This window comes from Venturia canescens, chromosome 9, assembly GCF_019457755.1.
Source record: "Venturia canescens isolate UGA chromosome 9, ASM1945775v1, whole genome shotgun sequence".
Taxonomy (NCBI): Eukaryota; Metazoa; Arthropoda; class Insecta; order Hymenoptera; family Ichneumonidae; genus Venturia; species Venturia canescens.
Window position 1 is genome coordinate 15,203,088 of NC_057429.1, and position 288,358 is coordinate 15,491,445.

General features: G+C 41.5%; 6 protein-coding genes and 1 long non-coding RNA gene across 16 annotated transcripts in view; 3 read left to right on the forward strand and 4 right to left on the reverse strand.

The window, feature by feature from the left end:
• Positions 1-528, reverse strand: part of LOC122415939 (uncharacterized) — a 3,582-nt gene extending 3,054 nt beyond the window's left edge. The window contains exon 1 of one of the 2 annotated variants that reach the window (XR_006262029.1): positions 301-528. This is a non-coding gene — a long non-coding RNA (uncharacterized lncRNA). Of the gene's footprint in view, positions 1-6; positions 61-300 lie in introns of those variants that run through there. The other variant, XR_006262030.1, reaches the window with a different exon arrangement.
• A 77,870-nt stretch (positions 529-78,398) lies between these two features.
• Positions 78,399-243,451, reverse strand: LOC122415511 (lachesin-like). 7 transcript variants are annotated; one of them, XM_043427651.1, is made up of 9 exons: positions 242,807-243,451; positions 241,282-241,327; positions 228,001-228,122; positions 156,884-157,038; positions 92,323-92,533; positions 91,438-91,494; positions 89,215-89,365; positions 88,580-88,740; positions 78,399-82,185 (listed from the first exon to the last, which is right to left on the reverse strand). In XM_043427651.1, the coding sequence occupies exons 3-9, from the start codon at positions 228,098-228,100 to the stop codon at positions 82,085-82,087; spliced, it is 936 nt and encodes a 311-aa protein (XP_043283586.1). In that variant the 5' UTR covers positions 228,101-228,122; positions 241,282-241,327; positions 242,807-243,451; the 3' UTR covers positions 78,399-82,084. The 7 variants fall into 7 exon arrangements, with proteins under 7 accessions (XP_043283586.1, XP_043283584.1, XP_043283583.1 ...); XM_043427649.1 differs by having other exon boundaries at positions 241,282-241,761; XM_043427648.1 differs by having other exon boundaries at positions 241,282-241,845.
• LOC122415514 (chymotrypsin inhibitor) lies at positions 128,473-129,775 on the forward strand. Its single transcript, XM_043427659.1, has 4 exons — positions 128,473-128,585; positions 129,201-129,289; positions 129,390-129,511; positions 129,614-129,775. The coding sequence occupies exons 2-4, from the start codon at positions 129,235-129,237 to the stop codon at positions 129,710-129,712; spliced, it is 276 nt and encodes a 91-aa protein (XP_043283594.1). The 5' UTR covers positions 128,473-128,585; positions 129,201-129,234; the 3' UTR covers positions 129,713-129,775.
• On the forward strand, positions 133,120-135,091 carry LOC122415513 (chymotrypsin inhibitor-like). Of its 3 annotated transcripts, none has more exons than XM_043427656.1 (4): positions 133,120-133,153; positions 133,726-133,810; positions 134,108-134,220; positions 134,327-135,091. In XM_043427656.1, the coding sequence occupies exons 2-4, from the start codon at positions 133,762-133,764 to the stop codon at positions 134,492-134,494; spliced, it is 330 nt and encodes a 109-aa protein (XP_043283591.1). In that variant the 5' UTR covers positions 133,120-133,153; positions 133,726-133,761; the 3' UTR covers positions 134,495-135,091. The 3 variants fall into 3 exon arrangements, with proteins under 3 accessions (XP_043283591.1, XP_043283592.1, XP_043283593.1); XM_043427657.1 differs by having other exon boundaries at positions 133,735-133,810; XM_043427658.1 differs by lacking the exon at positions 133,120-133,153 and adding an exon at positions 133,176-133,228.
• Positions 189,423-192,236, reverse strand: LOC122415509 (uncharacterized). Its single transcript, XM_043427646.1, has 6 exons — positions 191,794-192,236; positions 191,321-191,593; positions 191,025-191,158; positions 190,767-190,932; positions 190,036-190,478; positions 189,423-189,950 (listed from the first exon to the last, which is right to left on the reverse strand). The coding sequence occupies exons 1-5, from the start codon at positions 192,058-192,060 to the stop codon at positions 190,077-190,079; spliced, it is 1,242 nt and encodes a 413-aa protein (XP_043283581.1). The 5' UTR covers positions 192,061-192,236; the 3' UTR covers positions 189,423-189,950; positions 190,036-190,076.
• On the reverse strand, positions 192,385-196,583 carry LOC122415508 (uncharacterized). Its single transcript, XM_043427644.1, has 5 exons — positions 196,250-196,583; positions 194,186-194,458; positions 193,466-193,599; positions 193,211-193,376; positions 192,385-193,047 (listed from the first exon to the last, which is right to left on the reverse strand). Exons 1-5 carry the CDS (start codon positions 196,514-196,516, stop codon positions 192,646-192,648), a joined length of 1,242 nt encoding a protein of 413 aa, XP_043283579.1. The 5' UTR covers positions 196,517-196,583; the 3' UTR covers positions 192,385-192,645.
• On the forward strand, positions 205,038-209,705 carry LOC122415510 (uncharacterized). The gene is made up of 5 exons (XM_043427647.1): positions 205,038-206,032; positions 206,318-206,590; positions 207,245-207,381; positions 207,573-207,747; positions 209,044-209,705. Exons 1-5 carry the CDS (start codon positions 205,781-205,783, stop codon positions 209,440-209,442), a joined length of 1,236 nt encoding a protein of 411 aa, XP_043283582.1. The 5' UTR covers positions 205,038-205,780; the 3' UTR covers positions 209,443-209,705.
• Positions 243,452-288,358: the final 44,907 nt, after the last annotated feature.

The following is a 288,358-nucleotide window of genomic DNA, read 5'->3' on the forward strand; positions in this document are numbered from 1 at the left end:
ACATACGCGTTACGAGGCACAACTCCACCGCGTTTGATTGTCCATATTTTCCGATTAATTTGCACATGGACCGAAGGCCTTTATCACAATGAGAGAGTAGACAATGTTTTTGTAAAATTTGCACGTGAAATTAGTGGCGACAATTCACTCGGCGCGCCCTGCGCGTCCCCGTCGCGTTGGAAAATATTAATTAAGTTCAATGATCAGCGCAATCAGACGGTTGCTATGGAAGCGGAGGAAAAGTAATTTCCGTCTTTCCTTGGACTAATATAAAAATAAATTGAGCTTTAGGACACACACGAGATTGCAGTTGCCTCGAAGTCGCACGCGTGCTCGTGCTTGTAGCATGGATTAGCCTCTCGTAAAGTGTTGCTCGCTCCGTAGAACAGTTTTGTACGGAATTGTCAGTATGCCAAAACGCGCTTGGGACGATTCGCCAACGGGAAGGAACGCGAAACTCGCGTGTATACATAGGACAATACTATTCACAAAATATAGCACAAGCCCCTCTTCTGCGAGTTAGCACGTGCGTTTTGCTGCTACGCCTCGATGCACCTGTGCGCTTCTCGCCTTATTCTCCCTCTTTATACAAATGTGCGTCTTCGTGTGCAACACATACAACGTTAATTTACAATTTGTACGAATGAATATATACTCGCCGAAATTCATGTGCAGCCAACTTCATAATTGCAGCCAAGATCAAAGTGCATTATTAATAACTCGTTATCTCTTGCCTATTTTGTTAATTTACCTACTGAGGATGAGGTCGAGTGTTTGTCGTACGACTTGATTTCTCGACTTTGATTGTTCAGCCGGAAAATTACTAGAACTATTATTTGCCGGTGTTTATTTTCACGATCGTTGATTCGATGTAAAATTTACCTAGAAATTTCAAGTTGACGAAGAGCGTTCGCAAGGGTTTGATTTCATACGAATAAAAAATATGTTCAAACATCGTTTTTTCGGCTTCGGACGCAAGCTTTCATTTGGAAGTCTCCGGTTAAATTAACGCGGATACGAAGGAAGGAGTTTTCCGATGGACTTGATGCGCCGGTTACAGTGACAATGACTTCGGCAGATAATAGAAAAAAACATAGTTGTAAAATGAGCTTGCAGGGTTGCATTATCTTCCGAGCACACGATAAGATCCACGTTTTTTCTAACAATTATACAGCCTGCTCTCAAAGTCGTATGTACTCTGATGCTTTTCTTATTTTTTTTTTCTTTTCTTTCTCGACTTTGGAAAATTCTCGAGGGTACAGACAAGGGTAAATAAAAGTGCTGGGGAATCCCTTGAAGAAGAAAACTTGACTGTGTGTTAAAGTAGCGAAAGGAAAAGCCTTGTCCTCGGCTACCTGTGCGTGTGGATATGCACGTCGAATTATATAACACACACAAAGAGAATACCGACAGGAGTAGAGCATACCGAGAGGCATTAATTAACGTTGAGATGTAATTACCTTCGTACTTAGCTGCATTTCAATTCAAATTATCCCTCCTTTTCGCTTCGCCTTCCATTTCTCTCTCTCTCTCTCTCGCTTCCGTTATCTGCAAGAAGTCTACCTATTTTCTCTTCGCAAGTAAGGCCTGTCTCACTTCTTCTTCCCGAGACTTGATGACCTTTCACAGCAAAGGTTCCGCGCCTTTGAGAGCACAGTCGCTCGTCTTTTAGCTGTCGTCGCGTTCTCTCCTCCCTTCTCCTTTTTCCTCCCTTGTCTTTCAACATCTTGCTCGTCGCGACGCGAACGACGACGACGTCGACGACGTTTAGCCCCCGAGAGGTCGACATTGTGCTTGCGTAATGAGTATGCACACCGGAAAATCTTTGCATACATAAATACATGAAGCAGAATGCTTTTTACACAATCCTCTCCTAATAAACCAGGATTAATTAATTGCACACTGCCTACGAATTTCTATTTAACTTCATAACCTCGCACTCACTCACTGTGTATAATACAATGGCAAACCAGCTGCTTGTCTTTTCAAGCTACCTCGCAATATTCCATGAGCACATCACCTTCAAATGTTTCAATTACTCATCGCGTACAATTTAGCTGATTAAATGTCTATTCGTTACACAAATCGTGGCGATACGAGAATACAGTGAAGTTAATAATACGATAATCAATGAGTGAAAATACCTTAATTGCCCTTCAATATCGTGTGGCCCATTAAACTCTTGTTCATTGATTGTACCACTTATAAAATCATCAAGGTGAAGAATTATTTGGAAATAATGATTATTTATAATGAATTGATTTATTTTTCACTCGATTCGATTCAGGTTCGTGCAAATAAATCATCAAATCCACTGGCATCGATGATGGACGAATCTCCTCCATCGGATCCATTCAATATAATGAAAATTTTCCGTCTGCGATTGACGCAACGAAATACATTTGAATTATTTTATCAAGTTGTACAAACAACGAGGGCGTGTTGAAATCAGCCTTTTGGGGATTTGTTTTTCGAGAGAGAGAGAGAGAGAGAGAGAGAGAGAGAGAGAGAGAGAGAGCGAGAGAGAGAAAGAGAGAACAGTGGAAATGGCCAGTGCTGCCAGTCTCGAACTAATTGAAGTTGTGTGAACACCCACCTTAATTAAATGCGCCAAATATTTCATTAGCCAGCGGCATTTGCGCATGGATTTCAACTCACAAATCTTTATTCTCTCGGTTTTCAAGCTTGTTTGTTTACCAACAAGCCTATTTACATGGGAGAAAATTAGATTAGTGCTCGACGATTGTTCACTGTAATGAAAAATTCATTTTCATTGAAATTGTCATTCCGGTAGTGAAACCTTCGGACCTAATTTATCGGTGGCGAACTCCTATGTGAGCAAAGATGCTCGATTGATCGTGTTCAGCTTATTGAAAAGATTTAATATCGATTCGTTTCATTTGGTCGATTGCACACCGCCCTGGAGCACGAGTTTAATCTCCGAATCACGCGAGGTGGATTTCGAAAATTCGACAAGCACCTAGAAATGAAAATAATCAATGAAATCCAACAAATTATCCACATTTCGCGTATTCTTTTTCTGGAGTCCCAAGCCCTTGGGGCCTTCGATTAGTCATTTTTATCGTTGATAACCGACGTTCAAATGGGTGCATATAAATCGCCTGAGAAAATTACGTGGGTGGGTTATGTTTATTCGAAAACGTGTTTCCGATCGTTTCGGTAACGCGTGACCGTACTCGTCACTGTCCTGTTTGAGTGACAGCTGGTTAAATTTAACTTTGACGAGCCACGCTCCGGAAACATGCCGACCTCGGACCCTCAGCATCACATGGAAAGAACATCAAATATGAGATTTCAAATCGTATTTTCCGACGAACTTTTTTCACGTTCATAATCAGCAGATCAAAATTCCTGCTGCAAGTTCTCCCGATGAAAATACCGTCGAATCTCCAAAACTCAACTTTTAAGTTTTCATTTTATAATTTCATTTTTTTTCCAAACACTGCGTAAATCGCAGTTGAAATCAAAGCCCCCCTCCCCCAAGCGAAATGCAAATGAATTTTGGCCTCGGTACACAATTCGATTGCAATCGATTTCCAAAGCTCACCTCCGGAGGAGGGGTCGATGAAATTGATTACTGAAAAATTGCCTTAATGCGACTGTCCCCATTAGAGCCGACAAAGCCAGCAGCATAGCCGCGCCGATCGAAAAATGTGATTCTTCTCCCCATCAATGAGGCGAGCTGATGAAACGATCGCTGCGTCAAAGTAAACGAAACTCAACTGTAACCGCGAGCCACCAAACGATTTACCGTTTCGAATCTGTGCTATCGCATTTTTTGTCAACTTCACGGCGATTCACCTTCTTTTTTCTAGTGATTTTTCGCTTCAACTTTTAGCCGTCCTATATTTTTGCAGTTTTACACGAAGAAATACATTTATTACACGAACGCGGGCGCGGCGCACGCCGAACGCCAGGCCCGCAGTTCATTTATCACCGCAAGAATCCCCCCTCCCCGGTCCCTTTGCCACTTTTTGCTTTACTCCGTGTACCCTCTGCAAGCCTCGCTCGTGTGACGCGATTTTTCAATTCACAAAGTTTCTCTCTTTCACACGCTGCTTATGATACTTTCAATAGCTATATATAGATTTTTATGTACGGTTTATTTATACACTGCAGAGGGATTTTGGTCTTTTCACTCCTCCCCTCCACCCTGCCGCTCTCCTTTTATACGTGCTCGTTTATTGTTATTTTAACTGTTTTATCCGGCCAAGCTTGATCGATAGTCATGGATATTTTTGTCATTTTATTTTTACAGATTTTTATACACTGATTTTTGTAACGTTGCGTATAAACGAGCGTGCGAGCTATTCCTGGAACAACTATTGCTTCAAACGCCCCGGCGATCCCAACGGCCATCGTCATATTCTTTATCGATCAACGAGGCTTGAGAAAAATAGATTTTCACGAGCCGACAAACATGGGAAATATCTCAATCGCATCTCTGCTGACGTGTGTCCGACGACTGAACATTTAATCTACGCACCATCGACAGACACGAGGAAAATATTGTCGATTGAATTTCAATGGGTTCAATGTCATCGCAGCTTCCCAAGTAACCGTAGAAAGCTACTTATCCGAACGAGGAAAGACAATTTTGCATTTATTTTTCGTACATCTCGCGAAGACCTCGATAAAATAATCACGACGAAGCACGCATCTACCGTTTATCGGAAACCCGGACAAAAAGTATCGCTGCGTTGGAAAATCAGAGGGTTTCCGAGGCAAATAAATTCCAGGGAGAATTTGTTCGATCGGGAACGAAATTCCGCGTTCGATCTTCTGACTCTTCCCTACCGAAAATAGACCGAGGTCGCCTGCCGGGCCGAAGGAATTCACTGTTCGGAAATCTTTTGTTCCCCGTTGAACAACCCAACTCTCGTAAATATCAGATGAAAATGTGTTTACAGAACTTTAAATATGATTTGTGGCCAGTTTATTGCGATGAATTATTATTCAATCCGGTTGAATGGTGATCGTGGAATATTTTGCTAACGACAAATTTCACTGTGTTTCGTCACAATTTTTCGAAAATCACACAAAATAGATCTTCCAACGTGTGCTAATAAAGACGACCAAAAAATATCAAGTGACTCGGAATTTCATGAACGACTGTAAATGCGATTTGCGAATAAACCTCTCGAACAATTTGAGTGGACAAGTTCGCGTGAACCCTCCACAGAAATCCCCTTCGAAAGAGTGCAAAACCAAAAGAGATATGAAGCAGAACTCATGACGATGAAGGGCCCGAAAACTCGATGCCCACGATCCTTCAAATCCACTGACGTGCCTCTACGGAATAGCAGCGAAAGATTTTGCCGGAGATCGACGAGCTCCTGGGATGGGAGACCAGAAATTCGGAAACGTATTCTTCTGGCTCTGCTACTGTGTTGCTGCTTTTTCGTTCCGGAACCCGTCGCTTCGGGTGAGTAGATTTAAAACCGATGAATGATCGAATCGACCAGCGAATCAGTTTTTCTGAATTTTTTGATAATCCTCGTTTTTTCCGACTTCAAAATCGATATTTTTCATTTGAGTTTTCTAACTGTTGAGCGTGAGTGAAGCAATTGGAAAAGTTGAAAATTGGTTGTTGCAGCAGGATTCTTGAAAGGGCGAGTGATTTGTCATTTTTTTTGTCGATTGCGACTGCTCTTTCAACTCAACTCGCTTCGAGGAAATGATATTTCACGATTTTTCATTCGAGTTTCCTAATGAGCTGTGGAACGTGAGTTAAACACCTCGGAGAGTTGGAAATTCAACGTGACTCCGAGATAATTCGGGAGCTCAGGTTGCGCTGAACGATTTTTGCGTTTCGTCGTCCTCCCCGTGCTGGAACCCCGCACCCTTGTATACACGTAGACACAGTTTTACAGTTAACCACGGCTTAAGCTCGGATAAGTAGTTTTGGAACTACGTTTAATGTGCCATGGTTAACTCCCCGTGGCAATTAGCCGATGAAGCGGTGTTTTGAAGTCTCCGCTTCCGTGCAGTTTTCCGCCAGAAAAGTTTAGGGCCAGAGCAGGCTCGGTGGATCGTCTAGTTTCGCAGCTTAACTGCCACGCTTCGACTTCTCCTCGAGACACTACCGAGGCTGTTAATTTCGTCAATATTTACAGCAATTCCGCGGGGCTTTTGATATACCATTCGCGGAGCCGAAGACATTTTTTATTCTATCCATTTTTTTTTAAATAGTTTATTCTTCATGCCAGAGTCTGACAGCTCGTTAAACTCTACTGTCGCTATTGATTGTATATATGTACGGACTTTTCTTTTTTGCAAATGCTGAAAGTCAATCAATCTCGAAATCTCGTTTTTGAAGGTACGAAGCTGAGCAAAGAAAAATTTTCCCGGTAAATTGAGCGTTTGAAATGTCCTTCGGTATACGAGAATGAAATAAGGCAGTCTTAGAAGGAGATTTTTATTTTTCAAACAAGGATTTTCATGGGGCGAGATGACAAATCGCGTCGACCAAAGTGACGCCCGGTACGAGACCTTGCTCGGATTCTCACAGTTCTCGAATTTTTCTCACTTTCATCCCCTCCCTCTCGAATCTCTCTCTCTCTCTTTCTCTTACTTTTACTCTTTACAGTCCCGGCAGTTACTCACGTTTAGGACAAATTTGGCTCAATTAATTAACCAGCTCTGTGACGTTACGTTAATTTATGCTCATGGAATGATTCAGTGCACTTCTCGCTACCGTGTCGGGGACTTTCTCTTCTATACTTTCTCAACGAAAGAGAAGTCCTGTCCGACATTTTTTTTTCCGTGAATGTCAACCCTCCAGTGTTAGCGATAAAAAAGAGCCATGAATCTTACGCAATTCACAGTATCATATATTTTCTTTATTTTCCAGTGCTAAATTCTGAAAATAAACATAAAGCTCGAGCACAGCGGAAGAAAAAAAACGTGTCGACTTGGAGTATGAAAAAAAAAAAAAAAAAAAAAAAAAAAAAACACGTTTACGATCCACGCTGTTGTTTGTAAGAATTTGAATGAAATTTTTCCACACGATTTTACCTGCTGCTCGATATTTCACGAATTTTTATGAAACTAAAAGTTCAATCGACGTGGCTGCGGTGTAGTATTAAAAATATTCCACGTCTTCGATCGCAAAGTAATCGACGTATAAACGAAATATTAACACCGGAGTGTGTATTGTATGAGTTTGCCAACTCCTCCGGGCTGAACCAACCAATAATTCGCGATTGGAAATTCCTGAGAAACTTGCGGTTCTTGTTGAGCCTCGAGTTACTCGATGAAGAAAATGAGGAGAGCGAGGCCCAGATACGAGACAGGATGAGCGAAAAGAGCTAACAGCATTCGGGAATGAAAGGAGCTAACAAATCCACGCGCTCGAGGAGGCTGGATAATATAATGATTTTGCAGAGCAAGAGAGAGAACAGAGTTTTAGTTTCGAACTCCAACTTTAATAACGAAAGTAGAGAGAGAGAGAGAGAGAGAGAGCCAGGCGTACGAGAAAAAGTGAGGCTATAACTGGGTGCTAATACACATACGTGCCCAAGTAATAAGCCAACGATACACACTTTCTGTAGACTCAAGAGATAGCCTTTCCCTCGTTATGCTAAACTTTTTTTCTCCTCCTTTACAAAAGTCCCAAATCTACTTTCCCCATCAAATATTCCCGCAAATTCGTCGGGCTCTCCTTTCTTCTGTCTACTCAAAAAAGCCTGTTTCGATTGGAAAATGACCAATTACTTGAACGATCCTCTGAAATGATTTTCAACCTGCTCCCCATTCCGCAGCATCAACAATTCGAAACTATATCATAGGGCGATTATATCGATTTGTGTTTCGGTTATTTTTGGAGATATGGAAAGGGTCAGAAAGTCGAGCAAATCCTGCTGTTTTGTGGCCGGTCGTATCCGCATCAGGACAATGGCAATCCTCCTAGTTTCATTTCGAACTTAAAAAATGCGCTTTAACGTTTGCGGTTTATTTCACAAGCTACTCCCCCGGCTCTCCTCCCACAGATACGTTTAAAGTTTCCAAAGTATAGACCTCCGGCAGTCTTAGGCATACGCGAAGGATAATTTCTTAATCCGGGCGACTCGGAGCTTATATTACACGGACCTGATATACCTATATCAGTATGTATACGAAGGAGAAAAGCTTGCGCGAGTACTTGGAAGAGAAATTCAAACACTTTAAGTCTCTCGATAAATCTCCTCTCCGCGGGGAAATATTATATAAGCGTAATACCGCACGCAGCAAGGGGGATGAAGCGGTGGTGCGGCTCCAAAAGAAGGCAAGAAAATGGGAAGATCAAAGTTTCTGTATATAATATCTACTTACCACAGATTTAAACTTGGATCTGTGAGACATGTGCGGCCGTATAAATGGCCAACGTATTACGGGCTGGAGAAGGAAAAGTAAGGGAAACGAATTAACCTGTTCTCTTACGAGATTAAATACTTCTGCTAAAAATCATGATTTATAGTCAAAGCTTGCTGCGTTGTAGAGACAAAATATATATTCGAGCGATGAGAATCATTTTAAAGAAAAAAATTGAAAAAAAAAAAAAAAATATATAATTTAAAAAAGATGTTGAAAAATTTGTAAATCAAAATTCATTGACAGGGTTCTTCATATTGAAATCGTATTTTCAAGTATTTTTCGTAACGCATTGAGAATTTGTCTGCGATGCTCTGAGCCAACTTTGTGGAAGCTTGAAATATTTTGATGGTGTTAACTGGATATGCGGGGGAGTAAAATCCAGTGGGATAAAAACATTTAGACGAGAAACGCCTCTCGTTGAAGACGAGAGTTGATGCTTTTGGAATCTGATCTCGAAATCTCGAAAAAAATGGTTATTAATCCTCTCGGAGCGTATGTTGCTTCGACCCAAGACGCGCTACCTGGCCCCATGAAACTGCATCGTGCAGTAAGGTCGGGGTTACATAGTTCCATCAAGCATAAGATAAGGCTAGATTGCACCATAGATACTCCTAAACCAAGAGATAAACTGCTTTAAGCCATCGAAATATGAATACGAAGCTGGCGTTTCGTGTTGCGTTTGCGCTGTGTGAAAACGTGCTAACAATAAAAGTTAATACGCACTTGTTTTTCATGCTCCAAACGTTATAACCTTTCAAAGGGAAGCTAATATGATGTATTTAAGGCGTTCGGTGCTAGATTCAATAGTAAATTTTTCTGTTTTTATCTTCTAAGTACCTGATTCAACATTAAAAAATTCGTATTTTCTAAAAAAAAAAATACTGAAACGTCGCAATGGATTCGGAAACTAGAAAGTATTTTGGGATAAATTTGTGAAGGGAATAATTTTCCTTCCACGTGAAATAGGCCTCGGTCTTGGAGGGTTGATAATATTTTGCGTTTTTGAAATGGAGATTTTAATTGTGCATCGTTCCACCATCTGGGGAAACCTTTTTGAGAAAAAGTATTGCTTTCCATAAAAGTAGCTTGATCTTATTTGATCGCTGGTGTGTAAAATATTTATTCGAATTTCGTCATCTCCATCGATGTTAAGGAGGCCACAGTAAACAGAGAAAATGGCTAGTGCCACGTAACTGCATCTTTGGACCCTCGAATGATGCTGTTTTTCTATCTCCCACTCACGCGCTCCCTCTTTCTCTTCCTGCTCCTTTTTCTCGTCTCCCGAGCGCGTCGCTCTTGGCTTTTCATTCATTTCCTCGTTTCGTTGTACGTCTCGAAATTGCCCAAGTCTCGTTAAGGGTCTACCAGTTTACTTTTATGTACACGCCTTCACTGCGTTTCTATATTAAGTATATACAAACACAAATATACAAGGTATCTTGGTACTTTGGGCAATGCATGAGGCATTATATGGCAAATCGAACAACTTTTTTTCAATGAAAGTCTTTTTTCTTTCCGAAAAATTTGGAGCAACTTTGAAGTAGCGATCCATTTTCAAATACTGATTAAAAACAAAGTTGCAATTGCACAATGATTTTGCAAAATATTCGAACCTCACACAGGAAAAATCATTACTTTTCTATATTTTTAGCAAATTTGAAAAAATAAAACGCTTCTAAAGAAAAAGAATATGTCACTTCAACGCGCTGTAAATATAGAATTTCACAATTTTTTCGGCCTTTTATAGGTTCATATGGAAGGAAAATATATGAAAATGGAAGAAAAATTTGGAATTTTCGTTGCAGCCCATAATTACGATCTCCGTGTTGTACACAGCTGAGAAATTTCGACAATCAGACTTTGCGCATAAACCAGCATGTACAAATTAGTGTTCCTCACATTAAAACGATGTTTTTGTACTCTTGAAATATCCTCGAAACTATACCGAAAAGTTTACTGTGCTGAATTATTTGCGTCTATCCTAAAAACAGTTACGAAAACAATCGATTTTTTTGACTTTTTAAAGCAGGATCCCCTTCGATGCACTGAAATTTGTTTTTGCGACGTTTTTTTTGTAACGAGCTTCCTACACTGTGATTTGTTAACTGCTCGAAAATCCATTTTCGCACAGAAAAACCTTAGCCGGCAGTCAAATATTGTACGTGAATATAGTATATACAAGAATGCAAGTAAAGCAGAGCTCGTGCGAGACTCGCGGCAAGTATTAGTTTCTGAACGCTTTTGGGGGAGGCGGGCGAGTGCGCCTGACGCGTTACCTGCTCACCGTCGGTGAAACTTTTCGCCGTTTCGGGTAAAAAACAAGAGAGAAAATGGAGTGCGAGGAAGAGCCTCGTTTACGGTTTCCTCGACTTTAGCACACCGTCGAATTTCGCAGGAGTGAAACGTTCCAGGGAAAAGTGAGCGAGAGAGACCAATCAGAGATCGTGTTTAGCTCGGGGGATGCTGGAGCGAAGGGTTGAGGCCAAATTGAAGTGTGGTGTAGCTGCGCGTTACCAATATCTCAAACTTTCTGCCGCATCAAGAACGCCGGGATTCCAAGATAAAGGACAAGCATGGGACAAGACGCGGCGCAGTACGCTTCCCATTTAAAACTATTTTATTTTCATCCTATCATCTCCACTAAACCCCTCACGTACACTCGTTAGAATCCCCATGGAATTTTCACCCGTTACCATTAAGTTTAACATTTTTTTCCACGACCCGCAACTCTTCTGGACCGCTAAGAAAAACTTACGAAGACCGGATTCTCACGAGGATACTTCTCCAGTCTCTACACTCGTAATCTTCCGGAGGAAACTCTAGCTCCAACATTTCTCGATTGAAAGATACAATCCCAGCTCCAATTCGATGCTCGCATCTTCACCGCCCAACCACTCATCGCGCAGAGCCTCTTTTTTATTCGACTCACCGATTAGCCGCGTTTTAATAGCGCGTCATGCACTCACGTGCGTCAAGTCGCTTAATTACATGCTTCGTGCGGAGTTAACGACGTGTGAACTAGATTGACGTTGTAAAGCGAATGTTATCCGTGGGCAATGATATAATAATTTGACTACACTATAATACTTGTTATGGCTTCATGTATGAATGGCTCCAAGTGGCCAGATACAAGTGGTACCGCGCGCTCTGTTATTTACGTGAATAAATCGTAATATCCTCTCCGTATGACGTCCGGACTGGATAGGCGGATTCGAGGTTTGACGCGCTTCCCGCCTCGCGGTGTGCTCGTACACGCCGGTTACGTTACTCGTATCATCCGAAAGTGGTAACGCTCGGTGTTTGTCGGACCCTCCCTCGAATATCACAATAAATATGTGGACACGCGATCGCGGGCATCGGCTTGTCGATGAGCTGCCAGAATTTATTGAAATTTTAAATACATTTTTCAACGCCGTTCTTCATTTTGATTTGGTAATAAAATATGAAATACCGCTTTGAATGAATGGTCAAAAGAGTGAATGGTTGCGACACTGAGATGAAACGAAGGAAAAATCTCTTGAAGGAGTCACGAACGGGGGGAATAGCGGCAACAGTGTTTTACTCATTTTTGTGTCTTCAAACAATGTTTTTTCTAACTTTTTTTGTCATGGTGGTATTTTTCGAAAAGTTTTTAAATATGAATATTGAATAGGAAAATATGAAATGTAGCCTCGGGCGTACTCCGTTGGTAAAATATATAATCATGCTAGCATTTGGTTACGAGATTTTTTCTCACTTTCGTAAACTTTGAGTCTTAATCAAACATTATTCGAGCTGTTTGCTTACACGAGCGCAGGAAAGGATTGAATAAAATGTAATCTCGTAATGAAATTCGCTCCATTTTTGTTTTCCATTTTAAGGTATTTCTTGTTTTCATTATTTACATTTTAATTTTTTGGGTTTTTTGCTCCCAGGGTCTCGCGTTTATCACAGTATGGAAGCTCGGTTCGCTGGGAATATGAGTTGAGATCTTATCGTTTCTCGATCTGCTCACAGCTCTGTCAAGTTTTGGTTTTCTAGACGCCACCGGAGTCGGAAAAGCGCTGAGCCACGTTTATACAGTTGCTTTGAAGTTTTTTTTTCTCGGTTCAATTTACGTGAGCATACGCAGGATCGAATGAAGTTTGAAGAACCGGAAGATCGTTGATTAAACATTTGTTGCTGTATAATCAGCGGCGATGAGGGCAGGCCAAACACGAGGATCGCGATGATTTTCGTACATCCGATTCCGCAGGCGTTGCGCCCAAGGCTCCATTACCTTCGGCAGTCCTTCAGGCTATGAAATGTTCGTCTGAAAATTATAGTATTCGGTGTTTGTATTGCGAACGCGGGAGCGGATTTTCGGTTCATAAAATTCATCGTGTTTCGCTCGAATTTTTTAAAACCCTCGTTCAAAATGGAAAAAAAAACTTACGCGCCAATAAAATGTGACAGAAACCGATCAAAAGAATGCGCGAATGTGGTTTTTCCATTTTCCACTCCAATCGAATTTTAATGCCTTAATAAAACCAATAATTCCCGCCTTCCTGTCCACTGCACGGTGAGACTTTTATACGAATATTTCGGATGAATACATAGAAAAATTTTCTATATTTTGTAGCAGCGCTGTTGGATGTCAGCTTTCTATTACATTTCACCAAAGTCCGCATAGTAATTTTAACTTAACCGAAAGCAGTTCTCTCAAATTTTACTATGTACGACAGGCAAAATTTAGCTCTGTGACATTTCTACATCGAACGATCTATCGATATCCGAATGTCACTCGCGTCTGGTGAAATGTCAAAAAGTGGTGAATTGGACTGGACAAATTGGTGAAATATGTCGGAAATGTTTGTATTGTCGAGTCGCACCGTCCGAAAAGAAGTTAATTTTCTTTTCGACAAATATTTACTTGACAAAGTCCGCTTATGAACGAAGCGATTGCTTGATATTTTACTATGTGCGACTAATTAATTTTCACGTTTATACTCGCAGCGCCTCACATAATTGGTGGGCGCATGAATTTTGCTATGTTATTGAGCAAAATTCAGTGCGATAAAAAGGAAAATACGAAACTATGCAATTTATCGTATAACACAGAGAAATTACTGCTAAGTTATCTCCTAAATTTTCATCAAATCATTTCATTATTTACTATGTTTTTAATGAAAATTCGCTCGGTGTTTATTTTTGATATGGTACAGCTCGTTATTTACTACGAACTGTGGCAATGGTTGCCCAAACTTTTCCATTATTTGACACACTCTGCAGCGATTGTTATTATAACATCGATACGGTCAAACGTTACTATAAAAACATAGTAATTTTTGTTATAAAAGTCTCTCCGTGTGCCATTTTCACTGAGCTGTCAAAAGCCCTGAGCGCTCCCGTCGCATTTTCCTTCGGAAGTCGATCGGTCGATAAAGCCGGATTTCCCAGAAGGATTTTACTCGAGCGTCGTTATCGGGGCGCATACCCTTTGAAAAATTGATATTTAAATACCAAAACACAAGCTTTGGGGGCTACAATGCCGAAAAGATCACTCTCCGTTCGCTGTCCCAAACGACACGCAGCACGAGCTAACACAAACTCACACATTTGCAAATATCAACATTGACAAACGCTTAAACACCGGAATCATCGTATGTTTATGCATCTGCACAGGTGAAGCAGCCGGTACAAATTGAGAGTATATATTTTCCGTGGCGTACGTACTATCGTCGGGAGCAAACGATAAAACATTCGCCCAAAGTCCCCCGCACGCGGATGTAACGTTAATGCGCGCAATTAATCCATAAACAGGTGGAGACACGTCGAATTAAAGAGCGAACAGTGGTGACAGGGAAGCCCGGAAGGGAAAAAAACTTGGGCTTTTCACTAGCCAACATAATTTATGGCCGAGCGTGCGTTCAACTGTGTGCGAGTCTAAGCGATTGTTGGGTCCATGAGCGAGGGAGATCGAGCCAGCGAAAGGGACGGCGGTGAGAGAAAGAGAGCTGGATGAAAAAATAGGAAAGAGAGGGGGAGAAAGTGGACGAGGAAGATCAACCGTTGTTTAGTCTGGGTGCATTCATTTGTGGAGATCCGTTTGTGTGTGTGTGCGTGACAGTACGCCTCGTTTTTGTCGTTTCATACAGCCTCTAAAATAATTTACAACGAGCCCTGCGTGTGTGCAAGGTCCGTTTTTGTGATTACGTGCAGCTTCCCTTCTCTCTGCACTCGCGTGTATTGTTTTGTGCATGTTCTTCTATACGTATACAAGGTGGCCGAATTATTCGGGAACGAGAAATCTCACGTTGTTTATCCTCCGACTTCACAGCCCTCTTGGAATATTTTCTCGCTCGATAAATACGTGGAAAGTACGAGTTTTTTTATAGAACCTTGCTGCAGACGAAATGGAAGTTCAATGATCGAGATCGAGGGCGTGACATTTTTTATGAAACGGTGCAACACGAATTTTGAAAAATATCCCACGTTTTCGAGTACTTTTGTGCACATTGTTCAACGCCAAGGGCATTTTGAGAGGGAATGAAAGCTGAAACTTCATCAAGGCAATTCGACCTCCGAGACACTCCCACGGAGTCGTCGCGATCTCTGAGACACCCCGTATATCAATGCTTCCATGTGCTCGGCTGTGTGGGCCCACGCAGAAGTATTTGTCGAAAGAGGAAGCGAGAGCGAGTTGGCTGCCTACCGACTCACTTGCCTGGCGCTCTGTGCACGCGCTTGTTGATTTAGGGCTTTCGTGTTATTTCGGGTACCGCGAACAAACGAATGTTTTCCTGTTCATGTAGGTCGAATTCCCGATGTAATTTGCCCTCCTTTTCATACCGAGCTTTTCATCCTAACTACAAATCGAGATTATTCGTCGAATTTTTCACGGGCGTTTCGAACATTTTCGCCTTTGCCACAAACGTGGGGCTAACGGAGAATTTCAAGGGAGTGAGAGGGAGAGTCCCCATTTCATTTCCAGGAAAATTCAAGTCTTTCGATCTTCGAATTATTCGTTTGTGCTTTTTCAAATTTCTTCTCACGTCAAATCGTATTTTTTACAATTCTTTTAAAATCCGTCTCAGCTCTTGCAGTTTCCCAGTTGAAGTGATACCTTTTTTCTTTCACGTTCGAAACCCTTTTTTATTCTGCCAGACCACGTTTTTGCAGCGGTAGTTTGCTCCTTTTTCTCCCATTTATATTTACGCTCTCGTTAACCCACTGTGATTTCGTCAGTCAACGAATGTATACGTGTGTAGCTGGTGGGAGAGAGAGAGAGAGAGAAAGAGAGAGAGAGAGAGAGAGAGAGAGGTCACCACCACGTTCGGATAGTTTCAAATGGACTATTGGTAAATTTATTGCCAGCCTGTTCCTGCATGCCGACGCCTGGGACAAGCCAAACTTTTTCTTACGCGAAATCTTCTTTCGTTCTTCCAGTATATCCCTTTTAACTCTGCCAAAGTTCTTATAGACGTAGCACTACCAACAAAAGAGGAGAAAAAGTTGTAAGAAATTCGAGCTGGAAGTGTTTCCCCTCTGAATTTTCTCATTCATTTGTATGCTCGCGTCAAATCATTATGCGCTCCTGTATACAAAACTCGAGTTTGCACCGAGGAAAAAGAAACTCGACAAAAATAAATAAAAACAAAATTACTTTGGAATCTTGTTATGAAAATGATAAAAAGAAAGGTTCGACGCGTTTAACGTTTCTAGCGAGCTGAGCGCTCGCTCATCAGTTTCCAATCTTCATTCTAATGTTTGTACACCAGAACTCGTCATTTACTTTAGTGATTTTCTGTCCTATGAAAAGTTGGATTTTCCACGAAATGACTAGACGAAATCGGATATCGAATTCTCGTCGGTGACATGTTGTCCGGTGTACGAAAATGGAGATGGAATAAATTCGTCGAAAAATTGAATATAGGAAGACGGTGGTATAAAACTCTCCGCAGCCCAAATCGTAATTACGTCCTCTTTTTCGTTATTTCTAGTTGTCGATTTCTGTGAACAGCGAATGAAACCACGTGACTGTGTGTTCCTAGATCGATTCCCGTGGCTGCTTTGTGAGCATCCGGCGTTTATTCACGTGCAATCCAATCGCGAGCTGTCCCCGAATGTTTTTCAATTCATATTTTTTCCCTCCCGTTTTTTTGCTCAGCCCAATTATTCGAGCTTTCATACGTTCCATTGTCGGTAGCATTGACAATTTTTTTCTAACCTTTTGTCGTTTATTTGTGATACTGGCCCCGACTCCGCAAATGGGATATTGGAAATTGTTTTTGTCACATGAACCAACTCCGTTTGTATGGCTACTGGATGAACATCCATTTTTCTAAGACAAGGAAAAATTTCTTCAATTTCCCATTTCAAATGCGGAATGATTCAATTGAAAAACCAACAAAAAACGAACGAATATTTTTCCTTCTTTTCGTTGACAGAGCCAAAAAGTTGAGAATTCTTTGCGAACGATTAAATTTTCGACACCGTCAAATGTTTTCAAATAATGTAAAAAATAAAAACAGTAAAAACAGTAAAAAAACGTCATTTTGGCACGTTCTTAAAGAACTTTGAGCGAATGTTCGAGTCCCAGAAGGATGGTGAAACAAAAAGTAGTAAAACTATAATTAGGAGCGTTCTTCTATACGAGTAGGCAAATTGTGTCATAGAGCCGAGGACCGAGATCGCGGAGGTTTTCACCCCGCTCGTATTCACGGTTGTCTCCGTAGTCACATTGTAACACGTTCCAACTGTAAAACGCTTTCGGCTCGCTTGTCATATCGTGTTTCTAAATTTTTTCTTCCCAGATGCTTTGTTTTTTCGCCTGTTTTTGTGTCATTTCGTCTTTTTCGTTACTCTCTTTTTCTTTCCACGCAGATGTACACGAACCCACGCTGTTGCATTTCAGTTTCCAATTCTCGATTTCACCAATTTATTTTCGTTACGTTTAGTTTCTCCCTCGGGCGTGTTCCATTCGTTATCACAGAGAAAAAGAGAGGGGGCAGCCACACCGAACCGTCCCTGTTTTCATTCACGCTCGAATCCACCGTATACATTATCGTTTCCCACGGTTTAGTTAACTTCGCGGATATAAAATATTTTTCGTTTTTATTTATTATTTTTCTCATAACGCGAATACAGTTACAAAAAATTCAACGATCGAACCGATGGCCTGGAAACTACGCGACGAAATTCCCTTGGGCAAACTATTTGAGAATATAATTGAAAAAAAAATGGGTATATAGAATTGACGATTCTTATCTCTGCAAAACGACGCTGAAGTTTGCAACGTTCGAGTCCAACGAAACGAACGAAAAAAATATTTGTAATACAACAATTTTTCATTTCACGAAGCATCGGTGTAGGTTGGAAAACTACGAATTGCAAATTCGACAGGCAACGAAATTGAAAAATTACTGGAATTATTGGAGAGCTTCTTCAGATTATTTCGTTGGACTCCAACGTTGCAAACTTCAGCGTCATTCTGCAAAATTCAATTATTTCCAACGTAGCCTGCTACGATTATTGAAAGCGTGAAATTTTTAATGAAAAACTTTCGTCATAACGTAGAGAATTCGAAAAATGTTTTCATTCAAAGTGAAAATGAAATGTTGAAAAAATTCAGGCTCGATGTACGGTAATCGTCAATAACAACAGACATTCTTATCCTCTCCTAGAACACATTTAAAAATAGGTCACATTTTTTCACGTCCTTGTCGATCGACAATTTCCATCAAATTTTATCACCTTCTCGAATGCTAGCCGTTAAATTCCGAAGCTCCTCCAACTCCAATAACCTTTTTGGAATCTCGGCAATGCAATGTGCACGCTTCTTCAAGAGCTGCGAGAGAATCCATACGCAGGAGAGGATAAAAAGAGGGAAAGAGCGAGAAAGGGAAGGGGGAGTCTCGAAGTGCCGGGAAAAAAACAAGATGCCGCGAAGGCGACGGTTTTTTCCATTTTTTTCCGCATTTTTTCGTCAATCTCGTGCCTCCTAACGCTCTCTCATTCGAGCTCTCAACTTTTGCTCTTCCTTCTCAGCTTTTACACTCGCTCTTCTTCCCATATTCTTCGCTGCTTCAATTACTTACACATGCACGTGCGGCGAGTGTGGTGCACACGAGTAAGTAGTACGCGCGTATTTGCCGTTTCTTCCTCCCACCTGGTTATAAACGTTTCTTACTTTTTATTTCTCCTCTTTTGGCCCTTTTTCTCGAAAATATACTTTTTACTTTAATATGAGAGGAACAGCTTGGAAGCGGTTGGGAATATTTACGCCTTTTTTTTCCCGCCTCGTTGCGACTTGTTGTCCATACCAACTGGCGGCGAGCGTTCATCAACTCAATTAGCCCACTGAAAATAATAATGCGGATTGAATGATGCGAATGATTAAACGTGTCCAGAATATAGAAGGACGAAATCGCAGCTTGGATCGAACAGCAAATGAAATTTCATTGATTTTGGGCTGGAAGAATTGCCTTTTCGATTATACATTGGCGTCGCAATCGAGCACGATAAATTGAAAAAAGTTGCCTCTCAAACGCCATTCCGATGCGAAGTGTCAAACTCGCGTGATTCACAACCGGGAAACGTTTGTTCATCGCTGTCGGGAGTGTACAAGAGAATTGGCATGATTTTTTATTCTGACGGAAACGCGCGAGTGTTTCGCGAGGGACGTGCGCGCGGATGCGTTGAATCCTTTTTCCCTCTCTTCACGCTCTTATTCCCAAATAACGAATTCCCTTGGGGATTTAGTTCATCAAACGTAACGAGCGATTAGCCCAGCCTGTTTACCCTGTTTCGGATAAACAAATAAACGAACCGCTCGCGCCCTCGGGAATTCAAACACGTATGAATGCATTACCACGTTAAATCGTGGACGTTATTGCGCGGCCCGTACTCTTTAACGAGCCGGGAACAGCACACGGCGAAACGATCGCTTAAACGGTTCCACCGTTCGAGCGCGCACGTGGCAGTCACGTGCGTCCACATTTTGCCCTTTTTCCACGAAGACAAATGTATTAATCATGCCGATTGTTCTAGTTCCGGTGTTATTCATTGCCAAAAGTTCGAGTCGAAGGGCAGAACGCGAAAAAACCTGAAACCTTCTTCCCTCCTCTGTTGCGATGATTGATTTTTCGCCTCCAGCTTAGCCCCAAAAAGTGTCACACTTTTTATCACAATAAAAACATCGTTCGACTCTTCCCTCTCTGTGAGAAGGAAAAAGTGCAAACTCACGCAGACGTGCTTCGCTCGTCCTCTGTCTTGTTTTAAAGAACAGCCATTCTCGTTGGATACAAGAGAATGCGCGCGTTTCCGGTCTCGTTTCCACCTTCGTATCTCACTCCCTCTTGCTCACTTTCTCTCGAGGTTTCTCCCGACTTCCCCATCCTTCGTTATGCCCCTCACGACGCGCGTGCGGTTTCAATTAACGTACCGTTAATACTATTTTTGCGCACGTAACGCCCTCGCGGTACAGACTAGAATGCAATTATGGCTACTCGGGACGAAAAAACAAGGACTCGGAAGAGAACCTAATAATAGTATACTATGGCGTTACCTGATTATGGAGGCGAATGGGAGAGGTAATTTCATAAAAGGGCTGAATAACGAACAGAATAAAATGATGAAAAATATTGTCAAATAATATTATTTTTTTTGCTCGTACTTTTTTAAGCGAAGCATCGAAATCCGCTGGAACGAATCGTCGTTTTTCCTCGTAGCGATTCAGCCAATTTACACTTTTCTAAACATTCCAAATATTTATAAAACACGACAAACCGTTTGGATACCCATCGCATCGGTTCTCTCTCTCTCTCTCTCTCTCCCTCTCTTTGAGGCTCAAATACTTTTCGGTTGATCCAACGAACCAGAAATTGTCAGTGGGCCAATAAAGCGTGGCGCGTTACTCGCGTGTGGGGGCCTGTCGACAAGACGAAAGCTGACTCATCGCTCTCACAAATCATCGCACATCACTCGCCTCTGTATATCTCGTTGTGTCTATCCGCCGAACACACACGAATGAGCGCACACATGTCCACTCGTGTGCACGAATGTACACATATTTACATAAAATATCGTTCACAAGGCTTACGCGTACAGTTTAACCGCACTTTATGAGGAAGAGTGAGCTCGGTTCGGTTAAAATATATGATTCACCCTCTCAGCTCTTTGCCCATCCCTTCCTCTCTCTCTCTCTCTTTCTCTTTTACTCTCCTCTCCTTCCTCTCACCGCAACCGTAAACTTTGTCCCTCATTGTTTTCAAGAGGAAGTACAGTCGCAGTTTCTCCTCCCTTTTGACCCTTTTCTCCGTTCCTCTTACTCCCCGCCCGTCCTGCTTTCTCTCACGGTTTTTTCGCTCCTGAACCTCGCAGGAGGAATACAGGGAATCGGGGGGGCAGCGGGGAGTGGGTCGCGAATGTACGTGAATCTTTCTCCCATTCTTTCTCGCTCTCTCTCTCTCTTTCTCTTCTACGTTGAGGATTTAGCCGGGTGGTAGACCGCGAATCGTCGCGCGTATATCCAGCGAAACGTAAGATTAACGGCTAGTTTATTTTATAATCCTGCGCCCGCGCGCGCTCACGCTCTCGGAGCTTGACAGTCCTGGGGCAGCAAGTTGAGAGGGGTTGTTCGTAGTGAAAAAATAGCCGGGGGGAATCTCGCTCCACAGAAACGAGGCTCGCTGAGGAATGAGGAGCGTAAGGGGAAGGAGACGAGATAGAGAACGAAGTACTCACGGCGGGGGGGAGGAATTCGCGGCACGATGGATGATTCGGAGGGCGGTTTGTTTCGGTCTTGCACGAGGATATTCGCGTGTGCGCTTTTTCAACATTCTGCAAATTCACCGTCCGACCGAGCTGCCTTATAGGGTGTGTAGACTTTTTTCATCCAACTCCCGCTCGAAAGAAAAACTCCAACGCATGCGAGAATAAATATGCATGGGGGAGACTTTTGTCCAGGGGGTCAAATGGTTCGGGGGATTGGAATTTTCCTGGTTTTTTTTTTATTCTCCCGTTAACCCTTTCGCTGAATGCACTCGTCACGAGCGTGCGCTTTCCTCTCTCTTGAAGCCGATACACCGCACCCTCCCCGGGCAACAAGTCCTACGAGCGGAATCAACCGGACGGGGAATCGAGGATTTACGAGAAAAGAAGTGGCTCAGCTGAGCTTCAAATGAAAACTCGAGAAAGGGGGCTCCCGCGAATACGCCTCATTACTCGTTTACCGAAGCGGAATTCATTCCGGTTCGTGTTAACGTCGAAGCCCCTCCCGCGCCCTCCGAACTGCTTCCCCTTCGCGGGCAACAGAAATACGCGTGCCAACGCCCTCTACAATCTGAAGAACGCTTTTCAAACGTTCACTCAAGAGCTTTCAGCTCTAAGATTTTTTCAAAATTCTTCTCTTAACTTATTTCCTCACGCGCATATGTTTAATTCTGCAATTTCTTCATCCCCTGTTTTCTCCGAACTCTCCGGACTACGGCCAGGAGAACCTCCTTAATTCTATCCGAGACTGCAAACGCGCTCTGATATTTCGTGTGAATTCGCTTCGAGTATCGCCTTCCTGCCTGGCGGAAGGTCCGGCGGAATCCAATTTACATAAAATTGGATTCTCGAAATACTCGTCACACTCGAATTTCATTTTAATTTCATCAAATCAACTGATTGAACGATTTCGTTTTATTTTTAATCTCCATCTACGCGAGCGTCTCGTCCAGCAGGCAAACGACGCGTTTTCTTTTGTCCCAGAAAATCGAGCAACCATCGTTTTTCGTTATCGAATCTGAGTTCACAGCTCGCGTTCATTCTTTGCCTTTCAAAGTTGCTCATGTCCTATTATACCGAGTGATAGTTGGTTCGTGGGATGAATAAATGAAAAATTTTCACTCCGGGGTCGCGAGAGCACCCACGCATCTCTCCGTTTGTTGACGCTTTTCATGTGAAATGTAAATTTACATGTGTACCGAAACAAACACCATTACTGTGGAGTAGATCACATTTTCGTATCCACAGGCCAAACACGTATGAGTAAAAATAGAGGCGTTTGTATTCCACCAAGTTTGTAGAGGCTCGTTTGCTCCGCGTGCGAGAGAAAATATATTTTGCGTATGCAAATCCCTGATGCAGATGCCACTGCATCCGTGAAAAAGTGGCTCATTTATTTATAATTGAAGTTTTCATAAATATTTGTTTCTTTGTTATTTCTGTGGTTCTATAAACTCGAACTTGGTTACAGTTTTTCTCTGCTGCCTTTCAAACATTTTATCTCGTCGAAGGGCGCGCCTGACGGAATATTTCCGATCGAAAAAACTTTTCAATGAGACAATCAAGCGTTCGGAACTGTCGATATGAGAAGAACAGAAAAATGATGAAAAATCATACAGTAACTTGGTCCTGTGAAGCGATGAATTTCAGCCTGGTTTATTCATGCCAGTCTTCCAACCAATTTATTTCTCACTCCCTCACTCACTCTCTCTTTATTGCACTTTCAGCACCGTTTCAAATACCGGAAATACCGAGGGATCAGTCGCAGAACGTCGAGCCTCAATTCGGGGATAAGGATTTGCCGGTTTTCGAACAAACAGCTCCAAACGTCACGGCGTTTGTTGGACAAACGGTTTATTTGCCTTGCAGGGTGAGGAACTTGCGGGACAAAGTGGTAAGTTGGCTTTTCCTTAGTTTTATCGAAATTTCAAGAGGTGACATTGCAAAAAGAAGAACAAAAAGAAAAGAAAAAGGAAAAAAAAAAATGTTGTTGCGAAGTTTCGTGATGTCGAGGTAGTCGAGCATGAGCAGTTAAGTGATCAATTACTTTACCGCAAGAAGGTGGCGATGACAGGCAGCTATTAGTCCGGTATGCTTTAAGAATTTTAATATTTATAAACCGTTTATTTTCCCTTTCGCGATAAAACTTGCCGCAGCTATATACGTTACCATTTACACGGAGCTATTGCTGATGGGCACGTTGGCGTTCGGAGGGTATTAAAAGCCGGAGATCGAGCGAAGGCTTTGAAACGAGTATACAGCGCAGAAAAGTCCGAGGGTGCATCACGAGGGCGTTCGATCATTCGTGACACTTGACTCTAACTCGGGCGCAAACGTTCGTCTTTCTTTTCCAATAGCACGCGCACGAACAGTCAGCCCGATCTCGAGGACAGAACCGTGTTCCTCTTTCTGCAGGCTTGCTGGCATTCCTCTACAGGAGCATTCACAGTTACTCGAATTTTTAAACGACCCCGTAGGCTCTCGATTCGCTTCCCTCTTTTCCCATGCCCCGACGCTCTCAAACTGATGAAATATTTTTTTAAATAACAAAGTTATCAGGATAACTGGAGCTCGATTTTTGGAGTTTAGGCATTTCGACGATTCCCAAGTCGCAGGAACGCCCATCCACCCACACGGATCTTGATATTTGTCTGATCGCTCGGACATTTTTGTTGATTTCCAAATTCCGTATTCGACTACTGTTCGGTACGCTTGAGAAAGAATTTTTGTTGCTTATAAATCGACCTGTACGTCCACTAGTCACATGTGACTTCTATACTCGCAGTGAGACTATAAAACTACGGTATCATCAGTAGACTATGAGCTGGTGTCTGTAGAATACCCTATCGAAGAGCCCCCGTTGGTCCAACATTCGCCAGAAATTGACTCGTAACTTGGGAAGGGCCAGACGTTCGCCACTCTTTTAACTTGATGGATGGTTTTCGAGGACACTCGTGTCTGGGCATCCTTCGCTGCGGGATATCGAGATGGCACAGTTGATCGTTGGAAATGGCTGTTTTTATCACGAGCAGGTCAAGTTTGTAAATAGAGATCTCGCCAAAATTACACAATTTCCTATAGCGTGAGATATTTCTCGTGATTTTTTGTTCTATACTTTTCCATCCGCAATATTTCAGCCTCAGCATGCGCGAATCAATTTGCCTTATTCACAACAATCGTCTCCCCGCTGATGTTTGCTTATTAGCTTTACTTTCTCTCATTATTCGATGAGATTCCAGCCGGGACAAAGACATGACGCTGAAGTTTCCAACGTTGGAGTCCAACGGAATGGCCTAAAAAAACTCTCAAATAATTCCAGTAAATCTCCAATCTTGTTCCCTGCCGAATTTCCAATTCGTCATTTTTCAAGGCACATCAATAATTCGTGAAATAAAAAAATAATGAATTATAAATCTTTTTTTCGTTCATTTCGTTGAACTCCAACGTTGCAAACTTCAGCGTCGTACAAAGACTTCGGGTGTCAGAGGCGTCGTTTGTGCTGAACATGATTAATTTTCCAAGCGGGTTTCTCTCTTGACCTCTCGCGCAGTCCTGAGAAACCACGTGGTCAGTATAGCCCACTCCCCGCGAATGTGTGTTAACGCGAGCAGCCGGATTTCAAATGGATTTTGCACAAAGTGCCCGAGGAAAAGCTTCGAGGAAATACGAAGGCTGTGGAGACCGAACCAGAAAGGCTTCAAGAGCGAGACGAAGCTTTCGTTTTTAATCGAGTGGATTGAGGATTTCTGTCTTTTCATCCTTTGAACGAGAACAGTCTCAAGATTCGTATCCGCTCGGGGATTCAACGGCACTAGGTTTCACTGAATACTCAAATCCCTCATGTTTATATACACGCGTATACATTAATTAAGGATTCACTCGTTAAGGCAGAGTACACGGGGACCGATCGCAGACTTTCGCACTGGCATTGTACCTTTGTCTCAACTACACGAAAACATGCTTAATTCATTAAGAAGGTTTTCCCTACTTCAAAGAGGATTCGAGACATCGGTTATCTTCTTGGAGAACTTCCAAAATGTGGAAAAGATGGTGCGGCAATGGACTGGGTTCAAATTTCAAAAATCTTTTGTCACAAAAAAAAAAATGCGAAAATAAGAATTGAATTTGGAAGTCAACGATGAAAAGTTGAATTTCAATAATAAATTTCACAGAGACTCGAATGTGTTTGACGGCTTGATACTTACGTCCTTGAACGTTTCAACTTTCTTCGTTCTTTTCAAAGCTGAGCAAATAAGAGGCAATGGGAAGAAAGATGAGACGCGGCGTAAAGGTCCGAGGGGGTATAAATGTTTCGCTGAATGGAGGGACACAGCGTCACGTATAACCGATGAAAAACCAAGCACGTTTACTCGCTCGCTCCCCGCGGAAGGGAGTGTTTCTCGATGAAAAATAAACGGCGGGACGAAACAGGAAATAGGATTGAAAAATAAGAGAATGAGAGGAAAATAGAATGAGACAAAAACGAATCGAAGATGCAGGGAGGGAGAGAGAGAGAGGGAGAGAAAACGGTGACCCGATAGAAGGAGAGACGAGAGAAAATCGTGGATGAGCGCAGATTTCTTTTATCGTCGAATTGAACAGTTTTCGTTGAGAGATTTTTATAAAGAACGAAATAGTAGGTCTCGAGAGTCGTCGAACACAGAGGGATTCGTGCTCCTTTACCATGGTCATCCCATGGCCATTATGGTGAAGAAATGAGATCGTCTTTCCCCTTTGAAATGTAATATCCTATAGGAGGATGTTGCATCGGAGAGCTTGAGGAGATAAATGCGAAAACGAGTACAGCAGGGTAGAAATAGAGCAAGGATGAGGAGATGACGAAAAATAATAAAAAAATTTAAAAAATAAAAAAAAAAACAAAACTCGAGCATTGTTACTCTCCGTTTCATGGATTCTAAAACCGGTCATCGTGGTCTTTCGTTTCGACGGATGAACATTATGAAAAAAAAGGAGGAAAAAAATAACGAAAAGAAACGAAATACAGGAGACAGGGCAAAAATGACGAAACCTTAAAAAAAGCTATCTTTGTACTTGTTTGGCTTCAGGAAGGTAGCTCAATTGGACGAGCTATGAAGATACTTTGATGTACTCCAAAAATGTATTGCAGTTGATACTTTGAACGAGTTTATATTGAGAAATATAAATCCAAAGGGTTCTGTGAATCGGAGTTGATAAAAAGCTTTATTTTTCAATATTGTATCACCAAATGAGTGCTTTGTCAAACGAAATGAGGTTATAATCAAGTTATCGGGGCTCCTGCAGAGTTTCATCGTTAACTTTTACACCTTTAACAATAGAAATGTTCTTCATGAATCGCGGTGTAAAAACACAGTATTGATCGTTAAGTCGAATTTAGTGAAAAATGCTTTTTCAATATTTACAAAATTTTATAAACCCTTTCCCAAATGTAATCGAACCCGGTTGCACGACATTTGACACTGCCCATAAGTCATTATCACCGCGTTCTCGCCATTTGTGCTCGCTTGGCCGTAACAATTTTGCGACTAGTTTAACGAAGCAGCTCTCATCGGTGTGGAAGATAATTAATTCGAAATATCTCGTTCCCCCATGACGAACTCCATTGTATAAGAATAACAGCTCGGAATAATTTAATTACTTAATGGACTGATCAAAATGCGGTTTTCCAATTAATAATATGGATGAATGAACTCGAAATCTACATTTCGAATAAATAGCTCAATCATCTTTGGCGTTTCACAAAGGATATTCGATGTCACGATTTGCCCAAAGCTTCGTTTAAATAAAGTTTACTGTGTCAAATATAATTTCAAATAATTTCTGATCAACGATTCCGTTCAATGGGAAATGAGTTCGAGGGTCGCCTTTACGTTGGCATTTAGTCAATTCGATGAAAATTCTGTCATAATATGTACCAGATTACGAGCCATCCTCGTCGACGTGAAATATACGAAGGTCACAACACTTTATGAAATCGTTGGAAATTCAATTCCAGAGGATTAATAATGATGAGAGTGTAACGAGTCGGGGCATTACGTTCGACCTAAAACCCTTTTTTTTCTTCCTCCCCTTTTTTTTTTTAACCGAGCAGCCTGTAATTGCTTTCAAGAGACTTTATAATGAAGTCAAAATAAATAGCAGCAACCTTGCGGAGGAACGGAGGTTCAGGAGAGCACAAGCAGTCGTCGTATTGCAGGATTTTTCAGAGCTCACAGTCTCGCTCCCTCTATCCCTCTCATTTCCTCAGGTTTCGTCTCTTTTTATGGCACACCGGATGCCAGACCGATCATTGTTTTTCGCACAGCTGAGGATTTATGGCAGTGACGTATTCCATATTCTAATATTCGCGAAGCTTCTCGCTCTCATCATATCGTTGGCCAGAAAGAGACTCGTTCGCCTTCGAAGGGAAAAGATGGAAGAAAAAAGCGGGGGAGGATCGAGGGGCGAGGTACGCGGGGATGGATCTTAATTTACGATGGCGTCTGCAGCCACGTAGGAAGGGAACTTGGTAAAGCCCTTCTCATCCCTGTGTGCCCTCGCTGTCCCGTTTACGTTCTCCAGAAAGAAGAACTTTCTGTTCTTGGCCGTCCTCGTGTCCTCGTCCTTTCCATGAGACCTTATAAATTAACATAAATTAAAAGCTTGTAAAGAAAAAGAAGACGGAAGAGTGCACCGGACGTTCTTCGTGTCGAGGATCGCTCGGGGTTCCTTGCTCCTCCGCGCACCAACTCTCCAACGAGCAATGTGAGGAAAAAGTACCAAGAAATATGATTGAACTAAAAGTTGTTCATCTCATACGGAAATTATTCCTATATTTTACAAAGCAATTATAATTTTCGTTTTTTTCACCCATCGACGAGCTGACGAATGAACGTAATAAAGTCAAACATTGAATCCATTCGGAGACCGAATTGCTTTAGTTTCCCTCGAGCTTGTACTTCTCCCCACGCAAAAGTTCGACGACGCGCCTTTCGTGCTTGGATTCACCGCGAAAAGACTACACTGAGAAAAACAGTCGGTTGAAACACTTGAAAAATTGACAATTCAACTAAAATATTTAGTTCCATAAATTTTAGATAATTATTCAGACAGTGATTTGGATTTACAAAATTAAGGGTTACGTGACAATATTTGGGTTACTCTAACGTCATATTTTGTTGCCAGAACTTTCTTTCGAGGTAGACATTTGCACAGACAAAATCGATTTGGTTCGTCATCGCGATAAGATTTTGGTTATTTTCCACAAATAATGTTGGCTAAAGTAATAATAAATTTCAACGAAATTTAGATACCTCAACACTTGATATTCAAATCGCTATTTTCGAGTTCGTCGAACCAAAGATTTGCTTTGCCTCGTTCAGTTGTTCACAAACAAAAATTCAGTGATTAGCATAAATGAACTATTCAATGGTTGTTGCAACGATTTTTTTTCCCAATGTGTACGATTGAAAAGTAACGAAAGATCTGACAGGCTCGATCCGCACGGTATATTATTTGATCGCGTTAAAACCGGAGAGGCTACGATCACACGAATCGTTAAAGTTTCCTCGGAGCTTTTGTCGAAGCGCGCGTGTATAGCGAGCGGGTTGCATGAGAATTTCGTCGGCACGATAAATGTTATAAAGCACACGAGATGCGAGGGTCCCAAAAGCGTGGGACGTACGGAACACGCTGCTCGTAATAAGGAGCGAGCTATATGCGAGTAACACTCGCGATTTTGTCCGGAGATTCCAGGCAAGCGAATCGTGTTTGCGGTGCTGCGATGTTCGCAATGCTCGGTGCTCGCTCTACTGGCAAGGAGAAACCACGAATAATCTTTACGGGTCTCCGTGTAACGAGGGGTTGTCGGTTGTTCGCGTGACCGGGCCACTAAATTCACTCGCTGCACGTACCAAACGTACCATCTCCAGGTTCTCATGTACGTACACGATCATACGAACACAGACGTACGAGGCTGCTCGGCGAGGGTGTACAGTGGTGCCCTCTGTTGAGGCCGTACTGTCTTCCTTCCAACTACACGCATTGGGCTTGCTTTGAATTGGGGGAGGATTTTTATGTTCGAATCTTTCCAAAGTCCGCGCCCTAATACAGGGACAGTAAGGCAAAGAACAAATTTACGAAGAATTGGGAGGAAGCTAAGAAGTTGAAAGACCTGGAAGATCGCGGGTGCCAAAGTTGCTCAAACTTTTAGCAGCTTTCGCGTGCCCAAACGAATTCGGGGCTCTTTTTTATTGATACTGTTAGAATGTCACGAATAGTCCAGCGTCCAGCCTCCCTTCCGGCATCGAAGCCCAACGATCTGCCGGGCTCTGTTGCTCTTGTTTTTTAGCTTCCACCGGGATTAAGCCCGAACCCTTAATCCGGGGCTTTTCTCGAGATTCGATTCCTCGGAATCGTGAGCTTCGAGGAAATATTAGATTTTTTATTTTCAATGTGAATATGTCCGCAAGGGAACTGATTTGAAGGAAACAATAAAGTTCCGGGGGATCGAACGTGTATGAACTTTAGTCTGCGCGTCAGAGTTGCGGTTTTGCACTCTGAGATCACACGAAGCCCCCGCCGAGTTGCTTCGTGCAGGAATTCCCGTTCCTCCGTCGAACCAACGGACGCCGATTTCACTCTCGAATTGTATTAAACCAAGGGAGCTTTTTCAACGGGAAGATGCTAAACTTTGGGGCACCAGTGATAGCAAATGCAATCATGAAAACTTCTCACACGAGCCAAGATCGTACGATATACAGGAAGTGATTTGTGAGTATTGAACTTACGCGGTACACGTGCTGGTGGTGGCCCGTTGGCGAGAATCGAGACAAGGAAAACACGCCGGAGATTAAATCCGAAACGCGCGGGGCTTTGCCAAGGAAACAAGAGTATCGAATACCGAGCACTCTTGGCTAACCAAACTAGCCGTACGAAATGTACTTTGTAAAGGTGCAAACATCAAAGGGGACACAAGGATCTTACGAATAGTGTATAAACCCATCACCAAATCCCTTTTGATATCTCTTTTCTCTCTGCTCTCTCTCTCTCTCTTTCTGCCCCTCGCCTCTCTATCTTATCGGATTTTGGCCTTTGCAAAGTGTCTGTCAGTCCAAACGAAACACCACACGAATATCGGGCCTGCTAAGCCCAAAGGATTGTTCCTACAGGCACAAACGTTTCGCATTATCCTTCCATCGTTATCGTTTGCAGCCTCGAAGCGGTAAACTTCAATTTACAAACATCACAAAGCTCCAACCGTCAACTCCGAAGCGTCCATTTATATATCGGTTGTAACGTAAAATCCTCCGATCTGCACTGGCGGCTATTTCGACGATTGATTATTTGACAGCTGGAGCAAAAAATTCTGCCTCAAACCATTAAACCCTTACTGAAATTCGTCATTCCCTTTTTTTTCGGGTTGTCGATAAAATAGCTAAGTTGACCTCATACGAGTGGCTCGTTGCAACCATATTTTTATAGACTTAATAAAAATAATCGCGAAGCTAACGATAGACTTTGTTGCAGAAAATCGATAGGAAAATCCACAGCAAAGTTGCGTGCAAAAGTACTGTTTGCAAGTGCAATTTATGGGGGGAAAAAAAAAAAAAAAACTCGGTGCTGGATCCGAAGAAAGGTGAAGAGATGTTCCAAGTAGAATATTCCACGCGATACCGTTACGTCTATTGAAGTAGTATGCACATAACCCTCCCCCGATGGTTTGAAGTAAAGTGCATATTACGTATAGGATAGCGAATCGTATTCTGTTATTCCAAGTAGAACTCGCTGCATTTTCGTTCTTCTGCACTTTCAATGAGGTACATGAAAGTCCTTCGGTTGGGTGGATAGGGCGGAAGAACCGAGTGAAAAAAGGACTCAAGATGGAGAAAGTCTTTCGGTTTATCGCGCGTTCTCTCTCTCTCTCTCTCTCTTTCTCTTTCTCTCGATGCAACTCTCTGTGCAGCTGTTACGAGACCGATAATATTTATCCACAGTTATTTCAAGGCAGGAAAACGAGCTTGTCCTATATTTCTTTTATACAGTTATAGGGAGGAAAAAAAAACGAAGTGTATAGAAACCTCGAGACAAGCGTTCTTTTTATACTTATCTGTATATCTATTATACGTGAGCTTAGTCGTCGTCGTCGTCGTCGTCGTCGTCGTCTTCTTCGTCTCCAGGAAATTCACTTGAGACGGTTATCGGTACGTGAGGTCTTCGTGGAATCGAATTAGAGATAAAAAAAAATAAAAAAAAAAAAACAAAAACAAATAATAATAATAAAAAACGAAAGGAAAAAATACACACGAACTGGGGCGGTTCGTGGTGGGTCTGTACGTACGAGGAGCCAGCGCACTCTGCAAACCGACAAACTTGTTTTTTTCTCTTTTATTATTATTTTTATTTTTTTCATTTTTCTACCTTCCTTATAACCTTCAGGCAATTTTTATTATTTCTGTACTTCGACTTCAACTTATCTCGCGGGATTTATGTTGTTTTCGATGAAAATAAAAGCTTTTCCAGCACGACGTCTGACCCGGGGGCGGGTCATATTTGTATGAGGAATTGATGATGCACTCTCATAATTTTATCTAAAATCTGTCTGACGAAACGCAAGAGGTTTTCGCTAGATGGGGTGATGCTGTAATTGGTCGATGGAACATAATCGAGTAAACGTCATGAAAAAGACATTAAAACAGTCTCGTATTTCTTCGATAAAAGTCCAGCAGCCCGGCTAAGCATTGATTATGGTTTTTATTGTCATTATTTGTCAGAACACATTGCAATATTTCCGTCACGCTTGTACAGAGTATTCAAAGTAACGAGAGACGATGCATAACGAAAAATGGCGGGTTTGCATCAAGATAGCAAAGCGAGAGGGACGCACGCGCACACACAAAGCCCGGAGAGCCCATAATTTTTCAGCAACTTGTATGGCACGTATAAAGTGCAAAACTGGTACAGTGCCGAACTAAAACTGGCTCGTACTACTGCGGAACCCGCTCGCTCTCGATTCTCCGCTCGGCCAGGGAGGGAGAGAGCGGGGCCGAGCCTGGATCTGTCCGCGGCGAGAAAACGAGTCGTACGTTTTCGAGGTAGATACCGTTTTAATTACAACCGGCTCGTCCATAAGTCAATCCGTACACGTTACGCCCCGGGGACAAAAGTTTTGCGATTCAAGCCCTCCCCGGCCTTCTGCCCCTTAACACTTTTACCGCTGGAACCTCCATCTCTCTTTGCTCTGCATACACGTCCCACGATCCTCGTTCTCATTCGGGAGCTCCCCGCGTCAACCTGCGCCTCTCGCCTCTCCTCTTTCTTCTTCCCGCCGCGCTTCCTCTCGCCGTGTTCTCCTTCCAGATTTTTCGCGAAGCACTCGTTTTACCGAGCGAGAAAAATGTACTTCCACCTTCCCATTTTCACCGAAAGTTAACAGGAGAACGGTCAGATTAAAACGAGGAAGGAATGGAGTTGCGAGAAATCGAGGCGGAGAGTAGTTTTTGCTTAAAATTTTCAACGGTCGAAGATCCTCCGAAGCTAACGGCTGCTTCGCCACCAGCCCCCGCTCCTCATCTCCGCGTATTTTCATGATGGTGAGCTCGCAATCGTGCGGAAATTCGATCGTATAAAAATACTTTTAGATTTCCAATCAGATTTGGCGTCTTTCTGTTTTTGGTCGAGATCGCACACAGCCGAGACAAGACGCTCTGTAAATATTCGACGACGGCTCATCCCAGACTCCGGTACAGTCTCCGGCCCCGTCGTCTGCTGGCCCAAGGCTCACGCTCCCACTCCGAATAAAATGATTTCTGTTCGTGGGCTCAAAATCACCCATTTTTCAACCCAAAAATTGTACTTTCAGTCAATTGATAAATTCTCTCCCGAGATCGCTCCCAAAAGCAGCATGATCAATGGCGCAACCGTTTCGTTAAATGCCCTCCTCCTAACTCCTAGAAATCATGGCTCGGTATATTAAGTTTTCTATTACTACTTGGTATATAAAAAAAGGACATGATTTGCCAGCAATATTCGCATGTACCGGAAAGCCAGGAGGAAAGCCAGTAGCAGCGGCCATAATGGTGGTACATCAGAGAGAAAGCTCGTAGTGTTGACCCTCGCAAGGAAGTAGCGAGAGAGAGAGAGAGAGAGAGAGAGAGAGGAAGGGAGTGCACGTTCCCGGGTGTGCACGTTCCCGGGTGTGCCTCCGGGGGCAGCAACACCCTGCTGAGTTTATGGGGGAGCACACACGGACGATGAGTCGTCTCGGTCGTTGTCGTAGTCGTTCCGTGGCCTGCTCGTATTATCGCTTTGGTGCATTGTTACGGGGCCGAGCGATATATTTTTGCTTGGCAAGGATATGGCGAAGCTGCAATCGTTTCTCTCGCATTCTCCCTCTCCCTTCGCCGCCGCGTTTCTTTCTCGCTTCGCCTCTTTTGGTTATTCTCTTTCGCTTGGCCGGCGCCCCCCCCCCCCCCCCCCGTGCGAGGGGACCTTGCGAAAAGTGTTGACCAGAAAACGAGAAGAAAAAGAGGGACGAGAGGGGGAGGTGCTGGGAAAAAGTCCGGCGTGTTTCCATTGTCCCCGGAATGGAAAATGGTGGGGCTTGTCCGGGTCAGGGATTCGGTACTCTCCAAGGAGCACCACGAAAATAACGAAAAAAAAAAAATATATATATATATCCCCAAATTTATACGCGCGTTACAGACTGTCCCATGTTTATCACACGTAGTACTTTCATCCTAGCGATGTGCCCGATGGAAAGTACACACACGTGTACAGACAATTATAGAAAAAAAAGAAACCCAAGGTCTTTGTTCTTTCGTGCGGTGGAGGTAAAAGGACGAGTACATCGCCAATACTTGATCATGACGCAGAGCAAAGCGAGAGGATATACCGTCGAGCGACCAGGTGCCATATACATCCTCGACGAAGCTCCCGATTCCGCTAGCGAGTTACAAACGGTGACGCCGCGGTATTATTTCATTATTTATCGTTTCGAATTTTGTACCGTGTCGCGGCGGCGCGGTGTATGCGCTCGATCGGGAGGCGAGATCTTCCTTTGCCTCGCAAGCGCATATCCCATTCCGCGTACCATACTTCCTCTCGCTATATATAATAATATTGAAGCTCCGCGATGCTCGAGCGTATTCGCCGGATAGCCTATCCGCTGCGTGCTGGCGCGGAGGGATGACGAAATTGCACGTAGCCTCCCCGCGCACTAACCCTCCGAACACGTACCGCCCGCCGTTCGGGTTACGAAAACGAAGCCTTCGCCGAGAGGAAGGCGGGTGCGCGGGCGCGTGACGTTTTTCCGATTTCGTGGGATTAAGTTACCGGCGTGGTGCTGAATTAAAAGGCTAATAACGAGCAGCGATATTTATTGGACGGCTTCCCGGACGTTTCTACGGTATTCTCTCTCTTTCTCTCTCTCCTCTCGTATAACTCGCTGTGAACCACAGTTGAAACTCCATTGAGATTTCAAGCTCGAGAAGCAGCCTCGGGATCGTGTTTTGTAACCGATTCTTCGTTGCTCCGGTAAAACGCTTGACTGAAGTTTCCATTCACACTTGGCGCGGATGAGGGCCGCGTTGAATGGGTTTGTGACACCCCTCGCAGTGATGAGAGCTCGTTGTTTTCTGTCGGTTGGTCATGTGCGTCGGCGAGCAAAGTTCCAAATTGTCTCAATCAGAACTTCGAACTTCGGTACTATTGAACGAAACTTATCGCGGTTTTATTGAAAACTATGAAAGCTTTTCGAAGATTCTCCTTATCGAAGTTCCAACGTATAATGCCCTCCGCACCAGTCTCCCTCTGTCTCTTTTCGGTATATCGCACGCTTTCGTGTTTCTACCGACACGAGAAAGTAGCCCGGACCCCCTTCCGGGGTGTGTACACAACGAGAGAAGTACAGCGCGCCCATCTCAGTGGCATCATCAGAAATAGCAGCAGCAGCAGCAGCAGCAGTATCCGTAACGATCGTAGTGCCAAAGGGCATTGGAGGGAAAGGAGAAAAATAAAAAGAGAGAGCAAAAAGTACTCGAGTAGTAATAGTATACCGGCGTCGGCAGCGACGCCGCCGCTGCGAAATCTTCCGACCCTCCCCCGTCTGCTTCATTGTTTTCCCAAACAGGGTCCTTACGACTTTTATGAGGGAGATTTCTGGCTTAGCCGGCCGGATAACTTCGCAGTCGTATATATAAACCTCGCTCCCTCGTGCTCATCCCCCATCTCTATATACTCTGGTGCTCGCATGGTTGTAAAGAAAGACCAGGACGCTTCACTTTAACCAGCCGCTCTGTATGACTGCACGCTGGTTATGTATATATATGGCCTGAAACGTTGTCGCAACCGTAACTTTGTACGTGTACGCATCTATGTGTGTACAATGGCGATAGCCTCATGCCACAATCATCAACCACTTTCACCCATTCTCAACGGCTTTGCGAGATTTTCATCCGAACAAAGGTTTCGCGTTTCACTCTGACCCACCGAAAATATATGTATACAGTTATACGAATCGAGACCCCCGCAGCCGATGTCTATGTATGTACGTTTATAAAACTGCCGTCGTGTTATATGAACTTGGATTCGTCCTGCGATGAGAAAAGTCGTTAAAAGTCCACAAAAAATATATCCAAGTCGAAAAATATCGAGGTTTCCTCTTTTTTTCATTTCTCTCTCTCTCTCTCTCTCTCTCTCTCTCTCTCTCTCTCTCTCTCTCTCTCTCTCTCGTTCTTGTTGCCACTGTCCCTCTCTTTTCCCATCTCGATTTACCGGCAAATCTTTTTCTTTTTCAACGCCATAGAACCGGGAGTTTCATGAGACTGAACGGTATATAAGCTCGCCGGTGCGCCCCGTTTCCGCAACACATAACCTTTTTTTCTATAACTGTGTTGGTTACTTAGGTTTAATTTATTCATTGGGGAATCCGTGAGGTATTTTAAAGGTCCGAGCAGCCGACGACGGTATCGGCTTTTCGAATATTGCACACACTGCATATCCTATACAGTTACTAACCGGGACAGCAGTCCATATCCTCTCGAATGTTGCTGCTGTTGCAGCTGCGGGCTTATGCACGCGGCAACCACTTCGGGGCGAGAGGATTCGAGAGGGACAGATATACTGATAAATATAGGCTATATAAAGAGTGCACGGAACGAGGATCGAGCCGATGACGAGCTCCAGCAAAGAGGATCCGACTTACTTTGTCGGAGATCCGATCATGGACAGGATTCAAAGTGCTCCAATTTTATGGCGTTTTGACACAGTAATTATGAAAGTTGAAGTGAGGGATAAATCGTTGATGGAAATGGAAATAGTACAGCCTGAGAGGTTGATGATTCAATGGGAGAAAAATGTTTTCATGCAGGATATTACAACTATATGTAGGAATGGCCAACAAATTCGTTGGATTGTCGTTCCCCACACGGTCACTCCAGTCCACGACGCCTTATTCACTCTCGCCCTCAAGGGGCGGTCTTTGCTTTAGAAAGTCGAAAAAATCGATTGTTTTCGGGAATATTTTTAAGATTGACGAAAATTCTATAAAATTATAGCGCGTCGAAGTGATATTCTTCTTCTTTAGAAGCGCATTTTTCAAAATCGCTAAAAATATGAAATTTCGCAATTCTTTCGGGTTTCTATAGGTTCCTATGTAAAGAAAATATATGAAAATGGAAAAAAAAATTGGAATTTTCGTCTCAGACAATAATTACGATCGCCACATTGTACGCAGCTGAGAAATTTCGACAATCAGACTTTGCGCGTAAGCCAGCATGTACAGTATTTCTCGCATTGAAACAATGTTTTTGTACTCTTGAAAGATCCTCGAAACTAGACCGAAAAGTTTACTATGGTGAGTTATTTAAAACATTCCCGCGAAAACAATCGATTTTTTTGACTTTCCGAAGCAGGACCCCCCTAACTCAAAACCGTTTGAGACTCAAATATCTCGTATAACTGACCAGTTGTAGGAACAGTACCCTGCGAATAATAATGAAAGAAAGCCCGGGAGTAACGAAGCGGAAAAGTGGGGGCAAAATGGGCCACGAGTACGAGGGAAAATTTTCACCTCATAATCTTCTTGACAAGCAGCTTTTTCAGTCTCCTCTTATATATTCTCTCTCGGTATACACTGTAGCCGTACTACGTAGCATCAAAGTCACGGGGTACCCTCTCCAACTTACTTCTCGCCCTCCACGCTCCACGTCGTGGAGCCTCGCAGCGAAGGGCCCTCTTCAATAAATCACGCGCCCCGGAGAGTCGCTCCCATGTCGGGCAGCATTGAGGGCGCGAGATAGGGGTTGAGAGTCTGGCCTCCCCGCGTGTAAACAGGGCTGAGTTAATAAATCTAATTATTCCGAGCGTCTCAGGCGTCCGGACGAGCTTTCACAAAATAAAGCAAAAAAAGACGTAAGAAAATGAGAAATAAAAAACCAAGTGAGAATCTCGAGGAAATGCGAAGAGGATTTGAGGGCTGGGCGACGATCGGAGGGTGGGCAAGGGTGCGCAGACACGCGAGAAAAATAATTATAGACCGCTCTGAAAATGATTATCGATGCCAATCTTCAGGGAGGGAGCAAGAGAGAGGGAGAGAGAGAGTTGGGAAAGGAGATTTATCTATACGTACATATATTTGCTCCTTTTGCTTGACACGTATTTTCGCATCCAAGAGCATCCAGCCTCTTGCGTTCTTCAATCTCCATAAAAATCAAGTTTTCGATAACGTTTTTTTCGCGCCTGCCAAAGCTTCGAGGCTGGATAATTAATATTGATTCAAGTTGGCTTATTCGTTATCCTGTACCAAGCAATTATCTCAATTGCGGATAATTCTTCTATCCACTTATACTTTGCTCTTTTCATGTGCACACTTTCAACAATCGTTAGATTATAGCAAACATTCCTCCCCCTTTTTCTTCATTTTATTTTCTCTTTCTCTTTCCGGGTCGGTCCCTCCCAACGTTGGGATTTTTCCGGATGGAGAAAAATGTTTTATACGTATCGAGTAAACTTTACGTCCCTCATTTCGTTTGCTCTACGAGTTGATTATTCGCTTCGTGATGAGTTAGCTCGAATTTATACTCTCACGTTGATTCTGCAGTTAACCTTTTTCCAGGTTTAGGGATCGTTCACTTTTATTTTTCTTCGCTCGTGCTTCTGTTCTCTTCTGATTTTCACATTTTTTGCCGATTCCCGTGCTCCGCTATCCTCTCCTAGAATTTTCTTCGCGTTTTTGTTTCTCTCACGATCACGCCCTTTTCTTCGTTCAAAGTTCCTTTTCGTAGCTCATACCTCGTTGCTTTTCTTTTTCTTTTTTATTTTTTCTTTTTTTTTTTTTTGCGAACAAGCTCCACTTCGATCTTTCGCTTTACTCCTACTCCCTTCTCTCCATACAGGCTCACCAAACCCCCGCACTCTTCCCCGCTCTTCTTACCTTCAAGAACTCGCTGCTGTTCCACCAGGCGAACTTCTTGATTAGGGATTTGATAGTGTTTTTTACGAGATTTTCCTCCGGCGGTGAATTCAAGGTGGGCTCCGTTCTCGTTCGCCGCCGTCGTAGTCAAGCGAGGCGAGGTAATCGCGACGAACTATCTCTAAATTTAGTTCTTCATCCCTATGACTAGCAGGCGGCATGCTGCTACGTCGATCTCCGGCGGCCTCGCTCCGCGCACCCCTTGCTCCCTTTCCAACCTCACCACACCCTTTCCTCTCGTTCTCCACTTTCTTTACTCTCCTCTCAAATTCTACCGCCCTCACTCGATGCCTCTCTGACCCCCTGTGCTCCGATCTCACAAACTCTTGGTCCTTTTGGAGGCCTCCTGCGCGCGGCGGGCCAAACTCACGGATTAAAATTCAGGAAGTCGAGAATCTTCAGCACCAGGTTTTTCCTACCCTAGGCTAGCTACCATTTGTTATCGCATTGGACAAGCGCTGATAACCTGATGGATTTACCATGGCTAAATCCATGGAAAACTTGTTCCTCGATAAGAGACGAAAAACAACGAGTCCCTTTCCACTTCCGGACTATATAGAAACTTACTTACTATATAGAAACTTTTTCCTGATATATTGTATTTGAAAATATGTTTATTGCCTTAGAAACTCATAAGAATGGTTGGATATGGCGGTTTTCTAGGCATCGAAATCCTGTGGAACTACATTTTTGAAAGGTTATTAGTGAGTCTCGGAACATTAAACGTTGCTCTGACACGAAGAAGAAGAAGAAGAAGAAGAAAAGAAGGGGAGAGTTGATTCTCTCAAAGTCTATGGGGACTTGATCCGCTGGAAAGTTCCGTAGCCATTACTTCGAGCACAAAGACCAAAGATATTCTCTGTGTAAAGAAATAAATGAATCGTTTAAGGAGGAACATCAGCTTGAGAAAAATGGGTTAATGAAACTTTTGGAATGCTTTTTTGGATATACTTTCCATAGCCTCTCCAATTTTTAATTCATTTCATTCAGCCATTTTTTCGGTCCCATTTTCCTATGCTCAAAAACAAATGAACAATGGTGATAGGTTAGAAAAACTATTCCACGGTTTGAACGCTAAAAAAAATGTGTGTAATATTGGAGATCTTTTAATTCTGTCATTTTTTTATATTTCTCATAAATTCCACCCAAAACTGATGTATTTTGGGGGATTGAACACATATAAATAAAGCAAACAGGTTTTACACGACCTAGATAACTTAGATAAAAACAATCAAATTCGTATTTCCATAAGCGCACTTAACGCGAAGCTGATGCTCCTCCTTAAGGATGCTTAAAATAAGATAAGATTTGGCTCTAAAAAAATCCTCCAGAAGTGAAAGGATGGACAAAAAAATCCTTCGGTTCGTCAAGCTTCAAACATTGCTCGGTATTCTTTCTCCGATATTTTTCGATGGCATATGCTCGGAGCACCAAAACCGTAGAAAGTTACTTGGCATAATTGCGGTTTGGAGGACGTTGATATTTTATAATAGCAGTGACCACATTTCATCCCCGACTCTCCTCACAATTTTGCTTGCTCCTGTTCTTTCCTGCATTCCACTTCCTTTCTCGTTTCTTCTATCTTTCGTTATTTCATCGGTGAGCAACCAGCAGCGTTCCAACTATCCGAAAGCTTCTTCTTCCCTCTCCTCCCTTACCCCGTCGCCCTTCAACTGCAGAAACTTATTTCCCACGATGGGCCATGGCATGCTGACTAGCTGCTTCGATGGCTCGCTGATTCTCTTCACTTGCAACCTCCACACGCGCACACACACACACACACTAGACAGACACACTACTCACCCGATTTCCAAGGAGCCACAGTTACTTCTCGACTTTCTTTTTCCTCCACTGTCTCTCCTCCTTAATGTGGACTCCTCCAAATATTTCTCACACTCTATACATATATTTCACGGATCCTTCACTCCACTGTGTGTGTGTGTGTGTGTGTTGGTTTTATGACATTATTTTCCTCTCCCTGCCCTCACGAAACTTCTCAATTACTTCTATCAGAATGCAACTTTGTGGATTAACGTGTCTCGGGGCGAATAAAAGAACGAGAATAATCTTCAACTGACCCGTGACTTTCGTATTTGCCCACGATGATTCTTGAATGAAAACTCGAACCGCATTTTCGATCCCTCGTCACCTTGACTTTTCCTCTCACACTTTCATCCAGCTTTCATCGTTGTCTTGGATTTACATCGTTTCTCAAAACACGAATGATTATGTGTATGGAAAACTTAAATAAAAGTTCAATTGCAATGATAAAAATGGCGAAGATAAATAAATTCTTTTGTTTTAATATATTGATGTGAAAAATGTACGTAAATTTGAATGATTGTTTTGACGCATAATATCGATGAGAAAGTAAAGATTGAACACGGGGAATCGCGCGCGACGCCGCACGCCGTTGGAGTCCAATTGGACGAAAGTGAACAGGGCAGAAGCGGAGGAGATAGAAATAGGGGAGAAAATAGAGGAAGATAGAAAAGCCGGAACTGTTAGTAATGCGTTGGTCCTTCGTTGCCAAATCGCTTGGCTCCAAATCTTTGGGTTCTCGGTAGATAGTCTTCAGCAACGAAGAGCGCAATTGCATTGTGGTATATGGGCGTAGTAAAACAGTGGTATATGGGTGTAGGTTATGGACCGGATTATACCTACGTACGGTACAGAGATGAGAAGTTTCGAAGGACTCTTGAATCCGTGGCAGGGAGGAGCGAGACTTGCGATGAACTTTACAGTCGGGTTACCAGTCAATTTTCCTTTTTTACGCTCCTTTATTTACATTTTTTGTTATTCCTTGAGTTTATTTTTCGCCAATACTTGAGCACTACCCTCGCGAATGTTGCGATACTACGTTGGGATATCTCATTCGAGCGAGATATTTCGTATTCACTGCTATGGTCCCGTCGTTTTCGACCAGCCAAGCAAACCAGCGAGCAATCCATCGTTTCACTGGTGTGGCAAATCTCGAATTAGGATGAGTGCTTCCAGTCCCCCTTGTCTCTCCTCTTCTACTTTCCTCATCGCCGACGAGATCTCGACTCTTCTCGCCCACTAGTTTCTCAAATCCTGAGGTTGCTCTCGTCCCGGTGGTTTAAATTGTTTCGCGCCCTTTTGTATCGTGCAGTACATCGATTTCGAAATTGAGAGGACGCTAACGCCATTACACGCTGCGATGATTTATCGAATTTCTCGCAGTCCCCCCTCCCCCGGCTCGAGAATTCGGCTTTCACGGACATTTAGTTCCATTCATAACCCGATCGTCGGCATTACTATTCTCGCATATATTCGTTTATCTATATCGCCCAGGTTTTATGTATGTTCGTCGCTCCGCTGCTTCGTGTCCAGCTGAAAGACTTTTTTGGCCTCGGATTTCCTCCTCGCCCATTGTTCGGTCAACCTGTGCGAGCACCATCGTTCCAAAGAAATATTTCTTCCGCGCAATAGTTTCCTCTTCGTTCTCTGGCCACACGCCGTCGGACGAGATCCTTCTCGTGACAAGAACTTTACGACTTTCGACTTGCTAAAGGACTGCGAGCTTTATGCTTGTGACGAATGAAGCCATTTTGTACACCAATTTTTAAATTCGTTTACGAATAACGCCAATTTTGAAACAATATCTTTTAAAAGTGCCATTTTGCGACAGTGATAAATGAAAAAAGATTTCGCTCGCAGCTTGTGACTCGATGAACGGCGCAGTATAGAAGTGTACTGGAAACAAGTTACTTCTGTTTTATGAGAGTCGAATCGTGCTGGTGTTTACGCAGGGTGAATGGAAAGTGACACTTTTGGCGAGAAATTGTTTCACTAGGGAATAGCGTCTGGAAGACTTGCGCGCGACATTGGTAAACAAAACCGAAGGGATCGTTGCTCGAATCGTTGAAAGATTAAGTAGGAGAAAGAAATAAGGAATGAGAGAGAGAGAGAGATGCCGAGGGAGGAAAGTAGTAGGTGCAATCGTAAAATCTCCTGTTTCACGATTCTGTAAGACATGGCTTAACGTTTCAGCGCGGAATATGCGCACTTACGTTCCATCCCTGACAAAAGCAAGACGATCCGGATATTCTGGCTATAGCTGGGTTTTCTTCATGCTCTCGTTGCGCGCTACCAGAATAGGTGAAAGTTATCTCGTTACACTCCCCGAGATCCGATATTTATCGTTGGTACACACAGGCGAACAAGCCGAAGAAGAAGAAGCTTCGATGCGAAAATCGAGCGACTCTTACCGATGAGTGCTATTGGCTCGCTCGAGTTATAACCCCAGGACCCAACGATTTTCTCTTAAAATATTCTGTACTCCTGATATATCTGCGTTTCATCATGGATTTCCCGATATTCTTTTTCGCCGCGACGCCGGCACGGTTTCCCACAGTTTCAAGCCCTCCATCACGCTCGACACCCTCGTAAAATCTGCGGCTACCAACGCATACTCTTAAAATCTATTACTATTCCCTGGTTATATTCCGTTTTTACCGATTCTCCAAAAGTCATGCGCTTCCATCGAATTTCTCTTTGCCTCGCACAGATCTCCATTTTCAATCGATATTTCTCGATACGGTCTCGCTGCACTTGCTCATTTTTTATGACTAGGGACGGAGGTAAAAACAGGATGGAGTACGCAAAAAAGAGTCCTCGTAAAACTTTGTCACTCGAGGAAAAAAAACACAAACAACGTAAAAAAAAAGAAACAAGAAAAAAAAAAGAAACACTCGAAGGGCACTATCGGAGATTAAAATCTCGAAAAGATCTTTTTCGTCTTCAATTACATAGAGAACACGTGGGAGGAAAGTCTTTCATAACGTTTATCAAACGTTCAAGACCCAAGTTTCTCGTCATTAAGGAGCAGCTTCGAAATTTTTCTCTTTCTCGCCTTCGGCTCCGAAGAATTTGTAACACGTTTTTGAAATTCTTTTTCTAAAATTATTGCCTGCAACGGACCATGGTTTGAACAGCGGGTTCAACCGAACGCGAAGTAATTCAGGCAGATGTCAGGAATCTACGTCAAAAGTGGAAGAAAACGCCCGGAGGGCTTTGAAGGAGGACTTCTCGTTACGAGCTTTCGGTCATCGGCATGACAGTGCCAAGTCGAAAGAATTTGCTTGTCGCTTCGGTACTACGAAAGGGGAAAGAATAAAATTGCTCTTGGAACGTTGTTCGAGCTCTCAACTCGATATATCCGTGCTGACTTCTAGTTTCGTTCGCTGACACACGCGTATCTTCTATCCGAGCATCGTGACCCCGCAGCATCGACACTCGTCATCAATTTTCTCTGACTACTATCCTCCCACACTGTCCTTTTCTATTGCTTACCGTTCCCCTTCTCTTCTGGACCATTGTAAATTTGAAAACGCGTCTGCGGACGTGGTACTAGATGGCACTGCTACTTTCCCTCCACCGCAGCGGAGACAGCGAAACGTTGAAATTTGTGTGGAACGACGTCATGCGAATATATATCGAGCCACATTGGTAAATACGTTATGTACATGTGGACACACCGAAGTCTCGAGGCTACCGAGACTTCGGAAATAGATTCATTCCTCGATCCAAATTGCTTTTGTTCGCCCTTTCGCATGCCGTTGGACGAAATTTTGGAGAGCACTTTAGTTCATCGAAATTTCAGAAGTGTGAATTGAAGTCGATCGGTGTTGTTGAACTGCGAATCTCGACCTCCTAATTCTGCGCTTTCGGAGGTTTGGGAGGCTTCGGGATTCACGAAAATCATGGCGACTTTTTATTGCTCTGTGCGCGCTTTGTTGGACTCACTGAAATGAGTGGAACACGAAACTGCACATGAAATTTTCTGGGATTTTGATTTATCGTTTGCTCAAACGAAAACTGCGGCTGGCCTTAATCGGCAGGAGCTAGAAATGCGTTAAATACGATGTCTGTGAGCAGGCTCGACTCTCAAGCTCAAGTTTATGCAACAGCACGAGTGAGGAAGAGGAGGAGCGAAACGGTTTGGGGTCGAAGACATAATTCGATTGAAACGAAACGTACGCGGAAGCTCGCATCGTTGGAGAATCATGAGGGTTACTAGGCATGACGTTTTGGCTGTTGATTTTCGGGACCAATGACTTCTGACTGCTTCTGTTGATTCGTACGGTGAAGCTGAAGAAGAAAAGACATTTACCTGAGTGAATTCGAGTGTTCTTGAATTGAGTCTTATGCTGAGAAGCCTGAAGAGAGTCAAAGCCCCGCAAGTTGGATCTTTTGTCTGGAGCACGTGGCCCTTATTTTCCCATTTGCATCGAATCGATGTTGCATGCACAAATACACACGCAGACGTGCTGGAAGTTGGTACGTGTATGTATTTGGAAAGGAAGATTCGTGGTGGGAAAATAGAGTGAAAGAAGTAGAAGTAGCAACCCCACGAGTAGCAGCGCCATGTGGAACGAGAAATACCATAAAGTTCATCGGCTGTGGACGAGCGAATGAGCCGCGAGAAAATTCTGCTATCGAAACGAGCGTTGAGCGAAGAGAGGGTTGTGTTGTGCTGGCGTAGACGCTCTCTTCCCTCGAGGTTTTCTCCCAATCTTCGTTTCTACACACATACACAAAAGTCTTTTCACCATCGCTTTTCTTTCTTCTTTCTCACTCCGCCTCATTCCATTTGGAGAGGCAGTTTTCGTTCACCTTCTTCAACTCCTCCAACTCGTACTCTTTATCGCTTCGATCATTCTCCCTGTCGACTTGCACCATCACATCTCTGCGTTTCATTCTCCCAACCTTCTTCCCATATTTGATGTGTGCGTCTCCCTCCCTTTCTTTTATTCGTTCTTCCTGCGTCCTTGCTGTACAACAAAGTTGCAGACTTTTCCAGCAAAGTACATGGCTGCTACGACCATACTGTTTCTTTTGCGCCGTTTGGAAAGCCGAAAATTTGGCCATTTTCGGAGCACATCGAAAGGCAGAGAATGTGAGGCAGTGCAGCGCCGAAGCAGCAGCCCTCTCATTCCCTTACCAAAGCGATTTATAGCTTTATGGGGCCCTACATTAGCCGTTTCTGCGCGATAAGAGTCTCTGCTAGCTTTGGAAAAGGATAAAACAGGCGCAGGGAGCGATAAAGTAAGAGCGACGAGGATAACAGAAGGAGAAAAAGCGAGCGGAGAATGTGAAGAGTTTTTCGTAGACGGCAAGGTCACGCGAACTTCTTTCCCTTCTGAGCTATTCTGGGAATTTCTCAGCTGGATTCTTTGTTTGCTCTTTCTACGCCGAAATCGACAACCCGGCCGAAGGAGATCGGCCGGGCGTGCAATTTTAACGATCGGTAGAGGAACCCCTCGGCGCCTCTCTCTCTCTTTTCTTTACGCATTCTCTTTGCGCTAGGGGATATATTCGTTTAGGGTTATTTTCGTTTGGGGTTATTTTCGTATAGGGTTATTTTCATTTAGGGATATTTTCGTTTGGGTTTTTTTTTCGTCTGGGGATATTTTCACTTGGAGATATTTTCGTTCACGGATATTTTCGTTTCGGATTATTTTCGTTTTAGGATATTTTCGCTCGGGGACAAAATATCCCCTTAAAATATCCCCGTGCTAAAAATCCCCATACGAAAATATCCCCAAACGAAAATATCCCAGGGCGAAAATATTCTGTCTGGGGTTATTTCTGTTTGGGGATATTTTCATTCCTGGTTATTTTCGCTCCGGCATATTTTCGTTTCGGGATATTTTCGTCTGGGGTTTTTTCCGTTTGGGTATATTTTCGCTTGGGGATATTTTAGCTCGGGGATATTTCCGTTCCGGGTTTTTTTCGTCTTTGGTTGTTTACCTTTGGGGTTATTTTCGATCCAGGATATTTTCGTTTGGGAATATTTTTGCTCTTCAACTTCACTTCCCTCTTCTCTCTCTCTCTTTCTCCCACCACCCTTTTCCTCTCGTTTACTTTTGCATATATGAATGTCGTTATGGTAATTTTTAGACACCCTTCGCGGATTGGCCCTGCCTCGCGCGTCCATACGGCCAGCTCTTTTCCTTGTCTTTTCTCCTGGTGAGCAGCTCCACGAACGCAGCTCACCCACTCCAATTTCTTTTCGCATCCCTCCGCGAGTTTGCGACCGTGTTATATATCCTTCCGCTTTCTTCGAGGGAGTTGCCAGTAACGCTTTCACCCAATCCTCGTTTACGTTACCCCGCGTCGTGTCCTGAACAAACGGCCTTTTTTTTACAGCTTCTCGCGTTCTTTTTGTCCCTTTGGCTCGCAGACTCACGTTTGGCTACTTTATTATCTAGCCTTTCCAACCCCATTCTGATCCTTCGGGAGGAAGTTCGGAAAGCAAAATACTCAAGTTCCTCGGCTACTGCTCTGTCCCAGGGCTATCAGCATGTGCCTGCTGGATTTTTATCTCCTCGCAACATTATTGGACTTGCAAAAAACTGCGAAAGGTTTCGTTGATCCCTGACGAAGCACAGCAAACTGGAATAATCTGTTTGCGATTTTCACTCGTGTCAGTCTCATCATCTTCATGGGATCATGATGTCGGGATGAGAACGAAAATCAGATAGAATCGTGATTGCATTAGAGACCGGAAGCCGAGCCAGGATTAACAACGCGAAGAAACAAAAGTTCCATCTTGTTGCAACAGGGGCTTTCAGACGTTGTTCACCATGCCGATGTCGACCAAGAATGTCGCTCCTTCTCTCTGGATCTTGGTCAACTGGGATCTGCCGCAAGGAGTGCGGCCAGTGAAAAGTTCCGAAGGGATGGGAAAGGAGAAAATTCGATCAGTGCCGCTGGGTTGGGCCGAGGGGTTGAACAGACGAAGAATCTTGCGAGCGGAAACGGAGAGAGAAAAAGGGATAGAGGGAAAGTGAGAGTTACGGAATCGAGCGAATCGAGAGCGCTAGTCTCAGGGGTGAAGCATAAAAAGAGATAGAAGACCTGGCTCCTTAGAGAGCAGTCGATGAAAAGCAGTTGAGGATAGTGTACAGCGAACAAGGTTTTCGATGCTATAGCAATACAACCAACTGATTGTGAGTGAGAGTGAATGAGAGAAGACGGGCCAAGAGGAAAAGAGATTTTATAGAGACAATCGAGGGATGTTCATGACGACTCAACAGACTATCATGGATTTCATTTCACGTATCGTCCGGACCACGTATCTCGATGTAACGCGGCCTCGTCTCCAAGGCCAGAATGAAATGAAGATAGAGAGAAAAATAAAAAAATAATCCTCGTTCCATGGTTTCATTCCAAATATAATAATCTTTATACGGATTTCCGACGCGAACCGCACGGAAAAAAGAAAAGAGCTTGTGAAGGTTATGACGAAAAATATAATAATCATAACAATAATATAGAAATAAGGAAAAGAAAAAAAAAAATAACGGAAAAGGACTAAAACGGGATCAGAAAGTCGAGAAAAAGGTATTGCTCTCTGAAAGTGAAATGAATTTTGTGAAGAAAAACTCGTTTTTCCTTCTGTTGAGCGGAATTTCCGGCTTGTGGAGAAATTCAATCGTGAAACCGCCGGACATTTTTACAGTGCAGTATTTAACTTAAACCTCGTATCTCATTTTTTTCAAGGTTTTTTCCCGCTCTTTTTTTTATTGAAATCTTGACGTCAGTCGTGATTGCTCGGATCTCGAGACTGCTTCAGGCGCTTAGGTACTTCCCCCTCCCCTCCTTCCATCACGAGCTGGAACAGAGAGGGTGCTTTAGAAATTAAACTCAAGTGTCTCAACCGACCAGGTATATATTTCCACGATAATTCCTTCGGATGTGCATGAGCCATCCAACGAAACGTGATTATCGTCTCGGTGAGCTGCAATGAATTCCTCGTTATGGAATATATGTCGAGTCGGTCGCGGCTCCATAACATTTATATAATTTGAGATGAGTGAGATAGAATTAGTGAGAAACATATATGAGGGAATGTGAAGTACCTCGATAATATACATGAACTGAAATTACCGAATTAACGTCAAGAGGAAATCCACCTCCGTACCCCTCGCTTATTCTTGAATTTCCATGATCAGGATTGATCCAGGAACAAAGCTGATTTCCATCAGTTCTCGCAACTTTTAGGAGCCGATATCTTTGGTCACAGTAAAATCACGTAAATACTTTGCTTCCTCAGAAGTCTCATTCACATGGTACAATGTGGTTTATACAGTAATGAGGCTCCTGGTCCGATGATAACATGGGGAGTGAACGATGCTCGCTCTTTCACTGCGGAATGACAGACGAGGCCATTTCGTGTAAACGTCGACTCGCATCTATGGCCAGAAGGAAAAGATGACAAAGCGGCAGTGGAAGCTAGAAAAGGGAAAGGGAGCCTGACTAAGGGCGATGTGCCTACATAAGTCGAAAGGTGCAAGGACCTCGTAGTTGTTAAGAGGTCCCAAAGTGAAACTTGGAAAATGACAAGGAAATGCTTGGTGAAAGGAAATGGGAACTGAGTGGCTCGAAAGTGGCCTCATCAGTATGCAAAATGTAGTCGTCTCGTGTTCTGGGTACACGCGTCTCTTACTGGTGGTGTTGCTCGACTGGCCTCTCTTGTGTTCGCCATTTGCCCTAGCTCTTGTCCTCACTCCGCAAATCTATGTATAGCTTTTCTTCGTTGCCTGCTGCTACTGGCCTTTCTTTCTCTCTTGCTTCTCGTTCCTCATATCAGCTCGTGCCATTTACCAGGTCAGTCTCATACCCAGCAGACCTCCGCACTTCTTCCGCTTGAACTCTTTGTCCCCTTTTTCTTCAGCCTTCTTAACTCCCTGGTCACATTCCGGATGCGGAATGAATGACGTTCACTGGGACAACTTTTAGCCTAAATACCTATTCGCGCTATTTTGCATCCTTCTTTATCGCGCTACTAGCCTCCCATTTCCATCGCCGTGTACCTTAAGACCATTAACTTTGTCCTTTCTACTGACATTTTCATGTCACAGCTAATGGAGAACTAGGCTTTGTTGTCTACAGTCTCCCTTAAGGTGTTCCTCTACTGTTAAATGGCTTTGCCATTCACTCCACTCCGACAGACTCGGAAAGCCTTTGTTTTGTTTCTGTGTTATAACTTTTCCATTTTTTTTTTTCGTTCAAATCGAGTGTCAAATATTCGTTTCGGCATAAAAGCAAATTATTGTAATTTCACGTGAGGCGGAGCGAAAGAGAAGTTTTCGCCTCTATTTCTGCCTCCGTATAGTTCAAGTTCTTCTTCATTTTCTATATCTGTACAGAAGTTCATTTGCTTTAGTCGAGGAGAGATGCCTTCTCACACTGTGCATATACACGAGTACCAACCTCTCATCGACAAACTTCTGGATGTTCTCATCCCTCTGTTAATGCCTCTGTGAAAGACTCTCAATGACGCTTTGTCCTATATGAAAAGCGCAAAGCATCTCCCGCGTCTTCATTTCTCACTCTACGTCGCTGTTCAGATCCTCGTGTTGACGGTTTCTCCGAGGAATTCTCGTTTTCAACTTCGAGGAAGCGCAGCTTCTTGAAATTCGAGAAGAGAAAAAAGGTGTTTTATGAGAATTCTCATGTTTCCAACAAATTGAGACGCGTGAAAAGATCGTTAAATGAACTTGTGCCACGTTTTAATGTAATGGAGTCTCCGGACGTGTTGGAACGCGCATTATTGATGCAACATTCAAATCATAACCCAAAATCTAATAAAGATTCGAAATGAGATTTGCATTTGAATAAAAAAATCGATGAATAAATTACAAAACCTTTCGATACTTCAGTAACCATTTTAGCAGTATTTCAAATCACGAAACGTCACGTGTAAAAATACTGAAAAGTGATTACCACGTGGCAGATACAAGATCGTCATGGTCGACAGCGTTTTGATTTAAGCTTGAAAACAAATGACCAGAATAAAAAAATGTCGAAGGCAGCATCGGAGCTCAAGTGCCGCATCCAATATCGAGATTTTCCTCGTGCAACGCGTGGATACTTGTGGTAGATGGCGGTAGGACTACTACACACTGTTAGCAAAGCTTTTCCTTCGTACAACTTTCTGCTGCTCTCCCTCCTCTCTTTGCCTCATCAGATGAGACACGTGAATGAATCCATACTGCGCTGCTTTGATGCATTCATGCGTGCTACCGCGTACCAGAGGTACCATTAGCATCGCTCCGTCTATGGCTTTTCCCAGGGTTGAAGTAAATGCTTTCAGAGATTACGTTCACCCGAACGACTATAGTACAGAATATCCTGCTGTGATGCCGTATTGCTTGGGAATATCTACGTGAAAATTCATGCTCGCGTCTGCACATAACCACCATTCACAAATTGTGCTCTTTTTCCTGGCATCAAATGCGAGCTGGGGAGAGCATGAAGGACGGAGGGATGAAACGGTCTGGCTAGCCATAAGATAATGCATTCTGAACATGTATGAGATTAGAGTGTCGAGAGGGTTTATGCCGGAGTGCTGGACAGAAGAAGCGTCTTGGCCTAAACTCTGGACCGGTCAACAGCCCGAATAACTGGAGCCACGAAGAAGCTTGCAGTGTTTTATAATTCGAGGGATTCTGATTGATCTTGAATTGAATCGAGGGCGCTGAAAGCACCTGCATTAGGCTGATTCATCCCTTTTTTTCATTATCTGTGCGACCGGAAGGAAAGTCAAGGGTGTAAAAAGGATTTTTCAATCCTTCCCGTAGCCAGCTCTTTGTTCGTTTTTTTCTGTCGTGTCTCACTTTCCCCATCCATGGCTTTGGGTTCTTGTCCTTTATATCCAGCTCTTCGTCTCAGCAGAGAAAGTCGGTAGGGATTTCGAAGAGTACGCCCCGGGTAAAGAAGGAACGGCCTTATGGTCATGGTGAGAGTCAGCATAGAGGTCCTCGCAGTGGACTTTATTCTTTCCTTCATGGAAAATTCTTTTACCTTGGTCGCATATAAGTGTGGCAAAGCTTAGGAGAAGGGATACGAAGAGAGAGACTCGATAGGCGAGAGGCCAAGAGATCGTGTGGGTAGCCAGGATGAGGTTGGCTCTCGTATAACGTATACGAGGAGGAAAACGACGAAAGTACTGAAGAAGCGCTTGCATTTCTATATCCCTCGTGCTTCCATCGTCATTCTCTTCTCCTTCTGGTTGTCTTCGTGCAGACGTAGCAGATGAAAGTGGTTATGCCGCGTCGTTCTATTGCCATCTTTTGTCTCCCGCTCCTTCGCCCTCTCTCTTTTCTCTCTATTTCACAGCGACTTCTGTCCCGACTCGACCACTGCCTTCTTTTTGTTCTCTTTTCTTGTACAATACTTTGAGAGGCCACAGGACCAAACGCCAGCAGGACGCTTGATCCAAAAACCAAGCCGGTGGAGAAGGGAGGCCGAAGAGACAGCAGAGATGCACGACACACATTCAGCCACACTTTTCCTCGGCGCATTTCTTCCACGCGGCTTACTGTCGCTCACACCTATGTACCCTCGTACATTTATTCTTTATATATTTTCGGTAGACTCCACGGAAAACGTTTTCAGAGCGAGATAAATGGAAAGACGACTTAGGAGTAAGAGAAATAAAATGAGCTCTCCACGAATATCGCGGCAAAAGCGTGAATCCTAGCGAATAGAAACTCTCTCTCTCTCTCTCTCTCTCTCTCTCTCTCTCTCTCGCTGCCTCTCTTCCCACCAAACCTGCTCAATTGTATACACAATGACACCCCCATCTCATCCCCTACACTCCTTTCGCTTTTCCCTCCACTTTTCTTTATTTCTTTTCCTTCTTTATACAACAGCACTACCTTTTACCATCATCGCTCGCGTTCCATCGCATCGTAGCCTCCCAAAGGCTTTTCCCTCCTTTTCCGCGACCTCAAAGCCAACCGGTAGTTCTATTTCGGACCTTCCAACGTGCCGCACTGGCGTCGGACCAAATGCCATGCTGTGTTCACGGCCCCATGTGTGCGCGCGGTTTCATTATGTATGTATACTTAAATCCACCGAATATATACGTATATACGTACATGTGCGTGAGCTTTCTCGTTGTACGCTGTGCCCCGTTCTATCGTGCAGAAAAGCACGGGCTATACAGCATCTCCAGTCCATAGCAGAATCCTCCGCGTGCCACCAACGTCCACTCTTTTTACTCACTTTTTTCCTCATCTCTTTTTTCCTCTGACCTTCCTCATGTATGTAATAGTCCTGTGTATGCTACGTTTTCTTGCACCTTATTCAGTCACATCGTGTCTATAGAAGAACTACTCATTTTCATTTTCATTTGAAATAAAATAATTTTCAAGTCTCATTGAGTCACTTCTTTGTGCGCATTTTCATGTAATGATTCATTCATTTTTATTGTTCTGCGATTTACTACAATTTGGAATACTTCTCTACTTGCGAGGTCGATAATATTGCCATGGAATAGTACATGAAATTCGTACCCATCGGTTTTCAGTATTTTTGGATTCTTTTTTCTCGAAAAGGAATGTGGCGATATCGAAAAAGCTGTTCGATTTTCGACTACGTTTTCTTTTTCGATTTTAGTAATAGACTCAGAGCCTCGAATTTTCGAAACCACGTGCTGACTTGTCCCCTTTAAGGAGTGCATTTGCTCCTTGAGCTCTTTGGCCTTTTTCCCACTTGCTTTGCTCTTTATTCCTCGTGGCTACTTCGTTTGTCTTCTTCCCCTTTAACTCGTGGACGCGTCCTGCCTCGAAAAGGATAAAGATTATCACCGGTCGTTACAGGTCGTGCCAGGTCCATAGCTTTTCCTCGCTCATATCTTCGGATCAGATATTCTAGTGGACGCATCTTTCATTTCACGGCGAGGGGAGCATACTCGCTTCCTCGATTTCCGCCAATGGACCTAGCTCCGCTGTAACGGTCTCGATTACATTATCGCAGATAAATCAGGAGGGCATGTCTTGAGAACAAATTTCCGACTTATCTAAACGAGGGTGTAGAATTTTGTATTTTCTACGATTTTATTATTCGAACACGTTGAATAAGTGCGATTTTTTCGCACGTCGTTGGCTCGAGGATTACCAATCGCTGTGGTTACTGATTTTTCCATTCATTTTCATCGGTAATTAGAGAAGGAACGACTCGAACAACACACTCCAACGTACGATACTGTTTTAATCTCCTATTTCCCAATTCAACTGCGCAAACAATCCCATCGATCGGTGGCTCGCACGCATGTGATCAACGAATTCATGGAAACGACACTTTGACAAATAAATGGATATCTAATATCCGACGCGCGCGGTTCATTTAGTAGGAAAACAAAAAATATACGAAATTCCGATAAGCTTCACTCGTGTTTCCGACCCACGTAGCCTGCATATCGTCGTGACCAGCTTCCTCCGCGAGTCACTACGAACGCCAGCGCATAAATTACTGTCAACTACTTTTTTTCATATTGCCCCAATAACGGAGCATCGCTACTCCTCTTTCATAGAAGCGTTCGCCTGACAGTGGAATCCATAATCAACGTCGCATAACCAGAGGACCTAATTTATTTATATTTCCGGATAAACAAAAGAGCGAGGTTATTTATAGATAATCCTTGAATACTATGCCAGTTTCTTTGCACAATCGAAATCTATTTTCAAGTAGCTCATGTACGAACTTGAAATTTACACAGAGTTTCAATGGATTGTCGACTGGCATGCGTATCAAATTTTAAAGGGTTCGTTTTATTGGTTATTGGGATAAACGTGTTTAAATTTAGGAAGAAAAATACACATGGTTATAGGGACTATGGGTAAAAAATCGTTTATCATTCCATTTAACGAATGAACGAATGAAAAAGTACACAATAACAGTGAAGTATATAATGAAGGTTTGGGAACAAAATTCGAGACGATTGTCTTATTAGTAATAAAGATACATTACGGTCTTTTCATTGCCACTTTTTTCGTGGTCCATTTTCCTTGGCCCTCTTTAAAGCGATTTTTCACATAAAAAAACTATAGTATTTTAGCCAGGGACGAATAAAATTTCGGGTTCAGTCAGTGATGGATCACCGTTTAATCAATGGCTTGTGATTTAATTCGCCAAAAAAATAGTTGGAAAAATTTATTTACAATTTCGAATTAATCACTGACATCATTTTAGAGTGATAATATCTTGAATTGGGAAGCAAAAGTCGACCGAATTTAGACACCCATAAAATACTATCCTACGGTCATGACAATTCATCGTCAGAAAATCTCACTAATTTGAAGAAAAAGATAAACAATCACAGAATTCTTTTCAAGGGTCTCCCTCTGACTGTGGGTAAGCAAACCTTTCACACTTTGATTTAAGATTCTCTTACAATCGAGTCAATTTCTTTATTCACGAGAAATGAAATAAATCTAAGGATCTACGACTCCTATCTTGCTCTTCTTCTTCGTCGATTAAAGACACTAGGAGTAGAGCTCGAAGAGCCCGGAAATTCTGTTGCCCTGGGTTGGGTTGCTGCTTCGGGGCTCATAAACTTCGTAGCCAGCAATTTATCATATCGGATAGACGCGACCAGGCCCGGAAGCCCCGGGCGTTTCAACAAAATAAATGAGAAAGTGAGCAGGGAAGATAGTGCTGGATACGCTTGAGCGAGTTGGAATAAGCGAATGCCCAGGCATAATATACATTCGTTTCGTTTTATCGCAGGTGTCCTGGATGCGGAGCAGGGATCTTCACATATTGACATCGAGCGAGTTCGCCTTCAGCTCCGATTCCCGATTCGCACCTGAGCATATGCCTGGCAGTGATGCTTGGACCCTTCGTCTCGATTCAGCCAAAAAAACTGATTCGGGAAGATACGAATGCCAAGTCAATACTGAGCCCAAAATGATGTACGCTGTTCAACTCGCTGTTCGAGGTTAGTGTCACGGGAGCTATTGCTGTAACGTTACCTCAACGTCTCCATGTTAAGTGTATTGAGTAAAAAAAGTATTTCCAAGTCGGTGTCCTCCAATGGGTTGCTTTTAATTTTTGTGGCTTATCGATTGGCTTCGAAGGTCAAACACTTTCGTCTCCTGCTACTAACGCTCCTGATCTTTATTCCTGCCACTTTTTTTTTGTCTCTTCTGAAATCCTGTCAGTCTTATCAAGACCATCCAGACTCGGATTTGGATCCTGGACACGGATTTGAGCCATCATACCACGTCCATTTAGATTTGAAGCTCTACTCGTACATTTTCACTATTCTCATTCCTTTTTATCAACCTTTAAAAATTTCGATAACCCTTCGAGTAAGTCTCGCTCTGGCTGGTTTCAGATCCCGACAAGCCGGAGGGCTACGACGAGCCGCACTCTCAGCAGACGAGGATAAGTGAGTTACCACCCTTGTTTTCAACCCTTTTTTCATTCTCCTTTTGGGTATTGGTTCGTACCAGGAGTTTGGGGATGACAACTCATTCAAGGGGATTCTTCCTTATCATTTCGTTATCAGTCGTTTCAGGATCTTTTCTAAGTTTAGGATTCTCAGAGCAATTTTCGAAGGCCGCATTCAATGCGGACGTACAGAAACACTGTTGCTCTGTAAAGCTGCATTCAATTTTCCATGGCTCTGATGACAGAGTATAAGTAATGAAGTATACAACTAGCCATGGAGGTCCATAATTTTCTCTCGGATCGCTCCATCAATATCCTGGAGGCGAAACAAAGATCAAAGCGAAAATAGGATTCGTAGCAAACATCAAAGACGCTCTTTTATTCTTTGAAAAAATTGTTAGTTTTTCCATTGCATTCGGATCGAACGAGAAATAACATTATTATTCTTTGTAGCGGAAAGTGGATGAGCGGCCATCATTCATTTTCTCTTCATTCGCTGTACCTTTCCTTCGTAATTCTGTTCGTACTTTATTATGCACTTGAGCGGCTAAATATATATCGGAGTATTCTAACCATTTATTTCCCCTCGCATTTTGCAGTGTACTAAAAACGCAATAATAAATCCGCGTGATTTTTTTTTCTGTTAGAGCTGCCGCTAGCTTGTGCATTGATGAATAAACGATTCGCTGGAATTCACTGCAGTACATTTCGCTGTAAGCACTGAGCGCTCCTCTCTCTCTCTCTCTCTGAGCTGAGAAAGTGTGAAAAATTTTCTGTCAATCTTAAAGTTATATTTTCATGTATTATTCGTCATATTTTAAGTTAGATAAAGTTTACCTGTAAAGTGCTAGTGGTCGTTAACAATCTGAAATATTAATTTCTGTGATACATATTGTTTGTTGTGAATAATTTATACTTTTCAATCATTGTCGTCTTCCATCACACCAGTGGAAAACCCGTTGAAGTCTGTGACTGTTACAACGATTACCAGTGATACTTGAAGTGGAAATTACACTCACTAACTTCTCAACATTTACGATACAAGTGAAACTGTTAATTCTTATTAATGTATGTGATGTGCCAGCAGCTACCATTATTTATTCATAACTTTCAGTGTGTAGTGCATCTTTTCATAATTTCTCGTAATACATAACCTACATCTGTCAGTATCATTTCTCATTATCACATCACATCATCGATATCGATCCACGTCATCGATCAAAGTTCCTAGTACGGCTACCGTCGCGCGTTCTACTGTGCTTTGAAGGTTGCCACCATCACGGACGAAACCCTGTCCGATCTACTTTACCTTCTATCGATAAACTCGATTATTCTTGAGTCTATCGTATCGACACATTCGCCGCGCACGTGTACAATACAAGTCCGTGTAAATCGTTGTACCTCGCTTTCACTAAAAAATTGGCACCATGACCAGAAAAAGTTGCCCAATATGTGGCAAACAAGCAAAAAATGAAATCATTGTATGTACGGGGACTTGCAAACGTACTTTTCATATAAATTGCGCCTCTGCGGAATTTGAAGTCGATCTCCAAAGCAATGAATCGCTTAACAGTTTCAAATGTGGACCGTGTTGTCTATCGACACCCTCTACTCAACCGTGCACAAATGTTCTCGATCTCCAATCTACTTCAAATGAAACGCTGGATGAAGTTCTTAGAACACTCCAGAGTAACATGAGTCAAATAAACTCAAATTTGGTGTCATTTCAAAACCTCATGGCAAACCGATTTGAATCGCTTTCAGGAACCCTAAACACCGTTGTTCAAGACATTTCCCAACTTCGCTCTGAAGTCTCAAATCTGGCTGCCTCGCAAACCATCATGTCAAATTCGATCTCGAGTTTGCAAACCAACGTCACAACATTGGATGATCGGACGAACAATATCGTTGCTGAAAACTTGAAATTGAAATCGACGGTTACACAAATCTCAAACGAAGTTGCAAACTTGAATTCACAGATGCACTCTCCCGGCCTTATTGTCCGAAATCTACCAACCACCCTTGATGATTCACCGAAAAAAATGGTTGAAAAGGTTTTAACCGCCCTAGGAGTGCCGGAATTTATTCCTGATATTGCTAGTGTGCGCAGTCTCTCAAAAAAATCTGCGGTTCCTATTGGTGAGAGACAAACGACTCAATCTCAATCTCACTCGGCACCTTTTCTCGTCTGCTTAAAATCACCTGCAGTTCGTGATCATATTATGATCAAAAAGCGTGAAAAAAAGGTGCTGTCGGTGAGAGAAGTTTTCTCTCTAAACACAAATGGATTCATCACGATCAAAGAATTCTTGCCACCAAATATTCTTCATCTGCTGGAAAAAGTTCGCTCTGTCACCAAAGCTAGAGGCTGGAAACATTCTTGGGGCACCTCTCGCGGCGTATATGCCCGCAAGTCAGATGCCTCGGACATCATCACGATCAACAGCGAAAACGAATTGGACAAGATCATCTGACTTCATGCTGAGCCTTCATCATCACGATCATCACGATCACCACCAACATCTCCGACAGGAAATGAAGATTCCAAACAAAACTCTAAGTCACTAATTATAACTCATTTAAATGCTAATTCTTTACTGAGTCACTTAGATCTAATCAAAGCCCACTTCTCATTTAATTTCTCACACATTATTTCAATATCAGAATCATGGTTGCATTTGCGCATTCCTGATGAGCTAATTAAGCTAGACAATTATACTCTAATACGTAATGATAGAGAGGGGAAACTGGGTGGTGGCGTGGCTTGTTTTGTTCACGAATCACTTAAAGCAAAAATCTTAGCACGATCACCTTCACAATTTTCGAATGCTCCAGAATATTTAATACTCGATATTCGTACGTCCTCCGATACTACCCTTCTTTTTATCTCGATGTATAGAAGACCTAAAGGACTGCTATTCAATATCTTCGTCGAAGAATTTCAGCGCTTTTCTCCTTTTTATGAAAACATAATTATCTGTGGCGACTTAAACTGTAATTTGCTGAGTGACAATTTTGAAGCAACCTATTTACGAGAACTGGTTCATAGTCAAGCGCTACATATTGTTGACTCACAAGCGACACACCATACTAATAACTCCGACTCTTGCCTTGATGTTTTCATAGTTGATAATCTCATCAAAATCCGCACTTTTACCAAATCTCCAGCACCTTTTATAGCAGGCCATGATCTCATAAAAATTACGTATGACTTCCCTTCTGATATTATCACTAAGCGAGTCATCACTCGACGCACAGTACGACATTTTAACGATTCTGAATATGCTGCTACATTGAATGAATTTGTTATTGCAAACAACCTTTCTTCTTCCATGGCTTGTACATCCACTATAGATCTTGAAAAATTTGTTCTATGTTTAAATAGCCAAATAATTAAATCTATGGATGCTCATGCACCACTATGTACCTTCACCTCTAGCAGAAAAATTGCACCATGGTTGACAAATGAACTTAAAGCTCGTATTAAACTAAAAAACACACTGTACAAACGAGCAAAACGCTCCGGAAATGTACTAGCTATGGCGATTTACAAACAAGTCAGAAATGAACTATCTGTATATATCAAGCAAATCAAAAATGAGTATTACTATCAAAGATTATCCTCTTCTAATAACCCATCAGCATTGTGGCGAGAACTCTCGCATCTGGGCTTAGTCAGGTCAAACACATGTTCTCCGTTTACTTATTTCTCGCCAGAAATACTGAACACATATTACGCTCAAGTATCTAGTATTGCTTCACCTTACAATATCAACTCCCTTCTAAATTCTCTTATTCCTGTAAATGCAAATAGGCCTGTTTTTCAATTTGTCGGGATCACGGTTAATGTACTACATAAACAAATTATGTCAAAAATGACTTGGTCTCTGTCAACTGGTCCGGATCTTGTCTCGCCGTTTGCCTTGAGAAAGGGTTTATCAAGTATTTTACCTGTGCTTGCCACCATCTTTAACAATTGTCTCCGCCTCTGCTTTTTTCCACCTACTTGGAAAAGGGCATATATACGGCCGCTCATTAAGTCGAATCCTCCATCCTCGCCAGCTGATACGAGACCTATAGCAAATCTCTGTGAGATTTCTAAATTGTTTGAACGTGCAATTTTTGACCAAATTTTCTCGTTTGTTACTAAGCATGATTTACTGGATCCTGCGCAATCTGCATATCGTACTGGGTACAGCACTCAGACAGCACTCTTACGACTGAGTCATGACATTAGGGAAGCAGTAGATAACAGGAAAATAACCATACTCATCCTATTTGATTTCAGTAAAGCGTTTGACACGGTACCACATGACAAACTGCTGATCAAACTTCGGAACTTTGGATTTCCTGATGAGGTTATACGATTTTTTCATTCCTATCTAAATGGCAGAACTCAGGCGTGTATCGACGATGCTGGTAATTGCTCGAACTGGGCTCAGACAACATCTGGAGTGCCTCAAGGCTCTGTTTTAGGACCCATGCTCTTCTCCCTGTTTATCAATGATATTGGCACTATTCTCACTCATTGCAAACACTTAACGTTTGCCGATGACACACAAATTTATCGTAGCTGTTTTCCAGCTAATATCGTTGATGAACTGGACCTTGTTGCTAATGATGTTCGAGCAATTTCCAAATATGCGACTGACAATGGCCTAAAATTAAATCTCACTAAATCCAAGGTGATTATATTTGGCAGCAGTAAGTTCATAGGTCGACTAAACTACAACGTACTGCCGTCTATTGAAGTAAATGGTGTCTCTCTTCCGTATGTCAGTGATGTGCGTAATCTGGGCATTACTATGTCTGCGAATTTGTCCTGGAATAAACACGTCAACGGTATCTCCAGTAAAGTAAACCAGGTGCTGTACCGATTACGATATCACAGAAGAATTCTATCACCTCAGAACAAAATTATGCTAATCACAGCTCTCTTGTTTCCCCCCATCGACTATTGTTGCACGGTATATAATGATCTTTCGCAAAAATTAAACAAAAAATTAGATGTGTTACTTAATAGCGGCATTCGCTTCATTTTTAATCTTAAAAGAGATGAACATATAACGCCTTTTAGGAGACAATTGGGATGGTTAACTGTCAAATCAAGGAGATTGTATTTCATTGGCATTCTCATGTTTCGTATTATTAATAAGCAAGCACCTTCTTATTTATCAGATCTTTACCAACCAGCAAATCTCTCTCAGGGAGCGGTGAGACGTCATTCACCTGACATCTTTCATATCCCATTGCACCGGACGGCAACCTTTAGAAACTCTTTTGTTTTGACTTCAATCTATTTTTGGCATTCACTGCCACACAATATCCGAGCATCTCCGTCTCTTAGCATTTTGAAAGCACGCCTCTTTTCATACCTCTTTGAATTGGAAGACCCAAATAGACTCTAATAAAAATGTTTTACTATGATTAACTAAAATCGAAGCTACCATAGTTCTCCATTTTTTTGTTATCAATGTTATGTTTTATACTATATTTTATATACTTCACTGTATATTTCATAGTTTACTTTCTGTTAGACTTTATCTTTACCATATTGTTACGCATGTATATAACTTTTCTTTGATTTTTAGCCCTAAGGACATTGTCCAGGGCAAATATACATTCAATCAATCAATCAATCTCTACCTTTCTTTTCTCCTGGCATAGCAATTCGTTGAGATGAAATTTTCCCTCGTCCATGGAGACGAAGAAGGGGAAGAGAAAAGCATCCACCACGGAAAAACTGGCCGCAAACAGCACAAGAGAACTTTGTACAACCCCTTGCCCGGGCGGGAGAGAAGGAGAGAAACGCATTTTTATTCGTTCAAAGATAAGTTTGAATTCTTCTCTCGGGTTTTCTTCGAGGAATATATTAAAAGAGCGAGCTGGAGACATTTATATAAGTCCGTCTATTTCTTTTTGAGAAGAGAGCTTACTCGGCGTCGCTTGCTCACAAGACTTCCATCCTTGCTGTCCTCATCTTATTTTACTCCCCCCCCCCCCTCCCCCCCCCCCCTCTCTCTCATCCTCGTTCTCTCATTTTCCCTCGCCCGTGTTCTTTCCGATTAAGCTCCATGCTTAAACGTAACCGAGGTCGGGAGCTAAGAGAAAGAAAGAAGGTCAAATAACTCGCCAGCAGAGAAGACGCAAGGCAGAGACGAAGAAGCGAGCAAGGGATGGAGAAGGGTGCGAGAATAACGAAAAGGAGAATAAGACAGAACGAGCGAGGCGATGGGGAGAGAATGAGGCAGAGCCCAAAGAGCTCAAGTACTGGGAACGCAAGTAATAATGCATATAGTGAAAATGGTATAACGGTTACGCTCGACGAATGCAGTTCCCGCCGGATTAATTTAAGTCCAATGGGATTATCCGTAATCCCAGTAGTCCTGCACTCCGTGCTTTAAGGACGCTAACACAGAGAGAGAGCTTCTTTGTCCCGGGCATACGTAATATACCGGTGTATTAAATATATAACATATATAGCCACTCATCATCTCTGTGCCATCCATCGTGTGCGTTAACGTGCCCAGGTACAAACTAAAGAACCGTGTGGATTCCTCAGACGAGATTCAATTAAGAGTTTTTTTCATTTACCCATACGAGAAGCTTTCTCTCTGGATGACGAACATCCAGCGCTCGATATTGCACCCCGGAAGACCCGTCAACGAGGAATCGCTGATTTTATTCTCATTCTTTTATCGTCGTGGCATTTCCTCGTGATCATTTTTCTCTTCGTACGCGCGTTCGCACGATTTTGTTCCTCTCTATCTTTGCTTGCTATTTTTATCATGTAATCGAGTGTCAAGTAAATATTCGCAGGATTTGACTTACGTATGAACGTTTTTGTGGGTCCTCCAACGAATATGTCTAATCCATCACGAGTCCCGATATTCCCACTATCAGGGAGACATAGACGGTGGTTTATCAATGACAAGCCTCCGTATAGCGGATAGACCGGGGTTTTCTCATTGGATGTTTGATATACCGGAAATGTTGCACGGCGCTGAGCAGGATTTGCTCGCACAATAATTAACCGAAGCGAAGCCCTGCCCCTCCCCCGGCGCAGCTCTCCCGAGCTCGTTCGTGATCATCACGTAATATCTACTCGTAAGCCAGCACCAGCATTCACGAATTCACGCAGCCGGATGTTAAGGCGAGGGGGGCGCAGCAGCCGGGGGAGGGAGTCCCACGACTGCCGACCAGGGGACAAAGGCTCTGCGGGATTTCTGATACTCCGAGTAGGATCGAATCAGGAATAGCGATTCCTGCATTGTCACGCCGGCGACCTTCGCCCACTCGCGACTCATTATGTCATTAAAACGTCGCAACGCGTTTTATCAGTGGGGGCGCAGTCCGAGAGGAATGAGAAACACAAAGGGGCTGCTATTTCGATTGTTTTTGAAAAAGCCGGATAAACCTGACGGTTTTTGCCGCACCTTAGTGTCAGGGAAAAATATTATTTCATTGAATTCACTCTCGAAAATGTCTCTTTATACACAATATTACGGAATTGCATATGTTCGAGCTCCGGTCACACGTGTTTCTCACGTCCGAACTAATATGAGCAGTGAAACTCGTCAGAAACAAAATTTTGTAACGAGATTCCGTCCGCAGCTTTATACGAGCCCATACAGAGGTCGTTTGGGCGATGCGAGCTCCTCGCGTATCGTAAACTCGTTATGGCAGAACGTGCCTCGGAGAGAAATTGTCTAATATTCCGTACGACCCGATGACATCTCACCCTCTGATTTCACTTTTTATTAGAGCTCCACAGTTTTTGTATTCCCAGGCACCACAGGCTTCGAGTTTGTTTCAAACAAGAATGCTCATATCTGTTTAAATAGGATGAGCTTAAATTCTAAATACGAGTAAAAGCATATCTCCGACAGGAAGCAAGTCCTTTCAGCTGATTTTTCTTTTCCTATTTATTTTCATGATACTAAAATATTTAATTACCGAGGAGTCAAGAGCATAAATATAGTTGGACGAATTTCAGGTTACGAGAGCACAGCACCGGTGGCTGCTATAATGGGTCCCCGCGAGCAGAGGGTACCTTCGGGTGCCACAATTACCTTGAGGTGCGTCGTAACATCTCCTTATCAGACTCGTCCCATCAGGGGCGTACAGTGGCTTCGGGACAACAAACTCTTGACATTCCAGGTAATTGAAGTCTGCCGACCAAATTCTCCGTGCACTCCTCTCCACATACATTCTACCTTCGTGCCAATTTATGTATACACGCCCATAAATAATAGCACGACGGCGTGCTTGTGAAACAGAGCGTAATGCACCGTTACAAAAATGTCGTTTGAATTTGGACCACCCCTTGGCTTTGAAGGGATTCTCTAGAATGCTTTGGCCTTAAAGTATTAGTCTTGAGGGACGTTTTTATTGTGTTTTTCCATTGGCTGCAAATAAATTCGCTTCAACGATCAAATTTATTTGAAGTTTTTCTATAAATTCATTGGTCAATGTTAATCTGTCAAGGATAATGTGAAAATTAATTTTTTTCGTCGTTCGCAGCAATAAATATATTCCAACATTTTTTATTTCCCCTCGCTCGATTCCTTCCACATATTCTTTGAGCTTCCAGACACGTAAATATACGACTACATGATTTTTATTCAGAGTCCAACACACACAAGCGCGCCTTTTCATCCCCTAACTTGTCCCCCGCACCACGTTACTGGTATTTTCTGCTTTTTGTCGAGTTATTATCCCCGCACCGCGTTACCGCGGGCTTTCCTCTGAGAAACATGCGAGAGCGAGGATTTCACGTCTCATTCTGATTCTTCAGGCTGAAAGAGGCGGCATAAACGTCGAGACGGAAAAGGATGCGGCTCAGACTGTATCCGTGGTGACACTCGCCTCGGTAACTCAACGAGATGTTGGAAAGTATTCATGCAGACCTACCGAAGGACGAGCCGACACGGTTGTACTACTCGTTGAGGAGGGTGAGCCCCTTTTTAAATTTCATATCAAACTTCAACGTGGATAAAATCTTAACGTGAAAATCGAGCTCTTCATCCGGGATCGAAACGTCGCTATCGGCTGGAGGATGATTGTTTTAAAAAATTTTGTCCCAATGACGAGTTAGCAAAATAATGATTTTCAGAAGTTGCTGGATTCGAATTTACGAATAGAGTAACAAAAAATGGTTTTCCTCATTTTCCAATCGAACAATCGCTGGAACAAGTGGTTTGAGATTTTCTATTTAATCCTCCGCAACATATCTCTTCTGGGAATGGAAGCTTCGTTAACGTTGAAATATTCGAACAGCATCGGTGTTCCAGTAAGTTGCAATTGATCGTATGCGAGACAAAGTATCAAAGGAAAGAGAGAGAGAGAGAGACAGAGACAGCAGGAAATGGAATGGTCTGTCTAGGTGAAAAAAAGGCGCAGTTAGAGTCAACCTTAACGCCCTACCAACGACCTAGGGACGCAGGGAGCAAAAAAATTAACGAGCCTGTTCAAGCGTGGCTAACGACCGACAGTCGCTGTGTTCCCTCAGCTCCTTGTTCGTCCTTCTGAGTCTGCCAGATTATCTTAGAAATTGCGTATTCAAGAGTCCTCGAAAGCTTCGTTCTTTTCGTTCACGAGAAAGAACTGTATATCACGTCCAACCTATTTGTCTGAGCTGATCACCCTCGAAAACGGTTTTTACTAAGCGAGTACCGAAGCTGGGATGATTTCTCTCTTCTGCGGGCTTCGGGTCAATTAGAAATATCGCTGGATTTTCACCTGACCGAAAGACATTGAACAAACCTTCTTACTTTTTCACTCTGTTTTCGTAAAATATTAACTTTTTTGCGATGCTTGCTGAATTTAAGCTTTATGAAGAGTGATCAAAGCCTCGGCATTATTTATTTCTCTCTTTTGGGTTGAGGGCATTGCCTCTCCACTAAACAGCTGTTATCCTACGTCGACCGTTATGTTTCTCACTCCGCAATTTTCCATTCTCCGAAATACTTTTACCCCGCCAATGTGTACCACAGGTAAATGCGTCCCTGGGGTATTATATCTCCATAAACGTTGCGTACATGTATACAGAAGAAACGTCACACCATAAATCAGAACGCCGTTGAGACCCATTTCGCAGTTTTGCAGATTTTATATTTAACTTGACCTTTCAGTGGTACGAGAAAACAGTAAATAGTGATTCGTTATTTCGTAATATAACAGGAACAAAATGACTCGACATGAAAATAATAAAATTCAATTTGACACGTGCGCTGTCAATTATGATATAAACCACGAGCGCTCTCCGTTGGAGCGATGATTTTTCAATGAAAATTTTACTGACAACATTGAAAATAATCTTTCGTGCCCATCGCTGTGACGAACGCTCGAGGGCAATTGTTTCCCATGAGCTTCGGCGACTTTGGCTGTCGCGTGTTTAGTCGTTCTTTGCTTCAGGAAGCACATTTCGTCAAATTGATTGCTCGGATCATTGCGGTGTCGAATGATTTTATCAATTTGAACGTCCTCGAATGGTCAACTCGAAAAATACGAAAATACGAAAGGCGAAGCTTTGCTTTTCTCGTTGGATTTGAGGGCGTTGAAGGAAAAATGATTTCTCCTTATTGGGCAGTGGGAGCGTTCGTGCTCGTTGATTTCGTAATCGGGTTGAGCTGCGAGTGAAGAAAACGGGGACGAGAAGAGGAGGAAGAAGAAGGGGGGTGGCGAGAAATCTTCATTAACCGGGAGCTCAACGAAACCGTGAGGTTTAACGACATTGAGGAACCACTGGAAAGCGGCGTCGTCCTCGTGGATTCAGCGAGTTCATACAGCAAGCTCGAAAAAGAGAAGAGTCGTAGAATGGAGGGGCCTCTTGGTAGTTGTGACGATGCGATGCAAAAAGCGTCGCGTCTACGGTGCATTCGTCCCACCGCTTCATTTCTATCCTTGGAGCGAGTCTCCGCCAGGAGCGAGCGTCGTTCGAGGATGGAGGTGTGCTTTTTGCCAAACCGTGCGGGTTCAGTGCCGCACCCGAGCTAATTCTTATGCGATCGTAAATAACGTCGCGCATATATCAAAACTTACAACGAGCCCCAAACCCTGCCAGAAGGCAGGGGAGTAGCGCGCAAGTCCTCCGCCTTATTTCATCGCGGGGCTCTGCTCTCCGGCGTCGCGGGGAACTAGCAACCTCTCAAGCGATTTGGCCTCTCACATTAGCTTTCTAGACGCTGCTGCTTCGCGCGCATTTCCTTCGAGTCCTTTACTCCGCAAAGAGGAAAACTATTCTTCCATCTTTTTTCCAAATCTTCTCTTCCTCTTCTTTTCCTTTTTTAAACTAGCGCCATATTTTTTACCCTCGAGTTTCCTTCATTTTGTCCATTTTCTTCGGCACCCCTCCTTCCCGGGCGGGCCACACTAGCCAAAGTCTTCAACAACGAGCGAGCCAAGTAGAGATAACTCCGGGAAGAGATCAGGGCTTGAGGCAAGACGCGAAAGACTCGGGGTAACACGAATACTCTCCCGACTGCGTCATACACAGACCCACACACACGCCCGCAGAGAAACGAATCTAAAAAGGCTTCTACAACCTGGCTGGCCAGATTAAAGATACAATCCGGCGATTCTATTAATTAAGAAAGTTAATTACGGGAGAATTCAATTTTCCTAATTGCCCATCAGCGAGCTTTTGCATGATTCTTCCCAAACCTCTGCCCACCGAGCTCCATCTCGATCTTTTTATTCCCGATTTTTTTTCACCGTCGCTTTCCTTTCATCCTGATACTGCTGCCAGAGGGCAGCGTTCCCTCTTCCAGGAGGCGCCACCATTTTTTTTTAACTTTCTTTTCTTGTTTTTTTGAGGAGATCCTCACGCTGAAAAGTTCTTGTGCTTCATCCTCTTTTCTCACGATTCTTATACACTTCATCTTTTCCCTCGCCCCTTCGCCTCACTCGCCTATCACTGTATATTGCTTCGTTCATCCCTTTTATTCTTTATTTTTTTATTCATTTTTCTTTTTTCTTTTTTTTTTCTTTTTTTACACTCAGCCACATCTATCCAATCCTGAAGACTCGAGTCCGAACCCGCGTTGCCCCTTTCCATCTTCGTAGAATTTGCCCTCTTCCCCCATCTGCCTTTGCGAGAAAAAAAACTTTGTATTACGCCTCTAGGCTCGCTCGGCCTGCCCCGACCCCTTTCTTTACCCTCCACGAATAACGCAGCTACAACTGTCTTGTCGGTAACGACCCCACCACTCTTTAGCTCAATCTGAATTCGTACACGAGGGCTAAAGGTCCGAGAAGCGAGGGGAGCAGCGAGTTGATGCTCGCGTTCAGTCAGTTAACGTTGGCATCTCTCGCCAAAAGTTTTTCCACCATTCCCCCACTTCCAGAACATCCTCCTCCACACTTACGATGTATCACTATACTTGACTCGCTCCAAGTTCGCGAGCCGAGTTTGTACGTGACTCGTTTTTATTCCCTCGATAACAAGATTCTTCTCTGTTTCTCAAATTCCCTCGGCTTCTTCCTACCTTTTTTATTTCAACGTCTGATTATTATTTACAAAATAACTGATTAAGGAGACTTCCTATCAACGCGTTTGCCGACGACCCACAAACGGTCAATGATATACTTGACTTTTGTTGCGAAAAGTTTTCAGTAATGAAGAAATCTCGATCGCTCAAGGAATTGAGGGAAATGAGACTGAGAATGGTCATTTTTATTGCCTTTGTTTAATGCATTTTTTTTTTTTTTTCGTTTGGTGAATCAGCGGTTTGTCGTAGTTCTCGCGAATCCCATGAGGGCTGCGATAGATTAATTAGTGCATGGGAAATCGTTCCGCTGCAGCACGGACGACGTAAATTTTCTTGAAATCAATTCGTTCACCACGTTGCCGAATGATCATAGCTCGCTATCAAACGTAACAGAAATGTTCGCACGTCGTTGGGTTAGTTCTCGGTTACGCGGAGGCCACAAAGACTCGCGTTACGATTTCCCTCGCGTATATATCGCATGTCCGCACATTTATGGATGTTACAATCGCAACTTCGATGGTGAAACGCTTTCGAGAGCAAACATCTGCAGGTTTGGGGCTACAAACTAGGATTCTGTTTATTCCAACACTCGAACTGTTTAGTCCCCGTCGACAATCTGTGGCTTGTATCAACGAGGGTGAAATCGAGCGTTTCAATCGCCGACAAAGAGGCGTTAGACCGTGCTTTCACTTCACTTTCGTGGAAATTTGTGGTCGGCCTTTCCTGTTGGCTCGAGAGACCAATCGAGACGGTGATGTTTAGGTCTCGAAGCAATCCTTGTTTTTTGCTGTCGTCCTCGGACGGCTCAGTTTTTTGCTTAATGGCAACGCGTTTGTCAGATAATTATGAATTCACGAGAAAATATATTGAAACCACCTTCGAGAATCCATGCGACTTATTTATTTGAAAAATTTCATTTCACTCGCGAGCCGAAAATAATATTTTTCAAATTTTAACGGAAAACCCACTCAACTTCTACTCTCTGCTCACGTTTTAATTACCCTTTCCTCATTCTTTTTTCATAAATCTTTGCAGGCGAACGCACAGAAGCGATGCAACGGGATGCCGGTTACATTTCTTCCGGAAGTATGGCGAATGCGGCCAGCAGAAACAACATAGGCACGCACTGGCACCGTATAACGTTTCCGTTTCTACTCGTGGGGCTTCTAATTCAACGTCGTAACGGCCAAACTTTCCTGCATTAACGCAACAACAGTATTTTACACGATGTACAGTTCTCTCGTTCCGTGTTATTCATTCTCGCCTTGGCGAAATAAACTTGGTTACAGTACAACAAATATGGACATGTTTACGTATATAAACATATAGAAATATAAGATCATATTTACCGTTAAGTTATACGCCCATGGGACGCAACTTCATTCGTATGTATTGCGATACGCTCCACTGGGAACTATCGAGAATACACGTGCGTTATATTTATGGAGCATGGCATACTTTCCACAATTTTTCCCATTTTATTGATTGCTTTCCGGACCCATGAATTCCAAACAAAACAAATATTCGTATAGCTGCGTACGAATCTGTAAATAATAATCAAATACTCCATTTGGGCTCCCCGAAAAATCGCTCTTTCGGCAATGAAAAAAAAAAAAAAATAATAATAATAATAAATAAAAAAAAATATAAAAGATTTTAATTTCGCGTTTCCTCGAAATTCCGACTGAAAAATCCCTCGCTGAATAATGAAAAATGTCTTTATTTATTTACGCTTTTATCCAACGAGCAGTTACACGCGGACAATCAATTATTCTCTCTGTACACTTTCCACCCTTCAATCTTCGATTGCGAACCATTGTTTTAAACTCTATTTTTGAATAAATAACATTTCTCGACTCACAATTCGAAAATTGATTTTAGCCAGTAAACTTTTCACATATTTGCCTGTCAAGCCAATATTTTTTGTGGAATTCGAACCAAGTGAGTAAGTTATCGTTTTTTGAAGCTTGGACGGACATTATTTATAAGTTTTCCTCCGGAATCGTTTCGTGTACATATTTATGTTTTAAATTTTAAGATTTTTTATGTTCTTCATTAATTTTCATTATTTTCGAGATTTTTCTGCGATATTTTTCGAAAAAAGGTGGAATGCGAAGAAGAAGAAAGGTCTTGAGGATGTCAAACTTGTAAACAAAATTTATATAATGATTTTCGACTTTATTTTTAATTTTTGAGTCGAATGTTCTCATTAACAAAATTTATTTATGTACTCAAAATAATGTATGAAGAAAAAATTGTTAAAAAAAACGGCGATTTATATTTCAAGAAAATGTGTTCTCATTCCCTCTCTCCTTGGACCTATTTTTCGACCTTCGTTCCTCTCTACTGATCATCCAAAACCAAAGTGATTACGATCGCCTTTTTATCGTTGAGCCCACCAAAACGACTACCGAACTTCAAAAACTTATCCAACGATTGGGGGTGCACAGTGATGATTTTTATTTTCATTTCAGCTCCTCGAAGTTCCTTTGGTGCTCGCGATGGAAAAAAAATCCTTCGACGAATGACCCCAAATTAATGTAAAGAAGAATGGCGATATTATCGAGTCAATCAATGGCAGAAAAAATATTATTTTGAGAAAAAAATTGAAAAACTGATAAGACCTTTGCCTGGCCATGGAAATGGATGATATTTGAAATAATGACGAGAATCGACAGCAAATATTTTGCACTCGACTCAAGCACTCCGTATAAACAACTTCGGGCTCTTGAAACCTGAAAATGTTCGATAATCGATATAGATGTAAAAATGTATGTACGTGGAATCGAATTTGGCGTATGATTCTGCACGGTAAGTTGTGGAGAAATATATTCGAGTAGAAAACTTTTAATTGCTCCCATTCCACCTCTGCTCGTTCCAATTAATTTTCCTGGAATTTAATGTTGTTTCACATACACACGTGAACATTCATGCACATCAGTTTTAGGTCGGAATCCATTGAAACGCGAAGACACTCTAGAGAATTTTCACTCTCATTCATAACCCCGCTTTATAATACAGTTTTGTCGCTTAATGTTAGACCTCATAAATATTCCTAAAAAAACTGCAACACGTTCAATTTGCAATTTTTAAATTCGCATCATTAGGTCGAACTTCTCGAATAGTTCATCAATCTTTTTCAAAGTCATGTAAAAATCATTCAGAATTACGTGAAATTATTCAACGCTCTCGTAGCTTACGCGGTTATTATTATGAAATTTTGAGGCTTCCAGATGAACGCGCCGAATCGTTAATATTCAATAAAACAATTTGATGGAAAATAATTTCCAGCTTCTGTTCCGATATTCGAAAAACTGCAATTTTAAGGAAATGAAAAATGAAGCGGACTGAATGCAACGATGATTTATCTATCAACTGCTCATTTTTGCTCCGCTTTAGCGCACTAATTCTCGGGGATTTTTCAAAATTATTGTAATATCCCGAAAGGATATCCGTTGAATTGTGAAATCTATTTAATGGGATTGCCGAGGAAGAATTCAATTTGCAAACGTATCGTTTACGAATGGATTGATTCGAAAAGCACGCGGAGCGAATGAAAATTATACTGTGCAAACCTTTCTATATCACGAGGATCTTCCACACGCTTTAAAATCAAAATTGTAAATATATTCCACGGCAATTTACATAAACGTTGTCGGGTATAGAGAGCTGTATGAAGAACCATTTATTGTAGGTCGTGGTTCGAGGCTCAAAAAAAACATATCGTTCGTGAACGAGTGAAATATTGAAGTAATTTTTTTTGAGCGATGTACACGCCGGAAGAAATGTACTCGCTCATGGTTAGCCGTCGATTGGCATGTATTTAATCGAATAAAAGTTTAGTTTTGGAAAAAAAACTGAAGGATATAGTCACCGGGTGTTTTTTTTTGGGGGATTTTATTACGTGTACGTCCACAGGACGGTTTCGTAATTTTTCTATTGAATTACCTTCCGTGAATAAATTATAATAAAATGGACAGATTTTTCGAGAATATTTGATGGCAGTTTCCCTCCGATTTCTACATTCCAGGGTTTTGTGACGATAAATATAAATATTTGATGGGACGGAATTCATTATCTGACGTTACAAACAATAAAAACTTTTTTCGTCTTTCGAATGAAAATAGCGACCGTGAAAAAAGGTACTCGAAACACGGTACTTCAGAAATGCAGTTCTTCAAGTATTAAACTGGCTTTTCGGAGTGTTTCACCACACGCTGGGACAGATCTCGTTCAACCGAATGTATCAACGATTCAGTTCATATTTTTCCACTAGAAAAATCGTTCCTCATTCTACCCACCTACGATGCTCTCAACTCGGTCTGCACTTTTTTTTTTCAATTTAAAAAATTTTACCAGTTTTTTTCCATCTCTTATTCCGTTGGCACGTTTTTATTTTTAATTTTTATACTTTCCCCGGAATCCTCCTGGCTCGCACGTCCTCTGAATAATTCATTCTCGTATGAATAGTTGTACCAGTCTGGGAGGATAAATTCACGAGGGATTGCCACAAGTCCGAGTCCCAGGGTGAGAGAGAAAAGGGAGAAGCGAAAGAGGAAGAGGCTAAATAGGAAAACCTGAAGTAATTATACGCGAGATGCTAAATCGTATATGTCCGATGTCGTGTCACCATCAAAACCCTTGGATTTAATTGCGAATTTATTTTCAGGATGATTTATCGAACAGGGTCACGTAACCATTGCAGAATTTAACGTTCATCTGTACGTATCCGTGTTTTTATGAAAATCTCGCGGAATAAACGTCACGAGAGTTCTCAATTGTGCCTTGAATTGCATTTTTCTAGTACGAAATAAAAGCCTTTATTTTCCGATGACAACGCAAATTTGATTACAAAAATTCGATTTCTGCAAAACAGTAAAACTTGAATCCTGAAAATTTCAGTCCGCAATCGATTGATTCTCTTTTACAAAATTGAGTAACAATCACGTTTTCTTTTTCCTTACAAAATACGCCAATATTCAAGAGAAATTTTCAAACGCCCCGAAACGAAAATGGAGGAGTTACGAGGGCTTCGAAGGGCGCGGGGAAAGGAGCGATAGCTCCTTTTGGGGATAGCATTTTTCAGGGAAACGATCAATCAGACTCGACCCCATCGATCGCTGCGACGAAGATTCTTTTGGCAAATTAAATTTCGACCAAGTCAGCTGAGCCACGTGGAGCCTGAAAATAAATCCAAGACCACGAAATCTGCTGCTATCATTACAAATGGGAAATGTTTACGTCAGAATTCCTGTTGAAGGAGCTCGAAGAAAATTTCGTAAATGAATATGAAAAATCTTCATTTTCACATTCTATAGTTTTCCCTTCGAAAATGCAGTCTTAAAAGAAGAAAAAAGGAAAATACTGTTGCAAATATATAGCAGCAGCATGATAAGCGATGTTATGATTAAAAAATATATCTTGGCAACTGTACGTGTGAGGAGGTTTTTCGAACACAGGGTCGGAGGAAACAGGGTTCGGTGGCTATTATCGATAATAGTTTTTGGCTCGTTAATACGGACGCTTAAGGGAGTTTTGGAATCCCAACAGAGCTCCGCCCTTCCGAAGCCGGAATAAAATAACACTAAATTCGAGGGTGGTGTGGTCGTGAATCAACATGCTTTATGATTGTTCGGGTAACTGTTCGCTTCTGGTTCAAGTGGAAATAGAGGGTTGTACGTTTTGGCTTTTTTGGCTTTTTGTTGAGCGGGGAGCTTCATTTCAATGGGAGGTGTTAGATACGTTTACAAAAGTACAAAGTCTCTGATAATATTCAACGTTTTTTCGTCTTTTTTCCTCATTAGGAGCATTTGAAGAATCTCACAAACATGCGGCAATGCGGAGCCGATTCTCCGCTGTTTTGCGTCGCGAATTTCATGGCAAAGAGGCTCTCGAGACTTGTTTATACCTCATTTTTTATTGTTATTTATTTCTGAGCAATGTCGATCGATATACGGACGCGAAAAGAGAGAAAAAACAGGAAAAAAGTAGGGATTCGTACGGGGGAACGGTCTACATCGATTATTCGGCTTTCGGACAAAAAAGGGATGCGAACTTTGGCCGGGGTGAAAATGAGGTGCAATATCCCGAGCCCTCGAACCCGGAAATTAGCTTTTCATTGATATTTTCATTCCGAAGGAGCAACCCGGACGGAGTATTTGCCGAAGGGTCACATTTTTAGCGAGCCTTTTTTCGTACGAATCGGTTTGTTTCATTCGACACAGGTGAATTGGTGAAAGGAATTGATTTTTCAGCGTTCCCTGTATATTTTATTCGAGATTTTTTTCTATTCAAAATTGGAAATGGACCGAAGGTCGAGAGGAGGGGGTGTTTTCCTTGTGTACGGGAATCTCGCGTATGTGCTCGCTCGTGTGTTTGTGGAAGGGATGAAAATTGGAAAACTGCATTGTCCGAGCTCCGCGTATAGCTATAGCTCCTTCTCTTTTGGGACACATTGTCTAGTACGGCACAACTATAAATTTAACCGTGGCGCATCTATTCGAACCCTCTAGTTGTCTCCCTCTATGAAACTACATCCCAAAACCACTCTTTTTCTCTCTCTCTTGTCCTCTACCTCTTCCTTCCCCTTTTTTCAGCGTGTGTGTATTCGATCTACTCCAAATTGGAGCCTGGTTTATTCCTTGCGTTCGGTGTAAAGTCGTAAAAAAACTAGAGACCTCGCGGAGATGCATTTTCGTAGTATTTACAAAAAAGTCGAAACACGAAATTGGCAAACTTGAATCACTGGACTTTTGAAAAATCGTTGATTTCGAAAACACTTGTACTAAGCTTAATGCCGAAAGCTTTGAGCACGAAGCAAGACTAGATTAATGAAAAAAGAGCGCCTCGGATCGAAGGAATCGATATTTGTTTATTGTAAATTGAAAAATGTTTTTCATTGCACTCGCACATGCGGAGTTGGGCCGGCGTCGATAAAGCGCATGTGGTGAGCCATTTTGTACGGCGGGCAATTCAATTTCGCCGTAACAAATACTCGAAGCTCGTAGTTTCTATATAAAAGGGCGCGTATGTCTATAGATTCGGATGAAAAATCGTAAAAGAGAAGGGAAAAGGCTATCGAAAAACAATTAAACTGGTAAAATATCGGCAAACACAAATCGGACGGACGGTTGATATTTTATCAGCCAATGAACGGACGCGGAAAGTGGAAATGAGCGTTTCGGGTTGAGGCATGAGAGGAGTAGCTGTGCTTTGTAGGGGCTGCGAGCGGGGCGGTGGCGCGCGGGAGAGGCAGCAGGGAATGATCGAGGATATATATCGCCGGGCGAGTTGCTACGTTTCGTGTTTTTATCCCACTGTGAATGTGCGAGCTTCTGTACGTGTATTTTTATATCTGTATGGGACTATCGCAGAGGATGAGGGACATCGTGGTCGGAGCTTGGAGCAATTTGCGATCGTATGCGCGAGTGCTCGCGCGAATTCACGAGGGATTGAGGAAAACGATTGGGATATAAGCGGGGAGAAAAGCGTGTACAGGATTTATAGAAAAACAGGAAGTCTACGAAAATATCGAGCGTCGCAGTGCAAAATATGACGAAGTTGGTATTCGCGTTATTTCGCTAAATAAACACTGAAAAAGAGGGCACTTTTTCCTTTCTTTTTGTACCCTCCATAGCGTAGCAAGCAATACAGCGTGATTTATTTACTTCTTTAATCGATAGAACGTTTAAAAACTTTGTGAATGTCAGTTTTTTAAGTTCACCATCATCGCTCTCCGAGCGTTGCGGTACAACGTTTTAGTGAGTTCTCCAAAACAAGTTTTCGATCGCGGGCGCACGAGCCTCGTGCTGCCTCGTTAGCGTTGTAGAGCCCTCGGTGAGGGGTGCGTCAATTAACCCTTTAATCGGCGGGGCTTCCTTGACGAACTCAAACCACGGCTCGGAATCCACTGTCGATAAATAAATCGCGATCGATCCAACTAAACTTTTTGTTTCCTTTGCCATCGTTCGTTATATTTTGAAGAGCCGTTCGACCGATGATTCGTTAGAGGGCAAAAGTAACTCTCTCTCTCTCTCTTTCTCTCTTCGTGCAACAAGTAACTTCAAAAAAGCATTGTAACTATAGTTTTATTGAAAAAAAAAATCAAAGCAAACGCAACAAAACAAAGTGATTCGAGTTTGTAATCTTTTCTTTGGCATCCCGGCGCATGACCTCGTTCACTATTCGGCAAATAATCGAGCCTCCTGAATTCTCATGCCAACCTTTATTACTCCCATAGTCGTCGCTCTTTTTTATCTGCGAGTGTGCGCGTGTATTTTCCGAATTTGATCCGAGCCTTTTTGCATGCTTCATTTTTTTTTCGCTCAGCCTGTCGCTCGTTTGCGAATTTTCATATGTACGATACGCGGAACAAACACATTTGAAGCTCCTCACAGACTCGATGTATGTAGGTCCATACGCGATGTATGCCCAGGAAAAAAATCGCAGTGGAAAAAAAAATAAAAATAAAAAAAAAAAGAAGAAAATAAAAAGAAAAATAAAAGCCTTTATTATATGTCATATGTATGTGGACGCATATATCTGTATGGTTATAAAAAAAACCTTTTACACATCCGTTTTAGCCTCTCGTCTCTCGACAATTAACGGACGAACGATTTTAAGCCATCCGTTCGTTCCTCCCCATCAGCAGGAAAACAGTCGACAACGAGTTGGGAAAATTTTTCCGCGTCACAGGCCATCTGCTCACTACAATTTTTCTTCCTTGTTTATTATTATGATTTTTTTCCTTCCACTTTTTTATTGTTCTTTTTGGTCTCTCTCATATCTGCTCTGCTCCTCGTTTTCCACTACGTTTTTTTTTTCTTTTTTTTTTTTTTTCATTCTCCCACGGAAATATCACGACTGTTTATCGGGATGTGAAACACGATACAGACCAAAAGGCTCCTTCTTGACAGTCGACTTTTTTGCATATCGAACATCTCAACCGTTTCTTCCGTCGTACAGCCCCGGACTTTCCAACCTCGGCGATTTTTTGTTGAAGGAAAATCGGGTTTTCTGAATGGAGCCAACGAGGACGAATTCGCCTCGAAGGCACTTGTTTCCTGGTTTTTTAAACTCTGACTAATTCCCTTCCTTCCGGATTCTACAGAACAACCGGGTTTTCGCATCAAAGAAATTTCATCGAGTCACTCGAAAATTCTGTTCAATCGAATACGCTGCTGCGACTCTGTAGCATCGACAGCTTTTTGTTATCAATTCCTCATCCCCAAGGCTGCTCTGCATATGCGACGTGGTCATAGACGAATGAACGAATAACAAAAGCACGTACGCTAGTTTGTTTTAAAAAAAACGCTCCGTACATGCAAACATAATAAATTGGATTAAGCACAGAGAGCGAGAGAGTCACTGAAGCGCCTGTTGTAATTACATGCTCACGTCTCGACGAGTGAAAATGAAATTAATTTTTTCACGAGTTTCACGTGTGCTTCATTCTCGACGTTCAGCCAGGGCTTTGCGGGGTTTAAGCCTGCAAATGTGTACCAGCACGCAATCTCGCACAGTGTCTAACAAGGTTGTGAAACAAAAATGGAGGCCCTGCACACCTTGTCGTCTATAACGCGTACACATTACATTTACACATGCACGTGTGTAAAAAGTCTTGTTGTTGTTGCTTGGAGTTGAGCTCAGTTATACGAAGAAAGAGTCTCATAATACACCTTCATAAAACCCTCGTAGGCTACCCGGTACGGGGCAAAACTCGTCCTATGCGCCTTTCAGACGATAAAAAACCCAAGTTTTTAGTTAACAGAATAGTAGGAGAGCTTTATTTGTTTTTCATCGGGCTTAACATTTGCTGGAGCTTCACCGCATCGTTGTTACTCGCAATAAAGACCCGCCTTTTCGAATGATGAAAGCGACGTAATGAGCTTGTGATTTTCCGCACTCTTTTTATCCGAATTATACTGTTCAATGCTCGAGAACTTTTGCCAAACTTTTTTCATAGAAAACGTCGATAGATCGATATTGACTAGACAGAAAAGCAAAGACGCAAAAATGTTGTGATTAAGTGTAAGTCGATTGAAATGGAGTTGAATGAAAGTGAAATAAACGCGATTAAATATAATCGTGATGCAATTGCAAATGTGTTAGGTCTGGGAGGACAATAAACGAGAGAATTTTCATTTTCATTTCTTTCGTCATAATCGTTACATTTATTTAAACAGTAATGTCACGTCAATGGGATAGTTTTTTTTGCTTTTTTTCATCGCTTTACATTACAAGTGTATCTCGAATTTTACAATTCATTCGTCATTCGTCACGCGCAGGTATAATAATATTTCGTTCGAAAAAATTCACTCGCTCACGCACAAACATTCTTGTCTTTGTTTTATCGCTTTTTTATTCTTTCTACGACATGATATACGATTATCGTGGGTTTTTCTCGCAGATCATTAACACTGCTGTCCCAACATTTCCATTCACTTCCATCTCATCCTCCGTTTATTTACAGTTGCGGTTTATGATTTGAATTTCATTGTCTCGACTAATAAAAAGAAAAAAAAAATGTCGAGCGTCCGGAATTACGCGACGCTCCGACAGTTTTCCCTGCATTTTTTTCTCTTCGAGTCCTCCATGTACTTTCTCGGAATCGTATAAAGCGTGCAACCATCGATGAGTTCACTTGTTCGAGGAAAAATTGGCTCTTTTAATTCGATTCCCGTTTGGTGGTTATCAGCTCATAATTTTATTTCGTTTCGATAAACAATATCCAATAATAACGTAAATGAAAATATATGAGAAAAATGTTAACGAGCGTATCAGCTATTGGAATTTATTTTCTCGAAGCGCGTTGCACTGTGGTGAGTGAAAAAAATAATAATCAGAGAAATTCGCATCGCGCGGGGCTCCTGTGCGAATACGTATTTCATGGCGATTAAAATTACGCGGGATATTCACTTCGTACCTTTGTTTTACCTCGTTCAATTTCTTTTCCACGCGTTCACTCGTTCTTTTCCCTTACTTTTTATTCGTTTAACGGAGGGGGCAAAAAATGCCGTATCGTGGCCAAGGGTTTCACCACTGAAACCGTTATCGTTCCGAGATAAATTGAGAGGAGGCCAGGGGAGGCAGTGCAAGAAGAAAGAGAGAAACGGCGAGAAAGAGAACGAAGGAACGAGAAGAAAAAACACCCGTATTAGCGCTTTGATCGATCGTCAACCACGCTCTGCTAACAACGTCTCGTTAACTCATTCAACTTTATATATATACCTACAAAAGAGAGAAAGTAATGGGAATGCTCTTTTTTACTCTTTGTCTTCTTTCGAAATTTAGTCATTGTCATGCCACGACAAACTTTAACCGAATATATAATTGTCCAATTAAATCGTTTCCGTTTCCAAGAAGCTCGATGTTGGCTCGTTATTTATCATGCGAAAAAATCACTGGATGTCTCCATTCTCGTATCAGGGACGCTGTCAGTATATTCGTGCGTCTCATTACCTTTTTGATTCCAAAGATAATGATTTTAAGCGAAAAACTGATGGTTATAAAAATCAAAGTGAATGATTAATCAGTGAAAAGTGATAATTTTTTTTTCTTTCGATTTTTATCTTCCCATCGCCAAATTATTTTTATCCCCAATGACCATATTCCATTTTATTATCTCTCCATATTTACCGTTGACCCACATAGGCACCATTCAGACTGACTTTTTTCGATAATCCTCGTTCGCTCCGATTTCATCACTCGCAAATTAAAAAGAAGAGTCTCATATTTCGTGTATTCTCTTATTTTCCTTCATCATTTATTATTATTATAGATATTTTGTTTTTCTTTTTCCTATTATTTTGACGCTTGAGCTCCGTTCCATTGACGCCTTCGAAAAAACAGGCGCGCGAGGACACGAATACGTACAGCGAGTTTGTTCTTAGGAGAAAAAAAATGAAAATGTGAAAATCTCGGTGTATCGATTCTCCCGTGCATTAGTCTCTGATTTCTCAAAGGACATTGCCAGCCATTGTTTTGCTTCCTTTCTCCTAGGATCCAGCCACGCAATTAAGTCTCTTCCCGTCTCACGCTCCGTTCTCGATTCTGCATAAGTCTCAACGAGAATAAATGAAATGAATACTAAAAATGTTACCGTGTCGAGGATTCGCTGACTTTTAGTTTCGATCGCTCTCGCGCTTATCTCGCTTTCACAAACTTCCACATATTTTTATAATTTAACTATAACATTTTTCTTTTATCGTACAACGAATAATTAGTTTTTTCTCTTTTTTTTTCGTTTTTTGTTTTTTGTTTTCTTTTGTTTGTTTTTTTTTTTTTTTATGGTATTTTAATATTAATATTACCTTCGTATCTTGTATAATAATCGTCTATTTAATGCGATTTTTCCTTCTCATTAATTTACGATCTCTAGTCTTATAGTTCAGTTCCTAGATAACGCCTCGGTCGCCGCACATTGTCATTTTTTGTATTTGACGCATTAGCAAATATGCATTTTTATATTAACGAGACGCGATTTGACAATGATGGTTTGATTGTTCGTTTCATCGAGTCGCAAATTTCGTTTGATTTTTCCATTTGATCAATTCTCTAAAAACAACTGAAAATGAGAGGCTAAAAAAATTGGATTTTCGTTACCGAGCGATCTCCAGAAATGAATGGAAGCTCGAGAAACAATAAACAATTAATTTGTTAAATTTTTTTCATTTTGTTTTTTTTTTTTTTCCAAGCTTTCGCATAACACTTACGATGAAGCGTAATCTTATCTTTCACTCGATTTTACGTAATTTTATTCATTTATTTATATATTACACCGTCAATTTTTCTATCGTATAAACACTTCGTTCCTTCATTTTTCGTCGATCTACCGAGACATATTTACCGAATTTACAGTTGCGATCATTATTATCATTCGCGAGATAAAGTAACAGTTTTAAAAAAGAAAGGGGCCGCCTGTATAAATCGGTAAATACGAAGACGCGACCTTGTCTTCATCCCCGTTTTTATTTCTCCTATAGATATACAATGGACTGTACAATTATTTTAATCGATATCTCGTTTTATAATCTACCCGTTTAATATTCAAATATTTACAGAAAATCTCATATCCTCGCGGAAGAAGTAGATACATGATTTTTTCCTTATCCCTATATATATTTCGCCCCCTCGTCTCCGTAGGATTCCGATGAATTAAGACCGAGCGACGGAGGGTTGTTTTTTTAGAATAATTGTCTCTCCACCATTAGATTTCATCTCAACCGGAGATTTTAATCTCCCGTTGCATAATTCACTCTCGTTGATATACTTTTAATCAGCATGTTCACGCACCATTTTATCTTCCAACGTGTTTTTACGATTCGTTATTTTCAATAAGAAAAAAAAAAAACAACAACAACGATCTGAAAGCAATTTCACGTTTTCGGTTTCGTCTCACGCACTCACCAGCAATTTTTTCTTTTCCTTTTCGTTTCCATTACGCCCCGAAAAACTATGACACTTTTAAATCGAAGAGAAAACCCAATTTTTCTTTTTTTTTTTTTCATTCATTCATCCTCGACGGGCTCTTCGATAAATTTTCCATTGATTTATTCGTTATTGAAAATTTTTAATTAAAATGACATTGAGAATGATCGATTTGTGATTTCTGTTGTTGTTGTTGTTGTTCACTCCTCTCAAACTACTGTGTTCTTCTTGATGAAAACGACTTGAGGGCACTCGATGAGCACTCACGTACACGAGAGTTTTGTCGCACATACACATATATATAAGTATATATAACGTGCTTCTTCGGAGTATATATAAATATATATATTGATATATAGTCGATTTAGGCCTCGTGGAAACGTGGCGGGTTCGCTCACCTCAGTAGATTCGCAAAGAGAAGCGTGAAGGTCGCGAGGAGAATCGTTGGTGCGAGTCCGCAACTTCCACCGTGTTGCATCGCTGCCGGATGCTCACCTGTAAGGGAAAATAAACTGCTTTAAATTCGTGATTTAGCAGAGGATACTTTTCTCGAAAATTTTGTACTGCATTGCGGGAGGAATTTTGTCAAGGAACCGTCGAATTGGGCCCCATTTTTGAACGAAACTCGTTTTTCCAAGAAAGCAACAAGGGATATGAGCACAATCATTTTGTCCAGTCCCCCATCAATAAAAACCGTCGAAAGAGAGTTGTAGAAAAAACAATGAAGCTTAATGGAAATGTCTAATTGCTTAAAAATGACTGCGTTACTTCGATGATTTCCTTATGATTCTCGGCAATGCATCGAGTGAATGTATTCCATCGAAATAAATTTATTTCCCTTTATCAAGAAAGAGCCAGCTGCTTAATTAGCAACTCGGTTTCATTTGTGTCTATCCATTACTCGTGTTCAATATGCACGTATTATATTCGTTCGAATTCTGCCAACGAATTCGTACGAGTTTATATTTTTCCACGAGGTGGAAAAAACAAATTATAATAATTATAAACACAAATATCTCTTCGAATGATTTTCCTCCTCGTCCGACCTGCATCGGCAATGCTCATAGTTCATTTGGCCCATTACTATTTCAAATTCTTCGTCAATATTTTTCGTCCTCATCGTGTGTTCAGCAGCAATGATGTATGCTTCTAAAATTACAATGATTGTTGAACAGCGAACGTGTGTGTACAACGGAATGCATCTCATTAAGTGGGTCGGTTCACGCATTCTTGTGTGTGTGCGTCGGCCATCATCCATTTGTTTACGGTTGGCAATATCGAGAGTTTACACAATATAGTTGCGTGGCTCTCCTTCCCTAAAACTCATCCCCGCGTGTCGGGCCGAAGGGCGGGAAAGCGTGAGACCGCAATTTACGAGCGAATTGAAAATCTAATCTGGCGTCGCGCGCGCGTTGCCATTACGATCACGTTTATATGTGCCATACAAGGCTTATAATAGGCCTTCTATCCACATCGCTCCGTCTCTCCTCCGCCTCTTTCTCGTCCCTGCTGCGACACATGCATTCGGTGTGTATAAATGTACAAAATTAAGGGCCTGGTTGAGAGAGTGCGAAACTCCCGTCGCTATATGGCCACATAAGCGTTATCCAAAAATTATACGAGCCACTCCGTAACGGGGCTAATACATTCGTGAATGAGTATGAGAGGATTTCCGGCCCATACGTACTTAGTTAAATTACACTGGGCTCGTGGACATCCGCGCCTATTCAATACCGCGAGCTCCAATATTTCGCTGCAACCATTTCCCTCCGGAAACTCAATTCATTTTTGGACCTTTGGTCATCCCATTTTACAAGAACTCACTCAACGTGTTTCGTTCTTCGATCGTGGACGATTAGCTTTCGAGGAAATGTGAACGATTTACTGACAAATAATTGCATTTTTGTCGATGTCGATTAGCTTGAAAAATAATTATGATAAATTGTCGACGATCGTGCAACTTCACACAATTTTTCATCTTTGCTGCAAGTTATGCTTCGTATTTACAGATGTGTGGCAGCGTTTTGAGGTCAAGTATTAAAAAGAAAAAAGTTTATTGACAGTGCAAATAAAGACTCGAGAGTGGTCGATTTTCTTTGAGAACTGGTTTGATGAAAAAAAATGTAACTCCCACATCGCAATGGGATGCATCCGATGACGAATGATTTTTTGTTCTGTTTATAATTCGAGCTACCGGATTGTTGTCGTTACAAAAGCCTCGCTTCTCGTTGTTTATCGATAATGCGTACAAAACGGGAACATCGATGTTTGTAAAAGCTCGGGGTTTATCGTGAAATCATTGAAATTTGCGGTCAATTTTGTAGTGTAATCAGCTATGTTTGAAATAACGTCGATGGCGAACGTGCCATCGAACGTCCGGGTATGGCCTCTAAATTAATTATGCGGACGAACTCTGTGCAACATTAATTTTCATCCACAGGTCATGTGTGGAATCCACATGCGGCTAACATTGATATATACACATACCCGGTGGATTACACGCAGCGGGGTAAATTATACGATTGCAAATTCTCTCGGCAAGACGTTTTAAGGGAGGGGTCTACCCTAATTAGAATTTTCAAAAAATCGATTCTTTTTTATCGCATTTTTCGAAAGTATAAATATTTAAAAGTAAATATTTAAAAGATCTGAGTTTTGAGCGACGTTCATTGGCTGTCTGAGCGCGCTAATGCGCATCGCCCAATGCGGTACCGCGAACCTGCCTTTGTTTAAATGCGTTTTTCTCAAAATTACGTTCTTGGACGGCTCGTTGATAAAATCTCCGAAACTATTCAACCGAATCCTTACCAAAATTTTACCACGTGTTCTTTGTGACTACAGTCGTAGCGTATATCATACAAATTTTGAAATTTTTAGTGGAACTATTTTTTTTTTTTGTAAAAAACGATGAAAAAAACGTGCTTTTTTGTAATTTTTGAAAAAATGCTTGCCATTTTGTGATTTTTGAAACAGTCGAAAATTGTATGACATGCGTTATAGCCTATTGAATCTAAAACCATTTTTTGTTTCTCCGATCATCTGTTCCAGAGATTTTATCGACAGCGCACGCACCCATCGTTTTTTTGGATTTGTCTTCTTTCCCATTTTTCAGTATGAAAACTGAATAAAATAAATAATATTAAAAAATGTTCTGTGCATTTCAAGAGTGTATTTTTTAGGCCCAACACTTTTTATATCCATATTTATAGTTTATGCCGATCAAAAAATTTGTGAAAATATTTGTCTTTGCCCTTCCAATTAGGGCAGACCCCTCAAGGGCAAAAGGGTATTTTTATCTCGAAAAAAGCGATATAAAAACTGTTTCATAAACCGAAAAAAATGATCGCCCTGTGCGAAGCCGGCTCTCTTCGCGGAAAAAGCGAGGGCCAGTGATTAATCGAGTAACGAAATATCTCATTTGTATATGAAGTTAGTATCGATGTAACGCGTCGAAGGGAATGCGCAAAGTTCATGCAGCCCGTAGCAGGTAAATCTTTACATGGTCATCGTTCTATACATTCGGTACGGATGCGCGTTTGTCCGTGTGTGTGTTCATGTATGTGGGTTCGAACCAGAGAACAACTGTCCGCTCTCGCTGGCTGGTTGAATCTCACTGGAGCGGTGTCTCTCCATTGTTGTATTATGCTACGGTATCCATGCCCATTCGTCCGTTCACTGGAATCCGAAATCGTGTCTGCGGATCGATTGCCATGAGAGTAGAGTGAACTCTGGGAACAAGCCCACCTCGCTTCTCCCGGTCCCTTTACGAGGGAGTCGAAGCTGACGGATTCGTACGTGTGTTCTCAAACGTGGATCGAGTGAGCGCGTAGAATAGCTCTTCGAACGTGGTGCCACATCGGATAGTCACGAAAAAGGGCAAATAAATAAACTTTTCGAGTACTCGGAGCATTTTTATCGCACAAACTGGGACTGAAAAGTGCACCAACGGTCCGCAGCGGGTTGCCACATATTAATAAAACCCGATGGATTTTCTAGGGAACGTGGCAACCAGTAAACCTGTGCCAGCCTTTTTCCATCCTGCATTCAGAGCTCTTAGAGCTTTGCCGGAGCTATCGACTAATGCGACCGTTGCAAAAAGTCTAATCAGAGCAAAAAATGCCGTCACGTTGCCTTCTAGCAAAATTTCCTCGGTGCTCGACCCCCATTAGTGGCTTCTGGACTCTCAAAGTTGCTCGTCCATAAAAAAAAAGTTTCTCGAAGGCTCCTGCTCGGGGTGTGAGCACCAAGCATTGGCTAATTCCCCACTACAGACCGGGAGGAGCTTCCTGCACGTATGTGTCTCCATATTTTGGCTACTGCGGATATTTCTATCCGCGTATTAAATGCCGGATTATTAGCGAGTCTATACACGTGTGTTTAATATTCGAACAGTACATAGACGTTGTTCCGAGCGTGCATGCATACACGGGGGAAGCCCGGTGAGCTGTAGTTAACGAGACAGGAGTAGAGAACAGGCAGAGATTGGTAGAGCTACACACAGAGGCTGCTGGATTCTATGTGTGGGGTGTATACCGTGGTATTACGTCAATCCACCGGCAACATTGTCAAACTTCGCCCAACGAGGCGTCACGCCAAGCACTTGATGAACGAACCCGTTCGCGCGCGCCACCCAAGTTATATTGCTAGGAGATTGGAGTGAACAAGGGAATGAGGCTAAGAGAGAAAGTTGCAGCTTGATGAGATCGTGTGATAGAGAGAAAGCGCAGGAGAGAGAGAGAGAGAGAGAGAGAGAGGTATAAAAATAAATACGGAGAGATGCGTGGGAGGGAGAGAGAGAGAACGAGAAACATTAAGGTCTTGCTCTGCTTCATGCATTTCTTAGAGTGTCGCATCCGCCCTGCTCCCCCTCACATGCGTTACGACAACGACAATGTTGTTGTCTGGTGGGAGGCCAACATATGCCAGCTCCAGGAAACAGGTGTGAAGTGTTTCATTCCTCAGATTCCAACGATTTACGCCGTCCCAGAGCAATCAAGGAGGTATTAAGTCATATAAGTACACTCGAATAACTAAGCTCAGGAAAGCTGCCTTAATTGTTTTCGAAAATTTTCAAAATTTTCGAACCTTGGCATTTTTTCATAGTCTATTGCCTCCGAAAATTTTTTTTTTTCGGGCATTACAACTTTGTCTCGTTCGACTCAGAATCGCGTGAAACACGTTTCGAAACCATCGTTGGAGGTCATTTTTTCGATTTTTGAAAATTTTCAAAATTTTTGGAAATTTTTCATAGTCTATTGCCTTCGAAATTTTTTTTTTTTTTTGGTCATTACAACTTTGTCTCATTCAACTCAGAATCGCATGAAAAATGTTTCAAACCCATCGTGGGAGGTTATTTTTTGATTTTTGGCCGTTGTATTCGAACGACACGAAGAAAAGTCTTTGCACACCATTCCTGAACTACCTGCCAGCCATTTTCTCAGTGACGACCAATCTCTTGTTTCCCCAAGTCGAAAAATCAACCGGAAACGTCAGAAATATGAAAGTTTTTGATTCGCCGAAGTTACCGAGTAAAAAGCCAGGGCGTCAACCAAAATGATCTTCAGATTCACGTACATTTTATGCTCTTATTGTTGTCGTGAAAATAATGTGTATTTGTGGATGAACGCATTACTGCAGAATGCATATATTTTTCTCACGGAAATTCTTACTAGCGAATAAAATATCTTCCCGATGTTTCCTTTCCCTGTATTTATCTCTTTCTCTCTCATTCTCTGCTCCTTTCTTCCCCCTCCTCACTCTGCCCCGCTGTATTTTGCTCTTTCATCGCCGGTTTTCTGGTTCTTGCGGAAGCGACGAAAACTCCGGGAGCGCTGCAGCGCCTGCCAGCCGGAACTTCAATCCCAAGTAGGTCAGTCCCGATAACGCCAGACTACCGGCGTCGCGCGTACGCCATCGTGGTCCTACCCGTGCCGATGCTCTTACGTATGTATGAGTAACGATTTTGGTACACCCTGGTTCGTTTATAGCTTCAAAAACGCTTCCACATAGTTGGCATATCGTGAAAATCTGCTGTGTATCCACTTTTGATTGTGGGTCACGAGAGACACTGGCACCGATCACAAATTATGATTCCACCAAAGAGTCACCTTCCGTTGAAGATTCTCTCTCCCCTCGAAGAAGAAAGACCGATCGGGAAACGGAAACATCTTGATATTTCATACACGAAGAAAAAGAAGCGGCGGCAAGATCGGCCTCTTTTCTGAAAGTTGATCGCATTCTGGCCAATCATTGCGGAAGTTGGAACGGACTGAGGAAACAGGAAAGAGCGAGTTAGCTGAAGTCGGAGCGAAGTTCGTTCGCTGATAAAATTAACGCGGAGATAAAAGAATAGTGAAGGAAAAAAAAACGCTTTCATGTATCTTGAGTCCAACTCAGGGATGCGGTGCTCGATGACTTTGGAATCGAGTGAGTAGGAAGGTCATCGTCCAGCGATTAATCTCTCGGCCATTCCGCTCGCATGCGGATTCGCATTAGTTGAAAGGAACCGCATCAATAGAACGACGAGAAGCTGCTGAAAGATCGAACTGACTAAGGGAAGGGGTGGAATCGGGGTGAATTGGTTCAGTATGGGACTTTGAATGTATGCCAAAGTCCAACGAATTGAATAAAGTGAGTCAGATTAAGCGAGTTTCTAGAAAGAGTATCAGAGGACACGAGTGAAACGATAAAGGGAATACGATTGAATTTCGGCGCTGCTGGGAGATGACCAAATGGAACGTCACACACAAGAGGCTGCTGCTGCTGCTGCTGCTGCAAGCTCACGCGGATATCGACTGAATCGAAAGACCGGTTAGAGCGCATACATTATAGCTATATGCACAAAGGAATGAAAGTGGAAAAACCTCTTTTGGCGAAAAAAAGCACTCACCATTCAGTACGTGGACGATCACGCTCGCGGGGTTCGCGTTGCTTGGGACGCATGTGTAATTTCCGCTGTCACTGGATCTCGCCTGTGTCACGAGAAGCTTGCTCGTTGTGCCACTCTCGGTTTTCTCAGTTTCCAGGGAAACACCGCCCCTGTGGTGAATGCTGTGTATTATCAAACATACTATCGTCCAGAAGTCTTGAAGAAATTTCTTAAATTCATCTACTAAAATTTCAACTTTTCATTCTTTCATTCATTTTTATTCTTCACGCCATATCAATATTTGGCGATGATGAAAAATCAGGCTCGAGTGACACTGAACGACGCGAGAGTAATGAAAAATACGAAGTCAGACAATTGTGAAATGGAGAATCACGCAGTGACGTCAAACATGGATTTGCGTTCAACGGAATGGGTCGAAAAAATCTCTGTCATTCGTCGTCCCATTACTTTTGTATTGCGCGCGGATTTACATTATGGAATGGCTACAAATGAGAAGAAAACTGAAGCCCTTCAGCGAAAAGAAGGCAGCGAAACTGCTCCGAGACTAATGAGCAATTAAGGATGAAGCAAAGTTGATCACGTGACCATTTATACGTGTAATGTATAGGCTGGATTAAGGGTTTCCGTGAACGTACCTGGGACTGTCGAAATCCACGACTGCTCCACCATGATGCCATATTACGCTGCTCGGGGGTGTGCTCTGCACGTTAACCGTGCATGTGAGGCTTATTGTGCTACCCTTCTTAACGTACAGCTCTGTCGTCCCAAGGATTTTCGCTTGTGCCGCTGCAACACAGATTAGAGAAAGCAAGGCGCCGGGCTTTAATGAGAGTTCTTTGGTCCGATGAGTCTGGCTGAGGTCGTGGGTGAAAAGAGGCGAGATAAATAGATAGAGAATTGTTGAGAAAGAGAGCAATAACCGGAAACGAGAGAGAGGGGGGGGGGGGGCTGCCGAATTTTCTTACGCTCTGCTTTGCTTTGGTGTTTGGCTAAAACAAATACTTTTATATAATGGAATACACAGGATGAGAGGAATCCTTTAACTTTAGACTGCAAATTCAAGACTCGAAGATTGCAAACTCACTTAGCCCCACTTTCTCTCTCTCTCTCTCTCGCTTTCTCTCTTTTTCTGCTTCTTCGAGGTTCGTATATGGGGCTCGCTTCTCTATCCGAATGCTTCTTATGCTGGCCCCCTTTCGAAACAGTTTCCCTTGCCAACTAGCAGTGGGATTAAACGTTCATTAAAAAGATATAAAAGAAGAAGCTCCTGGCGCGCGCTAGAGTTTCGAGTTGCTCGTACGGAGAGAAAAGTATACGCTTAAGATTTGCCATGCACTTTCATCGCTGCTCGCCCTACACTTTCGAGACACATGCGAATCCCACTCTTACGCGAACTCAACTTCGAGGATCTCCACGAATTCTCGTACCGTTAGCCACGCTTTGCTCCTTTTTTTTCTTCCTTTTTTGCTATTTTTTTCTACTCGAGCTCACTGAATTTGTGAGATTCGTTCAATGGTGCTTCAGCCAATATTCCAGAAGTCGATCGTCAGAGGTCGAGAATCCTTCCAACCATATCCAATTTACTGCTTGATCGTACGTCATTTTAAAACCGTTTTGCTCTCTCCCTCTTCAAACGACTTCAATAGCTCCACACTCCACTTTATTTTTCTCGATTATAACCTGGCCTGCCACAAATCCTTTGTTCCAACACGAGACGTACTTACTCGTGGGAATGGCACTTGGAGAACTTGCAATACATGTGCATATCGAAATGAGGATTTCAGTTGCAATCTACCATCTAATTAACCATGCATTCATTGTTGAGATGCTTTCAATGCTTTTGAGCTTTCGAGGAGATGAATTATCGAACGTGTTAATTGATTCGACGTTGGTGAGCTTCCACTGAAATATTTGTATGGGATTCCTCGTTCAAATGTCTCTCTGTTAATCAATATGAAAAGACGATCAATTCTCGTGATTAATTATCCACGTCCTTCGACCCCTCCAAACACTTTTTTAGCCTCATGTCAGTCATACATAAAATTACGTATTCACGAATGAAACAATTCATAATTATGCTCTCTAGCATGTGTAATTTCTTTGTGCAATTTGTGACATCAATCACTTGTAAAAGCTTTGAAAAAAATTCGTGAAAAAGCCATAATTTCTTTCAAAACTGTCGGAAGAAACGAATAAAAGTTTTTCGGCGTTGGAAACACTCCGCTTCGACACGATTTTTCCTTCAAAGAGTACAACACGCTCGTGAAACGTGAAAAGATCGTAACTTTGTGAAAAAATAACCAACGAAGAAAGTGTGCTTGGACACAAATCAATTGCAAAAACGATCGATAAACAAATTTTCATAGAATGACTGATAAAATTTATTCAACGAATTGGCTGAGTGCTTTTTTGAGATTCATCTGTTCAGAGTATTTACGAAATCCCATTCTCGAAGTCACGTTATGATTGTTCGCTTACTTTATTCTCATGAAAAGGAGCGGCGGAAGTAATTCAGCTACGAAGATCTCTCGTATCATTGCTCCAATGGCTTTCCAAACAAAAAATCATTTCACTGCCTGCTTTGTTCGTTTTACTGAGTTTATAGCTAGTCCCTGAAGTCTCTGTACTAAAACCAGCATCAATAATTCGTCTCCTTTATGCTGATCTCACAAGTGCTTGTAAGCTTGAAAGTGAATATAAAAGTAGGTTTAAACGTTAGGATTCTCTTTGTTCTCCTCGATCTCTCATCGTTCCCGTCATAGTCTTCGCAGTTGTTTATATTTATATATATATATATTCACATATATACATGTATTTGGATGCCCCACTACTATTTGTATTTGCAAATTGATTCTAACCTGATTTGAACGTCCGGCGAGAGGCTTTCGTCGTTGCGGCAGTGACAGGGGCACTCTCTGCAACCGGACGAGAGAAAAAAATACATCCGAGTTAATGGAGGCTCTCGATATTCGTTGGTAATGAAAACTCAATAATTTTCTTATTTCCACTTCAAATACCTGCCAAATTTTCCACGTTCAAATACTCACGAACATCGTTCCAGTAATTGGATTACCAGTATATTTTCTTTTTTCGTTTACGTTTTTTAACTTTTTTTCGGAAATTTCGGTCACTCGAATGTTTCAGCATCCTCCCGAAAAATCAACGAGATAAAATCGTAATTTAATCCAAATATGGAAGATAGGCGTTTCTAATTTACGACGATAAAAGCTTTCGATTCGAAAATCAAATAATAGGATCAACCCACCCTTAGACAATCCAATTTTGCATAATGGATAAGAGGGCTGGAGGGTTAAAAAAGCTTATCAAAAGCTCCCATCATGCTTACAAGGGTGCAAATGTCTACAATTTATTCAGCAATGTCTTGTCCGCTGTGAGGTGTGATGGTGGTCCATAGTTTAGCTCGTTCGTTTTTTTTTTTATCTCATTGTCAGTATTGTTAACAAGAAAACAACTAACTACAATTAGGGAGATGGAAATTCATCCTGATTCCATTATTAACTCGGTGCATTCTCGAGTTCATACCAAACAGTCGTTTCCTCAAAGTTGTAAGAGTAAAAAATCTCATTTGCATGGTCATTATCTCCTGAAAATTCAAGAGGAAAGCAACGGAACGTAATTTAGTCGGACAAATTATTTTGAATTTCTTGTCATGACGAAGAAAACGACGGAGGCGACGAATCAAAGAGAACGCAACGCTCGCTTTATCATCATTTATTAATTACCTTCGACTCTGAGCCAGAAAGCCAACATCATTTTCGGCTCGGTGTTGACCTGACACTCGTAAACGCCGGCGTCACGTGGCTGTACAAACGCTATCGTCAGCCGCCATTCGTCACTAGCTTCCGGATGCTTGACCGAAAATCTCGCGTCACTCGTGTACGTTATTATCGACGATGTCAAAATGTGAAGATCGCTTTTTCGCATCCAGGAAACCTGAAACACACGGGAAACGATTCCTTTACGATCCACTTGGTATTTTATGAGTCGTTGAAAGCTGCGAATGCTTAAAACTTTTTTCAGTATCAAGGCGAATATGTGGCTGAGAAATATATCGCTGATATAACGCGGAGCGAAGAACGTTTTACATTTTCTTTACCACGGGAAAAGCCATTGGGGGATTAAACGAACAAACATGAGGACCGTTAAAGGTCGCCTCTGAGCTACCCCAACAATTACGGAACTACGTGCTTGCCACCCTTTGGGCATAGATATATATTAGCCAGCACGAAAACGAAATGGTTCTTTGGTTGCTTGCACTCCTACGAAGTAGCAAAGCGTGTTCTGCCGTGGCTAAGTTCCCCACCCCAAACAGTGTACTTTCAACACGTTTTTTTAATGCCAGACCTGGTTGCAAAGGTTCATCTTTATTCTCGAGACAGAGCAGGGTGATTATTGATCAATCCTGAAGGAAAGGAATGAATGGGGGGAGCAATGAAAAGCTTAGGAAATGCTCCATTAAAGATGGAGGACTCTTAATCACCCCGAACGTTTCTCTTTCATCGCTCCGCTCTTTTTCACTTTTCTATCACTCGAAAAAGTAATGTAATCAACGGCAACGACTGATCTCTGATTCCTTCATGAAGGGAAATTAAAAAATCCTGTCATTCGCCATTTCGCTGAGTAGGAAATTAGCTCATCGCTCGATGCCTGACAGTTTTTTTCATTATTAAGGTTGTTCGATATAGCAAAATATTTCTTATGAAAATTTTGAAAAAATATAGGTCGCACAGAAAAATCTAACGAATCGATTAAAAATTTAAAAAAGTTGTTATACCGTATCATTTTTCAGATATTGCAAGTTAGAGTTCTATGGTTTCTTCATCTGAACACATGTGGTAATCGTCAAACAAAAAATGTATGTCGAAATAACTCGAGAACGGTTCTTACGATTTTGATTTTGAAAAGCACAGTGTCAGAGTATCTTCTGGAGAAAAAATGAAAAAAAAAAACATGTTCTACCGTATAGTTTTTGAGAAAAAAATTATTGTCATAAAAATCTTGTGAGAATTTGAGAGAGAGAGAGACTTTCAAGGTTCGCGACGTGGCATGATTATCACTATAATTTAGGACGCTGCCCTCGTCTCAGACAGCTGCCTGTGTGCAGTGTTGCCACGATTCAGGCGCTTCTGAGCGTTCATTTGTATGCTCGTATATGTGCATACGGCATGAAGATGTATTCGAGCGGGGGAGTAGGCAAATGAAAAAATTTAAAAATTCCAAAATCACGAGCACTTAAAATGAAATTTTATTAAAATATCGTAACCGTATATTTTTTTACGGATCATTAGCTGTAATTTGAATGATTTTTGGAACATATTTCACAACGAATAATGTTCACACAGGAAGAGCTCGCACCTCATTTTTTGTATGGCACTTAGCTATCGAACTACCTTAAGTGCGGCTCGTCGGAAAATTGGCTTCAATTAACAGCCAGCGAATTTGCCAGAATTTTATTATTTACACATTTTTTCAGAGCTTTCGCGAAGGTTGCTTCCTCTTGAACTATACCCTTCTCAAAATACTCGTGAAACGCAAATTTTGCGAAGTGGGAATAATTTTTCACGCGTTTGTTAATTACCCCCATGATAACGCGCCCCTCGCAGAGTCACGTTTTCTCCCCTGGTCAGACAAACTCTGTCTCTCTATATTTTTCTCATATCTCCGCTCTTTTTTAACAGTCTTTTCACTGTCCTCACGTACCGTTAAGGGGCTGATAAGGGAAAAAATAAAAGAGAGAGGGAGCGAAGCGTCGAGGGGGAGGGGGAGGGGGGGGGGAGCTGAAAAAAGGGATTGAAAGAGAAAAATACCCAAAAGACGAAATCTCTCTGGTACTGAGATTCCTGATAAATAAGGACTTTACCTAAGTAAACCAGAGAAAAGCGAGATTTGTCTGGGGAAAAAATTAACGCTGACATTGCGATTCTCTGAACAGGGACGAGAGTTGCATGCTCACGAGAGTTTTACCGACCCCCACGACAGAATTTGTTATCCTCGTCGCTGAAGAATTTCATTCCTTGAAAAATTTCACTTCTGGGAATTCGCAAAAAGCCATCATATTGTTGACATTGATTCACGCAGCTGTCAGATATTTTACAATGATGAAATAAATTTCAATAACATTGTTTGTTTTCTCGAAAGTTATTGTTGGCTCACAATCATCACAGTTCGATCAAATTTATTTTCACGAGCTCGTGACGCTTTTTTTCCGACTCTCATTTATTTACGACCCCATTCATTAAAGGGTCGATGCATTTGAGCTTCCTATCGCATCCGTCGACCCCCATTTTTCCTCAGTCGCACGGAGGGAAAAGTAACAGAATTGCAATTTGCCAGGTGGTAAGCAGAGAGAACGCTGGAGGAAGGAGAAGGTTTTGAAAAAAGTGATTCGCCGTGGTTGGACAGAGTGTGGCATTTCTTGTTGGAGCTTTCGCAGACGTTCGCCAGGATAAAGATTCGTATACGTATCCAGAATTCTCGTCGTAAAAGATTTTGCCATTTTCTGCTTAGGTCAACTCGAAAGAACATTCTCAAATGTTCTCTGTGGCTCTTCCATCTCTTTTCCCCATTTACCCGTTATCTGTGAAGCCTCTAACTGTATATACATTAAATACGTGCGGATATAAATGTATATATTTGCTCGGTGAATCTCCATTTCCCTTTAATTCGTTGGAAAACCGCGCAGCTTGCTCGTCGTCTTGGTCCAAAGACCGAGAGGGGCGAAGTAAGAGGCAAGTTTTCTTCTGCCAGGGTGCCATTGCAAAAGAGAGTGAAAGAAGTAGAAGGGCCCGGCTGATCGATGGAGAAAGAGATAGCAGGGCAAAAATGTATAAAGGCACTGGGTGGAAAGTGAGTTTGGGGAAAGCAAGATGAAAGAGAGACTGAGGCAGAGAGAGAAAGAGTAAGTGAGTGGTGGGAGGGAGACTTGAGGCTGAAGAGCGAATAAAGTGAGATGGACGGACACAGAAAGAAATTGAGCAAAGGATACGCTCCAATTTATCCGGAGAGAAAACACAACTGAACTTTACTCACACATACACACACCCGCACACACACACACACACACACACCAGACAGAGTGCAGTGAGACTCAAAAGAGGTTCGAGCGAATTTCCGTAAAAACCGAGGCAAGATAAGAGTAAGCGAGGTAAAAAAAATATGAATGTCTATAAAATAAGTAATCAGTGGGAAAGGTGACCGCATATTATTCTCTCACTTTTCAGCGTTTTATCTTACAGTAAAAAACATTTGCCAATCCTCACTTTTTCTCTACTCCCCGCATTACTTCCTCTCGTTATATCGTTCCTGACGGATCGATCGGAGTGCAAAAAACGCTCGATGTATATTCATAGCTTCACGAGCGAAGGGTGTCAATTTTTTCGTCCCCCATGCACAATTACCTGCTCTTCAGAGCCTTTCAAAAGAATTCTCATGCTCCCAGAACCGAGCCATACCGCTCGGGTTCATGGGATCAAGAAAGAAAGAATTGATGGTAAGGCCATCAATTCATCGCAGCTTTTTTCTGGGGGAGGACTTTATCATCCCCCTTTTTAATGTCGAAGCAAAGAACCTTCAAAATCTCTGAGGCTTTCGGTGATAATGGATGAGGGGCGAGATGCAAATATTCCTGTAAACATCTCTCTTCCCGCCCCCCCCCCCCCTTTTCTGATGAGCGCACACCAGTGTTTTGAAATGAATGTACAAATAATGGATATGCAAAGGAGTTTAACGGAGAATAAAACATTGAAGCAGTACGGGCCACTAAAAACGAATGAAAATGATGGTAAACAAATTTTCCGAGATATGCAAGCAAATGTTTATCTTCCATAATTCATGTGTTGCATCGTGTAACTTGAACCCATTTAGCCCCACGAGCTCTCCTCAACGAATTTTAGTACCCGGAAGCTCAAAGAGTAGAGAGGCGAGAATGGAAGTGTGTGAGAGTAGCTAGCCAAGTGTGCAGTAGAATCAGAAGCTGAAATTAAGGGGTTCGAGGGCGGGTCCTACGAATAGTGGCTCCGTTGGAACGGGGCTAATTAGTATTGGTCCTCTGCTCCTCTCTTGCACGCTCTGGTGAACCGAGGCGAGCAAACCACTCTTTGTACTCGGAGTAGAGAGAGAAAAAATGAGAGAGAAAAAGAGTTGTCCAGACCCGTGTGCACGGTCGGTTTCGAAGGTGTTGCGAGGGGTGTCTTGAGGGCAGTTTCCATTAATGAGTCTCCCACTAACGACGCGCTTATTTTTTCTCCCCTTGGCAATGCGTTCTGGGCGGGCTCCCTTTCCGCTGGTGTGAAAACCGTTCCACAGCAGTTCTGTCCTCTTGGTGCACGAGCCCCGAGTATTTTATCGCAAATATTCCAACGTAGAAGCGACAAACAAACTGCTCGAGAAGACAACATTATTCGGATGGATGTCGACGTTAAATGCAGGATAAATATTTGCTGAGCTCGATTTCCCGACGAGATACGAACGTAGCGCTCCCTTAGCATTTTTTAAAACTCTCCTCGCCAAAGAATCTCTGGAAATTTGTGAAAATCGTTGACTTCGCGATCCAACGAGATTCTCAGTTCTCCCAGTGTTACGTAAACGTCACGAGACTGTGTTCAAATCCACGCACACATAAACATAAACAGCTGTATTAACACTCTGCAGTACGAATGGCGCATGCACCCTGCCGTAAATCAAGCACGCGTCGAGACCGACCGATAAATAAGTTTCTGTGCCGAAGTATTTTGCAATTTTTCTCGCGAGTTCCATCCGCATGGGATGGAACCGTTGGACTCCCCGCGCTCTCTCCTTCCCTCGTTGCTGGCCGAGCTATTGTTTCCTCTTTGATATTCCCGGTGGCGAGTCGTCGGCGGTCTGCTAGCCAACCACTCGGTCCTGTGCCCCTTTATATGTGCAACTATATATAATCCTACTCCAATATACAAATATATATATATATACACAAAAACCTACATATCTGTGAACATTTTTTATATCTATATACTAGAAATGTGTTCGCTTTTGCCAGCCTCTCTGCCAGCGACACCCCTTTCCTCCTTCCACAAGAGGTGAGCGAGAAAACGAGGGGAAGAGAGAGAGAGAGAGAGAAAAGAGTCTCTCCATAAATCTGGGCGATTGCGTGCACTCGGCACGCGGCCAATAAGTGGGAACGTGCAGCCTGCAAACCAAGATATATATGTTTGCATGTATACATATATATATTTATTTATATACACATATATTTATGTATCTATATATGGGAATGTATATAAGAGTAAAACCGACGATTTCTACTGCTGGTGCTGCTGCTGTTACTACTCCTGCCGTTTTGCTCTCGTTTGTTTCATTATATATAGGTATAGCGGCGAGTAGAGAGTGTGTAACGCGACGCCCATCTCTCGTGTGTATTTGAAGCGGTATAGGGTGGATAACAGTGCTCTGCTCTTTCACAGGCTGCGGTAGAACACGGGGGAAAGCGCCGGAAAAACTGCGAGGCGAACTATCCTCACTTTTGAGACTTTCTAAAGTGGTGTCTGTCGTTCTGAACAATGGATCTCGTGATAAAAAAAGAAATGGGAAAAGAAAGAAGGGAAAAAATAGACGGAAGAGTGGTCTTGTTACAAAGAAGAAAAATTGGGACTTTACGAGCAAGAATTTTGGCATGGGGAATTTGAAATTATGAAACGTGTAAGGGATTATTATAAAGCGAAGACGTTCTTTCGAGGGATTTTCCAAAGCTCGGCTTTATCGTTGGACGAAGAAGTATCCTGACATTGTGAGATTTAAATTAATCATTATTGCTCGCCGAGGTCGAGGAGTTCCGGGGTTTGTTTTATTCGCTGTTTCTCAAATGTCAGCCCGGCAATCTGGTGAACAGGTTTTGATGATGTTTTTAAGAATTGCGGAGAGCACGCTTCGAAAGAAATAAGAATTTGATGAGAAGGTAAAAAAATAAGGACGGAAATAAAAGTAAATTTGACAAGGATAAAGCGTGGCAATGGCAAGTAATTTGGGTGCAGGAGAAATATCTGTAAAAATAAAATGAGTCTGTCAACCGCAAGGTTGTTGCAGTTGCGAGAATGAAGAGGATCCGCAACACTGACAAGAGCAACTGCAATTTATATTTTTTTTATTTTCACGGTCTGTCGGTTCTCAAGTGTCAAACAAGGAACTTGTGTCCTATCATCCTCGCCCACCCCCCCCCCCCCTCCCCCCCACTCCTCGACTCGCCGAGCCTCTCTCACTCACTCCTTCCATTCTTCAACTCTTTTTATCTCGCCCTACGAGAATATTACGAACAAAAGTTGCCGCGAGGTAAAAAGGGACGCGTCAGGAGAAACTCGCGCGGATTTATTTATTTTCTCTTTTCTTTCCCGCTCGCGCGAATCTTCTTTTCATTACCCTTTCTCGGGGAGTATTCTCGTTTCATACGTCCTTAACACTCGAGCGGATGGAAGGAAAAAGTTAAATTTGCACGAAGAAACCACCGCCGTCAGGTGAACTTCTTTTTACTCTCTTTCACCGAAGCTTTTTCCTGTTATTTCTTGCATGCGGCCGCGTTTTATTTCGTTCTCCAACAATACGCGCGCCCGCCGCACCACGTTTTTTTATCTCTTATTATTTACTCGTTTTTTCTCCTTCCGAGTGAATGCTGGGGATGTGCAGCCTTCGTTCTGCTACTCGCAGATGCCAACCGCAATATTTCTATTCGAGTTTCATTGGGACCAATTGATTTTCTCGTACGTGAAAAAATCTGAAACGCCCGCTACGCTCGAGTGTCGTCCAGAAAATTTACGTTTCAATGTAATTTGCACGAGTTCTTTGTGCTCGTAAAAATCGTGTGCGAGCTCATTCATTTAATCATTCGAAAGTGACAGAAGATTTTTACCCCCGCTCCCGTCATGCACACAAATTCAAAACGTCTTTTCCTTCCAACACCATGTTACAGTGCCATGATAAAAATTCTTCGATCATACAAATATACATAAAAATATTGACGGTCTATGAAACGAACAATTGCACGAAAAAAACGTCACATGTGCGCCTCATGGTTATCGAAAATTCTCAAAGATCTCGAGAGAGATTTCGCACATTCGAGGTGTGCCCTCTTGTTGCACAAAACTGGAAAAGCAGGTGTGACATAAAGCATAAAGACGTTTGTGCACTACGCGAGAACATCGGCTTCCACTTTCTCCTTTTTTTCACATCCTCGTTTTTTCTCTTCTCTCTTTACCCCCCTGCTGCTCTCCCTTTACCTTCCACCCTCCACTCCCTGTCCTCCGCCTGGAAAATATTGGGTTTTGGCTTCCTCTGGGAATTTCGGATTTATCTGAGAGACGCATCTCGTCCGAGAACGTGGTTGAGTCCTCGGCGATATAACTCTCGCGAAAGGAGAAAAAGGGGGAGGAAAAAAGAGAAGAAGGAAAGGGGGGCGGTAGGGAACATCGACGGATGCAATATAAATTTATAATGCTCAGCCAATATAGGATAAATTCGCCCGTTGCTGATCTTCTTCTGACGTACGCCCGACAGCCATGCTGAGATCCGCTGGAAAACTGCCTAGCAAGGAATATCGCCACTAGCAGCAGCGAATGCATCGGGTGAGTTTGCGAGAAAGAGAGAGAGAGAGAGAGAGAGAGAGAGAGAGAGAGAGAGAGAGAGAGAGAGAGAGAGAGAGAGAGAGAGAGAGAGAGCGAAGGGAAAAGAAAGAAGAGAAGCAAAACTGAACTATGAAAATATAGGTTGAGGCGCTACGAGAAAGAAGAAAAAGCATCGGCAATATTTTCTACCCTCCGGCTTTACGTCACACCAAACCATCCGGTTTCTTTCCCTACGTCGAAGACTTCACTGCCGTTTCTTTTGCCCGTTTTTTTGCCTGAAAAAATCTCTACCTACACGTGTCTCGGTTCATCTCCGCAAAAATGTATTTCCTCGGGCGTCGGCTTTGCTCTTCCGCCTGACGCTCAAATGCTGTGGAATTTATATTTTTTCGAGTACACTCCAAAGCCGCTTTACTTCCAATCAATTAGACATCCGATCTCCATTACAATGTCGTGATGGAGAATTATCATAGATTTGTGAAATAATGGCATGAATTGAGATATTTTAAACAGTCTCGATCTAAGACACGCTTACAAATCTTTTCTTCGTCCAACTGTGCACGAAATTTCACAAACTCTCTTCGTAAAGCGTCACCAGGAAATTCTCAATCGCTCGAGGCGCTCGAAGAAACTTTATCATCCTCGAAACACAAAGGAAACTTGGATCTCTATCGAATATCACAAATAAGAACTTCGGCTCCGTGGATCTTCAACGAAATTACAATACATTTGTAAATTAAACCAGAGCGCACCCGTAGCACAAGCTGTTTTCGACGCGGGCACGTTCCTCCGAGCAGAGGGATGACAATTCGAGAGAAATAATGACGCTCCGTAGAAGGAGCGAGGTAAATCTCATTCGTATCTTTTATCGCGACAATAGTTACCTTAAAAGGATTTTCGTAGGGCGGGGAAAACTTGCAAACCTGAGCACGCGTTTGAATGGAACGATGAAATAAAGAAAGAAAGTCTGACGCTGAGATCAGCAATATGCAATAAATCGCGAATGTTTTTTTTCCATTCCCAGGTTTTCCGAGGCAAGACAAACGCCGAGAACGACCGGCTACATTCGCTTATTTCTCTCAGTTTTTCTTTTTTCGTTAGTCTGACGAAAACGCGAGAGTTTCTCATCCACTTTTTCTCTACCTAGGTGACATTTTTCCTTTCAATTACGCAGTCGAAAAGTGCCGGCAGCATCAATTGATTTAAGAGCCTTTTCTACAGAACAAAGTGTTAACGGAATTCTGGATGGAAGGCTGTGGACGAATGAAAGGAGGGCCCTAGTTCTCTCTCTCTCTCTCTCTCACTTTTTGCTTTCTCATCCTTCGAAGGATGATTGCAAACTTTCGGCAAGATCTCAGTGGGGGTGAGAAACGATTGAAAAGTATTTGAATTGAAAAGTTGAGGAATGCGCAAAGCAAAAAAATCCCAGAAGAAAAAAATTTTCGAAGGCAATAGACTACGAAAAAGTGCCAAGGTTCGAAAATTTCAAAAATTAAAAAATGACCTCGCACGATGGGTTCGAAACATGTTTCACTCGATTCTGAGTCGAACGAAACAAAATTGTAATGACCGAAAAAAAAAATTTTTCGAAGGCAATAGACTCTGAAAAAATGCCAAGGTTAGAAAATTTTGAAAATTTTCGAAAATTTCGAAAATTAAAAAATGACCTTGCACGATGGGTTCGAGTCATGTTTCACGCGATTCTGAGTCGAATAAGACAAAGTTGTAATGAGCGGAAAAAAAAAAATTACCAATTTCACGACTCAAGAAATGGGATGGAGTTGGATTTGCGTTAATAGTAAAAGAACATTTACGATTGTAACATCACATGAACAATTAACAAACTCCAATGGAATCAAACTTTAACGTCATAATATTGTTGCTAACAACAAAAACGACTGATCAGTAAAACTTGCACTTTGCACTGCACATTCCCATCCCAACAACGAAACAAACATTATGAACTTTGTCGTTTGTCGTTGATCGGGATGTACACAAAATTCAAGTCACGAATTCCTGATAAGTTCGAACGCTTCAGTGCCCTCAAAACTCTCGCCTTAGTCTGCTCGATCTACAGGATGTTTGACGTTTCGATTCAAAGTGTATTTTTTCTGAATTAATCAATTTAAATTTCATATTTATTTATAAATTTATTCAACTAATGAAAGTGAATAATAAAAATGAATAAATCAAATAAAAAAAGATACAAATAAAGTGAATATTCAAAAAAAAATTTAATTAATAAACGAGACGATTATCTTACTAGTAATACAGCGATACATTACGTTAAAGATTAAACGAAATTGGTAATGAGCACTCGTATAACCTCACATTTACTTATTTCAGTATTTTGTTTCTCCTTGGCTTGGCCCATTCCTGTCATAACCTTTTGTATTTTCCCTTTTCGCTCTCTAAAGCGACTTTTCACATAGAAAACCTATAGTATTCTAAGCATGCAGGGACTTAATGGCTTGTATTTCCATTCATCAAAAAATAAGATGAAAAAATGTATTTACAATATTGAATCAATAACTCTGACATTAATTGAAAGTGATAAGATCTCGAATTAGGAAGTAAAAATCGACCCAATTTAGACACCCATAAAATACGATCCTGCTTCAGGCATGATCTACCTTAAAGTAAATATTGCCTGAGAATTGAATTTTACAAGTTCCATCAGCTACCAATATTTTTCAAACACCTTCAGAGTAAGAACTAATTATCATCCCATAAGCCCGGCATAACTCACCAAAATCTTTCGACTCCTCGCACAAAGAAAAAAAATTTGCAACAGACCCAAATAAAAAAAACAAATAGTTTCAACGACAAACGTCTCTGCACACACTGATCAGATTTGATCAAATAAAAGTCGTAAAAGCATTTGAATTTGAAAATTGTCTATAAAATAGTACGGACATGCATGGAATAATCGGTGTGGAGAAACATTGAAAGATCTAGAGGAGTAACGGAGCTCGAGCTTGATACATGCACTGGTTGTTGTAGCAGGGTTAGTAATGGTCGAGCACTGGGCAAACAAAGTATCCCCTTATCCGGGGGTGACTCCCCCGACTGCGGCGTTTCGTATATCCCTCTCCTTCGCCTTCTCTCGAGCCTCCGACGCAGTCTCACTGGACCGGATGGAAGTGCATAGAGAAGGGCGAAAAAGGGGGAATATTGAGCTAGGTTAGTGTACTGTAGTTGATGGGAGCAAGAGTCTCCCTGGTAGACGAGGTCGAGTGTTGTACGATATGATACTCTTCTCGTAAGAGTACCTCGGAAAGTATGAAAGTCGTATATGTTTACCAGCTTCAATCTTATACTTTCTCCCCTATTTTCGTACTTTTCCAATCTGTTCCGATCGATTCAGGTGCTCTCGGTGGTGCCCATTGCATCACATCGAAGCAGACATAAATATTGATCTCGTACGAACATAGCCAACCTTCAGCTCGGAGTGAACTTTTGCTGACGACGTCTGACCAAATCGCGATCTTCACTACTGAAATGGATTCGCCTCGGATTATTTTGACATGAAATTGTCGTTTTCTCGTTGCTTGAGCACTGGCTTTTGGGACAACACTCGAGAAGTGTTATCCGAGTAGTTGATGCTTTGACTACTTTTTTCAGCTTTAGAGGTTCGTCAATTTTGTGCGTGTTTTTTTTAATTTGATCTTCCTTGCTCCGAGTGTATTCCACTGTGTTCTTTCCGTCTGCCAGTCATTTTTTTCCTCAAAAATGAAACAAAAAATGGAAAACTGAATTCAAGAGGACTTCAAGTTCCCGTATACGAGTGCCAGGTGTGAGCCGTACGCAAGGGGATAATGGAAAAATTAGCGGGGGTTGAGAAACAAAAAAAATGTACTCTCGTTCAGCCTCGAACTCTCGTCACTTTACGAGACGTGCATATTCTCCGAAAATTAAATTTGCCCCCACCCTCCCCCTCGCTACTTCTTCTCCAAGTGCTGCCACTTAACTTCCGGTACGATGACTTCGGAGTCCCCGTTGCATGAACTTTTGCCTCGATTCTCACGATTACGCTCTCGTATGTACTAAAGTCTGGCGATAAAACAGCAGGCACGCGGGAATATTTTTTTGACGGACAGCTGATCACTTCGGATTATGGGGCTGATGAATTTTTTTCGCGCGAAGTGGATATTGACGATGTGAAATCCGAAGCAGATCAAACGCAGTTGACTCGGACGGCCAATTTTGATTTTGTTGCAACTTTTTAGATTCGTTCGGATTTTCGTGTCATGGATTCTAGGACTTTCTCGATTCTTGCCCAAGATTAAACAAGCGTAAATCTGCACCAGCGAAGCGCCCTCGATAATCCGGAATCTTTGCTCCACCCTGGAGCTTTTGGAGTGATGCGACAAAAATTTCGGAAGTTTGTTTCCGAGATTTCACTTAATGATTTTCAAGTTTTTCGCTCAACGTAAATTTGGACTTTTTTCATATGAGTGCCCGTGAAACGATGATTTATCTTCCATCGAAAGTCGAGAGAGAAAAAGTACGTTTAATGAAGAACCAATATGAAAATCACGAGTTTGTGCGTACGTTTTTCCGGTACAGTGAAAAGTTCAGTGTCAAAGTGATCGGTGAATCGAACACTCGAGAAAATTGGCAGAACGCGGCAGACTAATGGAAAACAATATTTGAAAAAGGAAGGTGAAAAACGCTGGAAATCGTTTCTATCCGTTGGCTGACGTCGAAGCCGTGAATTAACGCTTTGACGGGCGAGCTCGCGAGTTCGCGACAAAAGGGTCAAAGGGCTGGAAAATATTTGCGGGCTTAACAGCTTCATCTTTTTCTATTCCAGCAGGGATTTTATTGTTCCTACATTGGTACACGCCCGGCGAGGATGTTCGATCGTTCGTCGCGAACGGTGCTTATACGGCGACTGGATCGTCGATGCGAGCGAGCTCGAACAGCAGAAACCTCTCTCGACTACACCCTCGCCGTGGAGCCAGCAATTTGGCAGAAATGATTTCCAAGCCGTGAAGGCGGAGAGAACGCCGCGACACATGGGAGGAGGAAGGAGGACGTTTATATTACGAATATACTATAGCAAATTAGTTCCATTCGTAGCGAAGCCAGAGGGCGTATATCTTCCGGCAGATGACATTAATGTTAATGTTATTCCCGATATATCTATAGGAAGATTGTGTATACGATTGTATGTAGGGTACGCATTATGTACATTTTATACATACGCGCTCATATATAGATTCTCGTTCGAGCCCGATCGTATTAACGATCCAATTAATTTTCGAAGGTTGCAAATGAGAGATGGAAATTTAGCTCCGTTCGGCTGGTCAAAGGAGGGCTTTTATTGAAACTCATTATCCATTGAAAAAATTTTCTTTTCTGTAATATATTTACAGCCGCAGAGCCTCATCGCACCTTCAACAATTCTCGCCGAATTTATTTCCTCCCCATTCATCGTTTTCTCGCTACTTTTTTTCCATCTTCCTTTGTATGCTTTTGAGAAATGCTTTTTTATTCCGGCTTTTGGGGGAGTTGTTCGTATTTTTTGTCTCGCCAAGGCTTCGTTCACCCTTGAATCACAAACCATCCCTTTTTGCAGTATTTTGGTTCTTCGGTGTCTCGCCCCATTCACGCTCTCTCTCTCTCTCTCTCTCTCTGTCTTTTTCATTTGTTATTCACACCTCGGTAATTCTTAAAAGAATGCCGGATAGTCTCTCAGCCCCCATTTTCGTCAGGACCCCACAATAATTATTACCGTGGGCAATCTTTGGCCAGCATTCAAAGTAATTCGCAACTGTCGTACGCTTGAGCACCGGATGAAATGGGAAACGACTACGGAGTCTATACATTTTTCTCGATGTCTATATATATGGAGAGATTTACACTCAAGTCTCCATAGTTATAGGCCCGTGCAGGACGCTGGGGTTGCAAAAGTCACCTCTGAGTTTGACGTTTCAGCGCTAGGGAGAAAGAAGGGGTGGTTTGGGCGTCGAGCTGGAACGCAAGAGCACAGAAAGGGCGAGGGGCGTGAAAAGACCCCGGAGAAATATAATGAGAGGCAAAAAGCTTCTGGCGGATCACTTTTTTCCCTTCTTTTTTCCATCGCATTCGTTTCCCCCGTTATTTTCTCTCCAATCGTATCTCAGGATGCTACAATATTTTTTTCCTTCCTTCAATAACGTATTCGCGCTTAATTTTTTTCCCACCGCAGCCACAAACCGCTTTCTTTTATTAAGTCATTTAACAATAACTGCGGAACTTGATTCTTCCCATTGTACTCACAAGCGTACCGTTTTTCCTGAACTCTAATGGATTCGATGGGCCTAAGAAATCCAAGATTTATGGATTTCATTCCAGAACTCCATCAACGCTCTTGCGTTGGGCGATTTTTTCGGGCGTTTCTAAACGAGTCGTCGCGGTCCGCAGCTTCTTTGATACTGAAGGATTCTCCGCAAGTTTGGGAAATTGTTGCAAATCTTTCATTCATTTTTTCAAAAGATTTTCGAGAAACGCACGCGACGCGGGTGAACGAAAAAAAGGCCGCGAAGAGACGGAGAATGTTGGCGTCTTGAGGAACATCGTTTTTTCGCAGCTAAAAGCGTCGAGCCGAGATTCTTTTGTTCTTCAACAATCATGCAGCTTCCGCGTCCAACAACTGCGTTTATCGTCGCACGTGACGCTTTCTCGTACCGAAGTGCCACAAACTCAAGTAAAAAGTTTTCCATTCGTATTTTAATGCCAAATTATTGGATAAGTGCGCTACGAAAAATGGATTTCGAAATGTTCTCTGGTGCTTAGAGGGGATTTGATTTTTGGGAACTCAATAATGAGAGTGGACGAAACATCATGCGGTATGGCAAAATGGATTATGAATAATTCTGCGCGGTCAACCTCGACGAGATGGGATGACGTAAAATACCTGCGGTTTTCTTTGACCCCTCGAAACCTTCGCTCTTCCTGGGAGCTGAATTTCGTCCGGAGTATATCGAGGTAATTTGGTGAAAACCACAAGATTTTGTCATGTAAAATGCAACAATAGGAGCTCCTGGAAACGCAAACCATTTTTACGATTTCTTTCACTTGGAAGGTTTAAACTGGGTTGATTATTTATTCAGGAAACAGTGTGGATGTTGTAAAAAAAATGAGCCGGATGTCAATGGGCTGAGCTCTGATTAACACGGGGAAGAAAAAGAATTGAGCTTTGGGGAAACTCACGTTCGTTGCCATGCGGCCACTCGGAGTGGATATTATTCGAGCAGGAGGTTGGGCCAGCTTCGAAAATATGATTTTAAAATGCTCTCGTTTCCTGTTGGGAAGTCCATTCCACGCTTGACCACTTTCAACGACGAAAGTTTGAGCTCGAAAAGCGAGAGGGGGCACTTAATAAAATCGTAATAACAGCAATTCTTTAATCTTAACGAGCTTGTGATAAAAGGTGTGACAAAGTAAAATATGATTACATTCATCCTCGAAGAAGAAATCCGACGATGGTAGAAATGGGAGACCGCAGAGAATTGAGCCAGTGGCAGGGAGAGTTTCACAATGAGAAATATGAAACTCCGAGACAAAATTTAGTAATCTATCTCGCTTCTTCTCGCTCTCGCTTCTTTCTCTTTCTCGTGTCTTTTTCCTGGAGCAGTCGTTGCCTTCACCTCCGTTCTGCTTTTTCAATTTTTCTCTGTCTTCACACAGCGTTCACCGGTGATATTCCCCCTTCCGTTGTCCCTTAACCATCCACTGCGTTAGCAGTAATATATTTTTCCAACGTCGTAGAACATTTTACAGTCGCTTCTGCAACTCGACTAAATGGATATATGTGTATATATTTATACATATATAAAGCGACCTCTCCAGCAGGCCGCGTGTGATAAATAATTCCTTGCGACATATTTCACATTTGCCTCGTTCTGCGTCACGGTTACGCCCAGCGAACTTGTCCTCAGAGCTTACCAGCTCGCATACAACGCTATTTTTACATATGAATGTATTCATACAGGTATATAATAAATTCAAGAACATTTGGAGCTATAGAGAAATATTTTTAGCCATATGAATGGGCGAAGAAGTCGAAAAGGCCCTTTTTCGAATGGAAACACAGCGCGAGAGTTACGAGGAGTAATTTTTCCATAAAAATGATGCTGAATCCTGATGACTGGAGGGATGATTGATTGGTGTAAAAAGTCTCGTTGCCCGGAGCTAGGGAAAATGAAGGAAACAACGCGAGACTGGGTTCAACTGCGATTGAAAAGAGAAGAAAAAAATGTGGCTTCAAAAGGCACAGGAAGAATCTGTTGAAACAGGGTCGACTCCGGCAAGCTTTCACCTATCAAGCGATTCGCATGTCGATGAGGACCGAGAAAGCAGGAAGATGAAAAAAAAAAAGAAAAAAAAACGAGCAGACCAGAAAAACGAAGAAGGGGAAAATAAATGATCGGACAGACAGACGAATGTGAAGCGAGTCGATCGATCCATTTTTTACCCTGATGACGCAGTCCTCATATTCCGCCAACAATCATTATTATACGAGCGCGAGATAAGCACCGAGAACAAACGTGTATCCACGTCGTGAATATCACTTGAACGACCTGCGACGCACCCACGACAGATGGCCTCGACATTGTCATCAGTGTTCCTATTCCTCTGTGCCCCCTTATCCGTGTGCATCAAGGCACGGGGCAAAATGGATCGGACTCGGGAGAGCAAGACACAAATTATGAGAAAACAGCATTTATTTTCTTCTCTGAGTAGACGCTGTGAAAATATTTCAAAATTTCAATTAAACGGTTAAAATATCGATAAATTTTTTGCCTCTGGATGCTCTGCGTGGCCAGTCGTTCTCTAATTCCGTCCCATTTTATCTTGCGCGTTTGTTATCGATGTGTGTAGGAATATTGCACACGTGGCTGTGTCGAGAGTCTGAGGCTTTGAGGAAGTGGAACATCTGAACGATCATCGTTCCCTTAATGACTCTCCCCAACGCCACACAAACAATTGACGAGTGAATGAAAAAAAGGGGGGGGAAAAAAAAACACGAGCGCGACCGAGAAAGGAGAAATAAAAATGATGAGAAGAGGAAATCACCGAGTGTGGATTGCTTAAGCGGATATCCGAGACAAGGAAAAGCAAAAAAAAAATAAAAAAGGGAGGAACAAGTGCGGAGACGATGAAGAGAAAAACAGTTGATGTTCGGTGACGAAGAAATTGAAAATGAAGTCCCGACGCACCTCCCCGCAGGTTTTAATGATCTCGCCACATTCGAATCTTTCAAAGTCTTCCTTCCTCGCACTTAGTCAACTGGAATTACGCAGCAAAAAAGAATAACTTCGATATTATATATACCACGACGACGATTTTTATAATGCGACTAAAGTGTACGTGGGATCGTATACATTTTCGTGTACGAGAGTTGGCTAACCGTTACCGGCTTATACGATAAATACTTCCGTCCAAAGTTTCGCCCTGTTTCTTCCCGAGTGTACTCACCGCGTACGTATAGACAAACGTCCTTTATTCTGGCTTCTACTTCTCTTTCTTTTTCCCCTCCGCTCTGTATACTCTACATAACAACTTTCCTAGTCGCGTCCTCTTTTTATCCGGGCAGAATTATTGTCCGTTGGAAGTCTCAGTAGCACACAGCATCCTTGCGAAATTCTCCTTTAAGCTTTGCCGCCGCCGCTCCCTCATTTTCTCAACGACCTTTTATTCCATACTTGCACTTTGCATTACCGAACTCGAGAAGACCGTAGAGCTTTCTCAATCCCCCGAGCAACTACGAGGATTTTGATATCTCGAAGCTGCTCAACGATCTACCTGCAGAACTGCTGAGATTAACGTGAGCCCGACCTCTCATTTGGAAGCCAATTACAATCGCAGGAGCGATAGACCTGAATCGAGAGCTGGGGGGAGGGAGCAGGGGGGAAGAAAGCTTGACGGAGTGCGCGAAGCCAACAAGGGGAGGAATTACTCGAGAAGGGAGGATCGACGGGAGCAAGAAATCAGTTTCACCGAGCACGAAATCGATCTTTATTGTTTCAATTGCTTTTGTAGACACGGAAGACGCGGCGGTTTCTAGTGACGAGTAAACGAATCTCGGGCTTCCTGGCCAGTAATTCAACTGGATTTTCCAACTATTGGTCGATTCATCTTGTCACTATGGCCCCGGGGACAGACTCGGTGCATTCACGGGCCCGTTGCTATCGCTGCTAAAGCTCTTGGGACTTGATATTTGGATGGATCAAAAGACGGTGGTTTGTGGCTGCGTAATGAATTTAATATGGGCTACGATTGCCCGTATAATTGAAATAACGCTATCACACCTCTGGAATCTCATACATGAAATGGCCAACGGGAAACTCCGTTCGGGAATCTACTCCGTTTAATCCTTCATAAGCCCCATATCAGGAAAATTATTGAGGATACTGACACCGAGCACTGTCTCCTTCCCCCTCGCTCTCTGGCTTTCGCTTTTAGATTCCAAGTTCATTTATCGTTCCGCTTCTGGTTAATACCCGTTGTCGGAATTCTCGTTATACCATCAACCATCATTTCGTGTGATTCATTGCGTCTCGTCCTCCCTCCTTCATCCGTTCATTTGATCACATATATTGTGTTTTAAACTCAAGGGGCCGTCCTTCCGAGATCCCTCTCTTCCTTCGTCTCTCTCAGCCTCTTCGTCTCTTCTGCTGGTTGCACGGTTAATCAATTCATATTAAACTCACCAGATATCCCCCGAGCTGCCTTCCGGAAATTCATATTCTACGGGGACACCGCGTTTGGGATTCGACATTTTTTTGTGCTTTTTTTCGAGTTACACTTTCGACGGTACTTTTAATATATTGGATACTGAAAAATCGTGCACATCGAAATAACTCCGGCCTTTAAGCGTTGGGAATTTGAAAAAATTGGTTGCCCTCGTTCGACGAGACATTAATTTATCAACGAATTTCGAATATCGAAGCTCGTGTTGAATCGAAAATTTATTTCGTACGGAAAACCAACGGCCTTTGTGCGGAAAATTCTCTCCGCCAAGAAACAATCAGAAGTACTAAGGAATGAGAGAATGCGAGATGAAAAATCGAGGAACGTGGAAAGCTCAGCTGCACGCAGCATCGCTCAGTGATTAATCGTCATGCCCCATGCGGAGTCGCTTGTTTTTTATCGTCAATTCCATTCGGTGTAGCATCGTTTCAACCAACCTTCGTGTTCCGTGCAATCGTTTTTCTTTCACACTCTGTTCTATCAGCCTCGGTGGCCGGAGAATCTGTCTGGGAATAAAACATATCAAACAAATATATGTTAACGAGCTGGAAACACCGATATTTTTTGGCGCTAATGTTCGGCACCAAACGCAGCACGGATCATTGGAGCAAAAAATCAATTTGGCTTTCATGTTGATACGAATACGTACGTTGTTTTTTTTTCTTTTTTTTTTTTCCGAAGAACAGTCAAAATGTGTTTTGTAAATTCTGTTATTTTGGAGGCCCCCTCGGCTCAACCATTTTCGTAAAATAATTCACGAGTTTTATAATTATTCATTCAAAACGATATTTTCAGCGTTGAAAAGTTGACTGGAAATGAATACGGATTAAATCGTGCTCGATATTGCAAACGAGACAATAAAGGGGCAAATGGTAACGCGAGAAAAAAGAGGATCGACGAAATAAATTAAATAGAAAGAGAGAATTGGCCAATGTCCAAATAACTGCTGTGTTCGAAACTCCTCTCATGGGGAAATTTTCACGAGCGACTAGGAACGAAAGCAGCAACCTTTTGGATCTTGCACAGACGAGTGGCGTTTCCCTATTTACCCGCATAGTTTGCCGAACGCGAATATATAGCATCGTTTTGTGCACGATAAATTTTCAATGATTTACTTCAACGACCTCGTCCGAGTTTGTGCGTTAGCTCGATTGCATACTCCCATACACGTATGTTTGTGAGGGAAAAAAGTTTGTTTGTTCGTCCGTCTGACTGCCTATTTGTACGTTTGACTAATACTTATAACTAGAGAGAGCTCTTCGATGAATTTCAACTGAATTTTCTCACACGAAAAGCTTATTATTGACGATAGGATTACAAGTACACGGCATTTCGATATGTTCGTTTATTTCATTTGGTAATTTAAAAATCGTAAGCATTGAAAATGATCGAAAAATAGTTTGACTCCGATGAGGTGCCGAGCAACGGTTTTCGATTGAATTTAATTCTTCAGTGAAATTCTTACTCGAAGGAAATAAACAGTTTTTTTGTTCTTTAGGGTAAAAATGTTTGATTTTCAATATTTTTTTAGTAGCTTTCTACGATTTATTTTCACTTGAAAATAGGAAAATAAGTACTTGGGAACATTTTTGGCTGCCTTTGTTTGACGTTATCTCATTGTCAGTGATGAGTTTTCGAAACGTTATAACTTAATGGTAAATTGAATTATTTGAATCTGGTAGATGATAAAATCAAATTGAAAAATTACTGTTTTGAAATGATGCTAAAGAAGGAAAAAACGTGATGCAGATAATTCGTGAACCCAAAACGAAATGTACACACGAATAAATTCTGCTGTTTAAGGGATTCATTTATGATGCAAAAATTATGTGAGAGCTTTGGAACTCCAAAGCGATTCTAAAGTAGTACAATTAAATTATGTTACGAGGTCCAACAAGACAGTAGAGAGACGCATAAACGTCGTCGTCTTCGTTGGTCTTTTCATCTTCTCGTGTATAATATGTTAAGCAGCCTTTGAGAGTGGTGGATCCAAGGTAAATATTCGTCGTATAGTTAATTGTGTAATTACCATGAGTGTGAAGCTCGACAGAGTGGAGAATGAAATGGTGTGAGAGATAGGAAGGGGATATACATAAGTAAACATATTAAAGGGACGCTTAATTTCACTCGCAAACAGTTTTGAGAGATTGAGTAAAAATATAAATTCACTAGAAAGTTCCAGCCCCGACAGATATCCGAGTTTATTGTTCGAATGCGATAACTCACTAAAATTTATCTCTTTCTCGAGGCATTTTGTGTGGACTAAGTTTATGAATCTTCCAAAATGACGTAAATAAAATTCCAAGCAAGCCACTTTACGACGTAGCTGAACGCTCAAGGTAAACAACCTGCGGATTTTAATTACTGGCACGTGTTCCCGAATAATTATTTCTTGTATTGGAAAATTATCCGGGAGGAGCCAGGAATTCCGACTTTATCTCATCATCGTTCGTGCCTCCACATAATATGTCACTGCACAAAGGACAATGCCTATCTCGCGACTGCCATTGTTTGGATTCGCATAGAATGCTAGTCATCTGTTGGCAGAATATAATCGTTCATTTCCTCGTTCATTTTCTCATAGCCAGAAAAAGAAACTCAGTATATCATAATCAAGTGTGATCTTCAGAGAAATTACGAATTTTTTTTCTTCTTTTGAATCCCTCGTTGGAAAATTTTATTGCGTCCAATACTTACGAAGTTTTTCTTTTGGTATCGTCAACTGAAAGGGCTCGTCTCCGCCAAAAGTTCAGCGATAGCCAGCAATGATGCTCAAGGAAGTGCAGTGATAAGTCTCAAGAAACCTGATCTGGACCACTTCAGTGATTTATGAAGGCAACTGGGAACGACAATGTTCATTGATAAACGAATGATAATAATCTCTGATCAGTTTTCATCAATGATATTTATTCTGGGATGAAAAAACTTGTCTCTATAATTTCTATTGTAATCTGTTTTTGTCCTTAGGAGCTGGAGAAAGTGAAAGGAGATTTCGGAGTGAGTGCGCAGTGCGACAGAAAGGGGAGTAGGAAAGTAAGTAGTTCGAATCAGGGTCCAGGGCAGCGATCTTTTGCTGCAAGAGATACAGACACATTTGGTTGGTCCATGTGCTCATAAATCGGTTTACTCACGTATCTATGGCTGTACACGTACTTTTGTGTACGACTTGGTTGATGGCGAAGTACGTCGCGATATAGAAGGGAGAAGGTACGACGAAACTCTGTGACGTTAACTACTTTGGACGCAGCAACTAACCAGCTCTGTGGTCCTTGGACTTGGACCTGCGACGTAAAATCTTAGCAGCGTTTTGATGCGTTCACATTTTTCTTTTGGGTTGACGATACCAGTAAAATCCAAGTTAGTATAAGACGTTCGTTGGAAAGCGTCGAGTGAGTTTATCTCGATCGAAAAGTGGGGCAAAATGGGCTTTTGTGCAACTTGGAATGGCTTCCAATCTGCTTTTCCTCTTCGTACTCTCATGTTTATACATACAACCTTGTTTCGTGTATAGGCACATGCATGCGTCGTACGTTTGCTCCATGGGAATATACCCCATAACGTATTAAAGCCTCCCAACAAAACACCTCTCACAGCACAAGTTTACCTCTGTTGCGAACTATGTGTAACGAAGTCTCCAGGCTTCGGGCTATTGTTCTCCATCTCGTCTAACTTGTTTGTTTCATATTTCCGGTGCTCAGATTTCGATATTTACCCGTATCCATATTTTAGTACCACCTGAAAATCGCTCGCGTTGAAACAACATTTTGTTGTTTAGAATTTTTACTATAAATTACAAAATCGAAATGACAAGGATTGCTATTTGTTTCAACCTTCATTCTCTCTTCCTTTTGGAGTAGATACTCGTAAGTTCTCATTATTTTTGTTTGTCGTCTGGAAACGTAGGCAATTGATCATGGAATTACGCTCAATTTTTTGAACCGATATCGTCTTCTGCTGCCCTTACACCCGTGTCACTCTTTTTCCCTTGCAGAAAATTACAGATGGTGGACATGAACTTTATCATTTTATCGCAGGCATCAACCCACTTTCCGTGACCCATAAAAGCTATGTTTTCAGCACGAATTTTATGATTTCGATTGTTTCGAAATGAGTGAACACGAAAATTCTATTTTTCTCTGAACTGTCAGAGCCAACTATGAATTTTGACATTGTTATTATTTATAGCAATATTCGAAATGGAATCCACTCACAGTGGAAGCCGATATTAGACCGGGTTTCGAAACCGTCAGGTAATTAAGTTCATACACTGTTAAACACGCGTATGGCAATGCTTCGAGCAGTTTGCTCAATATCCTTTGTATGCTTGTCAATATCCTTTGTAAGCGTTGAGTCTGTGCGGCATGTGCCTTAACGAGAGGGATGATTAAGCTGCCGGTGTTCGAACTCGATGATAAAATCCGAGCAAACAAAACTCGAATGATTTTCGTAACTTTGATGTAAGCGTAACCAGTTTATGGAAAGTTTGCGCATGAGTTTAAGAAGCGATTCGAGTACGTGTTTGCTTGGAATTATTAAGGATGAGCTACGAGGAGAGACATTGAGTTGAAGATGATCGTAGACCTCGATTTTTTCGAATCGATCGCTCTCGTCCAGCTGTCTCTACTTCTGGCTAATCAATTTTCAAATTCAATCGCTTTGGCTCGAGTATTCCGATGCAATTTAGGAAAGAGCTTTAAAAAAACCGGAGAATATAAAACAGGATTCCACAGTCATGAACAGAGTGATGGACATTTTTTTAAAAAACCGAGGCAGCATGAAACAAGTGAGGGGCTACAAAAGGAAAATTCTCACAAGCCACAACAAACTTTTAAGCTGCTTATGGATCCCACAGCGACCTTCATTTATTCAAGATGTGCCGGATCCTCGGAGACAGGTGAAGACCGCGTCCATAATGCGAGGAGGAAAAAAAAATAACTGCATAAAATTTGAAATATTCGTCCCTCTTTTTCTCTGCAGGCAGCAGGTTGTAGGAAAATGCATTAAGGGGATGAAATATTGGAGATGAGAATCAAACGTCAAAATAACGTGTGTCTCCACGCTGGAGTTATCAACACCAAGTTCAATTCGATTGTAAACGTTTCGAATGAATTTGGGGACTCGTCGAGTATTTGAACAAACTATAAAAAGCGATAATCCGACGTTGAAATGGAAAATTGTTGACAGAGAATGAACATTTAACTCCAAGTTTTTGTGCAAAAATATTTTCTTCATCGAAAAGGAAAAATGAGGGAGATTCTGTCGATAAAATATTAGACTAAAACGTTTTTACGTCGCAGGCGCTAAAACGCCTCGAAGGTTTCAAGCAATAGGAACGTATGAGCGGAGAAAAAAAATATATTTGAATATAACTTCGAGGAGTAGGATCCACCGTATGCATTGGTGCGCGAGAAGTGCTTCTTTCTCTGTGCTATGGCAGATGAGAGTGGCTGCCGTTGCCTCTATACACGATGGTGTTCACTTGTATCCGCAGCAAGGGCAAGAGGCTCAGAGGAAAAGAGCTCGTTCAAAGTAGCGAGGAAAGAGGGCGATGCGAAAAGAGTGAAAGAGAAGAGCTACAGGAGAGCAAGGCCCTCCTCGACTAGACACAAAATAGGGGACGACTATACCGGATGGTATAAGGCAATAAACGCTCAAGACACTTTCTAGCGTCTCGGGAATGTTATATGGAAGCTCATAAATAAAATTCCCATAGAGCCTCTTCTCTCGTTCCTTGCATCTCACTATTTTTAACCATTGAAAGGCGACGATACGAAGAGGTCTCATCTACAAATGTTTTACACTAAAATAATGTCTTCACCGGGACACTTTCTTGTAATTAATTTATGGTCTTTTTTCTTGGGCGACCCTTGGACCCGGTAGTGGAACAATACATGTGGGGATGAGGAACTAAAAACTTGTGTTCCAGGTGTAAATTCATGGGGAAACGAATAATTTTCCAATCGAAAGATCAAGTTCGATGAGCCAAAATGGAAAGCAGTAGCTTCAGGACTTTTCGAATTTCGTTAATGATTCTGGATCGTGAAAGATCTTCTGCACCGTCGAGAGGTCGCTGAGGCGTCATGGGCGATCATTTAAAAGGCGAATTAACACGAAAGGAATGAATTATCCTAAAAAGGAATGATTTGCAAAAAGGAAAAGGGGTTGAGAGTGCGGGGGGGAGGGAGGGAGCGAGGAAAAAATTCTACCTAAACGGTGGTTAAAGTTGGCGTCGAGCTAAGTGTAACGAGCTTTCGACAAAAGTTTTTTCCTTTTTCCTGAACGCCTGCCAAGTGGCTGGCTCAGAGTGGCCTCGAAGGGGTAGCAAAAAAATAAACAGTCCAGCACGATGACGCCGAGATGGAGGATAAATGGAGGCTCGCTCGAATGGGAAAGAGAGAGAGGGAGAGACAGATAGTCGAAAAAAGAAGTGAAGAGAATCTGCCCTCTGGTTTGGCCGCTATGGGTTCTAACGCGGAGACAATTTCTCCAAGCCTTGGCGGTTCGTTGGAGAGCTTCGAGCGTCGAGTTTGCACCTTTTTCTTCCTCCCTTTTCCCCGCCTCTTTGGCACCAATTTTCTTATTCGTTCGTTCGCTCGTCGTGTCTTTTCTCGCACACTGCGAGGACAACCTCTCATTAAGCTCATTTCGTGCTTGATATTAAGTGTCATTGCCGTCCTCGAAGCGAGGGAGACTCAAAGAACGCGCGCGCGAGACACGTCGTTTCGTTCACTCAGCTTCATTTTCGTGCCTTTTACGCTCTTTTTTGCTCGCTCTCTCTCTCTCTCTCTCTCTCTCTCTCTCTCTCCTTTCCACCGTCCCTTAGTTTTCCTTTGGGCTTCTTCGCACTCGCGATATTCCCTTGACGATTGAGCCAACGAACGACAACACAAGTACGAGAAAACGAGCAACGAAAATCTTCCTCTCTCGTGACCTTGCCGTTTCTCTAATATTGATGTAATCGCGAACGACGCTTTTTCCCTGGTGACGTACCTCAAAAGCCCGCTGTGTAATCTCGCCTCTTCGGGCTCTAAAACTCTAATACTCCTCACCCATTAAGAACCTCTTTCAAACTCACGTTACTCGTGCACTTATACTTTTTATGCTTTGGTGGAGAATCACTTCAAAGAGCATAATTCAAGGACACACCATGAACCACGATCATACAAATGTATGAATAAATATTCCGTAAATGGCAAACGAGAGCTTTTCATCCCTCCTTCACACAGTAACTTTCTTCCATAAGCTCTGTAAGCTTTTTTCGCTCTTAACCTACGCGCTCCGAACGAGGTGGTGAAACGTAGAAATACGTCGCTTTTTTGCCATCCATTTCTGTCGACCTTTCGATTTTGCTATTTCAACGAATTTGTCCTCATTCCAAATCGTACTAGTTTAGCTATTTTTGCGAATGAAGATACCATGATTCAGCGAATTTTTCGATGCTCAGTTGATAAAAGTGTGAGGCATTTTTACTGTAATTTCCCAACAGGTTCCCTCTGCATAAAAACAAAGTGAATTCATCGAACCATCAAACAAAAAACATAAATAAAAAATTCTTCCACCAAAAAAAGTGGCTTCCGAAAAGCACTGTTAATGCTAACAATACGGAAGAAAAAGTACACAAAACATCAATAGATAAGCCGGGATTACTCGACGTGGATAAAAAGAAATTAGAGAAAGGGCTTGAAATAACAATGAAAATGGGTAACACTGGAATTGCATCGATGTGGCAAAGTGTACGAGTTTTTCATGAAACGAGGAAGTGGAATAAAAACAAAATAATAAATATGAAAAGGGTGGTGGGTGAAGGCGCCGGGGGAGGGGAAGCGATAACGGGGCAGAAAGGAGTTGGAGAATGGCAAACCAATTTTTTAGCTCTTTTCGGAATAAAAATTGTAGCCAACAATACGGCGCGATACGTTGAGCGTGATTATACGCATCGAGAATGGATTCAGTTGGAAAACAACGAAAAAAATAAAATAAAATAAAATATATACCCGTACACGAGGAATGCTGAAAAAGAAACAGTCCCGGTCGTAGTGCACATGATTTAATGCTGGATTTGATGTGGCCCTGCGCCCTTCTATTCTTTGCCAAAGGGACCCTATGGAAGCACGCACATACAAACATATTCACAAGCGTATATGTAAATCTCCGAATATTCACACTTTTACCCCGCGTATAAGCCCCCTTCCTAAACCATTTCGTTTGGCATTGATTTAATGCTTAGCAGCGATAGGCAGGTGTTTGTTTCGTACTCGCAAATTACACGTCTACCCGCTATTCACAAATCTGTGACAATTTCAGCTACTCCCGGTCCCAATGCGTTGGCAAACATGCATCTGGATATGCACACTCACACACACACACACACACACACACACATACGTGGATCGGTAGAAAACAGCGAGCAGAGAGAATGGAAGTGGTTTTCGAGGCGAGGCTGCTCGTACGGCACGAAGAAGTACGAAAGGGTGAACGTGAATTTACAGAAGCGAGACTATCGATGTACACGAGTGTAGAATCAGTCTGTCGTGCTTTGCATTCCATCTCGTGGTATGTGTGTACTGCTCTTCTGGTCCTGCAGCTCAGCTTCTGGAACGGATCATCAAGAGAAAGGGTGGAATAGAGCGAGAGAAAGAGAGAGGAATGAGAAAATTAAGGGGTTCAGAAACGTGAAAATCGATGCACCGGAAGTAAGCTCCCATAGAAATTTCTCCGAATCATTTAGTCGGCATGTAAATAGATTGTTTGGCGATGAATAATTCAGCTAGTCTTTTGTATCAATCGAGCTTCCAGAACTTTCAATCATTCATCGACGCCTCTTTGGGAATGGGATTGAATAGAATTTTCGTTTTTTCTCTTCCTCGATTTTGCAATTTTAATGAACTTAAACGAAAGCTAGAAAATCGAGTTCTTCAAACTCCTGCAAATTGATGAGTGATCAAAAATGATTATTGTTCACTCATCGTTATTGAATAAAATAGCAGAGTCGTTGAATTTTCGATCACAGCATTCGTCGTTAGAGCAAATATTCCCGGACATCGAAAAAATCGGTACTGAACGATCGCAGCTGGAACTAATCAGTCGAATAACATTCTTGGTTTCTCGTGTTTATGGATCCTGTGCAAAAAAAACGTAAATAAAATAAATACAGCGAAGAATATTCGGGGGAGTTTTTGTTGCTGTTTTTTTCCCTACCTCCTGCGAATATTTGCCACGAAAATAGCGGAGCTAGGCGACGTGCGGATTCGGCGAGTTGGAACACAGTCGAACGTAGATCGGTTATAGTCGTTACGAAAATGATACCTTTCCTCGTTTGGGTTTTTCGTATAAGTGTGCCGTGACCCGTTTTCGTTGGCAGAATTTCTCTGGTTCAGTTGACGGGAAACAAGGCAGAGAGAGGGAAAGGGGAGGACAAAACGTGGCCATTAAACCGAAGCTACGACGACTATCACCGTGCCACTCTCGAGTGTTATCGCAGTTATGTGTGCTCCAGTGTGTCTAGCGTGTGTGCGTGAGCATTAAACTATGCTCATGTGTGTGAGAGATGCCTCTCTGGTCTCGTCACGTCGATCTTTTGCTCGGCTTTGCTTCGCTCCGCTCCGTGAATCCGCGCCGACTCAGCTCCCTCCCACAGCCTTACTCTCCCTCTTCCTCTTTCTCTCTCTCTCTCTCTCTCTTTATAGCAGCGAGAGTTCTCCCGACTGTGTCGAACCGCCAATGCCAGTGCATACATGAAATAACAGCCAAGCAATACACGAGTATATTTCTCTACCTCGTCGCTACCTCGCATGCCTCGTCATTCCAATAATGGCATAGACGAAACCTGACATTCGATCACTTTGCTGATGAACGTCTGACAGCTCGCTCGCAAGATCGACGTGAGCTATTACTACTGCGCTGCAAAAAATAGGAGGTAAAATACCTTCCCGTCATTCATGCTCTTTAATACACTTCAGAATATTCCGAACCGTGATTTTTATGGTCACTAAAATCTTTACGAAAATCTGCCAATATTTCCACCATTCACCAGTTTCAATTCCGATCATCGGATCGAATTTTTGGCTTGAAAACACTCATTAAAGTGGAACATTATACTTTGCCGAGTTATTCGATCTCCCTGTCAACATTTATCGACAGCAGATCATTAACCGAATGTTTTTCGTCACACTTCCGCCGACGCGAGTGACTTTTAAAGGAGTCGACTCGCGACTCACTCATCGCGATCAGAATTTGTTATAATTCTAGCATACTACGCTGTTTATTATCTTTGGATCCTTCGTCTCGAAGGGCTCTAGTAGACGTGTACCCACATCGGAGGCTCAGACTGGGAGAAGATCCATCTGATGAGGGTAAGAAGATGCCTGGAATAAAGAGGGTCAGGGTACGAGATTGAGAGGAGAAAAACAAGAGCTGCTGGAGCGGGAAACTAACTAGAATTGTGTCTCTAGTGTCACCAACGTGCCCCTTGGGTGGCATTATCGTTACTATATTTATATGTACTACATGCTGAGAAAGGGACGGGGGGAAGGAACGTTGTGTGTAGCTCATGTTAGCTTTACCTAAGACAACTTGACACGTTTCGCCAGGAGTCTAGAGACGATGCCTCGCTCTCTATCTCTATCTTTTATATGCTCTTCTCTGCTCGTATATAATCCGAATGCCGAGAGATAGTCGCGGCACACGAGGAAACGTCACAATTTCTATTCCCTCCGCCCTCGCTCTTCCTCATTTCTGTTTTGCTTATAGCCCGTTTTCATCTCCAACCACCTTGAAGAATCTCTCTCCGGTCCATATCTGAGTCTCGCTTTGTTTTTTCTCTCCTGAAGGTTCCTCTTATTTAAGGCTTTGTTGAAAGTCTCCAGTCGACGTTCGTCGCCTTTGTTGGAGACGACGTTTGATCGGTGCGAGTAAACTGAAAATGGCATTGAATTGGGGCCGACGTTGAGCTCCGATGACGGAAGCTCCTTTAGCAACGCTCATTGCAAAATCAGCAACGCGCTGAATCTCATCCGAAGCGGTTTCCCATTCGAACGATTACTGCGAAGCGAGCAATTCTCTATTACGGTGAATTATTATTTCTGGAATTAAACGATGCCGCGTTCCTCTTACATTTACTCGATCTTTTTGTCAATCTTCTCTGCATCTCCAGCGAGCTCCTTTGCTCAGTAAGATTTGCAGAGGTTCAAATGAACGCGAGCGCGGACCGAGAGAAGCGAAGAAGATTGCGTACGCGAGAGGCAGAAACCGGCAGGACGGGAACGGAGAATTTTCGTTGTTGCCGAGCCAGAGAAACAAGGTCACGGGTATGAACGTGCTTTACGAAATAACTCAAGGCGGGATGAGGCTCCCAAAGGAAGAAAGACGGATCGGGCGGTGGCCCGGGAGGAGGAAGGCGAGTGGGGAGGTTTATTCCTGTGTTTACAGCGGACCTCATTCTCATGTACATATACAAGCTTGTACAGGAATTAGATTAAACCGCTCGATCCCCAGGTATTTGCATTAGAAATCGAGTCCTGTTGTCAGTAGGATGTAGAGGAAAGGGGAATAGAAAGGAGCGGAGATCGAAAAAGAAAAAAGAGAGAAAAAATAACGGAGCTGGATATTGCAGCAGGAGATCTCCCGACACGGGAGATCCGTCAGGAGGAAGCCGAGAAATCTTGGATTCCACTTTGTTTGTCCGAGGGATATAATTACAGGAAATACCAAAGAATCGACAGTGAGAAAATAAGAGAAGCGAGCTCGAAGGGAGAACAAGAGAAATCGCAGCACAAGACTTTTGTCACGGAGCTCCTCCCCTCCTCGCTGGGATGTTGGGGGAGTGAGAGAGCAAGAGAGGAGGGAAGGGCGAGAGTGAAAAATAAAGGAAGACGTAAGCCGATCGGTCAATCAATTTCAATTCTCCTTCGAACGACAGTGAGAAGTAGAGAGAGAGATTGCTTTATATACGCGCCTATACGACAGGAAGAAAAAGATCTGTTTCAAAGACGTGACCCTTTGCCCACGCGAACAGATAATTCTTTATCTATTCGACCGAAGCCCTGGACTCGGTACTGACTCGAAGGATTTTCCATCGCGTGCGAAAAGCCTTGGAGAAAAGAAAGGATGGAAATCTCCTGGACGAAATGAGTTTGCCTACGGACGATAAAACGAGATAAAAGAGAAGAAAACATCAGTGTACTGGATAACGAAAAAATAGTTGTCGTTAGTTTGTACTTAGGCTACACCGACAAAACCATTGCTTTCTGTATCATTTTCATTTTTCAAGACGTTTGAAAGATACTCGGGGAAATAAAAGTTTGGCCATTTTTTAAATTATCTTCCACAGCTGAATCATAATTTTCTTCTTTTACAAAAGTTCCTACCCCGAGCGAACTGTGGAGATTAAGAAATCCCTGGTTTCGTATTTCTCCTCTGGGAATGAGGAGAAATAATGAGGGAACGCCGTGTTTTCTGGTTTTTCTCTGTCAACGTGCAGATTCACTTCATCTGTTTGTGCCCTTCGTATTTTTTTCGTTTCATTCAATATCAAATGATGATTTTCAAGAATTTAAGGATTCGACATATATTGAGTTCTCTCCGTGCTAGACGAACCGGAGGAAACTAATATTTCCTTCGACATATACTTGAGACGAATGGCTGCTTTATATTCAAGATCGAATTAGCTGCTCCGCACGAAGCGAATAAATTATGACGCGTTTGACAGTCCTGCCGGCGAATAAACGCACAGAAATTATAACGCGAACTTCGATCTCTCATTCCTCTCCCGCAAGTCGCTCCCCGAGCATATTTCTCTTATTCCTCCTTTCTAGCTCTCCCTCTTCATTTTCTGGCTGCAGAACAGGAAGAAGCTTCCCGCCAACTCGACACCTAATTTACCGCATTTCAACTCTAATCTGACCTATTCCAGATTCCGTGACATGAGACACGCTTTCATCGTCTTGGGTTATTCGTACTCCGCATAGCTTTTTCACCATTTGACACTATTCGTACCATTCGATTTCGGCACTTCGAGATTCTCAGTTATCTCTCCCCACCCACTTCCTCTTCCGGGGGATCTCCGAAGTCGTATAACTACCACTGTCTTCGCGATCTGCTGCTTCAAATCCTCCTATTCTTCTCGACGAACTTTCGAATTCGAGTTTCTCGTTCAAACAATTACTGTAAATGGGAGAGAGGGAACCGAATTTTCAATAGTTTATGAACCTTCATGCGGGTCGCTTGCGTATAAGCATGCAAGTTTTGAAGAGAAGGAAAAAAATGTTCAACTTTTTTGTGCATCGTTTCGGGAGATTGAGAGACGAGAATCCGGAGACGTTATTTTTTTCTATTTTTTTTTTTTCAGCTAGAACGTCGTCACATTCGTCGGGGAAGTTATTCGGAACGAGGAAGCCTGGAATTCGCATGCGGAATAAATCGCGTCTAGTGTAAAACCGACACATTTTCTTTTGTATTGAACGTTGCATACTCACCGGTGGAGATTTCGGTCTGGAAAAAGCACGGATTCGAGAACTTACGGAAGGGAACACGCTCGAGGCCCGGAGGGGCGAAGGGAATCCCAGCAGGCTCTCGATATAAATCGTCATGGGGCTCTAATTCTCGCCGCAGTTTATATGTTATTGCATTTATCACGAGTACGTGACCAGAATGGAAAGCTACCAAAAGTCTGTGGCGTTACCACGTTCGAGGGTGGTTGTACGCTGGCAAATCGTGATGGTGGTGGCTTTTCCTCTACCATAACGTTGTAAAACAACCTCCTCCTTTCACCTCCACCAACATCGGCAGCCACGCACGCACGTGTAAACGTGAGAGGTGTGCCCAAGGTGGGAACGTGCATCAACCTGTCCAGCTGAAAGAAGTTTCGAAAATAACAGTGGCGAAAAAATAATTTTAATCGATCTTGAGAAGATTCATGAATGGTCGAGATAAATCCAACTTTAGGGCTTGATCCTTCCGCATTACATTTTTATTAAAAACACTTGATTTGATTTTTTTGAACTTACATGAAACAGTGAGGATTTTTCATATTGAAATGAGAGGCTTTTCAATGTCTGCGAAAATCTTCAGCTCCTGCATTCTTCGTTTCTTCTTTTTCGTTCATTTTATAAATTACAAAGATCACGATTTCGCATAAAAAGTGCTGATAATTAGAACTCTCGGAAAGTAAATGAAAAAAAAGGGCAGAGAGAACAAGTGAAAAAAATAATTGAAAAAACGTCCTTTCGTCTCGTATCCAAATCCGGGTGCGAGAGCTCTCCGCTCAAACTTTCTCGTGAGTTCAAGGATCTGATTGCCTTTTCAAGTTAGGCGATACGAAAGCAGATAATTACTTTGCCAGCTCGCGTATACCCGAATGAATATAAAAGACCATCCCTCCCTTTCCTCTCACCCACCCTCTCACTCTCTCTCTATGTCTTTTGCCATTTCGGATCTTGGAAACTGTCTGGCTATGCGCCCAAATCAACGTTGCTCTATACACGAACAGCAACACCCTCAGTTTTCGTTTTATTTTTACTTCATTTCTCGTTCTTTTTCTGACCCGACGGAGATCTCGACAGAAAAAAACTTTTAAGCTCTCAAATTTCCATTGTAGAAAAATATCTGCTCTCGCATCGTCCTGCATCGAACGCAACTGGAAACGAAAATTGCCACGTTCTCGTTCGTAAGGCAAATACACACTGAAAAAAAGAACTGGTGAATTTAACTCACTAAATGCGATCAACGAAAATATGTTAAAATTTATCAAATTTGGTTAAACTTGAACACGTTGTAGTTCATCTAATAGAACCGATTTGATTAATGTAACTGTTTTATTCATATGAATTCATATTTTTTCGCAGTCTAATCACATTTCGATTTTTACAATCAATTTTTTTTTGAACTTGCATTTTTTTTTAGCCAGCTTATTACTTGAAATTTTTGTTTTGTCCTTCCAAAAATCATATTTCCATGGCGATGTGCAAGTATCGAGGACATCGATTTCGACTTTTCAGTAGAAAAATATTCTTTTGAAATTTTTTATTGGAAAAACTTGTTCCTCCAAATGTGGCCAACTGCTGGGGGATGAAAATAGTTGTGAAATTTTGAAGAGTTCGTCTCAACTAAGACTTTCTTTTTTCAAACCATTATAAACCACCATTTAATCTCTATCCATTCTGCACTCCCGTTTCTCCCGCACCAAGTTGCTCTCGTTATCTCCTGAGCTCATTGTTTTGATTTTAATACCACTTGAAGATACCCGGGGATTCACTGCGAAGCGCTCGTGAGACGGTGGTCTTTTGTATTAACTTCTTCCAGACCGAGATACTGCGCGAGGATCGTTTGATCTTTTTTCAGTTTACCGAACCTCTCGAAACTTCGTTGATTTATTCATCGCACCAAGTCCTCCATCGATTGTTAGTTGAGGGTGAACCCAATCAATGAACTTCTTTGTTTCACAATGATTTCAATCTTCCTTGAACCTCAAAATTGAGCTAGAAAAAAGTGAATCGTACGTCATACAATCTTCAGGGATATCGAAATATTTTTGAACGGAAACTCGCAGCTCATTAGCCACAGAAAAGCGAAACCTTTTCTCCGCTCTGATTTACTTTCCACTTATTTTGGATTCACATCGAAATAAAATCTGACTGGACATAGCAGGGAGAGCAAATTCATATAAAAAGACTCTTCTTTCCATTCTTTTCTTACAAATATCACAATTTCGATAATTCTATATCTTCAAGGGGTGACAAAGGATACAAAGGGATTGAAGCATGTGCTGTTCGACAAAAAGTGCGTCGACGATATACGAAGAAAATGAAATGAAAGAGCACCTTAAGCTCAGTTGTTTAAGGGCCAACTTTTTCGAGCTTTCCACTCGGTTTACCTTCCCCTCGGTAATGTATTATGTATCGACTATTTCACATGAATTGGAAAGGTTTTACGACCTGCGATTCTTCTCATTGCTGTATAATTCAAAGTGTTTCAGGGAGCAGTGTCGTAGAGGAGAAAAGTTGATTTATTGCAATGAATTTTCAAGACGCGATAGTTTCCATGGAAATATCATTCACCAATTTTTCTGCGTTACTCGAAGTTCTTCGGATCTCAATAAGCACTGTCCCGGAAGAAAAATGTTGCCACAATTTCTAACGATCCGGAAAGCAAATTTTTTCGAACGAGTTTTGTTGATTCGACTGTGAATTTTTTTCCAGAACGAAACTATCGCTAAAAAGAAAAAGAGTATTTTTACACGGGCGAAAATGAATATTATTGACTTGCACGACGATGCCACGGTAAATACTGCATCGGTGGAAGCCTTTGCAAGAAAAAATAGAATTATTTCGCGTACGAAGCGAATATTGTTTTTCAACGGAGCTCTTAAAATCAATATTGTGCGTGCGCTACCATCGCCCATTCGGTATTGACTTAAGCATCGAAGACAGATTGTGATTCATTTATTCAGCGGTCCATAAAAATTTGTGCCATTTTAATCTTTAGTAGAGCCACGCTTTAAAATTTTAGTAGCTGCATGCGCAGAAATTAAACGACACTGATATCCGCTCGTGCATGCTTAACTGGCAAACATGAAGAAAGCAAACATTATTATCGTCCTCGGTTTTCATTCGAAATTAATTTCGCATTTTTTTTCGAGGCGGCTTTTTATACGAGCCATTTTTCCAGACCATTTTCCCAGACGATTGTGGACATTAGCAGACGGAAGACGGTTTATATCAATAAAAAAACAAGAATAAAAAATTCAATGAAATTTTCTATCTCGCTGTCGAATTAGTTATTTAAAAAATATGAATTTAACGAAGTTTCTCATTTTGATAGCGCAAGAATGAAAAAAATTGATAAAAATAAAAAATATAATGAGTAAATTATAATTTCAAATTGCTCAAAAGCTTTTGTTAACTATTTGTTTAAATGAATAATTGTTCTGTTGTAAAGAGGATTGGGCGGTCATGACTTTATCGATAAGAGTGCACCCATCCGGTCGAGCTAATATTCCACCATTTCAATTCTCCACAAAGGAGATTCGTTCCAATTAAGCTCATACTCGAATTAATCCGTTCATTTTCGCCGATGAAATACAATCTGTATGTGTTTGGTCTCGCTGAAAAAGTTAAACCACTGTTTTTATTTTTCGGGTTGGAAGGCTGATCGGTCTTGAAAATTGGAGTGTGAAAGCTATTTTAATCTGAATGATAAAAAAAAAAAAAAAAAAAATCAGAAGTAGTTTCGTATCTCAAAACTTTGAATAATCCCAATTAGTGTTTCTATATTTCGACGTAGATTTTGAAAACCGCAATTTTGGAGATAATTGCAGAATTCCATAAATACATTTGTTGTATTTTTTGTTGTAATCTCCGAGAAATTTGAATTGCAATTGAATAATTGCAAGACTAGAATATGCTATGCCATTAAATTTCCATTCTCATGAAATGATAATCCTCAAATAGTGATTAGTCCAATGGCAACTACAAATAATGTTGTTAGATAATGCATGCTACCGTTGCACCCGTGAAATGTCGACATATGCACAAAAATAACAAGGCAAGAAACAGGGTACTTGCCCGTCTCTGAGTTCGAATAAATATTCGATCATGACGTAAATTGATTATCAGTCTGATCGCAATAACGAAACAGCCTGATCATCGTTCGTCCACTGTGGGGTGAGTCAATTGTCCCAGGTTCTCTAACGATGGAATTCCAAACGTTGATACAGTTTCAAAAAACGTAATTTTTCTATCAATGAAATCATATAAAAACAGTAATTAACTTTTTGTCATGGAATGTTGGGCTTTTTGGATAGCCAGTGAAAATTAAAATTGTCCTCAGGTCAATGACACAATAAAATATTATGAATTTAAATCCAAACTATTTTCCAACTTTTACCACCAGTTTTGGTAGCGACAGCACCTCAGCTCGTTTTCTCATCCAATCCGAGGGATTTCAGTAAGAAAAAATTCTTACGTTGATCTTGGTGACTCTTGTATCGACCTTGAGTTTGATATTCGATTCCATGATTATACGTAAGTACGAACGATGAAAAATTTCAACTCCATTTTGATTTGATTGAAGTGATTTGCACTGTAAATTTTGTAATATGACCAAGGTCAAGTATTGTGTAATTGCCTGCGAACGGCGATGAACTTTATCAAATTACTGACGTAAGCAATAATCAGATGCAATGGCAATATGAATAAGATAAAAAACAAAGGAGAAATAACAGTTGGGCGACATCGAATTCATATAAAAACGTGCGATTAACTGAAATTGTTAAACAGTCAGATTTTTACGCAACTACGATAATCATCCACCATGGTTCGTCCACTGCTCGTTGTGCTGGTTGTCTCGATTCTCGTGACGTGCATCCGTAAGGATTTTTAAACAATTATGCGATTTTCGATATGCAGTTTATTTACAAACATTTTCCATTGAAGCAAATTAACGCATTTTTGTGATCTTTTCTTCAGAGGAATCAATTGCACAAAACGATAACGAGTGCGGAAAAAATGAGGTTTGGGATAACTGCGGAACTGCCTGTCCAGCGAAGTGCTCAACGAAGCCATCGAAAAAACGAACAGCTTGCCCCATGGTTCGTCACGCAAAGAAGAATTCTTAATTATCCAAAAAATTGATCACAGCTTCGGTCTTGTATGTTTTTCAGACGTCGAGAATAACGACTGATTCTTCACAGGTTTGTCGCCAAGGATGCCGGTGCAAAGCAGGATTTTTGAGAAGAGACGACGGAGCCTGTGTTAGGAGAGCGCAATGTGCAGTGAACAAGGCCCAGTAGACAGAAAACATTTTTGATCCTCGAGCTTTTTGTACGAAAACGTTTGACTGATATTAAAAAAACATGAGTAAACGAAAAATTGTATAAAACGTTTCACTTTATTTATTAACTATGATCTCGAAAAGATCCTGGTCGAAACCTTTTTATTTATTTAAAAAACTTATCGAAATATCGAATGAAGTAATGTATCATCGATTTTTTGCATTATTGAGCCTTGGTTTTATTCGATGTTTTCACAATAAAAAATCACCAAAACCCGTGGTCACGATACCAAAGATCGCCACAAAAACGAACGCCAAACTGAGCCGAAATGATTTCGAAACGGATGTTTGAACTCGTCACTGCTTCGCGACGGACTAAACTTTTTCACAAACTCTTTGCTAGCGAAAACAGCTTTCATTTGTATTCAAAAGATCCGATCCGAAGTATGATGCAGCGTACGCTGGAAGATGCGAAAAAGAAAGTTTCTGTGTTGATCGCCGAGAGATTTGAACCTCATTTTCATTGAAATTATTCGCTTACTAGTAATTCTTTAATAATATTTGTTCGTAACAACGTGATAAAAACGAATTCTTAGACGGTTTGAAATTGGCTGGTGAGCGGTGATGAATCTAATAAAATTATGAAAGTAACTACGTGAACCAATCAAACGGCGATATATAAAAGTCGTGCGATATCGAATTCATATAAGTTCGCGTAGTTGGTTTGAACTGTTGGTTCGAATTGGTTGTCATACCAATATTTATTAGCCATGGTTCGTCCGCTGTTCGCTGTTTTGATCGTTTCAATTTCTGTGATGTGCATCCGTAAGTATTTTTGAAAAATTATGCAACCCTCGAGATTCTGTTTCACGAACGCCTTACTCGAAGCGAATGGTAAATTAACGTGTTTTCATGGTTTTTCATTCAAACGAAGTGAGTGCAGCAGTTATGCGAGATGCGTTTGGTTGATATAAATTGAGAAAAAAGCATAAATAATAAAAAAAATTACAAAAATATTGTGCTTTGCCGCTGTCTCTGATAAAATTGATGAAAAATTTCAACTCCAAAATGATTAATCAAAATGTGTACTTTTCATACACATCACACGTTGATAAGAAACGGTGCTTCGCTCTTCCGCATTCGGCAATTCTCCAACGTCTGCTAAATTCCGAATTGAACGTTAATCAATTTTCACCTTTCAACGAGGTTCAATTGTCATGGCTCGTGTTCTCGTTTTCTACTTGGTCGTCGCAATAGCGTTCCTCATGTTTTCCGGTGAGAATTATCGAATTGTCGAATCTTTGGTTCGGACAGAAAATTCATGGCAATCCGTTTTTTTCGTGGGACGGTTTCCAAATGGATAATTATTGCTTTTCACCACCATTACAGGGGAAACGAATGCCCAAGATGAATCTAATTACGATTTTCAACCAATTGAAAAAATATGCTACGGAATAGACGAAGTTTGGACGAATTGCGGGACTGCATGCCCAAGAACGTGCGAGCATCCAGAAATAAGACGCTGCGTTAGGGTTCGTCCTCACCAAATTAATGTTTATTTACATTTCAACCTTCGCTAATCTCGGGAAATTTCATTTTCAATGGCAGATTTGTAAGCGAAGATGTCAATGTAAGCGTGGACTCCTGAGAAGAAAGGACGGTGCCTGCGTTCAAGCTTCCGAATGCTTTTGAATATGATCAAACACAAGTCTGCGTGAATAATAAGAAGCTCCTAAATTTCACGAAAAAAATTAATGATTCGTGAAAAACATTTTAAATGCGAAAACAGATAAGAAAATGCAATTAGTTTTCTATAAACTCGAGTGCGTTCATAGTTTTCGTGTTTGAGTAACGAATCTGACTAAAATGTCTATGTTCATTTGGAGAACAACAAGTTATTTGATATTTCAAATTAAAAGCATGTAAAAACAATATTTTTGTAAAGTTTAATCACTTATTTTTGGTTTTGGCCAATGACGACTCCGAATATCGAAACGACGAGATTTCTCTTCCTCAATGGCATCAAGTGCAATATTAAAAATCTCTGGCCATGAGACTCCGCTGAATTTTAAATGAACTTTTTTCAAAACCGAAATTTCACGAGTGGTGGTAAATCCTTGAACCAATTTTCCCAACGTCGTGGCACAAATTTACATTCAAATAATTGAAAAAGTTTTTTTCGTATGACATTTCCGGGGAACACTATCGCGCTATACTTGATTGGAAAACTTAATTGAGATTTGGTTATTATTATGATTGTCAAGCGTAGAAAGCGTTTACTTCTACGCGCGGATTTTTTTATAGCGATCACGATTAACATGAGACTTGTTACTGGACATTGAGTATTCGAGCTTAAAACGATTGGTGGAACGGTGAAGGCAGTTGGAAAACGGTTTTCTGGAACGTAAAAATGAGTTTTGTTTCGGTTTTTCGAAATTTTCCGAATTTCTTGATTTTTTTTGATTTTTTGCGTAAAAAATCGCGCTTCTTGCCCTATGATATTTCTAGGAGGAAGAGATTATGAGTTTTGTCACAGTTCAGTGACTTTTTCATTTCATCATTTTCCCACACGCTCGTACTTCCCGGTATTTTGTTTCGTAATAAAGTGACTCGTTTGCCTTTTGTTTACTTGAGAAGATGCGACGTTTCCATACTGATCATAAATAAATAAACAAATTCATCGCGATCGACAGATGTGCGTTGCAAGCTTTATGCAATTGACGAAGCTCCTTTATTACGAGTGAGCAGCAATCGTTATCAAACGAATGAGGAAAGTTGGTGACGAGTTTCGATTAAGCGACGTGTATGCTGAGGCAAGATGTATGAGTCACCGAAAGGCATAAACAATTTGTGTGAGGAAAACTTGAGCGAGAAATTTCATCAAGTGAATACAATTGATAACTTCATCTCTTTGTTTAGTTTCTCAACTTATACTGGCTTCAAAAATATGCTTTACGTCGCTTGAAAAGACTGAAAACTTTGAAGTAAACTAAAACGTTTCGAATTTCGTACTTTGCGTGTGCATTGTGAGATGCTACAAAATTTGGTATTTTTCATTCTCGCCTGTTTCTAAATCTAATTAATTTAAGTTATTCGAATTTTTGAACAACTTTATCTCCTATGTTAATAAAAAGTGCATAGCTTCAGGTGATGGCACAAAGTCTCAGAATATTTTTATAGGATAGATAAGCTGCGAGTTCGACAATTATGAAATTTGCAAAAGAATGCAAGCTCTGCCTTCATGACTCCTAAGTAAGGAGATTAGGACGTCCATAGTGTCATGATATGTGTATCTTCATGTTTATGTTGCTTGGTGCTAACGATTCCAACGGATATCTAATTTGTATTAATCTACATGAGTCTGCATACATTTACATTCGACTCAAGGTATATGATTTATGAAAGTCTGCTGCGAATTCTACTTGACGAGCAGTCGCGATTGACGTCTCCTACAATCATCGTGAGTACAACTTTGTTCCAGTTTATTTAGCTTTGAACGCTTCATTTGGACTCTTCATTCAATCTTATCATAGTAGTAAGACATTTGATAATCAGCTTCACAAAATTTGTGATCATGAAATAAAAAACTTTAATGCGAAACTTTTCACTCGATTGTGTAAAAACTTTGAGCTACGATCAGAAAGACGTGGCTTGAGGTAACGAGTTTGCTAGATGCACGTTCGAAGGCTCGTTCGATGTTCATAAATTTTGACACAACTGCAGATTATTTTGTCAATGTTAATTATTGCATACTATTCGTTCCACTGTATCTCTGAAACCGAGTGGTCGAAGTGTAGGTAAATTTTGACAGCTCGTTGAGTGCTGTTCCTGAAAAACAGTGCAAAAAAATTGAAAGATTTTTATGGACAAATTTTTTAAGTGGTTGTGTAAAATTAAAGATTCTTTATCCTTCTTCTTTAATGTCGAAGATCTCGAATTTGGAAGGCTTCAAATGACTCGAAGTTCTGCTTACAATTACAGACTTTTTGGCTAGGCCGAAATATCAAACTGTGTTTTTAAGTTAGAAAAAAGTTGTTTCAGATCCATCGAGTTTTCCAATAACTGAAGATGCCGACGAAGTTGATTTTGCTGCTGGTTGTCGCCAACTTCTGGGCAAGTAAGTTAATCGAAGACAAGTAAGATAATTGATTGGGTAAATACTTTTTTTAAATTACGTTTGACTCAGAGGGTCTCTTGTAATCTAAGCTTACGGTATACGCCGATGAGAATATTATTTTTCTGACAATACTTCATTTTTAATTAAACAAATGGGAAATGTAAATTTTGTGATTTTCAAACAAAACTTCGTGAAAAAATTCATGCTTTCCCCTCACATTATTTTCAAGCCCGAACTAACGATCGTGTTTTATGGAGGAACGATAAAACTTGCTGAAAAAATTTCCTCCGCTTTCAGCAACGATTGGAGAAGAGTGCGCTGATCCAAATGCAAAAATACATATTTGCGGTCAGATTTGTGCCCCGTCGTGCGGCAACTTGACCACCGTTGAATATTTGTGCCCCGCAAAAGTAAGTAATTGCTTCCTGGGAGCCTGATTTTTATAGCGATCAATCGCTCAGTGCAAACAGAACGTTCGAACTATCAGGACTAAAAAAGAATGTTACCTTTCCGCAGGAATGCAATGCCCAGACTTCCGGCTGTCGTTGCAACCCCGGATTCGTTAATTTGGGAAATTCCGACGAATTAATATGCGTACTGCCTCACAAGTGTCCACCGAAGAAGAAGAATGATTCGTGCCAGAGTGCCCAGGCAAAGAAAATAATTGGCGATTGTTGTAAATGAAAAACGATAAGAAATTGATTGGCTTTATAAACGAAATTCCTGGAATTTTTGGTCGATCCTCCAACACTTATTGCTTTGTTGTAAGCAGAGAAAAATGGGAAGAATAAGATGAAAGTGAAAAGAGTGAAAAGTGAATCAGAAGTACAAAAAAAGCAGCTTATTGAAGGAAAAACATTCTGCACTGGGTTCTCTCGAATCATTCTCTACTGCACTCTCCATTCTCATCGTCCTTTTCCTTTTATTTCATTGCGCTCCTTTATTATTTCTTCCTTTTTTTAAACACCCTTTCATTTGATCTACTCGCTGCCTTTTCCCGTTGCTGTTGTATTATTGAAAAGCATTTTTACTCCAAATATTTTTTCATTTCATCTGAGCCAACAACTCGTGCGAAACTCTTTTACGTGTCCTTCACTCAAAGCGTCACTTTTTTCTTGCATTTTCGTGTTCACGGGACTGAAAATGCATGGAAACCTAGTCGGCGTTGTTAACTGAGAATCACCCCTTTCATGATATTACGTTGTACACTCGAAATACAAGTGAAAACAAGTCAATGGAAATAAAAAAAAACGTCCAACTACGGGACTTTTCCTCCATAAAGGATTCTTGGAAAATTCAATTTTCTGGGCACTATTTCTGCGCGAGAAACACTTTCGTTAAAAGGCAAACCCAAACGAACTACAAAATGCAATTTTATGAAATTTCTATCTTGATTGCTTTCTCATCGATATTAATCTCGGAACTCGATTACCTGATAGAAAATTTTAATTATTTGTACATCAGGGGCTATTGAAGAAGGGAAAGTCAAGAGCTTTGGAAAGTCAAAAAAATTGATTGTTCTCGGGAATGTTTTTGGAATAGACGAAAATTAACTCACCATAGTAAACTTTTCGGTATATAGCTTAAAGGATATGTCAAGAATACAAAAACACTGTTTTAATGCGAGGAAAGTTATTTTGTACATGGTTTATGCGCAAAATTTAATTGTCGAAATTTTACAATGCGTATCGAATATTTAAAGAGCGAAAAACGAATTTCCTGATTGGGTACTTCGACTCCTAATAATTGTTTGAACATCAAAATTTTTTGTCAAAAAACGTGCTTTTGCAAAATTTACGCGCAAATTGTTTCGTAGAGACGATCTTGCGGGAGAAATTATTTTCATGTCAAAGAATGCTTTTTCCTTACTTTCTCGACAAGTAGGACCAAAGCATTTTCGAAAAAAGTGCATTTGTGTGATATTATTCGATAAATCCAAAGAGGTTTCGGGCTGCAATCCAATGGTACTTTTGCTGGGTGTAGAAAGGTTTTAAAAAGGGGGTGGAAATAGGAAGAATAAGAGGAACGATGCTTTTGTGAAGGAAATTTATCGTTCCCAAATATACAGTAAATCAGGAAAGCCCGACTAAGGCAATTCGTCGAGTTTCAGTCGAAAATAGTACGATTTGTCAAGTCTCATTCCTGGGAGGATTTTCAGGGATCCTGCGCACGGGTAACTGTGTCACAGCCTCTCTCCCATTCCTCTTGCCCCAATGTAATCGAGGGAGCGAAATGTTTCTCGGCACACCCCCGCAGCTCCGAGGCTCTAAAGGAAATTTTGAATCGAGATATTATTCTAGATATATTACCCATTTTCTTTTCTTCCAACAAATATCGAGAGAAATGGCTGAAAATAATACGCGAGATTTTCACATACGAAGACAAATTAAGATGAGAAAACGATCTGTCATTTTATTGCTATTCTTCATCGAAATTTTTCCGTCGAGCAGTTTGTGTTTTTAAGACTTTTTATACCAAATATTTCATTTTTTCTCCCGAAAAAGTAAAATAATGTAAAAATTCGTTGAAATTTTTTACCAAATTTGTGAAAGAAGAAACGTACCTTTGAAAAATTGTCGTCGATCGCTACACATTCGTTTGACGGAATTCTCGAAGCCCTTGCCGAAGAATTGGTCTCGAAAGAGTTTGGAGTGGTGACAGAATACAATTCCACGATACGAAAGTTCCCAGGGCGGGATAAAAAAGTGGCTCCGTTCAATAAGACGCAATTAGGGGCAATTAGATCTCCCCCTTTGAGCTATTGTGCTCCATTTTCAGGCAAGTCAAGCGAGACACATTCGTGAAAGAAAGAGCGGTATCGTCGAACATCGAGGGGAAAATGAAGTTTCCCCTCATTGATGGTTTTTTATTTATCTATTTTAGTGCTTCCTCTTGAAAAATGGAGAGAGCACAAGAAAATTACAAGATCGGGGGTGGATTTATTAACGGCCCTCGAAGGGTGCGAATGCATGCGGACATCAGTCTAACTTTTAATGAAGCTTTTACGGTTCTTATAGCCTCTATTTTCCTCAGACGTTTTCCCTTATAATTTCTGTTCGTTTTTTCCCTCATCTCGTTTATCGTTCTCTTCTCAGGGCGATGAATATTTGATTGGCTCGACAATGGTAGTACAAGCACATCGAAATTACGCTTCTCGCCATCATCTTTCGGAAATTTGTGAAGGAATTTAAGCCGGCTGATGGTTTTCCGCACCGAATCAAGTCTCATCAAGCGACCAGAGTTTTCAACATCCGTTAATGATTCTCGGTATAAGTAATACCTTAATTTACATATTAGAGTATCATACGCCGAACGCTTTGCCATTAAAAAGCGCCACGTAGAAACTTTCTAGGAATTAACGTTGTACCAAACTTTTTTACCGCTTGTTTCATTCGATTGTTCATTTGGAGGGTCAAAATAGAAGAAAAAAAAATTTAATTGAAGACACGCTCGAAAAACTAAATCGTAAAGTTATCAAGCATACTTGATGATTCTCTCGAATATTTGATATCAGTTGGAACGCCGGGCCTTCGAACGTTACACCGGAATTAATTAACGTGACGACGACAAAGTTTTACTCTCGTGGAAAATCAAGCTATTCATTCTGTATTGGAACAGAGAACGTGTCATAAAAAAAATAATGATCAAAGTGTGCAATGAGAATGTAGAAAAGTTTTATATTCAAAATTCAACCGTTGTGAATAAAATAATTACGAGTTGTGCGTAAAATTTTTATTTTTATTTTTATTATTTTCGTGGTCATCGTAGAAAAGTGTTACGCACTGCAAAAAGTCGACGAATGTTAAAACATCAATCGGTCCAAAGAGCTTTTTTGTTTTTCACTCCGCGAAAAAGTTCACAGTAAATTGATCTTGTTGCAAGGGAAAGAAAAAGCTGCGAGTTCCGTAGAAATCCGTTATCGCGTTCTCCACGAAAAATCCTGTCGAGCTGTTAAGCGTGCACTGCACGTAAAATTTTCGTTCTTTAACATTCACAGCTTTCTCTTCCTCGAAAAATCCCCCATCCCTCTCAACATCTTTTCAATTTAACTTTCTTCCTGCGAGAGTGTGTTACAGAAGCGTGCGGCGCTCTTTTTCACGAATTCAGTCAAAACGACGAATCGAAAGAAAGTCTCGCGAATTCGAGAGGCCTTTCGGGCAGACATTCCAGCGAACAATGAAAAATGTACGCCGTCGACTCTTTTTAACTCTTTCGTACGTATTTATTGTCTGGCGGAGGCGCGATCGCAATTGTAAACTCGAAGCTTTTCGGCCCTCGAATTTTCTCATGACCAAAAAAAAAAAAGAAAAGCTGCGTCAATGAGAGAAAACAAAGGTTCAAAAAATCATGCTCGCTACAATCAAACTTTCTGCGAGTTCAGAAAAAATTTAAATCCGTTGAGAAGCTAAAATCCGACTCAAAAGAGTTGGCCGAAAAGGGATTCTCGAAAGAACCGCTTCCGGCCCAATTTTTCCGAAGGTCCACCAGCAGCAAAAATATTCAAGAGAAAATGTAAAAAGCCCTCGAATCCAATATCTCTGCCAGTGCCAACGCGGTTTCCTCCATTTTCAATAAAATTTCATTGACAATTGGATAAAAATGGTGGATCGCACAGTTTAGTGGTTATCGATGACGAAAGGGAGCAATCGCCGCCACAATTTATGGAGTAAAGATAGAAGGATGGGAATGGAAAACGTAATCATGGACTTAATCGGATGACGAATGATATTGCGCTCCAGGATAATTGTAAAATCATCGTAGAGAACGCGGGACACTCGCAAATCAAGCTTTGCTCCTGTAAATAATACTGCTTTTGAAATCCCGAGTTCGACTATGCAATTCGCATAATCGTTCGATCCTTATCCATGGTCGAATTTATTCGACGATATTTATCTAACTCCCGCACGAAGTGTGTGGCGCGGGACAAATTGAAAAATAAGTGTATACTTAAGAGAACAAAAACCGAAGATGCGAGTGGATAAGAAAAAGTTGCAGGAACAGAACGAGAAGAAGGAGACGAAGAAGAAGCGGGATAACCCGATGACGTCGAGAGCCAGGGTCGGATTTCCATTTTGTGAAGCATTAGCATATGTAATAACGTCGAGAAGGTAATATCTGGGCGTGGTGAGAGGATCTACACTACGGTGCTGTGAATTCCCATTGGTAATAAAGAGTTACCCTTACAACCACCACCCACCAAGCCCTATTTGAATATCTCTCTTTCTCTTTTCCTTTAATATTTGCCTCTCCCTCTTTCCCTTCCCTAGCTCCCTCCCACCCCGGCCCTGCTCTCTTTCTCTGTTGCTGTCTCTCTCTTGTGGCGAATCTCTCAGTATTTCGCTTTCTCTCACTGTCTCTCACTGTCTTGGTCCTTTTATCCTGGCGCACATCTCGCGCACATCCCTCTATATATTCCACGGAACACATTCCGTTAAGATCGAGCTCCAGGAGCCGTTGCTTGCACCGGGTTGCAGCTCGTGAACGATGAAATACGAGGATGTAAACTTCCGTCGCTATTACCCTGCCCCATCCTTCCAAAACTCAGAGCCTGCTTCCGCACCAGCGCACACTTCGTTTTGTCGCGCTTTCTCTGTTTCTCCATACATCTCATCTTTCTCACCATCTTCCAATGTCCTCCCCCCGCGCAATCTCTATTCGTCTTTCTTTCCCTTTCAATGTTGCTGCTTTCTCCCCAGTTTTACCCCTTCCGGTTCCTCCATTCTGGCATTCGGCTTCGCTTCCTCAATTTCGACGTGGGACTTACCGCTTACAGGGGAGTTTGCTCGCTTCGTGAAACACGGCGTCGAATATATCTGCGATTTGTGTCTGAGGTAGTTTTACATTTAAAATTAACCCTCGAGGATTTGCTTCCTGTTGGCTTTTCTCAGATGCCGATCAATATCTTGCTGATTGTTTAATTTTTCACATGGATTTGCTGCTAATTTTGTTTTGAGGCTTTTTGAACGCGCATTCCTTTCAGCCAATTTATTAGGAGTGGATAAAATATGCAAAAAATGTGGCACAATAAATTCATGCATCATCGTAGCTAAGGGAGATGAAAAAGGTCTTGAAAATAGTGAATTGAAACCACAAATATGGGTGGCCAGTCACTGTGACTAAATGCCCATGCACGTGTACATAAATTTCACGAAGGGGGATCGTCTGAGGGTTCTGGCAAAGCGAGAGACTTTTGCCAGCAGCCAGCCAGCCAGAGAAGTCTCGTACGTTATGACGGAGCACCCTTAGCAGGTTGCGCCAGTCGTTTTCTAGTGTAAGATAAACGAATAAAATGCAGACTCGTATGTATATATGTATGGAGTGTGCGAGTAAATAAGTGGATAAAAAGAAAAGAATGCGAAAAGAGAGCGGAGGTGCTCAACGCCAACGAAAGAGAAGAGGCTGGAAGCGAGGGGCAGGAAAAGTGTGGCCAGGAATTACGAGAGGGATATCGTACGAGCGGAGATAAAGTTAAACGCATATTATTTGTTTCTCGGAGATAGAAAAGCACACGTTGCGAGCTCGACGTGGCACAAGCCCGCAACAATTTTCGTCGGCCGCATTTTTTATGAGCTTCTATGTTTTATGGATAAATATGAAATGGCGTAAAACCAAAAACAAGATTTTTCCTTCTGGGGAATGAGAGACGAGTTATTCTCGAAGAAAAAAAATAGTCCACGCGAATCCATCTTACGAAACACGAGGAATGAGAAAATTTGGATCAAATGATGGCTCAAGGTTTTGAGAGGGATAGCAATAAAAGTGCATTATTTCAATAACCGAACCGATTTTTCCGAGTCGGTGGTTCACGACGACAGGAAACAACATCCCCTGGCATCCGGCCAGCCCGTGATGCTGGGACTAAAGAAATTCTGGAAAATCTTCCCTGCCTCGCGCGCCCCCCCCCCCCCTTGCAAGCCTCCCACAAGCCCTTCCTCTCAATGTTTCAGCCTGCTCCCTCGCCCCAATAATCGGATGTGTTCCTGCAGTGTTCCTGGCACAATGCAGTTATCCACTTCAATGAATTTATCCTTCTGCGCGACCGAGTTATCCCTCTCAACATTCTTCCATTCCCTATTCCTCTGTCTTCTCAATATACGGACTATTTCTTACTCGAGAAAGGACGCAATTTACACGGATTTACGTGTGTAGCCTCGTGGCTTACGTCCATCCATTTTTCGTCGTTCGTATGCACTCATGTTTATAGATATTCGTATATGAATTTCTCTCCTGCTTCAACCATAATCTCATTTCAACATTTCCGTTTTGCAATCTCTTACTCCACCAGCCAGAAATCCTCTTCCTTCTCGAAGACAAAACCACGCGACATCGCAGTCGAACGAAGAAGTTTGCGGTTCTTTCTTTCTTCCCTGCTGTACGAGAAATGCTATCGAGGTGCAGAGCAATCACTGCGAATTTTCGGAAGCAGCTCGTAAGAGAGCCGAGGCTGCATTCAGTTTTTATGGAAAAGTCCAGCTCAAAATGGGACAAAGAACCGAATGGAAGGCACGGAAATGGTTTTCCTTAAATTCTGATAATTTTAATCCATCGTCGATCTGGTATGCCGAGGAAGAAGTTATATACTTGAAAGTTTTTATTCTTTCAACAAAACATCTGATTACCTCGGCCTTCCTGCTCCCAAGAGTTCTTTGATGGACCATCTCGCCCCAGGGAGCCATTTCGCCCGTTCTTCCCCTCGGATTCTCTCATTTCCTCCTCCTCTGCGTCCTGCACAGTGAAACCCGCTGGAAACTTCAAATTTGGCGTTTTCCGAGGCCACATTTTCTCAAACGACACTTGGAGCGACGGCTATATACGGGGGAGAGATTTAGATGCGTTGGAAAAGGTAGTAACGGCTGCGCTGTATATTTGAAGTTGCGAGTCGCCTTCGTAACTTCTAAGACCGGAATTAAAATTCGTCAGCGTTCTAAAAGCTCGCCGAAACGGTTCACGATTTCAAAAACCCTTCTTGTGGGATTATGCTTTCTCCGCTGGTTTTATGTAATTATTTTTATTCCTCTTTTCTATGAGCTCTATTTCTCAAGCTCGTAAAAACGAACAGAATAAAATGACGACACTTTTTCAAAGTTTATTCTCCGGATGAACCGACGAGTCCATTGAAAATAATGGAAGAAATATTACGAATTTCTCGTTTTCAATTCAGTACTCGTTTTCTCGAGTTTTCATTTCTCGTCGTCACTCAAAATGAGATCTCACGTAAATAATCTAATTCTACAGATCGAATGAATTTTAATTGAGGGATCTACCCTGATTAGAATTTTCAAAAAATCGATTTTTTTTTTATTTTTTATTTTTTTCGAAAGGATGCATGTTTAAAAGTTTCATAGTCAAATTTTATAAAGATCTGACCAGCTTTTTTGGACGGCTTGTTGATCAAATTTCCGAAACTATTGAACCGATCCTTACCAAAATTTTGCCACATGTTCGTTATGATCATAGCTATAGCGCGTATCATACGAATTTTGAAATTTTGAGTGAAACATTTACCTATTGAAACTAAAACCATTTTGATTTTTTTTCTCCGATTCCAGAGATTTTATCAACAGCGCACACACATCTTTTTTCAAAAAAAATTATCTTTTTTTTCCCCGTAGACCCCTTAATTAGATCCAATGAAACGAACATTCGAACCGATTCCACCGACCGTTAATGAGCGTGAAATAACTCCTTTCTAGAAATGACCATTCTTCCTGTAAAATCCTGTGCATTCGAAGGATATCAATAAATTTGTTGAGTACAACAAATTGATCTTCTCGTATTTTTCCTTCCTCAGCGACTCTTCAAGAATCCTTTCATTGGTTCGTCGAAATTTGATGTTGTCAGTAAATTGACGATGAACTGCGAGGTAAAAAAGAGAAAGCTTGTAAAAAGTTTGCGGTTTTTTGAGGCGCGGAGAACACCGACACGGAGGATATTTACGTGTGTGTGTATGACGTGACTGTAGGTGATTTTGCTCATGGGACTATTTCCCGAGAGTGCTGTGGGAATTCGAAATTTTCGCGAATCGTGACCGCGACCATTCGTTCGCTCAAACGTCAACCACTCACCTATACAAATTTATATGCGCCATAGATATTTTTAAGTGTGCGTATGTGTACGTACATGTGCGTCACCAGGGAAAAAGAGGACTTGAATGACGCGTTCGTGAAAAGGCACTTGGTGGATTGAGGCTACGAAACGAGGCTCTATTCCTCGGATATAGGTTCGATATACGCATTCGTGTCGGTATGTGTTCGGGACCATTTCGCGTTTACGGAACTTCGTTCATGACGATAACGACTACGACGAGGTCGATAAACCTTTGATATTGGCGAATTCTGGTCAGCCAAGTATTGCATTATGTGAATCCATATCTCATTCGCATTTGCGTTGAGAAAAATCGTACAGAATGTGATCCGTCTGTAAACTTTCAAGCCTCGAATTTATTCGATCGAGATTGTAGTCGAGAGAATCGTTTTTTCTCTTAAACGTCTTTATAACTGGATTCTTCGATTTCTTTTGCGATGGCGACAAGTAGGGATACTTTGGTATATTTAATGACGTCCCATCGCATTTATCGGTTTCGTATCCTCTCGGGACACCCTTTATATGTACGGAGCAATATCCAAAATGTTGTTTTACGAGAGTTAAACCCGGCTGTTGGGTTTGTTCCAGAGATTCAACGGCATAGACCCATATATTTCCTATAACCTCTTCTCGCCCAACTTTTATCGCATATACCTCGGTCTATGTGTATATCGAACCCCGAACCCAATATGTTGCAGGTATATTTTCGAAATCTATCGCCCGATGGGTGATAATATTACATTGTCGAGAAAGAACGTCCTCGACGTGGCCAGGCAAATGGCCTGAAAGACTGGAAATTTCGTCTCGAAAAAGGCACATTAGCATGAGCTTTCTGGGAATTCATTAGATATTTTTATCCCTCGTTCCTCATTAGTTGACAGTGGAGAAATTTAAGCTAATTCATGCACGAAACGATTTTCTTAAGAAATTCTTTAAATTTACTCAGAATTTCAATGGGCAGTCGACTGACGCGCATATCAAATTTTGAGGGGTTCGCCTTATGGGATATTCGAGTAAATGTATTTAAATATGAAAAAAATATACAGGGTTATAGGGACTATGCGTAAAAAATCGTTTATCTTTTCATATTACGAATGAACGCTTTTTACAAAGTTTATAAAAAAGTGAACAGTAACGAAGATGTGGGAAAAAATTCGAGACGATTGACTTATACCAGTAATAAAGGTGTATTACGTTAAAAATTTAACGATATTGGTAATGATGAGCACTCGTATAACCTCACATCTGCTTATTTCGGTATTTTGTTTCTTCTTGGCTTGGCCCATTCCTGTCATAGACTTCAGTCTTTCTATTGACACTTTTTTCTTGATCCATTTCTCTTTGTGTAAAAATCGACCCAATTTAGACACCCATAAAATACAATCCTACGGGCATGATCTACCGTAACCCTCTCGGACCGTATGTTGCTTTTACGCAACACGCGCTTCCAGGCCCAATAAAACTGCATCGGTCAGTAAAGTCGGGGTTCTAACTGCCTATTTCCATCAAGCAAGGTTAAATTGCACCTTAGATACTCCTAAACCAAGAGATAAACTGCTTTAACCCGTCGAAATATCAATATGAAGTCGGCGTTTCATGTTGAGTTGGCGTTGTGTGAAAAGGTGCTTTAGTTATCGCAAAGGAAAAGTTAGTACACATTTTTTTTCGAACTCCAAACGTTATTTTCTTTCAAAGGGAAGCTAATATGACGTAGTTAAGGTATTCGGTGCTAGATTCATTACTAAATTTTCCTGATTTTGTTCCTCAAGGACCTGGTTCTGCGCGCAGCGAACATTAAAAAATTCATATTTCCCAACAAAAAAACTGAAATGTCACAATGGATTCGGAAACTAGAAAGTATTTTGAGATAAAATTATGAAGGGAATCATTTTCCGTCAACGCGAAATAGGTCTCGGTCTGAGAGGGTTAAGTAACGCGAATGAATAAAATTTCTCTGGAAATTGAAAAAAGGCGATAAAGCACTTTACTTTTGATCGCGCTGAGAGTGTATCGTTCTATATATAAACTTAACGTATCAAACGGGTGCGAGCAGGTTCTCTGTGGCTCGGATCAATATCCTATCATTTGCATTCCGTATACGGAGCATGTTGAATTTTGCGATTTGGAGTTACGGGAGTTTCCGATATCAGCGAGAATTTCAATCTCTTCACGGTCAGATAGGCCGAACGGGAGCTCCGCATGCTCGCGTTTCGACGAATTCAAGCCAGCTCGCGTGGTGCGAGGACGCTTTATCAAATCGTCAATCGACCAGTTCATCAGCATGCATTTGACAGAGCTTCTCTCAAATATATTTATATTTATTTCATTCGAGAGAATAAATTCAACGATTGATTTACCCATCGGCCTAATGAACTTGCTTATTAACCTATTTTATTTTCAATGCAAAATCTCAATATTATACATCTCGCTGTGTAATTTCACTCTAATGAGATTAATTATCTAACGTAAACCAGGAAAGCTGTTCATGCTCCATCATTGTGGAGCATCTAATAACCTATACACCGAATACTATTCGGTTAATCGCACCAATGAAAACTCTTTGAGCTCCCTAATTTTTAGCACATCAATAAGAAGAGCGAACAAATACTCGACCAAATGGGAGTGAATTTCGAGGAATTGTAACGTATATCAATTTTCCAACATAACCAATAACAAAATGAAAGTTCGATGATCGAACGATTCCATGTTGTATTCTGTTATATTAGCGCTCATCAGGTCGACGAGTGCTTTTGTATTTTTATCAAAAAACCATTGAACGAATTTTTCAAACATTTAGCTCGTTATATCGAGTAGTGTATCACGCTAAATAATTACTTTACCTTGCACTAGAAAAAGTTCGTAATTGGCATTGTGTAATGGTTCCATGTTTTTCCCAATCCAATTAAGCTTTCAGAAACAAAGTGAGTTAAATTTGAAAAATGTTGAACCAACCACGGGAAAAAATCGTTGAAAATAATCAAGATACAAAGCCCCTTTTTTAAGGGGCTTTGTAACGATGTGAATACGAAGGAGGTTCGTTTTCCATGCCTAGATTCCGTACAATTTTAGTCGTTTTGCTCTCGAGGAATAGCATTTCGTACGCACCCGTCGCTTAAAACGTTATATCGCGAGAGGGACGAGATTCCATCTGGAAAACCGAATCTCAATCGTGGCAAAGGAACGTAAGAAATCATAGTGGAAACTTGATATATGTCAAAGGTGCATGCAATATAACACTTATGTACACACGAGTACATAGAAATGTGCATATAAAAATATTTATATATGTGTACTCCAGAGGGGCAGTATGGAACATGAATTCCCGTGGGGAATTCACCTTTTTGAGCACTTTGCTCCATAAAACGAAGATACAGAAGCAGAACTGCCAGAAATACCGCGATATTTCAGGGGAAAGGTATCGAGTTCCTTGCGAAAGCCCTACGAGAATCGTCTCGGTACATTTATACAAAAATCCCTCGGTCTAACCATCGTCCGAGATACTTTGGCCGGCCGGAGACGTCGTCAAACCGTATATTTTTCAAACACTTTCTATTCGATGACCATACGAATGTATGCGGAGTTGAATCGAGCCACTAATTGTCTTCAATCTTGAAAAATTTTACGGTAGTTACAGACCTAAATATTGACAAATTGTTAAATTCATCTTTACATTGGGTTTATCAGTGCTTTTTGAATTTAATAGGTTTTTTTTACCGAGCGTTTAACCTCCATCCGTTCGCTTCAAGCTCATGTGATCCGTGCCGTTCACACCTAACGACCAGTCATCCGTCGTTGCAGGTCGTTTTTATCCTACAACATACTTCAGCAGCCATCGTATTGAGCTCCCCGGAGGGATCTATAGTCTCGATCTAGTTACGGTGTTATCAAAACGACGAGAAAAAGAAGGGAGAGTCTATGATCGAAAGGAGAAGCCTGTTCTGGAGTGGACTCAATGGTTCTTGAAAGCCGGCCAGTGCTTGCTCGGCTCGAAGAATGAGGGCGGAAAACGATCGAGAGCGGAGAGCCGAGGCGAAGGGGGAGGCTGGAAATAGGAAACACGCGAAGAAATTGAGGAGCTGGACGACACAGAGAGAGAGAAGAAGGATAAAAAGAAATGGTACCAGGAGATAAAAGTGCAGGATGGAGAACAAAAGAAAGTAAAAAAATCGTGGAGTCAGAAGGAGCTTGCAAAGACGAAGAAGTAGTAAGAGAGGGAAAAAGAAAAAAGAAAGATGGAATGAGAGTCGATTGCATCGCGGTGAAGAGGAGCTCCAAGGGATGGCTTGCAATCGGGGATATATACACGCGTATCCTTCGAGACAAGACGCTCAATATCGGACTCTTTTTTCCTCAGGGTCCACTTTCAAGCCCTCGAGATGAGGGGGGTGTACAAGAGGCCGGAAGATTGCAATCATATATCCTATAATTTCTTCTCCCTGCTCCCCCTTACTTTCCCCTTCCATTCGATTCCTACTACAATTTGTCTATTGCTTACCAATAATCTGGAAAGCAAGAACGGATGATCGAACCATGTGTCATATCTTTCTCATTCCTTTTACTTTTGTTGATTCTATTTCTGTTGTCTAAGAATCAGATCTGGTTCTCTGTTTTTAAAACGACAGGGATTTTTATTTTTTTCTTCAACGATTTATGTTTCAGCGAATAGTTTTTCGCTCGTTCGTAAAAAACGTCGTTGTTCTAATTCGGTTGGGTTTCAATATTACTGAATTTCGAAAGAAACGAATATAAATTTTAATCAGTCGAGTGCTCAAATTTTTTTTCAACTATACTCCTGGAAAATTGCAGCTGGTTCTACACTTTTGCTACATTCACTTTTGAACTCTGTCATAGCAACAACTCGGTGGATGTAAATCACAATGTTGGTACGGTACAGCGGATGGTACTTTTGCTTAAGCAGACAAAACCGTTTTCCACGATATTATACTTAACGATATATAATGTTAAAAAGCCTCATAAAGTCGAGAAAATTTCTCATCATTTCGTACATTGTCAGAATATTGGAACGATAAAATATGCTCTTTCAGTATTTCCTGAATACTCGCTCTCTTTCATAAATACACATTTACCGGAGCTTTTATGTATGCCTCCTTGAAATCGTAATTTGAAAAAGCATACGACGACAATAATACTTGCATCAGTGAACCACAGACGTGCTCGAATGATATAGAAATGTAAGAGAAAATGAACGAGGAAGCAAGAGAGACAGGGTGAAAGGGATGGAAAATGGAAAAGGGAGATTTAAAGGCAGGAGGAATTGGAAGTACTGAATCTATGCGAGTCTCAGTGGTACAATAAAAATGTAATGAACAATGTACGAGTGCAGATACATAGGCAGAGTACAGAATGTTGAACATTGAACATAAAGAATTGTCGAAGTGGTGGGGACACGCCTCCACTCTGTATTATCCATACTTTAATCATACTTTTCCCTCAGCTTTTTCCTTATCTGTACATGATGGATCATGATGAATATCGTGTTCTATGTATTCGTCGCGAGTGCCCATAATTCCAACGGTGATAATCCACTGGGTCGAGTTCTAAAGATCAATTAATCAAAATGGAAACAACATTATCTTTTACAGGAGGACATAAATCCGACGATTGCAGTGACAGCTCTCTCTCGTTCTGAGAAAACTTGAAAGGGCTGAGTTTGAGGATTGAAGAGTTGTACAGAGGGATCGTGGCACTACTGAAAACTTATCACCTTTCAGCTCACTGAGTCGGGATTGTTTCCGCAAGCATTCTTTCTCCGCTTCTTCTCTTTCGCAGTGCGCACACACCCATACCTTCTACATATATTTCCAGTGAGGAATAAACGAAAATAAAGCTGACCTCACTAATCTTAATTCCGAGAAATCGGTGACGATATAAAGTCGTGCGCCGGGAAGCCAAATCTTTCTTGAGTTCTCTCCGCTTCGCGCTGCAATGCTTCCTTGGACGAATGTAGAAAAGTGGTGCTGGAGGTTCCTTCAGCACCACGGGAACTATAAAGAAAAGGAAAGACGAAAGAAAAAGGTGGGAAAAAAACAGAGATCCTGGCGAGTCGAAAGGAGCGTTGGAACTCGAAGAAATGTAGCGCCTTCAACTGTAAGCAACGCGTATCTCATGCCTCACCTTCACACTCTCTTCGCTCCCTCCCCGCCCTTCTTCCCAAAAGCGCGATACTCGTTCCTACTGTCCCGGAGACGTAACTATCAGGGTCGAGGGCAATTTGTTACACGTCAGATTTCAATGAAGTAACAGGCTTTTTTTATCGTGACTCACCCCAATCTCCAGTCCCACGACTTCGCTCTCTCTTTTTCTAACTGGCAATTCTGATGCCTCCGGGGGTAAAGTCAACAGTCCTCTTGAGAAAACGTGAAAAGAGGTGGCAAATCAGACGCACGACAGACTGCGTTCCTTCAACATTTCTTAGCCATGGAAAAATGACAATAAAGACATTTCACTGAAGTACATAACACAATTACAGTAACACAACGTCTTCTGATTCGGTGCCACGACCATCCGGAAGTCCAGAGAAGGAAACAGCTTATCAGCCTCCACTGCGTCTAGATACAATCAAGGATTGCCGACCCACCGCAGCCATCGTAAATACAAATCGACCTAATTGTGAGCAATCACTCTCATTTCCTTACCTTCGATAAACCTTGGCAAGAGTTATTGACCATGGATATTGATTGAACTACAGAGAGTCGAAATAAAGGAAAAGATAATGGAGTCCTGACAGAAGAATTTTAAATGTGTGATTAAGCAATTCGTCAGTATTTTATAATTCATGTGTTCTCCCCACAGACCCCATAAGGATCAGTGTTTATAGTACAGCTGGAGGAACAAGATACGAAGGTATCGAGAGAGGAATTGATAATGGAGGAGCCGGGGATGGGAAGGACAAGATCGCCGTCGATGAGGGGTTCAAACAGAGGACTAGGAATTCTCTGTGTGGCTGTCACTAGGGTATGCAATGGAAAATCGAATCAGGTTTCCCCATTCCGAAGCAGAGCTACGGTTACATTGGGTATTCTCTTCTCCTCTTGAGTTCCCATTGAACGACTTTTGTATTTGCGGTGATTAAATTCGAATGAATTTGCTGTCAGCTCAGCCTCCTCCCTACCCAACGCGCCATCTCTCTTCCCTTTTCTCTTCCTCTCTCTGTCCTCGCTCGACCAGAGTCTGAAGGGGGGAGGAGGACAGAGAGGGAAAGCGAGGGCATGAAGCGTGTTGCACGTGTATTTCGAAAATTTATAAGGCGACCTGAAGGCACGACAGGGGGATAAATACAAGTTCACTACGATGTGCGAGGGAACTCCGAGCGAGCACGAACGATCGTTACTAACTGTCGCAGTGGCTCGGATGACCCAACGTGCCCAACCAAGAGAGCCGAAGATATAGTCCAGCCGGAGGGAGAGGAAAAAATAAACGGCACGAATAGCAGTCCAGATGAAAAGTGATTCAGATCCAACTGCGAACATGAGCAAACTCTCGAACGCAGCTTTCTGTATTTCTAGGCCCAGGAATCCAAGCTATAAGTTTTACTCGAAGTTAACTCTCTGCGTCTCCGATCGAAGAGAAACCAAAGACTGACTTGAACTGCTACGAAAAGCCGTAAAAATCAGATGTGGCCAACGTCATCCGAAGATGGTCCATGAAGTCAGGGTCACACGTTTTTTTCTTCTGAGGTACATTCCCTTCGACAGCCAGAGAAAATGCACTTGGATACTCGATGAAATGCTGGACTTTTACCATTTTCTCGATCGATTTGAATGCTGGGACAAAGTCAGACGTACCCATTCCCTGAATGGTGTTCCATTATGGGAGCGTCCTTATAGCGAATTACCGGATTAGCGAAAAACTCTAACCCGGACATTTTGACTGATGAACGCGATGACATGACAGACGTTTTTGCTCTGTCTGCTTTTTAAGTAGCGATATTTTCGAACTTCAACAACAATTAGGGAGCTAATACAGAACCCCATGGATTCGTTGTCAAGCCAACCGTGACGGAGTGCCATTCTACCGGTGCAAGTTTTCCCTTGATATATAGCCCCATGTTCCCGGCGCAACTGCGTTCACATCAGCGCTCCTGTTCGCGAATCGCAAGAACGAAATTCCTTAGCTCGTTCATCACGATGCATTTCTCCCGTTAGATGCATTAGGGGTAATTCCGGGAGAATAGCTAGAAGTGGTTCGCGATCATCACCGTTCTTCGAGAGTTCTCTATTGCAACTGTTATATTATCACGGAGTGTAAGGACCAAGAAAAGCGGAAGCAAGCCCAAGCACCGAGGTTATAAATTCTTTGAGGACTTGCTCTATAGCGTTTTCCTTCTTCTCTTCGCTCGCTACGCGAAGAGAGCGTGGAAAGCTATTATCTCAATTGATACCGGCTCGCCGATAGCACTTCGATCCATTTGGAAAAGTTCGCTTCTGGCCTACTTGCTTCTCCGCCCTCCATTTATCCCGGAGAGATAATCACGTAGCGAGTGAGGATCCTCTTTTAAATCATAGGGATTGAGCATCAGAAACAGCTTAGGAATTATGATTCGTCGAGAGAGTGTAGTGACGCAATTGCTGCTCGGAAGATCACTGCTCTTAGCAAACAGTCGATGTCAATCGATATCCCTCAAGTATCTTATGCAAGTTATGAAAAGTTCCTACTTCAGGATTACCCAATCAAGTGGAACATCGGAAATGGACTGTGACACCAAAATCCCAAGGACTTTACTGCGCGCCCAGCCATCATTGAAACGAAGATTTGTGGCAGACGAGTTAACGCTATTTCTTGGTTATCCGTTGTTCATCGCGATCGTTTCGAACTCGACAATGACATACAGTTTTACCAAGCTTGGTTAAAACACCTTCGTGTGATTCAGGCTGTATATACCGCAAACCAGACTACTCCTTGTTGCCAGGCCATTCCTTATCCGAGACTCGGTGGGCTGTACGACTATACGGACCCTCCCCAATAAATCCACGGTTCAATTAAACTAAGTTTAAGCGGAAGTCCCGTACAAAGCTTCCTATAGTTATGTACAACGTACGAAATACGCGTGGTGCTAAATCAATTATCGAAGTTGTTCGAACGACCCGACTCACCTACACGTTGCATACATATTATACCCCATGAGCCTTGATAATCAGGCAACACCCAAACTCTCCACGGACATCATACAATACATAGCAACTCAGAAGCAGAGTGGCGTGCATGAAGAAAGCTCCATGCTCTATCCAGGTATACAATTGTCGGTGGTTCTATTGTTATTTACTGTTTCTCGAGCAAATAACATCATAGCGAAAGGCGGTTGGGGGGAGATCATCAGCTGCACCGGTTTCACCGATGACCAATGATACCATGCATTGTCTTATCAATCCTGTGTTAGCATTTATCCCTCATTCGTATATCACGTGGTCTCTCTACAGTGTTTCAACCTTCACTTAACCGCACTCGCTCGTAGTTCCCGAGGACCGAAGACCCAAAGTCGTACAAGCTTGCCGTCTATTATCTCAAGTACAGAGGGATCGCAAGTGTATAAGCGCTCTTGGAAACCTGCTTGGAATAACCAGTTCGTGAACACAACGACCTTTGGAGATCGACTCTCAGGGATACGTTACATCGCGGGGGAGTTAATACCAAGGAAGCAATATTCTGGACGATGAGAGACGGATCCAAGGGAGATGATTACAAGCTATCAAGGCTTCCAACCAACCGAAAACCACTGTCCAACTGTTCCTATTAGTGCGTATCCTCGGGTTAAGTTTGTAGTGATCCCACCAACACGCTTTAGTAGCAGAGGCTCCAATTAAAAATGCCTTTGTTCAGCTTGGGCTGGATATTTCCAAAAACATAGAGATATTATTTTCAGGATTATAACAAAATGAAAACGAAGTTTAAGTTTATTTATAAATGGAATACGAAATAGACGCTTTAAAATTCAGCAGCAATGAGCTTCCGGATTTACCAATCATAGCCACAACCATCACTTTGTACTTCAATGTAGTCCATCCAATGTGCATCACATTATGTTCCTTCATTTCAAATTCTAGCTCTGAATTGTTATGCAGGTTAATATACTTTGGACCCTTTGATCTCTCAAATGGACAAAGCAACGATAACTCATTGGATTTGACCAGAGGCGATCCCCGCTTTTGTGTACCCGAAGCCTACAGATTCAACAACGTTGATGCCTCGAAGTCCGTGTCTATATGATCGTTTCCCCCTATAATTCAACTAATGCAAACGATCTCAAGCGTAGATTATCTCTATCGTCGGCTATGTTTTTCCCCATAAAAAGTACAAATTCGTTCCACTTCAAAGCACTTTCACCCTTCGACGACCTAATCAACATCAAAAATTTGTTTGAAAAATCGAATCAAGCGGAAAAGTACTTTTGAAGTGGAATCAAAGCACTGACGTGACCAGTGCAGGATTATGCAGTATCGTATATACGCTCCCACTGCTCAATAACCGCCGGTGTAACTTGTGCCTGCACCAAAGCTTTTGTGGCCATCCAGTGTGCATAGCTTGACCTGTTCATTGGCCGCACGAGAACTACCAGTGCAACCGCGCTCCAAGTTGTACAACGGCTTTCCGCAAAACCTCGAAATCCTCGCGAGCTCTTTTTGGTATACTTTGGTATACTATAACCCATCCATCATATGTGTAAATACTTCATACCGTGGAGTTTCGTCTACAGTGATCTTTTGGCTGAACTTTTCAATCCGAGATGATCATGGATGAAATTTTGAAAGATAAAGTCAAGTTTTTCCTCCGTGATGGCGTTGTTACAGCGGAGAATCATTCAGATACCGACTGCAAGGTTATCTGCAGTTTCATTTTGCCTAATCTGCGAGATACTCGAGCAAGAAAGAAACAGACGCTGGTTTTATATTCTCAACGCTGAACACGATCACCATGTCTCTCCAGGGGTCCATGCAACGCTGGCTGCAGCAACGTACTTTTTTTTAAGGTTCAAGCAACTTTGAGTGATTCTTTAACTCCAGAAGTCGAGCCCAATGAGTAGTCTTATCAAAATTTTAATTGTTGTGAAACTCTGGAAAACTCGGGAACACTGCCGCTTACTTAGCGATCGATGTGGGAGGCAGTGCACGGTTAAGCGGTCACCCAACTATTGGTCTCGCCGAGGCCACTTAACATGAAAGATTGCTCGGGCCGCACATCGACCACACACCCATCGCCGTTGGTTCAACCTGATTGGTGTAATCTATCCCACGAGATTCTACACAGAAAACGTATCGCTGCAACCTCTGCATCGTCATTGTTAGATGACAAAATTTAAGAAGAATCTAAAATGTGAAATTTTTCGTGTTTCTACAGATAGTAGTTGTAGCTATTGAGATTTTATGCATAAAATGAGAGACAAAACCGATTTGATCGGCACAGAAACGTCGAATATGACTTGCCTCCGTTGCTAGAGATTAGAGCTTCACAGAACGTGCAGTAGTTTTTCCTCGGGACAATTCATCGTCCAGTTCGCGGGAGGAAAAAGTAGGCCAACGTAGGATATTTATTTTTGTTTAGTCAGTAGTGAACAGACTCGAAATGTACAAAGAGTAGAGACAAGCTCCCACGATAACTGTCTCGCTCGATGAAAGCGACGTTGAAAATTCAGACTCGCTGGCATTTATTACAAATACTTTTCCGCTCACGCATTTTCTTTTCTTCCTCTCGCGATATTTACATCCTTCTGCACAGACCTCCCTCGACTCCTTAACTTGTTCGTTCCGTTTTATTTCCATGAGAAATCCAACGGGAACGAAGCTTCTTTTTTTGGCGAACGGACGTCTGTGGGTACATTCATGTACTCAAATATTTCGGATCTGGAAAAACTTCTCATCGAAGCTCCAACAGCCCCATAGACTCAAACGCACACAAAAGCGTCGAAGTTCATCGAACCACAAAGTCAAATATGAATTTCTTTGAATATAATTCGAGAAATAATTCCAATAAATAAAATTTCCTACAATTTTTTAACGTCACTCGCAGAGCCTGGCTGCAAAAATGATCGGATCTATATCAGAAGGTTCCGATTTTTAAATTTCAGCTTTCCTCGCACACGCACACATATTTTGAGCTCTAAACATTGGCGTATAACAATGGCCAGTCTTGTGTTTCTCCACCATGGTGAGTTTTCCGAGGACGGATTTACCAAAAGGACTTCATTATTTACATACGGCCGTTGGAGGTCTTCCCTCTCACGTTCTCGATTAGAGGCGTTTCACTATGCGAACATCAATGAGGCATAATTTAACCTTGCGGGCAAACTCGAACCAGCATTAAAAATTCTGAACGAAGCATTGTGAAAACTACATTTTGTACTGTAATTCACGTGAATTTTCGTTGAGAAATATTTCTAATGAATTCGAGTATCGCATTTTGGATGTGGGATAACTGGTGAGGCTTCCGAATCCGTTGATGTTCTGCTAATTAGCGTTGATAGAATTTCTACGAAAATCCTGATCCACGAGACTATGAAGCAAGCATTTACAAAATGTATAAAGACCATTATTCGCATGTATACATTTCCCTGCAATTTCCAGAGCGAACTGTCGGCTTGCCAATTATCGACTTTCCCCGGGATTCGATATATTGGCCCTTTTTTCTCTCCATCCTCCGGCATAATTTCTCTCATTCAGGTTCGTTGGAGTATAGATTGTAAGGGAAGGGAACCTCGTTAGCAAATCGTGTGTAAGCTCAGGCAACATTATCCGGGAACAGTGATCCAATATAAAGCTTCAACGAATTTCTCGCTCTTGAGAAAAGTATTGGTTCATTCGATTGTGAAGTATATTGCTCATATAAAAGAACCTTCATTTATGCATGTGTGTTCAGCTGTTGGAGTTCTGAATACGAAGCATTCGCCGTTATTCAATGAAGGTGGTCGGCTTTTATCAGGGTTGCAGAGAAAATGTGTTTATCCTCGCACACGCGTGAAAGAGAAACAGTGACAAAATGGAACCAGAGGATACGAAAAGCTTTTTTTTTCTTATCTCTTTTTATCAATATTTTTTTTCGTTACGTTTCATTACAGAGCAATAATAACAACAAAAAATCGTTCTCTATTATAAAAAATAGAAGAATCCCGAAAAACCTCGTATTCGAGTATGTCCAGAGTGCGGCAGGCCTCACGCAAACTTTATCCTTGACATTACTGTCACTCGATAATTAAATTTAGAAGTAAGATAAATAGAAACAGCCGAATGAAAATAATTAAGTTCTCGTCTGCGCTCTACTGAGAGGTTCCATTTTTCCTTTTTATCCCATTTTGCCCCCGTAACTCCTACGTAATATTACACAAATGTATGTGCCCGTGAATCGTTATATATCGATGTACATATATAGTGAGGATATTCACGATTAAATGCAAATCCCAGAGCGCTTATCGGCGTCGCTGCCGAAGTGCGGCATGCCTGGCACGCCACGAATTTCACCCTCTCCATTCCGACCGGCTTTTTCACCCGAACCATTTCCTTTCTTCTGGTCTTTAACCTATTGCTGCTCCCTCCCGTTCGCCTCCTCGTTCACCTTTTATTGTATTTTCCTCTACGCTCTTCCATCCCCTATTTCATTTTGTTTTGTTTCAATTTCATTCCATAGCGATACAATTACCGCGTGCACATCGCGAGTGCGTTTCCCTTTTAATTAAGCGAAATTTTCTTACCAACACACAATCCTGAGTTATTGCTCACATAATTCGTTTATTCCTGGCCCTTTCAGTGCCTGGCCATATTAAAAGATCCTATTTTTTAAACCGCTATGCAAAAATGTGCCAGCTCGGTCTCAAACGAACGGAGATTTTATCCAAATTTTGGACTCGTTCGTCTTCGGCGTTTTTGACAACCCCGCCGGTAAATGTTTATTTATCGCTCCAGCTAATCCGACGATTAATTCATTTGCTCTCGGATCAAATGATCTAATGAAAAAGTGGACAAAAATTGAAGTCTTTTGACTCACCGTTCGGTTGCCTGGATGTTTAACGTGACACTTTAGTTCGGCTTTTTGGCCGACGATGGCCGTCACGTTCCTGGGCGAAATGTCGTCGAAGTATGGCTTGTCCCAAGCTCTCGTTGGCTTGCTACTCCCAGCAACTACACTCGCTAGACTCGAACCTTTCAACAGAAAATTGGAAGAAACAATTATTAATAATTTACGGTCGAAATTGGGATAAATTTTTGCATTCCAATGAAATTCTCTTGTTGAATTAAATCTTTCTGAGGTTTATAAAAAATTTATGAATTATTTCGTCCTATCTCATTAACTTGACAACATAAGGGAAAAATTCAATGGAAATTCAATTTCGATGTTTATCGCGTAGCGATTATTGGATGCGGGTGAATTGGTCGCACACGTTTGTAATTTCGTTCAACTGGTTTGCCTACATTCATCAGCGCACCAAATATCCGTGGCCCGTGTAGAGAGAAAGGGACAAAAAGGCAAAAACAGAGAATGAAACGGTAAATTCTTCTGTTGAGTTTACCGAATTTCCACGGATCGAGCTGTGTAGCGAAGCTTGTTGAATCATTGGCTATATCGAGCTCAGCAGAAACGCATTTCGATTTTATCCTTTGCGTATAGTTATACGAGGGAATCTTTTTACCCCATTTTCCCTCATCACCCAACGCACAGCAATTTTTTTCATTTGTTCTCGTCAAACATCCGGTACGGATTTTCCAAAGTTATACATATCGAAGGTAACGACCACGGATGATCCTCTGAAAAATAATATCGAACATGCTCGTCTCATATCCATGGCTTTCGAATCAGAAAATTTTGTGCTGTTTGAAGTATCAATATTTCCGCTCATAATTTGCTCTGCAATGGAAATGTTATATTAATATTCACTTGATTGAAGCCCATGGAATTGCCATTGAGCTCGAAACAATCAGGATTTTTTGTGCTCAATCGAAGCCTCGCACATTGTTCGAACAGTTTTTAAATTTTCGTCGAATTCGCTTGTTATTTTATAAAGAATGAAGGGAGAACGATTATTTATTCTGACGATTCGGTTACAATTTTTTCTATAGTTTTATTCAATAAAATACACGAAAAAAATGGTACCACGTCGATTGTATTCGATTGGAAAATGGAGGTGAAATGAAACAGGGCTTGAAGAGTGCAATAATCTCACGTTGATCTGGCATTTGATCTCGTTTCATTTGCAGTTAATACTGTTACGCTGCTTCAAAGTGTACATTTATACGTCGATTTCCAAAGATCTTTTAAAGGTATTGTTGAAAAGGTGGATATAAGAACGACAGAAACGGAATAGTGCACGAGATAGAGCGATAAAAACACACGAGGGATGGTAATGCTAAACCTTGCAAACTATGAAATTTTCCAATTCGGTAAACGTCGCTCGTGCACGCTCCAGCGAAGTATTGAAATGGTGATAGCGAGGGTGGATTGTTACGAACAACTATACACTGTAGATGGATCAGGAAATGTTAGAGAAATTGTAAAAATTCTATTGAGCGAGACAAAATAGATTTTTCTTGAAACTCTTAAAACTCTTTGAGGATTTCCAGTTATATTTTTTCTTTTTATCGCTGCATTGATGATGATTTATCAAAAACTCCATGAAATTTGGTGTTTTAGAGAAATATATGAGTGGCAAAACGCATTTTATTCCATCGAACTATTCTCCTTCATTCTGTTTCTTGATTTATCATGTACGAAGGTTAGGGTGGTCCAAAAAAAATATTTTTAATTTTATGCTTTCTAAAAAATAAAAATGAAGCTTTCACTCTTAGTTTACAAAGGTAGAAAAAAACTCGTAAAAAATATGACGAAGTGGCAAAAGGAAGCTCAGTTTGTCCGCTTCAAAATTACGTTTAATTTGAGTTGAAAGTACAATTCCTATGAAACATTGAAAATATTTTCTCGATGACCATTCGAAAATCGTTTGGCGAGTAGCTTTTGATAGAAATTCGAAATTACATTGAAATAAAGGGAAAGAGTGAGGGGGGGAGGGGGGGAGAAAGCCAGACTCGGTGTTTCCGCCACTCCATTGACCCCGATATCATTTCAATGATATCGAGTAACGAAATTCATTAAGCTAGAAGAGATGTGGCCCTTCTCTGCAAAGTTTTGGGAGCTCTGGGTAAAGGATTTCTATCCTGAAATCGTGAGAACCAGTGAGAAAGAGAAAAAGAAAAGTGAGAGAAGGAGAGGGATAAAGAACTAAGGTTCACATTATTCGTACGGGAAATGTATGTTTATAGGACCTTGGGGAAAGAGAACGATGGAATTTATCGTACTTTTCGTTGGAGAACGTGCATACCACGTGGAAACTCCAAATGCACACGACCTCGACTCCCTCCAGAAATGGTTATCTTTCACGAAAGGCTTTCGGTGACTCGTGCCCCTTGCTCTTATCACAAGCTCCATTTCGCCGACTGATTCACGACAGTTGAAACACCGAGTAGCCATGCAAGATTTCGTTATTCTTACGAAAAACGATTATTTGTAATCTCTTTTCCGCATGAGATTGAATTTTCTAAATCACACGTTAAGCGAGCGTGCAAAGAGCGATTATCCTAGTCTTCTATGCGGGTTAATTATTCACAAGTGATTTGGCTCCGCGTATAACTTGTGCTGTGGGAATGTAATTGGTCGAACGTTTGTTTTTTCGAGCAGCCATTGATAGGGCCGAGTTTGCGCGATAGCTACGAAATTCTGTCGCCAGTTTCACTGGCCCTGACCCTGGTCCCCGAGCCTTCTGATCATCACCTTGCTACCTCCTTTATTTTTATTTTCAAGTACTTCTTGGCTCTGGAGCCTCTTAGTTTCAATATCAATTTCCAGATTTAAATTTCTTCAATTTTCCGAAAAAAAAACCCGAAAAAATTGCGAAATTCTATATCTACAGCACGTTGAAGTGATATTCTTCTTCTTTAGAAACGTTTTCTTTTCAAACTCGCTAAAAATATATAATTTCACAATTTTTTCGGGTTTTTAAAGGTTCACATGGAAAGAAAATATATGAAAATGGAAAAAAAATTGGAACTTTCGTTTCTCAGACAATAATTACGATCTCCGCATTGTTCACAGCTGACCATCAAACTTCGAGCATAAACCACGTACAAATTAGTATTTTTCACATTAAAACAATGTTTTTGTACTCTCGAAATATCGTCGAAACTATACCGAAGAGTTCGCTGCGCTGAGTTATTTCCGTCTATCTTAAAAACGTTTCCGAAAACAATCGATTTTTTCAACTTTCTAAAGCAGTTGACGATCAATCATGATTATTTGCCTCCGGTTCAGTTCCACAAGCGAAGCAACATTTTTCCATGAATTTTAACGTGATGCTACTGTGGTGGTCTGTTTAGAATGATATTTTGGTAAAATTTAAAAAATTTCTAATCAAAACCCTGTTCTGTTTATTTACTCAACACTTGAATATAGAACTTGCACCAAATTCCATTAAAAAATCGACTGTTTTGACATCAGCAGCTCTATTCAATCCAAACCCAGTGAATGCTCGAACCCTCGGTTCAGCAATCCTTCGTATCTCGAAGTTACACGTGCCAATATAATGAAGCTAATCCATCATACAAAGCAGCCGTTTGATCGATAGCCTTTATAAATCTATTGCATTGATAGTGCGAGCCCTGCTACACTCTTAACCGAACACGTACTTTCGTAACGTCATAGAGTTTCTAAATATTCTCATAGAATAGTTCGGGACACTGTGGTAGACAATAATCAATAATTGTCTTAAGCATAACGAGACGAAATTCTAATTTCTACCGAAATAATTCATTAATTGGAGAGTTTATGAATTTTTTTATGATGAAAATCATGTTTCTTGTGTAGACAGCACAGAAGAAAAGAAGTGACGAAAACCGAGTGGACAAAAAGGTAAAGGGTTGGATGTAATCAGAAGAGACACACGGAATATCCTCGCCCAGTCACAATCTGTAATTACGTTCGGAAACTACATCCCATCTGTGAAAGTGTACGTACCGTGAGGGTGGATAAGAGAGCGGGAGTGAGGTTCGGGGAAAGTGTGACAGTTCCGAATGCACTGAACGTAATAGCTGTTAGCACCCGGTCGAGCCATGATTACACCCTGAACTGTCCGAACCATCGGATTTCGTGACTACCATGACGCCTTCAGTGCAAATTTTCTCATCATACACTATTTCCCATGGCGAATTCGCTCTCTCTCTCTCTCTCTCTCTCTCTCTCTCTCTGTCTCTCAAAACCAAACATTTCGAACGAGTTTTGAACGCTCGATCGACATATCCGCAGGAGATTTCCGCTTTGGCTTGAGCTCTATTGTTAGTATCGTATTTCTGTTGGCCCCCGATCACTCTTCCCGATTTCATCTAATCAACCTTTCACCGCGAGCACCCTTTTTCGACAGGTTTCCTCTCGAACGCTGAATGAAACTGCGAAATGTTTTGTTATTCATATTATCCTGAACGAGTAACAATCATTACTTTTATTATTTGCGTTAGAAAAAAAAATTGTTTGTCTAAAAAATCCATTCAATGGGACGTGGATATGGTGGATTCAACTGATCTTTCGTTGGATGAATCAAAATATTTGCCATTTTAAAAAATAGTCGATTTCACTATTACTAACTCAATCTCTACGAATTTTAGCCAAGTCGAGTTGCGATAAAAGTTATTAGGTTATGAAATTTTAGACCTGGAAAATATCAAAAATTCTTGTACTCCATGAAACAAAATTGTGTACCCTAAAAAACCCGAAAATATCGAAATAGAGCGAGTCAGTTCGTAATATCAACGTATCGACAGATGAGCACTTCACTTTCCGCTCCAAATCTTCAACTTTTGTAACGCAATGCCTGAGCGAGTGCGATCTTTCTATATATAAATTGTTTTAACTATAATAAGAACTCTTCTTTTCACGGAGAAAATGAGGCCGAAAATTCTAGAAGAAAGCACTAGGAATATGGTATCTCGGGGACAGTATATTCGTATTAAATTTAATTCGAAAAGCAGCAATAAGAATTGTTCTATCCACCATAGTAAAAAGACCAATGCCCATACCTTTTATTCAAAAGACTCGAGAGTCTTTTTCTCTATGTGCATAGCAAAAAATGTTTTCAGTCACTTCAAATGTTTATATTGTAAAGTATGCGCTCGGGCAACCCTGAAAAAAAAGTGAAATTAGTGAGTGAAAATTTGTGATTTACAATAAATTTCCACTAGTAAGTGCTAGTCTGATGTGATGAGTAACACTCGAAAACAAAACGAAATATAGTTCTCTCGTGCATCACTTTTCGCTATCCACACGAAGCTGCTTAGAATTCAAGGGACGAAAAATAACAAAATTCAAAAAATACTGTGCTGTTTGTAATCGGTGCCTAAATATTTTGAAAATTCTTGAAAAGTAACATATTCTTTACTATACAAAACGAATCTGTTTTCTCCGTGTAGTTTTTACCAGTTTTTTCACTAACGATCACGTGATGCTAGGAAATCCAGTAGGCAAATTTGATTTCTGGTTAACGGATCATTCTCAAAAGTCATATTTGTACGTGGAAATTGTGGAAAATGAAATCATCTGATATTCATGGTTGTTCTGATTTCTCCGGTTTCCGGAGCGAATTGTTATTAACAGAGATTCGTACCTCGAATGTGTAATGCATATGGAAATCGCTGCATGAGTTCGGGTTTCCGACGCAGCTTCACATTTTTTTCGGCTGCGAATAGATCTCCAAACAATACGCCGTTTTCGCGATCAGATTTCTCGCTACGATAACCTCTAAAAATATTGATAACGTTCGTTAAATAATTGAAACCTTCCATGGGGCCACGCTCCGGTTCATCAGAAAAACATGCTCACCAAATATCAACGAGAATCAACTCCTGTTTTACCTAGAAAAGCTATGATTGTTGTTGAAGGTATTCGAACAGAATTTCACTCTTCTCAGGTTGATGCAGATTTTGATCGATCGGTTAACTTTTCCACTTCCGGTAAAATAATTTCTCCCCAATTGACTTATTTTGCACCGTTTCCCACATCCGCGGTTGAAATTAATTTGAATAATCCTGGAGCTGCTCCGACTCCAAATATTGAAAGCTTCAACTTTTCAATGAAATTCATTTCTCGATCTTCAATCCAAGTATTAGATCTCACTGAGTAGCTTGAAGCAGTTTTTCAAAGATCCTTATTCTTCAACGAATATTGTGAAAAATTGGAAACACATGAAATTTTGGCGAACTCGATTCTCTTTTAGGAAACTGGATATAAATAGTATTTGCGAAATGCCCTTGATGAAATATCTTTCCCAAGTAGCGGTGTGATTTGATCCTGTTTTTCGAATCGCCTCACGAACGATTTCATCCTGGAGAATAGTGGAAACCCTGAGGATTCTCACGTGACGTAAGTCTCGTAGAAAGTGGAGTGAGGAATTGCAGTGGAAAGAAATACATAAATGTATATAGAAGTGTTTGAAGTTGTACACGGGGCGCGAGAGAAGAATATCGTACAAGTTTGAGGGAAAAAGTTCTTTCGTAGTGCGCTCCTCGAGTTTAGAGACTAACATACTTCACTGTAGTATTTCTTGTCAGCACAAGAAAGAGATACGTAAGCAGGGGTAGGCCGGGAGCAATGTTGGGCTTCGTAATAAGGGCTGTGCGCAAAGTCCTCTCGCGAGGCATTCGTTACTTACCGACCATTAAGGTTCAGCGTGATCGAAATACCTCGTCGACTTTTTTCACCCTCCGTGCATCAGCTTCTCCGCGTGTACGGGAGGCGTAAGATAAAACTTTTTTCTTCCATTCTTCTGCCATTTTTATCATGAGTTTGAGGGAAAAGTATGGCGGTGCGAGTGCCGCTGATTTCTGCCGTTGGCATGGCCAACAGCGCACTGTTTCAGCATCGTATTTTGCTCGCCTGGAAATTTTCATCTCACGGATCACTCTGCTCGCGGTTGAATAAGCACCAACAACGATCACAGGCTGGCCCAAATTCGTGAGCGCAAAATGCGATGATAAGCCCCCGCGTATGCTATTTGTTCAGTTCAAATATTTAACATTGTCAGATATTCGAAATAGAAAATTCACCGGAGGAGGAAACGGACTCTGTTTAATGACAAGCAGAGAGAGTCCAAGCTTTCATAAACCTTTGCATTAATGGCGGAAGGCAAAGCTGATGAAACTCCGGCTAAATTTATTCGAGTCCTGCACACGGATTTTCTCTGCCTGCGTGGACTGTTTCCCATCAAATAACGAAAAGTGACTAAGCATTAAAAAGATTAATCTCAACTGAGGAGTTGTCCCAAAAAAACTCAACGTGGGGAGTGAATATTCAATGAAAATTTTGGAATTCTCAAAAAGCCTTTTCTCGTATCTCACCCTGAAGCCGATCGGCCTCTATTTCGTCACATCTATCAACATCGAATGTTGCAGTGAATGAATACAGAATTGCTTATGCAGATTGAAGCAGATGGGAATTAGACGAACGGTGTACTATTTCCGTCGATCCAATGATCCTCTACTTAATAAGCAAATTCGGAACAATGTATACATATATAGTCAGCGAGTTCATATAGATTGATGCCAAACAGTATTGAGAATCATGCAAACTGGGCCATTAGAAACGGATCCTCATGGTTACACTAGAAAAATGTGCGCACGAGCACTTTTCTGTTTATTATTTATAGAAATTCGAACCAAATCATTTTTTCCCTTTGACATTAGCTGTCATATCATTGAAAATCATCAAACGTGTTGGGCTAAATTCAAACAATATAACTGGTCATCGTTGGACCGTGCTTTTAATTGATATATGAAATTAATACGATTTAGGGCTTGACTGGGTACCGCAAGAAAAATATAATTTTCTCTGCTAATGGATAATCGTCGTAGTTTTAATTTTATTTCAACGCTGCCGTTTATAATGCGATTTATAAAAGTGGAGAAAAATAACTGTGAAGTTAGTATGATTATACTAACAATTGTTCGTAGGGAGATTACTTTTTTTGGTTATTTTTTCAAATTTTTTTCAGTAAAATATGAATATGGGAATAATTATTTGGAAGACATAAGTATGAGTAAAAAAGAAGCATTTCCAGCGCTAATTCGAGGAAAAATCGAAATTCTAGCAGAAAAAAAAGTCCGCACTTTTGGGGGGTACAATTTTTTTTTTTAAATCACTGTAAATTTGATGACACAAATGCAGAAAGTCCGCAACAGAACATTCCTACGGATATGCGGAGCCTGTCCATAATTTTATGAAAATGAGCGGATGCTCGTGAACGTTTGATGGAGTTTTTACAGTACCGCAAAAAGATACTGTGAGCGTGCATCGATCAAATAACTGATGTCAAAATATTGCGAAAAAGGTTATTTGCTTGTAGCGTTGGTGATATTCGAGCCGGGGTTTGGCTCCAGTCTCTCGTTTACTCGCATCGTACGAACAGCATTTATTTTCATGGAATAATATTGATCAGAATAAAATTCGGATGGAATACTATGGCATCGCGTGATTATTGCACGGAGAGAAATTCCCAGGGAACTTCATTTCCGACCACGAAATCAGCACGGCGAGCTTGTGCGATAATAATTCAAATATTTCTCATTGAAATTTCATCAAAATCCACGAGCCAGTCATTTTTGCTCCGGCGCTTGACGAAAATTTAATTTCTTTCGTGAAGACCAACAAACTGTCAATGAAAACCCGATAATTGCGATACCGCATTTTCGATGTTATTTGCTTTTCTCGTGGAGGGGAAATTCTGTGAATAATACAATGAAGCAACGATCGCACTCGAATTCATTGGGATTGGGACATTAACCGTGATTTCCATTCCCAGTGAAATAAAAAAGCCCCAAAACTTTTGTGTTACGTGCCAAAAATATTGAAAACACATGAGAAATCTGCTGTCTCTTTAAAGAGCCTCGTTTCCTTCGCTCAAAAAATCCTTCGGTAGTTCACTATATTTATTCGAACTTTCATCTTTATTAAAAATAACATTTCAAAAAAGCTTTTCAATGTCACTACTTTTCATTATATTTCCAATCTTTGCTAAATATTTATTCTCTTTTAAGAAATTTCTTCCTTAATACTCTGACAACAAAGTTTCTGATCCTTTAAAAATATAAAGCTGGCGAAGATCCGAGTACTCTACTCACATATATAATGTGGATATATGAACCCACATACATATACATTACGCCATAAATGTTATAGCGGAAGCTCACATACAGTAATAATGATATCGGAATGGTGGCCGAGCTCATATGAGAAGAGAGATGGCCAGTAGTAGAAGCAGTTATAGTTCCGGCGCATCCTAGCTCTGGAAAGCTAGAAAGGGAGAAGGGCGAAGAGGAGAGGGGGGGGGCGAGAGAATAGTGGAGAGAGGAGAAGAATTTTACCGATAGTTCGAACGCGAACGTGAGCAGCTGAATGAGGCAAACTTTTATATCCGCAAGTTGCGGAAGAGAAGCTTTAAAGCGAAAAGCTTTAACGGGCTTTCGCACCTCTCGGTTCGTCGAACAAAAACTTCTTTTCGGTTAGTGTTTTTTTTTGTTGTTTTTTTTTCTATTTATTTTTATTTTTATTTTTTTTTTTTTTTCATTATCTTATTTTTTTCGTGACTACAGCATCGCTGTATCGGTTGGTCGAGGAATGTTATACTCAATATAGTTCGCGGTCCATTCTGTGAGAGAGATTCGCGAAAGAAAAAAAGTGGATCCTGGGACGAGTGGGAGGGAAAAAAAGGCGGGATGAAAAAGCCAGCGTCACAGAGATGAAGAATGAGGGGAAACAAGAAGAAAAATAATAAAGGGAACTCTCGTCGAGAGAGCGAGGCAAAAAGAGTAAAGGTATCGTCGACGAATAAAAGCGAAAATGCTGATAATATATGTGGGACCGGAAATCCCGGACTGAAACTTGTTCGTCTTTCGACAACAGCGATGTGGGACACAGCTGGTGGTGACACACTTTCCTCTCATTATTACCAGCCGCTCAAAGTCTATACGTCAAACAACGTGCGTATCACTTTTGATCTCGTTCTCTCTCTCTCTCTCTCTCTCTCTCTCGTCGTTTCCTCGTTTCCTTCTTTTTTATTGAGCACGACAAGCTTTTATTTTCTGATTCTTCGACCAACCCTCTGCTTCGAAGCAGAACCGTCGCACAATGGATTTTATTCATTTCAAACGTCGGAAAGGTCGACCCAGAAAATACGAATCTTTCAGCCGTGAATTCGTTCCTTTACTCTTGTCAAATAAAATCTGCAATTGGAGAAAATACATTTTTTTTCTTCTTTTCTTTTGAGTGTATCGAATTACTTTTCCGGCATTCGAAATCGAACGCCTCCTGTTAAAAAGAAAAAAACAAATTGAAAAAAAAAAAAACGTGGAAGAAAATGCTACAACGATAAACGAAAAGTTCCAGTTTGAATCTCGACCTCGCAGCTCCTTAAACTCGCGCCATTGTTTTTTCTCCCTCGGTACCTCTGAGAAATGAGATCGCTAGTGTGTTTAGTAAGGCAGAAGAGAAGTGAAAAGACAAATTGAAACACTGGAAAGAGTGGAAAAAAACTGAAAAATGAAAAAAAAAAAAAAATGCAGACGAAGCAAGAAAACGTAAGTGAAGTGTCACTGTTGTTTTTTCTGCACCTTTCTCTTTGCTTACCCTCTGTTTTCATATCCACGCTCCTGTGCTCTTTGACTGTATACTTTGGTAAAATAGTCGCACCGTCTTGTGATATTTTGCATCTTTTGTTCCCTACCCTGTTTGTCAACCCCTCGTTACTACAAATATTACAAGTGTCAAATCTACAAAGAAAATACTCTCAGCATTTTCCAAACAGACAATCTTGGTTTAGAGGAGAATGAAACGCAGGCAAATATAAAGGAACAAAAGGAATCAACTGCATCCTGGATTAATGACCAGAAAATACGAGAAATCATAAAGAAGAAAAGTCAATTGGTATTCTGTTAAAAAATACTGAAGATTTTGAAACCCAATCACCATCTTACATGAAGTAATTATGGGCTAATTATGAAGTGACAGAAATAAGAAGACGAATTGCACAGTAATGAAAAAATATCTTAAAACTCATTAATGAAGCAAAAAAATCAGAAATATAGTTGCACTTACGAAAATGCTCGGTAGAGCCAGGTACATTAAATCTAAGAGAATCTTTTGAAATTGATTCACCGCGTTTCGTTTTTCAGTTACTCACATTCAAGACCCAGTCCTTTGAAAATAAATGATTCATTGATTGAACTTCTATCAAGAAGTTTTTCTAAGTAAACAATTATTCTTCAGTTAGCAACATCCCTAATATTATATTCCACCAAAGGATGAAATTTATTTCAAGGAGCACCAGACCATACACAAGTCGAAAACTATCTCATTCGATGTTGAATATACACAGTTGATATTATAAACTATTTTTGTAAGTCTAATCAATATCGAGAGACGATATATTTATTTAAAATAATCATTTTATTGATTAGCGTGACATGTTCATGATCTAAAAATTCGACCACGACTGTTGATTTATCTCTTCTTCGTTTTTCTTGATGTTACTTTATTTTTAATATCAAGGCATACACGTTGCTGTTATTTTCATAAATTAATGATCGTCGCGTCTATTTCATTTATCAAATTTCAACGAACGAGTTGTAAAAACCATGATAATCGTTGCATCAATCATAGACTAATTATCGCAGTACGAATGTGAATTTATAGTTGTTGTAATCTTATTAATTAAACGCACTATTCCAAGTAGATTCAACTACCAGATAATACGATAAAAAACACCATTAAGATCATTTACTGATAGTGAGTAAATAGGTGCAGAATAAATGTTTATGCGATCGTCTCTTCCGCGAGAGAGTCTGATTGTTTTAAATTCCACCTGTTTGCTGCCTCTTACGTAATCCGGAGACCGAACTTTCCTCGTGTAAATACACATGTATATTAAAACGATCGTATAGTCGTTGGAGAAAGATAGGAGAGGCATGAATTATTAAACGATTGTAAACGAGCCACAACTTCGGGACTCAGATACGAACTGTTTACATCTTTAAATAAGTGGACGAAGAATCCATTCAGAGCTGTGAGTTATCAATTGATTGATCAAATCTCGTTGATACTCCTGGCATAAATGAAAATACAACATTTTTTAAATTCATTAATTCTGAATTAATCTATGCGACCCAGGCTGTTACGCAGGAATCTTGGACAGCCAATCCTGGTCAATCGAACGAAGCACGATCGAAGGGATGGAGACATCCTGGATTGTTTGGCCTTGATCCACCCTGAAGGCTGTCTTATCACGATAGCACCATCACTTTTTTGACAGGCTTCGATATATGACAACATTTTCCACACGATTCCTCATCGCGTGGACCAAAATTCCCATAGCTTTCAAAAACTTTTTACTCGGCTTGTAGCCGCAACACATACACACGTATCTCAACATTGATGTTTGTCTTTGGAAAATATTTTGCCTGCGGTTCATATTCTCGGTTATCAATTTCATATTCCCTCTACATCGAGCCTGGCAAACGTACGGAGATATCGGAAGTAGCAGTGCAAAGAGAAAACTTGTACAAGCATACGAATGTGTATCGATATTGCTAGTTTCTATGTACACAGTTCTGGATGTGGGCGAAAGAAAGCTTAGATATCCGGCTGTTTGCATGTTTGACTACTTTTAATTGAAGAACGACTGAACTTAGGCCAGTGAAACTTTTATCGACGAATAGCGGATGATCCGTAGCAGGATTTAACCTTGGAAATATTTCGACGCATCACTATTTACGTGATTAATAGAATCCTGAATTTCTGTGGCTCAGATAACTTTTAAAAGTCGAATTTTGCCTTGGAAAATTTATTGACATAGGAGAATGGGAATGTGAATGAAACGAATTCGAAAACCGGGCTTCCACGAGCCGCAATATTTGCCTCGTTCAATTCAAAAGTTGAAACAGGATTTCAAACGTGTTTTTTCAGCCCGTTTTTTTTCACATTTACAGTTTGGTAATGACAAAGTTCATTACGTTTTTTGTACGACGTGTACACTCCGAACGGCGTTTACGAAGAGGTACTCCATTATTTAACGGCCGTAAATGAGCCAAGCTGAACGATCTGCAAAGCCAAGGGAGGGCAGCGTTCATTTAACAATTTGATCGAGACCACTGTCACCCCTCAAACTCGAGTACGCTTAATTGAATTTACATAAGATCAACAGCGGAGGGCGAGGCGGAGGGATGAGATGAAAAAGCGAGAAACACTGCAAGGGGAAACAGAAGAGAGGGACACTTTGATCCGGAATTATTCGTTGTATATAACTTTAAGAAGAAAAGAAGCAGAATAAGAGAACCGGGGAGGTTGACTTGTAAGGTTGTAAGAACATTTTCGTTGGCTTCTTCCTCTTCGCCGTCGTATTTTCTCTCACAGTTTACCCAAGAGGTCAATTCCGATTTTTCAATACCATTATAATACGAGAGATTGAATCTCTCGAGTGAACCTCGAGATGAAAAAGAAAGAAAATGGAACCCTGGAAGGTCCAGACTTCCAAGACCTTCCGCAGCATCCTAATTACTTACAAGCCCATCAAAAAAATTCGTCATCCTCGAAAATTATCGTCTCCCTCAGCCGGCGAGAGAATTCTCTTCCCATCACCGTTGATCCAGTATTGAAAGTCCGGTGCTTAACAAAACACCGGGCAATTAAGAGGCCAAACCGACGTGAAATGCTTACATATGTATGCAGTCCTCTTCTCACTTTTTTACCGGAGTTCCGACCCGCCGCAGGATCGAAGGGGGGAAGTCTGTGAAAAGGGCAAAATCGTGAGAGCGAGATCGTAGCTCGAAACCTTTCAATATGCATGGGGTGTCACGGTTCATTTCAGCGTTCCCAAAGTCTATATACATGGCGCGAGATATATACATGTGCACATAAAAACACGTGTAGCTATACGTGCATGTGAGACTCGAGGATTTCCTAAAGGTAGTGTAACAGTATTCGTGATAGTATGCTAGTGCATGCGCCAGAAGGACGTTCGGAAAGAGTAGCAAACATGCTCTATAGGGTACCTCGTTTTGCTACTCGATCGACAATACCTGAGGGGTGGATTTTACGACAGGCGTATACTTATGGCTCTGTACATCTATATACACTTATATGTATATATTTACGCACGTAGATACCTTTAAAATGGAATGCAGCCCACGATTCTATTCTACTTTCAATTCCAAGGAACTTGCTTTCTATTCGGGAGGAAATTTCGCAATTTCGATGCGGGAAATTTTATTTGCAACTTGTGCAATCGTCGCGTACATAATTGGTTTTATTATTGGGTTCGTGCTGCTGCTTTTTTCCGGAGTCTCGATGCGTGCATCGATGGAAATCTGCGTTGTTTCATTCCCTTAATGGTCTCTCTGTTCGGTTGAGTGATATATTCAGATCCATCATTATCATTCTATCGTTTTAACGATTAAATGCATTTTCGCACGAGTAAAATAGTGAATTACTGCGACGCAACCGAGTTTTTCCGTATACGTTTTCACATTTTTACAAAGAACGAGCCCAGGGAGCTCGATTTTTCGCTAGATTGGGGGTTGACGGGGCGGAGGGAACGCCGATTGTCCGTACAAACGGATCGGAATTTGGATGAAATTGATCGGAACATCTGCAGCTGGAGAAATAAATGGGAAAGTACACATATGCATGCGTACACAAATGAGATCGATAAGACGGCATTCGCGAGATAGCGCACAGCCAAGCGGGATGAAAAAAAGAGCGAAAAGGCAAAAGGAATAGCCCGAGGTGATGTTTAATGCAAACTCATCGATTCGCCAAGCTCCCGAGACATTTTTCTCTCCGAGCCAGCGCAGAGACTCGAGACTTTCCTGTCAAGCTCAATCTCCGCAAGGTTATAGTACGTTTTATAACGCATATATGCATTATGATATATGTGTATGTGGCTTTGTACGTATAGCTTAGCTGCTTCGAAAGATTCGCTTGAGCATTGGCGCGTCCTCACACACGGTGTACGAAAAGATTGCCGGTGAAGATTCTATGAGTGATGAAGGCTCCGGCAAAGTCAGATCTGTCAGCGAGGCGGAAGAAAAATAAAGCTCAACCGCGAGGCGTTGAGAAGGAAAAAGCAAGACGCTCAAAAGGTAGAGCGAGAGGGGGAACGGGGAACCCCTTAGGGGACAGAGGAGAATTTTCCACCCTTGAAAATCCCGCCCCCTGACCCGGAACCCAGTCAGCTTTGCTCCTCCCTTGTTCTATTTTACAATTTTTTTCCTTTCTACTTTCCTGCCCCTCATTTTCGCTCGTGCAATTATTTATATCGATCATTTTTCTTATTAATCATAGGCAGTAAGGCCTTCGATGGTTCCTCAATATAAACATATTCGATAAAAAATCAAAAACTCCATTTTATTTTCACCTCGACTCTTCTCCATCCTTGGAATCTTTGCATTACTCTCGTTTCACTAGTCAAGAAGAGTCAGCTCTCAAATGATACATCAGTCTCGAGGGATACCGTGGAAAAAAGTCGACTCGATTCATACATCTGGAACGGAGAATAAGCTCTAGCTGCTGGAGCTGGATGAAGGTGTTTCATTCGGTCCATTACTATGATCGCTGTATCCTCCTCATCGTAGAAGCGATGGTTCGTCTTCACCTCGCCTCCTCTCTCGCCCTACTCCCTCTCTTCCTGCTGCTCAACCAACCCTACAGTATTTTCATCCATTCTCACAATATCTTTGCCAACATATCGCTCGGAGTAACCTCGATTCATGGCCACCATTAGTCTCTTACGAGAGGCGATTTCGCGCTGTTATCTCGACATCGTATCACAGTCCTGAGACTACGTTTATTTTTGAATAAACGTTATATTACCTTAGGTATATAACCTTGACGATATTCAACGAATATATATATATGTACGCATACATGTGAGATGGAACGTGGCTTTATCACTGGTGGAAAATTGACACATATTTCTTTTCATTTCCGGCCACCCGGTTCACAAGGGGAGCTCTATATGATCGAGATACTCGTCGTTCTCCCACGCACACAGTCCACCAGAAAAACTTTTTCTCCTTTTGCTGCGAGATGAAAAAAAATAAAAAAAAAAAAAAAAATGAAATTGAGTGAAGAAACCACCCGAGGGATTATGCTCGGAATTGTACGTCGATTTCGTCTCTCTTGAATCTTCTTTCTAAATTGGGAATTGTGATTCAGCGAATCAAGCATGATTGCGGAATCTTTTTTTCACTCAATTTTCAAATATCCTGCCCCTCGAATGGACTGCAGATTAATTCGTATGAAAGAATCATATGGAAATAAAGCACTGGAACTCATTTAGAGAATGAATCAGCAGTGACATAGAACAAATATTTATCCAAGAAGTGAAGTTCAAGTTTAAGTCTCATGTTCACGTGAAACGAACCGTCGTTGAGGAATACCAAAACTGACAGATTGGCATCGTAGATATGGAGAAATGGTTGAGTCATCGTTGAATCAATTTAAAATTTGTTGCTTTGGTTACATCGTCGAAATGGCTTAAGATGGAAATGTGCTATATTCTAATCTAGCAGAATCGTCTGCTCATACAAAATTTATTTTCGTTACTAAGCATCAAACGGCGCTCATTTTAAGCGCAATCGAAAAAACAATTTTTCTGACTCCAAAGCTGATTTTGTAAGCCACCAGAGGTTTCCAAAGTTTTGAAACTCGCTGAAATGTCCTCGGATTTTGGTATTCACTGAATCATCGTTTGATGATTCCGAAGAAACGTAGATTCAAATAACTCGAGAGGGACATGATATCACCCAATTCTCCACGCGACTTTCCCACTTTTTTTTCCTGAAAAACCAAGTTTTGATTGACAGTTGTATAAAAGAGAGACAAGTTCAGCTTTCTGAAAATGATTCAAGCACTACAAGATCCGGAGCCTCGGCCAACGGACTCAACGAAGCATGGCTACGAACAGAGCCTCAGACACCTTGGCAAGCACGGGGCGGAAGACAGAAAGTCACGGTACTTTAAACCTCCTGCGGAGTAGCAGAGTTCCGGCGACGAGAGTAGGGTAGAAAAGTTAAAGGGAAGAGGAAAAAAGGTGTTGAGGCAAAGAAAGCATACTGTTTGCTCTACCTTCATGGATATTTGCAGGCTGTGAAGTTTCTCTTGTCTCGGAGAGTGCAGCCAGCATGGTGAGACGAGTCTTCCGCCGAGGTCCGTACTCAGCTCCCATTTCATATCCAACAACACATCAACTCGTAGCGGCGAAGTGCTTGGGACACTCCTCGAAAAGGTTTGTGACCATCATGAAACGTTGACGAGTACGCGAGGAGATGGAGAACGAGGGCGAAAAATAATGGGAGAAGTTGGCTGGACTGGTGCGCTTTTTTGTCATTGTCTTGTATGAATTTTGCAAAGGTTACTATGCCAGAAAAATTAGGAGAGAAGTTGGTATTTTGTTGAATGGTTTTTTCGTAGAAATTCGAAGACCGCGCTAAGGCAGAGGGTTGCGGACTGCGGAGTGAACAGTTTTTCGAAAAGCAAGAGAAGCCATTAGCGGCAGGAAAGAGCTACGTATCGGGAACAAGGATCTTCAGGACGCCGGAAATAAATAACAAATTATCAAAGCCACACTGAGGAGAAGGAGAAGGTTTTTTTATGCTCGTAAATAAGAAACTGCCAGATCCCTCTTTTCTATTCTCGTACCATAAGAACCTCTTGGTTTACAGTGTTTCTAACTCTCTCTCTCTCTCTCTCGCTCCTCGCTTTCTCTCAGCAGTGTATACCACAAAGTGGTTCACGGGTAAAATCAGATGGCTGTAAATCGTTGTTGGGAAGGAAACACAGCCGAGCACGGAGAGAGTTTGGTTGCTTGTGTCTGGTTCACTGGATGGTCGTCCGGGACTCCGCGACGGGTCGGTCTCTCGTGGGCTTGCGAAAATATCCTAGCACATACAACTCGGTGTGGTATTCCCGGTAAAACAAGACCGGTGCTTTCAAGTGCTAGAGATTCTTGCTTCTATTTTCCTTCCTAAAAAGAAAAGGGGCTTGAGGACTAGTCCGTGAATGTGGCTTCGAGAGAATCTACTGTGTGTGCGTATCTAGTTACGACGATTCCGAATATTTTCTCCACCGAGTTGGATATCAAGTTTGAAAAGGTAGCAAACAAGTCGAAAAAGTTGCTTTACGGAGCCGAATGCGAGGCTCTGGTGTTTGATATTTTCCTGGTGTTTCACCTAAACACTCATGAATATTCGGATCGTTGTTATTCGTTGAACGTGGGAAGCTTCCTCAACGATATTCAACACCGGAATTCTGTTGCAAATGCCCGAGTTTCGATCACGCTGGAATTTTTCGTTTGAATTTGCATTGCTCTTCTCACAGAGTGTCGTCACGGAGAGCGGAGTTGAAGATGGACGAAAGTATTTCAAATAGGATGGTTCGGATGAGAGAGAGAGAGAGAGAGAGAGAGAGAGAGGGAAGGACAGAAGCGGAGAGCAGAGAAGGCGATAAAACTCAGTATACAGGAGGAAAAACAATCGCATGGATTCTTGACAGTGAATAAGAACATGCAGACGTCCATGCTGTATTGAATTTCATTTGAGTACATATATCTTCACGATTCACGAAGAATCGAGAAGCGAGTAAACATAGAGGGAGGAAAAGAGTAAAAAACAAGTGACGTAGAGAGGAAGAGAACACGTTAGCGAGTTGCTAGGTTGAAACTATGTCGAAGCTTTTTTCTCCCCCCTCCGTTTAGGTTGGTCGAGACTAGTATTGCAAGACCATCACGCCTATAGGGATGGAGGCTAGCCGAAGTTAAACGCGTTCCATTCTTCTTCGTTCATTCGGCTCTTTATCCTCTTTTGCCCACCCCTCGGCGCTCACTCGTCGAATTAATGGTTCGGGCGTTAATTGTTTGCCGATCAAATTTATTCGTGCCTGGAGAGGGTCTGCCACGTTGTGCCGGGCTATCTCTTCCACCGGTGAGGCGTCTGTGCCCACGTTCCTCCACGAGATCAGGCTCGGATCGGTGTGTATTCGGGGAGGCTGTGTTGGTCGAGAGGTGATTCTGGGCCGTAGCTCTCCGAGCAGCGATTCTCGTATTGCTATCACTGCCACACTGTTTTAATGGGAGGGAGCGAAGGGAGGGGGATGAAAAAGGGGGTGGCGGATAGTTTCCTCGGGTCCCATTATCCCTTTACACACCTTCCATCTCTCTGGTATTTACATTAAATCTCAGGCTAAGCCAGACTCCCTTGAGCACCGTCGAAGAGTTACATCGAAACGGTTTTTACTGAACTTTAGAAGGTTACAGCTTCGCTGGCAGTATTCTTCCTATTCATATTCACGACATATAATAAGAGAAGAATCGCTGTCATTGCTATGAAATTCCGGGAGGGCTGTTCAACGGCGGACGCTTGAAAATAACAAAAACTCTTCTCACCTATTTCACAATACATTCCCTCCCACTCACGCCCATAGTTTTTAGACAGCCTGTTTAAGCACATGCACATCTTTCAAATTCTCTAGCCACTGCGAAAATATTTCTCCAACTCTGTTTTTACGGATGTTCAAACACGTACGCGAGAACACACGTAGCCGCGCTGTATACTATTTGAAGTAACGAAGCTCATTATGCGCGCCAGAGGAAAATTTCTAGCTGAGTTACCAACCGTACGAGACCCAAGCAGACAGAGTCACGACACAGGAGAGAAAAAATAGGCAGAGAAAAAGAGAGGAAGCGAAAACTACCGTGTAGAATTTACTCAAGTACATTTTACTGTAGAACTTCAAGTTGTACAGCAATGCAACTGTGTGTTATAAATACACTGAAAATCCTCCCTTTGCAGCTCTTGAGGAACACTTTCCTTAACGCTGTACTCACCAGAACTTTCTCACCCTTACCTGCACAGCTTTTCGGATAAATAATACAAATGAAAGAAACTTACAACTGGTCGCCAAACTAGGCTATCATTGAGTGAACAAAATATCAAGCCGCTTTTGTAATTCCCAATCGAATGGTGGTTGAGAAAAATATATTATTTTCACCTCACGAGTTAAAACAACTACAAAGAAAAATATTCTCCAACACGCATTACGTGCTTTATTGAATTTCATAAAAATGCTAAACACATCGATAAGCAAAAGTCCTGTCAAGCGATAACAGCCCTAATTGCTTTTTAAACCCATTAAAACTGGACTTGGAATTAGCCCCTTTTTATTTTCTAACGATAAATACAGCACGAGCACCCTGTCAACTTTGATGAAAAGTTTAATGCATAAAAATACGCCTCGGAGCGGATTTACGACTCTCGCTTTTTCCTCCCATATCTTAAGTGCATAATTCTACGATACTGCATATATATATACATATGCGAACTGCGGTTTATGGAATAAATTAGCCAAATGCCGTTGAAAGGGGTCGCTCGGCTCTGTGACGCGTAAAATATTGAACATGGCAGACCGCGAACTCACAGACGATGCAGCTTGACGTTTGGCTCAAGATTTTCTGGCCCAGCTTTTATACCGACGTACGTACAACCCCTTCGTTAGTACTTTCGCTTCTCTCTCCCTCTCCCGATCTTCCTTCGGCCCTTCTCCTTCCGTGATTAACTAACGCGATGACGGAAAGCTTTCCTGCATTTCCACCACTGCATGCCATCGACTTTTCGTCAAGCCTCATCGTGTCCGCAAGGATGAAGTCCTGATGTGTTGGGTATACATTCGCACGAGTGTGGTTTCCCACATGCACAACAACTGCTACTTGAAAGATTCTCGTGACGCGGCCGACGCCATCCAGGAAGTTTAGTATTAATTTCTAACGAATGCGAGAAGTGGAGCGAAGCAAAATCGCGTTGCTTTCGCGCTGCTGAATTTCTTGAGACGGATCTCTGCGATAATGTGGTTAAGAATATGCCGGGCGTGTGAGAAAAAATGAGCAGAACCTCCGGCTCCGTCACGTGAGCTTGTTTTTCCACGTTATTTTCTTATCTCCTTCGAGTGTACTTTTCGGTCTAATGAGACACGCGCGGCACGATCATGTCAGTCTACGCTCGTAGAAAGCTTTCACGCAGTCGTGCGACCTGAGAAATCTGCGATTTGCGAAAGAGGAAAGAGAAACAATGGTTTCGTGGGAAAATGTACGTTGGTAACGAATTTTTCTTATGTTGTCAAAATATTCGATTATTCAGAGTGATTTTTCAATGGTTTTGCATCGAGTATTCCGATGGCTCAGCCAATATCTATCCGAGCCATTGATCTTCTATTTGTTTTGCTACGACTGTGTTTCTCTCACTTGGCGTGGGACAACAGGATACATCGAGTGAAAAAGGATCGGTAATGTTGGTAAATAATTCACCGAAAATCGTTGTCAAAGTATAACAATTTCGAAGGTTATTCATTTACAAAACAATCGAAGCTCGGTGCAACTTGCATGCTCGATGGAACACGGTATATTATTATGAAGTAACTGCGCAGAGGCTGCGTGTACCAGGCTGACGTCTTGTCACAATAATTCGCTCAAAACGTTTCAGAGCCACGGGCCCATAAAATTGCTCGGCCGAGCTTCTGCGGTCGCATGCGTGTAAACGCCCGCGAGCACGAAATTGATGTACTCGCTGGGAAATACCGGTGCGAGTATCAAACGAAATTTAAGCTCAATAGCTCGGTGGGCTCTCACAAAGTCAAAGAGTCAGGAGAGATTATAATTTTCAAATAATGTAAAACGCTTAAAAAAACGAAAATGACATTTGGGCTTGAGGCTTCAATAGTTCGTTGTAAATATCAAGAGACTCGGTTGAATTCTCGGGTCCTCAAACGTTTTTATCAATTTTCAATTTTTGTGGGCTCAACGAAAAAGTAATTTGGCGCAGTGACCTCACGTATGTACGCTTAATTACTCCATCACAAGCGCACCAGTATCAAATTTAAATTGGAATTAATTGACAAAAATATTCGAATTATTCTGCCAATATACCTGGATCTTCAGTGAGGACAGAAAAGGGATCGAGTATTCAAATGGGAATACTTGGTCTCTGGAAAATAGTTTCCGACGTTATATACATGGCAGAAGCGGTGGTACGCTCGGGAGTGTAGAAGGCATCAGCTCAAGAGAATCGTGGCCTCTGAGAGTTAGTAGAGAAGACGAAAGAATTTCAATTTTCATACTCTTTAATTCAGGGGTTAGAATTTTGCATAATTTTCGGACGAACGGAGTTCTCGAAAATATGTTGAAAGACATTTCGCATTGGTAGCACGGCGAATTCCTGTTTGGTGGTAGTGCTGTGACGGTAAAAGCTATACAGTTATGAAGCGCCTTAATCGTTTGACAAAATGAATCGTAGCAAAGTGTATATCAGTGATGAGCAGCTTAATTCGCCGTAAGATTTTCATATTCGAAGTCAATTTTTCATAACGCTTTTCATCGAGTTGAATAATTAATTAATCTCGTGGGGGAAGGGGGCGCGACAAAATGTAATTTTCATCTCATTTTGTCGGCTGGATGATGACAGAATAAAGTGGCACTAAAATATTCAAATCTCGAAAGAGGGGAACGCGCACAGGGAAAGCGTAAGCGCGTATGGTTAAGCGGGTACTTCCTTTGTGTGGAGCTTATTTTTTCATAATCTTTTCGGACATCCCACGAGGATTTTGGCCTCTTGTACGAGACCCAATTATTATTCAGACAGCGGCAAAGTCCTCGTCTCTGTGGCGACCCTCTTCGGCTGCCCCGCCTCTATGTGTGACTTTGTGTCCACGTTTTTCTCCTTCTCTCATTATTGTATTGCGTGAATATATATGTGGGCGGACTGGCTAGCACAGCAGAAGCTTTTCGAGGTGCACTGACACGTTTTAACGATTTCTCTCCTCCAAACAAAAATAATTATTATTCCAAACACGATGTTTCCCACCATCTCTTCCCTCCTCCTTTCACTTTTTTGTCTTTTTCCCTCCCAGCCTCTCACGCGTATGTTACTAACAGGTCCACATACATTCATATCTTCTCAACACACTTAATATCTGTAAGCAGGCACCCTCCATGGATTGTTCTACACATGAATACATAAGTCCGGAATATGTGTAGGCACATGTGTAAGTTGGTGCGGAGGGTATTAGGTAGAGCGCCCTTAAATGTACAAACTCTGGAAAACATGACGAGGTAAGTTCCTCAGCCAGGTTTCTACCTCCTTTCCTCTCCTCTTCCATATTCAGCCTCCAACTCGAGATTAAATCTCCGGTTAAGCTCTTCGTGGAAGAGTCGAAGAGACTTGTGAGCGTTTTCGGAAAAAGCCTCCAAAAATCGAGCTAAGCCGTGCTAACGGTGAGGAAATTTGAGTCTCCTGCTTTCCCCTCTGCTTCTTTACCACCGGAACATGATGGAAGGGTGAATGAAAAATTGCGAGTTTTGTTTCACGTGAGTATTGACTTATTTACAAACCAAGTTAAAATTTGAATGGGCAGCTTCCCAATTGAACAAAATTCGGAATTTTCAACGTGTCGCAGCTCTCGTGAACAGAGTTTCTTAGCGACCAAGGTATTTCCGCACATAATCAAGCAACTTATCTACACCGTACATACTTTTTGCCCGAAGAGTTACAAAATACGATTTATCTAGCGTGTTAAGTTCTGCGCAAATTCAGCCCCCGGGAGCAGGGAGTTTCCAACAATTCTAGGTCAGTTTCACCGCGTTTTTCGCCGACCAGAACTTCCCGTTGGGCCGGACAAAAGGTGTGTGTGTGGGTGTGTGGACAGCGATGTCTATGATAGAAACGTGTTGAGAGAAAAGCGACTGGAATAAAACGAGGGAGGACAGAAGTTGCCCTCCTGTTGCCGCTTCTCTTATCGCTTTACCAAACCCTCGACTCTCTCACATAGCTTCGGGGTTCCTTTCCCTTGTCTCTCCGTTATACTTACTTTTTGTTTTTCCTTTCTTACTATATATGTATATCCACGTACATAAATATACATACACGTCCATGGTTGCTTTGGTGCGAATCCGACCGAACGAATCGAGTAAAACCACCGCGAAACTAAAATAAAAAGCTGAAAAGCGAAAGAAAGAATGAGAGAGAGAGAGAGAGAGAGAGAGAGAGAGAGAGGAATCGAGAGACAGAAAGAATAGATGGGGTATGAAATAGGATTTATCTAGTGATAGAAAGTTCTTGCACGATTCGAACTCCGTACAATACAGAAAAACCGAGGGATGGAAAAGGAATGCGACAAAAAGTATACGAGTCTGTCACAGATACATGAATTTATGTGTGTATGTACCATCTTCGTGTGTATACGAATAGAATACGTTTATTTATGTATATAACAGATTGAATTCAGAGCAGAAGGAGAATTCCGTCGGCCTATGCTCACGGTGGCAGCAGGATTTTAAGGACAAGTAACTTGAAGAAGCATGAAAACTTTAAAGAAAAATTAACAGAGATTTGTATGTTTTCAATGGCCAAAGCTGTCAATAAGTTCATTCTTCGACAAAGCAATTCGAAGAAAAACAAAAAGTACCAAAAAAATCGATTCCACTTCAGTTCTTAGTACTTTTTTATTGCATATTGTAATAATAATAATAGCAATAACGATAATAATAGTGAAGATAATAAAAGAAGTTGTGAGTTAATTACGAAGATTATTTTTTCAAGTAGCATGGGATCGGATAATTCTTATTTCACGGCGCGTACACGAGCGGATGAGGAAACTTATATTGCGAGATTAGCGGACAAACTTTTTTCATTCGTCGCGCGAGATACGAAATTCAAGCTGTTAATATTTAGAGCATAACAACGTGGAATATAGTCAGGCCTGCGAACATTATGAAATCGTTTCCCGAACTTTTTATTCATTCGTTTCCTCCTTCCACCAAGTGACCTCCGCCAGATTCACGTTTTATAAATTTATATTGAGCTTCGTGGAAAGAAGTCAAGAAACCCATTCGAAGGAACAATCTTTCTGGCAATCGTCATGTGCGAACGTTGTGAAATTATTTATAGCTTCGCTCTATGTGTGCTGCGAGCTGCACCAGAAATCAATTAGAGCTTTCTGGTACTCAGAGCCGCAAGTACCAACATGGAGAGTTGAGATATTCTTTCGCGTCGTGCTTCAGGTCCAGTTCCATGAACGGGGAAGTTTGAAAGAATGTTTATTGTTGTAAATGAAGAGAAACAAAATCCAAAAACAACGATGGGAAAGCGAAATCTGAAAAATCGATGATAAATCACTCCGCGAAATGATTTTTATTTTTACACGGCTTTCATCGTCCGCTTACAGCTGTACGGTATTTTTGTCGGAATAATTTCCGACCTGTTTTTCGTACGATGACGCTGAAATCTCAGGCGCAAAAGTACCAAGGCGTCTCGTTCCAGCTGGCGCCACCGGAGTATCTAATACAGCAACGGCATCACTTTGGTAATTTCGTAGAGACACTCCAAGGGTAATGGGGGGTTTCCAAAAGTGAGACAGAGCGTTTCATAGTTCTCTTTTCGCGGCGGGCCTCGGGCTTTTCACAATTGTTTTTCTAAATGAAAGCGCTCTCGATGGCGGAAAGGGCTAGTCGGTCGGACCACCGCAGTGTGGTAATACCAAGGGAAGAAAAGCCTGTGAACCTCGGTGCAATCCCAGTTAAATAGGTGGACGAGAAAAGCGTATGGTGAGGGAAGAAATAAAGTGAAGCTATACAGCGTGCTTTTGTTTAACCACTACTACGAGCGGCGTTAGTTACACAGCGTTTCATTTCAGTGGCGCCCTTTTTGCCACTGTTTATAGGCACTTCTTGCCTTTTCCCTTTCCTCCTCTTTGTGAGCCCTACACTCTCGTTTCTTCTGTTCTCCGCAGCAGAGCCTGCCTGCGCACTCGCTCTTCTTTTTCTTCTTCTCTCTGTCGGCCTCGAGTCCTTTATTCCATCTTCTTCCAACGCCGATCGTATGTTGTACCTCACTCAACTTCACTACCACGGTACTCTCATTCGACAACCGGAACTTTCGAGAGAAAGCCCTTTCGCAAGTGCAAAACTTGGCAAACTTTTCGCCTCGGCCACGTCCTTCGTTGAATGGATTAAACGACTCGTGCTCCGCTTTAATACACTTGTTTCTCTTTTCGTTTGCTCTCCAGGTTGCTCATAGAAGCTGCGTTCATTTATTGGATGCTTTTGTTGCAATACCTCTGAAACGTTGCTGCGACGAGAGGTGTTTTGATTTCCATTGTGCGATTGGCTTAGTTATATAACTTCGAATACATTCATAAATCTTCGCATCTCCGGTGACTTGCCCAGGTTAAATGCAAAGTATCCTCGAGAGATGACCCTAATTCTCAACTGGACAGGTATATTTCATGATGACGACGATCGAAGCACTTGAATTCATCAAGATGCCTGACGTCTAACGCTATCAAATATCCATGTGCTTTATGCTCCCGCCCTTATAAGAGCAGCAAAGCTCTTCGTCTTCTCGATGACCTCCGCGACCAACGATCGTAAGAAGCCTCTCGAGGATTAGGTCTGAGCATATCAGGAAGGTTACTACGCGCGCAGGAAGCCGTTGCGGTTGGATCAAGGATCCTACCATTTGGACCGATCCTCATCTCCTTCCTGGTTTCTCTCTCTCTCTCGTTCCCTGTGTTCTTTTTCTTTCCGTACCTAATATTTTCCCGGATTCAAGCATTATATACAGAGAGATATTCTCTGGATCCTCATCTCTCTGGGGGCTCCTTGATTCCGATTAGACACTCGGCAAGGTCGATAGAGATCAGCGTTCGCCTCATGCTCGTGTTTTCTCCTCTTCCTCCGTCCTTTCACTCCTTCTCGAAAAGGTGCTCAAATCCGCTGTGCTTTTCGAACCAATAAATTTAATTCTTGAGAAATCCTGTTTCGATTAATTGCTTACGAGGACTCCTTCTCTTCTAAAGAAAACTTTTTTCATTGTGTTTCCTCGGAAATCCGAGGGCCTTCAGCCGCACGAATGGAGGCAAGCTCTTTGCGGAAATTGCAATTCCGTGTACCGGGGTTGACATTATTCCACGATACAATTTCCATTGGCCAATGCACCGTCTGAGGTGTACAGCAGCCAAGAACTTGCGACGTTTCTTAGGTTCAATCGATTTCGCGGAGCAACCAATACCGTGAGAATACGTCCAAAATTTATTTTCCATTTGACAAATATTCTGCAAATATACTGCAAACTTTAATATCCGATTGACACATGAGATTGGTATGCTGGGAAGTTGACAATTTGCTCTGAATTATTGATTCTGCAATGCCACGCACTCTGCAGTTCTCCTACCAGCTTGTATGCATGTATACAACGTTGAAGGATTCTCAGAGCTTTTGTTCGCCGATAACGTTTCCAAGACAGTAGCACAAGTCGTTTAGGTCGTCGTCCTTCCATTGAACGTACCTAGAGGGAAGGGAACGGAGACGTATGTCCGATGTCCAGGGAGAAACGACCGAAAATGAATCTTTGGACTCGCCCCAAGAGCTTAAAGCGACCGTGCCAGCCAGTCTGTAAGTATGTGTCCATGTATTTACACATGGATAAGTATATACATATAAATAACCAGGGAGCAGTGCCCTTAATCCAAGCAGCAAACAAATTATACGAGCATCCGGAAGGGCAAGCTGGTCGAGCATCGCTCTAGCGGCAGTAACAGGGCTATAATCCGGAGTTTATCAACTATTCCAGAAAGGTGAGCAGCGCCGTTTAAAGAAACTTGTCACGGCCCAATAAAGAGACTAAGCACTGGTAAAATCTTATTTTTCGTAATCGTTTTTCCACCTTCACTAAGTAAAGAGAAAAAAGTCTTCTGGCGCGTCTCTCTTCGCAACAATGTTCCCTGGGAATCGACTAATCGACGCTAGCCAATGCGGTGCGCTGTAGTAGAGGCACATTAGACTGTGTCAAGGCCCGGCGCTTTCCTGGCTCTCACTTTGTATACGCCGATATCCGGCGATCGGTGCAATTTACCGAAACGATGGCGACGACCATTCCCTCTAGAATATCAAGATCTCTTCATCCCAAGGATTCCAGTTCCATCGGTGTCGCGACTAGTCAACTCTACATGACTAGAAACGCAGCTTGAGTCTATTGTTGACCGTATAAAAGTCCACACTGACGAATGTACACAATTAGGGACAGGAACGTCTCGATGGGATATTCATGTTTTGCGCACTCTGATTCCCTCATTCTACGTTCATTTCTACAGTCATTTCTGTACTAGGCGAAAATGCACGAGCACTCCGGGGAATGGAAAATCGTTGGGCGCTACACACCCCCCTTGTTTTTATTCCTGTTTTATAGCACACGCATAATACACCCATGGAAATATATGTGAACACATTCGAACGTAAAATCGGACGACGAAAGTCCCTCAGGTGAATGACCTCATCCACTCTTCTATCAACATCAAATTATAATCCGCTTCGCTTCGTTTCGTAATCACGCTGCCGCCATAATCGCTCTCACGGACATTAGTTCGACTCCCCAGCTACATTTATGTGCCCCGGAGGCTTCGTTAAAAAGTACGCCCAGAGATAATAACAAAAACAAAAACGCAAAAAAGAAGTGGAAGACTGCCTCAGACCGAACATTGTTTTCGGCATTCTTAATTACCAAACAATTCCCTGTCAGGATGGCTTCCGAGATACTGATTACGTAATTGAAGGTAACAAAATTGAAAAATAAAATCAAAACTAGTCATTTCGTATCGAGGACGAATTTTTCTCTTTGAACTCTTGCTTTTTTTAATGGGGATCAACTCTATTCGCCAGTATAAAAGTCCACTGTAGCGATCATAAGGTTGGTAGCATTCTTTATTAACAAAGGGAATGAGCTATTAAAAAGTATTTTCGATTTCATTGCTACTTCAGGCACTGCAAAAAGTGAAGGTGAACAGGTTTTCAATCTTATCTCATTGTACCCAACCGCGGAGTGCCTATAATAACACAAATGTAATTGAATGTACTGAACGATTGAATTCATCGCTTTGAAGATCAGTTCAAGCAGAATTTTTCGGATAAACTTCCGAAAAGCGGAAACCGAATTTTGAGCTTAAATTTTGCATACTGCTTCTTTATAACAATAAAAGCCTTCCCCTAAAAGGATTTTTGGCGACTAGCAATATTTATTGAGAAATTGAATTTTTAAGTTGCTATTTTAGCCCGAGCGAGTATATCAATATCGGTTATCCCGCTCGGCCGGTATCCTCACTTGAATGGCAAACGTTGCGCTCCTTGGCTGGGCTACTCCGGGGATTTTTTCCTTAAAATTCCTAAAATAGCAATTTGAAAATTCAATTTCTCAATAAATATTGCTAGTCGCCAAAAATCCTTTTAGGGGAAGTCTTATATTGTTATAAAGAAGCAGTATGCAAAACTTCAGCTCAAAATTCGGTTTCCGCTTTTCGGAAGTACAGCCAAGAAATTTATTGTACGCGTATACTTAAATTTACAAAATGTTTAGTGAATTTTACGGTGCATCACGGTTAAATGTCTTTGCCCTAAGGTATCGATCACTCGTTTCCGAATTTCGTAGCAAACTGAATCGGTGATTTACACACTTCAACAAGGGGCTGAGCATATAAAAAGAATGGAGAAATAGGCCGATGTAGCGACAAGATAATTCGTGCTGAAATTTGGACAGTGCAGCCCGGTAAAATTCACGGTGCGACGTCAAAATTGACTAAATTCTCCAGTAAAAGTTCGTACTGTGAACAATGAATATTATTTTTTTAATATAAAAATTCATTTCTTTCCCATAATAATATCACGAATTGCAGCTCGTCACCGTAGTATCGTTACTGGCTGGAAATTTTTTAAATTAATTCTCTCCGTGTGAATAGCACAAAGGTGCTCGATCGGTTTTTTGTTTGCAGGATACTCGAGAGTCAATTTTATCCAACGAATGAGAAAACCAATATAAAATCTCGAATTTCGTTTCGTTCCTATAATTCCGAGTAGAACTCGGGGCTCCCAATTTCGCACACATTAGACTCTCAAGACAATGGCCGTTGCCGTGGAATAAACGAAAAGGATCAGGTTCCGTTGTTGTCACTTTTTTTTATCTCTCCTCACTTTATTGCTTCGTTTCATTGCTTCCTTCAGTTCTCTACTTTCCCAAATATTTCTCTCTTCTCTTGTTTCGTCGTCTCCTTTCTCTCTCACAATGTTATCGAGAAGATCAAGGAAATTGAGATCTCTCTTCGAAAGTAATTCAGTATGGCACTACGAAACGAGAGAGACGAGAGAAGAAAAAAGAAACGAAGAAAGATGATCAAACAAATTCCTTTAAGAGCGAGTGAATTAAAGAGAGAAGAAAAAAACGTCATATGGTTCTCTTAAGATTTCGAGCTCCCATTCCCCATAGCAAACTCGATTATCCGATATTACTGACTGCCATCCCGAGTTTCTCCAGACTATACTTACTCAGAATTTCAGTAAGGGAGAGTCATACTACCCAAGATCTCCTCGTCCTCCCTTTTTCTCTTTTCTTCACTTCTTACAGTCGAGATTGGTCGAGCTGCTTCGCGATTGGATTAACCCCCTTAATAAGACGACGGGGAGACAGATTACGGAGTGAACGATAACGAACATGCGGGAAGGGTGAATCATTGAAATTTTTCTGCAGTACAGTGAGTAAAATTGAAAATGAATGGAGCTCGGACTGATGTAAACCGCTCGAAAGGTCTGCGGCCAGCTACTATTTTGCTGCATTTACCAAGATTCTTCTGGTTCGATCGCTCGAAAAGTGTACCCAAGCGATGGGAGAATTGAAACTTTCATGATTTTTCCCTCACGCAAACATCTTTAAAGAGAATTCTCCAAAAACTTTCAGATTCGATTATCACGAATGATTATAAAGAAAATATGAAATCACGAATAAAATACTCCGAACAAACTGTTTGTGACATCAAACGCCCAGATATGAAAAGCCATTTTCGCGGTGAGTGATAAACAGAGATTGAAAGGGTGTGCTCACGCGTCAATTTCTCTTTCCTCAATTTCGCCCCGGCTCCCCTAACATAAAACCTGAACGACTGGATCCCACGCCGAAGAGTTTCCTCCCGCGTCTTCGTGATCTCATATTAGTTTGCGCTCTTTGAAAGTGGGGGTTGAGGGCTTCTCTGTATAAATGGAGAGAAAGAGAGGATCCGGCGACGCCTTCGATAAAATTAATCCAACGATATCGGGATTACATTGAGATGTTAGCCTCAGGCTGCAACCGAATGACAAGAGGCTTCGCCCGTGTACAGGAAATTGTCACTTTATTCGATGAAGAATCCAGATGTGCAGAAGGATCGAGACGATGGCGAAGTCTACCCAGAATTTAGAACTTTCGAGAGGGTGGTTCCTAGGAGTAATGATGAAACGATGCGAGCCCCCGCAGAATTGAGAAATTCATGTTAAACTATCCTACCACGAATGTGAAGGGAAGGGCAAAATAAATTACCTCGATGTGGGCTTGCTCTCGGCGGGTTCATTTTTACGAGGGTAACATTTTATATCTGCCATGTCGTTCTCATTTGACCTGGTATCTTGACGATTCTTGGGTGACGGAAAAACCTAGTTTTGTGAATTTCAATTTATGGAACGTTTGACCCACTTTTGTTGAGCTAACGCCAGGACGGTATTTGTCATCCCCCAAATTGGAGGGGGCTGTTCAAGATATTTAACAGTAGAGCTCCGAGTATAAATCTGGAAAATTTTGTTATCAACTCCCGAGGGTTCTTTCGACCCCAGCAAAACTCAAGATTCCTCATCATAAACAGAAGATCAAAACAACTTTCCGCAATCCCGATTCGTCCTTGATTGACCTGATAAACGAGCAGTTTCGGAGGAGTGCAACCTCCAGAAAAATTGTACTCAGATTAAATTTCATTGGACGATACTAATGGTACTTAAATAAATAAGAATCCAACGAGACCCAGTTGATTTCCTTTACTCCCCATGAATTATGGCTTCGGAACTAGATTTTTTGTGGATTTTTTCTGCGAAGCTCCGTGAAGCGCAGAATACTGTTCGGAGCAGAGGTGCGAGCGTGGAGTGAGTTTAGGAACAGTTGGAACGAGGAAACCGGCCGCAGGGGCAAAAAAAGGGAGGAAAGACCCCGTGTGTCGTAGGCTTCTCTGTATCGCGAGCTAAGAAGAAACTGAAAAGAGTAGCAGAACCGAGAGAAGGTAAAATGGTACAGTGACTGCAAAAAATGACAAGGGCTTGGTCTGAAAGGGGTAGGATAGGGATTGAGGCTGAGCTGAATGCGGGGACGGTGTTAGAACGATGAGCGGTTCAGACATGCAGAGAGAGTTCTGGAGAAGCGCACTCCGGCGCCAACGTAACGACTACATTCAGCTTAAACGTGGAACACCGAAACGTGGAGCAAGGCTTGCACCGAGTGCTCGCAATCGTCGCATTTCACAACGGCTTCGAGCGCATACCACTTATTGATATTTCAATTCCCAATTTCACCTCTTCTTTCCGATCTCACTCCGCCAACAGCTCTTCGAGCAAAAAAATCCCACCAAATCGGTCTGATATCATTTTATTTTCATACAAATCGATCCAGCAGTGTAATCAATCCTTAAGAGTAGTCGCTGAAAACTAAAACTTCTATTCGAAGATAAATCGTCGCTGGACTTTTGTTTTTTATGTTCATTCTCATAGTCGAGTATCCAATGGGAATTTTTGATCTTTATAATGAGAGAAAAAACGATGGCATTTCCAAATTGACGGTTGATAAAAACTCCAGAAAAACCTCATTTTCGAGGCTTTGGCTCGATTCATCAACAACTTCATTATTGAATAATTCATAGAAAAATTGTGCTGTGATTTTTGAGCACGACGTTGATTAGTTACAGGAATAGATATAATAATTGGGATGCAAAGTCAAATTCTTTTATCGGCACTTGTAAACATTTTACTTTGCGATGAAGTTTCGACACACGAATTTGTCTTTTGAAGCGAACTTATCACTCCTTCAAAAAAGATCCGACGAGTAATTTGCAAAAGCTCATCGGATTCTAAGGAAGATTATCGGGAAGTCAATAAAATTATCTACTTTCCGGTTACTATTGAGATGAAACCTAAATCCATGAGACCTAATTCATGCATGAGTTCGAAAGAATATGGCGTGACTAGCTACCACGAATTTCTACGAATCTACGAATCCGAACGTTTTTTTCAAACATCGAGTAATCCTCGAGCGTTCCAATCCTTCAGTCGCTTTGTTATTAGCCGCCGAAATCGTTTGTCCTTTATCCCAGGGGACGATAATTTCCTATCAGTTTTCACGAGATCCGACAAACTCACGACTTCGGATTCGTCAACGAGAGTGAAAGGTATGCACACTATTGAATCCAGCACTGCGAGAAATTCTCGTTCTTTCATACATTGTCGAATAGAATCCAAGCTCGGTGGTTTTCGCTTGCATTTTATTTTCAACATTGTACTGGTCAGCATCTTTGAATACTCAGCGACCAGCGTGTCGAAATGATTAATGTAAGTTTCGTCATTCGAATGGGAACACAAACTGTAATACAAATCGTAGGCCGGTGATGTCCACATGCACAACTGGAAATCGAGCTGTAGAAAAATATATCAACATTTTAGTTTGACGCTGAGCAATGCCGAATCGATGTTTGAAGTTGCAAAGTTTTTGCAAATTGTTTTTTGACTTTTTATCGATCCAGAAGCAGCCTACACATTGGAGGAATCATTCGAGAATTCTGGGAGGAAATAAGCACGTTTGAAATGAGGAAGTACAGAGGAAACTCAGAAAACTTCGTGTCACGTTTCGAAAATTAATGGAATTACTATTGCATTCGAATGATAATCTCATTGCAATTGACATTCATTTGATGAAAAACTTACGAAAATTTGATTAACAACTTTTCCCTCGCTGTCGTATTTAAACATCAAGTTGTTCATCCAGGCATCGCCATGATTCAAAACATTGAAATCATTTTCTCTGTACTCAGAGCATTTTATGCCTTTTTCGAAACAAACTTCTGATAATTTCAACAACTTTTCCGAATAACTATTTCAAAAAATGATCATTTTTATTATATTAGCTTAAAGTGCATGAACTTGCAAAATAATTAGCGTCAATTATTTTTTGTGTGCGCTTACCTTGGATCGAGTTCTGGCCAGTTTTTCGCTTCAGCGCTCAATCCTCTGAAAGCCTCTGCGATAAAAAACCTCACTTGTTCGGGGCTTTCATTGTTATAGATTCCTCTCTTATAACGTTGCGTGCTCTTTGAATTCTGAGTAGTTAAAATGAAATGAGAGAGAAAGAAAGGCACGAGACAATAATGAAAAATCGAAACTGGGCATTGAGCACAGCGAAGGTAAATCATCGCAGTTGGAATCTTTGCACCGATTCAATGGAACTTCGATCATTCGCGTTGACAAGTTTTTATCTTTACCTTTTCGTGTAATGCTATCGAGCTAGCATGAAATTTAGCCAAACCCCTGACGACAATTAAGGCATGATCGAGATCGAGGCCAACTTTTCTATCGCCCATTCGGAAGCCTTCGGCTACCAAGTCTTGAAGCACCAAGAAAGAAGGATCTCCAATTTGGGTGTGAAATGCTCGAGCGCTCAAGCGATAATTGTTTTCGTTCAAAATTTCGTTCATCCTAACGAGAGTATTTTCCATCATTTCACTTTCCGTTTCAAAAACTTGGTATGCGTCACCCTGTTTTTGAAGTTCGTAGGAAAAGCCAAGGAAACCAAAATCCCATTGATTAGCATCATTTTTTCTGAGAATTTCATGAGCGTCATTTCAGAAGAGATTTTCATTAAAAAAAAAAAGAATCACGAGTAATATTTTTTCATTTAATTCCTATTTAATCGTCCACTCAAAATATGACGTGACATTTGAACCCATTTTCTCACCACATCACAGGCAGGAGTGTCCTTGTTAAGAGAAACTTTAAAAATCAAAGTTTTTTTCTCCTTTATTTCATGATCCGGTTGACCTCGTTGAAACTCGACGTGAACACGTGAAATATCACTCAGATAATTATCTCCGTCGGCTGTCGCGCGTTTTGAAGTAATATTATGGACCGTAATGCTCCCGTCGTTTTCTGATTTCCTCAAAATATTTTGAACCAAGCCAGGAATCAGCCAAGGCGCAGCGTTCACAGATTCCTTCGAAGTCATGATTGAATGTGCAATAACGAATTAACTCTGTACGACTGATCGTTGAACACTGAAAGCTCGCATTTTTGCCTGCTCTTGTAATCGCTGCCTCTCCAAATAGCCTAAGATAGAACTATTTGAATAGTTGACAAACCGCATACGGGACTCGGACAGGGAGACAAATTTTATCACGAGTCGCCTATTATCTTTGACTTTTTAAGCGTTTGCGCATTCCCCCTCCCTTTCGAGCTATTCTCGTAAGAAATTCAATTGTAGGCTTTATCCTCTTATCAAACGTTTCGTGTTTTTTAAAAGCTCGCGTTATCGCACTGATTTTCTCTCTTCTCATCAATTCATCATTTTTATTCAACTTACAACTGTTTCGATTGCATAACCATACGTGCAAGATGCGAACCACTTCGCTGAGCGTTTCCTACTCCGATAACACCAAGAAAAAAAGCATCAAACACATCGTAGCTTAGAAGTAGATAAGAGTAAAGTATTGTAGGTTAATAATGTGTCATCAGAGATGATTTTTTATCTCGAATTTTTCAAGCACAGTTGAAAAACTATACGAGGTGGAATTTGATTTGTATCGTCCGTCATTCAAGCGTCGAGCAATCCTCGCGAGTTCCAATACTTCAATCGTCTCGTCATTATCCTACGGTAGCGTTCATCTTTGAATCCAGGGCTGCTGCCCGTACCCTCGGGTTTGAGCATGTCCGATAAACTTACAACTTTATCTTTGTCAAGGACGACAAAAGGCAAACACAAAACTGAAGCTAATATGGCGAGGAATTCACGTTTGCTCAAACACTCTCTGATCCAGTCCAAAGTTGGTGGCTTCGTCTTGCAATTCATTCTCGACATGGTTTGGCACAGTGTTTTCGAGTACTCGGTAATGAGTTTGTCGTAATGATGGATTTGGACGTCGTCGTTTGTACTCGTGTTTAAAAAATACTGTAAATCGTACGCCGGAGAACTCCAGGCGGGGATTTGGAAATCGAGCTACGGAATCGAACACAAAAAAGCAATTAGTTCGCGTTTGCAATGCTGTCGAAACAAAAGCCTCATGAGAAACACGAAACATTTATTTTCCCATTAATGCCAAGCTTTTCGCCGATCATGTTACTTTTTCCCTTCCCGATTTCAACGTTTTTCCAATACTTACGAAAATTTGATCAACGACTTTTCCATCCTTGTCGTCTCGAAACATTAAATTGTTCACCCAGGTATCACCGTGATTGATTACTTTGAATTCGCTTTCCATTGTTTGAGAGCATTCTATACCCTTGTCGTAACATACTTCCATCAAGTTCAATATTTTATCTGAATAACTGCAAGAATAAAAACATTTTTTCGCGGTTATGGTATGACAAGCTGCGGAGGATCGTGCTTAAAATTCATTCATTTCGTTGATACGTACCTGGAATCAAGCTCTGGCCAGTTTTTCACTTCCGTACTCAAGGACTTGAACGCCTCGGCAACAAATGCTCTTATTTTCGGGGAGCAGTCTTTGTAATAAATTCCTTTTTGATAATTTCTTATGCACGTTGGATCCTAAATAATGATAACAAGGTAAGAAGATGGAGAATTGATTCCAGAAGCTCATTTCTTAACATGCTGGGAAAATTTCCTCAACTCATCAAGGCCTTATAGACACTCGACATTTTTTTTATTAGATATTCTTCAAGTACAATGTCTGAAGAATATTCTCACGAAATTTCATAAAGATCGGAGCATTAAATTCGTCGCTATGCTGGGTATTTCAACCGATTTTCGTTAAAACTGTCGCTATTTTTTAAATCAAAGTTTTTACAAATCCTTCCTCCAGGCTCAAGCTATTATTATAGTAAATAAGTAGTATAAATTTGGTATGGATCGAATTGATGATTTTTTTAGGTATCACGTCTACCGCGATTGATGCTCAAAAAAAGGTGCTACTGGAATACAGCTGGAGTTGCACCATTTTGAGAATTTTTTTAATGAAAAAAATTGTACAAGTACACGAACATGCGTGTACTAATGAATGTCCTTCACAGTTTTTCAATAAACATTGATTTTTTTGTCGAAAAAAATGAAGAAAATCAGGCTTTTTTGCCTGCTGTAAGTGTATATAAGGCCTTAAAACCACGTGCTTTCGTACCTTTTCGTAAATAGCTACAGAGCTGGCATGGAATTTGGCCAATCCTCTCATGACGAGCAAGCAGTGATCGAGATCGAGGCCGAGACGTCGATTGGCCATACGAAAACCTCGAGCTGCTAAATCTTCCACTACCAAAAAAGAGGGGTCACCGATTTGTGTATAATAAGCTCGAGGACTCAAACGATAATCCTTCTCATTGAGACTTTTGTTCATTTTTTCCAGAGTGTTTTTCATCATTTCGATTTCTGTCTCGAAGACTTCGCATTCTTTACCCTTTTTCATCAACACGAGAGAAACTTTTAATAACCATTTTTTACGGATATCACACGTCGAATGAATATTGTGATAATTAAAATAATGGCAGAACTAAAAATGCATTTCTGAATAATTGCGTGTTGAAATAACTGCTTTCTGATAAGTCTGTTTTCTTAAATTTCTTGCTTTTTATCCATTTAGACTTTTCAATTGGACTGCGTTTTCAGGTAAAATTGTTTTCCCTCAATTTTGCGATCGAGTCCTCAAGGGTAGAAGCTTCAGCTCCAATTTTGTGTTTAGAGAAGTTTAATACGATTTTTTTCACAGCCTTATTTAGTTTCTAGCAAAAATAGACAAATTTGGAAAATGCCGCGATATTCCGAGAGTCAAGAAAGCGATCGTTTTAGCCGCTAAAATTTTCATTTTTTCTCATTATTTTTCCAGTCCAACCTGCCGTGGTTGTCGTAACGCAATTCGAAAACAATGAGGTTTTTGAACAAATTTTAAGAGAAAAAAAAGTTTCGCTTTTACTTTTTCAACCCGTTGAAATTTTTTCAGATTTTTTTGAAGTCGTTTTTCAACAAAAATTTCTCACGTCAACGTTGATCCCAGTTTTTCAGGAACTATGGAATCGTGTTAGAATATTCAGGGCGAAAAAAGTCTGATTTTTGTATTTCGATTATTTGCTGATAAATTTCTTTAGCACAGAACACTTTTTCCCGGCAGTGTAAATCGTAGCGAAACTGCATTCTTCCACATCCGCATTCTGCTACAGATCCTTTTTTCCAAAACCAATGAAGATCGAAATCGGCTAGGATTCAATCAATCTCCAGTTCGTCCATTTCTGCATAGGGGTTCCTGCTTATCAGTTGTTTTAGATGCAAGAGCTTGTAGCAGAATGCGGAAGTAAAAGATTGTAGTATTGTATGAGAATGCAAATGTGAAACAAAGCAATTCTATTTACTTCGTACGAAATGAGACTCCAGATGTATAATTAAAATTTCATCCATGAATTAAAATTCCAAAAACATATGAACAAGAAAGAAGTTACGAGGTGATGCTAAAATTTGCAACGTTGCACTCCAAAGTAATGAACGAAGAAAAAATATTAGTAATTTTCCAATTTTTCATTTTACAAACCACTTTTGTATAGGTTGTAAAACCACAGAATGCAAATCGAAGGAAAAGAGGACAAAATTTTAAGAATTACAAATTGTTTTTTTCGTTCTTTTCCGTGGATTCGAGCGTTGAGCATAAGGCAGTTGTAGCACTGCCAAAATAATGATAGTGATGCTTGATCTTATTTTACTTGAGACATTGGCAATGTTCCAAAAAACTTCGTTACTGATTACATTTTCACAGTCGCGTTGAATTCAAAAAATGTGTGCGAAAATCCGAGACCATTTTTTGATGCAATTAAAAAATAAATAATTAATATCTCTTCAACGCATTAAGCTACAGAGTTCGAAGAGGTCACAATCGAAAGAAAAAAAAATAAAAAATATGTCAAATTATAATCTTCTCCGGAATGCTATAATTAATTAATTATATTGAAGAAACAAATTTTGAAAATTTTCGAAAACAATTGGAAACGCTATCGCTCCGGTAAAGAGTCTCTGGCAGCAACTCGTCATATATATAAATGTACTTGTCTCAGAGTCGCTGCCGCGATTCTAGATATCGCAACACTAGAATTACATAATAACAAAAATTCATTCTATTTAAATGCCATTTCGCGTCAGCTTCATTATCAGCTTTCGATTACTCACGTAAATAATGATAAGGTCGAAATGTCACATAATTTCTCACCATTTCACCGGCGGGGCTGTCTTTACTGAAGGAAACTTTGAATATCAAAGTTTTACTCTCAGTTGCTTCATGGTTCGTCTGACTCCGCGTGAAATCGATGTGCACTCGTGAAATATCGCTCATATAATTATCACCACCTGCCACAGCTGGTTTGGACGTAACACTCTGTACTTTTATGCTCTCGTCATTTTCCGATTCCCTCAATATTTTTTGCACAAAGTCTGGTATCAACCAAGGCGAGAATTGAGTTGATTCACTTGAAGACATGTTTCAATTGAGCCTGAACAGCCTCTCTCAACGACTGATCGTTAACTACTGAATTAGTATAGAGAAATCTGAGCAGCTCCGCTAAACTACAGCACTATCTCTCAGAATTTTTTCAATGCCGGCACGAGTTCCTGAGCCGAGTGGCTGTTTACTCACTCAGAATGAGCATCACTCACTGCTTTACACGATTCGCTGCCATCAACGTCTCTCAACGAAACAAACATCAAATCTCGAAAAAATTTTTTCAGGTTTAAACAAAAAGATTTTTCAAGAGGGATTCGACTGTAGTCATGCCTCGCCTATCATTGTGTTATCTCTTGGAAAGATTAAATTTATCGCCCTGATTCCTCCATCAACAATTATTTTTTCATTCGATTGTGCATTTGTGATTGTTTTCAGTAAAATCAATATTCCATGGCGTTGAATTAAATATGGAGAATCCGCTTATTGAGAATACTCTCGTTGAGAAAGGAAAAAAAAATTTGTAGTATTTCACGAACATTGAAATCATGTTCGTGAAGTTTTCCTATGAAAGCATATGATGTTCGTTTCATTACTTGCCACCCGAGGGTTGCAAATAAAAGTGAATAATGGGAATTTCGAACGGTACGTTACACTCGTACTAGTCAGCTGAATTGATTGAATTGTTGTTTGCGTTTTTTGATAAATCTTTCCCAACATTTATAACGCGTATCGGTGGAAAAAATGGAACTGCTCGTGGGTTTTACTGCCGCCTAAAACGGTTCTCATCTCGGTGCAGGAATGCGATGGATCTTGTGTGTTACACCTCAATTGCGTGGTTCGTAAACTTCTCAAACGACCACTAAACGACTCGTCAAGATATAAACTAACTTTTATGACTGAACTAAAGCGCCTTGAGCCACAGTTTCTTTGCCAGATAAATGCGCACAATTTCTTTTCAGAATATGTAACATTTATTCTTTCATTGCCATCGTTTGTTGTAATCAAGGTTATTTACTACTCGAGGAAAATACCATTCGTCTCAATAAAATGTACATGATTCAGGTGTGTACATTTAGGACATTAATGGAAGCATGTGTACGTGGGTGCGAGTAGTTTGCTTCGCAGTTTTTCTGGTCGTTCCTAATTCGGTTACACTTTTATTGCAATCTTTCAATGTTATGATTGAATCAGAATCAATAACTATTATCTCATAATTTCAAAATCTGGAGAGTCAAAAGCACTCTTTTTTGTGATCGAAAATATTGAAAGGATCAATTTTATTATCTGTCGATCGAGAAAAAATAAACTTTTAATATCATTGGTTTCCATGAGAAATAATATTATGAAATTCATTTTTTTTTCATTGTCACAAATCGAAGGCATCCAAATTGACATTCAAACGGCAATTATGACAATTTGAATGCCTCGGCTAATGGACTATTCGATTTCAATCGTTATCTATGTTTCCGGTCATTCCTCTCCGTTCACATAAATTACGATTTATTTCACAACTTGGTCACAAAAGATTTGTCTCTGGATACAATCTCGTTAGTATGATGCGTAATGTGGTGTAATCGGAAGAGTTGTAAAAATCGATCCTCGAGATATCGATAAGGACGGAATTAGCAATTTTATCTAAAAAAAATTGATATTTTTCAACCAAGATGTCACAATCCGGAGTGACAGTTGAGAATTCCAATGGCTTGCAAGGAGATAACATTTGTATCATTTCAATTGTCTTGATTCATTTTGGAATTATGATCAGATGCGAAACGATTTGATTCGTGGCTTTTTTGTTTGAATGGAACGAATTACGATTTATTTCATGATCGAGTGCAACATTTTTCGTTATCTCACATACAAAATGTTCCTTTCATCAGGGTTTTTTTTCTCCGATATCGAGACATTTCTCTTGTAAGATTGGTATTTCATGACGTTTGGCACAACCTCATGAGTATGTTTAGAAATAGTTTTATAAAATCAATGAGCTGACCTATTTTTTATGAAAACTTAACAATAAATGATTATCAAGGAAGGCGCGAGAAACGAATTCGAGCACTGTCCGGGTGAATGCGTTCCAAAATGCATATCGCCGTTGAAAAAATCACGAAAACAAATTCTCTCTCGTTATCGCAATTGCAACGATAAATGGCGCTATTTGTAGAATTGCGAGGCGAGTTACGTCACACCGTCGCATGTCGTTTGTTCAATGGCTTGGTTAGCACTTCAACTGTGATGTGGCCGTTTATACTTTGGAATAGAAACTAACGAATCATACATTCGATACGAACTGACAAGCAAAAATATATTTGAGCACGTTGCCGGTGGAAATATTGAACAAATGGAAGTTTCGTTGCCACTCGAAACGACGGAGAAAAATCTGTGCAGCTTTTCTTTCAAGCATGAAAATACTCTCCAGCATTGATGAGAGCCAAATGAACGATCAGACAAGAGGAAAAAAATCGAGCCCCACTTTTTTGCTTGAGATGTTTGGACGATTTGAAAGAGCGTTAATGAGGCCTGTGCATCCATTCTTTTTTTCGTTTATATCCTCATTTATGTGAAAGGGGAAAGAGGAGCAGATTACGGAGGGAAAATTCAACGATTTCGATTAAAGAATCTACAAAGTAGACCACAAAGTTGATTCTCCAAACAAATTTATCCACTCGACCAATGTTGGGTTAACCTCCATTCGATTAACTTCATTTGGTGATGCTGTTACAACGAATGTTTTATCTTGGCCATGAATAAAATGAAGGATTGCAAAGAAATGAGCGGTCGCAGGCCCGGAGACCTGGAAGATAAATCTTTTGAACTCTTCTGAAGTTCATTTCACCTTATCACCGACCCGTATAATCCCTGGTGTGTCACTGAAAATTCGCTCCTCATGGGTTTATCGTTTGTCAAAGACGACGAGAGCGATTACCTCGCGTGCTGGCTTTGAATGTCTCGTGCTGGAGGTGTCTCCCTTGTCGATAAACCGCCAGATACTTTGCTTTTTGTGCGTTATTCGAAAGTATAAAAGTTCGAACGAAAAAATAATCAACGGCATTCCTGCGTAGACGAGCGAGCTATCGAACGATCGGTAAAACTCGATTCCGTCATTTCATTTTTACTATTTGTTCCAAGGGAAGGAACAAAAAACGAGATTCAAAATAAAAAGTTAACAAAATTATCAACTTTTGAATTCGTAGTTTTGGAATCATTGGATTTCGCCCAGGTCGCTTTGACCGATTGATCTTGAAAGGATCGATAAGCGTGGAAAATACAAAATTTTAATGAAACTGAAATTGGTTGAAAAGCGAGAGTTATTTGAGGCAAAATCAAGAAACTTTATGACGTCGAAGAAATTTCATTCGAAAAGTCATTTTAAATTGTTGGAAAATATTCTGTACATCAAGGAAGAAAATTCTGCTGGACTTTTTTCATGAAAATATTAAAAATAAACTTTTATAATGATATTCATGGGAATTATTGAATTTTACTCAAAGTTTATCACATAATATCGTACTTCATCGCATATTCATATAGGGATGTGAAAATTTCATCGGAGTGTCACGTTGTTTCGTACGCGTCAATAATACTGTACTTCAGAGTGTGAAAATTTTCACATCCCACCCTCCTTTTGGCACATCGCGTTTCGTGCGGGTCGATGCTTCGCGTCCTACACTGGAAAACCTTCCAATTTCCGGTCTGGTTTCAACGCTCCTCCGTTGCGGAAGTTCGCGAAAGCTTCGAACAAATTTTCTTTTATTTTTTTCCTCCCAGGTCTCTCTTCTCTTCTCCTTTCGCCCAAATATCCTGCTCGAAAATAGCTGAAATGCCAGCAAACGGATCATCCATTTGGAGGTTTCAGCATTCTCTCGAGTGCGACAGAAATACAAGAAAACAAAGGAAATGAAGTAAGAAATCGAGCCTCTGAACGAAATTTCCTGTGAGTCGTTGCCGAAGCTCCCTTCGAGCAATAACGCCAAATTCAAATATCAACGAGAGTCCAGCTTTTCATATCTGATCCTATATTCACTTTCGATGAATATTCAACTCGATCAAGGAACTATGAGACTCATAGCAGTTGAAAAAAAAAATAATTCAAACCCAAAATTTTCAATTGAACTTGTTTTTTTACGTTGTTTCATTCGACAGAGCTGCAATTATATTTCCATCCTTCAGTTTAGTCGCAAGCCCACGCTGATGAGACGTCGTCATTCGATTATAACGTAGACGAGCCATGTGACAAAATCCCATTCCAGAAATAGCACACAGATTCGTAACAAATTTTCGAACGCGAAAACACTTTAAGGATTTATTTTTTATTCGATAGCTCATCCGTTCGACCGGGAAGATGGAAACGAAGTTATAATCGTCACGAGACAATGACTCGAGAGATATCTGGCCCGCGGGACGCTTCACATATCGACGGGGCACTTGAGCGGGTTGCATCATTCGAAACTTCATTCCGTTCGAATCTGTTACATAATTCACAACAAAGAGAAACATTTTTGTTCAAGACCAACCACGAATGTCCTTCTGAAGCGGAAAAAATTGGTACTTCCCCGGGTGTCTATTACAGACGATTATTCGTCGGATTCTCATACTCCGAAATGCTGCTGAGAATCATGCTGCTTTTCGTATCAGCGAAAAAAAACGATTTTTATAAAAAGACTTTGAATTTTGAACATTTGACTGAAAAAATGTGACTCAACATCGCTGAACTTTCGAACAATATTGAGCCCGATCATTTCATTGCAAAAAAAAAATTCTCTCTTCCTCCAGTCATCACTTCATTGACATTATGGCGATTCTCGAGAATTTATTTTCTTCATTGTGGAATGTTCATTGCGTGATTGCTAACATTAAACCGCTGAATTGAGTGTGACGTTGTCGCACGATCACTCGTAAAACAACGAGACTAATATTTTTCTTCACTACCGTCAAGACTCTTCCGCGTCGTTTATACTGTGTCATTATCCGTGGCTCGATTTTTGACTCCAATATTTTTTGGACCTTAGATACATATGAAAGCGCTGTGCAACGACTGAAAAAATTAAAAACCGACGCTTATGCTTTCACGACCGACGCAGAAAAAAATCCGCTGCCAAAGCGAGCGAAATACTGGCCAAAATATCGAACAAGTCAATTTCACAACTACTTCAAGTTCCCGCTCTATATGACGAAGATGAGAACTGCATGATTCGATTAACTCCCAAATATTTTTCCTTCTTTTTCAATATATTGTATTAAATCACTCTCACAATGGGATATCAATGCACTGTCAAGAGACTCGGCAGAGTCTCGAGATAAGTACATTGACAGCTCTGTCGTCTGCTGTCCTGAACTCATTAGTTTCATAGTCATAAGTTTCATACTTATTCTGACGGGTTACCGGTAAAAGAGGACGAAGTCCTAAAATGCGCTGGAAATTTTATTTCGAACGCGAAAGATTGGGATGGCCGCCGGCGTCCAACGCCCAAAGAATAAAACTTCGAGAGAGCCGTTGATTTGTTGATCATAAATTTTGAATTTTCCTCTCCTTAATAAATTGTATTAATTTTATAGCTATAAATAAAAACAATAAAATGTATACGATTATAGTTTTTACAATATTTATTATTCTCAAATTGTTACCTCCATTCACGTCAAGAGCAGTAGCGAGCAAAAAATAAAATAATTATATCAAACTGCATTCAAAAAACCAACAAAATATCGGTTGAAAAATCCAGCCCGTTTCCGAGCAGGAATACCAGCCGGACTTTTAGTTTCCAGCTTGAATCCTCCTAGAGTCACATCGGATACCAAACTGGAATCCAACTGGGCATCCCGATTGGATCCCTATATACAAGCGCGACGCTTCGGAGCTGGAATCCAATCCAATGTCTAGTCCGATCCCTAATAGAAATACATATAATGATTGTAGTAATCTAGCTGGATCACTACTTCAATTTCTGCACGCCATGTCCTTCCACGTGTTACTGAACAATTGACTTCAATTGAAGATATTTACAGAGCGGACACTGTAATCGGCCCGACCGGCCCCACCGCACAGTAAAGAACGAGTTTTTAATAAAAATGTGTGCTCGACGCTTTTTGTGCAGCAAATAGTAAATGGAGATTAGAGTTTTATCTCTTTTTTCTTATTCAAGTAGTTGAGTTGTTACGTTCGAGCATTCAATTAATCTAGAAGCAGAGTTTGGCGCTGTTCAAAATTTATTTAATCGCACGTGGCCCACATTTCCACAGAGCGATAATTATCACAAACTGTTATCGTACAAGTCGACCACAAATTACGAGATATTTCATTCTGCGCTTGAAAATTACTATAAATTTCGTGAACGCGATGCGAGTTTCACCGCGGATGTATTCCGCCGTGACTCTTCACAATCCAACAATCTTCCAATCATCTTCCCTCCAAGGTCACCGTTTGCTTGTATCTGAGCGAACCATTGAGCGGATCATTGATAAGCTCTCGAGAAATAATCATACAGAAGATTTCTAGCGGCTCAGTAAATTCAACAAAATACGACCAAACTAACGCAAACGTACTCGTCGTGTTTTACGATTTCGGTTTAACAACCGAAATATTCCGGTCTAATATTTAATCTTCTTCATATTATCATAAAGAGCGATTTCAACATTGAAATCTACAGGCAAAGCCAACAAGCGTTTCTGCCTTTCGGAATGAATCTCGAGAATAATGCAGAACCATAAAATCCGATGTTCGTTATCCAGCCTTGGATTTCTCGATGGCATTTGAATATGACGCAGTACGAAAAACTAGACGTCAAAGAAAAAATAGTTCTGTATGATTACGTTAACATAAGATAGTAGCAAGAAACGAGTCTTTGGGTCAGTGCACGTAGGAAGGCGGCGAAGGTGAGTCTATGAACACAGATAGCGTGACTCGACTATATAACGCTGCTATAATCAAGGTGCTGCGGTCGTTTAATTTACAATTTCCGCCGATCTTATGTCGAAGAATGCTCCGATGCATTTCTGGAGGTTCGGATACCATTTGAATTTTGTGACTTCGTGAAAAAAGGCATTAAAACAATGAATGGGCGATTGCCAAATGAGAATTCTCGAGGGAAAGGAAGAGCCATTAATTTTTCTTCGTCATCGATGCTCCAGCATTTGGAGGATCGATAAAAAACTAATATTATGATTTAGTAGACAGAATAAAAGGAAAGTGGTGGGATAACTGAACATCGGTTTTCAAAGGCTTCGGCCGATAATCCCTCATTAAAAAGTTTCCCCGTCGCGCTAATTATACCCATCAGGCGAATTAAGATAATTATCGAGGCAACCTTGACGGATTTTTTATCGAATTGGAGAGCTCGTGAGAAATCGAGTTTGAGGTCAGGGCGAGAGAAATGAATCTGTAATGGGGTCAAGCATGATGATTCCCCGAGGGCGAACAGCATCGACGGTATTATTTGATGCCGCGGCGTACGAGTTTCCGAATCCAGCGTACCTTTGAAACCTTTCTCAATATTTTTTTTCTGTTTAAATTCATATGCCTGAAAAGAGGAATCATGAGATGGCATGTCGCAATATTGTTGTTCACCTTGAACCTCGTTTCCGACAAGCTGTCATGTAGCACCTCGCCATTATTTCACTCTCATGCAACGCATTTATCATTTGTCCTCATCAAGATGACATTTCTGGCTGGAGAGACTGAGAAATACGAATAAAATACTTTGAGCGCGCGTTCTCAGTAGATCGAGTGTGTGTTCAGCGCGTCGAATCATCTTAACAACCACCCACGAACAATCCGCTCTTATTCGGAAGAATAAAAATTCGGTTCACCGAATATGAATTCACTTTTTGTCGTGATCCTCCAGCCATTCTCCCTTTTTTCCTATTTCTCTGCTCCCTAATAACAAGCAACCTTAGCAATAAATCAATAACACTGACAGCCACAGCTCTTGACTTTCGTTGCGAAGAGATACTCGCCAGGCTTCCCACAAATCGTCGTGTGGGCAATTTTCACATTGAAAATAACGACGAAGTCGTTGAATGAGCGTAAGTCTCGCTGTTGATCGATTTTAAGAAATTTATTCAATTTTCAATAACGTAAAACTCTGTTCAAAGGGTTAACGACGCGATGCTCGTAAAGACAGATTAGTGGAGATTCGTGATAGTGAAGATTAGAGAGATTAGTGGAGATTGTGGAAACGTCAGCGTGCCCAGTCCCTTATCATGCATCGATTTAGAAAATAGTAATTTTGCCGAACAGAGATCTGAACCGACGCTGATAAGGTTTCGTTTTCTCAGCTACGCATTTCAGTATTTCAGAAACCACGGAGAGTAGTGTTTACGACGTGAATGCTCAGCTACAGAGCTCTATGATCGAATGACTTGACAAATTCCGAGGGGCTTATAGCTTATCAAGATTCTTGGTAAGAGGTCAAACGTGCGTCCTCCAAAAATGATACATCGTTATTTTATGAAAAGTATAAGATGACAGACGGAAAATGTGAAAATGCATGTCGTGCAAAATTCAATAGCTTGGCAGTCGCCAAGCGTATAAATAAGGCGCGCTCTGTCGTCGTCTTCTCAATCATTCTCGCTGTGTTCTTTGCTCTCAGTCGTATGGTTTATTGACATTCCCATTGAAATCTTTTATGCGGACAGTGTCGAAGCTGCGGAGCAGAATAAAGCTCCGTGCAACTGGACTTTAGTACGGTTTTCAACAAGAACGAAAGCATCGGCGAGGGGAAATTTTGTAACGTCGTTTCGTGCCCCTGAACCGTCGGTTTCCACCTATTTTTATTTGCCCAGTGTTACAATAAACGATGAAAATATAAAGCTCGGAAATCGCGCTACACAAAAGTGTTTTCTTTGCTTTTTAATAAGACACTTCGAAACTATACTCACGAGACGGACACTGTAACGCTCATTCTCGGGCGTAAAGTGGTGTGTCGAAATAAGTTCTTGACAAGATAAATCTTCACATCGATTAGTGACGACGTAAAATTTGACGAAAAAACGCACCTTCGTTACGCTGAGACGATCTCGGCGAACGTGACAGAGACTCATGGGAAGTGGTTGATAAATGCAGTGAAAAATCTGGCGACGTCGCTGAGTCGCAATTCTCATTTTGGCAGAGCCTAAAATTGCAAATGTCATCTGTGACTCATTATATTTCGTGATGATTTTTAAAGAGTGATGTCTAAAGCTCAGTTTTTGAGTGTTTGAACTACATTTCGTTTTTTTTTCTACATTCTTCGCTCATTTATCCGCTGAAATATTTCAGGACGTCTTGTTTTTCCAAATAAATCGTTGATTTTAGAGTCTACGAAAATGGATGACGTTCCTGACTGGCTGAACCCAGAATTCGTACTGAAGGTGCTTAAAAAAGCAGAAAATGACAAATCTATCGAGATCAAAGAAATGGCGATGAACCCAGCGACAGCCAAAGGCGACAATTACACTAGTCAAATGGTTCGAATTAGCTTGGAATATTCCGGTACCAAAGATGGTCAGAAATACGACGAAAAGAAAACGATTATCGTGAAAATAGCTCCGTACACCGAAGGTGTTCACAAAGATCTGGTAAATCAACTTCACAATCATCATTTTTTCTCTAACATTCGCGTGTCTAGAGATGAGGCTGTGTCTTGGCTTCAAGTATTTGAAAAATAATTTTTCAACAGCAAAGGCAAGACCCGCGGCGTTATTAAGATTACGATGATTTAGAGAGCAGTTAAAAAAATCGAGTTGATTAAACTGACCGTAAAATGTTGATCGACTATTCAATTAATCCATTGCTCAATTTACAATCCAAATACATGTCAAAAATTTTATTGTTTTTTTTTGCTCGGTTTGATAACACACAAGGTTGAGAAGGTCGGATTATTCGATACTGAAATAAAAATGATGGAGACGACGTTAAAAAAAATGAACGAGTTGACAAAAAAACTGGGACACCGTTTGAGCGCCGATGTCCTGTACACCCAGATCGGTGATCCCTCGCTACTCGTTATTGAAGATTTGTCTCCGTACGGCTTCCGTATGGCTGATCGATTGGCTGGACTCGATCTCCAGCATTGCATACTCGCTCTCAGGGGACTCGGACGATTTCATGCAAGTTCTATAGCGGTTTATGAAAAGGTATGGTTGCGCATTGTAGTTCCTTGGATTCAATCGATGAAGCATGCCACGATACTCTTTCCTGTGAGCGAGAAGCTTCAATGATAAATTAACAGAAATTCCCTTATGACAAAAAATGATACAACGAATGAAAAACATCGTGAAAAATGAAGGGTAAGAAAAGACAGGAAATTTCAAAAAATTCGTCTAAACTTTGAAGAGTTCAAAAATAAATTGATGGTAAATACGATTTGCTAGATATTGCCAAAAACATGTTATCTACATAATGTTTCGTAAAATTTCGATAAGTCATATTACCAAGAGACTAATATTACATAGAAGTGGGAACACATGACATGTGCTGGTACAAAAAAACCATGGAAAGTCCCAAGAAGAAGAGAAGCAGGGCATGAGAGATGGCATTTTTCGAGGATTTATTTCAGGGTTGGAATATTTTCCTGCATAATCGTACGAGATGTTCGAGCTCTAGGGAATTTGAGGTTGAAAAAGTCTCGTTTAGGGCACGCGGTAGGGTGCGTGGAAGGGTGAAGATCAGGAATTATTTACGTTTTGTTATTTCTAGTTTCGTTTCGACTGTAACAATATATTCATGAGAAGAAAGGTCTATAATTCACTGGATATATTTATGTCTTACGTCATTTCGTTTTTCCCCAGGATTTCAAGAACGGAACGGTGCCCTACAACAAGGGCATGTTCAACAGGAAACACCCCGATGAAATGAAGCGGTTTTTCACCCTAGGAATGAGGGCTCTGGGGACTGAAATACTCAATTGGTCGGAACTAGGACCTGCGTGGGTTAATTTCTATAGAAACAATACAAATTTGGCATCGAATAAAAATGAGCATTTTTCTTCCTTTGAGAAATAAAATGCTGGCGCGGAGCAAAGAATTCTCGACACAATTCGCCTTCCAAATACCTCCATCTCCAAACTACTTTGATCGTATTTCAATTCTGGACTCACAGTTCATTTTCATTTTCCAGTAGGGTGGAATACTCGGAAAAACTATTGAAATTAGCGGACCATTCTTACGACAAAGCAGCGGATACAATGATCCTAAAAGAGGATGAATTCAACGTCATAAACCATGGTGACTTCTGGGTCAATAACATGTTGTTCCGATACAACGACGAGAACAAAGTGCTCGATCATATGTTCGTAAGTAAAACGATCGAGTCACCAATTAAGGTATAATCTAAGAGACGATAAAACGCATCAACGAGTCCATCAACTTCGATAAAATTGGACTTTCATAGATCTCAGGATGAAAATGAATGGAAAAAACACTGCAATATCGAGAAATCGTTGCCGGTGGATTAAGAGACGAGAAAGGGTATATTCGAGTGTCAGAACACTTGAAATTTCATCCTCTTTCGCGTTAAGTTGTTGCTGGCTTGCGGTTTTAAGGGAAACAGTTACACACACACACACACACACACACACATATATATATTCACACATTTATATATGTATACGTATATCCATACATTATGTACAGGGAAAGACGATCCTTTCGAAGCTTTTATCGCGTCTCCTTGAATCGCTTGGCTTTCGTTCGAGTACCCCTCGGGAAGTCATGCAACGTGAATAATGCAATGAACTTGCCACCGACTGTGGATTTCACTCGAAAATCTCAGTACACTATCCCCGCGAGAGATTCACCCTCATTCCTCACTTCTCGTAGCGCATCAACCTTACCTTCTTGCTGGATCTTCTCCACCTACTCCGCCCCCCTTCCTCGCTCTTTTTTTCTCTCTCTCTCTCTCTCGTTCGTTTTTTCCTTCTATAGAGCATTTCCGAACAAAAGCCACACACACACAGCTCTCTTTTTCTTCTACCCGTTTCTCTCTTGACTTTCACGACTTCCTAAACACGATTTCCAACATCACTCTCCTTTCTGGAATCCCGCAGTCATTTTTGTCGTTTCACTCAACGCGTTTTTGTCCATCCTCTTTCTTTCCGCTTTATTTCTCCCCTTGTCCTCCTTCTCTTCGGTTCTCTCTCTCTCTCTCTCTCTCTCTCTCTCTTTCTCCTTGAAACACCTGCGCACCTTTTGTATGTCTCATGTCATTTCCAATTCAATCGAGCAGCTCTGCATAAATCGTTACAACACTCAACATCTCTCGATCGTGTACTCAGAAAAAAGTATGATCTACGATATTTATGAGCTCGTGACTCATCTCTCGATATTCTGACGTTTTCTCAATGTTATTTACAAACTTGATAACTATTGTGTAATGATTCAATTAAATGACAGTAATTATTCGGGGATAAAGGTTGACGTAATAGACCGAAATGAAAAAAACTTTTCTAGGGAAAACTAGAGGCAAATTTTCCTGTAGAGAAATTAAAATTTAAGCAAAAATGTGAAAAAAACAAACTAAAAAGTAAATAAAAATGTGGGGGATCGTATGATTTGATTGTTTCAATGGAAATTGATGTTTTTTCCATCAGGTTGATTTCCAAATGTGTTCATACACGTCGCCTGCAATCGACTTGCTTTACTTCCTGAACACGAGTATCAGCCCCGACGTGGACCTGAATCATCGTGACACCATTCTTAAGGAGTATTTGAATACTCTGAAGGAATCGATGTCAAAGTTCGGCTGTGAAACGAGACCACCAACGATGGCAGACTTGAAAAAATCTCTGTCGGAAAGAGAGTTTTATGGGATTCTTTCAGCGTGTACGATCTCGCCAGTTGTGCTTGTTGAAAAAAGCGAAGCCAAAAGTCTTGACGAGATAATGCTTCCGGACGGCGGTTATGATAATCCGGGTTACCGATCACCATTGTTTCGTCAAATCATGGTGAAAAAAATACCTGAATGGGCTTCCCGGAATCTCTTCGATTGAAAGCCAAATTATTGATAAAAAAAAACGTTCAAAAATCTTGTCTTTCGATAAAATTAGCCTGAAAATTGAAATTAGGAATTCCAAGTGCAGGAGATAATGGTGGAAAAAATAGATAAATTTTAATGCAGTTTTTACTGATTAGAGCCAAATATGGGAGGCTGCTTGTTTTCAGAGCTGTGATTTTTATTCCCCTGAATCATTGTCGCGATATAAAATTATTGTAAAATCTGTTAATAAATTATTATGAAATAATTGAACTTAAATATGACAATATTTTGCTTTTCCATTTCTTTCAATTTTCACACGAAAACAAATCAACTTTTCATCGCAGGTGTTCTGCTTTGTTAGGTAATCGCAGAGACAATCGTAGTACTTTAATCATTAACTGCAATACGTCGGGTCATTCCTCATACCGTAAAACACTTGGTATCGAAGCCCCGCGCGAATTATCACAACACCATGACCATTCGTGACCCCCGATTCCCTCGAGCTGTCAGTTTTCATCTCGGTTAGCCTTTCTCAATCGCCAATAAATCCGATCGATAGCTCGACTGTCTCATCAATTGAGAATACATTTAACTTGATTCCCCTAAGCAGCGAAGTCTTAGTTGAGGCTCATATAAAAGTATGAGATACTCGATAAGCTTTAGCCCTTTTTTGCCCCTGCTCTTCAGCTCACGAGACGCTTCTCTTCGGATTATATCAATGAGGATTTATCGGGATTATGATGGCACGTTGTGTCCTGTATGGAATTATATGTTAAATAGAACTTTCACTTGCGTAATATCTAAATTGAGTGAAAGATGAAGAAAAGAAAGAATAAAATTGAAGCAGACAAAAATTCAGTGACAGTGGAACCTTTCATGAATTTAATATTCTCATTTTTTCCATACGTTCAATCCAAAGTCGAAAAACTAATATTCCTACTCTGTTCAAAATGATTAAATGTTCAATATTGCCAGGTTATCATTGATGTTTTACTGATACATAAGAAACTATAAATAAGTGAAAAATAGTTTGATGATGCTTTTGTGTTGCTGCTCAATTTATTATTCTATCAAAAAATCTCAACAAAATAAGAAGATCACGACATCATCCATTGAATTTAAGATCAATTTTGTTTGTCATTCATTTGATTCATTATCACATATTAAATCTTATCATACATAGGATAATCATGTCCGATTTAATTACTTAGTTCATTAGTCAGCGATATCCCCATGAAAAAATATCAAACCACGATTAATACGTTTTAGTCGTCTCACAAAATTCTAATTGGTCATATGTCGATTTTGTGAGATCTTGTTGAATTTATGATTCTAATGTAAGCTCGTTGTCATGAATAATTTCTTCGAAATAAACACTTATTTATTGTGAATTCCGTTTTCAACCTAAATATACAACGAACTTGAATTCAAATATTTTCAGATGGAGGAACCATAAATATTCTTCTTTAATCAAGATCAATGAATATTCGAATCCATTCCCATATTTAACAGACACTCGATACTCGCGCGGAATAGTTCCCGATGCTCAGTTGCAACACGCTAATATTTAATTCGAGTCATGATCGAAACATGAATTATTAAAACATTAAAATTAGATTAACATGATTAAAATCATCCGTCTTTATGAATGTATATTCATCAGAGCACGTATTTTCTCATAAGTGTATTTATTTCGCCGAGAGCAATCGTTCCCGTCATGCTTGTTTTATCAATGAAAGAGACAAAGCGCGAGAGCAAGAATAAAGGCTCAACAAGAACAATGCGAACAGTTGCTCAACGCCTTCCGAAAGCCAGCGGGTGTGATTAAATGGCCGACTGTCTTTTCAACGCTGACAACCCTCGGTGGGCTTTTCACCCTCTCGATCTTTCCCTGCTGTGTTTGTTCTCCCCATTCTAGCGAGCCAATGTACAGTTTGAATTTCCATGTACGTATGAAGCATTCCTTCGTAATTACACTTCCTAACGGCTTCATACGTTAGGAATTTTATTTTAATTGGAGAATTCAAGTGCTCTGAAGGGCCATAAGCTCCGGCCATCTGATCAGAGTTGACATTCCTTAGCCCTGTTGAAAAATCTCCGACATTAAAAACTTTTCAGTCCCACTGGATAAAGCCTTCGTCGCCATAATTCGAGCTTCGCTCAAAACGCAGCCTTAAATCGACCTCAACTCTCTGCCCTCGATCTCATTTCCAATTCAATCGAACCTGCGGAGGCTCTTGGATCGAAAGAGCCGAGTCGAGTTGGCCCTCGCAAAATTGACGTCAAAGAAGCATAACGCTCGAGCGAAAAGCTTCTGCTGCGAGTTTTTATGTGTCGTTCAGTCCACGGATTATGCCGAGTTTTTAGTCAACTGAAATCCCACGATGATATAATATTCAGCACAAGTGAAGTCCACACACCTTCATGAGCTGGAACACATCGACGTCGGATATCCGTCGCTGCCTTCGTAATCAGTGACCACTCCCAGATCTGAAGGACCTTCATTGATCCATCCGGTAGTTCGGAGAGTCTCGCCTCGGCAATTGCCCAATGGAGCTGGATATACATTCGAGATTTGTGCAATATATGGAGATGCAGATTCTCCACTTGAATATAGAATACTGTATATATATTCTGACGCATTCGCTTGAATGCTTGATGAGTAGCTATAGCACACAGTGTTTCATTAGTTCTATGCTAGACGTTTAAGTGTGAAGCCGCAACGTACTTGAAGCCATTTATAGCTTCGACGTTCAAACAGCCCGTACAATATGTTTATATATATATATAAGTAGGGATACCCAAAGTGTTTGGTATACTGGATGTGCCAAAAGTTCATCTTCAATTGGGAGAGCAGATAAGTCGTGAAATTCTGAAGAGAAGACTGCGAACGAAAATTTTCATGAGGCAACAGCATTTTGAATGTTACAAGGCAGCTCTTGAGTGCTGAGATGAAACTTTAGAATAAGGATAAAATGTTTGGTGGGGCGAAATATTTTGTTGAACAATAGAATATTTTAAGATTCAAAGGAAATTTCGATTTCACTTGAGTCCTCGAACGTTTTTATTTGCATTTACTCATTCGTTTGCTTTTGTCGAGGTTTTTCATTCTCTTTTTTTGTCGATCTACTATTCATGAGGTATCGAGCGTTCAGCGAGCAGCTAATTGGACCGGTCGATAAAGAACGTGGAGTGGTGGAAGTTCGCTCCACCCACTTCTTTTCGAAACACCAAATTGGCTGTTGGTAATTGATTGATTGTGCCCGAACGGTACTTCGGAAAGGAGAACGGCTTAGGAGTTTTTCTTGGTGGATATCGAGAGCCAACAGTTCCGAGAGTCTCGAGCTCTGATTTTCAGTCTTTTTGGAGTCCCTTCTCTAATCGGTGGTTCGAGGCGCTCGACATTATTTCGCGCTATGAAAGAATTTCATTTTCCTTTTCGTTTGTTAATTAGCACCGCGTATGAGAAAAATATCTCCAACGGATTTCGGCCTGCTGGTGTCAGAACAATTCGTGCACCGAAGTTTATCAATTTATTGGTTTGAGGGCCCATTCGCGTTGCTCATTTTCGAGAAAAATTCAATGTCCTTTGATAAATCGAAAATGAAAATGTCAAAATTGACGATGATCCTGGCGTTGGATAGCAAAAAGATCGAAGAAACATGAAATTTCGTTGTCGAGGCCACGACTGCGCAGAGCAGAAAGCCCCGTATTTGTCTTCGCCTTTGTGTAAACTTGCATAATTTACAGCTAAACACACGTAGCGATATATCAATTTCAACACGTGCCCGTGTATAAGAGTGCGCGTCGTACGATAATGATTGAAGAGCCATCTATCGAGCGGAGTGCGCGAACGTGAGGTTGGACAAGCGATCGAGTTAATCACGGAGCGATTGGTATCTTCGATACCGAAATAAGCCGCTATTAATCCAGGACATAGTGTATGCGGAGCGTGAGGAGAAACAGTTTGCGCACGAACCCCTTCAACCATTTCCGACGAGTCTCGCCCTCCAGGTGAAAACACTTTTGCGTCCAGAGGCCTTTCCCCGATCGATCATTTCGCTTCTCTCAATCTATAGCGTCCGCTGCATGCACGCGCTTTAACAAACGTCTGAAACTGTTTGAGCCGATTATTCAATAGTATTAATTATCTGGGTGTGCGGATGAGTGTCCGAGTAATTGAATCAACGAGCATCCGTTCGTGTTGCTTTTTAAATGTAAATCTTCGCAAGGCAAATGACTTTTTCGACGTTCGTATTTTGGAGAAAATTTCGTCATGGGAATAGCGGGGCTGGTATTTCTCCGATCAGACACCCACGGGATGATTCTCCACTTCGGAGGGTCGCCTTTGTTTCAAAGCTCCATTTTTTTCTATCCGCACACTAAAACAAACGTATACAGAGAGGAAGGATCCGCAAAAAAGTAAACGTAAACCCTTCGCCTGCATCGGGGAACGAGGGATTGGAAACGTTTGCTGTTCTCTGCGTCGTACACCCTCGGGAGAATCGTTATCGCTACCAGCTTCGTTGGTGGCGATTGTGGTTCGTTGTCCAATCCGTTAAGCAATTACCTCGTTCCGTTGCAAAGGATAGATCGTTAAGCATGTATAGAAATATAGGTGTGTGCATGCAAATATAAAAAGTCTTTTTACGCCTCATAGCTCACAAACCAATTCACTAAACCGGTGTATGCCGAGAACGATCGCTCTTTCTCCACTTTTTATTGCGCCCCTATTTTCCTCACATTTTGTATTACCACACCGACCAATCATTCCCCGTTCCAACTTTCAAACAAATACACGCAGACTATTATTTTTTTCTTGGCTTGTTTACAGCCCCAAATTCAATGCTATAAAATGGAGTTTTTTATGGGCTGTTTAATTTTTCCAGAGACGAATAAAGATTTTTTATGGCTCACTTGGTTCGGTGGGTTTCAACGATCATACGGTGGGAATTTGTAATTTTTTAAGATCCATTGCATCCAGATTAATCACCACCTTGCATCGGATGAGTTCAGACTTCGTTTTCATCCGAAAAAATCGAAACTGCTCGGTCAGGGTTAGCTCTCTTTTTCGACAGTTTATTCCACTTCGTTCGCTTTGTTCTACTTTGTTGCTGTCCTCTTTCTTCCTCATTATTCCTATCTCTTAAACGTCTCTGTTCTTTTTCATCCATTTTTCTCTCCCATCTGTCTTTCGAGATCTATCCTCGTGCCACCTCCACTTATACTCATAAATACATACTCGAATATTTGCATTTGACTTTTCACCCTGTTCTCAAGGCCCCCGTGCAGCGAACCTTTGTGTCTCGTGTCTCTTACAAGCCACCAGTGTGACTTCTTATTCTTCGGTTTCTTCAACTTTCTCTCACCGCCATCCAACATTTTCTTCACCAACCTGGGAAATTATACGATATGCACTCCCTCGAGGCTTCTTATCGCGCTATGCACACTACTCATAAAAGTTTCAGGCTTTTCGACTCCGTCTCGTTTCGCTCTCTTCTCTTCCACCCTCGACGATAACGTCATCGACCTATCCACTTTGTTACCTCATACTGCTAACGGTCTCGGTACTCACCACTCTTCCACCGCGTCCTCAAAATGAGATACGCGCTCGTACATCGCACGTATCGTGAGGATACGAAAATTCAGGAAAATATATTTCGTAATATCCTATTGGGATATCGGTTGTGACAGATTACTTTAATTTCGAAAAAAAAAATTGTAATTACACCAGCAATCAAGGCGGAGACTAAAACCTGACAGCTCAGAAGAGTTTCAGAGTTATTATTCCTGCAGTAATTGTAACTAGGGGAATGTGAGATGAATTTGTGATTTTTATAAGAAAAACACCATAAAACACTTGGAGAAAAATATTTTGTTGCATCACCATTATTTCTTTTGCGTGAAAAATCCAAAGGATTATGCAACGAAACAATTAATTCAGCGTTCTGCTTCAAGGAGGAACGTTATCGCCTTTTGGACAGTTGTCGTGTTTTGAAAATGATACGAATTTATCATGAATTATTGCAGATAGTAAAATGATGGAAAAACGATTAAAGGTTGAGCTCCACGCGTTCCGATGGGTTACAAAATGTTTCTCTTTTTCCAACGAATCTAACAGCGATGGAGCCACGAACTGTACACAACGACGACAAACCGAATGCTTTGCGAGGTTTTTTCCATGAGATTGTGCCACTGCTTGTTGGGTACAAGGAATGGCTGGGAATGGGCGAGTTAAAGGAACTGAATGTCTGAGTTATTGCAGGGCGAGTTCTTTATGGTAGACGTAGAATTTGTATGGATGGGGTAAAATTATGGTCGAGAGTACAGCGGCGGAAGGACATTGTAAGATCAAAAACGGAAGGACGCCAAGAGGAGAGAACGTTTTGTGTACATACAGAGAGGCAGGTAGACATAACGGTCTGATAAACACTTTCAGAGACGCAATCGTCGTTTGGTTACACGAGGGCATTCAACAACTTGCTCCAGAGACCAAAAGGACGTTGAGTTCCTGGAAGAAAGTTTGCTCCGAGGAAATGCAGAGGGCACTAGGTTTGTGATAGCGAATAATGGAAAGTTTGAGAGAAAGCCATGAATGGACGAAACGTCACGAGTTCTGGAAAGGCTCCGTGGAAACAAGAGATTGCACAGCCTAAAAAAAAACTGAACTGGTCGTCATTACGTTTACCTTAACGCCAGCGCGAGCTCCCTCCCCGACACAAATATCACTCGAGTATTTCCTTTGTACGATTTATCTCGCTCCGATGCTCTCTCGTAGCCACCACACATTTATCCACCCGTTAAACAGCCCCGCTCTCCATATTTTCAAACGTACGTGCCTTCAAAATTACTTTTCGGAAGCACTCGTGGAATGACCACGAAAAATGTGCTTTTGACATCGCCGTTGAGGAGAGTTCTTGTGGACTAAGCGGAAGTGAACGAAGAATTTTTTCATTAGATTCAAAGCTTTTCTTCGCTCTATTTTTGCTGGTTTTTATCGATCTCAAAAGATGCTCAAAATCCTTTGGATACACTTTGCTTCCGTTCGAAAGATGTCACAGCTTTTTTCAAAAGTTCCTGCTTTTTTATAATTCAATTGAACATACGAATTTCACATAACTTCAACCACAGAGTCAGCTTTGAAGTTATTACTTCGAGGAGAGTAATAGAAATAAGGAAAAATACTACCAAACAGCATTGGGCGATTCTACGAGCCCGGGGATCTATTCTCGAACTTTGTGCTCTTAGAAAATCAAAGTGGATCTTTACAATACGTTTTTTTATCCAACTCCTGAACTCAAAACCCTCAATCACTTCTATCCTTCATTTCCGAACTTCAGAAGATCGCGAATAAATCGAGAAATTCGAATAATATCGTTATCAAATGGGTAAGAGAAAGCTGCATGAAAATGTTGAACGTCGCAGAATAATCGAAATCATTTGAGATCCAAAAATCAAACGTGTCCCATCGAAATTTCTAGTTCCCCGGGACTGGAGCGCGGGAAACTTACTTCTAAAACTTGCCTCGTTGAATTTCAACGCCCAGAAAATCGATGGTTTCTCTGAGAATAGTTCGCCAGTGCGAGCCCAGTGAATAGTGCTGGAATTCACTTTTATCTCATTCGTGTACACTCCACTATAGTATAAATTTTGAAATTCTATTGTGCAAAGAGTTTGAAGTGTGATTGGATATTGCAATATCGAGTCATGGCAGACGAGCGGAATGCTTCGTATGCACGTATACGTGAGGCATCTGTCGTAATTTTGGTGTATGTCCGTGGCGAGGATGTCACGCGTTGGAGTTGCATCGATTCTGCGGAGCTGCTCATTGAACCCGGCCAGCCGGTTGCCACCCTTTCGAGGGAAGCTTGTGTCGTGTGTTCGCGAACGAGAGATGAAGGCGGCAGATCCAGAGGTTCCTCTCCCTTTGGAAGTGCCACCCCGCGCGGTCGGTTCTGGAATGAACGCCATAACTCACGTTCGATAGTTACGAACGGGCCGTTGCCGCAATTGGGTAAGTTGCGGTAGTTGGCTCAGTTAGCCGCTACGTTTCGCGCATATATTCGGAAATCCTGTTCCACTGCGTGTCCTTATATACGTGTACATAAACCAGTGTATTACCAAAGGACCGGGCTCCCATAATCTTCGCTCCAAAACTCTCTGAGTTACGACCTTTTGTTTGTCACTTAACAGCTCTTCGTTCGTGTGCTTCGTGCTGCACACATCCTGGGACCGCTAACTGCAGCCAGTCTCTCTCTCTCTCTCTCTTCCTGGATTGCTATATATTTTCATGTTGTGTATATAGTCATATTTATGGATGTATACAACTCCACGTCCTCACTGTTCTAACGTTCCAGAGTCAATTCTCGTGCTCAATTAATCGTATACTTCCGAGGTCAGCCTAATAACATGGACCATACGTCAAGAAACTTTGGAACTACATGCCAGTGGAGCTAATAATCTCCATCCATGAGGACTATACAAACGTTGAAACTTGGAGGAAAAAAAGTACGAAAGGCCTGACGTACGAAACTTTGGCTGACAGAGTTTAATGGCAGAATTTTTTCTACTGTATTTTTTAGGCTCTGGGAAGAGAGGCTCCGAAATAATTGGATGGGAAAATGAATGTGGAAAATGGAGAGCGCTCCGAGGCGATTATATTTCAGGCGATTTTTTGCGCTTCGTCTTATCGCATTGAACTCGAATTTTCGACGAATGTATGTTGAGCCGTGAGAACTTTCCGTGACGTGCTCCACTTGAATTCCATTCGTTTTTGGACTGTGCAACCACCAGCACCCTTCGACGCGAACTTTTTATCCGGAACGCACTGATTCAACTGGGCCAAAGATGGCCCGAGCGAATAAACGTCGTAAGTTTCGTTCAACAGTTACGAACGGTTCAATCCACAATTGGAAACTTTCCAAGGACATCCAGGAGCGAAGAAATTGCCACGAGGGATAGAATCTCACGCGGGAGAAGGAGAGGAGCGACGCGAAGAAAGCAGCCTCGGGGCACCCTCGTCGATGATTCGTAAAATATATTTTTCGAATCATCGAACCCCCTCACAGAATTGAGTCCAATGGAGAATGCTGAGATGAAAAATTCCTGCTTACAATAAAATCGAATAAAACGATCCACAAGGAAAGCATAAAACATCGAGGACTTTTCCATACCGGAAAATCCCACGAATACTTTGCAAATGAAGGAATATCGATAAGCGAAGTGGATGAAAAAGCGGTGCGATACTTGGCGAAACGACGGTAACGAAGGTGTTTAACTTTAATTTTTTTTCGAGAGTATTCAACTGGCGCGGCAGCGACGTGCCAATTAATCATTTCTTAATTCAATTATCAAGACAACGAGAGGAGCCGGGTATATTATTCATTTGCGGGAGAAGCTATGAAAAAAGTTTTCGAGATGTGGAATAGTCAGCGGTGCAGAAGTGGGACGGGGGGCACGAAAAGGGAGGAGGGGGAGGAGGAGGGAAGATATAAGATGTGCCAGAGTCTGGGAAGAGAGACAAGACAAAACCGGGAAAGAGTGTGCTCGTGACCGGCACTAATTAATACAAAGAGAAAGAAAAGGAATGTCGAGTGAGTGCATCCAACAAAAAGGAGAGAAAAAACGAGGAAGCAAAAGAAGAAGAAGATGAAGAAGAAGAAGAAGAAGGAGAAGTATGAGAAAGAAGGAAATTCTGAATAAAGTTAAATGGCCCGTGGCCTTAATTGCTGAATGCATGCAAACGACGTTATTATTATTTTGATTCTGCTTGCACTTGCACACACCAGGCGTCGTACATAATCGGAATAATTACAATGGATAAATGAGTGGAAGGTTTCGAAAGAGAGGAAGGTAGAAGAAAAATCGAAAGCTTCACATTCATTCGGCCATTAATTTGGTATTTAATTGGCTAGTTCTCCTTTCGCACGAAACAATTGAACAAAAATATATTTTAATTAAAATCAGCAGAATTTCGCGAAATGTGTATACAGTATCGATGGACTTTCCCAGGCACTCGACGAGCTTCCCAACTCTCTGCAGAACGAAAAGGACGGAAGAAATAAGAGGGAAGAAAGCCACGCTGCGCGGATGAGGAAGAATCCAGCTTGATGAATGAAATTAGCAGCAATCGTTCTTGTATATACCACGAAAGAGTACGATAAAAATCTCCAGGCTTTGGAAAACTAATTTCGAACCTACTTAATTGTCCAATTAGGAATGGGGGGACCGCAAGAACTTTCTATACATTTATCTATATACATCGTAATCAGTTGAATTATCTTTTGCTCCGCGATCTCTCTGTTCTTCCCTAATACCATCGTTCTTCTTGCTTTCCCTGCAAAAATATCTGGCCTCCCTCCACCCTGGGTGTATTCCTACGAACCTCTGGGCGAATTCAACTCCCCTTTTCGTGCTGCGTAACGAGAGGAGCCCGGCCACGAGACTCCAAGAGACGAGCGAGTCCTCGCGAGGCTCCTGGTATTTGCATATTACATAAATTTCATAGTTTCTTCAAGACGGGAAATGTACGATAAAGAAAGAAGAGATTCGCAGCTGAATGTGAAGAAGAAGGAGAAGAATTTTCAGGCGCAAAAAGGACTGAATCATGGCAGGCAAATTCAGCTAATTACGTAATTAATTAATGTTAAATTTATGCAGCCTGAGCGAGGCTTCGTCACGAATATTCGCATCGTAATGGACCGAGAATTCCCATTAAACAAATATATATCGTTCGATCAAGTTTCTTCCCAGCTTTCATATATTAAACCATGTAAATTCATAAATCTTTTCAAAACTACATAGCAACGTTTATTTTCTCACCATCACTTTTCATTCCGACTTTGATGCGCGCCATGAAAATCTCATATTGAACCGAGAGTAAAGGAATTTACGTGTACATCGTTCTTCATAAGCGCTATCGTCCTCCCACGTATACTGAGAAAGAATACCTTTCCTCAGACACATCACCGTCACCCCAGATTTTTTCCTCTCCTTCAGCCCCCGTCACCAGAGATTCCCATCTCCAATAAACTTTTCCTAGGGAAACGAAAACGATGATTGGTTTCTCTGGCACGGGTGAAAGGTAGTGAAAAATATGATGTTAATCAAGCCATTAAAATAATATGGCAATATACTCACGATGAGCTAATATTTATACAAAAGCGTGCACTGAAGTATGGAAGTATTGAAACAGCAATGGAGAAAATCGTTGAAGAATTTTGTGGATGAATATCCTGCTGAGAATAAAAATTGGAATATATTGAGTGGAACGCAACTTTGGATAATGTCAAACAACAATTCAACTGTCGTTACATATTCGAAACAACTCGAAACCGCCTACATTTGAAAAATGTTCTCGTTCGCATTATTCCGTCGAGCTTATTGTTCGTTGCTTCATATTTTTACATGTTTTCCCACGCTCATCAATGAGCGAGCCCACACGTATTGGTTTTCATTATCATTGAAATGCTCTAATATTTTTTCATTATGATTTCCGGAGCGAGATGGCGGCGGCGAGAGGGGTCGGGTAAAAAGGAGGCCACGAAGCAATAATATCGTCGATGAAACGACATCGAAGAGGCATGCACGACGACAGCATCGTTCATCTCTTGGAAGTTTCCCTTGTCATAGAGATGCGCAGAGAGTGTGTGCGTGTCTATGTGTGCGGATTGGTTGCTGTTTTATTTTTTCTTCTCCCGATCGTCGATAATCCTCGTACCACCGGCGAACCTCGCTGGTGAGCCTGATCGTAACACCGACTGCTGCTTTTATATTTCCTACAGGGATAGACCCGACGTTCAAACTCGCTCTCCCTCTCTCCTCGTATCCACGTCCATATTGGCATGTCTGTAGAGTAGTTTATTATTCATTGGGATGCTGCATTTCCAGCGCGGATAAGCGGCACATTGTTTATGCATTACCCCACGAGCATCTTTCTCTCACTTTCTCTCTCTCTCGCTCGCTTTTCCTCTCGCTATATATTTCTCCCTCTGTGAGCAGCTGTCCTCTCTGTATGTATCGTAGCTTTTCACAGCACCACTATCAACGTTACATAAGCTTCGCACATACACGGCCGGACTGGCGGACCTGGACACACATGCAAAAAGGGATAGTCTGTGCGCTCACCCTCCGACATCGGCGTCGATCTGTCCATCGGGATAAAAGTTGATTTCTGCCCCTCCTTTTTTTCCCGTTCTACCAATTCACTCGACTCTGTAACTTTAAGCCCCCCGTACTGGTTTTTCCACGTTTAACTCTCCTTTCATTAACCTTTTTTATCGATTAAATCTTCGCCCCTGATCCCAGTATTGCTCATGCCAAATTGTTTATTCGCTCGCGTTTCTTTTCGGTTTGATGTTCAGTCTCTTCTGCTTCGTTCAGTCGCGGATTGGTCCTTTTTTCAAGCCGTTCATCCGGCTGCCTATCGGGCCGCTGTTCGTTCTACTAATTTTTGTTAGCGTCAGAAATGAATTGACTTTCCGGTCATAATAATCGTATCGCAAAAGTTGAACGAGAAGGTTTCGATTGGATGTTGTTCAACTTGAGGTGAGATCGAATTCGGTGGACATTTAACATTCCCCAGCCCACTCGCGATCCGTGCGACATCTTCTGATATCGGAACGAGATATTCGGATTCTCAATTTTGCAACACGCTCGTAATTCACAGCTGAAATGGGAAAATTAAAAGGAAAAAGCAGCTGAGTGCTCCGGACCTTTCTCTGAGGGTGGAAGAAGCAAATTCCATCCTCTCTGGCATAAATTATTAAACAAGATGAATTGAAAATTATGGCGAACCAAGAGTATTCATCACTCGGTTGTGTCGACTGACTCGGAAAAAAAACGTAGAGAAGAAGAAGAGTTGAAAAAGAAAAAGAAAGCGGAAGCAAAGCTCGGGGCTTTGCATACAAAACTGGAAAGTTGGTCGTCGGGTTCGCAAGCGTTCACCAATTCCTTCCCTCGTGTCTTTATTTCCGTTGCTCATTTAATACGCCGTTCCGAATTCCACGTTGGCTCGTAGCTGTACGTTTTTTCGCCTTTTCAACCCTCGGGAGTTTCTGTTTTTTGCTCTCACTCTCTGTCTTCTCTTTTGGCTTATTCACAGTGTTGAAACGAGTGTACGGAGTGACAAAAACGCACACGAGGTGAAATTCAACCGATACTGGGGAACTCGCTCGGCTGGTTATAACAATTTTCTTCGCAGCAAACTCCGTGTAATGTTCCGAGCCAAGCGTCGTTTCCCTCGGCCGTGTACACCCTCCGACGCTTTTGACCTACCCGATGGAGCCTCTTCCTGCTCATTCTCCGCATATATTTATCCCCCGCGAGTGCACAGTCTCGACTGTTAGTCCGTGGGTGGTCCACCGGAGTGTGCCGAGTTCCAATCCAAAAGAAAGAGCGTCCGGACCCCCTGCGGACGTAGGTAGTACGACGACGGGGAAGAGACTGAAACGTAGCGCAGACTCGCTGATTGCATCGTTGTAATCTTACTTTTTACCAGCACCGAGTCTCGAGATTGGTGACCCAGCAAACTCTGCGGTGCTCTCAGCTCCGTCCTGTGCGTCTCTCCCAGTCTCCCTCCCACTTACCTTCGGCTCTGGCTCCTGTGTTGTATATTTTAATTCACACTTGTTTTCTCGTGTTTGTAATCATGGCTCGGTCATAAGAAATTTCCCGTAAAAACCAACATTCGAAGCTCACATTCGGAGCTCCCAAAAGTATGCGCGACTCCGTTATACGAATATGATGTGAGCCCTCGTTGTCGAATGGAGTTCGAGCCTTGATTACAAAGCGTTACTGCACCGCGTTGATTTCCTCTCGAGGCGAGCTTCGAAACTAACGGAATCCAGGGTGCTTCAAACCGAATGGATCGAATTGTGGCTTTTAAGGAGATTTCGACCGAACGCAGCCTCACCGTCGTCCTCATCGCTGCTTCCCTCGTCGGACTTCACCAATTCCTTAGTCCCTCTCCAATCTATTTTTCTACCGTTACAACTATTTCCATAATGAAACTCGGCCAGGGCTTAAGACTTGCGCCATATAAATATGTATAGACCTTTTCGTTTCGGTGTGTTTGCGAGCGTGAGCTCCACTCAAGGATCACGCGCACTACGAGCATGCATTATATACACGCTATCGCATATAATCTCAAGCGAGAGGAGTTTGCGGTGGATTGGGGAGAGTTGGCGATTGGAGAAGCACGGCTGAACGCAGAACCTTGTGCTCTCGACCCTTAGCCTCACTCGCAAAGCTCCTGCACCGCAATTTCCGTCCTGCCCACGCGTATACGTACGGGGAAGCGGCAGAGGTGCTTATACCACTCGCTGTCCTTCGCTCTTGTTATTACGAATATACAATATTAACTGCCCGTATGTACACACGCATTTGTGAATGTATGTTCGTTCGTGCAATATGTAGATTTATATTTTAGGGAGCATAATATATTTTAGGGTTCCTATATTTAGGTTGTAAGCGCGCGTGTACGATGCAACCAAAACTCTCGTATCCGCGGCTATGAAAGCAAAGAAAAACTTTTGAATCTATAACCCTCGGTATCTCACGACCCCTTTACGACGACAGTATAACGCCCTGCATGCAGTCTCCTTCTTCACCTCCTTCACGAGGTGATAAATCGATGGTTCTATACCGCCCGCCCTTTTTCCTATTCGACTTTTTTCATCCCTCTTCTTGGTCTCCCGCGCTTTTTCTCTCTTTCATCCTTTTTATTTATTTTTCTCTCTCTCTCTCTCTCTCTCTCTCTTTCTCTTCCTCTCTCTTTTACTCATTTCTCTCCTCAGTCTCTGTCTTTTGCTGCCTTGTTCCACAGAGATTCTTTGCGCACTCAGTGACCCCGAACTGAACACCAACGAGAGCTTTTCCCAGCAAGAGAAAACGAAGAACTCTGGCCGAAGACAGATCGATCCATATAAAATCGAGAATAATGGTACGTACCATTCGATATCGCGACTTTTATCGCCGACTCTCCATTCTCTTGGTTCTCTCATTTTTGGAATATTTTTTTATCCCTTCTTTTCAAAGCTTCTTTTACTTCCCATTATTTCGGTGCCTCGGTCACAAACACCGGGAAGCGGAATTCAATTTTTCTGGCTTGCTGTTCTCTTGCAGATTATGTTTTGCCGTAACGAAAAATCGCTTCCCCTCGTTCATGACTAATTTGGCAATTTCACTCGCTATTAGTAGCTGACTTTTGTCTCTTTCTTCTATCAATTTCCCAGTTCTAAGCTCCCTCTCTGTTTTCCTATTAACGCAATATCACGAAATGTTCGAAACTCGAAAGGAAGATTCTGAAAAATATTGTTTTTCAAATTGGAACATAATCGTAAACCCGATTCGATATTTTTATCGCGACATTTAATGCCTCTTTCTGTGCTACTTTCGTGCTAGAGAACTGCCCGAAGCTATTTTCTCGTGCATCAACTAATTTAATCGGCCAATGGATTTCTAACGTCTTCGCAACATCCGATCATCACTCTTGACTCGTTCTCCTTCACTCACCCTCAGTAAAAAGTTCGAGGCGATTCGATGGGATGAGAAAGGGATTCTGGGAAAATGGAAATTCGCTTGAGCAGAAACAATACAGGCCAAACGTCGGGACTGTACCGCGTCAAGTTTCGAGAACGAGAAATCCATTGTAGCATCGACTAATTTCTTGCACATATGATTCTAATGAAATCGGTATTTTTGCTCATATGAAATTTTTGATTGAAAGAAATGAGTTAGTCCCAATTCGTTCCAGCTCGAATCACTTCGTATCATTTTTGAGGTCTCCGGATAATCGAATATTGAAAAAAAAAAAAACATTTGCGAAAACCGTCTCGGCATTCCCCAATAAAAAGTTTTCGGTGCATTTGAATTCCAGGGTTCGTGAATTGCGTATGTAAATTTTTCTAACTATGCCCTCGAGCCGGCTGGATTCGTCTCCCTGAGGGAGGGGGACTTTATCCCGAAACACGAAAGACGATTATTAATTACCCGCGAGGGTTTCTGTGACGGCGTTGCTCTGTCAAGCTTGTGGATTGAGGGCTTTCCCGACTAATTCGTCCTCTCTGGAATGAATTTTCCTGAAATCCATCCGAACAACTTGAAATTAGGGGCCTAAAACGCTTCAGTTCAAATCTCCATTTTGCTGTTGAAGCATCAAGTGAAAAGCATCAAAATGAAAATGGATTCGGAGATTAGTTTATCTGAAAAAGTGACAAAAGTAGTTGCAGCCAACTTTTCGTTGTCCAGCTCAATTCGGGGACCGTATCACTCGATAACTTTATCCCTTTTCCACCAATTTTCTATGGCGCAATTATTTAAGGGCAAATTTTGCTGCAGTGCAATTTGCCGGGGTTCGGGAATATTTCTCCTGGATTTTTGTGTCGTTAAAATCGTTTCTCAACCCGTACGACAGCGAGTATTAACGAGTATAGCTTGGCGTTAGCGCCCTCACTATTTCCGTCCCATTCCGCGCGCTGTACCATTTTCTCCGCTGCTCATAGAGTATCGTCCGTTTTGCTCGTTCCAATGAAGCGAGGATTAAAAAAAGGGGGGGTTTTACAAAACGAATATCTGGCAACTAATCATCGTTAAAGCGAGGATATTGAAGCGAAATAGAGTTCTGAAATTGTCGCCCAGATCAATGTCGAGGGCCGAGGAGATCATTAAATGTTACGGAACACCGGAACGAGAAAATTCTATCTGTTTTTCGCTTGATTTTTTTGTAATCGTCACTCCTCGATCCCGACAAGAGCGCACGAAGAGAGAACGGAATGAATGAAGCGAGAGACTGGATCGAGGTTGAAAAAAATCTCGATCCAGTCCATCTCAAGGGTTTGACATGTAGAAACTTTAAAAATGCTAGTTTTGGTAAACCCGATCTTTCGAACGAGGATTCCCTTTTATTGTCGACCAATTGTTTACCCTACTCGCTAAAACAGCCACTTGACAATTTTTTTGTCTTCTATTCACCCTCGCTTCGGTGAGTTCATTGTCTGCTTTTCAAAGGGTAATTCAGCATTGTCCGAGTCTCTAGCACGACAATCGATGCCGATAGATTCTCATTGCAGTGTCGTACGTTTCGTTTCGGTTTGGTAATATTATCTGTTGGCTATCCCTTCGTCAGTGGAAAGGCTGAGAAAAATTTTTGTATGACGAAAAATCATAAAAACTCACGTGAAAGAAATAAAGTGATAGAAAAATAACGACAGAAAAATGATCGTCGAAATGTTTCTCATTAGTCGATGAAAAAAGAAATGAGAAAAAATGTTTTCCCCAATCCGATGAAACAATTGACCAGTATTTATGGTTGATGGAATATTAATTGAAATTGTTCGTTATTAAATAAAGTTTAAGACTCACGATACAGGTATTGATCGATAATTGAAGTATGAGTAAATCCCATAATCTCTAAGGTGCTGGTATTTAGTACATGGAAGGGTTGAACTTGCTCGTGACAAGTTTCCGTCACCGCTCGACTCAGAGGGATCACGATGCAGTTTCCATGCTCGCTTCACGTCGAAGAAAAGCCGCTTTGAAGCGACTGTGGAGGACGATGGCAAGTGCTTTGGTGAGGGTAGTTTACACCCTCCTTACGTCGAGCCACACGTGAGCTTTGGCGGTGTTAGCTTGAGCTAAACCTGCCTTCGATTGTTCACGATGTATAGACAGTCTAATGTGGGTTGGTGGCAAGTCAAGTGACGTCTCGTCTGCTCGCCTGTACAATTACGTAACTGAAATGTTCATCGCACGTCCTTCCTCCTTGTGAGAGACCTTTTCCCCTGCTCATTTGTTCTCGCTTTTATTTTATCGTTTTCTCATGTGAAAACCGGTCTGAGGAAGTCAAAATTCCAATTAAATTCGCACGTCAGCGATGCGATTCGTCATTTTCGACTGAGGACTTTCGATTCCGACCCTCGAGCCTTGAACTCTTCGACAATTCCTCGTTCCTCGCTCTTCCATCAACCCCCTCCGCCGTGCGATTGCCTTTCCATACAATTCACCCTTTCATACATCTCGCGATCAAGTGCTCAATCCATAATTACCCGTGAATGGATCCGCCCATTGAACATTTTCACCCCTGATCAAGCGCACCCCCGAGAAACCTCTCAATCTCACAATCTCAACAAACCTTGCGTTCTTTGCTAATCGTTCGAAAACTAGAGGGAGAATGGAAATAAAATGGGGTTGAACGCTTCGAGGTAACCTGGAAAATTGTCAACTCTAACGAGGTACCATTTACTCCCATTACGTTTGCTCTATTTTTCAGTATAATCATCTCGCTCGCCTTTCCAGTTCTCAACACTGCTAATGCACGAAGCGATCTTCTTAAGAAAGTCTCGAAATTTACACAGAGTTTCAATGGCCTGTCGACTCACACGCATACCAAATTTCAAAGGGTTCGTCTTATTGGTTATTTAGATAAACGTGTTCAAATATGAAAAAAAAAAATAATAGACAGTTTTATATAGGGACTATGCAGTAAAAAATCATTTATCTTTCCTTATAACGAATCAACGTTTCTTACAAAGTTTATAAAAAAGTGAACAGTAACACCATTATTATAACTCACCAGCGCTTTTGACTGTCGGCGAAGGAGACGGTTCAGCTCGCAGTATTTGTGTTCCTCCCAGGAGGGCCAGGAGGACCCGAAGGACCGTCATGTCAGCCATCTTCAGACTCCCATGAGACCTCCTAAAACAGAAAGGAAATAGAAATCAATGAAACATTCTTTCGTCGTGAAATTTTGAAATGGTTGAATTCCGTGAAATTCAACCAAACTTCGAACGCTTGCAAGTCGAGCAATAGTGATGTTGAAATTCGTTAATTTGGGATAAAAGTAATCACAACAGCTTTGTATCTTCGGTTAAAGCTTAACCACGAGAAAAAATGGCTGCGCGGTAATGTTCTACCCATCAATGGCCCTTCTTTGGAAGTACCCTATAAAAAAACTTCCTCGATCCAGTGCGAAGCTCCCCTCCCCCCAAAGCAGTATCGAATAACGAGCGCGAGGAAAATGACGATGTATTCGGAGGGACACGTGATTTTAAAACTTCATCGCAGCCCCCGATACCGTACTTTTCCTCGTTTCTGCAGAGAACACCGAAGAAGAAAAAGAAGAAGCTTTTTTCCCCATCGACTCTAGCCGATTTCCGGAAAGAATAAGGGCGAAGAGGGTATGAGGGTGGAAGTATCGGACAGTCTGGTGTGTCACACGTTGACCATTCTTTCGACGTTGGGTGTATGTATGAGGCCGTTTTCATAGGAACGACGTAGTCCAACTTTTCGCAGCGTAATGTTCTGTTGGACGGGGGAGAGTTGAGCGTCAGACTTTAAATTACGAACGCCTCCTCTGCTCCAAGACAAACATTGAATGGGGTCGAACTAGCGAGAAGAAGCAGAAAAAGAAGAGGGCAGAGGAAAGGAGGGTGCAAGCTCCGACAGTTTGGACGATCCTTCCACTCTTTTATTATCTTCAGCCTCGGACCATTTTTTTCAGATTTTTCATCCTCTTTATAGTAATTTCTTGCGCTCGCTGACCCCAGCGAGGGTCCTTCGAGCTTCCGTGGGCGCAGCGTTCCATTTCAACGCACGTGTGCAACCTCACGCAGGGGACTTTTATGTTAACAGGAAAAGAAACATATCCGTGCGACGTGAAATTCCGAGGAAGGCGAATGCGTGAAAGGACAAGCCAGGCTGTCAAAACACCCTTAAAATTCTACTGAATAGCGCGGACTTTGGACACGCGACAGCACATTTTCCTATAGACGTTTTTATGTCGCTTGAAAAAAAAAACGGATGAAAATAAAAGCAGAATGAAAGAAAGGAAATCGCCCCCCGGAACACCCGTCGTAAGTTCTTCTGAAACTAACTCGGACAGACTTCCCGTGCATCGTTTTATGTCCAGCATATGCTCCGGCTACATCATTCTTTCTTCCCGTTCATTTCATTCCTCTCTCGTTCTCCTCCGTATACCTCGAGATTATCTTGTCATACTGTCCCGAGACGGAGAAACATCCAGTTAAATTATTATGTGCGAGAAAACACGAGTGCTTTGGAAGAGAAAACCGTCTCATTGCAAAACGCCGACAGTCCGATTGGCCTCAAAACTCGTGAGGTAAGAGTTTGAGATAAGGGAAGACAATGTCGTGAATTCTTATCTGAGATATCTTCGACTTTCCTTGATCTTGGAGGAGAAAAATCGAGAGAGACGTAGCGAAACAAACATCTACGAAAGCCCTGAATTCGCGAAAACAAAAATGCGTCTGAATAAAAAAAGCTTCGAGTAAACGAAAATTCTTTTGTAAGTAAATAAAATCATTTACCTTAACAAGTTTCATTGAAACTTACAAGTGCTCGGAGGAGCTCGCGAAAGCGCTGAATATTTCAACAATGGTGATATCTCTTTTCCCTAAGAGAGGCGTTAGTGAGAAAAGCTTTGGAGATGATAAGCTCCCGGAGGGAGGCTCGGAGACGCCGTCGAGCTTTTCAAGTCCGGGCAAATCTATTTGAAATTCCCAACGTTTCTCTCTCTCTCTCTCTCGCGCTTCCCCCCCCCTTCCCCCCTCCCCGCCCTCTCCTATTTTCCATCCGCATATAAACCTTCATCTAGGGATTCTGGTGTCGGCCATGACGCTGAACCAGCATCCCTAAACGCCAATTTCTCCTTCACGCCATTCCACACTCACTCGCTACCATTAAAATCTCAAAAATAACTCCAGCCCCAAACCCTCCCGTCGCCCTTCGTTTCTCCAGCCCTTAAAAACTCGTCCTCCAAGATGTGTTCATTCGGGGTGTACCCATACCGAGGAACCATATTAATTCGCGATAAATCAAGCTCCTCCTTATCAACTACCCTCTCAAGCCTCTTTCCTCATGAACCCGCCATTTAAAAACTACCCCTATAACTCGTGGCCTCTCCATATTATTCTCAAGCGAAGATCCGGGGTTTTCAACATTCCTGAACGCGGATAAAGATATTGCTAATCCGTTTTTTAGCTTTTCCATAATTCACATATATCTATGCGACGGAGAGGCCCCGATCGAACGAACGGTCTTCCGCTTCCGGGTTCGTGTACTTGGCGAGTTTTTCTCGATCAAGATATACGAGATCGAATGATTTTTCTCTTGCACCCCCCCTGATATATGGTTTCACGTTAACATCTACGATCGGAGCCACGTTTCGCTTGTGTATCTGAACTCCACGCGCATGCGTTAGCGAACCACAATTTTCTTCGTAAATTCGTGCTTTCTCGATACAAAACATTGTAGAAATTCCCGTAACCGAAGTAGCTCGGCTGCTCGCATGGAAACGATTTTTTAACGCCTTTTACGAATGGGAAACATGATAGCAAGCAAAATTATGGTGGCGGACGACCTTATTAATCAAGAAAAAGATTTAAAAAATTTTTTTTTTTCAAAAAATTATAAACAGTTTAGTATAATCTTCTGGATAATTACCAAAAATATTTAACGTTACACAAATATTCAATAAAATTCGAATATTTTGTGAATTAAAAAAATTTTCGGAGTCTCAGCAATCGGAATTCCCGTGATTCAGTTTTTCGCGCTACTTTCCGACACTTTTTCCACCTAAAATCATCCGAATTGATCCCTGCGTCAAGCTAGACTCCAGAGAAACAAATGTGACAGTTCATATTTAGGTTTCTAATATTAATTTCCGCTTTGGCATACCGGCACGTCAGAGTGTGTCCCGAGCACCGCCCAGCGAACGTTCACGTACACGTGTCGTGCAGTGGTTGTACACTTTTAGTGGTCCAACGCACGCGGTACTGCTGAGCTCTTGCTCGTTTTTTTCCGTCCATGTATATAGATACGTGAATATAAAAGTATGGAAGCGCGCACAAATATTCTTAAGCATGCACGCGGTGCAACTGCTGCGGTGAGAGCGAGTGCGGTACACCGCTGTAAATCTCGAGAGAAAAAGCTGGTTTGAGGGTGCATAACTGCGCTCGCGTATACCTATAGACAAATGTATGAGTATCTGAATACAAAGAGCAGGGAGAAACTCTGATGACGAACGGTTAATAAAAACAGCGAAACAACAACAGAAATAACGTCGGGCATTCGAGGAGCATAGAATTTTAGTTTGAAATTATTTCATACAGGAAACACTCGATGAGAATAAAAAGTTGACGAGGAGGCTAATTCAGCATACTTTGAAGACGTCCTGGTAACGGTTTTAAGGCAGTTGACCGCGAGGATCCACCTGAATTTTGAACGAGAAGGGGAGAGAGATTTTGAATTTTTGTATTTAAAGCGACGAACCAGTTTTTTTGTGGTAATTTTTTATTCAGTGGACGAAATGAAGAATTTTTTTTTATAAGAATGACACTTTCAGTAGACGTTTTTATGAAGAACTGAAAATCGCTGCTTTTTAGCCGGAAAAATGAAAGGTGCTGTATCTTCTGTTTACTCTTCTTCGTCTTTTGTAACGGATTGGCTCGCTCCTTTTTACGATCTCGTACAACTGGCGATGTAGCCGTAGTTAAAGCTACCAGCCCCGAGATGACTTCCGAATTACATAGAACTGTCTATTTCTGACTTCATCGCCATGGAATAAAATGTCGTTTCGCCAAGGCTGCGCAGCCTCCTGAATTTTCCTCGATCTCCTCTTTATCCTCGGTTTTCTCTGGCTCTCGTTTTTTTCTCATCTAACTCTTTTTACTGTTCTTTCATCTCTCGCTCTTCCACGAAAATAACGTCTTAATGAGACAAGCTCCTTTCTCGTTTTTTCTTTCTTTCTTTTTACTATTTCCCTTCTCTTCCCATTGGCATTTTGTATTTTTACGAAAGACCCAAGGAAAAGCTCTATCGGGTCTCGAAAAGTCCAATTTCTACGGTTGTTTACTGCTCGAAGAAGTGAGAGAGCGACGCGAATGAAAAGAGAAAGAACCAAATGTTGGAACATGAACGTGGAACAAAACTAAGATTGAGATGGGCGAGTATGAGCAAGAAAGACACGTTCCGAGGGACGTAGGAACGAGGAAAAACCCTGTAGAAATAGTACCACCAGTCGAAACGAACACAGAGCCACTTCCTTCTCCTTTGCCATTGCTATATCCAATATAAAATACACCTATATACAGTGCACTCTGCAAATAAAGCTCTGACGAGTTTTTCAATTGGGAAACCGTATCCAGAGAAAGGCCTGCGACTGGCTGGACGAATCAACCGACTATGTAGCCAGACTCCGACGACGATCTAATTGCCCGGTCAGTCACTAGGGATTACGAATAAGAAGGAGAAGAAGGAAGGAGTCAAAAAGAAAATATGGATCTCTCAGGACTTATTTTTTTACTTTTTTTTATCTCCTCCCCCCACTATTATTCTTCTGAGGTCTCAATAACGAGATTAAGAAACGGGGTGTTCGCTTGTTAATTATTCAAATGATATACTAATCATTCGCATGACCCTTTTCTCGTTAAGGAAGATCACACGAATCTAATGAGAATGGATAATTCCAACTTTGAGAGTTGACATTTAGAAATAAGCTAGAAATATACAGCGTGCATCTATTCCCGGAATTATTGTAGGACCTACCGTCTAGTTGTCGAGAAAACAATTAACGAAAATCACATTTTTGAAGGGTTATACATTGGCTTTTATGGCAGGCACATTTCCTGTGCGACGATTTGGATTTAATGGAATAGGATCCTCTCAACTTTGGAGAGCCAAAAACGAGAATAAGAAAATATAATAATGTTTTTAGATATCAATGATGTCTTGGAAAAGCCTTGCTACCAGTGAAAATTACTTGGGAATGGAAAAAGAAAAACACTTTTCTGAGGTTAACGAGTAATAACGACTTGAACAGTGGAAGGTTTGACGACACCATGAACCAGCTGGTTTAAGAGCATGGATCAGTCGACTAATCTCACTTGGAATTTTTGAAATCGAAATTCTTTGACAGAGTTTGACTGATTAAAAAAAGGCTCTGTCAGCCTACGCAGAACGATGGCAAAAATCGACTGACAGAGCCTTTTTTTGATCGGTCAAACTGTGCCAAAGAATTTCGATTTCGAAATTTGCAGCTATCTCTCTCGCATTCATAAATAGAAAATGGCTGTTGTTACATTTTGCCTGACGATTTTACCACGAAAGTACTTCAACTGGTATCATTATATTAAAAATTTATCAATCTCAACAAATAAGTTACACATAATTTTATAATAATTGCGAGAATAAATTTTAATCGTTTCCTCGATCATCAAAAGAGCAAAAAAGTTCAGTTACTTTTCCGAATCCCAAGTAACGCATGATCTTCCTTAAAAACTAATTCGAAGGGTGGACACATTTTGTTGCTCAACGCTTCCTTAGAATAACTCACTTTTGTTCCAATATATTAACACACGCGATTTTTCACGATGAAATAAGCAGCATCAAACCTGGAAGAAAGGTTCAAACTTCGAAACTTTGAATACGAGTTCGAAATATTTTTCAACAGTTGCAACGTTCGTTACAACTGATCGCCATAAATTCCTGATTCGAAATCCCCGAAATTTAAGGAGATAAACGCTCGAGAGGGCTGAGACGTGTGCGAGCCCATGAGTTGTATATCATACCGATCAAGCGTCTTTGAATGAGGGTGACAGGAACGGTACAGCAATCGAGAACCGATCTAGGACTCAGAGATTTATCGATGTACGTGTACGTATATAGAATTATCCCGGTCCCGACCCCATCGTACGTCATTAGTGGCGTCACCGCGATCTTGCAGATATATCGAGTCCGCAGCGCATGACAAATGCAGTAATCGCCCTTTGACTAGAGTATACGGAATCACGCACGAATTGAGCAAGCCCCGAGGCCAGGAGCCATGGGAATTTCGCAGTGAGGGGAAGGCAGTTAACATCATGAAAAAACCAACGACAGCAAGTATGGAGCTGTATGAGGGTGGTGAGAAAAAAGAGAACGAGGTTTCGACGCAGTGAAAAATCAGGGGAAAAAGCCTAATTGAATGAAGAAGAGAGAAATGGATTCGCAGTCAGAAGAAAGAAGGAAGTTAAAACTCGGAGTATTGAGCATGGGAACGGGAAGAAGAGCGAGAGCGTTTGGTCGCCCTCTTCCAACAGACTATACAGAAACGTACGCGTGTAACCTGTTCTGCATAGTGACCGCATGTTCACGGACATCACTCGATTCAACACCCCTGAGAACACACACCTCGACAATACATTTACTTGAACGGATACACGGAGCCCTGTACATGTGGTCGGTCAAATGATGCCAATAGGTGAGAGCGCCTAGGCCAAGAGTTAGCAGCCCTGCTTCTAATACAGAACCGTCGAACCGGACATTTCGTCACTCCATGATAGTGCCTCCGTCTGGGTCAAGCAATTACTAACGAACATGGAATACACTCTGTCTACGAAATAGTGTGGAACGTTGGGGGCAGAAGTTATACGCAGAGCTTTTTGGGGTCGAAATGAAAAATGTTTGGACGTTGCTGCAAACGGAATTTCGAGTGCTCCCGTATCAATGTCGATGGCTGAAATAGTTGGGTATTTTTTGTTCGTTTTAGCTTGGCTTCACTCTTGGATTTATGACATATTTTACTTTGCGTTTAAATTTCGAGGTTTTTTCAATGTCGTCGTTGACACAGTTCCCGATCTTGACCAAAGATTGGATCCTTTTTACAGATTTATTTTTTAGTAGAATAGCCTGTTTTCCATCGTAATGGAAGATGTAAACGGGTGGAAAAAAAGAAAAGTTTTTTTTCTGCAGAGCAAGATTATCGCTGCACGGATTTTGCTGATTCGTTACATTCACCAATAGTTTTGCAGGATCCTCGTCCCCCCAGAAACGAACAACTTCTGCGACTTTGCATCGACGCAATAATTGATTCACCGATACTTTTAATTGAGGACCATTCAACGAGCTATTGCGAGAGTATTTAATGGCTTGAATTTCACGAGAAACTCGCTTTAACTATCACCGAACTGCCAATTTTAAACGCGGTTTTCACAAATTTCCAGTCCCGCTTCGTCCTATGAACTCTCCCTTGAAATTGGACTTTTTGAAAAAGTTTAACCACCGGGCTGACTCGCTACAGCGTTAATACGAGTAGCTCAGTAGGTCATCGTTCCTGTTGAATTTCAACTATGTTTATCACCCTATTTCCCAAGATTTCCATTCGCATTGACTCGCTGAAAAATTCTCATTAAAAATGCGATTAAAAAGCTGAGGGAACGAGCAATGTTTTTTTCATTGCCTCACACATTCCTTTCATTTTCGAATCGGGGCATCAAATCAGGTAATAAGAAATTCAATAAATATGTTTTATCTTCGTACAAGTGGATCAATGGAATACACATTAATAAGGAACTTAATCCATCGCGTTTTTCCAATATTTTCATTTTCCCAAAGCCCCATAAAATTTTCAATAAAACGCTTCTACTAAATTAATGGAACGAGCAATGATTGTTTTTTTTTATCCCACCACTTGTTTATTAAATCGTATTTAAAACCATGGAGAGCAGAAAGAAAATGTGAAATATTTGTCATTCGAGAAGCCGAAGCGGAAGGAAATATTTATCAAGGAATTCGCTTTATTTCTTGCTCGAATTTTCATTCTTAAATCGACCCTGAGAGAGTGTAGACAAGAGTTTTTCGTCCCGGCCGTAAAGTCGAGTAATAAATGATGGCTTCGAAGCCACTTCTCCTCGCGAACACTGAGCTCGATCTTGTCATATCTTCGATTTCATTTTCTTCTTTTTTTTTTTGCAACTCACAGATTATTCCTGCTGCTGGCGCCCTCATCGCGTTCTCCCTCCGATTCTCTCCGCTCAGTTTCTACGTTTGCGCCTTGAGTTTGTGTCATTCTTATTCAGCACGAGTTCTCCATCTCCGTGAACATCAACGCGATGAGCAAGTGATGCTCAATATTTTTCGTATACGCTACACACACAGAGACGAATAAACTTGAATTTCTCCGATGCTTGTCTCCCCCACGATCTCGTTTGCAGTTACAGGGGTAAAAACTAAATCGAGCCCCTTTCAGTTTGATGAAACTTTCATCCCAGTTGTGCAATATACTCGGAAAAATTCACATTCTGCCGCCTCAAAACACCAATATTTATGAAGAAAAGAGAAATATTCTTGCTAACTTTTGATCATGGGCACCCACTCTGGGAATTCTAGCAACGATTTCAAAGGAACTCCCGAAAAACAATAAAATATCGTACAAAATCAATGAGCCCGAGATTTAATTCGTTCCGGAGAGCCCCACCAATGCGCATACGTGGACAAACAGAAAGAAGAGCGTGATTATTCAAGCCGATGTTTATGCACGAGGGTAAACACAGAGCTGGTTATACGTTCGAGTTCGGAGGACCTCGAATGACAGTCTTTTCCAACAGCTTCGGACCGCAATATCGTTGTTTTTTCGGTAAATTAAAAAAGGAAAGAGAAAAAATAACTGTGACCTCGTGACGGACGGCTGGGAGCGACGAATCCACTCCGTAGAGGTTGCTTATGCCGGAATCGCTGTGCGTCTGTGCCGCTTTCATGCCGTACACGCTCATATATAGTTTATGGTTCAATGTGTCACTGAGACCGAATCAGCAATAGGGAGATGAATCCACGTTGTCGGGGGTGTGTGCCGTGGTTGGGAGGCTTGAATAAATAAATGTTACCCTGGACGGTTGACAGGGCTCTAGGATCGAGCACTGCAATGAGGAAAAAGCAGGGATTCCGTTGGGCAAACAACGAGCATGCACGTCCAATGGTTTAAGCTGAGTTTAACTGGAGAAAAAAGAGAGAAACAGTGAAAAACAAAGGGAGCCATGGGACCTGAGGAAAAAGGTGAGAAAGGATCGCTCGCAGTTTGGGAGCCGGCTCTGGATCCTTTCAAATTTTTTCTCTCTTCCATTCTATTATGTGCGTCGCGGTGTTTTTGCCGTAATTTTGTATGAAAATCCCTCCGATTCGTTATCGATCCCCCGAAGGGTCCTCCATTTCTTTAAATTTGCTCGCGGCTGTCGTTGGAAAAGCTGCAACTCCCCCGCCCTACCTGGGACCCAAAGATGTTCGGATAACGCCGAAAATGATCGTTTTATTTGCTGTCTCAGCAGGAAAGTTTATGGACTAAAGATTGTCACGATACTGGGTCAACCTGATATTTCCGGGGGATCGAAAACGTACGCATCGCCTCATTTTGACCTTTTTGCGAGCAAGAAATCGCCGAGGATGAGATAGCCTTATCCCGAGGATCACTCCGAACTTTGAGTTTTATGGGATATTCGTGGATTTCATCGTATTTTGTAAAACATTTTTTTTTATTCTACAGCACGCAAGTCTCAGGAGTTTCTATCAATCGACGTAGTTTATCATTGAGCGAAATTCTCGATTAAGGAGTCCAAGGACATCATAAAATCCTCGAAGTTTTCATTTTTGTTTGAAATTTTGTACGCTGATACGAGATTTGAAAATTTTGGACGAATAGTAAAAACTATTTGGCATCGTGTTTCTTGCCTTATTTGATTCTCATTCTCAAGTCGTTGCACTCTCGACGAAATTATTTCAACGAGGACGAGGGAGAAAAATGTGGCATTGAAGGAAGAATATGAGGGCTGAGGGTCGGCTCGTCAGCGGCATTCTCGCGACATTTCGAAGGAGGCAAAGTGAGGCCGGAGGGCACATCGAGATTCTCAAGGATCCTGGCAGTAAACACACTTCGAGAGATCCCAATCTCGCTTCGGATCCTCGAGATACTTGCTTCATTCAACGAACCACCGCCTCCCATCCTCACAATCCTACCGCTCTCATATCCTTCAAGTTTCTCGCCTTTTATCTCACTCTCTCCCTTTCTCTCAATACATACGTAGGCCGCTCTTTCTCTCGCTTCTCCTATCAACCGACTCACCGCTTCAATGAGATTTCCAACGGTCTAATGGAATCGAGTTCCTCCTTCGCTGATTGAATAAAACGGGACGAGCAGGTCTCGAGTTTAACACGAGATCGAAGGGATGTAAGTGACACCGCAGCACGTGTGGAATCCTCCTGGACTTATTTCAGGCTCGACAAATCACATAATTTCTTGGGGAAAAAACTCTAACATAAACGACTCGCTTTTTTCTTTAGATCCTCTGGATGCCTGTGCATTTCTGCCTCTGTTTAGCTTTTTTTGCAAGCCTCACGAAGCTCCATGAATTATTGAGAGATAGTTCGTAGCTGTTCGGGACTTTCTGAAGGGTGCTTTTTTCCCTCGACAAATTAGGGTCACAAAAATAGTGGCTAATCGAAGACTAATCTGATCAACATCAATGATCATGGCTGACCCTTTCATATTTTCAAATAATTTCATTGAGACTGAAATAAAATTTTTATTTGTTTCAATATGGAGACAAAGTTAGTTTTGTTTCTTCGTTTAAGGTTGTTGCTAAATCTTTTTAGAGGGTAAGAGACGAAGCTCCTATGTTGATGAAGTCATGCGTTTATTTTAATCACTTAAGGTGGGTAGAAAATTTATTCTCGGTTATTTAAAATTGCGTCGAAATGGAGACAAAGTTTGGCAACATTGCGTAATTTCTTCGTACTCTGCTGTTGAACGTCTGCAGTCTCAGTTAACCCGATATGATCGTAATGCAGGCACATGTTTTCGGTGATTTCTTGTCATTTAAGTCGGTAAAACTATTTGTTCTACCCACTAAAATCGTTCCATATATTGTCCTGATCCGAACTGTCGTTTTCAAATGAATTTCTCCATTAATAAGAGTGATATAAGCGAAAAAGTGTGAAGGTAACGACTTCGTCCCATTCAGCCGATGCAAAGAAATGACATTTTTACTCGACTTCGACATTTGATTTCTCCAAAATGAGTTCGGTAACCTCAGTTTTCCTTGAAACAGTACACTCAGGAGATCTTCAAAAACAAATAGAAACATTTCTATAAACGTCTATTAACCTCAAAAATTTGAAGTTCTGCTTAAAATTTTTGAGGTTAACAACCTTAACTGCACACATATCTTCAGAGCAATAGCATTCGTCGACACTGCCCACTGCTCTTCGAAAAGCATCTTAATGATCCAATAGAAAGCCCAATTATTACGAGAAAACTAAATTATTCCCTCGACAATATAACGCACAGCATTAGTGATTATGATCGTAAATGTATCTTGATTTTCGAGCGGGATATTATTGGTTCGATCGAAATGTTGTGGCGTCGTTAACAATAATTATAAATACTGACGTAACACGGACAAAAATATAGGAAAAGAGAATGCGAGGCTTGTTACGAAATCAACGTCATAAATGATTGAAGCACCAAAAACTCATTTACATCCGCTGGTAAAAGCGTCGTCGGGAAATACACCGACGGTATAAGCGTCATGTAGAAATTGGTTGAATTTGAATTATACACGTGATTTATTCATGACGCAAAACCTCTTATATTTCAATGTTTAATTACATTTTATTGAATTCACTATGAGAAAGGAAGCTTTGCGATTACGTTATTTCGTAATCTATTATTTTTGATGCTTCAAACGTTTGCATACGGAGCGAAATCCACTCGGAGAATTAATATATTTTATAATAATTTGAGGTAATATGAGAATAAGCGATGTTGAAAGTACCAAATTTGCGTTAATTCCCCGAATTATTACAAAGAACAGACTCGAATATCATTTCGTATTGAATTTCGGTTTTAACGAAGCGTGATCGTTCGTTATATTCCCATTGAATTGGACCGTACAATGCACCAAAATGTTTTGGAATATTTGAAGAGCTGTGGTTGGTCGATCAGTAGTAGTAGGATTTCGAGCACTTGCTTTCCGCAATCTGCGGGCGTAAATCTCTCAATACATTTTTAGGATCGAGAGAGTTCAGGGATTTCCGAGGGGATGTTTCCATGGATAGAAAAACAACGGAAACAGATGCTTCAAATCGAAGTGCTATTTACCAAGATATTTTTTTGGTTCTGATGTTCGTACAGCAATTTTTAATCGAAATTGTGAAAACAAAGTTTCGCTAGTACCCGAATGACGATATATTCAGTCGTCCAATAAGTCACGAGCTCAAATAACGAGAAGAAAAAAAATCTTACGGCTTTGCTGATAATAACGAGGCTGAAGAAAATTGTGGTCGGAGGAGCGCGTTGAAATGAACGAAAAAGCTGGAATGGACGATGCGAGAACAACGCGAATCCTCGCATACATACCGCGTTCACACTTACTGGAAGAAGCCAAAACTCGAAGAGTTTGTTCGCGAAAGTGGTAATGAAACATTGTACCGATGTTGTACAAAGAGGGATGAAGCGTAAGGTGTTGCAAAATTTGTAAAGAAGAAGAGAAGGAGGCAAGCGATGAAAGTTTATCTCGAGCCTGTTGAAAGGTGGGAAGGAAACATTAAAATTCCTTCGCACTAGCATCAAGTCGTCAGGATTCCTTGATTAATCTCCGTGTTTCTCAGGCAAAAGATTAGACGTGCCATGACTCGTGGCGGTAACGTCAGAAAGCCTCGACGCAAGCTCTCGCTAAATTCCTTCTCTTATTCCAGCTTAAATTAATGCTGGAAAAAAAAAAACAAAAAGTCGAAACGATCTCCTGCGGCCACTAGCTCTTCTCGCGAAACATAACCTCCCATTATTTTCTCGTGACGAGACTTTTCGTTAATCAAGATTACAGGAAATTTGGTATTTCAAACAAAACAAAAGAAATTTCAAAGTTTATTGATCATCGGTTTATTGGCGATTCGTGCTCGAGAATATCAAGAAACTAAAAAGTCTCGATAAATTCTCCGCCGATCAATGAATATTTACGTCGCCAATACCTCTAAACGAATGACAAAAGTTGCTCGCTTTTTGTCGAAGATTGCAAGCAGGAAACTTTACCTCTTTCAAAAGTAGATCGTCGTCCCAAGACGGTGTGTCGAGGTCGCTGAAAGTACACGAGAGGAGAGAAACTAAAAAAACGAGCAAACGAAAATACTCCACCAAAAACTGCAGCCGGGACTCACAGTTCACGAGTGAGGATGGAAAAAATAGAAAATAACGAAAATCAAACTACCAAAAGGAGATTCACACACCGGAAGATAAATCTTGGAAGAAAAATCAGGCCGGACGTCACTTGAACACTGTTTTGATCACAAAAAAGCGTCGAACTCACTGATATCAATAAAACGTCGAACTGATTGCGGTTCTCTCATTAATATTCACGAGGGATTATAAAAAATGCACTTTTACTAAAAGACCTTTCAATCAGATCAGCCAAATAGGAAAGTTTTGTGCAAGACTCGAGCGAGTTTAATTGACTTTTCTTTTATGGCTCATTCCGCGAGTCTCTCTCTCTCTCTCCCTTTCCGCATGTCTTTCCTACGAGGAGCGTTCTCGATTTACGTTCATTTAAAACATCAAAACTTAGTAATTTGAAAAAAGATTTATTTAGCATTTAAATGGCTTTAGAAATAGTTCAATAGCGTCATTTTATTCGAGGAATAAAATCGTTCCATCGGCCGATCCCGTTATTGTCGTCGAGTCGAAAATGTACATAGAAAATTGCGTCGAAATTTATTGTCGCTTTCGGGCAGGGCTATACAGAGCGATGTGAAAATCCCGTTCGATTCAACAGCCGCTCTGTGTACTGACTTGATTCGTTAAAACAAATAACCTTCCGAACGCGTTTCATTCGTTTTTGTAATATCGATTACTCCCGCATATTTTATTGATATTTAGACATGCATATGTACGAGGTGGTCGTTCGCACGTGAGATTAAACGAGCGCTCGCTTCGTCTACGGATTTATGAATAGAATTGTGAGTCTAATGAGCACGGAGCAATCAAAGTTTCGTCAAAAATTATGTATTCCAATGAACGCCCTCGGGCTATTTCCCTTGCTCTTCTCCCTCTGCGTACTATGAATATTTCAACGGACTATTGTACAGGGGAACAAAATTGATCGTGAATCGAACGAAACGACTTCTAATGGTGACACAATTAACTTGCGTAATAACGAAAATCACGAATAGAACAACGATCGAAACGGTCTTTTATATTCTCAATAAATATTGTACTATTAGCAAACGAACGTTATTGCTCCCGAACAAAATGTTATTATAGTCGTAAAGGACACACGTATACATGGACGCGTGTAAATGTATAGATATATCTATGCGTGTGGGTGGTATGCCATAACGACAATGGGCCACGTTAAATTCATGATTGGCGCATAAAAAAGAAAGCAGACATCGCCGTTGGGGCCTGCGGAGCCTGGCACTATTTCAGGGATCCGTTATCCGTGATTGACCGATCGTTATTTATTTATTTGCCCGAATTCGGGAACGATTTGACGAAAAGTAAAACTTGTGAAAGGGTGAAAAAGTTGGGTGAACTCGTGGCACACTTTTCCAAGTTTTCTTACTCGGTTTTTATGTCTTGAGAGTATAAACTTTCTGCGCGATTCTTTGTTCGGACGAAAGAGCACGGTGTCGAGACGATGGATCTTGGTTTAGAGTTTTGGTTCAATTGGAGGCAAACAAATTTGAGAATTTCTTATGTCCGAAGATCCTCGAACCGTTCCAACACTTGGGCACGCTCACTGCTCGACATCCTCGTCACATGATCGACGGCTCACTTGACTATTTAACAATGTACAAAATTCTCACGGGCCCGAAAAACCGGGTTTACTTATTTTCTACTCGAAACTCTCCGGTCGCTTGGCAATCGTCACTCAGAACTCTCCACGAGCCGAGGCGATCGAACCGGCGTTGAGATTCGAAGCTCAATCCAGCGCCGGTCACACTTCAACTTTCACAACAATGACTTTCCACCCCCTTTACAGATTCTCCATTTTTCGTTATTTCAATGTGACATTTTGGCAACGAAAGCACCCACACTCACGGCTCGTATTGGTCCGTTTGGAACCCGAAACTTCCCGGAAAATTTGTCACCCGATAAACGTTTTTTTTTGTTATTTCATTTGAAAGAACGCACACGTAAAATTTCGTCGCGTTGTAATTCGGGGGCTGATCAAAAGTCGACGCGCGCGAGAAACCACCGCGGGGGATGCTGAGATCGTACTGGTGCCTGTGACGTGGCGCTGTCGTCGTCACGGAACCTCACCGAACCATCGGACATCCCCTCTCGCGCCCATTCACCCCCTTCGACCCACCGCCGCGTATAGACTCTTCACCCCCGAATGTTTTCCACCCTCACCGCGTACATCGTCGTCCTCGTCGTGTCGTCGTAGTCGCGATACCGATGGCAATCCCCTTACGCACGCGTCGCATACTTTCGCCGTTGCGTTTCCAAGCGTCCAATTGCTCCCCTGGGAGCGAGTATTTGTGGTTAAGGCTTTTTTCCAACCCTTTTTTGTATCACGCTCTCCATCGTTGCTCTTTTTTTCACCACCGCAGCAAACTTCTCTCGCGAACATTATGAAAATTCATTTATTCCCAAGATTCTGTACGAGCAACAACAAACGCAGCGTTTCACGCTTTATTTTTATGAGTTTATCATTCTCCGCGTATACGACGATTTTTTCAGTGAGTTGCTCATCGAAATCTAAAACTGCGTTCAGTATTTTGCATCTGTCTCATAAAACTCCAACAAATGCAATTCCTTTTCGAAGAAAAATTCCAGTAAAAGTATGGTGCCATAGAAGTAGGCTTCTGTATCGTAATATTTATTAATTCTTAGGAACAGTCATTTATTGTGAAGCGAGAACTCGCGATGAAAATTGATGTGTGATGCCAAAACAAATATATCGTTACACATGTATACCGATGTACTAACGTACAAGCATCAATGAAATTCTGCTATGTAAAACACTTTGGCGAATCATCGATCCCTGTGTTCGAGCTCCTCAAATTTTATTATGTTCAACTGTAAATTTCGATTGTGAAAACAGTACTAACCATAGCAAAACGGCATAATAGTTCTACTTTTTACAGTTCATCATCGAGTCAACATAAATTTTACAATGTTTCCTCGGTGATGGACGTAGGAAAAAATAGCACAGTTCGAACCTTTGTCAGAGCAAAATACGCAATTTCAAAGTTTTTATTCGGAACTTGGTAATTACAATGTTTTTGGTAAAAACCTCCAAAATGGGTGATATAGAAGACTAACACTATGGCGTCATAGTACTATTTCTTCTCTCCATGCGGATCACGAAAACCTTGATGATACCCAAAAATTCAGTAACCTGAAGAAAAATAAAGAAAATTGTAAAAAAGGGTCGCACAGACTTGAACTCGAAAGACAATCAAAAGTCGTATTTCTTGTAACATTAATCAGGTTAATGAAAAAATTGATTGCTGCAGAGGACGAGAAGAATGAAATTTTTTATTCAAGGCTGTTCAATGGTAGCGAGTACACAAAATTGAGAAGAATGAAAATTCGGAAAGTTTGTCGAAGCTGCGAGTCATATTAGAACGGTTAAAGGCTCGATATAAATATATTCTTAAGGGATATTGAGAGGGGGTGGGGGGGAAGTTGAGGGGTAAGATTGTCGTCGAAAAATTTTTATTCCGCAATATCGCGTCCTCGTCGATCGACCAGCCGACCCGTGTGAGCCGCCCGAAACTTTTGCCCTCAGAGCTTGAGCTCAGAGCCGAACGATGAGTGGTTACAAAGTGGAGAGAGCGAGGCTTGAGCTTCTATCGAAAGTTTTGCAGACCAGCGCTTCCACACTCGTCTCTCTCTCTCTCTCTTTCTCCTCTCCCTTTTTTCATTCTCCGGTCCATCGTCCTTTTCCACTTTCGTTCGACCGATCACGAATGAGGATGTATAAGTGTAAGCTCTCAAATAGTGGGCGGTTATGGTCGAGGGGAAAAAGGGTCTTTTTTCGGTGACCCGAATCGTACGTGTCCTTTTGTTTGCATGATCTTACGATATTCCATTGCCGTGAGAGCCCCACGAATTACTGATGAAACGTGATGACAATTTTGACTAAATAAAAGTACTACACGAATCCAGAAGGAGAATCGAAAATATTTCGAGAATAATAAAGGACGAAACGTGACATCGCCCTCGGACTTTTATTCCCTTCGACTGAAAAAATGGGTCAACATAAATATGCGAGAAATTTTTCGATTTTTCTCAAACCCTCCCCATACTGTTTATCGTTATTTTGATGAATTCAATGGCGCGCCCCTTCCCCTCAGGCCAGTATCATTTTCATTACAAAATATTTCGATACACTAATCTCAGCTTCTATTATGCTCCCAAATCCACTAAAAATTTCGCTAATATTCATCCTCTTCGAAAACATTCAATATTCTAGACACACACGAGCATTTACATTTCTATCCGCTCTCGTCAACGTTTGTTCAATAAAGCCAGGTGGACGAGGATAGTGATAGGAGTACGGATAAAAATATTCTCCACTGTACTGGCAAAGTGTCCTTTTCAGTAGAGATTATATAGCCCCCGTACACGAAAATGCATTACTCCCAAAAATTAATTTGGCCTCTTTCTCTCTCGCACTCTCTCTCTCTCCTCTCATCCCCCAAACGAACTTTTGCATCAAGCCTATCTCCGCGTCCCCCTTTTTTCAGCGTTAATTAAAACATATTCGCCAGGTCGTTTGTGCACGGGAGATTCCATTTTATCGCATGTGGCTTCTGCCGATCGCGAATTTCGTCCAAAGCTTCGATAGGGAGAGAAAAAAATATAAAAATATGTACCATTGATGAAATTCGTATATAGAGAAAAAAAAAATTGCATACACTCCCGCGACTCGACTGGAACTGACAGTTTTATGTACTGTTTGAACGTCCAGATGTACGATGATTAAATCGACGACCGCGGCAAACGAAGCTTTATGAGTTATCAAACCAGCCATGTATTATGTGCTTTCTTCCCGTTCATTTTTTCATCGCGTATTATTGAAATTGTACCAACTAAAAAACTGTTATTCCAACGAAATTATCAATTCTAGCCAGCTAATTACGGAGGCTTCCAATCACCCTCGCGATATCGTAATCAAGCAAATTCACAACAGTACTAAAAACATTGAGCACTCTATTTTTTCGACCCAATTTTATAAATTTTCATCCGAATATGTGGAAGGATAAATGCACGTTTGAAATGATTAAAACTAAACAATAACAAACTTTGCTTCACACCGAATTTTCACATTGAGAAAAAAAACCGTTCATCTGACAAAATCAAATTCAGCGAGACGAGAATGCGACGGGTTCCAACATTTTTTATCCTAATGACGAATAATTCAGTTCATACATAAAAAAAAAAAATCGAGTTCACCATATTTTCGTAAAATCAAATAAGATTCTGTCAAACGAGTACTTTTTTCAGCGCATCTGTGATTCAATTAGTTTCTCCATATCCCCAAGCTATACTATTTCCGAATGTAAGATAATTATTTCTGACGTTCATTCGTGAGTTTCTCAAAAAAAAAAAAAAAAATTGAAAAAAAAAAACATGTGGAAAAAAGGGTATAGAATTTATCTCGACATATCGGACCTCGTATCGTCGAGAAGATCTATGATAATAAAGAAGCCGTGGGATAAAATAAAAAGGCACGTGGCATAAGCCGAGCTGTTCTTCCTACAAAAAGGGCGTTGGAGGAAAAAAAAGTGTATAACGAATCTTCGGAAACTCGGTATTCTCATCTCGTCCGATCGAAAATCCTTCTGAACAATATATATTTTTTTTCTTCTTTTCACCGACGAATCATTTGAAATAGGACCGTCAGGAATTGAGGGATTGGAAGGGCGAGCAGGGAAGTAGCAGGACAAAACCATGCAACGTCCAATATCCCTAGCAGCATGGCTCCAGAGCCGTGAAACTGAGTTAATTAAAACGCGATATCAGATATTGGAAGTGCACTCGATGCCAGGGGATAGGGAAAGGGACGAAGAGGAAAAAATAGAGAAGAGACGGTGGGGGGGGAGTCGTAGTAAAAGCGCTTGCTCGATAGCGGTGAGTCCAGCTCTCAAGAGTGTACACGTCGCATGTGCGGTTGCCGCAGGTGCGCGAATCGTTCTGAGAACGTGACGTCGGGATATACGTGGTGCGGGGATATATGAGGAAGAGGATCACCCCCGGACGATATATGGGGTACACCGATGATTCACACCGAAACGAGAGAAACGAGGGAAAGAGAGGGAGGGAGAATCGGCGAGGAGCGAGAGGATACGGTGATGGACGAGGAGAAGCCAGCACCGAGCGAATGAGCGAATGCTGCTTCGATAGTTATGCTCAACTTCATCGACGATGTTTATATATATTTTGCGATTGCTTGACATTCCCAACAAATCGAACCAGCGGGTTTTGACGCTTTGCTTTGGTCAGCCACCGACCACAACAAATACGACGCAATCTTCTTCAATCGACATTTGTCAGCAAGGGACAAGTGTCCTTCGATGATTGTTCAACTTGGTGTAATTTAAGATAAAAATTATAAAAAAAAAAATATGGAGAAAAATTCCATATCCAAGAACATTTATTCTCTGTCAACGAAAACTTTACGAGCTCTCGAATGCTGATGGGAATAGAAAAAATATATTTCGGCGATTGGACGTGAATAAGGGACTCGAATACAGTTGAATTGCGAAATGTCTCATAAGCGACGACCGATACCGCGAGAAACTTTTGTTCCATCGATCCACCGAGTATCATTTTTTAATGTCACCGGATTTTCCCTCGGGCTTAATTTTTCTGAAACATTATTTTGAGGTAGTTCGTGCACGAAACGATTTTCTGGAGAAAGTCTTGAAATTTATACAGAGTTTAAATGGAGTCGACTGACACGCATATTAAATTTGAAAGGATTCGTCTTATTGGTTATTGAGATAAATGCGTTTAAATATGAAGAAAAATACACAGGGTTATAGGGACTATGCAGTAAAAAAACGTTTATCTTTCCATATAACGAATCAACGTTTCTTACAAACTTTGTTAAAAAGTACACAGTAACAATGAAGTATATAACGAAGGTCTGGGAAAAAATTCGAGACGATTGTCTTACTAGTAATAAAGATATATTACGTTAAAGATTGTACGAAATTGACAAAATGAGCACTCGCCATATTTGCTTATTTCAGCATTTTGTTTCTTCTTGCGTTTTCTTTATTGTGTTTTTCCTTTGCGCTTTCTAAAGCGATTTTTGACATAAAAAACTACAGTATTTTAGCCAGGGACGAATGAAATTTTGGGTTCTGTCAGTGCATGATGGATCTCCGATTAAAACTAATGGTTCGTTATTTCATTCGCCAAAAAATAAGTTGGAAAAATGTATTTACAATTTTGAATGAATTTGACATTAATTTGGAGTGATAATATCTTTAATTAGAAAGTAAAAATCGACCTAATTTAGACACCCATAAAATACGATCCTACGAGCATCATCTACCTTAATGCACACCAGCAATATCAGATGTCAGACTGGTGCTTTTATCCAAAGTAGACTTTTGCGTTTTCATTGATCGCTCGGGCATATATTCGAGAAATAGAAACGTCCTTTTTTCACAGCGAGACGTCTCGAAGTTTATCTCGCGACAATTCTGGCCCAATTCACAATGGAGTGATTTACGATGTAAATGCCCAGTTTTGTAATGAGTCTGTGCGCGCCAGTGTTCTACGAGAATTCAAAGACGGAGCCACGTCTATCGATCTTACTCGGAGCTTTCTCGTGCAGCACGGGCAATGACAGCAATTATCACTGATTTGGCGTAAAGCCCAGAAGCGCCGGAGTTGTCTAGCCGGGGAGCAAGCGTTTATATAGCTATGTACGCCTTCTTATAGTATATAGATTGTATGTATAATATCTACATTTATATACATGTGATATCTGTATACGTGTGTGTATACATGGCCGAACGTTTGTGAAAGACGTTCTCGGCGTGCTTTGCGGAAACGAATGACGAGGGTTCCGCACAGCGATGGGATGGAAAATCTCGTGTCACGGATGGGCCCTCTAGCCCACGTTCTAGCAAAGTCACGTAATTTCGCGGAGTGCTCTCCAATCGTGCGCCGCTGCCTCAGACCGGTATAAACGTTGACGTTGCGCGCCCAAAAACCAACTAATGCTCTACAGCTTTTCTATATATATATCCGAGAGAGAGAGAGAGAGAGAGAGAGGACCGTATGTAATTTCTTGATGTATGTAAACGGCGGACGTTCAATGGAATTAGCCTTTAGCGACCTCGAGGGTGAGAAAGTTTTGATGAGTTTCAAGGTAAATAGATGCGAAAAAATATTCAATGGTTATGGCGGACATGGAACAGTCAAGTAATAATAATCGAATCGATACTGCGTCATGAGGACTGTCAAACTACCTTATGTAAAGAGCTTTTTCATTGCTTCCTTATGAGCGAGCTTCACGTCCAATTACGAGCAAATTAGAAGAGATTTCGTCCTCGTGGATCTTTCCTCGCATTCCTTTGTGAGTGAAAACGACGTCAAAGGGTTGTTGAAGAGATCGGGGCTTGGCATGCCGCAGAAGCTTACCGATAACGAATGACCCAAAGGAAGCCTGCGCTCAGATGATGGAGGTCGTTCCCGGTCTGGAGGGTCAGACGAATCGAGGCATCGTCGTTACCGTCCACGTCAGTGGAGATGATGGCTACCCCGTGAACGGGTTGGATCCACTTCTGTCTCTCACATCGGGATAAGCCTTTGCCCGAGAAAGAGAGAGAGAGAGAGAGAGAGGACAGAGAGAGCAAGAGAGCAAAAAAGAAGTTAAAGGGGAGCCTTGGCTGTGGAGAAAGTGCTGAGACGTCGATTAATTCTTATTGTCAGGGTCACGGCGGAGTGAATGAAGCAGAATTTGATCGAAGGAGGAAAAAGATGCCAAGGCATAAGAGGAATTCAGGATTGGGACAAAAGGGAAGTAGGCAGGGGGGAAGAACGAGAGAAAAAGGAAGAAACCGAAAATAAGAGGTTCACCCTCGGATAGAAAATATAACGCATCGACGAGCTTGACCATATATATGAGAAGAGACCGAGAGAGGCTATCAGGGCTTCCACTCAAGGAGGACAATGGCCGACTATAACCATCAGTGGGCCATCCGTTTCAACCACACACCACCGCCACACGTCGACCTACGGACTTCACATCTCTCCTCTTGGCTCACACTCGTTCTCTTTCACTGCCAAACATTATACCTTCCTTTGCAACCCGAGCGTTATAAGATCTCCGATGTTCTATCTCGTATGGGAAAAGTGAACTCCCAGGAATTTATTACCATCGACCAAATATTTCGGCACGTCGTATACATCGTGATATGATCTTAACAGCTTTCGGAGCCGGCAAGTACTCGTGGAATAAATGTCCTTCTTTTTATTTGAAACACCACGATATCCAATCTACTGGCATCATCATGATTCTATAACATCCGGAATGAAGCACAATTTCCAGCATCTTCTATTTCTCTGAAATGGAGATCATCATTGTTGACGCTTGCTGCAGATGGAGTGTTCAATATTTAATGTAACATTTATTATTCGAATAAACTTGTTATCGAACATTGCAGTTACTCTTCTTCGCACCTCTCAAGCCTAACAAATTTATCCGAACCTCTCATCGCGGAGCACAAGCCACCCTCATCAACCCACCAACCAAAGCATCCAATTTGCTAGCTTCTCAGCGCTCCTCATCCTTTTTTGCTTCTCACGTCGTATCCGAGCTTCTGCTACTTCGCTGGAAATCGCCACTCGATCTTTCCTATACGTTTTTTTTGGAATACCCTCCTCGTTCTCCCATTATTTTCGCCTTCTCCTGTTCATCCGCTTTTCAGACAGATCCGCTCGATATTTCTTTCACCCTACAGCCGCCAAAATCATTGAATTTCATGAAATTTCTTTTTGTTATTAAACAATTAACAACTTCATTCGCATCGGGGTGAGAATAGCTGGGGGATGCTTAAAACAGAACCCCAAAAAGACGATGCATCGAGAGTTCTCGAATGTTCTCACGCTCCGGATTCATAGAAATCTACAGGAAAAATGTATTGTTAGGGGGTTGGACATTTGTTGATTAATCCCAAGTGTCAGTCTGGTGGATCGCGACAGCGAGGAATCGTCGCGGAGGCCCAGAAGAGCACGCACGTGTTGCGGTTACGACGAGTACGCTTGCATCTCCGGCAGTCCCCGGAGGGTGAAAATAATGCTCGAACGTGATCGAGGGTCGCGAAGATCGTGCGATCTATCTGTGCTATAATTCTACACCGAGTGTGGGAGAGGCTGAGCCAAGAGGGGAAGGGACGAGGAGGAGGAAGAGGAGGAGAAAAGCTGCTGGTTCCCTGTGGATAAGGCGCGATAACGTTGTTTCACCGCCACGAGAGATATCGTATCGTCGTCGTATCGGGTTGTACGAGGGGACTCCGCTTTGGACGAGAGTAACGCCACCAAGAAATTAATTAAGACAGGCCGGTGCTTCTCCTAGATATAGAACCAGATCTCTTCCCACTTTCTCTCACCATTTCCTTGGGCCACCCTTAAGAGTGATATATCTTTGTGTCTCGATGACTATGTGGGTCGAGTTGGGTGTGTTGCTTGAGAGTAGGGTTTCCCTCCCTTGATCATATAGCTCGAGACAACACAAGGAGGTTAACGTTCTCTGCATAGTTCATCGCAGGAGAGAAGCGACCAGTGGGCGCTACTGCGACGACCACCGCCGAATCCATCCCTTGAAACTACACATATATTCCCTTTAACACCGCGAGCCCTTGGTCCCGGCCATTCCGACTGCGTACACCGGATGTAGTAGATGGCACACCCACCCGGTTCCTCAGGACCTCTCACTCCCTCCAGATTCAACTATATTTCTCTCTTACCTTCTCTCTGCTCTTGTACGATTCCCCCTTCTCAGACAATATGTAAATATATGTGGGCTCCTATGTGCGTTAACTTGAGCGTGTATTGTCCAACTAGAAATGTTCTATCTATACACATTTCAATAACAATAAGGATACCGCGTGACTACAGTTGCAGATCGCCACTGGGCCAAGCCAACCGCCAACGCTCTCTTGTCATCCTTCGAATTATGTATGACCTTTCGCGAGTCCCATCCGCCGCTTGTCCTCCACTATAAATACGATCGTTCAACCCTGCCACGTATTAAGCCAACTTCCCACGAGTTTGATCATGCTAACAAAGACCTCGCGCAACCTCGCAATTAGAAACTACGCAAACTGAAAATCGGCTAACGACATTAATAATAAATAGTGCTTCACCAGCGCCTTCTTATTCGACCTTCTGATAGCTTCATACCCTACTCAATGCGGACCAAACAGCCGGCAATAGAAAACTCAGATACGATCGTTTTTTGCTTGTTTTCCAAAGGCAGCTCCCAAAGCTCCCAAGGTCCTGGAGCTTTCGACAGATCCCAAGAACGATCAATTCTCACGGACTGACCATTCATCGCTTACCATCCTATCGGGAATGTGTGAGCAAACGAAAAAGCGAACTTGACGTGCCAGAGAGTGAAATCCGAGTCGAGTCAGTCCGTTTTTACCATTGGCCACCTACAATACTGAAGGAACACGCCAACCGGTCATTATTATTTGCACCATCAATTCTCTCCATCTTTGACAAGGCCAAGATTATTCAGTCTTTATAAAATGATAGGTTTCTGGGGAGCAGACATTCAACTCGGCGCAATGAAACAAGTTCTTATTACAAAATCTCGGCATCAAATTTCTGGCAACTTACTCAGAGTTCAAAACTCGAAACTCATTCGCTTCAATCTGATGGCGTAGTGACTAACGATTGAGATCATTAGCGAAAACCATTTTGGATCGAAATCATTTAGATGAAATGATCGGAGGAATAAAAGAAAAAAGAACCACTCGATTTTCGTTTCGGGCGTGGGCTGACGCGAATAACGCCATTCTTACTCGAGGGACGCAGTATCTTCGCACACAACGCCCATCTCAGGTCAGATATTGTTCTGAATGTTCTAAAACCCTGAAGAACGTGTAAAAAGGTTTCTGCTCGAACCCTCGATCCCTTCGATTCGAAGTATTCTTTTGTCCTGGTTTTTTTATCCGTTTTTTTACCTCGTGTATCAACCAAAGTATTCTTACGACCCTCGATTTTGTTTTTCGTGTACTTTCTTCTTTCCATAACACTCGAGTTCTCAATAATAGATAATATTTGGATAACTTCATTTTGAATTGGGCGATATTCGTTGAATTGAGTCGACGAGATTTTCTCCGTTTTATTGCTCATTTCGAAACGACGATCCAATAGAAATTCCAGCATCACGAATGTGTTTTCTGTCATATTTTGTATATCTTTGATAAATATGTTGAGAATTGTCTTTTCATATTCTTTATACAAATTTTCGAGGAAAAACAAAGCCGAGTGTCAAGACCAGGAGAAGAATAAATTAATGAAAGCTTTCTTGTATATTTTTATACGATATCATGGCCCGTGTGTCACTACCCTACATTCTTATTTGCCTTGAACCATTTCTCTTCATAAAAACGGGTTTCAGACATATTTTATCCGCGTTATAATGGTCCCGCGTTAGCGTTCTGAGAAAAGCCAGGAACGAAGGAGTCAGGCTGTGAAACCTAATAAGAGCTTTGCATCACGAAAGCCCCAAATTTTCCACGGACGAGTTAACGGAAATAAAAAACCTTGCAATTCGCAACGGCTCGTGGATGTTAGGAAAAAGAGTAATCATCGATGAGTCAAATTCGGGTGAGGATGGTTGCGGCTTATGGGGGCAAGTTTCACGAGGGTCCCAGAAGATTGAAGATTGAAGTGAGTCGCCAACAGCATTGCGCAGAGTCACTTTTCTCTTGTGTGTGTATTTGTACGTTCGTTTTGGTTGGTTCGAGTTCCCTCTCTGGCGGCGGTGTACAGGTGAAAAGCGGCAGATCCCACAAAAGAATTTGCAAGGATCTGGTGACCTCGTACAATGACAAAAGTGTGGTCGAATATATGTGAGCTTTGGAGTTACCGAGGACCGCGACACCTTGACAGAATAGTTACGAAATAAGTGACAAGTTTGTGCACCGCCACGGATCGTTGGATCACTTATGCACGGCGGACCGGTTCAAATTACATTGCGGGAAGATCAGCTTGTGGAACGAGAAGTTACAGGTCTCTTCATCCTTGTCTCTCGCTCCCTTTTCCTTTCTCTCCTCACTGTGGCCTCCCCCGTGCCAAGGATTTGTACCATGGCGTCGTGAAAACTCCTACGAAGCTTTTCCTACTGGCTTGCACTCGAGGCATCTCTTGCTCACTCATCCTTTCCAACAAACTACCCATACACTTTTCCAACAGCCACGCTCTCCAGCCCCAGCTTTGTACTATCGCAAATCTTCCTCAAGTTTTCAGCCCTACGATCCACTAACCAAATGTTGGTCCTCGCGAGCTTTCTGCTCATCCAATCAGCGCTTTCCCTTGTTTATCGATTTTTCACCACCACCGTTCCGACTCCATTTTATTTTGGTTCTCATTTCGATACGACACACATATTGCTCTACATCCTGAGAAATCACGTTTACTGGCACTCCTGTTGATATTTCTGACAACCATTAAAAATCAATTTTTGCCTTTCGTGAGATCTCTTTGGCCCTTCGCTTCGTCGCAAGTGCTACTCAGGCTCTTTGTTCTTAACATTTTCCATAAGGAAAATTCAGAAAACGTAATGGAGCACATTAAATACACTCTATGGCATTTCGTAAAAAGTGTATGAAAAGCTGAATGAACGAACAAGATTTAATATACGCTTATCCAGTAAGTTTGGGATGTTATTAACACTCAGGCCAGCATGTTGCACAAAGTTTCAAGATCGTTTGAAAATATCTGTGCGGCAGTAATAATCGTAACGTTCAAAAGCGTAAAAGTGACTTATACTGCCGTGTGGCACGAACGAGAGGGAAGTGGAGGTTATTAAAACCCAAGTAGACACCTTTCCCTCTCCCTGTTTAATGCTCTTTGCCTTTCACTCTGTCTCTCTTCCATTTTTCCTTTCACTCGGAGAAGCACCCTTATTTCCAGTGATGCCTAATTTCTCATGCCCATTTCACAGCGAACATACCGATACTTTATGAAACCATAACAAACTGGGAACTACCACCATGGATGTTCTTTATAGAAAACTATAAAGATCCATCTGGTCTTTGATAGTTTTCTGTTATTAATTCACAAATATATTATTATTATTATTATTATTATTATCATTACAATCCGTTCGTTTTGTCTACCGTTAAATTGAAAAGATAATCAATATGACGAAGGAATGGAAAATTGTTTAGGCTCTTAAAACTCATTCGAAAGATCCAGATGATTCCAAGCTTTGCAAGTTCTAAGTCCATGGTGATCTGCATTCACGGGAACATTTAAAGAGAAAAATTGGTAAGCAGAACTGCCAAAAAAAATGAGAAAAATCCAGAAAATGTGCCTACTCGAAAAATCTACTTTTTCTGCTGGCAGAGGAATTCTGTAATTTCGCGAAGCTTTTGAATAGATGCGAAAGGTATTGTACGTTATGAACTGATTTCACAGCGGCACATAGCTGTAAGCTGTACGCTGGAGAGTTATATACGAGCTAGAGAGCTAGAGGCTTGGGTGCGAGTTTTTGGAAGAGAGGGAGTGAGAAGAGAAATTTCTTGAAGCATCCACTTACCTCTTTCTTCGAGTTCTCACTAGGCTGAGGAAAGTTCTCGTACGAAACTGGTTCGTGTGTTTCATTGTAGTCGTCGTCACTCTCATCGCATTCGTTCTATCATCTCTTCTCCCTCTCCCCTTATTCGTCTTGTTCTTTGCGTTTGTCGTCGAGAAGAAGATCTCTTGTCGTAACAAGGTGGAGTCTCAGCTTCTGTGCCAGCAGGGCTCGAGTACATGACAAGACTCGAGAGATTCGAAGAAGAAGAAGAAGAAGAAGCAAGAAAACCGGGCGGTTCTGGAAAACGAGATATGAAAATAAGCGGAAAATACTTTGAGAATTTAGATTATTCGAACGAATCGGACCATCTGATCTCCAAAATTGTGATGCATCCATTTTTTTCTACGTTTTTTCCCTCCGGAGTGAACGTCATCCCCCGGTCAACGTGACGAGGTTAGTTTTCCTTTTTTCTATCTCGTACGACCATTTCAACATCGATGCTACACGTTTACATCTTCACCAAAAGCTGCTTGCCCATTTATCAAGCCATCACCTTCGCTTTCAGCCCTACATCTCCGTCTCACCGCACGAACGAGGGCAGGAAAGTGTAGGGGGTGGCGGGATATTCATCGTTAGTCACGTGACAGATCCTGGCACGTGAAGAACGAAGCAATCATTAATTCTCGATTTCTCAACAGAACAACTTTTGTCCAGGGCTGCTCTCCTGCCTCTTCCTCTCTTCAAATGTTCCACTCAACCACCACCCCCTCCCCCCACCCCTCTCCGAGTCTCTTCTTCTCTTTTCGCTTCCTTGAGAAGCCAATTTCCGGTGATGCAGAGAAAACAGTCGAGAGCTCAGGACGCGTTAACGAACGAAAAATGTGAATTTCTCGTTCGAACGAACAATTTGATAAATTAAACGAAGAGGCAGATATGTTTTTCCTGCATTTCCTGCGATTTTTATCTTTTTCCCAGACTATTGAGACTCCGCATATAATCTCGTTATTTTTACAATCAGTTGAAGATATCTAAAAGCTCTTTTTAATATTCTCGAAGATGCGAACAATCGGTGAAAGAGTAGAAATAAGAAAAGAAAAAGCTCAGATTCATTCTGAAATCTTGAGTCATGGACAAAAGTTATACGTCCGAGGCTTCGGCTCCTGTACAAAGGACACAGGAACCGCCCTCTTCTACACCTGATGCCACACGGACCACCACCAGCCTGGGAGAATAAAAATCAGCCCCGCGTGATGAATCGACCAGGGCTCAGAGTCTTCAGGCGAGTTTGGAATTCTTCAACAATCTTTCTTCTTCCACTCTGGATCTTTCACCCCTTCTGGTATAACGCCCCGGTGCAAAAAATCGACATTTTATGCTAACGCTCTTTGTGATTCACAAGAGAAGTTCAATTTTCCTTTTATTTTCTCCAATTTTTTAAGCCCGAAGAAAAACAACGAGGTACAAAGCCTTCGGAATTCTGGCCTGGAGCTATAAGCTCTGTCCACTTTTTCCTCATTAGCGAATATTTATTTCGGGCATAGTTCAAAGGCAGAGTTTCAAAGCAATGATCATTGGAGTTGAGATACCGAGGGGCTGTCAGCCTCAAAGAAGTTAATCGACAGTAGTATTCCTAAGAGGAGAAATCCAGAAGCGAATAGAAGCGACATTATATCGTTTATATGCATGTATAAAGCCATTTATATACATGTGAATATTTAAAGCATACAGGGAATAGTTGAGTGGGTTAAATGCCAGAGGAGAGGTGTTACTGGGGTATGTCTAGCCTTCCAAAATGACTGTTTCAATTGGTTTGCATTCCCCAGGGATACACAGTCCCGTGTGAAACAAACGTCGACCAGGTAGTGGTACATTTGAGAGTGTAAAGAGGAGGGGGCGGTCGGAGCAACCAGGACCACCACCAACCATCACCATTGCCAATGCTATACAGCCTCGATGTTTCCCTTTCTCGTTGCCCAAAATGTTCAACTCCCTTGCCCAGCTTGTCGGGTCCATATGCAAGTAAATCTCTCTCTCTCTCTCTCCCAAGCACAGTTTCTCTCGGTTTGTCCTCTGTCTCTTACTCGGATCCAACTCCGGTGCGAGATCTCCTCTCACCCTGCTGTTTCCATATGGTAACTATGGGTAGCACACCGGACCGCAATCTGCATTCCGTTACCTAATTGTCGTAACACAAGGGATAGGCTTGAGATGAAAGGGGATGGGGACATGCATGTAGATATATGTGTTTACGGACCAATGCACATAGGGGTTGGATAAGTGGCGACCGGAAGGGTTTGCTGCTCCGGTACATAGCTTGCTTCGCGATCCCCGAGACCGATAACTCTGAGAGAGATTCTCAAACACTCTCTCTCTGTCTTTACTCCGGAGCCTCTCTCTTTTACTCTCGTTCCCCCCAGACCGAGGAGCCCTACTATCGCATTCAACATTTAGCTAACCTCTCGCCATCAACAACGATACTAATACGACGAGCCGAGCTCGAAACCTCTGTTACAACCTCCTTCTTCGTACCCTAATCTATCCTCCCCTGTGCCTCCGTCCACCTCTGTCTCTCTTTCTCCCTCTTTCCCTTTTCCACTCTCTTAACCTCCGTTTAATTAAACTCCAGTACTATCGAGCATACGCGTTATTCCTGCTCGAATTAACCCTTAAAAATCGACACCAACAGCATTGTGGAAATGACCGTATGCTGCGTTAGTTTCTCAACTCCTCGTGGCGCTCTCATTTGTTCCAAACCTCGACCTCCGAAGTTTCAGCAACTTCAGAATAGACGTCGAACGAGAACGTGTATCCAAATTAATACATCGTTGGCCATCTCACCTATCAAACTCGGTTGGTTACACTCTCATTTTTCAAACGTACACATTTTAATCAAGTATCCAAAGTTTACTTGATCAGAAATGCTGAGACTGAAGAAAACAAGACGTTGTAACAGCCTCCACGGTTTTCAATGATCCAATCAATAATTATTGTTCCTGTCATGGTGGCGTTAATTGAGTGAAATACATTAATCATCGTCATGTCACTTCGCGACGAGAGAGTTACGGCTGGACATCCGTTTACATCTCTACTGCTGTCCACCCTTCCGTATGGATCATTCTCCAACAGCTCTCGATCTCACGAAGCTACAACGTCTGTTGGTGCCTAATCTTCTCTTCCTACTGTGCGTCCCTGGAGCACCCCTTGCGTGTCACCCGACCGACTTACCGATCCTATATATGCCATTATGTCACACACCATCATGAATTCCTAGACGCCTAATGCCCTAATGGATGGTGTGGCAAATTGATAGTTGGCACTGTACAAATAGGGATACAACGAAGCCAAGGATTTAGCACAGTTGGAGGACGGTGTTGGGGGCATTTAGCATGCGTACAGCAGATACGATTGTAAAACGAAAAATGACGGCGTCAAATTTTTCAAATTGGTACTTGAGAGATAGTCGATGTAACTAATTTATTTAAAGGAAACAATTCTTGTTAATTAAGAAAATGTTAGGCATTCGCTGCGATTAAATCGAACTTTGGTTCCATCAACGAAAATCGTCGTTCGTCATCCCCTTTTTTCTTACTCTTTTGTCTTACCATCCGAAAAAAATTGACACATGCTACGCTGCAGAGAAGAAAAACATTGGCAATTCCCATCGCAGTGACGTTCCATCGAGACAATTCACCTGCGCTCGCTGTCCCACTCTTTCTCTCTGCTTCTGTCTCGTCGTAATGGAAACGAAAAACACAAAACGCGGGGAAAATAGAACGAAGGAATGCAAATGATACGGTGGAAGGGTACACGGAGTGCGAGCAGTCTTGAAATATACCACCGACGAACGGTCTCTTATACGAACGCAATAGAAAGCTGAAGAAAGTTCTGAAAGACTTGCGCCCAGAATCATAAAAGTGGAGCACAAGAGTCAACGTTTTCATGAGATGAAGCGTTACGAGTATTTCCAAAAAAAGTTTCTAGCCGCGAATATAACTGTACGTATGTTGTGCATGGACCTCGATCACAGTGTCGTGACTACGAAAGTCTCAACGAGACTTCGTGAGGAGGAAGAAAATTCGAGAGGTTGTAGGAGAAGCGAAGGGATGAAAAAATAAACCTCGAACAACTTCCACAACCCCTCACCCCCGGTTCGCTCCCAAACAAAAGAGTTTCGACTCGCACATGACTGCGACCATGCGATTTTTATATCGCAACGGAGTTCGAGACAAGGAACGAGTATAATCTTATCGATGCAACATCACCACGAGACTCTTGCGACGTCTGTCGCAAGCGACAGGAAAAGGGGACGGAAAGGAGCAAAAGACTCGTTGAATAATAGCTGCCTGAGGGAGAAGTGTGAGTCTGAACGAGAGATGCGAGTACACACACACACACACACACACACGTGTGTCTTGGAAAATAAATCACGCGATTAGGAAAAAGGTACAATAAAAGGGCAGCATGAAGGCTCGGACTAGCGACGTCTTGGAACGATTTAACTTTAATCCATGATTGCTTTACCAACTTTCTCAGAATTCAACGTTTTTACCTTCCGACACACGAGACTCGATCACGCAAAGTTTCAAACGGGAGAAAGTATGCAGGTGAATCGAGGTTTTTTGTTTCACTGAAGAAACTTAGTGGCTGTCTTCGCCGGTGTAGAATCTTATGGATTAGAGGAGTATAAATAATGATGAAATTTCTTTCTCCTCGAACGTGTCGACACATACGAAAATGAATAAGTTTCATTGGGATTTAAGAAAGGAAGAAAATAGCCTGATTTAATGGCATATTTTAGGCAAAATTCTCGAATCAACTTGGCCTTTGACTCAACTAAATGCGAAACTGCTGATAGCATCAAAAGTCATCCGATTACCATTTTTATCCCAGACACATAATCCAAGATGAAAAGTACGAAAAAGCGGAGGTGTTCGTTTCTCCGGTTTAGTTGGAAAATAGATGAGAGAAAGATAGCAATCTCATGCTTCCGTAGCTCTTCAAAATCTTCATCCCTCATCCCTCTTCGAGCGCTTTATCGTTCTTTATTACGTTTGGGATGCATTCACGGAATGAAGAGATGAAACGAACACGGGGAGGAACGAACGAAGGAGGAAAAATGGGAATGAGATGATTATACAGGAGACACATAAAGTCAAAGGAGATGAAGAGAAAGAAAGAGTCTGCGAGATATAGAAAAACGAGGAGCTTCCTTTAATCGAAGCATTTGGTGGTTCATGTACTTTCTATTCTTCTGTGAGCCAAGTGACAAAGTACTTCTGTGCAATCCTCTCGAGAAGGAATATATTATAATAATAAACAATAAGAAAATACGTAAATTACAAAATCCAGTTCATCGTCGTCTTACTTTTGGAAGATCCTGAAGAATATTAACCTGGCTCTGTCATCGGGGGGATGCGATATAGCGGTACATTGGCTTTTATGACCAAACTTCCATCACCGTAAACCGGTTGCGAGAATATTCTAGGACTGCAATCACGTACCTAGGCGATACTATTGGCGATGAAGATAGGTTACGAGCTTGCTGGACGAAACCACTGTATTTCTCGTTCAACTCTACAGTCAGTGGACTTTCAACACCTGCTTTCTCTTCTCCCTCTTTCCCTCTTTCTCTTCCGGTTAAGGTTGAGCGTTGAGCGAGCTTTCTAGAGACGCGTTCACCAGCTCGTGCTGACCCGACCATTTGCTCGGTCCGACCGATCCATGACCCTGTGCTGCTATTCCCCTTGCTCGACCATCCTCCTTGCCTCATCAGATGACCGAAGTGAATTCCAATATATTCCGAATATTTGACCGAATAGAACGTAACCGGAAGGGCGATGAGACAGCCCGAGATTATTGGAACGTTCCTTCAGGCAACGCTCATCATACAAATGTATAAATTTATCGATGTAGTGGTCAATGAAATTGTTTAAGACCGAGCTATATACTGAAGTTAATCGAAATTTGGGGCTGGCAGAGCACAAGATAAATTGAAGACGAAGAGGGACTGCGAGCAGAGAAATCCCATTTTCGAGTATTTCAGAAAGTGACCAAATCTTGGAGCGAACCTTTCAGAAATAATCGAAGGACCGGGTTAAAGGGTGGCCGGCGGGATGAATAAGAAGGAGAGTAATGATGGTCCACAAAGGGCTGAAAATCGATTGACTTCGTTGACCCAACTGCATGAGCTAGTTATTCCCTCGCAACGTATCCTGCTCCAGCTCTTCACTTCCCTCTGCATTTCGTTATTGGCATTTTCTATAAAAAATTCCAGAATTCTCATTTTATCAATTCCTCAAGCACCGAAATCGACGCATTGCTGAGCAAGTCGGAATTAGCAGCATGAAAATAAATGCCGAATTCTTAGCCGTACTTTCCATAAAACCAAAGACCAAAGTTAAGGGAAAAAACCATGGAGCATCGTTTGAACGATTACATAATGGCATGGACGATTTTACGGCGCAAACAGCGCTGAAGATGAAAAGAACCGAGAGCGATTTTGATCGAAAAAAATAGTGCCACGCTCGTCACTTTGTTTCGGCGTTGGAGCAACGGGAGTGAGAAATAGCAGGAAAAGTATAGGAATAACAAGGCTCATGCCATTTTATCCATATCGTGGATGCTAAAGTTGAAACTTTCAACATATATATAAATGTCATAAAAGTGTAACCGACACCTTCTAAACGGCATTGCGCCACAGAAACTCGCACCGCGAGCACTCGCCTACGGAAAAACCTATGAACGAGCAAGTTGACAGGCACATAAGGCGCATAATATGTGAAAACCCTTATTCTCGTATACTACACTTTGCACGCATTCTCCTATCTCTTCACAACCAGGCGTGAGAGTGACGGAGAAGGATGTAGAGAGGGAAAGACGAAAACGAAGCCCAAAGATGCCGTTAAAAGCTTGCGAACGCTACCCGCATTCGTAGCACCTACATAAGCGTTGTCTGCGCCAATGCATACCTTGAGTGTTCGCGTATAGTGTACACGTAATGACATTATGTACAAGCCGTAAAGAAAATTACTTGGTGTATATAGAAATAAAACTTGGTCGGACGCCAACTAGTGCGAAACCTTTCAATTTCACTTGCGTTACGTGTGCGCCGTAGCTGAGTCGATGATTACAATGATTCGTTCATGCTCATTTATTTTTCCCATTCGTATGGACGGACAAATATTATTGAACTGTGTATACCGAGCTGGTCGGCAAATGCGACATTTTAAATATGACAATTTCGCCTCCTCTTGGGTTCTGGGGCCGTCGACTTAAGGAGTTTCGGTACAGGCGATACAATGTTGCCATGCTAAACCATGCTAAAAACATTAAAAATTTCAAAAAGTTCAGAATTTTATAAAATTTTGTCAACATATTCTTTAGTGCCAAATTTGACAATACACATTTTTTAAGATTTTTCTTCTACACAGTTATCGAGTAATTGATCACTAAAGTTCACGTGTGTATAAGCATAACGTTTCCATATATATAGGTATACATTTCGGGCATAAGAAATCTGCTTTAATGCGTAATTACTCGATAACTAAGTTAGAAGAAAATTAAAAAAAAAATTGTGTTTTCGCACTTGATGTTGAAGAACATTCTCACAAAATTTGATCAATTTCTTAATATTTAGACATCTGTACCGAAATTCCTTAACAGCACCTTCGATATGGCTCGCCTCTGTTCCAAAAGCTACAAAGACGTCCTGAACAAGGGCATCACCGGTGTGGCCAACCGAGCCATCTATTTCATAGATCTGAGGGCTGCGAGGAAGCCCCGCGGCGAACGTATGAAAGAGCCAACGAGGGACACACGACTAATTATTGAGATAAGCTATTTTTCTTTTGATCACGATCCACTTATAAAACGTGTTCTCTATAAAATTATTGAATGTGTAAGTGTGAGACGTGCGGTGGAACATCGACGATGGAAGATCGACACACATCTCACACAACGCACCACAACAGGATTAGATGAATGGTTTACATAAAAAAAGAGCTGATCTATTTATATTTATGATAAAATATCAATATTCTAATATATGTTTCAAATAGTTATAATTAATTCCATTGGAATCCTCGTTGATGGAAGGATTTCGCTGAGGGCCATTTGCGAAGTCTTGTCGAAAGTATAATGCGATGAGGTTCTTCGCATTTTTATTAGGGGAGAAAATTTCGACGGAAAAACCGTAAAATTTCTGCGTTTCTCTGCGTATTGTTATTACGAGGATTTGAAAGGCCTCCGAGCCAAATAACCCACTGGTGGATCTGTGTATTTTAGTTATTTCGGCGTGAGTGAAATCGTTAGCTCCGCTGTAGGGCAAGTCATGCACAGAAAATATAACAGCGAAGTATTCCTTCGCGTTGGAGAAACTAGAGTGGGCTGTGTATCGTCGGAACGAGTTAATTCATCCACTCCGGTATCGCATTTATTTAACCATGGGGGAAAAAGAGTTTCGTTCCCTTGGCATCCCGAAAAAATATTTCCCTTAGCATTATTCCGGGTCCCGTACAATGGGAATATTTGCATGAATATAAACGGAGCGGGCGAGGGTGGGCGGGGGGGGGGGGGGGGGGAGAAGAACTTTAGAGACACTACGAAGCAAGGACACGACGCGTAAAGTGAACGAAAATATTTCCCCCAATTAGTCAAACGAAACAGCTTCGTTGAATGCAGCACAAAGTTCCTAGGGCTCACAAATTTGTCACTTCCGTTTGTGATAGCTCTTGGTAATGGATTGTCACAAAAAGATGGAGCATAAGTACATTTGGATATGAACCCTTTTGATATTCCCTGCCTCGCAGATGGACGAGGACATCTCATTTCGCTTCCTTTTGCCAAGAGTCTCCGTTATTCGAATTTCCCTAGCGACGCTGGCTTGACAGTGGGATTGTGTTAGCCGGGAGTGCATGCATGTAGTGCGAACTATATTACTGTGACAATGGACGGTATCTGTGCGTATAGAATGGGAATGTATACAGTGGACATTTACATCTACTCGGATACCAATACGAGTTGGAACTGTCCCTCCTTCGCCGTTCCTCTTTGCACTAGTGTATGAATGTGGCAGTGTATAGGGCCGCCAGCTCCCATTGCAGCGTCGTTATTTCCTCCGATTTTCCGGTGCAGCCTGCTCCCGGGCCTCCGATAAGCCTCGAAGTAATCAAGTTCTGGTGGCAACTGCCTACGACGACATCGTATCCCTAGGACCGATTGTAATCCGTTCGCCACTACTACCAAAGATCGAGAGACTAGCAGGAAGCGAGACGGAGAAGGATAGTTAGTTCCAGCTCCCTTTCGCCCTTCCACCCTCTTTATCCTAGACCAGCAGCACCGTACCGAGGACACCAACGACGCTGTCCTCCACCACCAACAACCCTTTCTCTCTCGCTTCTTCTCTTCCCGCGCTCCCTCTCTCTCTCTCTCTCTCCGTCTCGCGTCGGCCATATTGAAACGGAAACACAGAGAGGCCGCTGACAGCAGAGATTAGAGAATTACTGCCAGCCAATAACCGTTAAAGAGAACGACCTACGGCGTGCACTACAGCGTGGCAATGTGCTATTCCGCCATCATTGCCGTAGCCACCCTAGGCGCTATATTATAACACCTACCCTTGACGTCCTTCCGGCCAAACAGGCATTCTGACGCCGCAGATTCTCTTCAAAGGACAACTCCGTATGAAACATCATATTAGTCTGCTCCAGCGACGAACTGCTGCGAACGCTCGTTCGGAGCCACGCACGCACGAGACGCAAATATGCGCTATTTGGGGAGCGGGAGAAACGGGATTTTGTTTAATTGCTCCGCTCATTATTTTCAGTCATATAGTCGGTTAATTATTTTATGGATTTAACTTATCGTGGAAATGAATAGAATTTTCAAAAATACTCCATCGTTGGCCAGCCCGCAATATCGTTTTTTTCATATTTCGCCAATTATTTTTATTCATCGCGTTATTACTTTATGTTCGGGTGGATTTATCGTGGAAATAAATTGAATTAACAAAAGTACTCGATCTTTCGCCAGCCCGTTGACATGACAAGGACACAATTCAATTAGAAATTTCACATCGATGCACATTTCAATGAAATTCTCACGAAGCTTCAAACGTGAAATATCGAAGGGTTCGAGGTTATTTTCCTCGCAGTCAATGTACTGCGAATTGACGTGAACTATACGGTAACACGAGAAGTTACATCATAGTTAGAGCTTCGTGCTTTTAATCTCTTACCTTTATGGTGGTTGTATGGTGACTCGACCTTTATTATTCAGCATGTATGAAGACACAGGTGGAAGAGAATTTCCAGAGGTTGTTCGCGCATGGGAGCCTTTAACAACCCGATATTAAACAGTCACGGTGTTACATCTACGGAAGAGTTGCGAGGACCTATTTATACAGAGTCTTCCAAAAGTTAAATTCCAGCTTCTCAGGACAATTGAATCTCGTTTGATCTTAAAGAAAAATCTTGAAAGTTTTTCTTATCGAAATCTCCTTAGGAATTATTTGAAAACTTGAAATGAGCCAATCGTCTGCACTGAGCAAAAATGATGGAGACAAACGCCAGGAGATTATCCACTCCGTTTTCGTCCTCTTGTCCGGAGTGCACAAATTCGGTTTCGCTATAATCCTGTTTTTCTCCCTCGAACCTCTCTCAAGATCTCAACATCCATTCACTTGGAATTCCTTGGGTGGGACTTTTGACACGCTCCGTATATTTGGGATAGGCGTGTCTGTATCGTTTTAGTATACAAATATATACTCGTATATATTTGCCAGCATTTCTGTTGCTGCTGAACCACTAGGCGCGCACCACATACACGCTACAATGGGGCTTTCTAAATACTCGATAAACTCTGGCTTGCAATGCTCCATTGTAATTCAACCCTCTGCGAGCATACTATGTAATGCCTGCGTACCGCATTCGCCCTCAAATATGTTTATATAACACACATAGCTAGGTATACAGTTTGCACGATGAGAATATTTGGCAGAAGCGCTTGTCTCGCCTCATCCCAATTCAAATGTTCGATACGATAAACGAAATGAAAATTCCAGCTTTGGGATGCAAAGGCTGATCGAGAGGTAAAAATGATGAAACTCTTGAGCTCAAGATTGCCTTAAAAAGTGATTGATCCTCGATTCTTCTACAGAAAAAAATTATTTTTGCCAATTGAAAAAAAGTTTTTTTTTTAATTATTCTACGATTCGATTTCGTTTTGTTTTGGAAACTGCAATTTCCAGTTGTAACGTCCCCCCATGCAATTCTAGTACGCAATCTCGTTGGGCAAGTTTATTTTGAGAAAAAAATGCTCGAAAGCTTGTTAAACTTTGAGACTGCAGTGTGGACGATTCGTTGGAGAAAGAAATGGGAGAAAGCGCGTACTTGTACGGTCTCAACGATGAGTTTCATCGTTCGGTAAGCCAAAATTATCTCAGGGCTTGTGTGGCTTGAAACGGCAGGGTTTGCCGACTACGTTGGACAAGATTTTCCCTTACCGGTTAGTGAGAAAGTGTGCTGGTTCGCTGTAGTAACGGGAACGCCCTTGGCAAGGGCCAGTAATGTGACTCGCGAGAGAGAAAAGGAGTTTAAAGAAGCAGCTTTTGCGATACTGAGTTTGGTTATGCTTCTCTGCATGCTTGTGGACGATCCGGGGAGGTTTAGCTCCGGCTAAATCGCTTGTGAGTTGCCCCTTTAGATTCTTGTACAAACAAATATATATATATATATCTGTATATGATAAAAATGGGAGTCGGGGAGATAAAAGATCGGGTTATTTCACAAAGCGAACGATATACAACGAAGTAAAGACTGTTGCAGATAAAAAAAAAAGAAAAAAGTAAGAAAAGGGGAAGAAAAGAGTCGGAAGCTGGAGGACGAGATTCCCAACGAGCGCGAGAGCTTTTCAGACGACTATAGATTCGCTATGAGCAGCTCATAGTATGAGATAGTAAATGAGAGAGACGGAGAAAAAGATAGCGAGGGCGAGGAAACGAGCAGGGCTGGTAAGTGCTTCACTGTTTCGCCACGTGAGAATTTTATCCTTCTCCCAGGCTTGCAATCGATTGGCCGCCATACAATTCTTTAACGAGCTTAACTTCCCTCCGAGCTTCATTCCTCGTTTCCTCTCTAACCCTCCTCCCCTGTCCGCTTTCAAACTCACAGCTCTCTTTTCCGTCCTCAACTAGGCGAATGAACATAGTTGTGCAGCCTCATCTTTTCAACCCTCAACCTGCTCGTACACTCCCCCCAACTCGCTCTTTCTCCCTCTTTGCACCTTTACCGTCGACTCTGTATGTGTCTGCCCCTCAAATCCACCCTCCAACCTTACTCCCCTCCCTTTCAGCGTACCCACGAGACGCGAAACTTTCCAATAATGCGAAAGTAGTTAGCGATTTTCATGCGCTCCCTTGAACATATAAAGTTATACACTTTTTTCATCCACCCTTTTTTCTTTTCTGCGGCATTGCACTGTCGAGAAATTCCGGGGGAAATATGATAAAGATGAGTCAAATATGAAGAAATAAAAATAAAATACCACTAAACTTCGACCCACTCGACCGACACGATGAATATTGCTTGCTACGATTTTTACTCTTTACCTCTCCACTTTTTTAGCTTCTTTTTTCATTGCACCATAGAATTTAATGCCTGTGGACGAAAATATTTAACTTCGGGGCCCTCCAGTTTGCATAAAGTTGTCACAAAACAACTAATCTATCATTTTATTCACTTCCAATACTGTCGTTATTATTTTCACTGATTCTATTCGTGTTATTTTATCACACTCGGTCAGACAAAGTTAATATTTTCAATCATTTATATCATGAGCAGTTTCAATATTTATGTGGTCGTATAGCCGATGTTGGATTGTAAAGTACTTTTAATAAGCTCCGAAAATTATATTCATAAGTTATAACAAAATCTCTTGGATTTTTGTCTTATTTAAAGTACCTGAAAATTGAATGATAACAATGGCTTATACACTCCTTACTAATGTAAATCCTGAATTTCCTCGACCAAACAGATTAAAGTTGAAATAATTTTGAAACTGTTTTCAGAAAGCTTCCATCTTCAATTATGCGACTGTTTCATCAATGTCGGTACTACGGGATTTCGTTCGTCACTAATAAATTATATTGTAGAACGGAAGCTTATTATTCGAACCTTGGATATAAAACAGGTAGTTAAATATTTATCGATAAGGAGATAAAGCTCTGAACGGCTCACGGTTCTCCAATGAAATCTGTAACTTGCATTTTACATCATGTTTACTATTAGTAAAGCTTCATTTAACATTCTGTCCCAAGCTGGACTTATAAATTCGAATCGAAGTATTCAGACGTACTTTGAATTTGTGAGGAAATGGAAGGAAACCGTTATTATTTTCGATTTCAACATTGGCCTAACTGAAATTCTGCGAATAATGTTGAGACAAGCAAAGATTAAATTGAACGCCAAATTGATGTGAGCAATGGATCGAAATGAACGGAGAGTCGAAAAAAATGATATCCTCGCAAATTTTCCAGACAGTTTTTTTCGCAAAATTTCGTATGATTCCAGTAGAAAAACAAAAGCCCTGATACTTGCGTAGGATTGATGGGTAAAGTTGGCGAGACTTCGATTTTTCTCGAAATCTCTAACTGCTGCAAGAAAAAGGAAAAAAGAATTGGACCACTGTGTTTCTCAACGTACGCCCATGTTTTACGTCTCGCCGAGTGATGGATCGATGCGTCAATAGGTCATATTGACCCCGTTAGTACTTCGCTACGTTCATGGCAAACTTTATCCTACGAATCGGTGGTTCAACGAGCATTCATAAGTTTTAAGCAAAAGACGTATGTCCGAATGCAAACAAACGCTACTCAAGTCTTTCCGACTCGAAGGGACTGAACGACACGAAACACTCGATTTTAAAGCCCTAAATTATCATATTTCGAGATTAGGTGGACGAATCGACTTGAAACAAAGACAAATGCAACGATAAAAGTCCACAAAAATTAGCCCCAAAATCTCAAAGTTTCGTATATCCGTGAGAGCAATTTGAAAAAATGAAAATCCCGAAAACCCTTAATATCCGAGTAAAGCAATAAAATTCATCGAAACCCATCGAAACAATTTTCATTTTCCCACGTGCTCAAAACACGGAACGTCAATTCGATCTCAGTGAATCTCCAAAAGACCATAAAAGTGAGCAATCTTGTGAAGTACTCTCCGTTCATATTTCTTCGAAAGCTTATTCAACGAGCTCAGTCAATGGACGGACTCCTGAAAAATCGAGGCATAACATTCTCCTTATTGGCCAGCTTCTCGAGTGGAAATACAAAATTATTAAACGAATTCCACAGGTCGAGAGTGCCGAAAATGTCGGTTGAACCTGAATCGTCTTATATACCCATCGAGTTAAAAAGGGTTGTAAAGAAGATGGGAGACACCAAGTTCACCGATCCATGCATTGATACCGAGTACAGATAATACTGAGAGGGAAAATTCAGCAGTGGAAACTACGACGAACTCGAGTGAGGCTAACTGTTTCCTTTGCAAAGAGCAGTGGTGGTGGTGGTGGTGGTGTTGGTCGTGCGAGCAAGCCCAGTGAAAATTGTATTGCAAAATGTACAGCAACGGTGCCATCGGAGCGTCGATATACATGATGAATACATATGTACTTAGGATCTTACTGTGTTGCCCACATATGTGGATATGCCTGTAAAAAATAGAGTTGGAAAAGTACACAAGTATGTTAAGCATGCGCGTATGTAAGTACGTACACTTGCTGAACTTATGTGCACATATCCATAGTACATGGATCGCCGGGGTACATGTCGAGGAGGAACTCAGAGGACGATCAGGAAGAGAGCAGGGAGGATTGTAAGTGGAGTGCTCTGCGAAGGAAAGTGGACAGAAGTGAAGTGATTCTATGTATAAACATATATATAAATGTACATGCGATGGTCAAAGCGTAGTGAACGAGACAGAAATGGAACGTAGTCGGAACAGTCGGCCAACAGATAGCAGGCGAAGATAAAACACGTATACTTTATTTGAAATGGAATGAAAGTGGAGAAATCGTACAGCCCGAAGGATCAAGATACTCTTGCGTAACCAACGATAAAAATGGAGGATCCACCGTGTGGATCTTTCGCGTATGGAAATCGCATGCGATTGCTTCCTACCTTATCCTGCATCGTAGGTGAAAAAACAAATATAAAACAAAACGAATTTGTGGCATCGAAGTTGGAAGCTAGAATAAGAAAATAGAGTGCGACTCGGTTAGGTAGGCGAATTCAGTTTTCCTTCATTCTTAACAGAAATTATGATCCATCATTTTTTAATAACTTCAGATGAATTGATCGTCAAATCACGACGTTCGTGTTCATTTACAATGGAGTTTTCGCTTCGAATTCTACCCCAGAGATCATCGCTTCCCTACCTCGGTACAGCTCCTGATTCGATGATCTCAACCGACAATTTATTGGCTTCTCGAAGCCAGACTTCGCAACGTTCCAAGTGCGATTCATCCGATCAAGACGTATCAGGGACTTGGAGAAATTTGAGCCGATGAAACAGTATCGATTGATGAGACACCGCAGTGGGAATAGTGTTACTCTGGTACATGGACGCACATACATGATCCGTAGATATACTCGCTGTTGGAAGCTGTACTCTGTGTTCTCTGAGGACTATCAAAATGAACAAAACATTGTTATGATATGCAAGCTAAGATTAATGCTGTTTTGTCACATAAAATGGTTCATAGTTGTCATATTTTTTAAAAAACAGAAGAATTTATCGTGAGAGAAATTAATTAAAGACACAAAACAATGAAAAGTCCTCAGCTCGCCTCATTATCTACGACCTACTTCGGAAGGGGTTTCAAAATGAAACGAAATCACAAGAAGGCGCACGGTGTATAATTGGGGAATTCCGTATATGGATATTCTTGCACGGACGAAAGGATTATGGAGGAGCATGCTCGAGAAGGAGGCGAAACGTCAAAGGGCGTTGGTTCGCTTGTTGGGGATACGTGTGTTCGTAACTGGTTAAAGGCTCATCGGGGAATATTTCGATGTTGTGGAGGAGTTCTGCAAGTGATTGGAGCACCGAGGCATCGAGAGGGAGAAAGAGAGAGAGAGAGAAAGTGGGAGAAAGTCGAGGGGAATTAACCGCAAAGGAGTGATGTCGACACAACTGGTCGACTAACGACGTTGAGTCAGACGAGGGAAAATTCTTGTGAGCGACAGGATTAAATTTTGATATTCCCGGGCGCTGGGTGAGAGCGCGATCTGTGGCAAAATGAGCTGAATATGACAGAGAGTGGGGACATACGCGTGACGATGCCGTTTCGCTTCCCGAAATCGGTCTCTTCGCTCTGGGACGTCTACGAGGCTGGTTGGAACAGGATTCTCCGGAAAATTCAGAAATAGCCATCGTCAAGTACGAGAGAATCAATTTCCCTGTTCATTATCGAATCCGCACTCCAGTCCCAGGGCAAGAGCCACCGTGGGACTCGCCGAACGAATTACGAGATAAGTTTATATCATAGTCCCAGTATTCTGTATTTTCACTTCGATTTATTAAGGTGTATGTTTTGAGTGTGTGAGATTTATGCCTTATATTTTTATGTCGAATCAATATTCATGATATTTGATGAAATATTCATTATATTTTTGTGTCGAATCAATATTCATTATATTTGATGACGAGCGATCGTGTTATGAACCACGCTGAACGAATTGTACGATGAAATGTGTGACGATCTGAGGAGTATTATTGTCTGGAGATTGTGAATTGAGATTTTTGAATGTGGTAAATAATACAGCTATTCGAAATAATAAAAATAAAGTTATAATTTGGCGCCCAACTAGAGGCAAGATCCTCACGAAAGTACTATTTAAAGTTCATAAAATATATTTCTCGTAAATAAAAACAATAAAATAATAAATTATTTGTGAGTGTGTTGTATATGGCCGAGAACAGCCATATATACGTATCAAGAAGTGGTCGCAAAACGAAACAATTATTCACTGATCTCACATTCTCAGGTACGAATAATCGAAAAACAAAAACCATGCCGATAATGAACGACGAAAGAACGAGAATGACGGAGACAAACAGTCACAATGATTTGGGAGAAGAGAGAGAGGAATTGAATAGACTTCGTCGTGAGCTCGAGCAAATGAAAAAAGATCTCGAAGCAAAGTTGAGCGAGAATGCGCCAGCAGTAAACACGCCTAATCCATCAACATCGAGCGTCGAGGATTTGAGCATGGTTGTAAGTAATATACAAAACTTTCATATCGATATAAAGATGCCAAAATTTCGCGATGAGACCGAGCAGAATCCGGTATGTTTCTTAGAAGAGTTGGAACGATTTTTTAAAATTAAAAATATAAAGAACGATAGAAAAAGTATGATGATGGAGCACTCGTTAGAGGGAAGGGCAGGTTTGTGGATTGAATCCAAACAAAATTCCGATAGTTATGAAAGATTGAAAGAAGAATTTCTAGAAGAATTCTACTCCATTCCGGTGCGTGTCCGGTTTAAAAATGCTTGGAACGATCGGAGATACAATTCACGGGTAGAATCATTGCAAATGTATTATTATAAACAAGTAAAAGAAGCTCGGTATTTCATCCCGCAATTGACTGAATATGAAATTAATTACGCGATCGTACAACAATATCCGATGTGGATTCGCGAACATTTATCAACAGTTGATTACAACAAAGGAAATGTAATCGTACAAACTCTAGCTAGTTTTGATGCTATTCAAAAAGAAAAAGACCGTCATCGTGAAAATAGAAACTCGTATCAAAACAATAACAACCGAAATCAAACTTGCTCGGTCAATCAGATGAACGCGAAGTTCGGAGAATACAATCAACCATCCGGAGAACGTAAACAACATAACCGTGGACGGTATCGAAATAATAATCATCCCAAGAATTATTCCGACACAAATAATATGCCGTATAATGGGGGAAATATGAATTTTAATTTACCCGACACGCGGTTTCCTCCACCGGTATCGTCCACAGCTCCCGCTCAAAATAATAACATAGGCCATTATGATCCTCCTAGACAGTCGAGTAATTATCCTTTAAACTAAAGTGTGACGCGCTGAACAGTGGTCCATCGGCGCGTCAACAAGGTTTTGATTTTATAGACGATTTGACGAATGAGATTCAGGGAGTTGAGGACCACACGAACCACGATCCTTCGCTAGAAACGTCAAGCCGTTGTCCACACATTAAAGTGACAATTTTCGGAGAAAATAAGATAATTTTATTGGATTCAGGGAGTCAGATCACGGCGATCTCGGAAGAATTTTATAAACAACTAGCGAGGAAATCCAAAATCGAATTATTACCGTTGTCCAGTTTAGTGATTACTACGGCAATAGGAAGAGGGAAAACAGTGGTTAAGAGTCAAGCGTATATTGAAGTCGAAATTGCCGAAAATAAATTTGCGTATCCGTTTGTTATTATCCCGGGACTAACGTCTCCAATGATTTTTGGAAACGACTGGATGTCGAAAAATCAGGTTGTGTTGAATTATAAAGATCATACAATAGAAATTGGTGGGTGTATATTGCCTAGTTTCGCGATGATGTTCCAGCGAGGAGCTCGCGAGTCGCTTCATTGTGTTCAAGAGAATACAAGTCTTCACGTATATGTCATGAATTTTCAAAAAATGTTAAATAATAATATTAACCCAGTACCTCCCGCGAACGCTGATAATAATGAATCGAGGGGGGGGTCATCTACGCTGCTAGAGGGGATGAGTAACGCGAAGATATCGACGCAAGAAGCGAAAATAAGTGAGTGTATCGGAATCAAACGTATTGACCAACTAGAAAACCGCGAAATCAAACATGAAAATTCGGAAAGTTTAGATTTTCGGTCGATCACTCAAGAGTTAACTTCTTTATCTGACAACGAAAAACAAAATCTGTTCTCAGTTTTAAAAGGGCATCAATTTCTATTTTCGAATAAACCGGGATGTGCAAAGGGATACGAACACGAAATAAAAATAATTGATACAAAGCAGATCGTTCGAAAGTCTTACCCGGTACCTTTTCATTTGAGAATTCCGACTCAGGCAGCTATAAAAAAAATGCTCGATGATAACGTGATCGAAAGAGCTGCGAGTCATTATTGTAACCCGCTGCGTATAGTCTCGAAAAATGATGGTTCAGTAAGAGTGTGTCTTGACGCGAGATTCATTAACAACATCATTGAGGATGATCACGAATCACCTCCTTTAATTAACGAATTGCTCCAAAAATATCACGGGGTTCGTTATTTCTCTAAAATTGATCTAACTCATGGGTATTGGCAAGTGCCTTTACACGTAAATTCTCGGAAGTACACCGCTTTCCTTTTCGATTCAAAGATGTATCAATTTCGTAGGATACCGTTTGGTTTAAAGACGGCGGGAAGCGGGTTCATCCGGGCATTAAGTCTTGCGTTGAGGAACGATTTTGATGAATATGTGTCGTGCTACATTGATGACATATTAATCGGAACAAAAACTTTTGAAACGCACGTCAGTGTCTTGCAACAAGTGTTTCAACGGTTGATCGAATTTAATTTCACCATTAAGTTATCTAAGTGCGTGTTTGCCCAAGAAAAGGTTTCGTTTTTAGGGTTTGTTATTTCTACTCAAGGTATACTCCCCGAACCGGGTAAATTAGATGCGATTTACAAATTCGAGACTCCCAAAAATAAAACAGAATTGCAGCAGTTTCTCGGAATTTGTAACTATTACCGGCAATTTAATGTAAAACATAGCTATTCCGTACATACATTGCGAGATTTATTAAAAAAGGATGTAAGATGGCAATGGAAGTTAGAACATTCGACAGCGTTTGATTCTCTCAAACGAGATCTTTGCAATTGTATCATGCTTAAGCACGTCATCCCCGGAAAAAGTTTCAATGTCCAGACTGATGCGAGTGACAAGGGTATCTGCGGGATTCTATACCAAATTGATGATAATCAGTGCCATAATGTAATTGCGATCGTGAGCAGGTGTCTCACGAAAGCCGAACGTAACTATTCCACAACGGAGAAAGAGCTTCTTGCGGTGGTTTATTCACTAGAAAAATTTCGAGTATATCTCATCGGTGTGCCATTCTCGATAATTACAGATCATCAATGCCTTACGTTTTTGAAATCTGTCAATTTTCAGAATGCGAGAGTTGCTCGATGGAGTCTTCTGCTACAGCAATACTCTTTTACAATCCGGTATTGTCGTGGAATAGATAACGTAGTCGCTGATTTCTTTAGCAGGAACCCTGAACGAAAGTTTGTCGAGGAAAAATCGAACGAAATCGTTATTTCTGCACTGCATCGATTTTGTCTCCCGTTACAAGCTAACGAGGAGGATAGTTCATTAATCGCGGTCATTCTCAGTAGCGGTGATATATCACTTACGCAAGCTTTTAGGAGGTTAGCGGAACTGCAGAGAGATGACCTCGAAATCTGCAAGTTGTTCGATCTTTGTGCGAACAGGACCAGCGAAACATTGTGGGTAATTTATAATAAGATTCTTTTCCATCGTGAACAATCTAATGACGTGTGGAGGATAGTTATTCCTGATTCGTTACGTGAGAGATTGATTGGCGAAATACATAACAAGCTCGGACATCCTGGAGTTTTCAAAACCCTGTCCTATTTGAAAAAATTCTATTTTTGGAAAGGCATGTCGGCTCATACGAAGCGTCTCGTTTTAAAGTGTGATATATGTCAGAGGGTAAAGTACCTTACGATATCTATGGAGGGACCGTATCAGTATGTACCTTCTGCTGGTCCCAATGATCTCGTGACTGTGGATTATTATGGTCCTTTGCCTCGTGCAAGAGGAGGGGCTCAATATATATTCGTAATGCTTGATGCCTTTACGAAATATGTTAGTCTCTATCCCCTGAAGTGTGCAACAGTCCGAGCTACGTTGAGAAAAATACAGGATCGGTTCATTCCTATGTTCGGTAAACCGAAGAGAATTCTTTCTGACCATGGTAGCCAGTTTACGTCATCCTTGTGGAGAACTTCGCTTGAAGAGCAAGGAATAAAGGTGTTGTTTAGCTCCGTTAGGCACCCCCAATCCAATCCGACTGAACGGGTAATGCGAGAACTCGGGAGATTATTTAGGACACTTTGCTCCGAAAAACACACGAAATGGGTAGAGTTTGTACCGAAAATCGAGAAAATTTTGAATATGACGGTACATCAAAGCACTGGTTTGTCTCCTTTACAATTGCATACGGGAAAACCGATTCAGGAAGAAATTCACAAATTTGTCAAATTCCCAGCGGGCGAGCTGCCGACTCATGAATATCTAATTAGCTTGGCTCGTGATAATTTAATGAAAAGCTTCGAAAAAAGAAAAAAAGGTCAAACGCACATTACGAAGGTTAAATTAGAAATTGGAGATCTCGTGCTTCTTCGCGTGCGACATCTCTCAAATGCGTTTGACCGAGTTATTCAAAAGTTTTTCCATCTTTATGAGGGACCATATCGGATTTCTGCACGTATCGGTGAAAATGCATTTGTGTTGACGGAAGTCGATGATGCCAGTAAACAAATTGGCACTTATAACCGGCTCAATCTTCGAAAATATAATAATTAGGTTCCTATGTCTTCCTAATCAGTATGTATAAATATAGTTTCGCGACAAGGTCTCTTCAGTTTCTCTCATGAAGAATTTGACTGCCAATATTCAACGAGGATATCTGTATGTCCGACTGACAACTCGTGTATATGAAAATATATATATGTATTTTTGCCTATAAGGCCGTTGTTATGTAGACTACGTACTGTGCGAAGATTTGTATAAAGCGTATGTGCGTGACTATCGCCAAGTCCGAGATGATGTGTGTGTGTGTCTGTATGAAGGAATGGGTAATGAATGCGGCGTATCACTTTAATCAAATTGTGTACTTATCCTTTTTCTGTTTGTTCTTTTCATCTTCTCCATGCTGTTGGGAAGAAAAAAGAAAAAAAGATAAAGGGGGGGATTTGTGAGCGACAGGATTAAATTTTGATATTCCCGGGCGCTGGGTGAGAGCGCGATCTGTGGCAAAATGAGCTGAATATGACAGAGAGTGGGGACATACGCGTGACGATGCCGTTTCGCTTCCCGAAATCGGTCTCTTCGCTCTGGGACGTCTACGAGGCTGGTTGGAACAGGATTCTCCGGAAAATTCAGAAATAGCCATCGTCAAGTACGAGAGAATCAATTTCCCTGTTCATTATCGAATCCGCACTCCAGTCCCAGGGCAAGAGCCACCGTGGGACTCGCCGAACGAATTACGAGATAAGTTTATATCATAGTCCCAGTATTCTGTATTTTCACTTCGATTTATTAAGGTGTATGTTTTGAGTGTGTGAGATTTATGCCTTATATTTTTATGTCGAATCAATATTCATGATATTTGATGAAATATTCATTATATTTTTGTGTCGAATCAATATTCATTATATTTGATGACGAGCGATCGTGTTATGAACCACGCTGAACGAATTGTACGATGAAATGTGTGACGATCTGAGGAGTATTATTGTCTGGAGATTGTGAATTGAGATTTTTGAATGTGGTAAATAATACAGCTATTCGAAATAATAAAAATAAAGTTATATTCTTGATACATGTATCAGGTCTGACCTCGCAGAAGCTGAGACACGCTTCTGGGTCGAATATGAGGACTGCGACTACAGGAATGCCTTGGAATTTTTCTGGCTACCACTGTTGAAACTAATAATGAAAATGCACTATCGGGAGAAAGAACTGATGGTTGGGCCAAAGGCAGACTTTCGAATGTCAGTTTGAATTTTGTTGTTTGGGCAACTGTTCAAAGTCATTTCTCAAACGACCCTTTTCTAGTTGTCAACAAGATTGATGTTAAACGATTGATGTTTCGAACAGAAAGGCTCAATGGATCCTGGAATTCTGTTTAAATCCAACATCAACATTTCCAACGAATCATTATTTTAGTTTGATTAATGAATGAATTAAGGATAATAAGGCGATTTCTCTAGTGCTGTTATCTGTCGGTGTTCGTGTCGTGCACGAGCGGGTCATGCGTTTTTGGTCCCTTATAATGACCTTCATCGATATGATCTTCGATAACTTCCAGTGCCATTAGTACTAACGATCGAAACCGACTTCCGGTATAGTTCGAGTCAAATTTCGGTATTATAACGACCGCAAGTCGACGATTTGCTGTTTTGTATATTCGAGTCCCCTCGTGCCTAGATCGTTTTTCGATTTTCTTTACATTCGTTTTTTTTCTACTATCAAATGCTCAAACTCCGATCACCGACTGATCGAGATGACCAATTTGATTAATCACCGTGACTCTGATGTATCGTAATGGAAGGGCTTCGGAAAAAAGAACGTTGAGAAAATTCGGTGTTGATGTGAATTGATTGATGGCAAGAAAGATTTGGGATTCAATGTCGAGCGAAGGTCGAACGGGGCAAAGAAACATCGTTTTATTCCGAACGAACGGAAAGTTCAGTCTTTTGTTGGTCGAAACGTTCGATGCTTCGGTAATTTTTGTCATAGGAGAAGAAAATATCCGCCACGATCACACATCAACAACGATTATGAGATTTCAAAACCAACAATTATTCGTTCATAAGATTCCAAATGAAAAAAAAAATGAAATTTTTACCGAATATTGCCCGTAATGTGTCCATGGGTCGCAATAAATAATCGACTAGCATCATTTTAAATAAATTATCAAAGTTATTGCAAATATTTGGTAAAAATATTTTCTAAAAAAACAACAAATAACATAGAACAAAAATAACAACGCGCGATAACAACGCGAAAGAGTATGCGGGGATGACCCGGACAAAATGTCCGATAAAGTGTTCCGAACTTACACGGGCGATCGAGTTTGTGTATCGGTTCCATTTTTATCGATCATTTAATACGCAAATCGGCCTATAATGTGGATTGTGACAAAATTAATGTTATTTTGACATCTCGTCATTTTCAACTTACGTTATATTGTTGCTGTGTCATTTTGACACTATGTTTTATTAACATAGTACCGTTTTTTCAAAAATTATTTCGTCGCGGCTATTTGCCCGCGGACATTTTGTCCTCGCCTGAAAGATCGTGACACGCGTGCGGTTAGCATAAATGGAGCAAAATCTTCCGAGATTGTATAAGATAGCGAGTGAATAGCTGAACTGCACGTGGAATTTCGAATGTAAAGTTATAGCGAAATGTTGGATAGTATTGTCGGTGTACCGAGCAAACTGGCCGGGTTGATGTAGGCCGTTGCTCTGTGGGACCGTTCTGTTTAGATATTATTTAGCAGTAAATCGCTCGGAGACCGGATTACACGAGCATGAACGGAGAAGTTGGTTCGGTTGACGGGCGAGGGTGTAACGCTGACGCAGCGACACGCTAAGGGCGGAACCCCGCAGTGTATATAGAAACGAGAATCCAGTTGACTCGCTCCTACTTTCACTGCATCTCTACCTGTTTCTATTCCCCAGCTATAGATACGCATACATGTGTATAGGCGCCTACAAGCCGTGACAAAAGTAACGTGACGAACTTCAGAGAAAAACCGATCGAGTCATTCTGAGGAGATTTCTCGAGGCATTTGCTCCCCGACGAGCGATCACGTGAAATTAGCTCATTCGCATGCGCAGCTGAAATAGTGCGAGGAGAGAAAAACCTGAAAGTGCCAGGAGCGATTGCGTTTGCGTTCATCAGTTGCGACCAGGGGCAACGCACACTCTCCATCTTCTCACTCCACTGCTCAGCCTCTCATCGGCTCCACAAATCTTTCAATGCCATTCTGACCTTGCACCCTCGAGCGTAAACAGTTGAAAAGTTTATTTTCAGAGCATCAGTAGCTATTCATCTTCTCGCAGTACCGCCCAAGAGTTTCCAGACACTTTGTATATACTCGGACATGGGTGTATCGGAATACCTAGACGGACGAGTGAGTCCTGCTAGCTCTGGTTAAACGTCAACCAATGGTAATGCCACCGTCCCACGCTTGCTTCGTCCTGTGTCCTGTCGTAGCTATCACACTGTCGTTTCCGGTGTGCCACGAACGGTGAACCTCGACTGCATCAGCCCTCCCCCCGTCCATATCTCTATCACGAGGCGTCACTGCGATGCTCCAAATCCGTCTACGTCTGTTCCTCTCTTCGTGCAAATTTCTCTCTTTCTCTACCGTTCTTCATTATCCTGCACAGACGATTGCGAATGAGCGAGCCGTCACGGCGCTCCGCATTCGTCGATCAATATTTCTTATCAGTCCTTAAATATCTCCCGGTTATTATTGTCCTCTCAAAGCGAAACTGCACGTGAAATTTTTCCAGGCTTTCAATAGACCGTCGAGCCAACCAGTAATGGCGGAAATGCATTGCAACATTTTCAATGGCCATTTCATCGCAGCCCCCGTTCACAGAATATCCAGCCTCCTCCTGCTCGTACCTGCACGATACAGCTGGCACGCAATATAAATAAATATCCATATAGGTATACACGGCCAGCACGAGCTTGGCTACCCATGAAAGTGCTCGGCTTCTAATTAAGGGACAAAACACTTAGCGTGGATCAAGCCGGGACAGCTACCGAACGATACGGATTCTCAAATTTACGGGCCCGGACAGAGGAACGCGCGCGCGCGCGCGCGCCGCGATGCTGAGAGGGGCAAAGTTTGGCGAAACGTCAACGACGGGTACTTCGCGATCCGAAAAGCAGGACATTGCAAAGGAGACAGTACTCTCGTCCTTTCTCCTCGCGATGTACGTATTGCTGCTGCTTTGTATATATACGAACTGCATTATATCACAAAATCCGCCATAATTGGAGCGAGCTTGAGGGAAAATTGAACGGGAAACGCGCTCCGCCAAGCCGTTGTTCCGTAGTCGAATAAAATAATGAATTTGTTCCACGTATCTTCTCCTTATTCAATGTACAAAAGTACATAAACATTGGAAACATGGAAAGAGTGATGGATCCAGAGGACTCACAAAGAAACGAGAACAAGTGGGAATTGTGTGATAAAACAAGGTAAAATATACCGTACATTGAAGAAACCGACGAATGAAAGAAAGAGCCATCTTTTTTACTCTCTTGTGCAAGAGGAAAGAAAACTTTTCATCGCCTCGGTGACAACAAGCGGAATAATCCTTTCACTCGTTTTTTTCTTCTATTCCTTATTTAAAATCCTCGTTTCCTTTATCTTGCAAATCTCGAATTTCCGGGGCTTCTGCAGAAACGAGGTGAAGCCATTGTTATTCAATTGTTTGTGGAATCATTTCGGTTCAGCTCAATAAATAAAATGTCGCGTCATCGACATCCACGGGATTCTATGTTCTGCACTCGAACAAACAGATTTTTTGCGATCCTGAAAGCTTTTTAATGAACTCGATCTTCGTGAATGCAGATTACCTGGCAACTGAAAAATCACAGAAATTTTGAACATCTGAGCTAAATCACTCGTTTGATATTCTCGTCTCGACTTTGCAAAGGTCCGAAATATTCGTGCCGATAGGATGGCGCTACACGTTGTCATGGGATAGAAAAAGAAGAAGAGGGAGAATGAGAAGATCGGTTTGAGGGGGTGAGAAAAGAGGTTGAGGGTTGGGCGCAGAGTGTCAGATGGCTCGTTCGTAACATTAGATAAATACATATAGCACACGCAGTGAAGACTCCTCGTTGTGCCGTAGTGCAGAGCTAGCATAAAATATCGATTCGAGGCTTCGCCGTAGCCAGTTCTCTTCGTCCCCTCCCCTTTCTGCCCTCCTTTCTTCCCCTACGCCCTTCTTTCGTCTTCTTCTTATTCCCTCCTCTCGTTCCCTCTCGCTCACTTTTCGTTAGAACCTGCGGCAGACAATTACGATTTCACCCTCTTGCAAAGGGCCACAAAAAGAGAGAAATAACGAAAACGTGAGAGCGGCGAAGGGGGCGGGGCGGGAGGGAGGGAGGGAGGGAAGGAACATAAAGTGAATAACTTTGCGAAATTCCTCATCTCTCTTTCACAAATAACTCCCTTTTATCCTGGTACTACTACGCGAGTGGAACGCGTGACATTCTTTACACTCAATGTCCCGTTCTATCACCAAATATTATAATATTTATGTATATTCCGGATCGTGCTTCTCTCGAAAAACCCCCTCGTACGATCGAACGTGATCCTATGAATCCATCCAAGGAACTTTTCCCCGAGGGATCAAGAATTTTTCGTTTCCAAAATAAAATGATTGAAAATACTCTCGAATAAAAAAGTGTTCGTCATGTAGAAAAGGGTCGATACTATTGCCCGAAAGGGATGAAACGAAGCGTATTTTTCAAAACGATTGAATCGACCAAAGAAATTCTCGCATCAATCGGAACAACCCTCCAATTTTCATTCGCAATTTGAGGTGAACAAAAATTTTATTAGTACTCACAAATAAAATGATCATTAAATCACGAGGAAACTTCCACTCGAAATCAAACTGACCCGGCGACTGTAGGATCTGCAGGGCGAAGAGGGGACAACGATGACGCGAATAGAGAACTCTGAAAACGCTGGGCAAAGGTCGATCCGCTATATCATATTGTAATCGGAAACGAGATTTTAATCACACTCGTACGAGCAGAGCTCGTGCAGGTGCTATATCCGTTATTCATACATTTTATACGTGAGCAATATTAAACCAGGGAAATTAGTGAATTACGATACGATGCTAATTTTCTGTCATGCTACTAACCCATTTTTAATGCTCGCCTTTAAACCGTATATCGGAACAATTAGTCGTACACCTAAAGCCCCAATCGAGCTTCCAAATTTCCACGATATATGGCGACAAATAAATTTTTCAAATTATCAGAAACATGGGAAATTGTAATCTCTTTTGGCATGAACAATAAATCACGAAATATCACCGCGCTAACAGAGCCACAAATGTACTCTGCCAATGGCGTTTTCTCTTTTATCTTTTTCTTTATTTTTCTCGTTTTCGTCTTTATTCCAGAACTTTCGGACGATTTTTTGTCCCTCGCAGCTACCCTCGTACACGCATCCACGTTCGTATTTCATTTGACAAATTACCCGGCTATCCGTGATTGAAAAAAGAGGTGAGAAAAAAAACAGCAAAAAAGAATAACAATAAAGGGGAGAGTAAAATATTAGTTCCGGGGAAAAATATTTTTTATAGATCCAGGCACGAGACACGTTTCGTAATATTGGAAAAAAATGTTCATAAGTTTTTTCAACAATGTACGAGTAACGATTTCTTTGTCAATAACGCTGACACTCGTTCACTGATCTTTGGAAATAACCGTTGAAACGGTACTGGAATAAATATTCACCATTTCCAGAAGAAAATTTTGGAACATCGACAATTATTTATTGGCAGTATGAAAAGTGAACACCGAAACTTCAGTTTCGCTCTGACAATATCCTCAACGTTTTTTTCGCCCCTATTTTTTGACATCGGTCTACGCAACTCAAATTAGTGCACAGAGAAGACGGATTCGTTTTTTTATACTGAAGAATTAGTATATTACGACCCTAGGCCCGAAAGAAATAGTATATTCCCTATACGACCCTAGCCGAAAGTACGCACTTTCCGGCCGCATTTCAGGCCGGGAAGAGCATTTTTCGTGGCCGGCTAACTCGGCTAACTTCAGTGCGCTCTGACGATATTTTTGCGGCCGGTGATCCTTTAACATTTCGATATATGAATGTGAAGCCTGTATTCGTTGTCATGATTTTGTTTATTCGTTGCCAAGCATCATTATTATTTCCTTCAAGCGGGCGCGTATAGCGTAGCTTTTATCATTCATGTTATGCGCTATACTGCCATGAACCCGGACGAATAACATATATTTGTTCGTTCAGATGCGAAAACAGAAAATAATGTAACCGAACTTATAAAATGAGTATGGTCGTCCGGAATAATGTTGTATTTCCAAATTCCAGGTTCATAGGAAAGCACATATTCATATAAATTGTCAAGTATAGCGGGAAATATTCATATATAAAAATTGTTAACTATCATGGGACTTTGAATCAGACATGTATCAACGAATTATTTATTTGTACTAATAATATTGTTGTATCATTGTGTGATATTTTGTGTGTGTTTTTTTACTTTTTGTTTATGTTTTTAATGCTCGCCCCGACCAGCAAAACCTCGGCTTCACCTCGGTCCTGCAAAAGTCGGGCGGGCATCCCCCCCCCCCTCCTCGCAATTGCTAGTAATTATTGAACGTACTTTCGGCTACGGGATCAAGAAAAATAGTATACAACCCACGGCCCAAATGTTAGATGCCCTGGCATGTGCTATATGAAGGCCGAGGCGAAGCCGAGGGTCGTAATATACTATTTCAAGAATTTTCAAAGTATTTGACCATCGATTATACAAACAGCATAGTATTTTTTGAATTTTGCTATTTTCCGTCCCTTGAATTCTAAACTCGATAGCAAATCTAAATCTCGATAGCAAAAAGTGATGCACGTGAGAGCTACATTTCGTTTTGTTTTCGAGTGTCATTCGTCATGTCAGACTAGCACTTACTGAGAAGTGAAAACGTATTGTAAATCACAAATTTCCACTGTCAGCATAATTATAAATATTAATCAGTAAATTCTATGATAAATACGCGAATATACACCAAATACGTGTGACATTTTACTATATACAGTTTTTTTCGAAGTTGCCCAAGCATACTTAACAATATAAAAATTTGAAGTGACTGAAAAGTTTTTTCACTACGCTTATAGAGAAAAAAAACTCTTGAGTCTTTTGAATAAAAGGTGCGGGTATTGGTCTTCTTACTATGGTGGATAAAACAATTCTTATTATTACTCTTCGAATTAAAGCTGCAATCTAAAACGTATAGACTGTCCCCGAGATAACTATATTCGTAGTACTTTCCTCTAGAATTTTTGGCCTCGTTTTTTGGGTGTGCGGATACATTTGGATGGATTAATATATTCATCGTAATTCGGATCGACGCAACTGCGATGAGAATCGGATTGCCAATGCTCGCTAATTAGAACGTGACTGATAATTTTTCGATCGAATTTGTTGGTGAATAGTATCGAAATTCATCTAATTCTTGGATATTACGAAATGTGATGAATTAAAGCGACAAACGTTCGAATTAAACGTTTATAAAAGTACGTGATCAACGTTCCTCTGTCCATGATTCGTGTGTCGAGAAATTTTAATGAAGTTGAACTCGATCTGGGCGTTTTTCTGAATTTAAATTCCAAAACTTCGATGTTTACTCCACAACTTTTGGGTTGTTATTCCACAAAAACTGTTGAATTACGAGACCCACGAAATAGCTAATTGTTAAATGAAAAAGAAGGAAATTGCGAGGAGGACCAATCGATGAAATAATAAAAGCTCGCTCAACCCAAGATAAAAACCTCTTGGGAAATGTGTCAGGCTCACGTTCCGGATAAGGCACGTCGTGAGAATGAAGAGAAGGAGCAAAGAAAGTACAACGACGAGAAAGATATAGAGCTCGAACGAGGAGACAGAGATGAGGACGATGCTCGTGGAGATAAGGCAACTCGTGGACGAAATAATTATTTCTTTCCTTCGCTTAAGATTATGGGAATCCATTCACGTCTTGGTTTTATATCAGTGAAAAGTGCTTCATTCACTTCCGGGGGGAAAGGACTCTAATTCTCTATTTCCGAATCAGTATTAATAGGAATTAAAAAAATTCGACTGCGGAAATGCAGATTTAAAAAAAAATCGTAATCGCATTTTTGTTTACCCCCGTAACAAAAATTGATTCGATTTTTCATTTTTTCTTTCCATCTCCCTTTCGCTCTGCAAACCGGCAAATTTTTCAGGTCAATAAATGAGCAATCGAGACCGTAAAAAATGATGGCACATTCGACTTGGCTCTTCTCTTGCTTTTTCGCGTTTTATCGGCGAGCAGCGGCGAACCCGTGAAGCCCTCAGGGTTATATAGCTTGGCACAGGTTTTTCCCCGCTGAAATAGAGGTAGAAATAACCAGTTTATTCCTCAATATAATTTCAAATATTTGTCGGGTAAAGCGCCTGAGGACAAGAAACGAGAGAAGTAGGAAGAAGAGCAACTTGATCTGGTGTGTTATAGGAGAAAAACGTTAGGGAATCCGCTGCCGAAACAAGTCGCTTTCCTTCCCGCAGTTCATTATCCTTTGCTAACGTATTTTATTATTTTCATTGTTATTTACGTACTATTATCATTTCGTTTCATTGAAATCTGTGACTATCCTCGACATCGCATCGAAACACTTTCATTTTGATTTTCATTAATTACGAACAAAATTCGAGGGACAAAAAAAATGAGTTTTTACACAAAATTCCGACTTTTGCGAGGAAGAATACTTTGAAAAGCAGGCTGTGAAGTAAATTTCTCGGTGTATGAAGCATTTTTTCACTTTTTGAACCCTCCGCGAACTCTTTGAAGCCATTTGACCATGTCCAGTTAAAATTTTTGGTCTGTTAGTTTGTCTATTTGTTCCATTCCCATACATTTCGACGTGCATAACGAAGAATTTCCATGGGGAGGTTAGGCCTGTGATTGACTCGCTGATTCGAAATCGAGCACACAAATAGAATCGAATTGTTCAAGCTTTATTTGTGGCCGCCGATCAATAATTCATTATCGAGAAAAATGTCAAAGTTTATTTCCAAAATTTACATATTTCTTTTCAGTTTTTTTTTTATTTACTCCACTGGGATAGAAAAAACCCGAATAAAAGAAAAATTTCGATACCGAATGGGCTGAGCAGCCGGCGTGCAAAATTCACGTGCACCTCTATGATCCCCAAAACCAAACAACGTATCCGCACATACGAAAGTTCTGTTGTCAAATTTTCATTGAAAAATTCACGGTTCGTACACAACGAGTACATATCACATCGAGCCGAGCGTAAGCATTCCCCATTTGTGTGTTGCAACGTGTTATGTGAAGCGAAAAAAAACAAAATCGATACAATAACAAAAAAATACATTTTTTTAATTATCCTTGTCTGAAATAGGAAAACGTTCTGGAACGTACTCGCAAAAATGTCGAATTCTTTCATCATTCCTTCGAAACCACGCCACAAAAGAATGTAATCAGAATATTTATCATTTTCCATGTCAAAAAGTATTTAAAAAAGTCTCAAATCATTGCGTATCCATAATAGAAGTTTTTCTTTACCAAAGTGGGCAAAATGTCCACCGAATTCGCTCCGCAACTCGATGAAAATTCAATGGATTCCGAAAAAACAACTTTCCCGAGTCCTCCTTGTGATTGGACGCCTCCGAGCCAATAAAATGCCGAGAAAATTCCGAAGACCTCGGCAAAGACGCGCGTTGTAGTTTTGCAATTTTATTGGACTTGCTGCTGT

Coding starts and splice junctions, on each gene's coding strand:
- LOC122415514 (XM_043427659.1), top strand. CDS start 129,235: ATGGTTCGTCCACTGCTCGTTGTGCTGGTTGTCTCGATTCTCGTGACG. Junction 129,290..129,389: donor GATTCTCGTGACGTGCATCC/GTAAGGATTTTT, acceptor TCTTTTCTTCAG/AGGAATCAATTGCACAAAAC. Junction 129,512..129,613: donor AACGAACAGCTTGCCCCATG/GTTCGTCACGCA, acceptor GATTCTTCACAG/GTTTGTCGCCAAGGATGCCG.
- LOC122415513 (XM_043427656.1), top strand. CDS start 133,762: ATGCCGACGAAGTTGATTTTGCTGCTGGTTGTCGCCAACTTCTGGGCA. Junction 133,811..134,107: donor TGTCGCCAACTTCTGGGCAA/GTAAGTTAATCG, acceptor CTCCGCTTTCAG/CAACGATTGGAGAAGAGTGC. Junction 134,221..134,326: donor AATATTTGTGCCCCGCAAAA/GTAAGTAATTGC, acceptor ACCTTTCCGCAG/GAATGCAATGCCCAGACTTC.
- LOC122415509 (XM_043427646.1), bottom strand. CDS start 192,060: ATGACTTCGAAGGAATCTGTGAACGCTGCGCCTTGGCTGATTCCTGGC. Junction 190,933..191,024: donor TGGCCAGAACTCGATCCAAG/GTAAGCGCACAC, acceptor TTTTTGAAATAG/TTATTCGGAAAAGTTGTTGA. Junction 190,479..190,766: donor AAGTTGTTAATCAAATTTTC/GTAAGTTTTTCA, acceptor ATTTTTCTACAG/CTCGATTTCCAGTTGTGCAT.
- LOC122415508 (XM_043427644.1), bottom strand. CDS start 196,516: ATGTCTTCAAGTGAATCAACTCAATTCTCGCCTTGGTTGATACCAGAC. Junction 193,600..194,185: donor CTGTAGCTATTTACGAAAAG/GTACGAAAGCAC, acceptor ATCATTATTTAG/GATCCAACGTGCATAAGAAA. Junction 193,377..193,465: donor TGGCCAGAGCTTGATTCCAG/GTACGTATCAAC, acceptor TTATTCTTGCAG/TTATTCAGATAAAATATTGA.
- LOC122415510 (XM_043427647.1), top strand. CDS start 205,781: ATGGATGACGTTCCTGACTGGCTGAACCCAGAATTCGTACTGAAGGTG. Junction 206,033..206,317: donor AAGGTGTTCACAAAGATCTG/GTAAATCAACTT, acceptor ATAACACACAAG/GTTGAGAAGGTCGGATTATT. Junction 207,748..209,043: donor AAGTGCTCGATCATATGTTC/GTAAGTAAAACG, acceptor TTTTTCCATCAG/GTTGATTTCCAAATGTGTTC.
- LOC122415511 (XM_043427651.1), bottom strand. CDS start 228,100: ATGGCTGACATGACGGTCCTTCGGGTCCTCCTGGCCCTCCTGGGAGGA. Junction 92,534..156,883: donor AACATCCAGGCAACCGAACG/GTGAGTCAAAAG, acceptor CGTGTGTTTCAG/GTTTCCTGGATGCGAAAAAG. Junction 88,741..89,214: donor GTGGATTTCGACAGTCCCAG/GTACGTTCACGG, acceptor GATAATACACAG/CATTCACCACAGGGGCGGTG.